The 288358-nt window shown below is 39.6% G+C and overlaps 6 protein-coding genes and 1 long non-coding RNA gene across 16 annotated transcripts; 4 read left to right on the forward strand and 3 right to left on the reverse strand.

Moving 5' to 3' along the window:
• Nucleotides 1-315: 315 nt before the first annotated feature.
• Nucleotides 316-32405, forward strand: LOC124870596 (integrin alpha-6-like). 3 transcript variants are annotated; one of them, XM_047369399.1, is made up of 26 exons: nucleotides 317-589; nucleotides 11841-11968; nucleotides 14152-14231; nucleotides 14355-14616; nucleotides 14862-14993; nucleotides 16518-16731; nucleotides 16818-17011; nucleotides 17114-17211; nucleotides 20594-20721; nucleotides 20808-20897; nucleotides 26282-26343; nucleotides 26498-26667; nucleotides 26750-26893; nucleotides 26994-27109; nucleotides 27265-27421; nucleotides 27510-27593; nucleotides 27684-27763; nucleotides 27884-27961; nucleotides 28042-28144; nucleotides 28270-28437; nucleotides 28973-29074; nucleotides 29156-29266; nucleotides 29789-29887; nucleotides 30827-30952; nucleotides 31102-31173; nucleotides 31710-31847. In XM_047369399.1, the coding sequence occupies exons 1-25, from the start codon at nucleotides 420-422 to the stop codon at nucleotides 31168-31170; spliced, it is 3165 nt and encodes a 1054-aa protein (XP_047225355.1). In that variant the 5' UTR covers nucleotides 317-419; the 3' UTR covers nucleotides 31171-31173; nucleotides 31710-31847. The 3 variants fall into 3 exon arrangements, with proteins under 3 accessions (XP_047225354.1, XP_047225355.1, XP_047225356.1); XM_047369398.1 differs by lacking the exon at nucleotides 31102-31173 and having other exon boundaries at nucleotides 316-589; nucleotides 31710-32405; XM_047369400.1 differs by lacking the exons at nucleotides 317-589; nucleotides 11841-11968; nucleotides 31102-31173 and adding an exon at nucleotides 12499-12625 and having other exon boundaries at nucleotides 31710-32405.
• On the reverse strand, nucleotides 10850-12994 carry LOC124870597. The gene is made up of 3 exons (XR_007038823.1): nucleotides 12834-12994; nucleotides 12499-12744; nucleotides 10850-11131 (listed from the first exon to the last, which is right to left on the reverse strand). It is a non-coding gene; the product is annotated as an uncharacterized LOC124870597 (long non-coding RNA).
• A 7436-nt stretch (nucleotides 32406-39841) lies between the features above and the next one.
• On the forward strand, nucleotides 39842-67168 carry LOC124869391 (integrin alpha-6-like). Its single transcript, XM_047367193.1, is given in 26 exon segments — nucleotides 39842-40063; nucleotides 50057-50184; nucleotides 50313-50392; nucleotides 50502-50760; nucleotides 51137-51310; nucleotides 51313-51583; nucleotides 51678-51871; nucleotides 51969-52066; nucleotides 52465-52592; nucleotides 52679-52768; nucleotides 54270-54331; nucleotides 55547-55716; nucleotides 55806-55949; nucleotides 56036-56151; nucleotides 56291-56447; nucleotides 56527-56610; nucleotides 56699-56778; nucleotides 56865-56942; nucleotides 57019-57121; nucleotides 59978-60148; nucleotides 61487-61576; nucleotides 61677-61787; nucleotides 62150-62248; nucleotides 64847-64972; nucleotides 65135-65203; nucleotides 66125-67168. Coding segments are annotated over 25 exon segments (3255 nt in total). The 5' UTR covers nucleotides 39842-39887; the 3' UTR covers nucleotides 65201-65203; nucleotides 66125-67168.
• Nucleotides 67169-67203: 35 nt separating this feature from the next.
• On the reverse strand, nucleotides 67204-84444 carry LOC124869390 (neurabin-1-like). Of its 5 annotated transcripts, none has more exons than XM_047367188.1 (19): nucleotides 84336-84444; nucleotides 80118-82078; nucleotides 77128-77260; nucleotides 76888-77008; nucleotides 76702-76806; nucleotides 75752-75839; nucleotides 75510-75662; nucleotides 74461-74514; nucleotides 74025-74125; nucleotides 72191-72319; nucleotides 71991-72087; nucleotides 71838-71907; nucleotides 71240-71370; nucleotides 70934-71163; nucleotides 70745-70807; nucleotides 70090-70291; nucleotides 69792-69890; nucleotides 69463-69651; nucleotides 67204-67748 (listed from the first exon to the last, which is right to left on the reverse strand). In XM_047367188.1, exons 2-19 carry the CDS (start codon nucleotides 81870-81872, stop codon nucleotides 67548-67550), a joined length of 3921 nt encoding a protein of 1306 aa, XP_047223144.1. In that variant the 5' UTR covers nucleotides 81873-82078; nucleotides 84336-84444; the 3' UTR covers nucleotides 67204-67547. The 5 variants fall into 5 exon arrangements, with proteins under 5 accessions (XP_047223144.1, XP_047223145.1, XP_047223146.1 ...); XM_047367189.1 differs by lacking the exon at nucleotides 84336-84444 and adding an exon at nucleotides 82389-82409; XM_047367190.1 differs by lacking the exon at nucleotides 84336-84444 and adding an exon at nucleotides 82199-82343 and having other exon boundaries at nucleotides 70934-71160.
• Nucleotides 84394-130132, forward strand: LOC124869392 (rap guanine nucleotide exchange factor 4-like). Of its 4 annotated transcripts, none has more exons than XM_047367194.1 (30): nucleotides 94215-94451; nucleotides 103122-103264; nucleotides 104600-104688; nucleotides 106196-106342; nucleotides 113326-113398; nucleotides 113645-113700; nucleotides 114855-114961; nucleotides 115056-115177; nucleotides 115687-115870; nucleotides 116121-116205; nucleotides 116700-116760; nucleotides 119492-119568; nucleotides 120103-120249; nucleotides 120547-120641; nucleotides 121336-121421; nucleotides 121761-121839; nucleotides 122336-122486; nucleotides 122575-122663; nucleotides 122745-122772; nucleotides 122870-122945; nucleotides 125712-125858; nucleotides 125945-126042; nucleotides 126123-126248; nucleotides 126354-126532; nucleotides 126617-126707; nucleotides 126820-126870; nucleotides 127911-127998; nucleotides 128230-128294; nucleotides 128402-128456; nucleotides 128994-130132. In XM_047367194.1, exons 1-30 carry the CDS (start codon nucleotides 94384-94386, stop codon nucleotides 129119-129121), a joined length of 2991 nt encoding a protein of 996 aa, XP_047223150.1. In that variant the 5' UTR covers nucleotides 94215-94383; the 3' UTR covers nucleotides 129122-130132. The 4 variants fall into 4 exon arrangements, 3 of the variants coding, with proteins under 3 accessions (XP_047223150.1, XP_047223151.1, XP_047223152.1); XM_047367195.1 differs by having other exon boundaries at nucleotides 94216-94451; nucleotides 103122-103268; XM_047367196.1 differs by lacking the exons at nucleotides 94215-94451; nucleotides 103122-103264; nucleotides 104600-104688; nucleotides 106196-106342 and adding an exon at nucleotides 111180-111334.
• Nucleotides 130133-133398: 3266 nt separating this feature from the next.
• LOC124869998 (probable serine/threonine-protein kinase roco7) lies at nucleotides 133399-157659 on the forward strand. The gene is made up of 11 exons (XM_047368339.1): nucleotides 133399-133817; nucleotides 137614-137701; nucleotides 138300-138401; nucleotides 142162-142227; nucleotides 142368-142396; nucleotides 142486-142623; nucleotides 147878-147964; nucleotides 151457-151531; nucleotides 151626-151732; nucleotides 153435-153615; nucleotides 153716-157659. The coding sequence occupies exons 1-11, from the start codon at nucleotides 133659-133661 to the stop codon at nucleotides 154700-154702; spliced, it is 2019 nt and encodes a 672-aa protein (XP_047224295.1). The 5' UTR covers nucleotides 133399-133658; the 3' UTR covers nucleotides 154703-157659.
• A 44-nt stretch (nucleotides 157660-157703) lies between these two features.
• On the reverse strand, nucleotides 157704-204862 carry dnah9l (dynein, axonemal, heavy polypeptide 9 like). The gene is made up of 77 exons (XM_047368338.1): nucleotides 204602-204862; nucleotides 203345-203422; nucleotides 203215-203270; nucleotides 203008-203128; nucleotides 202731-202900; nucleotides 201100-201322; nucleotides 200887-201003; nucleotides 200597-200683; nucleotides 200347-200505; nucleotides 200182-200265; nucleotides 199946-200104; nucleotides 199657-199779; nucleotides 199363-199485; nucleotides 197572-197796; nucleotides 197266-197484; nucleotides 196907-197074; nucleotides 195081-195206; nucleotides 193191-193298; nucleotides 192979-193110; nucleotides 192736-192896; nucleotides 191890-192046; nucleotides 191629-191774; nucleotides 191430-191546; nucleotides 191199-191337; nucleotides 189875-189967; nucleotides 189558-189752; nucleotides 187577-187654; nucleotides 187246-187378; nucleotides 186881-187008; nucleotides 186479-186627; nucleotides 186234-186384; nucleotides 185990-186121; nucleotides 185692-185865; nucleotides 185393-185597; nucleotides 179297-179462; nucleotides 179115-179217; nucleotides 178849-178986; nucleotides 178658-178759; nucleotides 178272-178433; nucleotides 177854-177937; nucleotides 177409-177518; nucleotides 177124-177286; nucleotides 176869-176992; nucleotides 176435-176577; nucleotides 176169-176330; nucleotides 175280-175339; nucleotides 175024-175197; nucleotides 174774-174920; nucleotides 174334-174447; nucleotides 174039-174182; nucleotides 173664-173846; nucleotides 173535-173540; nucleotides 173300-173401; nucleotides 172187-172321; nucleotides 171900-172073; nucleotides 171692-171824; nucleotides 171458-171560; nucleotides 170305-170427; nucleotides 169999-170203; nucleotides 169666-169830; nucleotides 167774-167914; nucleotides 167465-167635; nucleotides 167257-167379; nucleotides 166969-167162; nucleotides 165026-165174; nucleotides 164713-164840; nucleotides 164413-164550; nucleotides 164157-164246; nucleotides 163874-164065; nucleotides 163675-163794; nucleotides 162183-162242; nucleotides 161798-161980; nucleotides 161446-161628; nucleotides 161184-161299; nucleotides 158427-158539; nucleotides 158166-158306; nucleotides 157704-158013 (listed from the first exon to the last, which is right to left on the reverse strand). Exons 1-77 carry the CDS (start codon nucleotides 204860-204862, stop codon nucleotides 157766-157768), a joined length of 10812 nt encoding a protein of 3603 aa, XP_047224294.1. The 3' UTR covers nucleotides 157704-157765.
• Nucleotides 204863-288358: the final 83496 nt, after the last annotated feature.

The raw sequence follows: 288358 nt of genomic DNA on the forward strand, positions 1-288358 counted from the left end.
CTGTTTGTTTATTATTGTTCTCTAACAAACCTCTAAGGCCTTCACGGAACAGCTTTTTTAATTTATAGATTACTTAAGTGGATTGTGCTTGGGTATCTTCTGAAGGCAACTCGTTGTTCTTGATTTTTTTTAGTGGTGTCAGAGTAACAAGGGCTGTATACATATGCTGGACACATTGCTAGGATTTTCATTTGTAAAAAAAAAAAAAAAAAATTACTAAATATCTTTTTGCCAATTATGTATTACTTTATTTTGTTGCGTTGTTTGAGGTGTGGTGGGCTGGTGAGTGTGGCAAACCATAGACCAGTAGGAGGGGCTGCCTGTAGACAACATTCAGCCCTCCAAGTCCATCTCTGTCGCATTCTGCACCTTCTGCATCGAAGTCTCACCTTTCTCCTCTTCGGGGAACTTTCACGCTCATGGAGGCCTACACCACCTATGGACTTTGGCTGTTATTAACATGTGGAGGGCTGCTGTCTGCGTATAACTTGGACACAGAAAACGTCTTGAGGAGAGACGGGGACCCAGGCAGCCTGTTCGGCTTCTCAATCGTCATGCACCGGCAACTTTATCCGGAGGATAAGAGAATGTAAGAAATTAAAGTCTTGACTCTAAGGGAAACATTGCTTGTTGCGTCGTGTGAGTTTAAACTGCGCCTTCTTTTCTTTTTAAATAACTCCAGTATCCATGCAATAAAGGCGCCACTGCAGATTAGACGACAGTATTTTGTTTTAGGTTCTTACAGTGCCTGCAGGGCCAATTAATTCCTTTTAAAAACAGGCCTGTGAACCTTTTAAGTGTCAATAAAGTGCTATAATGTTGTAATGTGACCTCAGGTATGTCGCAGGTTGTTAAAATGAGTTTTTTCTCTTCAGGGTGTCTTTAAACGCACCAAATTCCATCGTTAGTGTAATACCTGCTATACATTGTAGCACCTGTCGCGAGTTTATCGCCAGGTTTGCACTTGTTAATGTTTCCCTCTTGGTTACTCATTATCAGTTTTTATTGGACTTCCTCCAAAAGCTTTCAATACGCGTGCGCAGAGGTTCACTTTTGTCGTTCTTCTGATGTGTTTAGGTGAGACTAGTTAAAAAAAAAAAAACTTAACATCTTATCTGTTTGGAGGAAATTATTTTTGAAGAGTTGTTTATCCAGCATAAATCCCACCTGTTATCAAATAGATACTGCATTTGACCAGAAATCAGAACAGACAGTTTATTCTATCTGGACCAGACTGAACAGCATAGTTTGTTATTACGTATATAATCAGAGAAAAACTGTCAAAACTCTAACTTGACTGTTTGTAAGGTCTGAAAAATACTGTCAAAAGCAAAAGGGTGCCTTTGGAAATATGACTTTTAAATGTCAAATCCTGCACTTTTCTTGACAGTTTTCTCACAGCTGTCATCAAATATAGTTGTTCTGGTTATCCTAAAATAAGGTTTAGCTGATCTAACATGATTTACTGACGCTTGCTCATTTGCATTCTCAAGCTAAAACCACTGTTTAAAGAGAGGTTAGAAAGAATCGATCTCATTGTATGAAAGTATCAGTCAGGATCAGATATTAAAAATATTCTCAAAAATATGGTGCATGCTCTTTGCATTCAGAAGTCAGATTTTCCTAGATCACACCCTTAAATTGGAATTTGGATTATCAGCATCACAATGAGTCTAAGCGTACGTCCAAGTCAACAAAAGATGACTGCAGACGAGATATATCCTCATAATCTGACAGATTTGAAGAGTTTGTGCAAGGTAGAGTGAGCAAATAGTGCCGAGTCAAGATGTGACATGCGCACAGTCTTACCCATGAAGACTGGATAGAGTAATTAGATCAAAAGTTCTTTCAACAAAGTATTTATTTAAGGGTGTGCTCACCTATGCAATCAAGTTGGATGTTTTTTATATTTTCCCACTAAAAGATTTCTTAATTATTCAGTACCATTGTACAGGATCAACGTCAAGCTGAGGGTTTACAAAGTTTTGAAATAAATTTATCATGGTCTAATTTTTTTAGATCACAGAAGTTTGGGGTTTTAACAGCACTGTGTACCCTTTTGAGATCCACTGTGTAAGCTTTTTAGATTTAAAAATAGGGAATAATGATGCAGTGCCAAATCTTTAAAGAACTGTAAAATTGCTCTTAATGGAAGCCCCAAATCTGAAGCTAAAAATCAGATACCAAAATCAGGCAACCACAGTGCGCAGACCTATTTGCTTACAGTGCTTGCACAATCTCAAGGCATGCCACCTTGCTATTGCCATATGGCTCCACTGCCTGATCATCCAGGCAGATATGCTAGCTGAACTGTTACAATTCAGATCTGTCTAAAACTCTCAAATTTAGCATGTTAAATGTATATTATTTGTATCTTCTACTCCAGCTACACACACTGCTTCTTTTATTACTTTTCCAAGCTGTTTAAATGAAAGACACGTGGTCACCAGCACGGGATTAAAGCCAACACAGAGGACCCCCTTTTTCAGGTTGTAAAGTTAAATACTAAACTACTGAGCACAGATGGATCCACAGAGCCAAATCTCAGCTGGTTCACCCATCTCAAATGGGTAGATATGATGGAATAGATTATTGTCTGGGATGAAAATACATTTAGGAGCTTTGTATTGCTGTTACCAAAAAACAAACATTTGTTTTTTATTCTTTTAAAAGGGCAATGCAACAAATAAGTTGTTTACTAAACTGCAATTTAATCTTAGGTCAGATTGCTGCGGGATATTTTGCCATGATGATGCATGGTGTTCATGTTACTGTTATAAAACTGTAATCACTGATGAATGTAGTTTTGTGAATCCTTGTATGCTGCATGTTGATGTGTGTTTGTTTGCCTTATTGCTTGTTAGGCACACCGCAATGGTGACATTGCGTTCTGCAACTTCGAGCACTGAAGTTCTGCCTTGTTGTCCGTCAAATGTAACATCATCACACCCCTCAGTGTGCTGCTTCATGCATCCCAAACCTAAGGCAAACGAAGAGAAGATGAATAGTTAAATTGTGCTTACTGATTAAATCTGAGTGTTCGTGGAGGTCTTTTGCAACATGTATACTTAAGTGTTGGCATTGTTTTACAGCTGGGTGTGCACGGTGAGTCACAGCCCTCTCATTTCCAGTCATTCATGCCAGCTTTTGGTCCCACTTGTATGTTTCAGTCTTTTATTTCCTGAAATGACGAGTTTTATTTGTACCTTCAGGATATAGAGAACATGCATGTGTGTGTCTGTGTGTGTGCTTGATGATTAAAGAAAGGGGATGAGCAAGAAGAGTAAAGGACACAGACATGCTGTTAGAGGGAGGAGAAACAGTCGATTGGGGAGACTAGGAGGTACCGTGTAAGTTTGTGCTTGAGTTAGTGTTGTTTGTGGGAGCATGTGGTTTGTGCATTTGATAAAGAAGAAGCATGAGAGTCCGATTTAGCCCACGCCTTCATCCCCTCCAGTTATTTAAGGTTATCCAACATCAAAAGGGAAGGAGCTGAAGGTAATGGCTTCAGGAATGTTGGAAAGACCATAAATCAATTTTACATCTGAGTACCAAACCCAGCTATTATTCAACCCGTCAGATTCAGCAAGATGGATACAGACAGATGGATAGAGGGAGAAGTTGGATAACTGTTGTCATGGACCTGTGGATCTGTAACCCATTTGGTGGTTGATAGAGAGCCATAAGATGCTGTTAAGCAACACATTCTGGGAAAGAAGGCAGAAAGTCAGCTGTTATACAAGTAGCACACCTCTCTCGTTAGGATGTTTGTAATGATAATATATATATATATATATATATATATATATATATATATATATATAAAAAAATGATGTTCGTAATGATTCAAGCGTTATGTTATGGTGCATTATTATGCTTGATATAGTCATTGGGTACACTGTGGTCATAAAGGGATGGACATGATTGTGCCACAAAAAATAAAAGGTAACAACTATGAAAATTAAAAATGTCAAGTATTATGATAAACAAAATTGAGAAAGCATTTAAAATGGAGTAAAAGTATGTCAGAGAGACATGCTAACAGTTCATAGCCTACACACCATTTTAAACAAATGGGCTTTTAATTTTGACTTAAAAGCATCAACTCAGCATGTCTGTCTAACATCTGGTGGGAAACTGTTCCACAGTGTTGGTGCACAAAATGTAAAACCTATATGTCCTTTTACCAACTCTCAACAGATTATTTTATCCCTTATGTCATTTCACCAGCAGCATGAAAAATTTATACAAGACAGAATCCATGCTTTCATGTTGTTTACACCAAATTCTGATCCTACCATCTGAATTTTGCAACTAAAATCTAGACTCATCTGTAGAGGCAACATTTGTATGAAGTTTGTCTTGTACAAGCAACCATATCATGTTTACAGTTGCTTTAATACCCTTTCTTTCCCATTCTGATGTTTGGTTTGTTTTTTACCAAGTGGTTTTAACCACATCTAGATGTTTAAATGCATTAGGTAGCTGCCATGAGATTGGCTGAATCCATATATGTGCTAACAAGGGTACTTAAAGTGACTGGTCAGTGTTTGTGTGTGTCTGTTAATCAGGCATGACACACTTGAGCCCAAACACACACACACACACACACACACATACACACACACTCTTGTCCTGTGGTCAAAGCCTGCCTCTCAGGGCTTCCTCTGCTGGTGGCAAATGATTAGATAAACAACTGAGCGGCTGTCATTGGAGCAGTGGGTCATGTATCACATCATGTCAGCACTTGTACAGGTCCTTCTCAAAATATTAGCATATTGTGATAAAGTTCATTATTTTCCATAATGTAATGATGAAAATTTAAAATTCATATATTTTAGATTCATTGCACACTAACTGAAATATTTCAGGTCTTTTATTGTCTTAATACGGATGATTTTGGCATACAGCTCATGAAAACCCAAAATTCCTATCTCACAAAATTAGCATATCATTAAAAGGGTCTCTAAATGAGCTATGAACCTAATCATCTGAATCAATGAGTTAACTCTAAACACCTGCAAAAGATTCCTGAGGCCTTTAAAACTCCCAGCCTGGTTCATCACTCAAAACCCCAATCACGGGTAAGACTGCCGACCTGACTGCTGTCCAGAAGGCCACTATTGACACCCTCAAGCAAGAGGGTAAGACACAGAAAGAAATTTCTGAACAAATAGGCTGCTCCCAGAGTGCTGTATCAAGGCACCTCAGTGGGAAGTCTGTGGGAAGGAAAAAGTGTGGCAGAAAACGCTGCACAACGAGAAGAGGTGACCGGACCCTGAGGAAGATTGTGGAGAAGGGCCGATTCCAGACCTTGGGGGACCTGCGGAAGCAGTGGACTGAGTCTGGAGTAGAAACATCCAGAGCCACCGTGCACAGGCGTGTGCAGGAAATGGGCTACAGGTGCCGCATTCCCCAGGTCAAGCCACTTTTGAACCAGAAACAGCGGCAGAAGCGCCTGACCTGGGCTACAGAGAAGCAGCACTGGACTGTTGCTCAGTGGTCCAAAGTACTTTTTTCGGATGAAAGCAAATTCTGCATGTCATTCGGAAATCAAGGTGCCAGAGTCTGGAGGAAGACTGGGGAGAAGGAAATGTCAAAATGCCAGAAGTCCAGTGTCAAGTACCCACAGTCAGTGATGGTCTGGGGTGCCGTGTCAGCTGCTGGTGTTGGTCCACTGTGTTTTATCAAGGGCAGGGTCAATGCAGCTAGCTATCAGGAGATTTTGGAGCACTTCATGCTTCCATCTGCTGAAAAGCTTTATGGAGATGAAGATTTCATTTTTCAGCACGACCTGGCACCTGCTCACAGTGCTAAAACCACTGGTAAATGGTTTACTGACCATGGTATCACTGTGCTCAATTGGCCTGCCAACTCTCCTGACCTGAACCCCATAGAGAATCTGGGATATTGTGAAGAGAACCTTGAGAGACTCAAGACCCAACACTCTGGATGAGCTAAAGGCCGCTATCGAAGCATCCTGGGCCTCCATAAGACCTCAGCAGTGCCACAGGCTGATTGCCTCCATGCCACGCCGCATTGAAGCAGTCATTTCTGCAAAAGGATTCCCGACCAAGTATTGAGTGCATAACTGTACATGATTATTTGAAGGTTGACGTTTTTTGTATTAAAAACACTTTTCTTTTATTGGTCGGATGAAATATGCTAATTTTGTGAGATAGGAATTTTGGGTTTTCATGAGCTGTATGCCAAAATCATCCGTATTAAGACAATAAAAGACCTGAAATATTTCAGTTAGTGTGCAATGAATCTAAAATATATGAATGTTAAATTTTCATCATGATATTATGGAAAATAATGAACTTTATCACAATATGCTAATATTTTGAGAAGGACCTGTATACTGTTAAAGATGCAATGTGTCTTTTGGATCATCTTTCAATTCAATTTTTTATAAGTTATTGTTCTAAATTATACCATGTCAAATAAAATATTTACATGTTTATGAAATAACTGGGGTTGGTTATAATTAACCTAATATTAAAATTGAATGATGGAGAGTTTTAAAATCTGTTTAGCCCTTTTTGACATAGCAAAGACCCCAAACATAATGTCTCAGATTCCTGTATACAAGAATACAATTATGGGAAAAACTAAGTACACTCCATATTTCAATGGCTCGGAGAACCATCTTTAGCAGCAATAATTTGAAGTGCCTGTTTTCTGTATGACTTAATAACTCGCACACATTGCTGTGGTAATTTTGGCCCAGCATTGCTTCAGTTTGTGGTTTATGGGCATTTGTTTTTGTACAGCTCTCTTGAGATCCCGCCACATTGTTTCAATCAGGTTAAAGTCTGGACTTTGACTGAGACATTGCAGCATATTATTTATTTTTTATTTTTGAGGCGTTTTGTTGTTGATTTCCTGCTGTGGTTGGGGTCATGATGTTAATTACCCAGTTTAGGTCTCACATTTGTTATACAAAGGGATTAAAATCTGGCTCAGTGATTGTGAGGATCCTATGTCCTGTGGCTGCTAAAAAAGCCTAAATCGTCAACCCTCTAATACCAAATACCTAAACATAGCGTTGTGCATTATGGCCTACAGTCTCCATTTTGGTCTCATCTCCCTGAAAAACATTGTTCAAGATGTCTTATGATTCATTCACATGCAACTTTGGAAGTCTTAGTTGTGCTGCAATACCTATTATCTAGAAAGAAGAGGCTTTCTATTGCACCCTTTCTAAACAACCAATACCTTTTCCTTATTTCTCCATTGGGCATTGGGGTTACTTTGTTGGGTCATACACTACTGTGAAGATTGGCAACTGTTTTAAATATTTTCCTGCCCTTAATCTTTCTCACTGCGGAAGGATGAATTTCATATACGGTAACTTTGAAATGATCTTATAACCCTTTCCAGATTAATGGGTAACAATTGCTTCTCCAGCATCATTAATGATGTTTTTCCTTCTTAGCAAACTATTCTCCTACATGCTCCAGACCAACAAACTACCAAAACCCCTGTTTTATAGAGATAGTCGCACCTGCTGGTAATTAGTAGATGTAATAGTAGCAATTAGTTGTTACTGACCTTCTTAAACACTATGTAAGGATTAAGAGTGTACTTTGTTTTTTCCCTATGACTGCACTTTATAATTTTCCCATTAATTATTCCCACCTCCTGTGTAAACATGAATTGCCATCTCATATTGCTCTGGCGGATGTTTATTGTTCAGAATAATTTTTATTTGTTTACTCCAGCACGATGAGGTGTGGAATTGTCTCCCGTCTCTCTAATATCAAATTTCAAGTGTGACACAATCCCCTTTAGAATCAAAAAATGTTCGATTGGACACACGATGGGCGGATGAGGACATAAATTATAGTAGTGTGGTTCTGAAACAAGGCCAAACCCACTCAGTGGTGAGGAATGGGATAAACATTGCAGTTTGCAAAATAGGTCCCTTCCTACATGCAGCTGCCTATCTTTTTTGCTGTCTAGTCTTAAAAAAACATGTCCTAAAATATGTATTTAGATGCACAAAAGGATCTATTGTTTTAATAACTCCTCTCATGCCAGCTGAGTATTCAGTATGGTAGCATTAATCATGATTTATACCGTCTCTGAGAGTGAGGTAAATAGTTTCAGATCTTCCCCAAGCAGAATGCATATGTTGCAAACATGCTGCTCACATTAGGTAGGCCTCTGCTCTGCTTTACAGTAAATTCCCTCTATGCATCGGAGGATGCTTTGTTTCCAGCTAAAAATGGTTTCCTTAATTTCATCTGATGATGACAGCACGCTGGATAATACTAAACCCAAAGGTCATTTTAAAGGTGAAGAATGCTGCTATATGTGTTTATAGAACGGAGGGCAGTTTATTAATAGTGTGTGCTGTATTTAGACAATGGGCTGATATGAGATTCATATACCTGAAGTAAAAAACAAAAATTCACATTTATCAAGGAAACTGAGACAAGAATCTATAACATCATCTTAATTGCATTCATTAAAAATATTAGAGTAGCAGTTATTTATACAGCTGTAAAATTATAGGGCTGCATAGTGGCGCATTTGGTAGCACTGTTGCCTTTCAGCAAGAAGGTCCTGGGTTTGACTCCCTGCCGGGGGTCTTTCTGCATGGAGTTTGCATGTTCTCCCTGTGCATGCGTGGGTTCTCAACGGGTACTCCAGCTTCCTCCCACAGTGCAAAAACATGACTGTTAGGTTAATTGGCCTCTAAAAAATTGCCCTTAGGTGTGAATGAGTGTGTGTGCATGGTTGTGTTGCCCTGCAATGTACCCTGCCTCTTGCCCGTAGACTGCTCGAGATAGCCACCAGCCTCCTGTGACACACTATTGAATAAGCGGTATAGAAGGTAAATGAATAATTTGGGATGTGCAGTTATTGCATAGTTGTCCTTGTCAGAAATTGAGCTGATCATTATCATGATTTTTACTTTTGCTGCTTGGACAATTTTCCTCCAGTAATGTTTCCATGAGAGCATCAATTAATATCATTCAAAATAGAATTAAATGCACTTATTGTGTGCTGTTTAGTGGTACAACTGGATTACGCATTGTAATTGGTATACTGAACTACAGGTCCTTCTCAAAATATTAGCATATTGTGATAAAGTTCATTATTTTCCATAATGTCATGATGAAAATTTAACATTCATATATTTTAGATTCATTGCACACTAACTGAAATATTTCAGGTCTTTTATTGTCTTAATACGGATGATTTTGACATACAACTCATGAAAACCCAAAATTCCTATCTCACAAAATTAGCATATTTCATCCGACCAGTAAAAGAAAAGTTTTTTTAATACAAAAAACGTCAACCTTCAAATAATCATGTACAGTTATGCACTCAATACTTGGTCGGGAATCCTTTTGCAGAAATGACTGCTTCAATGTGGCGTGGCATGGAGGCAATCAGCCTGTGGCACTGCTGAGGTCTTATGGAGGCCCAGGATGCTTCGATAGCGGCCTTTAGCTCATCCAGAGTGTTGGGTCTTGAGTCTCTCAACGTTCTCTTCACAATATCCCACAGATTCTCTATGGTTTTCAGGTCTGTAGAGTTGGCAGGCCAATTGAGCACAGTGATACCATGGTCAGTAAACCATTTACCAGTGGTTTTGGCACTGTGAGCAGGTGCCAGGTCGTGCTGAAAAATGAAATCTTCATCTCCATAAAGCTTTTCAGCAGATGGAAGCATGAAGTGCTCCAAAATCTCCTGATAGCTAGCTGCATTGACCCTGCCCTTGATAAAACACAGTGGACCAACACCAGCAGCTGACACGGCACCCCAGACCATCACTGACTGTGGGTACTTGACACTGGACCTCTGGCATTTTGGCATTTCCTTCTCCCCAGACTTCCTCCAGACTCTGGCACCTTGATTTCCGAATGACATGCAGAATTTGCTTTCATCCGAAAAAAGTACTTTGGACCACTGAGCAACAGTCCAGTGCTGCTTCTCTGTAGCCCAGGTCAGCCGCTTCTGCCGCTGTTTCTGGTTCAAAAGTGGCTTGACCTGGGGAATGCGGCACCTGCAGCCCATTTCCTGCACACGCCTGTGCACGGTGGCTCTGGATGCTTCTACTCCAGACTCAGTCCACTGCTTCCGCAGGTCCCCCAAAGTCTGGAATCGGCCCTTCTCCACAATCTTCCTCAGGGTCTGGTCACCTCTTCTCGTTGTGCAGCGTTTTCTGCCACACTTTTTCCTTCCCACAGACTTCCCACTGAGGTGCCTTGATACAGCACTCTGGGAACAGCCTATTCGTTCAGAAATTTCTTTGTGTCTTACCCTCTTGCTTGAGGGTGTCAATAGTGGTCTTCTGGACAGCAGTCAGGTCGGCAGTCTTACCCATAATTGGGGTTTTGAGTGATGAACCAGGCTGGGAGTTTTAAAGGCCTCAGGAATCTTTTGCAGGTGTTTAGAGTTAACTCGTTGATTCAGATGATTAGGTTCATAGCTCGTTTAGAGACCCTTTTAATGATATGCTAATTTTGTGAGATAGGAATTTTGGGTTTTCATGAGCTGTATGCCAAAATCATCCGTATTAAGACAATAAAAGACCTGAAATATTTCAGTTAGTGTGCAATGAATCTAAAATATATGAATGTTAAATTTTCATCATGACATTATGGAAAATAATGAACTTTATCACAATATGCTAATATTTTGAGAAGGACCTGTAGCCTTCAAAATAAGGGTAAATTTTACTTTTCGGGCAGATTTTGTGTTTGAGGAGCTCTGACTATATACAGTCACAGATGTATTATGAGGAATTTTTAACTACTTCTTGCTGTCAGTTTTATTGTTATGGCATGTGAGGGACTGAGTCGGAAAGCAGGAAGAGTCACAGGAATTATTAGAAAAATTGTTTTTTTTATTTTAACCCAAAAAAGTTAAATGCAAAAATGACAACGGAGCTCATAAAAGAGGTTGCTAAATTGAACACTAAAGAAAGAAATGAAAACCACTAAACTTTAAATACAAAGCTTTAGTCAAATACAAGAGAGCTACTTTAACTAAAGAAAATACAAATTCGCCCTCTCCAGCAGGAGTTGGTGGTGCAGTCCGATTTTCCAACATGTATTTAGGTGCTCTGAGCCCTGGCTAAACTCCCAGGGATCATGGAAGGTTAAAACTGGTAAGAGAAACAAGAATTAGCAATAATTACTAATCAAAGAGTTGATAAAAAAAAATACATGTGAACCAAATGTGCATGCTTACAAGTAAAACCCATGCATTTAAACACCTCAATAAAACTTTGTTGCAAACTAAAGTATCATTGTGTTTGGATGAATGAACAATGGGAGTGCATGAGATTTACTCAACGTTACTGGAGTGTGGCCATGGATTTGGCCATCAAATGGCAGTACACATCACAAAATAACACAAAAATGTAAGCTCTTTATCACCCTGATAATATTGTCCATACTGTACATGTAACGTTCATTTTTATAAAAGGGAACACAAACACCTGCTAAATGTAGAATAAGTCTTTATGCAAGTTTCAACTTTCTATTAGCACTAATTAGTTTTTTTTCTGTTCTGGCCTTTATAATGTGACACTGGGAGTTCAACAAGCTGAAGCTAGCCCACTGAGAGAAATGGGTGGCGCTTCCTTTGTTTTAATTTATTTGTCTTTTTTACAAATGTAAACCTGTGTATAATATCTGTTCAAAAGGTATTTCATGTGCTTTTTATAAATGATCTGGGGAACTGGCTGCTCAAAGCATGGGCGGAACTATTTTCCTTAACATTTGTAACATTTGACACATTCTAGAGGGGAATGTAGGATACTTATATGCACAAATATATATTTTGTGTATTCATGTTTGTGTTTATTGCAGACTATTGGCTGGAGCCCCACAAGCCAAAGCATTGCATGGTCAAAAATCTAAGGTGACTGGAGGAATCTACAAATGTGACATGAGCTCCTACTCTGACACATGTACAAGAGTCGTCTTTGATAATAATGGTAAGATACATCCTTAACACGCAAAGGAAGGATAAATATAATTAATAATTAAAGTGATCAAAAATGTTATCGGTCTGTAATATATTCTTTTCAGTTTAAAATCTGTCTGGATTAGTAAATTGTCAGTGAGCCATCTTTTTGCTTATTGATTTGTATGATATACTGTATGTTACCAAACATTGAGGATCACAATATTGACCCTTTGAAAATTTGATTATATTGAATTGAGCTTTTTGTAATCACCTTTATATATTTTATTGATTAATAAAATAAATAAAACAAAAGCTCACCCTTAACTATTTAAGGGGGATTCAGAGTAAACTATCAGCTTGATTAAGATCCAACTTAGAGCTTCTAGCAATGGTTCTCTCTGAAACACAAGCCTAAGGGTTTTTTTTAAACATACTTTGGAGTTCTAAATAGCAGTCTTAAACCTAACAAGAAATTTGAAAGGAAAAAAAAAAAAATTCAAAACAGACAGGTGAATGGACTGGAGACAACAATGTATTAAGTGATACAACTGTCCTTACTGGAGCCGTGGGAGGTCTAGACCATGTAGGAGGCGTATGAAGAGGCCAGCGGAGTCTGTTCGTGAGAGAGGTTGGCGTGCAGATGGTTGATGTCCGTTGGAGAGCAGGCAGGTAGAAACTGGAGCAAGTGAGTGAAGCCTTATGGTTGCTGGTCATGGGAGCAGTGATCCGAGAAGTTATTAAACCAGGGAGCTTAAACAGGGAGTCTTGTTACTTCACGCAGGGGAAGGAATCCAGGAGAGAACTCTAAAGAAGGGAGCAGAGAGCCAGATTAAACCAGAGTTTAGTTAAAAACAGGGAAATACATTTAGCAAAGCACAGAGGGCTATAAATACCACAAACGTTGACACCCAGGCGCCAAATGACACACAGCAAGCTCCTCTTAGGCTCTAGCGCTGAGACTGATGAGAATGAGTGGCTGCAGGTGTGCAGGAACTCTGCAGCTCAGCAAAGCCTTCCGTAATACTCGCAGCAGCCAGGAGAGGGAGGAAGAGAGCACACAGACAAATGACCTCTGGATACCTGACAGAACCTTTTGGTCCCTAAATTTTAAAGATCGACCATCATGATCATAGAACAGAGTAGCTATAGTTCATCAGACTGCTGTTTTCTGTCTTGGAACGAACTCGGGTTTCTGCTCCGGGTTTGATCTCTCTCACTCTCAGGTGGAGGGAATCCAAACATCAGCTCCAACATCTTTTCTGACTTACTGAGGAGGTCACCCCAAGGCTGGAAGATTGTTGGTTCTGTGGTGCGCTTGGATGTTTTGATGGCTCCTCTCTATGAATTTAGAACCAAAATGTAAATGATTAAAAAATCAATCTTGCTGGATAAGCACCAGATCTGTTCTCTACTACAGGTGTGTGAAGGCAACCCAAAGCAAGGCTTGCTGGTGCTTTACAGATTAGACCATGACCAAAAACAAAATGTTATGGTGAATAAAGACAATTACGCAACCAAATTTTAACTAAGTTGCTCAGGCTTCACAAATCTGATTGGTGGGGTTTCTTGGATTCTTAATTCTGTGTTTCTCAGTCAGACTTTGAGTCAGCATAAGCCCCAATGTGATGTCATCAGGCACCCGTCAACTTCGGCAAGAGAATTAAAAGAAAACATCCCACATCGCATCAGATAGACTCTAAAAAATAGATTCTATTGTTTTTTTCAAACCGTGTTGTTTACATTTCAGAGTTAGAGACAGTTACAACATAAAGTTAGACAGATATACTACTAGCTGAAAGTTTAATTCAGAGGAAAGAGCAAATAATCAAAACAGCAGGTGCGCATTCAGTTAAATTGATCATGAATTCATTTTGGGTAATCCCAACAGCATCCTGAGTTCTAAACTAGTAGATAAATCATTCACTTTAAAGATGCTCCTTAATATCTATTCACATGCCTGTAAAATGCAGATTTTAATCATAAACAATGCCTGTTCTGACAGGATCTTAATCTGTGGAAAAAAAAAGATTAACTTAATGCAACAATAAAGGCCTTTTCAGCAGCCTTGGTCAGAAGAGTGAAGGATGTACATATGTGTGCAAGGAAAGCCCGATTTCTCAGGATCCATGTTTCTACACTTGTATTTAATTGAAAGCTTTTTTTTTGGACCTTTTTTTTGTTAAAAAAAGTTATGTCTGTTTCTGTTTATAGAGGACTCAGGACAGGAAAACAAGGAAAATCAGTGGATGGGGGTGACGGTCAGCAGTCAGGGACCAGGAGGCAAAGTTTTAGTAAGAGTTTAATTTCATCATCACATGTAAACTACAAGGTGATTTACAAACCTAACTTCTGCAAACACATTTTTTAAAAACAATCTCTCAGTCATCACCTGTATCAATCCTTTTCTCTGGCAGACCTGTGCCCATCGCTACAAGCGGCAGAAAAACGTCAACTCTTCTCTTGAATCCCGTGACATCATTGGCCGTTGCTATGTGCTGAGTCAGGACCTAACTATAGATCCCACATCGAGTGAAGATGGAGGAAGCTGGCATTTCTGTGACAACCGGAACAGAGGCCATGAGAGGTTTGGTTCCTGCCAGCAGGGCCTCTCTGCTACATTCGATAAGGACTTCCACTACTTCATCTTTGGAGCTCCAGGAGCTTACAACTGGAAAGGTAGTTTAGTTTTAACTTGTATGGGAAATTACATCAGGTATCAATTTAGAGTCACATAAACATGTTTATCCTTTTTATGTAGCTCAGATTTATTGCCAAAATAATTTGCTACTGATTCATATACTCTGCCATATGTTTGACATTATGTTTCATTAAAATAGTTTAGTCATGGAGTTGGCAGACTTTTATTAAACAAATGAAATCATCTTGTCTTTTCTCTCCTCTCCTCTGCTCCCTGCTTTAAGGTGTGGTACGCTTGGAACAAAAGAACGACACCTTTATAGATATGGGTATCTATGATGATGGACCATTCGAGGCAGGAGATGAGACTGACAAGGACCCTGACCAGGTCCCTGCTCCTGCCAACAGCTACATGGGTAAAATATGTACTAACAGTGCCCTGTAAAGATATTTATATCCCCTAAACCTTTACACATTTGCCCTGTTACTGCCACAGACTTGAATGCATTTTGTTAGGATTTTATCGTAGAACAACAAAATTTTGTGGATAATAATGAGGTGAAAGGAAAGTAATCATAAAACAAAATCCAAAAGTTGTGGTGTGCATTTGCATTTAGCCCCTTTGCTTTGATGCTCTTGAATATAAACCAGTGCAACCAACTGCTTTCAGAATCAGCTTATATGTTTAAATAAAGTAAATTTTTATGTAATTTAATTTCAGTATAAATCCAGTTACCACAAACAGCATCAGGGACACCGGAAAACACAGCAGACAGGTATGGGATAGATTTGTAGAAAGGTTTAAAGCAGGGTTAGGTTATAAAACAATATTACCAGCCTTGAAGATCTCATGAAACATTGTTCAATCTATCATCCAAAACTGGGTAGAGTATGGCCAACTGACACGCCAGGCAAGGAGAAGTAGTCTACAGACCAGGGATACCCAGGAAACGTTGCAGAGATCCACAGCTCAGGTTGGAGAATATGTTGATAAGAAAACTATTAGTGGTGAACTTCACAAATCTGGCCTTTAGGAAAGAGTTGTAATAAATATGCCAGAAAGCTACAAGAACTTTCATTCTCAGTTTGCCACAGTACATGTAGAGGACACAGCAGAGAAAGGTGATCCGGTCTGATGAGAAAAACGACACTGCACATCACGCTTAACAAAACCATGATGCTGGTCGGTGCGTCATCATGGTGTGGGGATGCTTTTCCTCAGCACAGACAGGGAAGGTGGTTGAAGTTGATGGATGGAGCTTAATACAGAGCAATTATTGAATGGTTTAGATCAAAGAATATTTATGCGTTAGAATGGCCCAGTCAAAGTTCAAACTTAAATATTATTATTGTCTTTTGACAGACCTTAAAATTAAAGTTCACAGGCATAGTCCTTCCAATTGGGCTGTTTTGCAAATTTCAGTGGGCAAACAGCTTAGATGCAATATTATCTTATAAGTTTCAGGCATTTACATTGCATATCGATGATATATTTGGCCAGTTAGATGAACTCTTAACTGCCCTTAATGCTCATGTCTGATGTTTAAGGTTAGAGGATGAGTTACAAAAGTTGTGTACTGTTAAAGAAAGAAAATTATCAGGAAAGTGTGGGTTAATTGTAATTCATATTGTGATAGTAATTTTATGCAACAGTATGATAATCACATATTTTTCCTGATTTTGTGTAGGTGATCATTTTTACTTGTAAAAACATTTAAGAAGCATGTATCTTGTCTTTGCACTTCACAGGTATCTATTAATTTGTGTTGGTTTATCACATTAATTCCTAATAAAATATGTTGGTTGTGATAAGGCAAAATGTGAAAGTTTTAAGGGCTGCAGTATGAATACTTTTGCAAGCTACTGTAAAAACGCCAAAGATCTTTATTACCAACTTACTTTCCTTTGGTGTAAATTATTTAATGGTCTCTGTGTTTTAGGTTTCTCCCTGGACTCTGGGAAATCTTTGACCAACAAGGGTCAGCTAACAGTAGTGGCAGGAGCTCCCAGAGCTTATTACAGTGGAGCGGTGGTTCTGCTAAAGAAAGGTGGGGAATTCAGCAGGATCCTGCTTGAGGAATACACCCTTAAAGGAGAAGGCCTGGCCTCATCTTTTGGATACGATCTGACTGTGCTGGATCTCAATGGGGATGGGTAAGTCTGCAGACTGATCACTGTTAACTTCTCCTCTCCAAATTGTATTTGCACCCTTTTGAGCTTGTAATTGTCTTGTTTGTTAGCTGGGAGGATATAGTAGTTGGAGCCCCTCAGTACTTTGAGAAGGATTCAGAAATTGGAGGAGCTGTCTACATTTACATCAATAAGGCTGGAAAGTGGAACAAAGTCAAACCAACCAGAATAGATGGAGCTGCTGATTCTATGTTTGGCCTAGCTGTGGAAAGCCTGGGAGATATAAATCAGGATGGTTACCATGGTAAGGAGGCTTTATTAGTGTGTCAAGCACATGTGCTGTTGTTGATAACTCTTAAAACCTTCTAGCTTGAGGAGATATTGAAGCACATTATCCTGGTGTCAGATTTTGCAGTAGGAGCTCCTCATGAAGACAGTGGTGCAGGCAAAGTTCACATTTACCATGGATCAGCCTCAGGACAATTCTCAGAAAAAGCCTCACAGGTATGTAAAATGGTTCAGTAACAAGCTCTCTAATTTCCAACTCAGCATTTTGCTTTGGTATGTTGTGAAGCTAACAGGTTTTTCAAGAGTACCTGATCGCGGTTTAAAGAGGTGAAGCTCAACAGATAGGCAGACACATTCAACTTCATTGTGTTGGTATAGTTAGGGGCTAGGGTGAGTTTAGGAGGAGAAGGGTTTAGGAGTTATGATTAAACTGGAGATGTACTATCTGAATTATTTGGTCAATTTCAGACCACTGGATTTTGTAAAGGTCTAACCTTCTGATTGTGTGGTGTTAAGGGAACTTCTAATAGTTTAAGTCCTAATTAATGAACGAGCTTCTCAGTCCGCAAATAAATATTCTTCAGTAGCAGTAATGGAATTCAATTCAGTTGAAATTTATATATATATATATATATATATATATCGAATCATACTTATTCCCCGTCAAGTACATACATTCCAGTTGATCCTAGTTATCAAACAATGCAGTCAAATTCAGTACCTTTTACTTGTGTGGTTCCTCTACTCTCTCCCACTCTCTCTTACTCTCTTGCTGCCTTGCATGTTTGATATGTTCTCCGATTTCTTTTATGACACATTTTTGATACTGAACATAGCTAGCTTTGAGTGCTTGTCCCTCTGTAACAGCAGAGTGGTATCCATGGGTGGTATTGTCAGCACTACAGTGGTAGCTCTCAACATGGTGTGTTCACTAAGCTGAAATATTTAGAGTTAGAGGTCACTGGTCACATCTAAACATGAGCTTTTTAGTGGCTTTGAATGGACTGTGCTTTAAAGGGATAGGATTAGGGTTAGCCCCATGCAGTAAAAAGCAACATTTCCTAATTCCTATGTAAAGAAATTAAACCCAAATTCAGAGTATTTTTATGCAAGGTTAGGTGAGCTTTTTTTGTTGTCATTGTAAATTGACATGACACAATCAAATAAGTAATGATTATAAAACAAGGCACCATCAACAGCACAGTGAATTTTATTGTGATGTCCGTCTGTGCTGTCTGTTCTTTCGGGCTTAAATCTGTTTGATTTTAATAACTAAACTCTTGATCTTGAACAGTTTATTTGTCAGCATGTCCACATCAGTGTTATTTACAACAAATATTGCACAATTTATAGCCCACTGTAAGGTATAATCTGTTGGCCTAAATTTTACATTTTAAATTATACACTGCTCAAAAAAATAAAGGAAACACTCAAATACCACATCCTAGATCTGAATGAATGAAATATTCTCATTGAATACTTTGTTCTGTACAAAGTTGAATGTGCTGACAACAAAATCGCACAAAAATAATCAATGGAAATGGAGTTTAAACGAAAATTCAACATGGAGGACTCACCACCCCCGCCGCGTCCAATCACTCCTCACTGGCTGCTCCAATCAACGGCAGGTCCGCACTCCTCCTCAGCCAATCATCTCCCAGGGCATCACTTTTAAAGACCCTCTGCATGGCAAACACCGCTCTTCTGCTGTGCTTCGACCCTCCTCCACCCCTTCTCCACCATGGGCTCCCAACTCCTTCCATACCAAGGCCTACGCCACCACCAGGATCGGATCCCGGGGGGGGGGGGGAAGACGTACCTAATAATAATCCTAACATGTTTATTCAAACCTACTTCATCCTCAGCATTTACGTCTCCCTCAGAGGTACAAGCGCCAAAGAAATAATCTTTCATTAATAAATTCTTTAACCGTCTTCTTGTTGTTTCTCCGTTATGTGAGTCTTTCCAGGTTGAAATCAAATGTATTAACCATTGGAGGCCTGGATTTGGAGTCACACACAAAGTTAAAGTGGAAAAACACACTACAGGCTGATCCAACTTTGATGTAATGTCGATTAAAACAAGTCAAAATGAGGCTCATTATTGCGTGTGGCCTCCATGTGCCTGTATGACCTCCCTACAACGCCTGGACATGCTCCTGATAAGACGGCAGATGGTCTCCTGAGGGATCTCCTCCCAGACCTGGACTAAAGCATCTGCCAACTCCTGGACAGTCTGTGGTGCAACGTGACGTGGGTGGATGGAGCGAGACATGATGTCCCAGATGTGCTCAATCGGATTCAGGTCTGGGGAACAGGCGGGCCAGTCCATAGCTTTAATGTCTTCATCTTGCAGGAACTGCTGACACACTCCAGCCACATGAGATCTAGCATTGTCCTGCATTAGGAGGAACCCAGGGCCAACCACACCAGCATATGGTCTTACAAGGGGTCTGAGGATCTCATCTCGGTACCTAATGGCAGTCAGGCTACCTCTGGCGAGCACATGGAGGGCCGTGTGGCCCTCCAAAGAAATGCCACCCCACACCGTTACTGACCCACTGCCAAACCGGTCATGCTGAAGGATGTTGCAGGCAGCAGATCGTTCTCCACGGTGTCTCCAGACTCTGTCACGTCTGTCACATGTGCTCAGTGTGAACCTGCTTTCATCTGTGAAGAGCACAGGGTGCCAGTGGCGAATTTGCCAATCCTGGTGTTCTCTGGCAAATGCCAAGCGTCCTACACGGTGTTGGGCTGTGAGCACAACCCCCATTTGTGGACGTTGGGCCCTCATACCATCTTCATGGAGTTGGTTTCTAACAGTTTGTGCAGACACATGCACATTTGTGGCCTGCTGAAGGTCATTTTGCAGGGCTTTGGCAGGGCTCCTCCTGTTCCTCCTTGCACAAAGGCGGAGGTAGCGGTCCTGCTGCTGGGTTGTTGCCCTCCTACGACCTCCTCCACGTCTCCTGGTGTACTGGCCTGTGTCCTGGTAGCGCCTCCAAGCTCTGGACACTACGGTGACAGACACAACAAACCTTCTTGCCACAGCTTGCATTGATGTGCCATCCTGGATGAGCTGCACTACCTGAGCCACTTGTGTGGGTTGTAGAGTCCGTCTCATGCTACCACGAGTGTGAAAGCACCACCAACATTCAAAAGTGACCAAAACATCAGCCTGAAAGCATCGGTACTGAGAAGTGGTCTGTGGTCCCCACCTGCAGAACCACTCCTTTATTGAGTGTTTCTTGCTAATCACCAAAGATTTCCCCCTGTTGTCTATTCCATTTGTACAACAACATGTGAAATTAATTGTCAATCAGTGTTGCTTCCTAAGTGGACAGTTTGATTTCACAGAAGTTTGATTTACTTGGAGTTATATTGTGTTGTTTAAGTGTTCCCTTTATTTTTTTAACAGTGTATTGTTTTTCCTTAGTTTTAATGCTAAATGAGTGCCTTTGCCATTGCAGCTGTTTTTGTCCTCCATCAAGTCTTTTGTCTTCAAAATGTTGCCGTTAGTATTAGTATATATTTTGTATGATGATTCCTCTGGATCCCAAATATAGGTATCCCACGTCCTAACAAAGCTTGTGTTTTAGGTCTTGTCTAGCAAATCTTCGGGAGTTAGCCTGTTTGGCTACTCTTTGGCAGGCAACATGGACCTGGACAGGAACTCCTATCCAGACATGGCTGTTGGATCCCTCTCAGACTCTGTCTTTGTCTATAGGTGAGAAAGTTAAAGTTGATGCATTACTCTGATCTAGTGCTGCTCATCATAGTTGCAGGAATGCTCACTGAAGTGTTTCTTCACAGAGCCCGACCAGTTGTTAACATCCAGAAGAAAATCACTTTTTCACCAAGTAAAATCGACCTCAGCCAGAAGAACTGTGGCAACACTTTCTGGTACGGCTGTTTCTATTGTCTCTACTTCAGTCTGTGGAAGAACCTTTACTGCAAATGCCATTTCTTAAAAAAATAGTTGCTACTTCAAAGTGAAACAAAAGCTTTATTTCTTTAAAAAAAGAAATTGTTTGAACCTTTATTGACACAAGTACAAAGTAAACTATTTTCCCTGTATTTTTTAACAAGTCCATTGTATTTAGAAAACATAATATAGAATTTGATAGAAGCTGCAGACTCATTAGAGATGGTAGAGACGTATGTTTACAACTAGGTTTTATTGTACTGTCTTTTATGGCAAATGAAAATATCAATAACTAAAGTTTAGCAAGAAAAGTACGTTACCATATTCATGTTCAAATGACTTTAGCTTAACAACAGTCAGTATATACAGTATCTGACCTGAGACATACACTATATTGCAGAAGGTATTTGTCTGTCTACTTTTACAAGTACATGACATTCTATTCTAAATCTATAAGCTCCACTTTGTTGATGGATACACCGTTGCCTGCAATATCAACTTTGACTGTTGTGTAAACATGTTCCACAAGGTTTAGGACTGTGTTCATAGTTAGATGAGAAATGCAGAATTGTAGCATCCTCTCTAATTCATCCCAAAGGTGCGTAAGAAGGTTGAGGACAGGACACCAAACATTCAACACCTGCAGCCATGGAAGTGATGTAACACCAGAATTCATTGATTTGGTGGTGTGACCCAATATGTTTGGCAATATATAGTGTATATAAACTGCAAGCAGGTTAGCCAATGACTCACAGTGTTTTTACTTATTTAATATTTGAGACAAGATGCTGCCTTTTTGGTAACAACAGCGAACCTCTAACAAATGTGTCTTCGTCCACACTGTCTTTGTACATAAGCCAGTCACTCATGCCTTCAGCTCTGATTGATCCCTTTGCCATCCAACAAGGTGTTGTGATCTTAGTTTCAGCTTTTAAAAACCACCTTCTCATTTTCTCCATATCAATCAGGAACATGGCCTCAGTTGAAAACTGAACATGTGTCCACAGTCTTTTTGACCATCTGAGCTGTCCGGAAACATTTTGTTGCTTTTGTGTAGAGTTGTAACATGCTACTACTAAAGAATTTCACCCTACATTTCTGAATGGAGGACTGCACTCTGTCAAGGAACAGTGGCTTTCCAAGGTGTTTTCAAGCCCACAGGGTAGTGCTATTCACAAGTCTAAGAGTTTTTTCATCTGGTGCCAAAGGTAATGTGCTTCCATCAGTAGTTCCAAGGCTACCTAAATCATGCTGATGGGTTGGGGATACATCCATCTCACTAGAGGACAAGATACACAATATGAGGTTCATGAAAATGAGATTAGACATAAATTTAGCAATGTTTTTGGTTAAACAAATATTCCCATTTTTATTTTTGCAAATAAAGTAAATGATTTGCAGATCACAAAAGAGTAGTTTATAGAATCTGTAAACAGTGTGTCATAATCGAGTCTGTTTTTTTTCCAAGAATCTCTGTAAAGTGTATTTGTCATATTATGCTGAGTCTTTGTTGGACCAACGTGCGGAAAACGCTCCCGAGCATCATGGTGAGCTAAGGAGCTTTTCTTTTAATAATAATGATAAACAGGAACAACTTACATGGGTAAGCCGGACAGTAATACAGGCATGGAGCCAAGAAGCAAACAGGGTAGTATACAGGAGGAACCAGCGACAAACAATGAAAACCGTGGACGATAAATATTGAGGGAAGTGGAGAATGGACCAATGAACTGAGGAGGCTAATCAGGGAGATGATTAGTAGCAGCTGGTGGAAGGGAGCCTAAAGAATACTGAGGGTAAGTGACTAATTAACAAAAGTGAGCAGGGAGTGTAGTTAGGTAACAGAAAAACATCTGAATGAACTGAAGCAAATAAACAATGAGACTAACTAAAGAACATAAACAAAGGGGAACCAGATCTATAAGGAAAATAACATTGAAAATAACATTACTTGAAATAACATTACAACCAGATGTTAAAGGTTTAGTTCTGTTTTTAAAACAAAAAATAAAAATTAACAATCAAAAGTCAAGCCCCAGAAGTTCAGAAAACAAATGCAATCACAAACAAAGTTTACTGGGTTTGCAATAGGACTGTAACCCTGACCTCTTAAAACAAAACAGTATTTGAATATCAAACCCTAGCTCATGAAAATACAGTGAACAAAAACTAGACAAGAAGATTAAACGAAAACACAGGTCAAAGCTAAACCATGATCCAATCACTTCTGCTAGAGGCTTCAAATAGTGCCAACCAGGAACAGGAAGGTGCAACTGCACCGTTACCTGCTAAAAAAAAGAAGAAAAAGAAACAGACAAGGCTATCGGCCGTAACACTTCCCCCCCTAAACCCTAACCTCTTGGTTAGGGGACGTAAAAAACATTAGTCCATGTTGAACATAAGCCTAGACAAAGTATCCGCTAAGAACTTGACTGCACCCCGTTTGTGTTTAATATCAAGATGGTAATCCTGTACAATCAAAGCCCAACGCACGAGTCTTTGATTGTGGTTGTACATTCGGGAAAGGATAACAAGTAGGTTGTGGTCAGTGTATATGGTGACTGGCACAGGACTGGATCCCAAGTAAACCTCAAAGTTCTTAAGTGCTAAAAGCAAAGCCAGAGTTTCTTTTTCAATGATGGCGTATTTTAGCTGGCTGTTGTTAAATTTACAGGAAAAGTAACAAATGGGATGATTGGCTCCGTCTTCACCCTCCTGTAATAAAACTGCTCCAGGTCCCACAGCACTAGCATCCACCTCAAGTTTGAATGTTTTAGACATGTCTGGGGAAGAGAGTACAGGTGAATGAGTAAATAGAGATTTCACATTTTCAAAAGCATGCTGACATTCAGGGGTCCACACAAAATCTACATCCTATGGATGAACTACTGTAGAAACGTTTCGACAGAAGTTTCCGTAATAACTAGCCATGCCAAGAAAACGTCAAAGGGCTTTTCTAGTGTCAGGGGCTGGAAACTCAAAGACGTGATATTTTCACTTCAACTGGACATACCTGCCCATGACCAACCTCTCTACCTAGTTAGGTGACAGTTGCTTTTCCAAAGTTACACTCCAGATTCAGAGTAAGAGGCACATCAGCAAGCAGGCGAACACGTGGTTTAATACATTCATGTGTTCAACCCAGGTAAGAAGTACCAATTTGGTAACCTCGACAGAACAGTGGTAACCAAGCGTTGAAAGATGGCTGGTCCATTACACATACCAAAAGCCATCACTGTATATTGCAAGAACAGGTCTGGTGTTACAAATGCAAAAATCTTTGATGCTCGGTCATTTAGTGGCACCTGCCAATATCCTTTTAAGAGGTTCAACTTACTTACACACTGGGCATTGCCAATGGTATCGACACAAACGTTCACATGAGGAAGTGGATAGGAGTCGATGATTGTAACAGAATTAACCTTTCGGAAATCTGTTATAAAACGATGTGAACCATTGGACTTAGTCTCTGAGAGACATGGTGAACTCTAGGGGCTGGTGCTTTGCTTAGCAAATCCTTGTATAGTCTGTCTCACTTTTCATCAAAGCTCTTTTCACTGGATTGATTCTTTAAAGATGCTGCTTTACTGGCTTGGCACCAGCAACATCAATATCATGCTCAAGGACTGAGGTCTGTGTTGGCATTGAACAGTCTTGGAAAATGGTAACTAAGGTGATAATATCATTCCTTTGATCCCCAGTTAGATCTGAAAGCTGGTTAGGTTGTACCTTCAACATCTCAGAGTTTGGCAGCCGTGGACGTTGACAAGAAATGGGACGTAATTTCAAGGCATCTTCTTTAGCTGATTCAGGGTAATCTGTCACAATAAGTGCTGAGAAACTAATGGAGGGTAGAATATACACATTTTGAAGTTTATGGGGGAGCCTGGGTCAAATTTGGCAGAAAGAGCTGAACCAGGAATTGGTAGCAATGCTAGGACCTTGTTGCCAACTACAAAGCAACGTGACATGGCAGAGCAGTCATGATACGGTTTCATGGACTTCTAAGAATCACAGTGTTTTTCTTGCAAATGCACGTGAGTTGTGGGGTTTCTCTCTGAACTTAAAAACGTAGTCTAAAATGTTCTCCTGGGAAGAACCGTTTACCTCTAGGAGTTTCTCTTTGAGGATTTTAATAGGACTACAAAGTGTATAACCAAACACCAACTCAGCCGGAATAATAATCCATAGAGATTCTTGAGTGAATTCTTAGCTGCAAACAAGACTAAAGGTATTCCTTCATCCCAGTCCTTTTTAGCTTCAACACAATATTTACGCAGCATCCACTTATGTGCAGAGATATTGGCTGCCCTTTTCCTGACCCTAGACCTGTACAAGTCCGGGATGAAGGGAAGGTCAGCCCTGATGATCCTCTCTGCAGACCTTGTTGTTAATTGCAGTCTGAACCTGTCCTGTTTTGTGGACAGTAGTAGTTTTCAGACAGCACACAAGACGTAGGTTCCGGACAGATGATGTGTCAAGAACAAGCTGCAAACTCCCAAACCAGGAATGCAATCTGAGTTTTTTAGGTTAACCAGGACTATACGTGGTGTGTTCTGTATATAACAAAAACTAGACCTGTGCTTAGATTTTGGTCACAGAGCAGCCCCATGTCACCAGTTCTGTTTATGGTGTTGAGGACTTCAAGGTATGGTTATAGAGTTGAGAACAGTGTGGTTTTGTTGGCTTTATCAAGACATTACCTCAATGAACACACAATGGAGCAGTTTCTGTCCATGTGTGTAGAAAGCGAGATGAGAGTCAGGTTCCTGAAATCTGGTTTAGCCTTAGGTTCTTGTTTAAAGAAAGAACACTTAGGGTTAGTAGTAGTCTGTCAGTGTGTTGTTCGCAAGTGATGATAAAAAGAAAGAAGGATTGATTAGACTTACTCTATCTGAAATTTTTGAAGTACCAATAATTAAGGTACTGAGTCTTTAAGTGGTATTTTTATTTATGGTTATACGATTATATATTGTTTCAGGCATAAGAACACTTCTGGAATCTCAGGAGGAGATAACTGATGAAAATGTGTCTGAACTTCTCTCATGTACTGCTGCCTAGAGAAAAATAGAGTAAATTATCCATGAATGCTCCTTTCATACCCGATCCTTCTACTGTCACCTTTCAACACCTAATCTGTTGATTGGTAATAATACCTTTAGGTCTGTGTTTGTTAACTAGAGGTTCAAACTGAAAGATGGAAGCTTAAGTGATGTGTAAAAGATTATTATAAATCATGACTATATTATTATTTTGAGCTGTTATGCTTTTTATTTTTGACCATTTCTAAATCTTAAAAAAACAATATACTTGTCAGATGTTTGCTGGTTCTGATTGTGGTTAAACTGCTCTGTGTCCACAGCTTGAAAGTTAAGACGTGTTTCAGCTACACTGCTAACCCAATCAACTATGCTCCAAGACTAAGTAAGCTGAGAAATATTGTTACTTTTAGCAGATTTAAGAAAGATTGTATTATTCTTTTGTGTTCTTTTTTTGTACAAACTCCAAAACCTTTTAACCCAACTTTTATTATTCACCGATTTATCTTACATTGGGTACCCTCTCCTGTCCTATAAAGAGGTGGCCTACTCTCTGGAGGTAGATGCTGACCGCAGGAAAAACAATCTTGTACCGAGGGCAATTTTCACAGAACCTTCAGGCTCTGATAATAACTCTAAATCCAAAGGGACCATTACCATAGACACAAAAGGAAAGGAACAGTGTGTTATACGTCAACTTGCTGTACAGGTAGTGTTTCTTTCAAAATTGATTTGATATTAAAGTAAACCATGGGTTGGAAAACACTTTGTGTAATGTTTCCCTATTACAGGAAAATATTAAAGACAAGCTACGGGCGATCCCTGTTGATGTTTCTGTGAATATTCAAGATGCTAACCGTAAACGTAGACAGGCCCAAACTTCGCAGCTTTCACCTGTCCTCGATCCCAATGATGCAGAGATAACTAGAAAAAAGGTGTGTTTACAGAAACTTGTAAATTAGTTAATAAAAAACCCTCTGTTATTGTAATGTTGCACATGTCGCATTTGACTGTCCTCATGTAACGTGTTTGCAGGTGGACTTTTTTAAAGAGGGATGTGGCAATGATGATGTGTGTCAAAGCAACCTGTTGGTGCAATATCGCTATGGCTACAGAACAACTGATGAAGATACGTTCACTCCTTTGAAGATGTAAGAGGATATTCTCATTCTTGTTTGTTATGTTGCATGACTGCTCTGCCCCATGCTAGAAAGAGAGAATATGTTGCCCTTCGCAGTGAAATAGATGAGACTGTTTACATTGCATCTCATCAGCATATGGACTCATAAATCACTCTGTTTTAAAGAGAGAATGACGTGCCGGTGATCTCACTAAGCAGCCAAAAAGACATTGCCTTGGAGGTGACGGTGACCAATCTAAATGGAGATGACGCATATGAAGCTTCTGTAATTGCTAACTTCCCCAGTTCATTGACCTATTCTGCTTACCGTGTCTCACCAGAGGTGAGTAGCATATTCCCTAACACTTTTTGGGCCATACAACACAAGGTTCACATTTAGGGTTCTGTGTGTGATTTATTATCAACTGCAGGAGCTACAAGTCACCTGCGTAGCAAATCAAAATGGATCTATGGCTGACTGTGAGCTTGGGAACCCATTCAAACACAACTCAGTGGTGAGAAGATGCTTTGTTTAAATATGTTTTAACTTCATTAAAGCATATTGTTAACACATAGAATACTATATTTTATGTATGTGTTTATAGACCGTCTTCTACCTTATTTTGGGTACAGCTGGCATATCTTTCAACACCACTGAACTGGAGGTTGAACTTAAATTACAAACGTAAGTATCTGACTCTGCCTCACCAATTGTTGAACGACTCTGACTCCACTTCCTGATTCAGCAGTTCACCTCCTTTTGCAAATGCCTGATCTTCAGTTGATCAATGTGTGAATTTTACAGGACGAGTAACCAGCAGAATCTTATGCCTGTAAAGGCAAAAGCAAAGGTGGCCATAGTGTTGCAGCTGTCCTTATCTGGGTAAGGATTTTGAACATTTGCAAAAAACACGCACACTTATACTGATTCAGGCAAATGATTGTGCATTGCCATCCTATCAGACAAGTCCAACCGTCTCAGGTTTACTTTTCTGGGGATGTCAAAGGTGAGACAGCCATGAAGACTGAAAGCGACATTGGCAGCGCCATCACCCATCAGTTCAGGGTGAGTACAGGGAAGCTGCTTGTCTGTCCTACACACAATTTGTATTTATTATAACAATAAACTGAACTTAACTAATATTCTTTTTAACCGGTTTGAAAGGTAATGCTTTTATCTACCAATGACAGATAATCAACTTGAGAAAGAGATTGACAGACCTTGGAACTGCCACCCTTCAAATAGAGTGGCCAAAGTTTACAAAGGATGGAAAGTGGCTGCTCTACCTGATGAAGATCAGCTCCACAGGAGTGGAGCAAATAGATTGTACGCCCAACGAAGAGAACCTTCTAAACCTGGTAGGTAAATATGCTTACAGATTTACCATGTCTTGCAAAAGTCTTTGTACACTTAATTTTTACAAGTACGAAACGTTTTGTTTAGATCTTATCTGAGTAGAGCACATTTTTCCTCATATTTCCTGTTCTTCCTTTCCTCTTAGGCCCTTACAGAACAGCTGTATTTACACTGGGATAAATTACATACATTTACTAAGTAATCGCCTTTTGTAGGAAATTGATTGCATCCGTTTCTATTTAGTGGTAATAGAGTAAAAAGCGCTGAATACATATGCACGCCGCACCTAAATTGTATTTACATTTGAAAGTGAGGAAAACATGTATTATTTCTTCTTTACTTTAGAGTTCTGTGCTTCTATCATACAAAAATCCCAATAAAATACACTTATGTTTGTGGATATAATGTAACAAAATGTGAAAAGGTTCAAGTAGTATGAATACTTTTGCAAAGGTATGTTCTATTGACAGGCGCAGATGTTAACATGTGCAACAACTGGTTAAAGTTCTGCTCTGCTCTGCTTTGCTTTGCTTCAAGGATCCAATTAACACCAGAATGAGAAGAGCAGTAGGTAGCACCCAGGGAGGAATTGATTACACTTTTTCACGCCTAGTTGAGAAAAAGGAATTTGAAACTTTGGTAACGCAATACAACAATTTTTTCATCTTTATGTTTTATTTGCAGGCTCCAGCATTGTAACTGTGTTCTGTGTGTTTACAGTCATGTGACAATAAAGCAACATGTGTGACAATAAAGTGCCCCCTGCGCGGCCTGGACAGTAACGCAGTTATCACTCTGTACTCCCGACTGTGGAATAGCACCTTCATAGAGGTAAACGAGATGCACCTTTTTAACTCAACTTCTTTATGTGGGTTTGAGACGGGTTGCAACTCTGATCTGCTTTTTGAGAAAGAAACCATTTTTAAAACATAGTTACATTTAACTTTGTATTATTTAACATGGTTAATTTGTATATTTGTAGTACTGCAAAAGTAAAGAGGGCTAGATTGATATACTGAAGATGCCAAATAAGAATAATGTAATATGACAAAATTTTATCTGAGCTTACTTTTTTTTATTTTTCAAATTTGTAAGTTTTAGCATTCACATAAAACATCATTTTCACTTTAATTAAAATTGTAGCTGCTGTTTGTGAGGGAACCTCATAAGGTTTTGATTGAGTGCGATGGAAGTAACTGAAATAAAGAAACATTTTAGTTTTGTTTTTAACAAAAATTATCTTGGAAATTTGCTGATTAAAGAAACAAAGATGACAGAAGTCAGTGTTTTTTCATAATTTTTATAAACACCTATAACAGCGTTAACCAGTTTTTCACCTTTCCCTATAAACAGGATTACCCCAAGTTACATCATGTGGAGGTGATGGTGAAGGCTTTTCTGCATGTTGATAGTGCCACGATGCACACAGAGTTGAAGAATGCCGAGACTCAGGTAATTGCTGCAATGGTAAAAACATATTTTAAGAACAGTAGATTTTAGGCAAAACAGTTGATTTTCTTCTTTTATTACATTACATACAGTTTTATATAAAAAAAAAAGTCTTAAATCGTGTTGATTCTGTTTCATTTGAATAGCTCTTTAACTAATTTTGACTTTGTACATCAGCAGCAAACATAGAAATATTAAAAGGTTTTTAAATTGTGGTCAGTTGTGAACAGGCATAAGAATTCCTATATAAATGTTTATATTGTGAATGAAGATGCAACAGTCTGCGGTTTTTATGCCCTTTTTAATCAGCGATTTTGTAAAGGTTGGATCTGTTAATACTGGTATTGTCTGATTCCAGCTTCCTTTGAAGAACTTTGAATAACAACGAAATACCTTGTTGTACAAATTCAAATCTTAACTGTCTTATCAATAAAGATTTTACAGTAAAATAACAATATTTTCCTCAGAAATAGGCTAAAATTACAGAGCTGATCCTCTGTCTCAGTGAAAATGTACAAATACAGTCAAGTCCTCCAGGTTATTGGACGGAGGTAACCTCACAAATAAAACCCAACCAAAACTAATTAAAGCACGTCTCCTTTATCAGATGGATTTACGCTGATTGATGGTGATGTCCCTGTGTGTGAAAAAAAGGATGAGTCTATTACACAGCTCTGCAGCTAAACAGGATGTTTCAAAACTAAGAAAACATGATCACAGAGTTCACATTTAGCATCTAAGCAGATTCAAACAATGAGATGTATATAGTGCAAAGAGGCTTTATTTATCCTTTCTTCATTTCACTGAAAATGAGAGAAGTAGAAGAAGATGAGATAGATTGAACAGTGTAATATTTTAGAGAGTATTTGCTGCTTTATTCAAATAACCCATAATTATTAGTAAAACTGATGGTTTTTTTTTATTATTTGTTTTGTTTTTTAGGTCAGACTGACAGTGTTTCCAGAGAGGCGTGCTGCTCAGTATGGAGGAGTGCCTTGGTGGATCATCGTGCTGTCCATCTTGCTCGGCCTGTTGTTGTTGGGGCTGCTGGCTTTTCTTCTTTGGAAGGTAGGGGTGATGGAAAAGAAAGATGCCTCCCTCTGTCCTAATATTTGTGTAATTTTTATTTTGACCACTTCTTGGTCTCTTACCACAATCAGCAGAACAACTGCAGGCACAGTGAACAAACACATTTCTAATGATTTGCCTCTCCTCAGTGTGGAGTCTTTGAGAAAAAGAATAAAGAGGATCCATCAGAAAAAGAGAAGCTGACATCAAATGCATAAAAAGTGAGAGGGTAAAATTACTGGGTCTGTCAGATATTAAACTTTTTCCCTCTTGCTCCATCTTGCTGTAAAAGTGCTGCTTTCTGGTAAAGCAAGCAATGGGCAATTCTTACTCTGTGATAGAAATACTAATATAGGCACTGACTGAAGGCAAATAAGGTTTTCACACATGATAATGTGTGCATCATTTTACTTGCATGGCCAAGGCAATGGCTGATAAGCAATGACTGGGTTACCTGTTGCTTTAAAAAATATCATTGGGGCTGATCTGCACTTACTGATCTTTTCTGTTTTTCTTGTTTTGTTGTTACTGAACATTCAGTCACTTGGTCTGATGGTTTTTACTCTCAATCTTAAATAACAGGGCTATTTCAACAGTTCCTTTCTCCAGAGAGGGTCACAGGTGGTTCATCTAGCCCTCTCAATTGATTTATTTTATTAAAGCACAACAATCAGCATCTGCTTTGCTTTCTCTGGGTTTTAAAAAAACAAAAACATTTTCATAAAGAATTTACTGACTTTGCTATATGTGTCTGCAGTGTGGCTTTTTTAATCGGGCCAAATATGAAGACAAGGTTCCCAGTTACAGTGCTGTTCGGATCAGACGGGAAGAGAGACTGGTTAATTCTACAAAGGCCAATTGGGGCAACCTGGAAAAGAAGCCATGGATGTCAACTTGGCATGACAAGGACCACTATTCTTAACAGCAAAGAAATCTATTGCTTATTGATAGATCATCAGAATCTCAAATTCTGGCTGCCTTGCCTTTGCACATTGAGGACTGATACTATTGAGATACAAACTAAATAAGTCTGAAGGACTAAATACTGGATCAAACACTGTTGTTAAGGGACCGCAATGAGCATTTTGAGCCTATTTGGTACATTCAGTGTTGACTGGAGACTTGGTAGTTAGAAACTGTATCATAATTATTTGTACAATTATTGACTTGAACTGTTTGTATTTATTCTTGCATGGAACATTTTGCTTTTGTTTATCAAGGTGGAAGAGTTTTGCAACTTACACAAAACATAACATAGAAATCCATTTTCCATTCTAAAAAGTCTGTCCTAGCCATTGACCTGTTTCCTCTGTCTCAGATTGTACGTATTCTGTATCTTATGTGCAAACTGAGAACCTTTACCAGGCCACAACAAAAGTCATTGTGCCACACTCAGCTACAAAATAATGTGACGGGGAATAAAATGCTTTCTTAATAAATATTTTTAACCATCCATCTATCCATTTTCTATACCCGCTTCTTCCGTACAGGGTCGTTTGGGAGCTGGTGCCTATTTCCAGCGGTCTACGGGCGAGAGGCGGGGTACACTCTGGACAAGTCACCAGCCCATCGCAGGGCAACAAAGAGACACACAGGACAAACAACCATGCACACACTCATTCACAACTAAGGGCAATGTAGAGAGACCAATTAACCTAACAGTCATGTTTTTGGACTGTGGGAGGAAGCTGGAGTACCTAGAGAACATGCAAACTCCATACAGAAAGACCCCAGTTGGGAGTCAAACCCAGGACTTTCTCGCCACAAGGCAACAGTGCTACCAAATGCGCCACCATGCAGCCCTATTTTTAACTACTTAACAGCTTTTTCTTCACAGTTGTGTTCAAGAGTGTAGTTCACAATAGTAGTATTAATTTCCATCATGGATGTCCGGAAATATATCTTTACGTCAAATGTTAGTCCATAATGGGAAGGTTTGTTCACTAAGTAGAAGAAAGTCAGGAGAAAGTGTGTCTGAAAGCAGTTCATTGGCAACCTAACAAACTGACACCCTACCTAGGTATTTAAAAGTGCACTGTGGTAAGTCTAGTCTTTCTGTAATTTGTCACGTCTAAATGACCACTTGTAAAAAATTGTAATAAACATTTTATTTGGAAGATTTGAGATAAAAATGTGTTGAAAAAGAAAATGTTTGCTGGAGAGCAGAATGTCTTTTAGGATTTTCTTATTCTTGCAAGAGGGAGCGACACCACTAAACTGCACATACAGTGAAACCCTGGGCAGCCCTCTAAATAGCTTTTTTATCTGTATGATTACATGTAGTCACCTCCTATGATGCAAAATCTTCAAGATTCCTACTCTTCATTATTGGCTCCATCCTTACCAAGTCCTTTTCCTCCTGTTACCAGGATGTCTGTTTTTTGCTTTTAAGCCAATAACCTCCTAACATTCCTATATGTGGTAAATTTCAGTTCTTTTCATGAGTTTCTGCTTGTCTTCAACAATATATAACTCGAACCTCTTTCAAATCATTGTTCCAGCATAAGCACCAAACTACACGCCTATTTTGTCATACACAAGAGGATTTGGTAGGAGCACAGGCTGTGTGGGCTTTCAGAGCATTCAGCTGTGAATGGGAAGCAAATGGTTCATGCAAAAGGAGGCCCAAGCAAGTACTAAATGCAAATGGTTTTCAAAAACCCGACATTTCTGTTTAAAGTCCAAAATGTTCTTTGTAATATTCACATTTTCTGAGACTCTTTCATTTCATGTCCAGACCCTTCATTTGATCGGTATTCACAGTTCCACACGATGATCTGAAAGGGGTCTAGAGAAGATAAAGGATCAAGCATGAATTATTACAAATTCCACACAATGTAAATGTTCGCTCTGGGTCAAAAAAACTATGCAAGCAATTGTGCATTGGTTGTGTAAAAACATTAGCAGTGGTGAATGGAAGCAGCTCTTCCACACATAAGTAGGTTTATATTTAACTTGGTATGTACAAAATTATGACAATGCATTCAGTGTCATCTTTGTTGTTTCTTTATGGACCCTTAAGGCAAGTAGGGCTTTTGTACAACTCCAGACTATAGAAATTTGAAATGGTACAGTAGTGTCCACAAGGAACCATTTGGAAAGTAGGAGGAGGTGCCTCCCCTGGACCCATTCACAAACCTCATCTGGTTGAAGACGTTTCCCCTTGGACCCCTTGAAAGACCAGTGCTGAGAACATGATGTCAGAGACATTGGCTGTGGCTATGGTGACAAACTTTATGTAAACAGACAAAGTAAAGTACAGCCGACAAATCCGCATCAATTGTATGATGCTATTATATCAATATGGACCAAAATCTCAGAGTGATGTTTCAGACAAATTGTCGAATCTATGCCATGAAGAATTTGAGGAGGCTCTGAAAACCGAAGGGGCCTAGCAAGGTATACCTAATAAAATGGCCAGGGTGTGTAAATCTGAACTGTTTGCTATTGTCATTTATTCATTAACTGTTTTGCTTGTTTTACTGCACCCACTCTTCACTGCTCCCTTGAGCCCATCCCCTGCTCCTAAATTGACCAAAGGGAGTCTTGTAATAGGTGGACTAGCAAAAGGATATTTGAGATGAGACAACACAACTTTGGGAACCCTGGAAATGTTCAAGGTTGAATGAGGTCAAGGAATGCATGAGCTTGTCAGAGCGCATGGAGATTACTATGAATGTGAGAACATTATGACAGGCAAAAACAGGTCTGAGCATCTGAAAACGTGTTTCATTTGAGAAGCCAAGTCTGGTGCTGTGGAAGCTGCTCAGAAGCTGAAGGGTATAAATCAAAATATGCGGGGCAATTAAAGAGTTCAACAAAGAAAGAGATTCTTGTTACAAAATCCAGCTAATTCCTGCAGCTGGTAGCTTTGCAAGCAGCAGCCTAATAAACGGAGGCTCTGAATTGGAAATACAGGAACATGATGTGAATGCTGCAGAGAAGAACCAGCTTAGTTTGCTGCAGTACGCTGACATTACCTTGATTAAACTGTTGCATTCAGAATGCACACAAATGTATTTAAAAGAAAGGTTTTTCATTCTATTGACTGAAAATTTAAAAGTGACTTTACTTAACGTAAGCAATCATGCTACTCAGTTCTCTGTCTGACTTAGGTGCTTCTTCCATTTCCTCAGGTCTCAGACTTTGTAGAAGATGGTTGTGTATGAGAGTAGGCAGAAAACAATTACAGGAAGTGCCAACATTTCAGTTTGTTGCTGCATCCATGCTATGCAGTCTTAAATGTGTTTAAAGAGAAAGCTTTCTACTTCTGAGCAAAACACATTTTTCAGCTTGTGTCTCGTCTCACTGTGTAGTCCTTATTCCAGATTTATGACAGCAGCACTTATGGGTCATCTGTTCATGGTATTTATGCTTTTCAACTGTTCTTAGCACCAATTCTTCAGAAATTGTATTTGATTCACAAATTGAAATAATTTACCTTTAAATGTACCTAGTACTCAAGAAAAGTTTTAAAAAATAAATTTAGGTAAGGAGTCTATCATCATCCTAAAAGTGATAGAAGCATGTTTTGCCATACACCTCACTGTGTTCCACCCACCTTTTTTGTGCTCCTGTACCTTGAGTAGCAGCTTTAATAACAAAAAAGGGCTGTGGCTCAGGCGAGTCTGGGCGCAGCCTTTTCAACTCCTGAGTGACTCTTCTTCAGCACCTGAGGGTTTTTTTTTTGTTTTTTTTTCAGCTGCAGAACAGGCTGTACACAGAGCAGTACACATGACACAGCTCTTCTGAACTTTTTCACATTTTATTATATGTCATCCAAATACTTCAATGTTTTTTTTGTTTTTTTCTGGGGCCAATACATCTACAGCTCTGTGGTGACGGTGGCTCAGGTGATAGGGGTTCATCCTGTAACCGGTGGGTTGCCGGTTACAGGATAAAGCGTTATACAAGTGCAGGCCATTTACCCTTTAGCATTTACAGCTCAGGTGGGACGATCTGTTGACAGAACAACTACTAGTCAGGCTCCCTACAAATCTGGCTTATTTGTAAGAGTGGCAAGAAAAAAGTAATTGTGAAAAGAATGCCATAAGAAATCCAAGTAAAGATTTGCCACAACAAATCACTGAAATCTGTAACATCCACGTTTCCTGAAATCATGCCATGTGTGATGATAAACTAACACTGCATATCACCCTAAACCTACCATCCTCATGGTGAAACATGGTGGTGGCAACATCATGCTTTGGGGATGCTGTTATTCAGCAGCTACAGTGAAGCTAGTAGGAGCTTAAAGGAAGATGGAGGGAGTTAAATACATTAAAATCCTTTCAGAAAACATGCAGGGGACTTGAGACAGTAGCAAAGGTTTACCTTCCAGCAGGACAACAACACTAAACATACAGCCAGAGCAATATTGCTATATGTCTTATATGTGCAAAACAGGTAGAGACATATATATGTCAAGGGACTTTCTACTGGAATTGCAGTGAAAGGTGGCTCTCCAAAGTGTTATTGCAGGGGGACTGACTGCAAATACGAGCCATACCTCTCCAATTTATATTCTTAAAACATTTGGAGAATCATTTAACAATTACACACTACTTAGTGTTGTTTTATCACACAAAAGTCTCAATGAAATACATATACATGTTTGGTAATGTTTTAAATTGTGGGAACATCTAAGGTATGAATAATGTAACTGTAATTTAATAAACTGGTGTTGCAGGTTCCGAGTTCGTTAGTTAATATTTTTTTATTTTCCTTTACCAGATTTGAACACTTCTCCTTTCCTAAATCACGAGGGAACATCAGTAGATTAATGCCCAGCCTGTAGCTGTGGCTGTTCAGCCGACCTTTGACTTTTAGATAGCAGAGAACAAGATGACACAGCCACGCTGTTTCACTTCTCACTAGAACACATAGACCCCAGGAGACAACAGACGAGAACGGATGAGACTGAAAGGAGAAACAACAGATTGATATAAAAGAGCTGTTACTGGCTTCAGTCGGTTACATAGGGTCCTTCTGTTAATACTGCATCCTACTCATACATTTAATACATAAAGTTTGTTTTGGTCAAGATGAAATGTCTGATACTAAACTGATGTTTTTAATGTCTGCTAAATAAAGAGTTAAACTGTTTTTTTCTCAAGATCTTTCCAATCTCTGCAGTTCCTCTGCCTTTTTCCACAGTTATTTCTGACTTTTACACCTCAGTATGAGTAGATTTTTTTATCCATCTCTCACTTCCTTCTCTTTCACTGCGTGGACAAAGCCAACAACATCTGCTAAAATACTGTCTTACAAGGACAAAATGTGGATCTGACATCTGAAGAAAAATATTTTATTCAGGAGAGTTTATTAATGTCCAGATTTTTTAGCTCTCTTTTGTCTTACATTTACATTTTCTCATTTTGTTACTCATCCTAATCAATCATGAGCGAAAACACAGGAGTTGTGGCGATCCTATGTTATACTATAAATGCCTAAATGATTGGTCACTTCAAATCTATTTTAAACTTTGAATAACTGGCAATATCTGACAATAGTTTCTGAATATTTATAAATATCCTGTTAGTTTGCCAAAATTATAATATATTTTACTCGCTCTCTCCCAATTCCAGATTAGTGCTGCCCAAGTCCTGTCCTCAAGAGCTATTATCTTGCAACTTTTAAATCTTGCAGCTATTATCTCCAACCTACCTGAATCAAATGAATGGCTCATTACCAGGCATCTGGAGAGCTGAATATGTGCTGATGAGGGAATTCTGCCATTTAAATCAGGTGTGTTGGAGCAGGGATGTGTTCAAAAGTTGCAAGATAATAGCTCTCTAGGACTGGACTTAGGCACCACTGCTCTAGATCATTGTTTTAATAATAGACTAATGCACCAACATTTTTAAACCCTCACCGCAAATTAGATTTACTAGAAAATTTTAAAATATTCAAGGTGTTTGGAATGAGAACATTTTACAATAGCAGTTGAAATTTATCTAAATATTATCCAAATTCAACACTACATCCTACTTCCAATGACTGCTGCATTGTCAGTGTTATTATTATTATAACTTTATTTAACCAGGAAATACCTATTAAGTTTTAAAATGTCATTTACAAGGGTGACCTGGTCAAAAACAGCACTAAAAGACATTTCATAAAAGTTCAGAAATTATGAAACACCAGTCATCACCAAGATATCGAAAGGTCCAATAAAATATTCATTAAGTCAAATTATTCATCAATCAAAGCTTTCAGATCATTGTCTATCTAAAATGTTTCGCATTTGTTTAAACTCACTCAGAGAAACAGGTTCCTTTAAATGTAACTCATTCTGGAGCTGATTCCATGCACAAGGGCCAAAGAGTTTGCGAGCCCTTGGTCTCATCAATAGGAACAGATTTTGTGAACAAATGTAGCAAGATCCTACACTTTTCTGGATAGTGTAAGATACAAGGGGAAAAGGCCAAGGTTAGCTTTATAAATGAGGATACACCAATAGTTGAATCTTTGCACTGACAATGCAGATCATCCAACAGTACAGTGTAACATACAATGATGAATCACTATATATAACTCTGTTGTATTCTACATAAAAGCTCACAATTACCAGTCAGGTACACCTGATGCAGCCCATTAAGAGCTTCATTACTTGCATCAGATGTGCTTAAGATAGTAAACCTCAAATCCTGTGACTGTCACTTGTGCTTTATCGTTGCATGTCAGAAATATGGCTCAGCCAAGAGTATTGTCTAATACTTTCATAGGAGAAAATAAAGGAAAATGCTACAAAAGGATAGCAAAGGTGCTGACTGTTCCAAGTGATGAAACATTTAAGGCATTTAAGAGACATTCAGCTGGAAACATAATTCACAAGTTTAAAGTTAAAGGAACAGTGGCTGCGCCACCTGAACGAAGCAGAAATATGAAATTTTCAAAGACTGTCACCTGATCCCAGAGGAGGCAGATGGACAAAAACCCTCAACAGTCTGCAAAACCCCAAAGCATGACTTGTGGCAGCAACCACAGGGGTTTCACTTCTATAATAACGTGCTAAATGCTGAAAGGCTCCATGCCTGAACTCCATGATGTTCAGCACTACTGACACAGTTCAGCTGCAGTTTGTCTACAACTATAATAAATTATCCAAAGAGCTTTTGGGATTCTGTTTTGTAGAGACATGAATCAAACCTGTGGGCTTTTCCTAATCCATGTCTGGAGGAGGGAGAGTGAAGTTTACTCTAAAAAGAACAACCTGCCTACAGTGTAGCATGGTGGTGGGTTAGTGATGCTCTGGGGCAGCTTTGCTTCCTCTAGCATTTGAAACTGGAGCTTTAAGCAGAACATCCCAAGCATAGCTCAGAGTTCACCAAGGTTTGGTTTCAAAATATGTCCTGGAATATACAAGAGTGTCCATCATAGTTGTCTGTCTTGAACTCTGTTGAAAATAGCAGGTGGGATTTAAAAAAGGCAGTTGCAGCACTCAACCCTAGCAATATTATGGAATTTGAGACATTTGCCCATAAGGAATGGGCTAAGATTCATCAAGAACAAGCTTCTGTGTGGTTATGAATCACATTTGCAGGAATTTATAACAGCAAATGGTGCTCTACTAAGTATTAAAGATACTTTTCATGAGGGGGTTACGTAATTTAAAGACTACAGGAGTCTTTGAAAGTGGCATTTCTGAAAGCAACATTTTCTGTTGAATTCAGAGAGACCACTTGTAAAACTAGTTTTGTTGAAAAAAACCACCCAATTTCTTATAGGGGTTAAAAAAATTGAAGGTACAACTGTATGTGAGTTAGGTATGAAGTATTTTAAGGTGTGGTGGGATGTTTGTGTTCCAGGAGAGGCCAGTGGGAGGGGCTGCTTGTGAATAACATTTAACCCTCCTCCAGTCCCTCTTGTATTGCACTCTGCACCTTCTGCACCAAACACTCATTTCTCCTCTTCAGGAAAGTTTTACACTCTCATGGAGGGCTATACCATCAGTGGACTGTGGCTGCTCACCTTGTTACTAGGATGCGGGCAACTCTTGGCATTCAATTTGGACACAGAGAATGTCCTCAGAAGAGATGGAGACCCAGGGAGCCTGTTCGGCTTTTCTCTTGCGATGCACCGGCAGCTTAGTCCAATGGATAAGAGAATGTAAGAACTAGAGTTTGATTTAAATTAAATGTATATGTTACAAATAATTGCTTTCTGCATTGTTCAAGCTTAAGACCTTAAGCTTGAACAGGTTTTTGCACCAATTATATTTTGCTTGGTACGTTTTCCTTCCAGGTTACTCATTTTTGGATTCACTCAGCAGGTTTTTATGCTTATGTGTTGTCGCTCAGTCCTTCTTTCCTTTTACGTTTTATTCAGGTGAGATCAGAAGAAAAATTTTTTGCATGTTGGTGGCTTGCAATCAAACAAACAGTGTGTTTGAATAGCTAAAACACGCAGCAACCCATTAATTCCTGAAGCTGGAGTTAGGACCTACCAGTGGGTTATGAAACACCAAGTGGTGTACCCCCTACAACAAGTAGGGGGTCTCCGAAACCTTAAATAACTTAGAAAAATGGGCTCACAGCAATTATTTGCCTAAATTGAGACAGAAATTGATAATATAATAGTCTGATAGTGATAGTGTGTTTTTATTATGCTTTCAATTATTTGGCTTTTTAGGTACAAAGCTGAAAAGTTTGGGAGCCAAAGCAACATTTTTCCCTGAACAAATTGAAAGCTGATAATGTAAGAAAGTGTTAGTTTTGTGCCTCAGTACTGTCACAATGGGGTTTTGGGGTGGACCGAAGCGCAGACAAGAGCTCGGGCGCAGCATTTCAATCAGTCTTCAGTTTATTAAAAATATCAAAACCGTAACAAAAACACACTGCAGGTACTGACCAGAGTCTGAATCCAAAACAACTTACTGACAGGAACATGGCAAGTACGAGGGTTGCGAGCATGAATGAAAAGGCAGAACAGAGTATGAACAAACAGAGGAACCAACAGGGAACAAAGAGCACAGACCAACTAATATACAGGGAGACCTGAGAGGAGAACAAAGGGCAGATAATTCAATTCAAATCCAAAAATACTTTATTAATCCCAAAGGGAAATTAAATGTTGTTGTAGCTCATTATGAAGGTTTCTTCAAAGAACCATTGTGGATGCTGATGGCTGTGAGCAGGAAGGATCTCCTGTAGCGCTCCGTCTTACAGCAGATCTGAAGAAGCCTCTGACTGAAGACACCGTTGTTGTAGGACAGTCTCATGAAGAGGACGCTCAGGGTTCTCCATAATGTTCTTCATTTTATGAAGAATCCGTCTTTCCACAATGATCTCCAGAGGTTCCAGAGGAGTCCCCAGAACAGAGCTAGCCTTCTTTATCAGCTTGTTGAGCTTTTTTAGGTCCCTGGCTCTGATGCTGCTTCCCCAGCAGATGATGGCAGAAGAGATCACACTTTCCACAACAGACTTATAGAAGATATGCAGCATCTTGCTGCAAACACCAAAGGACCTAAGCTTCCTCAAGAAGTACAGTCTCTGCTCTGTCCCTTCTTGTAGATGGCTTCACAGTTGCATCTCCACTCTAGTCTGTTGTCCAGGTGAACTCCGAGGTATTTATACTCCTCCACCACCTTCACTTCTTCTCCCATGATGGGAATAGTTCTTGACTTATTCCTGTTTCTCTTACAATCTACAAGCATCTCCTTTGTTTTAGTCACATTCAAGATGAGATGATTGTTTCTACAACATGCCACAAAGCGGTCCACCACCTTCCTGTACTCATGTTCTTGTCCATCTCTGATCCACCCCACGACTGCAGAATCATCTCAGTATTTCTGCGATGACAGGAGTCTTTCTTGTACTGGAAGTCTGAGGTGTACATAATGAAAAGGAATGGTGAGAGTACAGTCCCCTGTGGTGCTCCTGTGCTGCTGACTACCTGGTTAGACTCACAACCCTTCAGTCTCACAAACTGTGGTCTGTTTGTCAGGTAGTCTTTGATCCAGGAGATTGTTGAGGCCTCCACCTGAGTCTTCTGGAGTTTCTGACAAAGCAAATCAGGTTGGATTGTATTAAATGCACTGGAGAAATCAAAGAACATGATCGTCACAGTGCTACTGGCTTTGTCCAGATGACAGTGGGTTTGTTGAAGCAGGTGTATGATGGCATCTTTAACTCCAAGTCCACAGTGATAAGCAAACTGAAGGGGGTCCTGATGGTTTACTGTTTGCTTAGTCAGGTGGGCCAACAGGAGTCTCTCTAGGACTTTCCTGATGTGGGATGTCAGGGCAACAGGTCTATAGTCATTGAGGACTGATGGGTGAGTTTTCTTTGGTACCGGATCAAGACAGGAGGTTTTCCACAACACTGGAACCTTCTTCTGGGCCAGGCTAAGGTTGAAGAGGTGCTGCAGAATCCCACAGAGCTGCTCTGCACAGGCCTCCAGGACTCTAGGGCTGACATGATCTGGACCTGCAGCCTTATTCCTATTCAGTCTCTCCAGTTGCATCTTCACTTGACTTCTTGAGACACACAGGTGGAAGGTGGAGGCAAATAGAGCATCAGCATCTTCTGATATGGTTGAAGGCAAACATGTAGAAGCAGAAGGGTCTAGGGCTGAGGTGAAAGATAAAAAATTTGAGGTGTTACTGGACAGCTGTGGGTCCTGTGGGTCAAAGGATGGTGGAATGTCTGTTTGACTGTGAGCAGGAGAGGAGGATGTGAAGCTTGTTTCTGAACAGAACCTATTGAAGAATGTGTTCAGTTCATTGGCTCTGTCCAGACCTCCATCATCCTTCTGCTTGAAGCCTGTGATCTTCTTCATCCCTGTCCACACATCTCTGATATTGTTTTGCTGGAGCTTGTTCTCCAGCTTCTTCTTGTACACCTCCTTGCTGTCTCTTATCTTGACTTTAAGTTGCTTCTGTATAATCCTCAATAATTCTCTGTCTCCCTCTCTGAAGGCTCTTTTTTTCTTGTTAAGCAGGTCCTTCAGGTCACTGGTGATCCAAGGTTTGTTATTGGGGAAGCATCTCACGGTTCTGGTGGGGATGATGTTATCCACACAGAAGTTTATATAGTCGGTTACACACTCAGCCATGGCATTGATGTCCTCTCCATGTGGCTGGCACAGTGCGTCCCAGTCTGTAGCCTCAAAGCAACCTTGCAGGGCTTCTTCAGCTTCCTGTGACCATTTTCTCACAGTCCTCTTTATTACAGGTTGCCTCTGAACAAGGGGCTTATATTTCGAGCAGAGAAAAACAAGATTGCGATCTGATTTGCCTAGAGGAGGTCTTGCTGTAGAGATGTATGAGTCCTTGACATTTGCATAAAACAAATCCAATGTTTGGTTTTCTCTGGTACAGCAGTTGACAAACTGTTGAAATGTTGGAAGTGTAGCAGAGAGTGAAGCATGATTAAAATCACCAGAAATTGCCACAAATGCATTGGGGTTTTGTGTCTGTAGCTTAGCAACAACTGAGCTGATGGCATCACATGCAGTGTTGGCAACAGCGGAAGGTGGAACGTAAACTGTTGCCAAAATAACACTGGTGAACTCTTTGGGTAAATAATATGGACGAAAACTAACTGCCAACTGTTCAATATCTGGACTGCAGAGATGACACTTCACAGTAACATGTCCTGGATTACACCATCTGTTGTTCACAAGTACTGCCAGTCCACCTCCTTTACATTTGCCTCTCCTCTTTAAATCTCTGCCTGCTCATAGGGTCAGAAAGCCTGGCAGAGAGATGCTGGAGTCGGGGATATGATCCTGCAGCCATGTCTCAGTAAAACACATAATACTGCATGCCCGGTACTCTGGCTGGGTTCTTTGTAGGGCTTGGAGTTCATCCAACTTGTTTCCCAATGATCTCACATTGCCCATCATAATCGACGGAAGAGATGGTTTGAACTTCCTCCTTCTCTCTCTTCTCTTAGCTCCTGCTCTGCATCCACAGCGTCTCCTTTTCAACTCATCAGGGATCTGGGGTTGTAGTTGAAGTATTATTTGAGCTTTTGAGATATTAATCAGCTGCTCCCAGTTGTAAGAAACAACCCCGTTGCCATGGTAATGCATCATAACAAATGTCCAAAATTAGAAAGTATTAGGAAAAATCCTCCAAGCTGCACAGCATCTGACACCAGAGAGGACAGTTGTTCAAAAAAAACAAACAAAAAAAAAAAAATCAACTGTATCCACCACAAGATGAATAGTTCCCAAAAAAGAATAAATCAGAATCAAAATTAACAGAGCTACTCCAACCTGCTGCCACCTTGAGCAGCGCAATTCTAGAATAATATCTAGAATAATCAGAGACACAGAATAGGTGTGGCAAGGAGACAGGGAGGCTGAAGGGACAGGTGGAACTGATTAACCAATAAAGAGAAACAAAGACCTAAGCAGAACAATAGACTAAGATAAAATAACCAAAACATAAGAAATCTAGAATAACCAAGAGGTAAATGAATCAGAGGAACTGGAAGGAACAGAAGAATAACAAGAACCTAAGGCCTAAGCAAAAGGAAACCATAAAGAAACCCTGACTACAAGTAAACAAACAAACACAGAAAGAACAAACTGAGAATGAAGCAGAGGACTAGAATAAAAGTAAACAATAACTCAAGCTGACCTAACAGGAAAAAAAACTGGAACACTAGAACCTAAACATAAAGAACTAAGCTAGAAAGAACAGAATAAAAACACAAAGTGAATAACGACGAGGAGGAAAACAACAAAACACCAGGAGGTGGTAGCAAAACAGACTAATAAACATAATAGAAACATCTAGAAAAAATAAACCATCTCAGAAACCATAAGACAAAGCCCAAAATGTCACTCCGTGACAAGTACAGTCAAAGCTATTGCTTGTAATGGGGCTATTAACTGTTATTCTTGAAAAGTATGTGTAAAATACTTCTGTGAGGTTTCACACAGAAAAAGTCAAAAGTGAGTCTTTCATTTCTTTAGTTTTGTCCAAAGATTGTGCCACTGAATGCTACATGCTTATTTCCATTTGATAAAGAAACACCACAACGCTTAAAAGTGTTCTTGGGGTCTTTCAGGGGTAATGACGCAAACGCTGAGGCATTAACTTTTGTCAGTCACATAGTAGAGCATTAGAGCTCAGTGTGCTGCTTGATACACTCTTTAGCTTGAGGCAAAAGAAAAGACAGATAATTAATTCGTCCTCAGTATTCTCAAAGGTATTTTGCACCAACATGTATGCCGAAATATTTGGATGATAAAGCTGGGCGGGACAGTGAGTTATTTTCTAGCTAGTCATGCCAACCTTTACTCAGACTTCTTGTTCCAAAGATTTTATGTCCTGAAGGGTTGAATTTGCTTGTACTGACAGGAGTGGGTGGAGACCTATGTGTCATGGTTCAATTTTACTGGTGGACCAGGGATGCAGGACGAGCGGAGATTGTTGGAGAGAATGTAACTGTTTAATGAAGCGAGCCACCTTACAAATGCCTGTCTGGGTTTCACAGAGATCCAAGGAAACAAAGTTCGCCAATAAACAGTCCTGGTTTCTGAATCGCAGCACAACCCAAAACGTGGCACGACCTGACAGGCTAAAGAAGACTAACGACACAACGTGGAACAAAGGACCAAGACAAACTTAAATACAGACGAAGGTGGACATGAAACAATAGGGCAGGTAATCAGGGAAAACAGGCACAGGTGTGGAACAGGCGTGCAGCAAGACAGAGGGGCAGGTGAACCAGATAGGGATAAACGAGAACATGAGGAGCCTGACGAAACAAACAGTAAACAAACCCAAGGGACCAGAACACAGGGAGAATAACAGATCTGATAATACAATAAAATAACACAGTCAACAGAACAGAACCTAGGAAACAAAACCCAGAAACGAGGACTCAACGACTAACCAAACTAGTAACAGAAAAACACCTGACTAAACGTAAACAATACAGAATCAAAACCACACATGGAGACCACACAATTAACAGAACAGACCCTAGAAAATAAAACACCAGAAATGGGAACTCAAAGACTAATCATACTAGAACAGCAAAACACCTGACTAAACGTAAACAAATACAGAACCAAAAACACACACTGTGACACTATGAACGTGTGCTTGTGTTTTGGCCTTACTCACAATTGTAAAATAAGAATGTCTCCATGATGACATGAAAGAAAAGTGTTACATCAAAAATTGTTCATGGTAAGAAGTTAAGTAAGTTTAAGAGATTTAAAAGGAAAAGTGTGTGAGAATACAAATGAAAGTGCTGGATAATTAAAAGGATAATTAAAAGGACTTTGGAGAAGATGGTTAGATGAGCAACTAAAGTAGAGCACAAAGACAACCAGCAGGTGCAGAAGTGGTTCAATAGATAGTTAGATAGTCAAAGAAAATGGTAGAAACTAACTAGGATAGAAAGAGGGTTAAACACAGTAAAACCAGACAGTGTTCACCAGGTCAGATGTAGAATCCATGAAGAGAGAAAAAAAAAAACCAGAGAACATGAAGTTAATTTCAGCAATAACTCCAGATAATGCTGAGGTGGAGAGTAGTATTAAGAGGCAAAGTTTGAAGCCTAGCCTTAAAAGTAGACAAGGTGTCTGCCTCTTGGACCACATCTGGGAGAATGCTGATAACTCAATGTTTTGCCTCCCGTTCTGCTTTAGAAAGTCTAGGAAACAACAGTGTCATCAGAACTCTTGTTGCCGAATTTGTTTGAATAAATCGAAGGCTTTTAACTGGATTTTTAAGACTTACTGATAACAAAGAATTCTTATAGTCCAGTGTTGAAGTAACAAATTCTAATGTTTTTCGGCATCACTCTGGGACAGGGCATTTGTAATTTTAGTTATTGCGGAGATGGCAACTCTTAGTGAGCTAGTGAGCTTTTGTTGCCTCTCTTGTATAACATACAATGGCATTCTGAGTAACATGCAATTGCACTCTAATTCTAAAAGTGATAGTACTACATTTAGTCTCAATATGCAGTTTTTAAAATCAAGAATAGGAAAGAAAATTACTTTCTTGTTTTTCCAGACACGACCAGTATGGTCATCAGCCTGTCAACGTTCCTATTTGACCCAGAATTATACTTTGGATTAAATTGGAGTCCGGGTTGGATCAGCATTTAAAAAATAGCGATATGTTACCAGTTTCTATTTATTTTTTTAGGAAAACAAGTGGAAAATAAGTTTGGGTCAATAATGCTATTTTGTGAAAAAAGCTGAAAATGCAGATATCCAATGCTTTGTTGTTTACTTTAAGAGAATAATATAAACATAAATGAATATACAGTACTGTGCAAAAGTTTTAGGCAGGTGGGAATAAATGCTGTAAACAAAGAATGCTTTAAGAAATATAAATGATGATTGTTTATTTTTATCAATTTACAAAATGCTAAGTGAGCGAACCCACATATACAGCCAAAGTCATTAAGAACTATCTTCAGTGTAAAGAAGAACAAGAATTACTTGAAGTGATGGTATGGCCCCCATAGAGCCCTGATCTCAGCATCATGGAGTGTGTCTGGGATTACATGAAGAAACAGAAGGATGTGAGAAAGTCTACATCCACAGAAGATCTGTGGTTAGTTCTCCAAGATGTTTGGAACAACCTACCAGCCGAGTTCCTTCAAAAACTCTGCAAGTGTACCTAGAAGAATTGATGCTGTTTTGAAGGCAAACGGTGTTCACACCAAATATTGATTTAATTTAGATTTCTCTTTCGTTGATTAATTTTGTTGATTGATGAAAATAAATGATTAACACTTCCAGTTTTGAAAGCATTCTTTGTGTACAACATCACCTACCTAAAACCTTTGCACAGTACTGTAGAAGCACGGAAGTTACTCGTCTGATGGAAGCATACAAAAGTTAAATGTGTGGTGGCACGATGTTAAAACATTTTTCCCTTTGCTGTGGATAAAGAACATAATTTTGGATTAAGGGACATGTAGGACTAAACACCGCAACGTAGGCTTAATTAGAGAGGACCCATGTTTTTAATGAAAGGAAGTGAGGAAGGACTTCTTAATCCAGGGCGTCCTCACCAACTGAATCACTGCAAATACTGAGCCAAAACCATCAAACACTGCAAGCATCTGCAGAGTGAACAGGACCCCAAAAAGAGCTGTCCAAGTACCACTGTTTTTGCACAATCGCAAAGAGTGGAGTAAAAATATTTTGCTCCGAGTGTATAACGGGAGAGTGAGAGAATGAGTGACACAGGCCTCAGCTACAGCACCCAATTTATCATTCTAAAGGTATATTTCTTTCTGTTATTTTTTAAAATTTGTATCAAGACAATCTGTGATTCCCCTTAAAATTGCAAACAACCTCAACAATGACCTTCACACTACACAGGAGGCAGCATTGTATTTGGGTAACATTGTATTTAACCTTATCCTTTTTTTCCTGAACACAGTTGTTTTTGATACAGCAGCACTGACCAGTAGAGCTGAAGAAATGTGCTACAATTGGAAAATTCAACAGGCAAGCACAAACAGTTGGAACACCGGTTCTGTGACCACCTCATAAAGTGGATCAAAGACATAGCAGGGATGACCCTTCAGTTTTTATGCTTTCTGCTAATACCCAAGTTATCTAAAACAGATGTGAATCATGGATTGACAGTTTGATCTGAAATGTGTTGTTAGTTGGAACCAGATATTTTATACACTGTATAAGAAGGAACAATTTTTTTTTCTCTCACTTTCAAGCAATAAATCATACAAAACATTTCCTTTTTGTTCAGTTAGGATTAATGAAACAATTTTTATTGCTAAATGAGAGAAGATTTTATTCTTGAAGGTCACCAGTTTACATATATTAACATAACTAGGGCTACATGGTGGTTGGGGGGCTGGTTAGTACTATTGCCTTGCAGCAAGAAGATCCTGTGTTCAATCCTGGCTGATGCCTATCTGCATGGAGTTTTCACTTTCTCCCTGTGCATGCATGACTTCTCTCATGTACTTTGGCTTCTGATTATCTCTTTGTAACCTTAATAGAATAATTCACAAGATTTAAGTTAACTGGAGGTACACCTGTGGATGTATTTAAGGCAACACTCCAAACACAGCATTTCCCTGTGTGACACCATGGAAAAAATCAAAAGCTATCAGAAAGATCCTTGTGCACCTTGACATATCTGGTTAATCACAGGTCCAAGTTCCAGATGCGTGAGGCTGCCATGTTCATCTGTTCAAACAATTATATGCAAGTATAAACAGCATGGGGATCTCTAGCTATCATGCTGTTCAGCAAAGAGACAGGTTCTGTGTCCCAGAATGAAACATACTTTTGTACAAAACATGGCTATCAACCCCAGAACAAAAGCAAAAGACCATTTGAACATGCTTGCTGAAATGGGCAAGAAAGTTTCGTTATACACAGGGAAACGACATCAGCTGAAAGGCCAATGTTGGTACACGACAAAGATCTTCATTTTTTGGAGACATGTCCTGTTGTCTGATATATGCTGTCTGAAACTGAAGCATTTGGCCATAATGTCCATTGTTTCATTTGGAGGAAAACAGGGACAAGCGTGCATGCCCGAGACCACTATGACCTTTAACCAGCTAAGCTTAATCAGAACACCAAGGCAATTTTCTAATATCTGAAACAGCCAATTGCTGCTTCTTTCAGCTGCAGTACACAGGGACTTGATGGTTTGCTGGAAAAGGCAACTCTCTCACCTCCATCTTTTTTAGTAGGTAGAGCAAGGGTGTTGCAATGAATCCCCTCCAAAGAATTCCACCTTTAACTTCCACCCAATATTTGTTGCTTGTACTTTTACTCCAGAGTTTTTAGTCTTACCAAATACAAATATTAACCCTAATTCTAAGTGACCTAAAACAGAAAAGATTTAGTCTTGTTTGGTATCAGACATTTGAAAAGTTTGTCTCTTGTACAGTGCATATAAAAATTCTGTTTAAACTGTATATTTCTGGACACAATCCTGGCTGTAGTATGGGTAAATCTGTAGCCTCCTAAACTGATTTGACCTTGTAGCACTGGGAACAGAGAGACCAAGGGATGTCCTAAGAAAACTGCCCTCATTACTTGAAAAGGTTTCTCAAGTGAAAAATATCGTAAACTATTGCTATGCTTACAGAAAATAATTGCCTTGATCTACATGTGTGTCTGTTGCAGACTGCTGGTTGGGGCACCACAAGCCAAAGCCTTAAATAAACAAAAATCTTCAGTAACAGGAGGACTCTACAAGTGTGAAATCAGCTCCAACCCCAGCGCTTGTGAAAGAATTATCTTTGATAATGAAGGTGAAATATATTCTGACTTGCTTTTCTGTTTTTCCAGATTAAAAGTTGTTTGTTTTTAGTATTTAGTTTTTTTTTTACTAAAAACTGAGTTTCATTGTGTTGTTCTACTTTTGTCTGTTCTTTCCCAGAGAATTTGTCAAACGAAAACAAAGAAAATCAGTGGATGGGGGTGACAGTCAGCAGTCAGGGGCCTGGGGGAAAGGTTTTAGTAAGAATGCCATTTTATCAAAATATCATATCTATCCTTTTCACCCAGAGTTCAAGGTATCAGTGAGAATCTAGCAGTCATCAACTGCATCCTTCTCTTTTCATTGCAGACATGTGCACATCGGTACCAGCAACGGCAGAGTGTGAACAAACCTTCTGAATCCCGTAACATCATTGGCCGCTGCTACGTGCTAAGCCAAGACTTAACTATTACATCGGCAAAGGAAGATGGAGGTACCTGGCATTTTTGTAAGGGTCGGAGCCCAGGCCATCAGAGTTTTGGTTCCTGCCAGCAGGGTCTCTCTGCTACATTTGACAAGGACTACCACTATTTCATCTTTGGAGCTCCAGGAGCTCATGACTGGAAAGGTAATGTTGTGTTTCGCTGCATTAATTAGTGCCAGGACAGTGTCATTGGCACAGACTTGGGGCCCTTCAAGCCAATTTAGCATTTTGTCAGTCAGTCAGTCAGTCATTTTCTACCGCTTATTCCATAGTGGGTCGCGGGGAAGCTGGTGCCTATCTCCAGCAGTCTATGGCGAGAGGCGGGGTACACCATGGACAAGCATTTTGTTTTAACTCTAATTTATATTTTTAGTTCATTAAAATGGATTTCCTGCCGATTAATTTTTTCTGTCAGTTGTTTGCCATTACTTTTTAATAGGTAGTCTTGTTAAGAGTTTAGCAGACAATAAAAACTTAATTGATTGTCTCTTCTCTCCTCTGGTCTGCTCTTATCCTTCAGGCTTGGTGCACTTGGAGCAAAGGAACGACTCTTTCTTTGCGATGAATATATTTTTTGACGGGCCATTTGAAACGGGAGGTGAGACTGAAAAAGACCCTAATCTGGTCCCTGCTCCTGACAACAGTTACCTGGGTAAAATACTTATGCTTTATTGTGATGCCAGCAATAAAAATTTTTAGTAGTGGATTTACCTTTTACATGGCAAATTGTACTTATTTTGAACTCTGTTCTAGGTTTCTCCCTGGACTCGGGAAAATCTTTGACCAGCAAGGGTCAGCTGACGGTGGTAGCAGGAGCTCCCAGAGCATATTACAGTGGGGCGGTGGTGCTGCTAAAGAAAGGAACTGAAGATAGCCACATCCTGCTTGAGGAATACACCCTTAAAGGGGAAGGCCTGGCCTCATCTTTTGGATACGATGTGACTGTGCTGGATCTCAATGGGGATGGGTAAGAGTGCACAGTGACCCACACACTGTTAACTTCTGCTGCCGTCTTAATATTGACTGTGCTCTCATGAGTTTATGATTTTCTTGTTTGTTAGCTGGGAAGACATAGTAGTTGGAGCCCCTCAGTACTTTGAGAAGGACTCAGAAATTGGAGGAGCTGTCTACATTTACATCAACAAGGCTGGAAAGTGGGACAAAGTCAAACCAACCAGAATAGATGGAGCTGCAGACTCTATGTTTGGCCTAGTTGTGGAAAACCTGGGAGATATAAACATGGATGGCCACTATGGTAAAGACGCATTATTTGTTTCAGCATGTGAGCTATTGTTGATAACTCTTGGAGCCCTTTATATTTAAGATGTTAAAGCGCTATGTCTTGCTGTCAGATTTTGCAGTAGGAGCTCCTTATGAAGACAGTGGTGCAGGAAAAGTTCACATTTACCATGGATCAGCCACAGGAGAATTCACTAACAAGGCCACACAGGTATTTAATCTAGAATTTTCAACATCTTCTCATTTCTGACACTCCTTCAGCTTTTTGTTTTGGATAATCAGGGAAAGCCAAAAACATGTTTCATAAATGAGAGTATCTAGAGTATTTTTATAGTTTTTTTATAGCGTGATTGTGCACAATTATCAATTAATGTTATATATACCTACACTTTTTTTCTACTTTTCTATACAGATATGTGTCCTCTAGTTGATATAATTCCACAATGCTGTCTTTAGCCACACAAAACATTTTCAAGATGTCTTTGGAAAGATCTTGTTAAATAAAAAAAAAGTTTTTACTCTTATGTGTCTGGAAGGCAGAAGCCTAAGGAAGACCTTACTATGTAGATAACCAATCTCTAAAGCCAGCTCATATTGTTATTGCTTTAGGTCTTATCTGGCAAGCCTTTGGGAGTGAGGCAGTTTGGCTACTCTTTGGCAGGAAACATGGACCTGGATAGGAACTCCTATCCCGACCTGGCTGTTGGATCTCTCTCAGATTCAGTCTTTGCCTTCAAGTAAAGAAGTTAAAGATAAGACGTTAATGTGATCTAGCGCCAATTAACATATTTCCTGAGATGCTTACTGAACTGTTTCTTCACAGAGCCCGACCAGTTGTTAACATTGAAAAGGAAATCACTTTCTCACCAAATAAAATCGACCTCAGCCAGAAGAACTGTGGCAACAATTTCTGGTATGTGTGTCTGTCTTGTCTCATTTAGGCTGTAGAGGAACTTTAACAAAGAAAACTGTAAAATGTGTTTTCTGACATGCCCCAATACGACTAGAAAGCACCTTAAAAGTCGAAGCTAGCAGTGCAAATGATAATAATTTCCACTCAGGAATGTTGTCTAATGTGTCATCAATTTTCGACCTAATTAGACAAAATGTCTTAGAAAGTATTTGGAATTAAGTGATTATGGACAAAAGCTTAACCTTCAAGCAAGATTTAAGGTGCTCAGTTGTTTATGGACTGCTAAATAATTTCAGAGTTTTATTTATTATTTTTTTAAAGTAAAATAATTATGGTAAAAAGTCAATTTTTTTTACACATTTTTTGGGTTAGCTGTTTGCTCATACTGAGTCCCAATCTGACACTACATAACTTTTGCATGTAATTGAAAGCTTTAAAGAGCAGTAAAAATAACAGCTTATAGTGAATTGGTATTACATGACCCACATTAATGTTGTAATTGTTTCCCACACTTTTACAGTGATATTTTGACCTAACCAGAATTTCTGCAGACTAGGTTTAATATGCTGCTTCAATGAAGGGTTAGCTATGTTAGGAAGGCTACTTTGGTGTTCTGACAAAGCATCAACTAAAATGTGGAGAGCATAATTATTTGTTTCAATGTATCTGACTCAACACATGCAGCAAGAATCTTCAGTAAACACCCATTTTGCCACACTGAGGATGATTTAATGTGGAGCAGTTTACTGATGTGCTATCCTAACACTATATTATCTCTCTGTTTTAATATGACTTGTTGATAGTAGTGCAGTTTCAATCAATCACATGTGGACAAAATGTACAGAAAAGGTTCAGCAGTCTAGAAATGTTTTGCTTTTATATATTGTCGTAAAGATGACTAGTGTCGTGCAGCTTTGACTGACAGCTATTTGAGCACAACAGACAGAACACGGGAACTTCAGCAGTCAATATAGTCTTGTTTTCACTGTTAAACTAATTTAAGGGGGGACACATACAATGTGGGAGAATACATGCATTTGTTAGATCAAGAACATTAAATGCAAAACCTGTCAGGGTGTGATTTCAAAAAATTGGCTGCCCAAAACACAGCGTCATGGCTTGCTGACAAACGCTTTGTTTGACATAAAATCGCAGGCTGCACACTACCAACAGATATCAGCAGATGGGTTTAGTCAGGGGGTCAGAAATAATCCATTAAAAATGCCTGGACTGATTTCCAATATCTGATACTTGGGATAAATGTAGGACATCTCTAACAACACAATTCAAATCATTTTAAACACTGTTCATTATCTGTCTTCTGACAAAATTGTGCTTAATAGATGTAGTTTAAAACTGTTAATCTATTTTGTCTAGAGAAAGACTTTACCCAAAATGTATCATGGCATTTTATATTATTATTTTGTGCCACTAAAAATATATATAACTCATTTTTCTATTCTGTATGTCTGATTGTGGTTAAACTGTTCTGTGTCCACAGCTTGGAAGTTAAGACCTGTCTCAGCTATACTGCTAACCCAGAGAGCTATGCTCCTATGCTGAGTAAGCTGAACCTCATTTTGCAAACAGTTATCTTTACTGCATTTTCACATTATACAGAAATCAACAGTACAGTGCCAGTGCAGTGAAAAAGTGTTTGCCTCCTTGCAGATTTCCTCTGTTTTTGTTTTTTAGTACACTTAAATAGTTCAGATCCTTAAAGAAATTAGATGGAAAGCTGAGTCTAATTTTACTAGCCACAACAAGGCCTAATTACTCACTAACTTGTGGCATCAAGAAATCATTTGAATAAAACCCGTCTGACAACATGAAGTACGCTAAGAGCTCTCAAACAGCAACACATCATTCCCCAATCTAAAGGAATTCAAAAATGAATGACAATCAAAGTCATTGGCATATATAGGCATTGAATAAGTTACAATTCTTCAGGCTTTGGGACTTAAGCGAACCACAGTAAAGGCCATTATCCACAAATGGGAAAAAAAAACATGGAACTGTATTGAACCAAGTTGCAGACCCATCAAAACTAATTCTAAATGTGTATCCACAACTCATCCAGGAGGTCACAAAAGAACCATGAACAACAACTCATCTGTTAAGGTCAGTGATTCAACATAAGACGAAGAGTGGCAGCTATCGGGGATTTCCAAGAGTAAAACCGCTCCCAGAGAGAACTGACCAAAAGAACCCAAAGACCATTTTCTAAAAAACATCTTAATGATCCCAAGGAATTTTGTGAAAGTATCTTGTGGGCAGATTAGACAAAAGCACATCTAGTTGAAAGGTGTGCTCTCTGTTACATCAGGTGTAAAATTAACACAGCAATTCAGAATAAACTCATACCCACAGTTAAACATTGTGGTGATAGTGTTATGATTTGAGGCTGCTTTGCTGTTTAAGGACCTGAACAGCTTGCTATAATTGATGGATCCATAAATAATGCTAATTAAAACAATTCTGCTGAGGAGAGTTGACCAAACTTGTTCCACAGCAATGTGAAAGATTCATTGTCAGTTATTACTAGTGCTGTATGACAGTTGTTACCACCAAAACTCATGGACCAGTTATGGGTTTAGAAGGCGAATACTTTTGTCACGCTGAACCAGGTGGGTTTTGATAGTCCCCCCTCCCCCGAACTTAAAACATTTTTAGGTAATCTTTGATATTATGTTTAGTTTGAAAGAAAATTCAAAATGTAATAAATCTGTACCCAAATATCTTTTTCTTATGCCACATCCCCTCTTATGTTGCATTTAGCTGTGATGTACTATCTTGAGGTGGATGCTGACCGCAAGAAGAACAATCTTGAACCCAGGGGGAAATTCACAACAACTTCAGACCCGGAAAATGCACACAAGTCTACTGGGATCATTACCATGGACACAAAAGGAAAGCAAAACTGTGTTAAACGCCAACTTGTCATAATGGTATATATCTGTATATGTCTTTTACAATTTCTTATCTAAGAAAATGCATTGTGGGACATGACAAATATAGATTTTTGTTCTTCTTACAGGAAGACATTAGGGACAAGCTAGCTATGATCCCCATTGATGTTTCTGTGAACATCCAAGATGCTAAACGTAAACGTAGACAGACCCAGACATCTCAACTTGTACCTGTCCTGGATGCCAAAGACATAAAACCAACTCGAACAGAGGTGTGTTTGCAAGCCAATCATTGTATGTATGAAATAACCATACATTGCTTTGATAGTGTTTCTGACGTACTTCAACACGTTTGCAGGTGGAATTTTTGAAAGAGGGATGTGGCAACGATGATGTGTGTCAGAGCAACCTGAAGCTAGAATATCGCTATGGCTACACAGCTGCTAAAGAGGATACATTTACTCCTGTAGAGATGTAAGAGGATTTGCAAATGTAACCAATCCTAAAATTAAGATGGTTGTCTTTTTAAGTGCAGTAGACGAAGCTACAAAACATCACATGCTCGTCAACATATGGGCGAATAATACAGCTTTATAATTGTATTTGTTTGAAGGGAGAATGAAGTGCCTCTGATCTCACTTAGCGACCAAAAACGTGTTGCTCTGGAAGTGACGGTGACCAATCTAAATGGAGATGATGCATACGAAGCTTCTGTAATTGCTAATTTCCCCAAATCTGTGACCTACTCTTCATACCTGGCTCCACGTGATGTGAGTTTATTTTACCTGATAATCTGTCTCCCAAACATATACTTTCTGGTTTTAAATGGTAAGGTATTATTGATTGCAGCAGCCGCAAATCACCTGCAAGGCAAATACAAATGGAACTATGGCTGACTGTGAGGTTGGAAACCCTTTCAAACGTAACTCAAAGGTGAGGAAAAAGGTACTTTTAGTTACTTTTCAGCTCCCCTTACATATATTTGTAATAGTTGTAATACTGTATATGTGTCTGTTTTTAGACAACCTTCTACATTATTTTGGGTACAACTAACATGTCCTTTAACACTACTGAAGTGGATATTGAACTAAAGTTAGAAACGTAAGTATCTGATTTTTGTAGCAGTAAACTTTTTATCAGCTTTGAGTTAACTTCTTTAAGCATATATCTTGTGTACATTTTATAAGGACGAGTAACCAGCAGAATCTGATGCCTGTGAAAGCAAAGGCAAAGGTGGCCATCATGCTGCAGCTGTCCTTATCAGGGTAATGATTTTTCACATGGAGAATACTAACTTATTGAATAATTTAGCCAACTGACAGCATATTGCTGTCTTTTCAGGCAAGTTGAACCATCTCAGGTCTACTTTAATGAAGATGTCAAAGCAATGACGGACATTAAGACTGAAAGCGACATTGGCAGTGCCATTACTCACCGGTTTACTGTAAGTATAAAAAAGCTTTTACCCTGTGTGATGCACAATCATGTACATTTTACTTAAAAAATTTAAGATTTACCGGATCATCTTTTTATTCAAACAGACATCCACACTTCTGTTAATGTTATGTAAAAAGCATTAATATAAATCCAGTTTTCTTTACAGTAGCATAATCTCATCAAGTCTGACTTTACAGAAATGCCCTCTTTGTAGTCTTTCTAAATAGTCCTTTTGTCCTGTGTCCTCTATTATTCTCTTTTCTTTTCAGTTCACCCCACAGGTTTACTGTAGACTTTAGATTTATATGATGGCATCCCATGACTGTTGGAAGTCAAGCAGGCCCACATCATCACGGATCCTCAGTATCACAGATTTAGATGCAGTATTTTGCCAAAAAGCTCAATCTTAATTCAGTTATACCAAAGCAGGTAGCTTACATTAAAGTATCAGTATTGTTTAGGAATCTGTGCACATTTATGTTTTTGGTGGTTAGTAAGAAAATACTTTTTCCTAACATGTTGGTCATATAAACAGTTGATTTGTAGATAACATCTAGTTTATTCCTCCTTTACATGCTGCTCACTGTACATGTTGGCACATTAGCACTGCTGCTTGTCAGGCCTTGTTCATCATAGTTTCAGTTTTTTAAACTCTAGATATTAGAGTGTATGGGTAACTTTAGGTGAAAAGCTGTTTTCTTATACGTACTTCCTGACTTATGACAATCAGCACACATCTGCCTTACTTGAACTGCATGTTGTATTGTCTTTCCCATTTTGAATAGAGCCACTGGATTTTTTTTCAAAGGTATATACTGTATAAAAATCTAACCATCACCAAAAATAATCTTAAATATAAATAACAAAAGTAGTGCCAGTAACAACAATGAGAACAAGTGAAAGATATTTACGTTACTAACAGGTTTATAGACATTATGAAATGTGCAGATCTTTATGTCAGTTGTACACTAATACACTGCATGTACAAAGTGCAGTATTGACCTTCATCATCATCATCATTAAAACAAGAAAACAGACAAGCATGTAAACAACTATCCTTATGCAGACAAAACCATCAAAAACATATAGACACTTGTTTCAGTGTTTATACAAGCTTGATGTATACATTGCCTCAATATATGTCTTATCAGTCAAAACTCTTCCTTTTGATTTTTTTATTCATTGAAATGACACATAAATGCAGACATATAATTATTCAGAAAGCCATGAAACGTTGGAACATTACTTGTGACAAACATTTGATTTGCAGATGTCCATCTTGGAACCATGAGGAAGATTCTAAATGTATCCTGAAAAGTCACCTACATTTTTTTTCATTAAAGCTTTACTGTAATTACACTCCAAGTGAGCTTGCATATACATTTTGCAGCACTGGCGCTTCACATCATCATCACAAATATCACTTTTTAAGATACAACTTACGTTTTTCACTTTGCCTACCACATCCAATACTTGGTCTGCAAAATGTAAAAATGGAAAATTTTGCTTCTGATCCTCCTTAGTTGTCGCAAACACAACAACACTTTTTTGGGGTAAAGCAAACTAGCACTGTAGGAGGACAGAATGACCAACTCATCAGCATACATAAAATGTTTAACCATGCAACCAGTCTACAATCATTTAGCTTGACAAAAAGATTATCAAGATAAAAAAATATATGCCAAATACAGAGAAATGTACTGTTATTCAGTAAAATGATAAATAGCAGGGGCGATTTTCTGAGGCTTTTCTAGTTACAGCAGAGCTAAGTTAGTTTGTCGCAAATAGAGCTCCAATGTAATATCTGTTAGGTCTTATGTATGACTCCACCAGCTTCTTAATAACTGTGTTGAGTGGCAGACCACAGAACACTGTACATAGCATAGATTAGTGTGTGTTATTCACACACACCATTCTCTTTGCTCTTCATTCAGAAAAGCAAGGAGTCTCCTATCCGCTCAGCTAAGGAGAAAAGGTGTCCGCTTTTTCTCTACTATAGTTTAATAAGCAACAGGGTAGGTTGGGGATGTCTATATGATTTCCTCCATGTACATTTTTTGTAAAATGCTTCATGATGTGTATATTTAAATGTACCTCATGGACAAGATAAAAGTACGTTAATGTGTCAACATCCCTAAGGACAAATGACTCTTGTTTTAGTCATGTCAGTGTACATCCAGACTCCTTGTTCTGCATATTGTGTGTGAAATAGGAAAAGAGATAAGAAGCCATGCTGTAATAACAGTCATTAATCTTCACGTTCTAAAAACAATATAACGATGTATGGATCAAGGATCTTTCAAATAAAAAAAGGAAAAATAAAGAAGGATCAACATTAATTTGGAGTCTTCTAGATGTGAATCTACATGATTACAAAAGGCCTTTAAAACGTATGAGATGTTTTATTTGTTTTTTAATATAGAATACTGTAGATATTTCTAAAAGTGTTAAAAGCAGCACAACTCAACTACTACTGGCTGTATGCATGCAGTAAAGTATTTCCTCCAGCTTTCCTCTGGGTTCGCAGATTTTACTTGGGGTAGCCACTGTGTTCTGAAGAACACCAGCAGCTGGTCATGGGTGTACAGTCTATAAACACATACCAATCAGCAGGTTTCATCTGCTCAATGCCCAAAGTAAACAAATATCAGGAGAGCTATAATAAAGAGTAAATGGCAGTTATAATTCTAAACAAAGAACAATAAAAAAGAAAAAAATAAAGGTTAATAACATAAGAAAAATGAAGAGTGAGAAAAAAAGGGAGCTGCTGAAAGAGGCTGCTGCTTTCAAAATCACCATTATAACAATGTTTGGACACACCATAAATATTTTAAGATATGAATTAATGTTCCCATTAAAACAGATATTCAACCGAGGAAAGCGACTAAAAGACGTTGGAACTGCCACCCTTCATATAGAGTGGCCAAAGATGACAGAGGCAAACAATGATCTGCTCTACTTGATGAAAATCAGCTCCACTGAGTTGAAGCAGATTGATTGCTCTCCTACTACGGAGATCAACCGTCTTAACAAGGTATGTGAAAATTCTTCCTTTGTGGGTAGCTGGATTGGCAAAATTAATGGAGACCTTTCTGATCTGAAGCCGATTATGTATTGTGTTTTACAACCTATTGGATTCTCCATAATAAACATCATGTTTGAGCAAAGGTTGTTCTGAAGGTGTACGGTATCAGGGCACCTTAGCCCTAAAGGAAAATGATTGGTTTTGCTATTGTGCCACACCTGGGGTCGTCCATTTTGGGTACTTGGGTGTAGGAAGGGCAGGTGAATCCAGCAGAAGATCACCGGACAGATTAGTTAAACCAAGTTGAGAAATGATTGTGAACCAAGAATCTCGGGGGGATGCCCCTGTGTGTGTGAAGTGTTCAACTCTTCAACACTTTAGTAGTGGTTTTTACAAGCCTATAGGTCTGGTATATATAGAGTCTGACCAGACCATTTCCAAAGTTTCTTTTTGAGATGTAGTTGGATGAGCTGTGGTTAGAAGGTCATTGTGTCCATCAGCAGGGGGAAAGGATGTCAAACAGAGAAAGAAGGCCATTAGGGCTTTGCCTACCAGATGTGTCCTGATGTACCTAAAAGGAGCCAACTTGATGTAGAACTGCTGCTCCTCCACATCAGAAGGTGTCAGTTAAGCGGGTATTGGCATCTAATCAGGAAGGCCCCTGGGTTGGCTCCATCTTAATGTGTTTTGGCCAACTTACTGGGAGGAGTCCCCAGGGGTGACCCAGATTCAACTGGGACCTCCTATCATTGCCATTTGCAGCTCAGATAAGCAAGTGAAAATAGATGATATTCATCCACCTACACGTTTTTAAATGTCAAAAGATTGAAGAATAATTTTGTGTTTTATACATGGATGTTTCTTCCTAAGTGAACATATGTTAAGGTGTTAGGTATTATTTAGTCAACTCAGAGGCAAGAACGATACAGTCAATTTACTTGCAAGGGTAGCTCTGCAGTACAGACTACAAAGTGTTGGCACCCTTCTCTCTTTATTTATACATGCTGGTTCACACACAGTTCAACAAGCATTCAGGGTGTGTGTGTGTGTGTATGTGTGTGTGTGTATGTGTATGTGTGTGTGTGTGTGTGTGTGTGTGTGGGGTCAGAAAGGTTAGGGTTCATGTGTCTTGATTTTAAACAGAGAGAGGGAGTGAGGACTCGGTACCAGTCCCTAGATGTTGCTGATAAAAGCATAACTCATTCCTCTCCCCATCTCCCTTTCTGTGACATGTAAGGAGGGAAAGACACTTAGAGCAGACATGAGTGATAAACAATACAAAAGTTTTCAAACCCTAACATAAGGTAAGAGCAAAGACTGATAAATGATGTTCTTTTCTTCTTTAAGGAACCAGTTAGCAGAAAAAGAAGAGCCACCAAACAAGTTATAGATGGGACAATTTCACGCTTGATTGGAAAAAAGAAATTACTGACTTTGGTATTATGACGCAAGCCTTTTCTTCTCTTCAGAGTTTAAATACTAAACCTAACACGTCCCACCAGTAAGCGTGGTAACACAATGTTCTGTTTGTTTACAGTCGTGTGGCAGTGGAACAAAATGTGTGACAATGAAGTGCCCCTTGGGGGGGTTGGACAATAAGGCAACCATCACTCTAAACTCTCGCCTGTGGAATAACACTTTCGTTAAGGTATCTAAGAGTGATCACTATTTTTGTTCTACTCAATAAGGATTTGAGATGAGTTTCAGCTCCTGTCTGATTTTTAAAAAAATAGCACCTTTTGTTTGGCGTATTTTGTTTACAGTGGTGAGTTCTCATTTTCGAGCCTATGCTAACACAATCTTTACTTGCCAATTCAAATGATTGCACCAGATGTTTTTAGAAAAACAAAAGTTAATTTGAGTTGTTATCAAGTTTACAGGAGCATCCATCTTACATCTGTTCAAGACAAAGAAGCATCTCTGTAGTTGGTTGTAAAGTCCATGTTTATATTTTATATTATTACACTTAGCACAGCCTAAACCCGATTTTCTCCTTTTTTCTCTTAAAAGGAGTATTCCGATTTCCATTATGTGGAGGTGATGGTGAAGGCGTCTCTACATGTTGACAGCACGACAAAGAACACATTAATGCAGGATACTGAGACACAGGTATCTACACATTATTGTAAAACCATTTGTGACACTGCTGGACCCAAAACAGAAACGTGGGTCTGGAGAATGGACATGGATATGTTTTTGTGCAATTCTGACTCTGTGTGACCTTAAAATACCTGAAATGTTAAAATATTTTGGCTCTGTCTTAGTCCCTGTAACACAACTAATTAACATGTTGATAGCTGTTTCTTAAAATATTATCTATAGCTAACTATTTAAAGTCCAGGACTTGGATTATATACAGTGCTTTCCAAAAGTATTCATACCCTTATATGTAGTATACATATGAGGGTATGAATGAAGAGCAACCGTGGCGATGGTGGCAGGGGTTTGTCCTGTAACAGATAGGTTGCCAGTTCAAGCCCCTGCTATGTCTGTCTCAGGTGTTGTGTGCTTGGGCAAGACACTTAACCTGCCTTCCCTACTGATGGTGGTCGGAGGGCTTGGTGCCGTTTACATTATAACCACATACTTAAATGTATTTTATTGCGATTTTAAATAATACATAGTCATGTATAATTGTGAGGTGGAAAGAATAGAATACATGGTTTAAAATTAGTTTTTGACACCTCCCAGTGTTTGCATTGTGCCACAAGGCATATTTGTGGACAAAGCTATAATTTGGAAGACAGTGCTCTGGTCAGATGAGACCACAAACATTTTAGCCAATGTGCAAAACGCTGTGTGTGGCGGAAAACTAATTTTCACGTCATTGTGAACTCACTATCCCCATGTGGAAGCATAGTGGTTATACTTTGGGGATAATCTTTAGCAGGGACAGAGCTCCAATTCAGAGTTGGGGAAAGGGGAGGTATATACAGGTCCTTCTCAAAATATTAGCATATTGTGATAAAGTTCATTATTTTCCATAATGTCATGATGAAAATTTAACATTCATATATTTTAGATTCATTGCACACTAACTGAAATATTTCAGGTCTTTTATTGTCTTAATACGGATGATTTTGGCATACAGCTCATGAAAACCCAAAATTCCTATCTCACAAAATTAGCATATCATTAAAAGGGTCTCTAAACGAGCTATGAACCTAATCATCTGAATCAACGAGTTAACTCTAAACACCTGCAAAAGATTCCTGAGGCCTTTAAAACTCCCAGCCTGGTTCATCACTCAAAACCCCAATCATGGGTAAGACTGCCGACCTGACTGCTGTCCAGAAGGCCACTATTGACACCCTCAAGCAAGAGGGTAAGACACAGAAAGAAATTTCTGAACGAATAGGCTGTTCCCAGAGTGCTGTATCAAGGCACCTCAGTGGGAAGTCTGTGGGAAGGAAAAAGTGTGGCAGAAAACGCTGCACGAGAAGAGGTGACCGGACCCTGAGGAAGATTGTGGCGAAGGGCCGATTCCAGACCTTGGGGGACCTGCGGAAGCAGTGGACTGAGTCTGGAGTAGAAACATCCAGAGCCACCGTGCACAGGCGTGTGCAGGAAATGGGCTACAGGTGCCGCATTCCCCAGACCTGGGCTACAGAGAAGCAGCACTGGACTGTTGCTCAGTGGTCCAAAGTACTTTTTTCGGATGAAAGCAAATTCTGCATGTCATTTGGAAATCAAGGTGCCAGAGTCTGGAGGAAGACTGGGGAGAAGGAAATGCCAAAATGCCAGAAGTCCAGTGTCAAGTACCCACAGTCAGTGATGGTCTGGGGTGCCGTGTCAGCTGCTGGTGTTGGTCCACTGTGTTTTATCAAGGGCAGGGTCAATGCAGCTAGCTATCAGGAGATTTTGGAGCACTTCATGCTTCCATCTGCTGAAAAGCTTTATGGAGATGAAGATTTCATTTTTCAGCACGACCTGGCACCTGCTCACAGTGCCAAAACCACTGGTAAATGGTTTACTGACCATGTTATCACTGTGCTCAATTGGCCTGTCAACTCTCCTGACCTGAACCCCATAGAGAATCTGTGGGATATTGTGAAGAGAACGTTGAGAGACTCAAGACCCAACACTCTGGATGAGCTAAAGGCCGCTATCGAAGCATCCTGGGCCTCCATAAGACCTCAGCAGTGCCACAGGCTGATTGCCTCCATGCCACGCCGCATTGAAGCAGTCATTTCTGCCAAAGGATTCCTGACCAAGTATTGAGTGCATAACTGTACATGATTATTTGAAGGTTGACGTTTTTTGTCTTAAAAACACTTTTCTTTTATTGGTCGGATGAAATATGCTACTTTTGTGAGATAGGAATTTTGGGTTTTCATGAGCTGTATGCCAAAATCATCTGTATTAAGACAATAAAAGACCTGAAATATTTCAGTTAGTGTACAATGAATCTAAAATATATGAATGTTAAATTTTTATCATGACATCATGGAAAATAATGAACTTTATCACAATATGCTAATATTTTGAGAAGGACCTGTACAGAGAAAATCCTGGAACAAAATCTGTCAGAGGCTGCAAAAGACCAAAGCCCAGATGGCTGAGAATTATATATTTTGTTGTGTTGTGTGTGTGTTTGTGTGTAGAATTTAGAGCTGGCACAGAAAAAAAAGCATTTTAATAACTATTTGCCACTTTTATACAACTAAATTCATATTAATGCTTTTGCTTTTTTGTCATGATTTCCAGGTGAGACTGACTGTGTTTTCAGAGAGACGTGCAGTTCGATATGGAGGAGTGGCATGGTGGATCATTTTGATGTCCATCCTGCTCCTCCTGCTGTTACTGGGCCTGCTGGCTTTCCTTCTTTGGAAGGTATGGATAAGCACCCAATATATTTCATTTACATTTAGTAAAAGACACATTGCACATTTGTGATATTTTTATTTTAAACTTACTGGCATTTCACAACCATCAGCAGATTGAAGAATAAAAAAAGCTGTTTGCATACATTTTCTAATGATTTGCCTTTTTCAGAATGGAGTCTTTGAAAAAAATAGGAAGGATCCATCAGATAAAGAGAAGCTAACATCAAATGCATAAAAAGTAAGGGGCATGAATCCCAGGTTTGCCTTACTTTTGTCTTCTTTTTTTGGTATAGTAGTTCTTTCCATTATTATTGAAAGCAATCGGCAATTCTTACCAGGTGATGCATGTGCAACAGCATCTCATATTAGAAATTTACCTTCAGTTATGCAAAAAGTTAAACTGATTCAGAGCACAGTCAAATTTGAAGGTTTTATTTCTGATAATTTTGTACATTTATGGCTGAAAATTGAACATTCAGTTTGTCAGAAAAATAGAAAATTATTACAAAGATGTAATGGTGTCTTATCTGACAAAAGTCCATAGATTCGTTATGGGGTTTAGGTCCAATGGTTTTGCTGGCTAAGCCCAATAACACCATGGTCAAACCTGGAATTGGTGCTTATTAATCTTGGATACAGCACTCTGAACAGCCAGCGTCTTTAGAAATGACCTTTTGTGGCTTAACCTCCTTATGAAGAATGTCAGTGACTGTCTGCTGGACAGCTGCCAAGTTAGCAGTCTTCCCTATTGTGTATGCCATAACATTTCTATCTTAATCCTGTTTTATTGTTCTTGTGCAACATTTTAATTTTCTGACAATTTTGAGTTGAATTTAGGGCTCTTAAATTTACTAAAAATAAGATTTCCTGTGATATTCTTATGTATTAAGATGCATGTGTATTAATGTACAAGCTGAACTAAAATTTCTGCTAAGAAACAATTAAAATAATGTATAATTACATTTCAGTGGCAGCATTACCTTTGTGACTTTTGCTTTACCACGAGAGGTAGAAATTGACTGGTTTACCTATTGCTTTGAATATTATTGCAACTAGTCTTGTCTATTAGTTTGTGCTGTTACAACTGAGCACTGATGTCACTTGGTCTGAAGGTATTTAAGTCATACAACCATAATTAAAATGTTTTCTTTGTCCACAGTGGGTCAAAGATGGGAGTGTGCTTTTTTCCCCCCTCAATGATGCCAAATGGAGGCATGCTTCCACTTGCAACACTGGATCCGACCAAAAGAAAACTTTGGAAAAGAAGATGTGGATAACATCACCAGACAAGAAAGCTACAGAATAGGAAATCTTATTGTACATAAAGTCACTCTTCGCTGGATCACCAGATTAACTGATTTTTGCTGAAAGTCTAGGAATTCAAAATAATTTCAGAAACAAGTCTTAAAGACCAAATATTGTATCTAAACACTGTTCTTGGGCGGCTTAACTGTTAATAGAAATTTAGAGCTATACTCTACCACATGAGGGCGAAGCGCAGTGGGCGCTTATGTGGTTCAGGCAGCACTGATTAGAGAGTTGGCAGCTGGAAACTTGTTTTATATTTTTAAATGAATTTATACTTTCTCTTGCAAAGTGTATTTTTATTTTTTGCTCTACGAAGTCAAACAGGCATTTATACTGGTGCTGGTCATAAAATTAGAATACCACGAAAAAGTTTATTTCAGTAATTCCATTCAAAAAGTGAAGCTTGTATATAATATTCATTCATTACACAGAATGATATATTTCAAATGTTTTTTAATTTTGATTATTATAACTGACAACTAAGGAAAATTCCAAATTCAGTATCTCAGAAAATTAGAATATTACTTAAGACAAATACAAAAAAGTTTTTTAGAAATGTTGGCCAACTGAAAAGTATGAACATGAAAAGTATGAGCACATACAGCACTCAATACTTAGTCATGTGTTAAGAGCCCAGGTTGCTCTGATAGTGGCTTTCAGCTCTTCTGAATTGTTGGGTCTGGTGTGCACAGTTTGCAGTACCAGATCACCCATTTATATTCTGTACCTCATCACAGATCACCTTTTGCCTCATTCTAGTTTTTATTTCTAGGCTGACAACATTGTCAATGTGTTGCCATACAGTAAACATTTGTCTAATACACAGCTGCAAGATATGTCAAGTTTAAGATGACTTTTTATATATTTTAAATAAAATATTTTTTCTTGTGTTCCAGTTAATGTTTTGTTAAATGAGAATTTCAAGCAATGCAAGAGCTTAAAGCATTATTTATTAAAACAAAAACATTTACAGCAAGTTCCTGAGTGCACACATCGGCACAGATTAAAAATCATTTCAAGAATAAATTACAATTGATTAAAAACCATTACTGCAAGACAGGTGATTACACACTTCCCAATTAAATACCTTTAATTTCTGTTTGACTCATGGTGCTGGAATCCACGACTGCTCTGGCAGATTCAATTTTAACCCTAACCATCATGTATCTGGAACCAGATGCGTGAAGCAGATATATCCATGTCTATTAGCACAAACACATTGGTTACATTTTAAAAATGCTGGTGCTGGATATGGTTTAACCTGGTATGCTCCTTTACAACAGGGATTCTGTTCTTACAGTTTTGCCCCACCCTCCATATTCATTTACAGATTTATCACTCGGCATCCTTGCCCTTTCCTTGCCTTCAACCTCCATCAACTTCTTGTCTTCCTTCCTCTGATCCTTCTCTTTTCTCATCTCCTTTAGCTTCTTCTTGAGGAAAGAGCGGTCATTTTGACTTGACACACCAAGAACCTGTCAAGGAAAAATGTAAGAGGATTCAATACTTGGGTTAATAAGCATTAAAAAGGAAATCAGTGGTGAAATATGGGATCATGGATATTCAAATATTGGTTACCCTGGTAAATACTCCAATGTGGGTGCTAGTAATCACTTGAATGACAAACACCAACATATAAGATGGAATAATGGAATAATTTAGATCAAAGCATATTCATTTTGGTCTAATCAAAGTCAAGAACTAAATCCAATGATAAATTGGTGGCAAAAAAAACAAAAACAAAGGATAAGAGAAACCCTCAATCCAGTTTGACAGAGTTTGAGCTATTTAGCAAAGAAGAATGTTTAATAATCAGTCTGTGCAAAACTGGTAGAGACATACAGGGGTTGGACAATGAAACGGAAACACCTGGTTTTAGACCACAATAATTTATTAGTATGGTGTAGGGCCTCCTTTTGCAGCCAATACAGCGTCAATTCATCTTGGGAATGACATATACAAGTCCTGCACAGTGGTCAGAGGGATTTTAAGCCATTCTTCTTGCAGGATAGTGGCCAGGTCACTACGTGATACTGGTGGAGGAAAACGTTTCCTGACTTGCTCCTCCAAAACACCCCAACGTGGCTCAATAATATTTAGATCTGGTGACTGTGCAGGCCATGGGAGATGTTCAACTTCACTTTCATGTTCATCAAACCAATCTTTCACCAGTCTTGCTGTGTGTATTGGTGCATTGTCATCCTGATACACGGCACCGCCTTCAGGATACAATGTTTGAACCATTGGATGCACATGGTCCTCAAGAATGGTTCGGTAGTCCTTGGCAGTGACGCGCCCATCTAGCACAAGTATTGGGCCAAGGGAATGCCATGATATGGCAGCCCAAACCATCACTGATCCACCCCCATGCTTCACTCTGGGCATGCAACAGTCTGGGTGGTACGCTTCTTTGGGGCTTCTCCACACCGTAACTCTCTTGGATGTGAGGAAAACAGTAAAGCCGTGGTTTTATGTTTTTTGGATACAATCCGGGTTAGCACCCGAACATCCCTTTCAGACAGCTTCCTCTTGCGTCCACAGTTAATCCTGTTGGATGTGGTTTGTCCTTCTTGGTGGTATGCTGACATTACCCTGGATACCGTGGCTCTTGATACATCACAAAGACTTGCTGTCTTGGTCACAGATGCGCCAGCAAGACGTGCACCAACAATTTGTCCTCTTTTGAACTCGTATGTCACCCATAATGTTGTGTGCATTTCAATATTTTGAGCAAAACTGTGCTCTTACCCTGCTAATTGAACCTTCACACTCTGCTCTTACTGGTGCGATGTGCAATCAATGAAGACTGACTACCAGGCTGGTCCAATTTAGCCATGAAACCTCCCACACTAAAATGACAGGTGTTTCAGTTTCATTGTCCAACCCCTGTACTTCCGAATTGAAGCAAAAGGTGGTTCTACAAAGTATTTACTTGCAGAGTCTATGCATGCCACATCTTGCAGATTTTTATTGTTTAAAAGCACTGAAAAAGCCACACATTTTACTTCTATGTACTACTTAATCACACAAAATTCAATACATTGACATTTGTGGTTGTAATGTGACGTAAATGTGAAAAAGTTCAGCTGTATGAATGAATTTGTCGACAGAAAATACAATTCCACAGTACAGTCATTTCAAAGAAGTAAATTACAGAAGGTAAAAGTGAGCATTAGTGTTTATCTTCACCTTGAGTTTCTGACCGTCCATATTTAGCAGCTGTGCTCCATCCACTCCTTTGGCAGTGAACTCGGAGGTGTACTGATCCATGTTCATGCTGATTAACCACAGACGCACCTGCTGGTTGTTCCACTCAGAGACGGGCTGGGACTGCCAATGATTATTGTTGTTGTTGGGAATCGGATACTCGTCCAACGTCTGACGGGAGACAGAAGAATTGAGGAAGAAAAAGGAAACTGTAACTAAAGAAGCAGAGAACGTTTGGGAAAACTGTCTAGACTTAGTGCTCCAAAAGGGAGAGAAGAAAGCCAATAGAACAGAAGATAGGACAGTCTTACCTCAGAGGAGGAAAAGGTGCAAGTGTTAGAGTGTCCAGAGAGGGAGTGATCAGAAACATGGCCCACCATGCTGGAGCTGCCCACTGGGGAGCCAATGCTCTAGAACCAGAAGAAAGAGTCCTAGTCTACCTACATACTTAACTGCTACATGCTTATCCATGCATGCTTATTTTAAAGAGGAACGCTATCTCCAACAAGGTATGTAGAAGCACAAAAGGTCGAAAAGCAGAAGAGGAAGCTGGTAGCACTGTCTGCCTAGAATCAGGGAACAAAAAAAAAACAGTCGGAGGGTCCTTACCTGAACTCTTCTGCCTGCGGTAGTGAGATAGGGCAAACTGCTGCTGGACACGGACTTTAACCTTTGCCTGCTTTGTTCCACCTCCTCCTTTTCTTTCCCTCTATCCCCAAACCAGGGAAGGTGCAGGCAAGAGGGCATAGAGGTGACCAAACCAGATGGGGAAACCTCTGTTGGCTCATTGATTAGATCACCGCATGACCCTCTGGAAACAGTAACATTTTTATTACATTGCCTGTTCGGCAAACCTCTGAAGTTACAACAAAACAATGTTTGCCTGGATCAATTTCTTTTGGTATGATTTACCCCAGATAACACATTAACCCTACTATTTGCTGCTGTGACCAAAGTGATATAACATGTGAACTAAAACAAAAGGAATTAAATTGGAGATTATACACCGAATGATTTGAGCTCAATAGTCTAAATATATGCAGGAACATGAGCTACAGCAGCCTTAGATGCATGAAATATTTATTCTCCTTAAAATAGTAAAATGTATACGAAGCCAGACAAGACCCTAAATAAAAGAAATGTAAGTGTTTGTGTGGGAAAATAAAGCTTGGTTCACTCTTCAGAACAGGCCTACCTAATTGCCATTTTTAAATAAACATGTTCTAGAATTCATCATTTTGGGATCTTAATGAAATTTTCACACCTGCTGTTGGTTGACCTGCTGCGTTTTTCACTTCTCTTTCTGCCAAGAGACTTCCGAAGGCCACTAAGGAAAAAAAAAAAAGCAGCAGTCAGGTACAACAAACCACACTAAATCTTAATAGTTCCAAATATAAAGAACATTTACTCGAGAAGAGTTAATAAATATCTTAAATTACAAAACATCTTCTACCTGAAGTCTGGAAATAACCGTTTAGATTTTTTGGATGCTGAGGATTTGGATGGAGAGGGTGTGACAGTGTCTGTGATGTAGATGGAAGGGGTTAAGAAGGAGGTGGTGGTAGGCTGCGGACTAAGCGCTGAGAAAGTGGCGGTACTGGACAGGTCACTTCTGTTGCTTTGGACTGCTGTGGAATTGGGCAAAGACTGGCTCTCCTTTGGCATAAGCAAGACTTCCTCCTGCTGCAACAGAAAACAGGTGGACCACTTGGAATATACAAGTTTAGTTTCAAAGTCACTGTTTTTAATTCTGCCTTACTTGTTTTTTGAAGCTCTCTCTGAGTTTGTCCCGTGACGGTGGGTTGCGTTTTGATTTCTGGGCTAGTTGAGCTCTGGCTATGTGAACGCTGGAGTCAAGACGTCCAGTATTAGGAACTAGAAGATGCCAGTCTGAGAAAGAGATTTCAGAAGACTTGCAGTATTTATATTTAGATGCACCAAATGTTTTTGGGCACAATTTTTGCTTTAATTTTTCTAAAACCTACGACAAGGGAAAAGTGTGCAAGAGATTATCACTATGCGTTCAAACCAAGCATGTACTTTTATAACATTTGTCTGATTTTGATTGATGCTGTTGGTTGATCTTTTTAAAGAAGGAAATATTTTTTTTTAAGTTGTGATGCATTTAATGAATAAGGGCTCAAAAAACAACATTTCAGAATTTTTCCTGCCCATCACCAATCAGATCTGATCAAGGGAAAAATCATCCCATTGAGATCTCTGCCCAATTTAGTGGGGCAGTTATCTTCTTCCAATAGAAAAACAGTTTGCCATTTGATACATTTTTAATAATGTTTTTAATCAATCAGACAGCTACACAGGGGAGGCATCCCGCTGTAACTAACTCAGATGCTTACCTGTGTCTGAAGAGTCCACAGTGTGGTTCCTTTTCTCTGGTTCAGTCTCTTTTCCATCAAGCTGTGCTATCTGATAAACAATGTGGAACAATGAGAAAAGAATCAATCCTAGCAGAAAAAGAATCCACACAGGCTTATGAAATCTCTTGTCACCTGCATTTGTAGCCTTTCTACTGTTTCCCTGTGTTGCTTTTCTTTCTTCTCCATTTCATTCCTCAGATCTGCAAGTCTTTTGTCCATCTCATCCTCTCTGACAGGAGAATTAGGATATTTTTAATGTTACTTTTTTTCTTGCAATATAGAAAGTCATTTGACGTAGTTATTACAGTAAGATTACAGCATTTTCATCATACCTGCTCTGGTAATCTCTGATCAGTCTCTTAGCTTTGCCGTATTTGATCTCCAGGCTTTCTGTCTGGCCCTGGGTATCAGCTAGTCGCTGGCTCACAACTCTACACAACGTTTGGGCCTCTTGCCAGTAGCTGATAATTAGAGAGTCTTATTACAATGTTCGCCTATAATGTTTACAATCATCATTTTTCTGTTGACTACAGCCATAACACTAGATCCATCAAGTGATCATTTTAAACCCCTCTCTGCAAGCCTCAAATTGAACCCAGTGTGTTTCATTTTATGAGTTATCCTAGTTTCTAATTTCTCCTCAGTTATGGGATATTCGTTACAATATACAGGGGTTAGGATCATGTATACCTAGAACCATCAAGGGGATCATTTATAACCCACTGAATATCAATATAAAACACATGCTTAGCAGTCTTGCTGCATCTTGTTTGTTGCTGTGGCAACAGTGTTAGCCAGAAGAACTGGCAAGGATATTGACAATTTTTGTGGATTTTGTCAATTACATGATGAGAAAAAAAAAGAACCCTCAATAAAGATTTGATTGGAACCAGAGGCCCTTTACACAGATTCCTTTCAGAGGGTGAAAACATGGACAAGAGAATAAATGTGAAACATGAGCACACAGGATTTGGAAGATTATGTTGAATATGGAGGGATCTAAACAGAATGAGGTCAGTGATCAATATCAACCTGCCCAAGGATCAAGACAAAATGGCGAGTGCCCTTCTCCCCAGTTCAATAACGTCTGCTACCGTTACTACTAGGGTGACCAGATATCAAAAAACCGAATGCGGGACAACAAGGATACTTATGAAGAACAATGTGGGACACATTACCAACACTATGATGATGTCAGAAATTTTAAATTAACAAAGATCTCACATTACATTCATCAATCTCCGCTTTTCCTGTTAGTGCAATGAAATAGCACAAGTTTAAAAAAACAACTTTACAAGTTATTAAAAGTTTAACTCAGGTAATCTCAGCTGCTGTTACGTTGTCGGTCTGGCAGCCATCTCTGGGTTTAAGCCAAATGAGTCCATCAGCAGGCACCTTTTTCAGCTGTGTATTTCTTGCACGACTCACTTTTACAGTGTCACTTCACATCGTTTGAAATTGAAAAATAACTTTGGCAATCCATCAGAGATCACCTTTCACTGGCCTCATTCACTTGTACACCGTTTCAGCCTTTTTGTGGCTGCATTTTCTTTTACGTGACATACTTTCTATTATATTCTGTATAGCCTACTGGGGTAAGCTATTCAGGAAAATCCTTTTCTTGTTCCGTTTTATTTTACTAGCAGCCACACGCAGGCTGGTCATGACGTGGGACGCTGATGCAGCTCAGTGATACATTTCAGAAAAGCTCCAGTTGAATAGTTTTTTGATCAGAATTTGACGCAGTCAAATACAGAACATTGTTTCCGTTTGAGGGACACCGGGACAGGAATGAAAATTGCAGCACAGTCCGCACAAATCGGGACATCTGGGCACCCCAATTACTACTTAAGTAGTAGCAATAATTATATTTATGATCATTTTTATCTTAGATCACAATATATGTTCATAATTTTACTTCAAAAATTGGCAAATACTTTGTTCTAATACAACATATTCTACAAAACAAAAGTAGTAATTATTTTTGCTCGACCAAATCATAAAATATAAAAAAAAATTAAAAGCAGCCTCTTTAAGGCTTTCATGGACAGGGTCAAAATGAGACCCTCTGGTGGTTCTACAGGAGATTGGCCCTCTCAGGAGTTCCACTGTTATGTTTGAAGTCTAATCTCAGCCAAATACATTTATGACAAGTTATCACCATACTTCTCTAGTTTCTCAGCTTTCTCCTCTCCATCTTGTGCTCTTTGTTCTAACTCAGTTCTCAGGCTCTGCCAACGGGCCTGCTGTTCCTCCCATGCCTTTAACTGGCAGAAAAACAGCAAAATACAAAGACCTTTTAGAAAACAGGTTTATATTACATCAGAGAACATAACTAGATAGATAAAAACAAGATTTATATTTTTTTCATCGAAAGGCATTGTAAACCTAGTTATATCACATCTGTGATTACATCAAGGCACAGGCTGGAAACTGGCACTGACGTGGCGGAGTTGGAACGAGGCCCGTGTCCTAATAACTGGGTATGAGCCATCTCATACCCAGTTAAATGGGTCAGGCTGTTTCCAAATTTGGACACATAGGTAGCGTATTACAATGACTACAGTTATCGGTTTGTGTGTGAGATCCAAATCTCACCTACCTTCTCTCTAGCCCGGTGCAGCTGAGTTGTTCTGCTTCTTAATTTGGACTGAAGCTGTAAAGATGGTTAAGGGAAAGCATGTACATAAATCAGTTTGGACAAAATGATGCAAACTGTTACACTTAATTACAGTTTATTACATTTCAAACTCTGGCACAAGTACCACTACAGGTAGTACCTTTTGCAATGCTTTTAGTGGTACTCAGATGGAATTTTGGTATTAGTTATTTGCAAGGAAAAAATTAACAAACTAAGGAGGAGTGTGCTGGAGAAACTAACAATGAACATGCTCCAATGTTGAATCTGGGAATGATAAACTCAATTGAGCCATGTTCCATCTTCAGGTCTCAAAACCACCCACCATTAGCAATACCAGCCAATAATGCACTTCTTGGCATTTAGCATTTTCAAACACTACAGAAACATGTTCACAGAAGTACATTAATATTCGAGACTTTGGACATAGCTACTCATTCCGTGGTTTGCCTTTTTTATTTCGACCTCTGGGAACTTCTTCAGTACCATTTCAGGTGACTACACCTCAGAAAACTTACTGAGAGAATGCCAAGAGAGTGCAAGAAAGTTTTTGCTTGCTACATGATTCCATATATGTTGCTTCATAGTTTTGATGGGTTTAGTATACATCTACAATGGAAGTAATAAAAATAAAAAAGTAATTGAATGACTTAGCTGTGTCCAGCCTTTTGACTGGTAATGTAGGTTGTAAAGTACAGTCCATGTGGTTTAAAGAGATACTGATATACATTTCTTTTTTCTGCTCCATTACCATGTTTTATAAGCAAGGTGTCCTTTAAGTTTTAAAAGGTCAAATGTGTGAAAAACTACAAACTAAGAAAACTATAGGACACATCCTTAAACAAAATCCTGTAGCCAAACCCTTAAAAACTATAAGAAATTTCTTTCACTAAAGAGGTTCATGGTAGCATTTGATTTGAAGTATTTCATAAGGTGGTACTCTTTCCGACAAGGGTTTGAGAACGACAATAAAAATTACATACAGTAACTCTTCTCCAATTAAGGACTTGTACCTGCTGGTATTTAAGACATAGATGATAGTTTTCCAGACTGGACAAAACAGACACATCCTCTTCATCCTCCACCACCTCTTCCTCTTCAAAGATGGAGTCTCTCTCTGACACACTGTCATCATTGTCCTCATCTCCACTGCTTCTGTCTTCTCCCTTCAAATAAAAAAAAAAAAAAAAACAGTGCGATAAAATCATTCTGTCTTTTAAACTACAAAGAAATTGGTTTCCATCTAAAAACACACCTTTTTTGTTTTGTCCATTTCAAGACTCTCGTTGATTAGCCGCGCAACCTCACTTTCTACCCCCTCCTTCTCTCGACCAATCAAAAACCTGCAACAGGCCAAGCAAATCAGTCACACCTGCAGGCAATCACTTCTTACTCACATACCCCTGTGCACACTGCACCTGGGATTGCCTTCTGCACCTTAAACATGGAGCACAGGTGTTACTAATGACAGTAATAATTGACTATTAAACAATGAGAATGGCCTAGCATATACAACAGACCCCTTTGACTCCAGGTACTTAGACTGTCACAGATAGGAAAGCATGTGTGTTGCAATTAGTTCCTATACGTTAAGCCTTCATTGAAGGGGAAACTAAAGGGTTAGGGTACATTTCCAAGGGTTACTGTCAAAGTATGTGCTGAAAATAAGACATAAAAGCTGTAAGAATAGGATCATCCAACAAACAAGCGACTCTCAGATGAATTTGATCGGACATGCTTTTTTTTTTACTTTTTAGAACTACAGGATCTAATGTGTAAACTCACTGGAGGTATTAGGAATTCTATTTTTACATCATCTGTTCCACTCAGTACATTTCTACATCTCCTAAGGAAAAACAAAACTTCAGGAAAGAAAGGGGGATGGAAAGTTATATTTATCTCACTGCCACCGTTTCATCTAAAAATAATTTCCCTTTATAATAAATCATTAGAAGTCTTAAAAGCCTACTGGGATGAATATTTTAGGCTGTTTTTCTACAGTGGGTCATCAACGGGTCAAATGTTCACTGTGATGACAAGCTTCTAAATATAATGGTAAAGACTGTGTGCAAAGGAATTATTCTATAATAAAAGGTAATCAGCTATGAAGCAGCATAAGGTTACAAAACCTAGCATCTGTTAAACAAGCAAACCTTTGACTGTCTGAAGGAAGTGAAGTTTACTACACCTCGTTAAATAACTTACTTGACCAGGCCAGATGTGTTTTTGAGGACTGTAGCTGCAAAGAGCTGGGAAACTCCAACCAAACTTATCCTGTCCACTTCCACGATCTGGTCGTTCACCTGAATCCTAACGAGCACAAAGAAGAGAAAATAAAGCAGTTTGTTTTTCTTTTTTATAAACTGTCAAATTAATGATGTGCAATTTTACCTTCCATCCGTGTGTGTTGCTCCTCCTTCGGTGATCGTTTTGACAAAGATTCCCAGTTTTTCCAGCCCCTGGTCAGCCCCTACACCCATTCCGATGATACTGATGCCCAGTCCGTCCACTCCTGGAGATGGTGGGAATGAGAACACTTTATGACCAGGTGTTTTAACCTTTTCTGACTTAGACGTTACACCATAGATATCTGGGAAAAAGTAGATAGAATGGGCAGAATTGGACGCAAACCTTTTTCTATTTCAACTGGAAAAACATCCATCCTCTCCACTCTCTTTTCCAGCTCAAACTCAGCCGAAGCGGACACTGGATCAATGTCCTCATTGTGCCTGTCGTACTCTGCATTGGAATATGTGTTGTACACCTGAAAATTACAACAAATATCCAGTTCAAAGACCCTGTAGATGCCTCAGCGGAGATGAACAGATAAAAATAAAAAAATAAAAGAAAGTGCGTGCTGAAATTGCTGTTTTATACACTCATTTATTTAAAGAGCCAACTGTAAAAATAACCATCTGCAGTTATTGACACCACAAGACACTGTTTATGTCTGATAAATCTGTCCATGACAGCGCGAGAGGCGAGAGACTCGGGAAGTGTTACAGACGGCATATGGTCCAGGCAAAATTATTGGATTGCTACGAATCTAAAATGTCCTCGCCCCATACTGGATGCCATTTACTACAGTGTCTGCTGCTACAATAATTTATGATCCAGATTAATGTGATGTATAAAAAGCATTCAAATAAATGCTTTTTTAAAATTGCAGTACCATAATATCACATTGAATTTCTTTGAACAATTCAACCTTCATGTTGACTGAAGTTTCCAGGAACTTTTAATCAGTCATCAATAACTTCGCGTTTCCCTGGGGTAACAAAATTGGACATGACACTGAGGCCCAATTCTATTAAGTACTTAACGCTAGACGACATAAGCATAGATGTTCACCTGTTCACCACACAGGATGGTACATTACATACAGGTCCTTCTCAAAATAGTAGCATATGTGATGATGAAAATTTAACATTCATATATTTTAGATTCATTGCACACTAACTGAAATATTTCAGGTCTTTTATTGTCTTAATACGGATGATTTTGGCATACAGCTCATGAAAACCCAAAATTCATATCTCACAAAATTAGCATATCATTAAAAGGGTCTCTAAACGAGCTATGAACCTAATCATCTGAATCAACGAGTTAACTCTAAACACCTGCAAAAGATTCCTGAGGCCTTTAAAACTCCCAGCTTGGTTCATCACTCAAAACCCCAATCATGGGTAAGACTGCCGACCTGACTGCTGTCCAGAAGGCCACTATTGACACCCTCAAGCAAGAGGGTAAGACACCGAAAGAAATTTCTGAACGAATAGGCTGTTCCCAGAGTGCTGTATCAAGGCACTTCAGTGGGAAGTCTGTGGGAAGGAAAAGGTGTGGCAGAAAACGCTGCACAACAAGAAGAGGTGACCAGACCCTGAGGAAGATTGTGGAGAAGGGCCGATTCCAGACCTTGGGGGACCTGCGGAAGCAGTGGACTGAGTCTGGAGTAGAAACATCCAGAGCCACCGTGCACAGGCGTGTGCAGGAAATGGGCTACAGGTGCCGCATTCCCCAGGTCAAGCCACTTTTGAACCAGAAACAGCGGCAGAAGCACCTGACCTGGGCTACAGAGAAGCAGCACTGGACTGTTGCTCAGTGGTCCAAAGTACTTTTTTCGGATGAAAGCAAATTCTGCATGTCATTCGGAAATCACGGTGCCAGAGTCTGGAGGAAGACTAGGGAGAAGGAAATGCCAAAATGCCAGAAGTCCAGTGTCAAGTACCCACAGTCAGTGATGGTCTGGGGTGCCGTGTCAGCTGCTGGTGTTGGTCCACTGTGTTTTATCAAGGGCAGGGTCAATGCAGCTAGCTATCAGGAGATTTTGGAGCACTTTATGCTTCCATCTGCTGAAAAGCTTTATGGAGATGAAGATTTCATTTTTCAGCACGACCTGGCACCTGCTCACAGTGCCAAAACCACTGGTAAATGGTTTACTGACCATGGTATCACTGTGCTCAATTGGCCTGCCAACTCTCCTGACCTGAACCCCATAGAGAATCTGTGGGATATTGTGAAGAGAACGTTGAGAGACTCAAGACCCAACACTCTGGATGAGCTAAAGGCTGCTATCGAAGCATCCTGGGCCTCCATAAGACCTCAGCAGTGCCACAGGCTGATTGCCTCCATGCCACGCCGCATTGAAGCAGTCATTTCTGCAAAAGGATTCCCGACCAAGTATTGAGTGCATAACTGTACATGATTATTTGAAGGTTGACGTTTTTTGTCTTAAAAACACTTTTCTTTTATTGGTCGGATGAAATATGCTAATTTTGTGAGATAGGAATTTTGGGTTTTCATGAGCTGTATGTCAAAATCATCCGTATTAAGACAATAAAAGACCTGAAATATTTCAGTTAGTGTGCAATGAATCTAAAATATATGAATGTTAAATTTTCATCATGACATTATGGAAAATAATGAACTTTATCACAATATGCTAATATTTTGAGAAGGGCCTGTAATGTGTCTGCGAACCTCCATGAGCTTTAGCATGTCAGCCACAGGAAAAAAAAATAAATACATCTGGTGTTGGTGGGAAGTTAGACTCTATTCAATTTCAAATACAATGTTTGTATCCAAGCAGTCTTTTCTGTTTGGAATATTGCACACAATGATACTGAGATGATGAGTATGGTTTGATATATTGTGCAGCTCTATCTGGAAACATCACAAGCAAGACTGGACAAGGATCCAAATTTACCTTGCCAAAATGTGAAATGAGCAGGAGGGTAGAGGAGAAAAAAAAAAAAGAAATCTCCAAAGCTTACTTTTAGAGACCTGCAGCAAAAAGTGGCATATCGTTGAAACAGTTCTCCATAACAATCATTAGACACTATTGCCATGCTAACCAGCTGCTTAGTTACAGTGCCTTTATGTAAAGGCAGCTCTGAGCATAGTGCTGACAGAATGAGGCATGTGGGCTCCTGCTTGTTCTCCTCTCTTAATAGATTAAAAACATAGCTTTGGGCTAAGACCTGTCCTGAATGAGTTTAACAGCTGCTGGAGCTGAACGTTACAGTAAAATAAAAGATTTTGCACTTTGGATAAAAGACTTCACAAGAGTAAATTAACTTAGATAAGTGAGATGGATGTAATACTTTCCGTGACAGCCCTACCTTAATTGGTGCTGGGGAGAATCTGACCTTCCTCTTTGCAGCCTCTGGTGAATCCTCATCTTGGGAGTCCAGCTCAGGCACACCAGGAATTTCTTCATACTCCACTAAAAGCTGATTTCCTCCCTTCATCAAGCTTTCCTGCTCTTGTTGTAGTGATTCTGAGAGCTCTGGATGGGACTGGGAGTCCTGATCATACCAAAAAGCTTTGTTCTCAATCCCACAGACTCCTACAGCTTCTGTTTGGTCATCTTTGCCTCCTCCTCCTCCTCCTGCATCACCAATACTTCTGCATGTAGCATGCTTAATCTTCTCTGTGACAACATTCTCTTGTAGCTCTGATTTTGTGCCTTCTTTTGTTTCCTTTCTTTGACTGTGTCTAGATTCTTCTCCATCATTCACCTTTCCCTCTCCTTCCTTATCAGAATACATCTCTTGGATTAAAACCTTCTCTAATCCAGCTGCACTTTCTCTAAATTCACCATCAGTGTTTTTCTTCATGTCCTTATCTTCTTCTGTTGGCTGCTTCTTAGGTTGTGTAGTGACGTGTGTGTGCTGCTCCTCCCTTCCACCTTCCCATTGTTTGCTTGCCTGCTGATACTTGTCTCCATTGCTTTCCCCTCCATTCCCAGTTGTTTTCCATTGCGTGTCCTCCGATAACTCTTTGTGGTGTTCTGAAGAAGTGATTGGTTTATTTTTGCATGCTTTGAACATATGAAGACTTCCTGGTGTTTCCACGCTGGCCTCCTCAAAAACATCATCTACCAGGGCTTCCTGATCTTCCTCCGTAGATTTGTTCAAGTGCATTTCAATCTCATCTTTCGGCAAGCTTTTGTCCTCCTGCACTTTTTCTTCATTCTCGTCACTTTCTGAAGAATCATTGTTTACATTGACTAGTTCTGCTCTCAGTGTCTCCTCAGAAGCAAAGCAGTCTCCTTTCTCATCCTTTGATTTTGATGCTGCAGCTTCACCAGGCCAGTTCGGTACTAAAGTTTCAGGAAGTCTCATCAGTGACTCCACTTGAGGGGCCTTCATGTTTATGGTTTGGTTTATGGATTTGTCTTTACCTAACCCACCCTCTTCCATGATTTTCATTTTCCCTCTAGCCTCTTGCACCTTTTCTACTTCTCCTTTCTCATCTGCAGCTCCCTTGCTCCCCCTGACGATGTGAGGTTTTAAAACCTGCCCTCCTCCTCCATCAATCTCCAACATCTTATTTTCAAACAACCTACGGGTCACGGAAAACTTCTGTGCCAGAGCAACTCTATCAATGTCCACTTTTTTCTCTGATCTGGATGGTTTGTCTTGCAGCAATTTTTCTGTGGACGAAATACTCCGACTGCTCAGAAAAGAGGAAGAGGAGCTCATGACTGAATGTGTGGATTCAGAGAAAGGAGAAGCATGGAGTTGGAAGCTGGAATGTGGGGCAGGAAGAAGTGTGGAGCTAGAACCCATGTTTACAGAACCATCTTGTCTTGTCTGCTGGCTGTCCATTTGAAGAAAAATGTTTTCTCTTATCTTGGTCCCCCTGCTGCTTTGGATTCGACCTCGGTTGCCTGTGCTGCTGCTATTGCTGATGTTGGACAGGTTGGAAAGCAGGTTGTTGGAGGGCACTGTAGGACCCTGACTGGCAGCAACTTTGGTCCTTCCTGATAGACTAATCCCAGTGTCAAATGAACATTTGATAGCATGGAAGTCAGATTTATATGTTATTCTGTGAGGGGAGGCACTTCGGCCTCTACTGTCCGTCCGCATCATCAGCAAAATAGTCTCTGTGAGGTTAGAGAAAACTGTAGGAAAGTTTAAAAGGGACAGTTGACTAGAAAGGAGAGCACCTATGCAAGAATTAGTTGGTGCAGTGGAGTGGATGCCAAAAGGCAAAAATGCTTTAGGACAAAACTACTTTAAATTTTCTTTGGCATTTGCCAAGCTCGCTGTTTCTCATATTCACAACATATTTAAACCTGAAAGAGAAAAAGAAAAGGACAATCATTAAGGTACACTGGAAATTTTTCAAAAGATCAATCAAATAAAAGCTTATCATCTTAAATTAGATAATTAATATGTGCAAAAAACGCTCCTACATTTGAAACCCTGCGTCTAAATGCTTATGTCATCGAGGCAGGCAAGGCAAAAATCCACAGTTCTCTTCCAATCAACACAAACTAACGAGCAACTTCATCGCTGCTAAAATTAAACTTTAATGCATTCTGGATTACTCGTAATTAAAGGTAAAAAAAAAAAAAAACCAAACCGTGCCTCGCTGCCGCGCACCGTTTGTTACAGGTATCCACAATTATTCCATTCTGCGTCGCGTTTGGCCAATTGTTACGTACACTCTGTGACAAAAACGGGCATTTAAGGAAGACGACGTGGGCCAAAATCAAGATAAAAAAAAAAAATCTCAAAGCAAACCAAGAATACTTATTTCCAGTGCAACTAGGCTATTTGTGGTCAGTAAAACATGCCATACATTTTTGTTTCATATTTAATTTCTAAATGTTAACAATTACATTCTCTGTCAATATAAAAATAATTGATTAGAGGCAGCTCCAGACAATTTTATAAGGTGACCAATTGGGACCACCAGTAAATTTTGGGAGGAGCCACGATAACCAAAAGCCATACAAGACTGTTTGCTGATTTGTTAGATAGGCTGTTATAATGAAACCTTAAGTTTTATGTCTACTAATAAATGAATAAATAAACAAAAAAAGCTAGGATCCACCAACCAAATACTGCACTAATGTTTTCAAGGAGCTATGAATTGATTTAGTATGTTAGAACATGTGTAGCCATAATTTAAAAAGGTTTATTTTAAACTCTTTCTTACATGGGCAGTAGCCTGGGGCCCCAAGGCATTGGGGAATTGAATGAATGAATGAATGAATGACTGAACAAGAAAAGCACTCAGAGAGCACAGACCTTCGCCAAGGCCACTGCATGTCAACTAGTGAGGAACCATGGGAGCACCGTATTGCGCCATGGTCTGGCATTGATAAAGAATCCTTCCTGGATCCAGATGGTGCTCCCCATCACCACCAAAATCTAATCACCTGTTCCTTGCTCTAATATGCACCTTGTCTGAAAATGTAATCAAAATCATTTTAGACCTTTTGGAGATATTTTGCAAACAGACAGATAAATGCCGACAAAAACATAACCACCTCAGCGGAGTAATGAATGAATGAATGAATAAATAAATTAATTCTTTGCAGTGGCCACATTTTAAAAGTTTTGAAAAAAAATCACACAACACACTCCATTACACAACTATCTGGAAAAGATAATGTTATAAGACAAAACCAAACCTAAATCATAACTACAGCAAGCATTGTATTTTAGTGACTGAGCCACATGGAGCCATACAGGCATAGTTATTTTAACCATTTGGGTCAGTTTGTGTGCCTGAAGCGATTTCCAGCAACAATTCTATATAAACTTACCTTTATAGGAAAGACAAACACAAAGATCATTAAAGCTAACTCATTATCAATCTATTCTAATTTGCATTTAAAATTAAAATAATAATAATAAAACTTGTGTGGGCACTAAAACTAGCTTTGGCCCTGGATCCACACCCAATCTAGTCCTGCCTATGAATAACAAAATAATATATAATAAATCAAAATCATCAGAAATATCATCCATAAATAAATAATTTTAGGAAACTTGATATAGAAAATTATTATAGAAAATACAGAAATGCATAGATGAGTAGAAAATAACAAGTTAACTCAGTTAATAATGTGATTGAAAATACAATGGAAATTTTAATAAACAAGGAAATAAATAGGAAAACATAACATTTTTTTTTAAGTCAGACGCTTCTTATTTTTATTATTTATGTCATATTTTTCAACACTTTAATTATTTAGTTAGGCCTTGCTTTTGTAGTTCTCCTTGTCCTCCGTAAGATGCGAGTTTTAAAATGTTAAAAATGTTAATGTTCTAAATCAAATAAGCACTTCGTTTTGATTTGCTTTTGATTTAAACCCATAACAAATGAAAATATCTGACCTGACCTTTAACCACAAAAATGTATGTCGACGTAATCAAAGTAAAGTGAGTCACAAAACTAAACGGTGAGTGGGCAAATATACGACGTTCTGTAAACGCAGCAAAGCTCTCCCTGGTAACTGAAGTGCGCTCGCAGGTTAAAGGTCGGGTCTCGTGTTAATCAACAAAGTAAAAAGGAAGCAATCTGAGCTAATTTCTTACTTTTCCCCAAACAGTTCCGTCCTATCATTCCGGTCTTGTTTGTTTGCAGTCAGTCGGTGGTGATGGCTTCCTCTCGGGGATAAATACAGACAGATGGCGACTCATGTCTCTAAATGCTGTAAATGGATTATCCCCTGCTAATCCTGTGTAAACTACTCCACTAACTGTGAACCATCAGAGCTGAGTGAGTACCAACACTGAGGCATGTTAGTTATATTTGCACAGCCACTAATAACACTTGCACCCTACAATATATGTGCATCCAGGAAAAGGGTATCGTCATTGTGATAACTGCCATATGTAACATCTTTAATTTTTAAAATAATTTGAATCATCAGCTGTGCTAAATATGCACTGTATATTTAGACAGTCCTAACCCTGTTTTTTGTTTTATGTGCATGCAACATTGCGAATTTGGCAGAATATGCAGAGCATTGTATCCTGAACTTCCACAAAGCATGCAAGTCATTGATAAATCTACTTACCTCTGTAGCTTAATTCCTACAGAGTATTTCCAGGTTTAGAGGCAAGTCTTTTGCAAATATTAACCTGTGTGCATCATGCCTGATTTCCTCACTACCTGTGCGTGAGCAATGATGCAGCATCATCTGACTTGTGTACCTGCCTACCTGTGCCTGTGGATGAGGCGATGAGGCAAAATCTGTCTATGAAGTGAGATTGTGTTTGTAACAGACCCAACTGGACTGGACTCAGCTGGACGGGGTTGATCTATGCAGAGAAAAGAGTGGTTCCGCTGTGACCTGGATCTGACTGAAGACCATTCTCCCATGTGGCATTGGGACCTACTTGTTATAAATACTGGCCAATCACAAAAAGACTTCATCTGAATGAGGCTAACTTCTAGAGAGGAATGGGAGGGGGGATAGTGAATTAAAGCAAAAATGGAAATTGAGGGAATGACGTCAAGGTGAGAGGAAAAGTAAATTTAGAGAGATGAATGCGAGTAAGTGAGGCATGGCCATTGAAAATTAAGACTGAAGGGAGAATGTTGACCTGGAAAATGAAGGTGAGATGTAAACTAAAAGATGGATGGCAAAAAAAGAGTGGAATGTGAGGAATCTTTGCATTAGGTGAGATGGAGTGGCTTGCAAAAGTAAAATAGTAAATAGACTGAATTTATATAGCACTTTACCAGTTATGCCAACCACTTGAAGCCCTTTTCACTGGAACCACAGTCACCCAATCCCACACTGGTACACATATCAGTAGGCAACTTAAGGTTAAGTGCCTTGTATAGTGGAACATCAACATGAGGCAGGAAGAAGTTTGAATTGAACACACAACTTTCAGATTGCAATATGACTTCTCTTCCCACTGAGCCACAGTCGCCTCAGATTCAAAAAGTAATCGTACTGCTTGATTTTTTTCAAATTGTATAACATTGCAACTACTCAACTATTTTGTTGAGATGTTAAAGGGGACACCAGCACAAAGAAACATGTTACAGTGAAGTGAAAGAACAGAATACAAGATATATTTCCAAACCTTTTACAAGTAAACTTCTGAAAAGTGTGTTGTGTATTTGTAGTTATGGCCTCTGACTCAATACCTTGTTACACATTTTGCTCCAATTACAGCTGCAAGTATTCCCACCGCATGATGCTGTCACTACCATATTTCACAGGGGTGAATGGTGTGTTTAGGAAATTGTGTTTTATGTTGCTCAGTTTTGGTCTTATCTGACAATAGCACAGTCTTTCACAAACTGCAGATTGGGCCCCTTCTGGCTTTCTTTAAACAATGACTTTCTTCTCCAACAAGCCTTTAAGACCTTCACAAACCAGCTGTAGTCATACTGAGGTTAAATCACCCTCTGTTTGCTAATTGGGTGACTACCGAACTCAATCTGCATGTACAGATTTGTAATTCACAAACAAGTTTTCCTTTCAGTTCCTGGTGATTATGTTCAAATCTAACTATGATTGGCTGTGAGAAGTAACATTAAGTTATTAATATTGAAATGCTTCACACACTTTTAGTATTGCAAATATGCTGTTAAACCAGCAGGGGGTGCTCTTAACATTACAGTCTATGCAGCACACATCCTGATTTTTTTTAACAGTTGTGGCAAGCCTTGTTGACAGAGTGTTGTTTTTTTTTATATACAATTATTCATACGGTTTGAGTAAATTTGCACTCATACATGTTCCTCCTTTTGATTGTGGTTTAATTACACTGTAATGTTTTTGGCAGAAACTGATGATCAATCATGTTTTCAGCTGATAGATATTTATCTATTAAGAATAAATCACACACATAATCATGTCACGTAAAAATGTTTTTATTCCAGCTTAATGGGAAACACAGTGTTTCCATCTTTCACTTAATTAGAAATGTATAAATCTAATATAAAGAAAAACAAATTCTAAATTTTTTCTAGTAATTTCTATGTATATATTCATTTTTATTTCAGAAAGTAACAGTATACTGTGTATTTATTGAAGTTGTGGTATCTGGTTGTAATGTACGAGAATCTCTGATGTAGATAAAAAAACCAAAAAACAGAATGTGTTTTTACGTTGTATAGTTCATCACTGAGCGGCTGTATTGTGATGTAGGCAGCATTTTATTGTGCCCTGTATGTGAAGCCAACCGTATTTAGTTTCCCGCATTTGCAGGGGGGAATTACGTTGAGTCTCCACATGTTTTCTCTAACTGAGCCTCAGCTGGGTTGAACACACATTCAGTGGCAGTTTTAATGAGCAACACACGATTTTCTGCTTTTCCGCAGTGAGACAGCTTACTGAATATGTCGCGCATTTGTTTAAATTAGGGTTTAAATGGCAGCTGTGTTACTTACAGTGTTGATCCTGACATTAAGTTATTTATGCAATTGTTATGTGACTTCATGTTGAAATCTTTGTGCTGCACATTTATAACAACATATTAGTCCTGTGTAGAATTTTTTTTTTTACTTTCTTCAAAGTCAGAGGTTTACATACACTGAGATTACTATGCCTGTAGAGAAGTTGGTAAAGCACAGATGATGATGTAAACTTCACAGCTTCACAGCTTTTCAGTTAAATGGTAATCTACAGTGCCTTGTGAAAGTACTCGGCCCCCTTGAACTGGTCCACCTCTTGCCACATTTCAGGCTTCAAACATAAAGTTATAAAATTCTAATTTTTTGTGAAGAATCAACAAGTGGGACTCAATCGTGAAGTGGAATGAAATTTATTGGATGTGTCAAACGTTTTTAACAAATAAAAAACTGAAAAGTGGGGCGTGCAATATTATTCAGCCCCCTTGCGTTAATACTTTGTAGCGCCACCCTTCACTGCAATTACAGCTGCAAGTCGCTTGGGGTTTGTCTCTATCAGTTTTGCACATCGAGAGACTGAAATTCTTGCCCATTCTTCCTTGCAAAACAGCTGGAGCTCAGTGAGGTTAGATGGAAAACGTTCGTGAACAGCAGTCTTCAGCTCTTTCCACAGATTCTCGTTTGGATTCATGTCTGGACTTTGACTTGGCCATTCCAACACCTGGATACGTTTATTTGTGAACCATTCCATTGTAGATTTGGCTTTATGTTGTGGATCATTGTCTTGTTGGAAGATAAATCTCCGTCTCAGTCTCAGGTCTCTTGCAGACTCCAACAGGTTTTCTTCCAGAATGGTTCTGTATTTGGCCCCATCCATCTTCCCATCAATTTTGACCATCTTCCCTGTCCCTGCTGACGAAAAGCAGGCCCAAACCATGATACTGCCACCACCATGTTTGACAGTGGGGATGGTGTGTTCAGGGTGATGATCTGTGTTGCTTTTACGCCAAACATATCGTTTTGCATTGTGGCAAAACAGTTTGATTTTGGTTTCATCTGACCAGAGCACCTTCTTCCACATGTTTGGTGTGTCTCCCAGGTGGCTTGTGGCAAACTTTAAACGAGACATTTTATGGATATCTTTGAGAATTGGCTTTCTTCTTGCCACTCTTCCATAAAGACCAGATTTGTGCAGTGTACGACTGATTGTTGTCCTATGGACAGACTCTCCCACCTCGGCTGTAGATCTCTGCAGTTCATCCAGAGTGATCATGGGCCTCTAGGCTGCATCTCTGATCAGTCTTCTCCTTGTTCGAGATGAAAGTTTAGTGGGACAGCCGGGTCTTGGTAGATTTGCAGTGGTCTGATACTCCTTCCATTTCAATATGATTGCTTGCACAGTGCTCCTTGGGATGTTTATAGCTTGGGAAATCTTTTTGTATCCAAATCCAGCTTTAAACTTTTCCACAACAGTATCTCGGACCTGCCTGGTGTGTTCCTTGGTCTTCATGATGCTCCCTGCGCTTTGAACAGAACTCTGAGACTATCACAGAGCAGGTGCATTTATACGGAGACTTGATTACACACAGGTGGATTCTATTTATCATCATCAGTCATTTGGGACAACATTGGATCATTCAGAGATCCTCACTGAACTTCTGGAGTGAGTTTGCTGCACTGAAAGTAAAGGGGCCGAATAATATTCCACGCCCCACTTTTCAGTTTTTTATTTGTTAAAAAAGTTTGACACATCCAATAAATTTCATTCGACTTCACAATTGTGTCCCACTTGTTGTTGATTCTTCACAAAAAATTAGAATTTTATATTTTTATGTTTGAACCCTGAAATGTGACAAGAGGTTGACCAGTTCAAAGGGGCTGAGTACTTTCGCAAGGCACTGTATTTAAAGGCAACACATTAAACACACGACTCCCTTGTGTAACGTCATGGGAAAATCAAAAGGAATCAGCATCAGAAAAATAATTGTGGACCTCCAAAATTCTGGTCAATCAATCATTTGCACAATTTTCAGATGCCTGAGGGTGCCACATCTTTACAAACAATTGCATGCAACTAAAACATAAAACAGCATAGGAATGTCCTACAATCATACTATTCCTGAAGGAAATGGGTTCTGTGTCCAGGAGATATTTTTTTCCTGTAAGAAATGTATGTATCTCCAGAACATAAACAAAAGACCTTGTAAAGATGTTTGCAGAAGCTGGTGAGAGAGCATCTTTATCCACAGTCAAATGAGTTCTGTACCAACAAGGGTTGAAAGGCCACTCAGAGATGAAGAAACCATTACTCCAAAAGAGATTACAGATTGCAAATGCACTCTGGGAACAAGATTTTAGTTTTGGAGACATTTCCTTCCGTCTGATGAAACTATAAACGACATGTTTGCCCGTAATGACCATTGCTACATTAGAAGAAAAAAGGGGGTGCTTGCAAGCTTGAGAACACCATTTCAGCTGTGAAGTATTGAGGCAGCATCATGGTATGGGGTTCTTTTGTATTGCAAAACAGAGAGCATGATAAGAAAAAAATCCTTATGTGGAAATATTAAAGCAGCGTCTCAATATATCAGACAGGAATGGAAGGTTTGGCCCCAAATGTGCCTTCTGGCCCAATACGATTTGACAAATGGGTCAAGGTGGCTTAAGGAGAACAAGGTCAATGTTTTGCAGTGAGCCCTGATCACAGCCCTAGTTTCTTGGGTTTACAACTAAAAAGGTGTTCGTGAGCAAGCCGATATACAAACCTGGCTCAGTTACACCAGTTCTGTCAGGAGGAATCTGACAGAGTTCCATCAAACTATTGTGAGAACGTCATGGAAGGATTCCAAAAAAACATTTTCGCCAAGTACTGCGCTTTTCTTTCTGCTCTCGGTGGAGGAGGATGCTTTTTCTCTGTCTCCCGCACCATCCCTTATCTGCCCTGCTTCAGCTCTGTGTCTAGTCTTTCTTTTTTGGAGCCTTTCTTTGCATATCTTCCAAAATTCTGAGTTATGGATTTGGTCAGCTGGTCCCTCAATGCAATTGATCAAATTTTGTCGACGAGAAGAGAGGGTGAAGGGGAACCGTCTTGTCCAGACGGGACAACATTTTTCTCCGTATACACGATGGACTTCTGGCAGAAGTGGAGGATTGTGTGTTTGTTGATAATCTCAGTTGAGGATGTCAAAGATGTGTACACAATTGGATGTTTGATAACAGGATTTCTGCTTTTTGGAGTCGGCAGTTACCTGGCATATCGAGAAATTCGGAAGCTGTTCTGGCCATTGTAAGGCAGCCTGGCATGTATGATGGGATCTGCAGAGAGATCAACACTCAGACTGAGATGTTATGTGAGCTGAATCGCAGACTGGATGTGATCCTTACAGGATCGCAGGCAGGTTGCGGTTCCTGGAGTCAGGGGTGAAATGGGATAAATCTTGGAGAAAGTTGTTCGCTCGGATCTGGCGGAAAGGACCTGGAATTAGGCTGTTTGGATTCGCCATTGAGAAGCACCAGCGAGACTCTCAAGGCAGACGGAAAACTAAGAGTCTGCCTGACCCAAAACGATAGTTGTTATCTGAATCTGGCTCCCCTGTTTGGCCTTGGATGGCTGGCTATCTTCAACTTCTCCTGGATGTTATGTAAACAAGATGCTCTGCCCCCTCCCTTCCTTGAGGACATCTGTGGACCTACTCAGAACTGTGTGGCTGGTTGATGTACATTCCAACGTACCATCAAGGACAATGGCCTCTGTGACAGTGCTTCATGGACTTACTTGCACACACACACATGCCCAAGATAAACATATGCACCCCCTCACACCGCCTTCACCAGATCCCCTGCATGATGTTGTTTTGTATGTTTTTTGCAATCTTAAACTGTCTGCTGCTAAGGATAAAGTGTGAAATATGATTTTTTTTCCTCTACTTACCTAATGTGGCCTCTTTTCTCATCTAGCAAGGTAGCGCCTGTGAGGAGACCTCGGTGACCCGTCCCCGCTTGTCTTGTGTCATGCTGTGTGGCTGGATTAGTTGTACTGGAATTCTTATTTCCCCTCAGGGATCAATGAAGTATTTTTGAATTGAATTGAATTTATAAGGCAAGTTTAGTGTAATTTAATGTGAAATTGTGAGGAAAAAAAGGTTCCGCATAACTGTATGTACGTATATGTGTGTGTACACACCATTCTATATATTTTTCAACACACAATGCCCATTAGACCTTAGGCGACATTGCTGTTAACATCCCCTTTGTTGTATCAATCTGCTGAATTCTTCCCCACTCAGTGTTTCAGTCATGTGCATTAAAGTGCCTTTTCAAACAAGTACAGTATGGCAGATGTTAACGTACACACAAACACAACTGTAGCAGGTGCACACATTCACACACTGTAATTCATCCCATGTAGAGGAACAAATAAATGTTGTCACCATCCCAGAGAAAGACGGATTGTGGGTTCAAGGAATCTGTGAACCTGTGCAGTCAGTGTCTGCACAGGTTCACAGGTGGGCCTCTTTAAGGCGACTTCCTGTATTTCTGCCACTGCTGGCTCTTATAAGTGGTTTAAATGGAAATTGGTGACACTGCTGCATTTTTGCATGCATTTCAAATGTGGCAGGAGTGGTATCCTGCAGAGATTTCTGCTTAGTGGCATCAGAAAAGAAATGCAAAAGCTGGCCTCTTCATGCAGCGTATTTATTTCACATTGCCTCTCATGCCTGGGTTGATGCTGACCATATTCTGTTTTGGCTCCTCACCTCCTTTCTTATGCACTATATAGATTTTTATACTGTTGCTGACAAAACAGTGAAATGGCATTTGTATTGAAATATATTTCACAAAGTCACGTTCAGTATTATTTTTATATCAATTTTGTGCATCTGTACAGTTCATTGAGGCCACATTTGATTTTGGTTACAACATTTTAATGTAATTTGTGGATGTGTAGACATTTCTTACTATAAAGTATTTGGCTGGCAAACTGTGGGGCTGGAAATTGTTGCATTTTTTAAATGTATGCTTTTGTAAACCTGCTTTTTATTGTAGTTGTTGGTGTTGCATTTGTGCTATCTTCTAAGTATATCAGTGACAGAGTGCTGAATGATGCCCTGGTTTTTGGTTTCCCTTTAATGATGTTGACATCAACCCAATTCTGTCCCGTATCCCTTTTTCCAGGTTTTATCCAACCATGACTGAAGGTGACTTGTCCAAGGCTTTCCTTCACCATAGGCTTTTTTGGTGCCTAAACCTGGATGTATTTATACTACAAGCCTGCAGCACTAAACACATGAAGAACACAAACTCAGTTGTGCAGTCCTGCTTCCTGACCCTATTATAATGTCAGAAAAAATCTGGGTGGTCCAGGTGGACTTTTAAAAAGGAGTCAGAAGGTGCAGTGTGACTTGAGGGAGTTGTGGGAGTTTGGTTGTCCAGTCAATGTGTTTTCTGAATATTATGAAGGCTTATGATCATGCCTCTTGAGGCAATTTGTTGGGGATTCTGCAGGCGTAAAAGTTTCAGAGATGCTCAAAAGTGCGAATTTAGTGTATATTGACATGGTGCACAGGATGATCAGGAATGCTGCTATTGCAAATAAGAAAATCTTAACCCAATTCATCCACCCCCTTTGGAGCATCCAGTCTAGCCAAGAGGAGCTGGGAGTCGGGTGGTCGTGTGTCATGACATTTTGCAGGTTACGCAGGTTATTCAGCGCCCCTGTTATATTTGAGAGCATTTTCAGTATCTTGGTGTCTTGATGGTAGGAAGCAGCTGGAGATGGATTAACGGCTTGGGGCCTTTTTTTGTAGTAATGTCATGAGCAAAAAAACTCAAGGAGCCGACTGGGTGAGGACCTCAGGTATCTCGGGACCACTTAGAGTAGAGCCACTGCTTCTTCACACTGAAAGGAATCAGTTGAGGTAGTTTAAAAAACTGATCAGTAGGCCTTTTGGGTGTCTCCCCTTGGAGTCCTATGTGCTTATATAGAAGGCAACTGGACTTCTCTTGTTTCCTCAAGACATCTAAATTCTCATGGAAAAAGCTTTTTCAGTTCTGATTTCTCAGCAACTGTGTCTCATAACTTCCAAGCAATGATCGGAACTGAAAAAGCATTTTGCATTAGAGCTGACACATCTTCAAGAAACAAGAAAGGAGTCAATTTGTCTTCTATTTAGGCAACTAAAAATCTACAACATCATATTCCTTTTCAAAGATTTTCTGGCACAACCCACTCGGAGAAGACCCTGTTGTAGAGCTACAGACCTAGAACTTGCTGAAGGAACTATATTTCCCTTTTGGCTTGGGAATGCCTCGGTACTGTCCAGAATAAGTTGTAGAGTGTCATTGGGGAAATGGATGTCATGGTTTCCTTTCTGGAGTTCATTACTCCCAGATGAGAAGAAATGGATGGATGGATAAATGGGTATATATAGCACTCTGGGTGGGGCCCTCCTTCTGCCACTTCCCAACACACAAAAATTATATTATGGGGTGCAATAAAATGTAGTGCACTCTGTACATGAGCTGGTCTCTCAGCAACAATCAGTAGACACCTACTCAACAGACATGAACTCTCAATTGACCACACAAGCAAAAGAAAACTTGTTCAGGCCCCAACTGACAGATTGTGTGTCCCTCACCCCTTTCTAATGCTGCCCTGGGCAACTGCCCCTGTCAAGAACTAATAGTTACCTTTTAATTCAGGTTCTAAATTTAACAACTGGACTCTTTACCATTCACTCTGTTTTGTATAATCAGTGAGCTGAATATTCCCTCTGTTGATTATATGTCCTTGGTTAGCTTCCTCACACTCCTGTATGCTCCTTCTGCATTCAACTGGTGCAAATAGTTTTAAACTGGTAGCAGCCTCATGTTTTGAAATATGATTAATAAAAGTCAGTGGGGGTTAAACACTAAATACCAGCTTTAAAAATGAACATGGGTCTATCTTCATGTATTAGAAGGTAACTCATCTCACATATGTATTCTGTTTTTAAAGCATTAAACGTGAATTGTTTCCAATTTTATTACAATATTTCTGTCCTTTCTCTCGTACTGCTTCTGATCATTGGGTTTGGCACGAAAGGCAAACCGATACAAGTGATCTGCACTCCACGATGAAGGCAGCAGCCTGTAGACGTGTGAGGTGGCTCGAAGCAGAGATGCGGGTGTGGGAGGGGAGCGCAGCCGGAGCTCACGTTCATTAACGACCACCAATAACCGGGAAGCCTCCTCCGGCAGCATCACAGCGACAGGCAGCCGGGGAAGATGGTCGCAGTGCAGACGTCCGCGAATTCGTCTCCATCAGCGGAGTGGATCTGTTGTCTGGACAAAAGGTGGGTTAAATAATAATGCGACCCACAACCACGCCGTTTCTCATTTGTTCATTCATCAGCTTCAGCGTGATTATTCGGAACCGGTGATTGTCCGTGTGCAGTGTGACAGCGAAGTAACGATGTGATATACCTCGTTTTCAGCGTTTTATATGTTTTCAGTAGAAGGATAGCCGTGCAGGATGTGGTGTAACAATCCCCAGTGTACCTGAAAGAAAATCCTGCTTTTGTACGTGTTCGGTCAAAAAGGCGTTGCTGGCCTGGAGGTTCAGTGGGGGTATTACTGCACTGTATAAACTGTGACGGACAGGGTTGATGAGCGCCACATGGGTTTCATTTGTCTGCTGAGACAAATAGATTCAAAATAGATCAGTGGACTGTGTAGCGATTGCCTCAGGTTAAATAGAAGAACCACAGCATTTGTATTCAGTTATATTAGGCATTGTCACATTGCTGCATGCAAAGCTGTCTTGTATGGCTGAACAGATTAGCTGATTCACACTGTGACCAACTTCAGATGGGATTAACATTCCAGCAGCTTTAAGGATCCATAAACTACAACCTTAGCGTGAATATCTAAAGGAAATATTATGAAGGAGGAGTTTTCACTAGTTACTGTGTCTGATGGACAAACCCTGATCTATAAGACGTGCACCCCACACCCACGCATATACTGCGCACACCTCCGACACATCATCGCGTTACCATTAGCAACCTGAAGCTACCATCTTGTCCTCTTTTCCACACCTGGAAGAAGACCTGGTGCGTTTTGTGGATTACTTCACAGAGCTACATTTTGTCACATTTAGTTGGAATAAGAACCTGACTTTACTTTCAACATTGATTCATATAAGGATAACTAAAGGGTGTTTAGGTTAGTGGAATAATTTGTCAGCATTAGTGAGAATAAGACCAATTTAACCCATCCCCTCATTTTTACCCTATTTTCCCAAGGGGTAGATTACCCCTGTTGTTTTGGGGGAGTAAAGGGGTGAGGGGGCAGGTATATTAGGAGCATGGTTCATTTACCCCTAAGAGACTGATAATTGTTAACCCAACGAATAAGGCCGTGTTAAGTCATAATTTTACATATTACAACATGAGAACCATTGATGCATCTTCCTTTTGAATGAGTTTCCCATTTCACAGTGGAAACATGTTACCCTAGGAAAAGGGACTCAGCCTTAGTTACTTAGGGACAAAGATGTCATCTCTAAATTTGTCTGTTTTGTTCAGGTGAAATACAAAACCAAACTATTTGCTGTCATAATATATGAGAAATATTCACCGTTGGAACTCTAAATAAATTGCAAAATCTCTTAAATTGTTGCTTTCAAAATCATCTTAGTTTTGTTTTTTAATGTTAGTATGATTAAATTAGTTTGAATCCAGAATAAAACCATGAGCATTGTGTTATTGTGGTCTGATTAAGAGGAGTGTTTAAATGTTGTGGTGCAGTACTGTATACATCATGAGGTAAAAGCAGTGAGTCTGCAGTGGTAGGAGGGACTGGGCCGGACTAATGAATGGATGGACAAGACAGGATCCCAGTGTGAAGCACTTAGCACTTTTCTTCTATTCACCTCTGATTTAATAAATTTCTACCTTCTACCTATGACTGTGTTTGAGAGCTTTGATCTACAGAAACCGTTTGAGGTGGATAAGTGCAGGGATTGGAGGGTGGTGATATAAAGACAGAGACCTAGACATAAACCAGTTTAATGTACTTTTCCAGAGATATTTATTTAGAGGAAAATGTGCTAGATCAAGGGTGTCCAAGTTCAGTCCTTGAGAGCTACTATCCTGCAACTTTTAGATGCATCCCTATCCAACACACCTGAATCAAATGAATGGCTCATTACCAGGCCTCTGCAGAGGTGAATGACAGGCTGATGAGGGCATTCAGCCATTTAATTTAGATGTGTTGTAGAAGTCATGCATCTAAAAGCTGCAGAATGGTAGCTCTTGAAGACTTGACTTGGACACCCCTGTGCTAGATACAATCTGATTTGATTTGTTTGTGGTTGTCCCAGGCAGATTGTATATGGCCCATTTAACACATTAATCCAGATAAAGGATTAGGTAAAATGTCTGGTTGAAACACCACAGATGCAATTATCAGAAAAAAGATGTACTTACAGTACAGACCAAAAGTTTGGACACACCTTCTCATTCAAAGTTTTCTTTATTTTCATGACTATGAATATTGTAGCTTCACACTGAAGGCATCAAAACTATGAATTAACATATGTGGAATTATATACTGAACAAAAAAGTGTGAAACAACTGAAAATATGTCTTATATTCTAAGTTCTTCAAAGTAGCCACCTTTTGCCTTGATTACTGCTACGCACACTCTTGGTATTCTGTTGATGAGCTTCAAGAGGTAGTCACCTGAAATGGTTTTCCAACAGTCTTGAAGGAGTTCCCAGAGATACTTAGCACTTGTTGGCCCTTTTGCCTTCACTCTGCGGTCCAGCTCACCCCAAACCATCTCAATTGGGTTCAGGTCCAGGGACTGTGGAGGCCAGGTCATCTGGCGCAGCACCCCATCACTCTCCTTCGTGGTCAAATAGCCCTTACACAGCCTGGAGGTGTGTTTGGGGTCATTGTCCTGTTGAAAAATAAATGATGGTCCAACTAAATGCAAACCGGATGGAATAGCATGCCGCTGCAAGATGCTGTGGTAGCCATGCTGGTTCAGTATGCCTTCAATTTTGAATAAATCCCCAACAGTGTCACCAGCAAAGCACCCCCACACCATCACACCTCCTCCTCCATGCTTCACGGTGGGAACCAGGCATGTAGAGTCCATCCGTTCACCTCTTCTGCGCCGCACAAAGACACGGTGGTTGGAACCAAACTTGGACTCATCAGACTAAAGCACAGATTTCCACTGGTCTAATGTCCATTCCTTGTGTTCTTTAGCCCAAACAAGTCTCTTCTGCTTGTTGCCTGTCCTCAGCAGTGGTTTCCTAGCAGCTATTTTACCATGAAGGCCTGATTCACACAGTCTCCTCTTAACAGTTGTTCTATAGATGTGTCTGCTGCTAGAACTCTGTGTGGCATTGACCTGTTCTCTAATCTGAGCTGCTGTTAACCTGCGATTTCTGAGGCTGGTGACTCGGATGAACTTATCGTCTGCAGCAGAGGTGACTCTTGGTCTTCCTTTCCTGGGTCGGTCCTCATGTGAGCCAGTTTCTTTGTAGCGCTTGATGGTTTTTGCGACTGCACTTGGGGACACTTTCAAAGTTTGTTCGGACTGACAGACCTTAATTTCTTAAAGTAATGATGGCCACTCGTTTTTCTTTACTTAGCTGCTTTTTTCTTGCCATAATACAAATTCTAACTCTATTCAGTACGACTATCAGCTGTGTACTGTAACCACCTCCTGCACAACACAACTGATGGTCCCAACCCCGTTTATAAGGCTTGAAATCCCACTTATTAAACCTGACAAGGCACACCAGTGAAGTGAAAACCATTTCAGGTGACTACCTCTTGAAGCTCATCAACAAAATGCCAAGAGTGTACGTAGCAGTAATCAAAGCAAAAGGTGACTACTTTGAAGAACCTAGAATATAAGACATATTTTCAGTTGTTTCACACTTTTTTGTTCAGTATATAATTCCACATGTGTTAATTCATAGTTTTGATGCCTTCAGTGTGAAGCTACAATATTCATAGTCATGAAAATAAAGAAAACTCTTTGAATGAGAAGGTGTGTCCAAACTTTTGGTCTGTACTGTATATACTCACAGGCATTGGCCTGTTATTGGTATCAAGGTACAACAAGGTTTTAAAAAGTGAATATCTTCCGTTATACTATTTTGCTGTTCTTTTAATAAGATGCCAGAGAAAGTGCTCAAGTGACCAGAGTTTGTTCTGTGTGTATAAAGCGTGTAGTAACCCCCACCCACACCTGTTGCTGTGCACTGCCAGACAGTTGGCTGAAATTTCCTTCTTGGAGGTTGGAAAGTCTGAGTTCGGGGTACAAATGGAAAGCAATATAATTTAGCTGCTTCATTTGAAAAAAAAAACATGGACAATAGTGGCTGGAAAAATAAAGAAGTGGTATGACCACTGTTGTAGGGGTAAGTTTTAACATCTTGTTCATAAAAATCTTTATCAAATGCACCCAAAAAAATAACTTGTTCATGGAACGTAAAAAAAAATGGAAATAATTTAAGCCTAAATAAAATGCTTTCATTTAGCAAGAAACAATTTTGTTGAGTGACCTAAATGTAATTATGTTTGGCGAAAGTGATGTATATGTGTTACTATTACTTAAATACTTAAGGTTATCAAAATGAGAATTTCATAGTAGCCATTGCCTTGTCTCATACATTTAGAAGCTTCATTCATTACTGTAGTTGAGATGGTTGTAAAGTGCTGGTTAATAGTAGATGTTTTTACAGGATCCCAGGTTGTATATGTAGATGCAGATGAATGTTGAAGTAGCTTCATTAATGCAACTGCAGGAATCTGTGTTACAGTAAAGTAAAATCAGACAGGACCAGAAAGACAATTGTTTAGACCTAACATTGGTCAACCCAAGATTTATTTATCTGGAAACAGAATGTTTTCGCCTAATGCATATGTGTGTGTTTGTGTGTGTGTGCCGCATAATTTGTGGTCGAAAGCTGAGATCTCTGCTGACATTAGCATCAGGGCTAGGAAGGCTGAGAAAAGAGACATCCAAGAGGAGAGAGAAAGGAAAGGTGGAAGGGGGTAGAGTGATGCAAGGTGAACACCTCTCAGGTCACTTTCATGTCAAATGATGAGGTATACAGATTTCCCCTGGCAGGCTGGCAGGCCAGGAAGCTCAGGGAAGATAAAAGGACAAAGAGTGAATGAGGAGTTAAAGGATCGTTATAGACAGAATTAACACTTTTACTGTAGACATGTAGAGCCCCATTGCCTTATAGGGTTAACCTTTTTGTCTCTTTTTGTTGTAATGTGTAGGAGTCCCCCTGTCAAAACCATTAACCCAGACTAGACTGGGCTGTGATGCTCTGTCTGAGCAGTGGGGCCAATATGTAGGCAGGATGTTGATGAGTCAGAGAGTAGAAGCAGAGAGAAAATGGAAGAGATTCATTTGTAAGTAGGCAGAGGCTTTTCTGTCAGATATGGGCAAAATAAATGAGCAGACTTTAGGTATTAGGTAGACCTGTTCTAGTGCTTGTTAACACAAATAGTGAATCTATAGATGGATTCCAACATCCAGGTACTTAGCCATTGCACACTTTTGGAGGAGAGTATGGTCTGTATAGGAGTCAATACAACTTCTGAGGTGTTTGGTGCAATAAAAGCATATAATAAAAAAACAAATGTGTTTTGTGAGTTTAAGGTGCTTTGATGTAATGGCAGACAAGTTAAACAATATGTCATCGCTACTGTGCAGATTTTCAACATCACAAATGATAATGTTAAAGCTCATGAAACTTACAACAGACATTGCTTTCTTATTTTAAACTTTATTGCATAGAACTTTCCAGAAGTTGCTTTGTCTCCATTTCAAACCTCAGCGTTCACCTTCAACAAAGGAGCTGCAGCCATTTGTAGAAGAAACGCATGATGCTGAATACATCTGTGCTAAATGCACAGGCATCTCAAAGTGCTGTAGGTCAAACTGGGCATCAGAATGAGGAGGAAAGTGCATTTAAGTTACTATCAACTTGGCGTGGTTGTTGGTAATAGATGAACTGGTCTGAGTGTTTCTGAAACTTATGATATGCTTTGATTTTTATGAACATTCATCTCTCAGGTGGTTGTTCATTGCCTTGTAGATATCAGATCTTAGAAGAGAATGAGCAGATTGGTGTGAGATGAAAGGAAGGCAACAGTAGCTCAAATAAAACACTTGTTAATACCCAAGTATGAGAAATACCATCTCTAAACATACAACACGTTAATCCTTGAAACAGATTGCCTACAGCACCAGAAGACCACTAGGTGCCATATTTTAAAAATGCTCACTCAAATCGAGTCCTGAGTCGTGATTCCATATTCAAAATGTGGTGTAAGCAAAATAAAAGCATGGGTTCAATCTGCCTTCCATCAATGGTTGAGGCTGGTGGTGGTGGTATATGGCCGTGGAATATATTTTTGTACATATTGGGCCCCTTAGTATCAAAAGAGTATTCTTTAAACACTTTAGCCTACCTGCATATTGTTGCTGATCACGTCCATCCCTTTATGACCACAGTGTCCCCATCCTCTGATGGCTTCTTTACTAATGCATGATGCTATTCTGTCAATATAGACCAAAATCTCAAAGGTTTATAAAACTTTGTTGAATCTGTTCCACAAAGAATTGAAGCAATTCTGTAGACCAATGGGGGTCCAGACCAGTGCTAGTAAGGTGTCCCTAATAAAATGATAGATGAGTGTAAATGCTTGTTACAGAGGAAAGTGAGTTATTGCGCCTTATGAACAACTGAAAGAAGTAATACAGTTATTATGTGAGTGGTGCTGCCTAATAGATACAAAACTTTGTTAGTAATGGCAAGAAGCTATTAATAGAGGCACTCATACTATTTTGTCTTACAAACCATGTTTTGAAGTAGACACACAAGTATAGAAACACAGAAAAAAATAGATGCTGAGTAAAGAAAATTGCATATCAGGAAGACAAAGACGAAAGTGCTGGGGGCGAGAGAAGACGACGGAGCTGAAGATGGGAAAGGCATTCTCTCATCTGTAAAAGAAGGAGCTCTTTTAGTGTATTATCCCTTCTGTATCAGGGATTTACACACACACACACACAAGGATGAGTCACTAGCAAAGAGAAAATAAGTGAATAAGCGCTTTCTAACTGCAGCGTGTTTTCCTGTGAGACGTTTTGGCGCCGTAGTTTTTCTTCAGAACATGACTGAGCAGAAGGTTTTATTCGTCAGATCGTTCTTCTGTGTGTTCGCTGCTCACCCTTGTAGATTTCACACAGCTCAATTGTGGGCGTGCTCGGTGAGATTAGAAGTCTATTAGAAATAGCACCAGAATATCAACACCCAGTGGGGGGGCCTGTGTTGAAAGAAATGGTGCATGCAGCCCTCTTTAGCTAATGCTGAGAGTAGGCAGAACAATGAAGGCAGAAAGCTCAGCTCACACACAAACACACATGCACACGCGCACACACGCACATGGACACGGACACAAAAAGCTAAGACAACATAACAACAAACTGTCTCTTACTTAAAATGTAGTACATTATTTAGGTCAAGACTGCTGATTGCAACTGGTTTTTACTTTAGACTGTGTCTAATCACCAAATGCCACAAGGCTTAGATTGAGTAGCAACATTTAGGAAGTGGTCATGTATGATACAATAACATCACTTTCATATCTTTTGTACCTTGTTACCCTTATACAATATGTAATATTAATATTGGGCTTTTAATGATGTATTTGAACCGTTCTTTTCACAGGGAGAAATTACTGTACATGCAACCACCTTAATTAATTTTAAATACAAGAATTGGGTGCACAAGTTAGAATTTCATCCAGATAGAATGCAGAGTAAAATGTATGCATACAGGTTTAAAGATATACATACACGCCCACTAATATTTGGGTAAATGTCCCGTAGCACGTTGCAGAGAAGCCACACTCTTCGTGTAGTGATCAAAAAGCTACTGGCTTACATCTGGGCTGATAATTGACCACTCTTCTATTCAGCAATGGTCAAGCTCATTTTAAGTGGTCACTTTATTGATACTGAGCAGGCTTTTAAGCACTGTTTATACATTTTCAATAAGATTGAGGTTGGAGCAGTTCTAAAAGTTTATTGTCTCACTGCTTTATCCATTCCATAACCAGTGTTCATGTGTGTTAGGGATCTTTGTGGTGTTAGAAGATTTAAATGTGTCCAAAGTTCAACCATCTGACTCAACCTGTCACCTTCATGTGTAGAAAATTCATTAGGATGTTCAAGAACAACCCAGGACCCATCAGGCTCAAGTCAATCCTAGAATGGGAGATGCTGGAACACCAGTGTTACAGTCCAAAGACAGAAAAGTTCAATATTGTCAAGAACTGAGAGATTTACAATTAACAATTTGACACATTCAAGCATGACTGAACGTTGCAGTTGTCCACATGAGCATATTGCATGCCTTTGGTAGAAAGTGTTTTGGTCAGACATTTAAAAAATCATTACCAACTGACAAGCATGGTGGTGTTGGCGTTATGCTGTGAATTTGTTTCTCTGCCAGTGGTACTGATGCATTGTACAAATTAATGTACAAACTAATTTAAAAGAAATCTTCCATTTCTGTTAAGGGACATAAATCCAAATATTAGTTAATAGGGTGTGTTAGGTACAACATATACTTTTGGCACCAATGTCTTGGTTTTAGAAACCATTTTACACTGTATTTTCTGTCCCACATCAAAAAAAGCAATTCAAATTTATAACTAAAAGCGCAAAATTAAAGTACTGGTAATTTATTTCAGTGATGAGTGTTTGTAAATTTCTGACTGGCCATATAGGTCAGTGACTGCAACTGTTTCATATTAGACGATGGGTAATCACAGCATAAAACAAGGTTTCGACTGACTTTGTATCAGTCAAGAAATGCACTTGCATGATAAGATAATCCACCATATTGAGATCATTGTACCTTTGCACCTTATTCAAGTGGATAGCTTTAAATGTGGATCTTCTTTGTGCAGACCTTCAGAGCGATCAGGGGAGGATGTGGACATTATTCTGACGAGACTGAGAGGGGTCAAAACATTCCAGAGGTTTCCACCTCCACTCCTGCTACAGATCTGTACCTGCGCCTTTTATGAATGCCTGGAGAAAGGCATTACGTGTAGGTACACTAACACCAACAAGCATACACTTCTGTGGGCTCCTAATAGGGTTTTTTTGCACTTATACTGCCAAGTTCAGACTAATAAATCCCAATCCGGCAAATCATTTCCCAGTCCAGCAACTCATTTGTATAGGTTTAAATTTGATGTACTACGTATAATGTAAAATATTATGATTGTTCTTATATACAGATATTCAAAGAAACTGATATCACCACTTTCATTGATTATTATAGACTGACCTTCAAGAGTGACTGTCTGAGTACTAAACCTTGGCAAGTGAAAAACAGTCATTTTATTTCTGTACGATTAGAGATAGACGGGTACAAAAGATAACATCTTTTCAGAAACTTTATGCAGTTTGGATAAAAAGTGAACCCTTTTTTAAAAAATAAATGTATGTCACATCAAAACTTATTATTCTGCAAATCTTTCTGAATTAAACTACTAAATAAAAAAAATGCAAATCCTTTTTTAAGAAGATATTCAAAACATACCTATTTCATAGCAAAAAAAATTACTATCAATATAAATATAATATTAAAAATTCAATTTAAAATCAGTAAAAAGATAATGTTTTAATTAATCAGTTAAAATCAAGTTTCGCTGTTGAACAAATTGGTAGTGTTAAAACAAGCCTGGGAAAACAGAAATGAAAAGGCACGGTTTAAATACCCTTTTAGATGCTTGCTGATGCTGGTGGACTGTTGTTGATCTTGATGAGCGGTAGTCATATGTGTCTGACCTGCCTGGAGGCAATCTGTAATTGTCCCTGATGTGTTGTACCACCACTGCAGATGCACAGTTGTGGAAAGATTGACATTCATTTGCATTGCTGGATATTTTTTCCTGCTTCTGGCTGCTTCAAGCTGATCAGAGGCTCTATTAGCTTTGGAGTCTGGTCAGCTACAAGCAACTATGAGAACAATTTCATTTTCTTTAATGTCTTGTGCGAGGTCTCACTAGGAAGAGACACCTGCTGGTTGGATGGACCACTGCATAAAAGCAAAGCCACAACATTCCAGTTTACTCTGAATAAAGCTGGAAATTGATGTACATCATCATTGTTCAAATGTTAGGTCTATGGATTCAGTCATTAACCAACATTTATTGAATTTAAAATTGTTTATTGCTTGAAATACCCAACTCTCAAAAGTGGTGTTCAACGTATGTCTTTAAAGAATTTTTCTTGTAAACGACAACAATTTGTTCCATACTAAAGGACTGGAAACACATTTTCTTGTAAATGTTTGAATGAAATAGATGAATGAAATAGCACTTTTATTGTTTTATTTTAAAATGATGCCTAATGCCTAATGTATATTACTGTCTAGTATTTCGACAGGGGGACATAGGCACTAGTTGGTATGCTGTCCTGTCTGGCTCCCTGGATGTTAAAGTGTCAGAAACTGCCAATCATCAGGTAAGACTAATTCTATCAAATTTAGACCAGTGTGGAGGAGTTCATATTTTTTGTGTCCATCATTTAAAACCTAGTTTATATTTTTATCATTTAGTGTTGATATTCTCTATTCTCCCCTGGGGTTGTTCTATCATCTTCTCTGTCAGTATCCATTCAGCTGTAAAAGTGTCCCCAGTGTTAGAGAGCCGTTCTTGTATGAGTCCTCAATGCTGACATTGTTCTTGTACGGTACTCTGTCCCATCGTGAATATTCAGGAAGCAAAACCGCCAAAGCACAGAGAGCAAATCCACAGAGAATTGTGCTTTCTGATGGACTGTATATCCTTTTAGCAAAACTGTGGAAATATGGTTATAGTGTATATACAGAGGACAGGAATGACATGTGGGAGGAGAGGGAGAGAGAGGATTTGTTCCAATTGAAAGACAGAGACAAGAAGCTCCTGTGTTGTGAATCTTATTCATACTCAGAGCCCTAAAGTGCCATTGGTGGCCTAGTTTCTGTTGCTATATTTGAAATATCAGTTTGGACAACAGAGATTTATTCAGCTCAATGAAAATTTTGTCTAAATCAATAAAAATATGAATAGATAAGTAAGTACCTTGTTTGTGATATTATAACTGTTTGTATTTTAAATGAATTTCCTAATATACCAATGTAAAGTAGAAAATACTTGAAAGTGGAACAAAAATAAATGTTTTTTTTTTATAATTAAAAAAAAAATAAATCTCTGAAAAGCATTTTTATTTTGCCTGTTTTGAGGAAACACTTTACTGAAGCGCTTTTTGCTGAAATTACAGCTTCAAGTCTAATATGTCTCTACCAGCTTTGCATATCTGGAGACTAAAGTTTTTACCCATTCTTCTATGTAAATTGGCTGAAGCTCAGTCAGATTCAATGGAGAGTGTCTGTGAATAGCTGTTTTTGCCTGTCAACGAATGTTTTCACCTGAGCTATAGATCTGAGCAACTCACTCAGAATCACCATGGACCAGTTGGCTGCTTCTCTGAATAAGGCTCTTTTTGCTCTGCCTGTCAGTTTAGGTAAATAGTCGTGTTTTGGTAGGTTTGGTTTCTAGATAAGTGGGGCTATATTTTTTTACAATTTGGATTGATAGCTTGAACAGCATTCTGTGAGATGTATAAAGCTTGGGAAGTTGTTGGTTATAACCCAAAAACCTCTGAAGACAACTAGTTTCACCAGATTTTATTTAATGGTGGCAGAGAAAAACGAGGAATGGAATCAATATGCCTACTGCATATTTGGTTTTTTATTTGGAAAAAGGTTGAAAACTACTTCTTAATTATGCTACTTTGTGCTGGTGTCACATAAAATCCCAGTAAAAGATACATTCAAGTTTGTGGTTGTAATGAGATAAAATATATATCACCTTTGTTTTGTATTAACTGCTGTATTGTTATGAAGTTTATAAATAACCTAAATTAACCTAACATAAAATTCTTGTTGCGTGTTCTGAATCACAGATTAATCATGTCTGTCTGTGCATAGGATGCAGTCACAATCTGCACCCTGGGGATTGGGACGGCCTTCGGGGAGTCCATCCTGGACAACACGCCTCGCCACGCTACCATTGTCAGCAGAGAGACCAGTGAGCTACTCCGAATCGAACAGAGGGAATTCAAGACCCTCTGGGAGGTGAGATGAAACACTCACTGGATAATAAAATACAACAATCCAGTCTATGAATAAAAATTTAAGCAGCTAAAACAAGATTTGGTGTTATAGATTCTGCACTTTTCCGACAGGCTGCTGTTGCAGTTGCCCTCTTGACCACAAGAGGGCTGTCCACCATTATGGTGTCTGTTGTTGCACCTACTGTAATAGATGAACACCTCAGGCAATACAACAGGTTATTGTAAGAACAGAGAGAGAGAGAAAGGCTTGCATGTACTGCACTTGCCTGTCTTGCTTCTTTATCATAACTGATGTCAGTTTGTTTGTAATCTAACTTTTTTCAATATTTACCACAAAATAACATATAAGTGTTATTGATACCAGATACTTAAATACTCCCCAGCTGCACAGTAAGGACAAACAACAGACTATTGGAGCCTGAAAGGCCTGCTCTATGTTTTGAAGACATTTGGAAGTGGACTGCCTAGTTTCTTTGTGTTAGTTAAAATATGTTAGACAGGTTAGAGAGAAAAAAAAGTTTTCTATTTTTAAGTATGAGTCTTACTCACTTACTGATATACAGGAATGGGAAGCACAGTTAAAGACAGGTCCTTCTCAAAATATTAGCATATTGTGATAAAGTTCATTATTTTCCATAATGTCATGATGAAAATTTAACATTCATATATTTTAGATTCATTGCACACTAACTGAAATATTTCAGGTCTTTTATTGTCTTAATACGGATGATTTTGGCATACAGCTCATGAAAACCCAAAATTCCTATCTCACAAAATTAGCATATTTCATCCGACCAATAAAAGAAAAGTGTTTTTAAGACAAAAAACGTCAACCTTCAAATAATCATGTACAGTTATGCACTCAATACTTGGTCGGGTATTCTTTGGCAGAAATGACTGCTTCAATGCGGCGTGGCATGGAGGCAATCAGCCTGTGGCACTGCTGAGGTCTTATGGAGGCCCAGGATGCTTCGATAGCGGCCTTTAGCTCATCCAGAGTGTTGGGTCTTGAGTCTCTCAACGTTCTCTTCACAATATCCCACAGATTCTCTATGGGGTTCAGGTCAGGAGAGTTGGCAGGCCAATTGAGCACAGTGATACCATGGTCAGTAAACCATTTACCAGTGGTTTTGGCACTGTGAGCAGGTGCCAGGTCGTGCTGAAAAATGAAATCTTCATCTCCATAAAGCTTCTCAGCAGATGGAAGCATGAAGTGCTCCAAAATCTCCTGATAGCTAGCTGCATTGACCCTGCCCTTGATAAAACACAGTGGACCAACACCAGCAGCTGACACGGCACCCCAGACCATCACTGACTGTGGGTACTTGACACTGGATTCTGGCATTTTGGCATTTCCTTCTCCCCAGTCTTCCTCCAGACTCTGGCACCTTGATTTCCGAATGACATGCAGAATTTGCTTTCATCCGAAAAAAGTACTTTGGACCACTGAGCAACAGTCCAGTGCTGCTTCTCTGTAGCCCAGGTCAGGCACTTCTTCCGCTGTTTCTGGTTCAAAAGTGGCTTGACCTGGGGAATGCGGCACCTGTAGCCCATTTCCTGCACACGCCTGTGCACGGTGGCTCTGGATGTTTCTACTCCAGACTCAGTCCACTGCTTCCGCAGGTCCCCCAAGGTCTGGAATCGGCCCTTCTCCACAATCTTCCTCAGGGTCTGGTCACCTCTTCTCGTTGTGCAGCGTTTTCTGCCACACTTTTTCCTTCCCACAGACTTCCCACTGAGGTGCCTTGATACAGCACTCTGGGAACAGCCTATTCGTTCAGAAATTTCTTTCTGTGTCTTACCCTCTTGCTTGAGGGTGTCAATAGTGGCCTTCTGGACAGCAGTCACGTCGGCAGTCTTACCCATGATTGGGGTTTTGAGTGATGAACCAGGCTGGGAGTTTTAAAGGCCTCAGGAATCTTTTGCAGGTGTTTAGAGTTAACTCGTTGATTCAGATGATTAGGTTCATAGCTCGTTTAGAGACCCTTTTAATTATATGCTAATTTTGTGAGATAGGAATTTTGGGTTTTCATGAGCTGTATGCCAAAATCATCCTTATTAAGACAATAAAAGACCTGAAATATTTCAGTTAGTGTGCAATGAATCTAAAATATATGAATGTTAAATTTTCATCATGACATTATGGAAAATAATGAACTTTATCACAATATGCTAATATTTTGAGAAGGACCTGTATAATTTATAATATATATATATATACCTAACGTCATGATGAAAATTTAACATTCATATATTTTAGATTCATTGCACACTAACTGAAATATTTCAGGTCTTTTATTGTCTTAATACGGATGATTTTGGCATACAGCTCATGAAAACCCAAAATTCCTATCTCACAAAATTAGCATATCATTAAAAGGGTCTCTAAACGAGCTATGAACCTAATCATCTGAATCAACGAGTTAACTCTAAACACCTGCAAAAGATTCCTGAAGCCTTTAAAACTCCCAGCCTGGTTCATCACTCAAAACCCCAATCATGGGTAAGACTGCCGACCTGACTGTTGTCCAGAAGGCCACTATTGACACCCTCAAGCAAGAGGGTAAGACACAGAAAGAAATTTCTGAACGAATAGGCTGTTCCCAGAGTGCTGTATCAAGGCACCTCAGTGGGAAGTCTGTGGGAAGGAAAAAGTGTGGCAGAAAACGCTGCACAACGAGAAGAGGTGACCAGACCCTGAGGAAGATTGTGGAGAAGGGCCGATTCCAGACCTTGGGGGACCTGCGGAAGCAGTGGACTGAGTCTGGAGTAGAAACATCCAGAGCCACCGTGCACAGGCGTGTGCAGGAAATGGGCTACAGGTGCCGCATTCCCCAGGTCAAGCCACTTTTGAACCAGAAACAGCGGAAGAAGTGCCTGACCTGGGCTACAGAGAAGCAGCACTGGACTGTTGCTCAGTGGTCCAAAGTACTTTTTTCGGATGAAAGCAAATTCTGCATGTCATTCGGAAATCAAGGTGCCAGAGTCTGGAGGAAGTCTGGGGAGAAGGAAATGCCAAAATGCCAGAATCCAGTGTCAAGTACCCACAGTCAGTGATGGTCTGGGGTGCCGTGTCAGCTGCTGGTGTTGGTCCACTGTGTTTTATCAAGGGCAGGGTCAATGCAGCTAGCTATCAGGAGATTTTGGAGCACTTCATGCTTCCATCTGCTGAGAAGCTTTATGGAGATGAAGATTTCATTTTTCAGCACGACCTGGCACCTGCTCACAGTGCCAAAACCACTGGTAAATGGTTTACTGACCATGGTATCACTGTGCTCAATTGGCCTGCCAACTCTCCTGACCTGAACCCCATAGAGAATCTGTGGGATATTGTGAAGAGAACGTTGAGAGACTCAAGACCCAACACTCTGGATGAGCTAAAGGCCGCTATCGAAGCATCCTGGGCCTCCATAAGACCTCAGCAGTGCCACAGGCTGATTGCCTCCATGCCACGCTGCATTGAAGCAGTCATTTCTGCAAAAGGATTCCCGACCAAGTATTGAGTGCATAACTGTACATGATTATTTGAAGGTTGACGTTTTTTGTCTTAAAAACACTTTTCTTTTATTGGTCGGATGAAATATGCTAATTTTGTGAGATAGGAATTTTGGGTTTTCATGAGCTGTATGCCAAAATCATCCATATTAAGACAATAAAAGACCTGAAATATTTCAGTTAGTGTGCAATGAATCTAAAATATATGAATGTTAAATTTTCATCATTACATTATAGAAAATAATGAACTTTATCACAATATGCTAATTTCTTGAGAAGGACCTGTATTATATATAATTTTATATATAATTTTTTTTTTTTTTCTGTCAAAGCCAAGAGAGCCACAAAAAGGAGACTGAAGGGCCGACTACTGGTCAACAGTGATGTTTGAGTAGACAATGCATAGAAATGATCTTTTTATTGATTTTGATATTGCATCTGAAATGTCTTGTTATTTGTGATGCTACTGTTTTCCCACAATAAAGATTTTGGGTTACACAAGTATACAATAATAGAAACATTACCTCCCCAGTTGTGTAACAGCATGAATAAAAATGAGATTTGCTGAAATGTGCCATCTCCATTAATGCTGAAGGGACCCGTTAAAGCGAGATAAGACAATAATTGGTAATTAAAGCGCGTGTGGTGTCTTATTGGGCTTGTATTGTGTTTGCTTTTCTACTAAATGCACTCTGGCTCCATATCAGCTGTCTATTTTAGTACAGTGGGCACAAAGCAGAACACATAGCCTAAGGTTGCTCTCTTTCCAGTCTTATCCAGCTCATACTAAGAGGAGCTTTGAGTATAATTTGTGTGCCAGTGCATGTGGGCTAATTTGTGTGCACGTGCATGTGCGTCTCAACTGAAAAGGTACAAGATGAATGCAGCCCTGTGTTTGATGGGCGGATGAAAGAAAAGGAAGCACTGCTTCATAATTCTTGCAGCAAGTGAAATTGGGATAAACAGCTCTCTCCTTTTATGTAAAGACACATCTTTCAATTGCTACTGATGGTTGCCTGGCCCTTTCCCCCTGCTTTTCTTTCTGCTTAAGTCTCTTTTTACTCCAATGCCCACTTCCCTTCGCCTCCATTGAACTATTTTACAAGACTTGTTCTGGTCCTCCTGCCCTCCTGCTCCAGCCTCACCCTTTACAACTCCTGTCTCTGCTCAGCTGCTTCTCACAACCTACTCCTCCACTGGAGTAGCTCTGTAATTCAGAGACTCAGATCACCCTGGTAACCTGCAAGAGAAAGTGCTCTGGCTCTTGGCTTGACTGCACTGAGGGAGGGTGAGCGAGAGACAGAGACAGACACTGGGGCAACTGTGTGTGAGGGGAAGAGAGGAAGAGGGAAGCAGAAAGAAAGGACGACAGCAGCTTGTTTTGGGCAGGATGCTATCCGGTAGTGTGTGTGTGGGTGTGTGTGAATTGTAAAGGAGCAGAGAGCAGCTTGCCGGGGTTTCCGTCCCTTCAGCTTTAGTCTGCTGAGAGTTACCTCAGGTGAGTCTGACTCTTTGGCTTAACAGTTTTGGGCAAGCTTGTGTTTTTACTGGTTGCTTATATTTCATTTTCAAAAAACTGAACCTGATGCGATCTCAATATTTATGCTGTTCATCAGTGGGATGTAGGTTATTGTTCTTTGCTTTTCTGTGATAGATCTGCATGTATTAAAAAAATGTGTGGACAGGGTAGGGACTGTGTCCTTAGGTCAAACAGATGCTCTCTGTTTCCGTATCTGTCATTATGTGTGTTTGTGGCCATCCTCACAAAGCATGGGTTGCCAGATAACTATCTCCCAGGGAAGCACTCATACATTTTAGGTTTCTGTTAGAAAACATTTTTAAAAATCAATCGTAATTTAATGTTAACAGCTGTAAGAACAGCATCTGTGCTCGCTTAGTAGCTCAACTCTGCTTTATGCAGCTGCTTTGTGTGGTGTGTGTGTGTGTATTATATAATGTTAGATGTTCTGCATATAAATGATCTTGGGTGTACAAAAGGCTTTGTTTTGAATGGCTCTTGAGGTTCTGTGTTCAAGTAACATCGTAGGCCTTCGAGAGAGACGGGGCATTAATGGGATTTGATTTTTTTATGGATCCTATAATACTCTAAGTCACAAGCCCCAATTTTGTTTAACTAGACTACCAAAAGATCTAGATGTCTTTTTTAAATAAATAAAAAAAACACACACACACTTTCCTATGGCCAATAGTTTTTCTGCTTTCTGCTTTGCTAATTTTTGGAGATGTGCAGATAAATCATCTGGAGTCGGCCAATTTTCCCTTAAACGGTTCTGAACCACAGTCGGCAGGTCAATTACTGAAAACTCCCAGATTCATTAAATGCAACAAAGCTAAGACCTGCCACTATTTCTGTCCTGCAAACAAATATGTAATTCGTCACATTTTTTGGTGTTTAATAAAAATCAGAAAAAGGTTGGGGACACTTTGATGCATAAATGAGGCTAATCTTTCCTTTACTATCTGTTGGATATAACAAAGTACTTTATGCGCTGTAGGAACCATAAAACCAGAAAGATAACTTAACCCTTGTAAGTTTTCATCATTGTAAAGATCATTTATTTTGATTGTAGGGACTTGATTGTTCTGGTCACAGGTTTACATAAACACATTGTAGTGATACATTTTTTTTTAAATTCTAGACTTGTAATGATGATGCATTTTTTAATGTGTCATGATTATAAAAATAACAACTTCAATGGTTTGTAAAAAAGAGCAGTATGAGTTTATTGTAGATTGTCTCTAATCCACACAAGGACAAAATGTATGCTAACAGGCTTAATCACACAGTTTGTAGCTACACAGCTTCAGGTCATTTAAGTTTTTGTTTTTGTTTCCTGGCACAGACATGGCTTTTAAGCACATTCCATACATTTTCAACAGAATTGATGTCAGGACATTTCCAGAAGCTAAATATTATCCTGGTTTGTCCATTTCAAAAGCAGTTCTGATTTGCATTTGGGATCATAGTCTAGTACGAACATTCAACTGTATCAGCGTCTTCCTCTTCTGATCCGAACTGTTATCTCTAATTAAATAAAATTGGTTATTATTTCTCAATCATAACCAGAAAGTGCCACGTTTTGGGCACAATGGCAATAAGTATGTTTGGAGAAATCAATGTTTCAAACCGGTATCAACTGTTAAGCATGATGGTGGGAGCATCATGCTGAGGATCTCATTATTTGCCAGTGGAACATTGCGTTGCATTGCACAAAGTGGATAGAATAATGAAGAAGCAAAAAAAAAAAATCTTAAACTTCACTTCTATGGTTTAATGGTACAAACTTAGACACTGTTGGGTGTTCAAACAGTACAATAACCCAAAAAACACATCAAAACTACAAAAATAATGATTCAAATGCATAATTGAAAGCCCCAAATTAGCACTACATTCATGCTGATGAGCGTATGTAAACCTCTGACCATCATTTTAAATGGTATGTTGGTCTGATGTGTGTTTCCCTGCAGAAGTACCGTCAGAGCCTGGCTGGACTGCTGGCCCCACCTTATGGAGCCATGGAGAGTGGCTCAAACAACGACAGTAAGCAGATGCAAAAATGCACAGAAAAAATAACATATGTGAGGTCAAAGAGTGCTCCTTTTGGTTTCCATGAACATGGTGAAAGATACCCCAGTTATGCTTTACATTTGAGAGTTTGAAAGACTTCTGAAATCTGTTGTGTAAAGCAGTTGAAACAGATTAGTTGCACATAAACTACATAGGATTGATGTTGCTCTTATAGGCTTTTCTTAAATCAACCACTCTGATGACAGTTTTTCTGCTCAGGACTGACAGACAAAGACAACATGAACTCAGACTCTGGAAACAAGGCTCATAACAAGGTAAATAATTCTAATTCAGAGATCTCAGTTTGAACCCAAAGCTTTATCTTGGATTTGTTTATTAACTGAAAAACAAAGAAAACTAAACTCTTGTTTTGCTTTGAATTCTTGTTTGCCTCAGAATTTGTAAGACAGAAAACTGATGTAACTTTTAAATCTTTACCTGTTGTTATGTAGATCATTATGTTGGATGTTTTTAGTAAGGCTCCTTTTCACATTTGAGTTAATAGGTTCTACATACATCTGAGTAAACTTCCTACAGTCCACCTGTTTTTTTCTTTTTTTATGTGTCGTTGAATGAACCAATTCAATTCAGTTTTATTTATATAGCGCCAATTCACAACACATGTTGTCTCAAGGCATTTTACAAAGGCAATTCAGTTGAATCATACAGATTTCAAGTCAGCTACATATATTCCAATTAATCCTAACTATCAAACAGTGCAGTCGGAGATTCAGTTTATTATTCAAATTGGTTAAAAGGTTTTCTATCTGAAACCCGGCAGATTGCATTGAGTCGGTGACTTGCAGCATTCACTCCTCCTGGATGAACATTTAGCAACAGTGAGCAGTCGCTTGCATTGACTTCGTAGCAATCCCTCATACTGTGCATGCATGTAGCGACAGTGGAGAGGAAAAACTCCCTTTTATTAGGAAGAAACCTCCAGCAGAACCAGACTGAGTGTGAGCGGCCATCTGCCACGACTGACTGGGGGTTTGAGAGAACACATACAGAATGCTAAAATAGATTTTCCTCACTGATGACTCATAGTTTTGATGTTCTGTAGATATGCTAATGCTAGTTAATGCATGCGTGTCGAAGAAAGATCCCATCTGTCCTATTAATATGCTTTCTTTTGTTGTTTTCAGCAGTAACTCTTTGTGTAGGTGTTTGTGTGTGTGTGTGTGTGTGTACAGCGCTCTTATTTTTCTCTGTTAAAGACAGGTTTGGTATGTTAAAAGATGTCTCTGATTCTATGATTACAATATATTGTGCAAACACTCAATGCCAAGCTTCAAACTCACCAAATAGTTTTAAGCAATCTGCTTAACTGCACTTTTACCCGTCTGGTTTATAGTAAAACTGGAAACGTAGGCTAGGCTTCTGTGATTACCGCAACAACATTTCCAGAGTTCTTTTGTGGATGCTGCAGGTTCCCTCAGAGAAGTTGCAGAGAGCAGGAAAGGTTCTCCGTAATGCCATCCTGTCCAGAGCGCCGCATATGATCCGTGACAGGAAATATCACCTCAAAACATACAGGTGTGTGCGCGCGTCTGCATGCAGTTTCACTTGTTTGATTCTAAATGCTTTAATCTTAATTGTCTATATTCAATGATTGAACCATGTGTTGCAGACAATGCTGTGTAGGGACAGAGCTGGTGGACTGGTTGGTGATGCAGAGTGCCTGTGTGCTCACACGGTCCCATGCAGTCGGGATGTGGCAGGCACTGCTAGAAGAAGGAGTGCTTAACCATGGTAACTTTGAATCCCTTAATCATGTTCAAATATACTGCTCAGATAAGCTAAGAATGTGATAAAGCTTGGAAAATATATAGAAAAACCCCGTAATTAACATCTTTACAAGAAAAAAAGGTATTTATAATTTTCTCCAAAACCTACTAAAATATGAGTACAACTGCGAGTATGGATCTATATATCAGTGAAATCCGATTGTTTGGGGCGCGTAGAGAAGCTGCAGTATGTAATGGCTGCTGTTTTTAGGCTCAACCCCTGGCTCAGGTCATTTGTTGCACATCTTTACCCTTCTGTCTCTAAAGTGATTATGTGTATTCAATTAGCCTAAAAAAATGTAATTACCTCTAGCGCCACACAATCTTAAAAAAAAGTTTTTGAGCTCCATTGTGGGATTTGATTTTAGGTTTTAAAGTTTGAAGAGTAAATGTTTCTCCTGAAGGTCTCTTTAAAATGAAACTATAAGGCCCATGCGGTGTGTATTGAACTGTGCACATGTGTGTTCTCCTCAGTCGACCAGGAGCTTGGCTTCCACGACAAATACCTGTTCTATCGGTTCCTCGATGATGATGAGGAGGACACACCGTTACCTAGTGAGGAAGAGAAAAGAGAGAGTGAGGAAGAACTGCCAGAAACCATCCTGTTTCTCGCTCAGATTGGCCCGGATGCACTGCTGCGCATGATCTTAAGGAAACCGTAAGAAACCTTTCGCATTACTTACTACACTGTTAATGCACTCAGGAGAGCTGGTAAAATATAAGCTGTTAGGAATTTCTAAATGTTGAAAAGGTTGTAAAGATCATCACCAAACGTTCACTGGCTGCCCTTGTTTAATATTGTCAAATATATAATAAAGTGTGGCATTAATTGTACAGCTGGGAAGCAGAGTGTATGCAGAAAATCTTTCTAGTGAGTTTTATTCTGACTAACCTCTGTGTGTCTGTAGGCCAGGGCAGAGGACAGCAGATGACCTAGAGATCATCTATGATGAGCTGCTTCATATCAAGGCCTTATCTCACCTCTCCAACACTGTGAGTCAGTTGTTTATTTCTCTTCTAATTTTTCTGAATAGACTAGAACATGGCATCGAAGATGGGTGCTCATCAGAAAAGCTTATCACAGTTTTCTTGACTCTTCTCATCCATGTTAGAAAGTCTTGACTTCTATGTTAGTTCAAGTAGTTTTTGTTTTGTTTTTTAGTGTTTTGATGCGTAAAACAGAGAATTTTAGTCTAATCAAAACAAAATGTTTTTAGGATTGATGTTAATATCACTGTGTTCCCAATTAACAAACCCCACCAAAAAGTAAATAAAGTCCTACAACGTAATCTTTTTTAATCAATTTGACCTCCATAGACATTCTCATTGCTACATTTACAAATATAGATTAATTGAGATTGAAGGTCTCCATGTGCTGCCATTGAAATGGAAACATAGTCAAAGACAGAAAATGTTCAGCACAGATGGTGTTGAGCTGAATCCAAGATTAACAGTTTTTGTTTTGCTTGTGTATTTTCCGTTTGCAGGTGAAGAGGGAACTGGCAAGTGTTGTGATTTTTGAATCACATGCAAAAGCTGGAACAGTGTGTAAGTTTCATATTACTAACGTGGACTGTAAATGTGTCACACAAAGGTTGTATTAGAATATATTACCTTTTCTTCTTTAGCTTCAGTGATTATTCACTGTAGATAGATCTACTGTAGCAATAATTAATGGATATGCAGGTTAGAAAAGTAGTGACAGTATATTTCCACTCATGGAATAGATAGATATTGGCTGGTCACTTAAAGGCTGCAGAAACGTTAAAGCAAGGATTCTACGATTAGCTGTGGAGTTAAAAATTAACATGTTTTAACTTAAATTCACATTTATTTTAGTTTTTATGAATGTTAATGTGTTCTTTACAATGGATAAAACCATTTTCTGAAAGGCTAAAAAGCACTAATTTGGACTATTAGTTCTGTTAGTGGTAGAAATTGACAGCTAGAAGGTGACAGCTCACAGATTGAAAACCTTTGGTCAGGATGTACAATGCCTTGCAAAAGTATGTGGTGATTATCAATATATTATTTAATATTTAATATTAATATTTTAATATTTTATCAAATAATATTTTGGTCTGTTAAGGGTTGTCCTGTGAATATCAGCCCAATAAGGCCATGGTTTTAGGACAAAATTGAAAGGGATGAGCCTGGCATTATTGAGCAGCAAAACTCTGCACACACACACAATGAATTCACACAATTTCTTACTAAACTACTAAACTACCAAGCAAAATTAAAGAATAGGGAAGACTAAGGGACTATGTACAATATAAACAAGTTGATTAAAGATGATTGAAAATCATGACCAAAAAGAGTGATGCAACATTACCATGCAATGTTTATGTTTGAGAACCAAGGATTATCTTGAAGAATCTGGAAATGAAGTTAAGTTAGTCTCGGAACCAACTTAGGCAATAATCAGCAAACCTTTAGACAACCATTCACAATGCAAGATCAGATAAAATATTATTTTAATAAAATAACATTTTAAAGAATGATTTGCTGAATAAAACCAACCTGATGACTAATTTTCAACGGTGTTTAATTAGCTACCTTTATTTATTAAAATATTTAAAGAAGGAAATATTAAAATAATATTTAAGGATATATTATTTTGATAAGAACCAAACCTTTTGGATAAATGGGTCTTAATGGTGTTTAATTAGTTATCACGTTTAGTAAAATCATATTTAGGGAAATTTTATTTCCTATATTGGAAGCTAACAACCTTTCTGGGTAAATGATCTTCAGCTGACTCATAAAGTGGGCGAGCAATTGAGCTACAAAAGAAGCTTATAGTTGTTACCAGAATCAAACACATACCTTTAAAATACCACTAATATGGCGCGTTATGGCCGATCTGTGTTTAAATAAAGTTTGTCTTAACTTTAAAAACAACACAACACATCCTTAGCTGAGTGCTAGTCTGCTAGCACTTACCGTAGCTGAGGTTTTTCAACACAAACAAAAACGAGCGTCATTAAACGAACATTATTTAGATTATTTACCTCTAAACTAATCTTCTCTGCCCAAACATCACCTTTTACGTGAACCGTGCTGAGGAGAAGTTGTCCTGGCATTGAGGAAAAACATCCAGATGTGGGTAAACAAAAGGTTAACTGGCAGCTAACCTCCATAGCTGTGGAGAAGGGCTTTTAGCTGGCCTGGCCAAACCGTACGACAAAGGCACGTTCGGCTTCTTGAGTGGCCGCGATGCGGTGGGATTCTCTCTACCTGGACGTGCACGCAGGAAGGCGTGTGATGCGGTCCCAGCCTTCTTTTTTGCACGCCGTGGGAAAAATCTGCTTCGATTAGGGCTGCTTCTGGAGGCCTCAGATGAAAAGCCAAGTCAAGCTTGTCTTATTTACAACATTTGTATAAAAGAATGCTGGATACTCGAATAGCAAATCATTACTAAACTTTGTTGCATGTGATCATAGTCACTCTCGATCCAAGCTGAAGAGTTATGTCTGCTTGCCAGCAAGAGACATTCACGCTGTTTCTCCTTCCAGCTCCGCTGGGGACCTGTGTGAAAGAGGTCTGTTTGGAACGTGGGGTTTTTATTCAAACAGTGACGTCACAGAAAGTCAGATGTTACATGAAAGATCAAACTGGCCTTTAAATGTTGTAGTCCGTGGCTGGACCCAACAAGTATTTCCTTTTCACATAAACCACAAACTTTATACTTTATGTACAGTATATGTAAGGATTTATGTAACAGATCATCACAAAATTGTGCATACTTGTAAACTTGAATTTAAAGGACACATGACATTTTACAGATAAAAAGCTGAAAAGTGTGGTTTACATTTGTGTTCAGCCCATTTAACCCTGACGTCACTGAATAAAATCCTGGGCAACCAATTGCCTTAAAAAATTGCCTTATTTGGCTACCTGTGTGTCATTTAATCTCATCATAATTGCAGCTTTTTGAAGTGAAGTCCTCAGAATTTTGTTTGTCAACATCGGTGAACAAACAGCATCATGAAGAACAAGGAACACAGCAAACAGTTCAGGAAGAAAGTTGTGAAGAAGTTTAAAGCAGGGGTAGCTTAGCTTGGGACACAGCAGACATGTGGAAGAAGGTGGTCAGGTCAGATGACGCTAGAAATGTACTTTTTTTTGTGTGTAATTGCAGTAAGAGGTGGTTCTAAGAAGTATTGTCTCAGGATAGCTGAATAAAAACGATTTAAGAGTGCGAGTACTTTTGTATGACTTAGTAAAGTAGATTATATGTGGATGATATGCATGTGTGTTTGTCTTTATTTTCCAGTGTTCAATCAAGGAGAGGAGGGCACATCCTGGTACATCATCCAGAAGGGCTCTGTCAACGTGGTTATCTATGGCAAGGTGTGTGTAGCTGTGTCTGGATGCATTCATCCGCTAACTGGGCATCAGCTGGTGTGTTTTCATCGTTTGGTTATGACACATGAGCCTTTTTATGGTTTTCCACTTCATTTGAAAGCATTTCATGTGTATGTAATGGATGAGATGGTAGAAGTCATCATGTCTGAATTCAGCACACTAACACTTGTGCCCTGTGGGGACGGGAAACACCAGCAATGGAGTTTGGCAAAGTCTTCACAACTCAGCTTGACTCATCACAATGACTAACTGGCTTGATGGATTGCATGCATAGACAAAAATCCCACCACACAAATGCGTGTGCAAACAAATGCTTTACACACAAGTTGTGATCATGCATTTGCATTCACAAATGCTCTTTGCAGATGAACAGGCAGACTGATGATTCATCCTTGCTCTGTTTGTGCTCCTGTCTGGTGCTTCTTCTGGGGTCGGATGACTTTCAAGCTCTCTTCGTGTCGGAGCTAATTTGTATCTGACTGTGAGCTTCTCTGCATGTTCATTTTATGTATGTTTTAGGGAGTGGTGTGTACGCTTCATGAGGGGGATGACTTTGGCAAGCTAGCCCTAGTTACAGATTCACCTCGTGCTGCCTCCATCGTCCTGAGAGAGGACAACTGCCACTTCCTCCGTGTGGATAAAGAGGACTTCAACAGGATACTCAGGGTTGGACTTTTTTACAGACACACCCCAAAAGCCATTCAGTTCCCTGTTTCAAAGTATCATTAGGAGCTTTTTGATTAGTTATAATTGACACCTTTACTTTGAATTTGTCTCCCCCCTGTGGCGAACCTGTATATGGGTTGTGTCTCTGCTTAGTGTCTCTTGAGACACTGTCACCAGCCTCACTTTTTTGAATGAATGTTTATTGAATATGTAATAACTTATAAACACCAGTGCAGTTATTTTATACATATATACAGGCACACACACAAACTGAAATTGTTCTGCATATATTTTTAGGATGTGGAAGCCAACACAGTGCGGTTGAAAGAGCATGAACGAGCTGTGCTCATTTTAGAAAAAAGTCCCAGGGCATCCACTTTGGGAAGCATCAAGTAAGTGATATGTTTGGTGGTGTAGATCCAAATATTAGACCCACGATAGTCTTAATTATTTTTATAGGATGACATCAGATCAAACCAATCCTGGCTTCTCCTCAATGGATCATAGTGTTTAAAAATTATTTTCAGCATTGAGTAAATGTTTACTTAGCAGATAAATCAGTTTGAGCCATAAATGCACTGTATGACCCCTGTGGCAGTTCCATAGGGAAGAATTTAAGGCAAACTTTCCGAATTGAGCAGACTCACAAAATGAGTGATTTATAACTTGTAAATCACCTTTAGAAATACATTTTCTAAACTTGACTAAAAAGTGATGTCTGCTGTGAGGTATTATTTTTTAATTGTCTTGAATCTCTTATCCTCTTGTTTTAACTATTGGTTTATTTTTTTACATATTTGGGGGTTCTGTTTCATTAATTTCTGGTAACCTTTATTCATCTGTCTGTCAGAGCACGCTATGGGCTTTCTCCTTAAAGATTCTGACAGTCAAAAAAATCTCAAAGCAATTATTGTGGTTTTTAAAAATATATATCTGTTTTTATTTCCATTATAAATATTTATTATCTTGGGACTGATTATTAAAACAACATACTTGTTGGTTTAAGTTTCTAAAAATACACATGAAAGGGACAAAATGATTTTAAAATTAAGTTTCAGTGCCTTTTAAATTTCTCATTTCTTGTAGATACACTGTGATATCAGGAACGCCAGAGAAGATTCTTGAACACTTCCTGGAAACTATGAGACTGGATATTTATCACAACGAACCAGGTAAGTGTAGATAAATGCCAATTACAGGGTTGTTTGCAACTTTTTATCAATTGAAAAGATACTGTTATGCTGTTTTTGTATATAAAACAAAAATTAAACAGATGACAAAGCAAAAATAGACAACAAAAATACTGTAAATAGAAAGCTGGTTACACAGCTGCAGTGTCTCTCAGTGCATACTGAAGAGTCTACCGTTTGTATTTTTCACAATATAATACTACTTTGAAGATGATTGGTCTAAACTGGACTTGCTGTGGAGATTTACCAATTAGTTCATCACAGTGACAGATTCTTTAAGCACCTCACTTTCTGCTGTCTGTTGTTTTTCTTACCTGTTAGACCCAGCAGTGGATGATTTTGTTCTCATGCACCTTGTCTTCATGCCAAACAGCCAGCTTTGCCCTTTACTAATGGCACAATATCCTTTTTGCCTTTCTCACCTTACTTTTAACGTGTTACCTGCGTATTTTATCTGTGTTCTATAAATTTAACGCATGCAAAGCAGTTTGTATTGTACTGAGGTTGTGAGACTTACCCTTGTGTGCTTTTGCTTTTATTGCTGTAGTAACCAGTTGATCTGTTTTTTCTGAATTGTATGAAACCCCTGTATTTTATCTTAATCAAATCTAATTTATTCACATAAAAAAATCCAGGTCTTTTGTATAGAATACAAATAATGCATATTCTCTTGACATTGCTTTAATTAATGCATGTAATATCTGATAAATGCAGGAGTTGAGGTTAAGAACACATTATCTGCAAAAGAAATATCTTCATTTTAGAATGATGCTGTATTATTTCACCTTAGAAAATTGATGGAATTGACATCTTAGACAGATTCATCTCTTCAAGTTCTTACGGCATCAGACATGTATACCTGCTAACTTGTTGTTCACCTTTAACCCTGCGTGCACCTACCATATGGCCTCTCCGCCGGGCTCTGAACAAGAGAGGCTGGAGTACATGCTCAACAGTAAAAGGAGGGCCCTCATTCTGTCCCTGCGCTGGGCAAACACACACACCTACCTGCTGCAGGAGGAACCTGCTGCAATCTCTTTCCTGGAGGTTAATATGCGCAGGATTTTTCTCCAGGTACTTGCCTTCCTGATGATCTCTGCGTGGTCTGACATGTTCTTCCTGTTTGTCTCTGAAGGAGCTGTACGGAAGTGTGTCCAATGATTCTCGGACACTGAGAGGTCTCAAAGACTTGGTGCCTGACCTTGAGAAAGTTGTGAAGTTACAGTATGTATCAGCTCCTTTGTTTAAAGCTTTAGGTGTAATTTCTTTAAACTCAAAGTTATTTGTATTTATTTTTCTGTGTAGTTCAGAAGAGGTCAAATCAACAAAAAAGGTTTGTATTAAGCAGCAGTTTCTATTACTATTCAGTTTGTGCTATGCATATGCCAGCTGCCTCACAGTGATCTGGATACTGTCATATAATTCAACAGAAGACCCTGATTCGACAGTTCAGCAACGGGGAGGAAAGGCTGCAAAAGAAACAGCCCATTAGGAATCAAGATGACAGTAAGTTACCCTGAGGAATGGGATCATTTGACACTGCTTAGTGGATCCCTATGAGATTCCTTGGGTAAAAAATGTGTCAATATTAAAATTCAATAAATATTTTGTGATAACATATCCAAATGTGACACAGTCAGAGAAGGACATTATAAAATAAGACCTGGACAAAGACAGTCAAGCAGAACTTCCTTTTTGTTCTTGCTATGGAACATTTTTTTTTTTTTTCACTTTAATTTTTTATTCTCATTTTCTGTGGACATATACATATAGATCAAACATTTTCCAGAATATTAAAGCCTACTAAAGGTCCCTCACGTTATCCATGGAAATAACATAAAGGTGAATATATATTGAACATAAGAACAGTAATACAAAGAGAACTTGAGAAAAAAACAACAACTCGGTTGCAGGTGTCTAGGATCTATAAGAGTCTTAAAAAAATAATATTGAAGGTCCTTAAATCTCTTCTTGGGTGTCATATCGTGTCCATTTTTCCCATTTATCTATACAAATGTCTTCTTGTAATCTGAGAATTAAGGTTATTTGCTCCATCACATAAATTTCACTAACAACATTCAGCCACTGTTTTAGCGATGGAGCTGATATCTGACACCAATTCCTTGTTATGGCTTTTTTTGCAAACAATTAACCGAATCTTAACCAAATACACATCTTCTCTCGCAACACATTTTTCCAGGTTTCCAAGATACATTGTCTTAAAATCCTTTGGTATTGAGTACCCACATAATCTTTCAACTATAACATTCAAATTTCTCCAAAACATGGTTAATTTTGGACACGCCCAGAATATATGCTGTATGATTTGCTTCTATATTTCCACACATTCTCCAGCATGGAAGGTGAGACCTGGTTTGCTTACTCTTTATCTTTGGTGTAATAAATAATCTAGTGAGATTTTTCCATCCAAACTCTCTCCAGAGTGTGGAGTTTGTTGTGCCTTGATTTATACACATATCTCGCCATTCTTCAAATGATATTTCCATTTTTATTTCTTTTTCCCAGTTATTTTTCATATATATGGTAGATGCTGGTGTATTTTCTCTTAAGGTTTTATATAATGTCATTTCCTTAAAATTGATTCCTTTATAGGTTTTAATCACAGAGCTAACTAAACCATCTAATGTCTGAAAGTTTTGTATTTCTCTAAGGTAATAATCTCGGAGCTGCAAGTATCGAAATAAGTCAGTGTTCTCCAGTTGATATTTATCTTTTAATTCTTCAAAACTCCTAATTTTACCATCTTTAATTATAGTACAAATAGCAGTTATTCCTCTGTTTTCCCAGATCCTAATGCTATGGAACATTTAAATACAGTGCAGACGACATTTATTTAGATAAAGATGAATAAAAAGCCTTTAAATACAGTCATTTTATTGCAGTACCATAACTTCACATGAAAAAATCGTATAAATCCAACCTTTACTTTGAGTATTTTTCCAGTGAGAAGAAATAACACTGACCACCCTTTTCTTGACCGGAAAAGGGTGGCTTGTCCTCTTCAGGTTGGAGGGGAGTTCCTGCCTCAAATGGAGGAGTTCAAGTATCTCGGGGTCTTGTTCACGAGTGAGGGAAGAATGGAGCGGGAGATCGACAGACGGATCGGTGCGGCTGCCGCAGTAATGAGGGCGCTGTGCCGGTCCATTGTGGTGAAGAGAGAGCTGAGCCGAAAATCGAAGCTCTCAATTTACTGGTCGGTCTATATTCCTACCCTCACCTATGGCCATGAACTTTGGGTCATGACTGAAAGAACGAGATCCCGGATACAAGCGGCTGAAATGAGCTTCCTCCGTAGGGTGGCCGGGCACTCCCTTAGAGATAGGGTGAGGAGCTCGGCCATCCAGGAGGGGCTCGGAGTAGAGCTGCTGCTCCTCCACATCGAGAGGAGCCAGTTGAGGTGGCTCGGGCATCTATACCGGATGCCTCCAGGACGCCTTCCTCGGGAGGTGTTCCAGGCACGTCCCACCGAGAGGAGGCCCAGGGGATGACCCAGGTCACGCTGGAGGGACTATGTCTCTCGGCTGGCCTGGGAACACCTTGGGCTTCCCCTGGAGGAGCTGGAGGAGGTGTCTGGGGAGAGGGACGTCTGGGCGTCTCTGCTGAGTCTGCTGCCCCCGCGACCCGGTCCCAGATAAAGTGGAAGATAAGTATGAAAAGAAATAACAGTTTTTGCCAACATCACTAATGGCATTATTCGTTTGGATAGCTTTGTAAAGGCCCGTTTTGCCAATAGGAGAACACAGTGGGTATGCAGAGGTTTTCCAAATATTCGTCCTATTTTCATACCAAATCGGTTTCAACCTTAGTTTCATCTAACCAAAGCACATTATACCAGTGAAACTCTGTAGCGTTTAACAAACCCAACATGTTAACGTTGTGATTGTAAGACAACACTGTGTAATGGTTGTTCTTGTCTTGTTGACCCTAAAATGCCATTCTTTGCTGCAGTTATCCCAACAGCTATGTCATCAGTGACTTTGTTATAAGTAATTATTTCTTATATTATCATTTATATTATTTCACTGCTGAATAAATGCACTCAAATTAAAAGTTGGACTTCTCTTAATTTTCCAATTCGAGATTGTGCTTTGAGATTATGGACATCTTTACGATGGATTTATACTTAAGTTTTAAAAGCAATATCTACATTAAGATTACTTTCAAACGTATTGTAACATATATGACATTGCAGTTTAAAAGTTAACTCTTACCATGTCTTTGCATTTCAATGATCTTTTTACCTTTGTTCAGTTCTTTTGAAGGTCTACTGCAGTGACCACACCTACACTACAATCAGGATCGCAGTGGCAGCAACTGGGAGGGAGGTGATCAGCGCTGTATCAGACAAACTTGGAACCACTGAGGAGCTCCTGCTGGTCCACCTCAGCTCTGCTGGTGGTAATAAAACCGAACACAGAGGATCCAAAATAGTTTTTATTATACCGATCCTTTGAACATACGGTGTTGATACATGTCTGTTACAGAAAAGCAGATCTTAAAGCCTAATGATATGTCGGTGTTTTCTACGTTGAGCATAAACGGTCATTTATTTGCCTGTCCTCGAGAACAGCTCAACAATCTGGTAAGTGAAAAATGTGGCTGCTGTTCTCTTGCCTCAGCTGTGCCCGAGATGTTATGTAAATGTGTTCTTATTTGTATCAGGCTCCTCTTCCAGACCAGGAAGGTCCCTCTGCAGGCTCCATGTCAACCTTTGAGCTGATGAGCTCCAAGGACTTGGCTTATCAAATGACAATGTTCGACTGGGAGCTCTTCAGCTGTGTACATGAGGTACTTTGTGATGAAAAGCTTATTTTTCTCTGTGAAATAAAGTGGACAGACAACAGGTTCTATCATTGTAACGTATGTCCATGTGTGTCTTCTGTTTTCCCTCAGCATGAGCTGCTCTACCACACGTTTGGACGCCATAGCTTTAGAAGAACCACGGCTAATCTGGATTTGTTCCTGAGGAGATTTAACCAGGTTCAGCTGTGGGTGGTCACTGAAGTCTGCCTCTGCACTCAGCTCAGCAAGAGAGTGCAACTCCTCAAGAAATTCATTAAGATAGCTGCACAGTTAGTAAAATTAGTACATGTAAAAAAACAGAGTACAAAAAGTTTTTTTTTTTTTTTACGTGGATTCCTTTTTTTTGTCTGTAGCTGTCGAGAATTTAAGAACCTCAATTCGTTCTTTGCCATCATTATGGGGATGAGCAACCCTGCTGTCAGCAGGCTGAGCCAGACATGGGAGGTAAAGCTTTTAGCAAAACCTACTAATTCACGAGTTAATCTACAGTAAACCCAATTCTACACAAGATCTGCAGAAAAATCTTTTGTCACCTGTTGTGTTTTTTTATTGGCAGAAACTCCCAACCAAGTTTAAGAAGTTTTATGCCGAGTTTGAGAGCATGATGGTGAGATTTGCTTTGACTTCTATCAAAATTCATTGTTAACAGCTTTTTACTGCAGCTTTAATAGTAACTTTATGTGTATTTAGCAGTATTGAATGATATATTCTAATTCGACCCAGTATTTAAGAGTTTTTCTGTAAGATCAAAGTAAGAAAGATAACCTTTATTTTAAGTTTCTATTTAATCAGTCTACAGTTCTTCAATAGCAAAAAAAAAGAAAGAAAGTGTAGCCAGTGTTGCACTGAAAGATACAGTGATGACAACAGTTAGTGACACCCTGGAAAGATGTGTAAATAGTTTGTATCAGAGCTGAGAAGCTCTGGAGCAAACTCTCTTAAAACATGATATGTGCAGAAATGGTTCCTTTCAGTCAGGACTGAAAAAACTATTGTTTACTACAGGTGTTGATTTGTCTGATTACGGATGAGCGTATAAGGTATAAGAAATTTGCATTTTAATGTTTGTTTCTTCTTCTAAAGCTTGAAGATTTTTGTTTTTCAAATGATTTTTCTTTGATTTTGGGTAAAGCACTTTCGATTGCCTTCTGGTTGAGACGAAAGCATAAGAGATGACCAAGGGCTCTGGCTGATTTACAGAGATTGTACAAAGAGGAATGGTTAAAGATCCCTATCTTTTTATGCTTTAGTATTGTAATAAATCAAAGAAGAAGACTAAGTGCTGTCCTATTGGTTAAAGAGAATTATAAAAAGTATTAACATCAGGGTACCTGTAACTGCACCACTGATGATTTTGTTAAAAACAATTATTCCTTAAATAATGTTCTCAGATGGGATTTCTTTTCATTCTTTTAAGTTTAAGAGAGTATACTATTACATAAAATAAAAAAAATTAGTTATAAGGCATTTTACACATCTTTACCAGGGGTGCTGATAAATGAGGCTGATACTGTAGATGCCTAAAAACTAAGGAATAAAATGACATTGTCTGTATTTTTCCAAGTTGTAAAATGTTTTTCCTTTTATTTGTAGAATTGACATCTAAATCTGTTGGAAATGTACTTTTACTACCATGTTTTACAACAGGACCCATCAAGAAACCACAGATCTTACCGGCTTACTGTTACCAAGCTGGAACCGCCAATCATTCCCTTCATGCCGCTGCTTCTCAAAGGTGTGATTCAGAGTCGTCTAAAGATGGAGTGTATCAGCCACTGTGTCGTCTTAGATATAATTATTCATACGTACACAGATGCAGCGAATATTCTAAACAAGAAAAACATACAGAAACAAACAGACTTCAAAGAGCTCCAGTCTGCCCCTCATTTGCTCCAAACATGCTTCATATTGTTGTCTGAACTGATCATCTGCACTGCAGCTAATAGATGGTCTCTGTTTTCTACAGATATGACATTTACACATGAGGGCAACAAGACATTTGTTGACAACATGGTCAATTTTGAGAAAATGGTGAGTTTCTTTGTCATCTTAAAGATCAAATTAATGTTTTTTCTGGCTTAATCACAGTTCCCTCCTTTCTGACATAATCTAAGACAATGGTAATCTTGTTTCATCAGCGTATTATAGCAAACACAATTCGACAAGTGAGGCACTGTCGAAACCAACCCTTCAGTAAGTCTGTACATTATTCAACAACACTGTTATTTATTTTTCTTTCCTTTTTACATTTTGTCACGTTAGAACAACAAAATTCTAGGTATTTTTTTGGGTGGTGTAAACATACAGCCTAACAAAACTAACATACATAACATGTCAATAAGGTCACTTCTAAAGGCAATTAGTTGCACTGGATTTTTCTTGGGGATGTATCAGAGTAGGGACGCACGGTGGCACAGTTGCCTTGCAGCTCGGTTGAACTCCCGGCTGGGGGTCTTTCTGCATGGGCTTTGCATGTTCTCTCACATACTCCGGCACCAGCTTCACCGTGACCCTATTCAGAATAAGGGGGTATAGAAAATGGATGGATGGTATCAGATAAAGGGGACTGCATGCAAATGCATGCTGCACACACTCTTAGTTGGTCAATCACATAAAAATCCTATAAAATACACAAAGGTTTGTGGTTGTAACGTGACTAAATCTGAGGTGCGAGATGTATGAATACTTTTGCAAGGCTGTTGTACCAAATGTTTCTCTGTGCTTCATTAGATCCTGACATTTGCCAGCCAAATAAGAATCAGGCGGAGGTACGGGGCTACGTTAGGAAACTCTGTGTGATCGACAACCAGAGGGCTTTAACGCAGCTCTCCTACAGGCTGGAGCCTCGGCGGACATGAGCCCCAAACCTTCTACCACCATCGCCTTCTCTGTGACGTTAGCATAAAATAAAAACCTCACACAGAAACACATCCCCTGTCTGACACGACTGAACAAGTGGACTTCTAGTAGCAAATCACAGCAGTGATTTTTACAACTATTACGGACATCATGGATCAAGGACTTCTAGTGTGCCGTAAAACGCCTCTTCCTCTTGGACTGAAGGAAACAGTTTCAGCTGCTTTCTTGTGGCTCTGTCTTAAATCCTTGACCGAGTGTTTATATCGTACCAGTTATTACTGTTTGCGGACCTGCTAGATAGAACTAAAGTGTATAGAACATGAATCAAATATCCTGCATGACTGAACTTTATAGGCTTGTGTTCTATACAGTGGATTTCTATCAGAGTGTCCTGTACTGTTGCGTTATCCCAGAGAAAGCTGAGTTTACAATGAAAGACTGTACCGGCCTGTTGGAAAAAACTTCCCTCCACAGATGTTAGTGTTTTAGACTCATTTATTTTTTAATCTATTATACAGAAATCTGAGAGTACATATTTGCTTAATAATCTAAATTATTCAAATCAACATATTTAAAATCTGTGAGATATGATGTGGGAAAATCACTCCCCTAAATGTTACATTTAAAAATACTTAATAGAGTATAGGTTTGATCAGAGCTCTATAGGCATTACAAAGTGTTTAAAAGGAAAACAAAAGTATTACCTTTTCTGTCAAAGAGATAAATAATATCTCTGGATGATTCAGTTACCTGATTGGATCTATAGTTCTATAGATCTGTAGTGGATGGATTTTTAGTTGACCCCTGTCGTATCTACCAGTTGTGTTCAGTCTGATGGTTTTATTTTTTGTAAGTGTACATGTAGAGTGTGTGTCATTCAATTTTCCTTTGATCTCAGGATCTTTTGCTGTGATGATGTGTTGAGAACTACAGTAGCTTTCCCAAAAAGATGCCTGGAAACTGTATCGTATGTGTAGTCTGCCTTGTAAATAAAAAAAATAGCTAATTTACAAGTTTTATCGCCTTGATACTTTTCAGAGTATTTTTCTCCTGTAATTGGTGTAACAGAGTTTTGTAGCTGGTTGGTTTGTAGATGTAGGCCCATCTTGTTTGAAAAACCATGGTTCTTTGACACACCACTTTCTAGATGACATGCTATCCAGTGGCTTATTTTTTTCACCAACAAATATACACTGACAACATAAACGCAGCAGGGCAACGTAATATTGATTTCCACCGCACGATTTCACAAAATTTCAAAATCTCCTTATTCTGCTTCATGTGTATTCGGGTTGATGACATCACTAAAGGCACAACAGTTAATATGATCAGCTGGCATTAATAGCATTTGAGATACAGATGCACCAATCAGTCAGCAAGAGATCAGAATTAATTTTTCTGTTGATTGGTGATGGGATGATTAATTATTAAAAAGACAATATGTTCCCCTTATTTTTTTAAATGCTTCAAATGTAGGAACTCCAGCAATTTTAGTCTATATATGCATCAACCAACAGCATATTTTTTGATGCAAAGTTCTATTGAGTTTGATGAAAACCAGCTGTAAGTTGTAGGTGTTCTGATACATGAAAAAGAATAATCTTAAAATTGTCGTTTTTCTGTTGCGCTCAAAACTACTACCCTAATCACAACAGCTACTGCTGTTTTTTTTTATTTTTTAGCTATTATGGAACAGATTGCATAGGAAAAAAAAGCGGAAACAATAGATCAGACCTCAGTGAAAACCAAACATTGGTATTGACCAGGAAAAGCGTGATCAGTACCTATCCAGTTATGGCAGAAGAACATTTCTTTGTGGATTGTAGTGAGATGCATGAGCAATTTTTGTTGAGGAGGGATCTTAAAGAAATCATGACTTAATAATGACCCCCAAAAAATTTAAAAGTGATGAGGACCTGTTGTTGTATAGGTGACAAACTATATCTAAAGTGAGTTTGATAAATTTTACAGTAAGGTCTGGCTTTCAAAATTGGATGCCACTATTGTGCAAATTTATTGTCTTTGTCCTCAAAACCTTAGTTGACAAACAGGAAGAAAACTGCCATTAAAATTACAAATCCAGACTTTTTTAGAAGCCATTGAGAGTTAAAGCATGGGGAGATGTACTCATCATTCAATGCTGGTGCTTATCAGGATGAGATGGTTTAAAACTGCTTAATGAGGGATTGTCCACAGTTAGGGATACACCCTCTAAGGATTTTAGAAATTGTTTTAACATGTTTGCCGAACTATGACAATGGGAGGCAAAAATACATCCCTACAAACTGTTCTGATAAAAATTCAAATCTCTTGAAGTAGTAGCTCTCTTAAAGATAAATTAAGAGACATTTTAATCTGTTTTACTTTCAATTTCTCATGACCTAATAATAAAATTACTTTTATTTGAAGCAGTTTTTGACAACTGCAACATCTTAAACAGAATATTTATTAACTGAAAGAAATAAACTAAGAAAATACAGTTTACCAACTTTTATACAATGATAACTTCTAATTCTAGACAATGTCTACCACAATTTATAAGCAAAATTGCAGAAAATTAAGATGGGCATCGTTTTTGACAGAGTTAAAATAGAATAAGAGCCCTTTTCAATGAGAATTACACAAGGACATTAAAGCTGATCAATTGTCTGTTTAAGTCTCTGATGCCAAAAGAAGGATTCCTCTGAGGGTCTAGTTAAGAGTTTAATGATCTAACAGCAGTTTGGACAAAAAGTGGGAAAGTTGCATCTGGGTCCATCTTCTGTTCTTTAGTATTAGTAGCTCATGGGATCAGCAGTACCTTCACAGAAATTAAGCTTTCTTCACAACCATCGATTTGGGTTAAAGACACATCAGGTCAGCACTGTTTTGGTCGACCAGTGGCGATGACCTTTATCCAGGACGGATGTCTGAATGTAATTTGCTTTAGATTCAGAACTGGCTTATTAGTGCACTCTCAGAAAGAACTTTCTGGAGGCTTAAACACACATCTGAGGTGACAGGAAACACACAAAACGGTGTAAGAGCTTTACTTGAAGCTATGTACTTATTGAAGTGAATGATGGTAAGCAGATGTCACCGCCGTAGTCCACAGTGTGATGAGTCCTGACTGGCTTGGCTGGGTCTGGTTTCTCTATGATCCAAAAAGAGTTTTTGGTTTTAAGGTAGCACAAGAAAGTCTGAAGTCCAATCAGCAAGAGTTCTTCCTTTGCGATATCAGAGACATCGCAGATATTGGATTTTATCCAAAATATTTTTCTCTTTTACTGTCTGCTAACATTTGCTTTGCACGTTAAAGAAGTTTAAAAAAACTGATAATTATTGGACCGGATAAATGTCATGCATACCTTGCAATGACTTATTATGGGTTATTTTAAATAAAAAGAAGTACAGCTAAAGTTAACATTCACATTTTGTTGTTTAGTCTTATAAAACAGTCCAATCCAGCTCGAGGTGGCTTCATATAAATAAAACAGCCCAGCAACTGCTTGGAATATAAGAAATATTTCACTATTATGAGAAATTAACCTAAGGTTTTGCAAATATGCTTTGTTGTTGTGCTTTGCTGACATAAGCATACATTTATACAAAATAATAAAATATAGCCTTTGAGGATAAAAGGTTAAAGTACAGTTGGTTCATGAAATGGCACACATGCTTCTTCTGCAGCTTCTAGAAGCTGCCACCTGACCTTATGTTTTATATTTTTCTGTGAAGGGCTGTAAAGTATTTCATGACTATTGGATGCTGAGAGGTGTTGTAACTTCCCATAGCTGATACCACCTGTCTCTTAACAGTGATGTCAGCATGGCTTCCCTGCTGATGGTGTCACTGGCTCCCTTTTGTCTGGGTGAGTAACACCCTGTACGGGTCTGGCTTCTATGCACTGAGTGCATTTTTAGCTGCAGAGCGAGCTATAAGGGTTAGACTGAGGTATCTGTGGCAGTCAGTGTAGTTACTAATTGATCTAGAGCGCCAGACATGCTATAGGTTGGAGCTCTGTGTCTGTTTGGAGTGTATGAAGAGCTTTATATAGCCAGTTATCCAGGAAGACGGAATGCCCTGGATGCCAGTGACCATATTTGAACAGCGTCTGTTCCAGACACACTGCACACACCGCCTAATGTTCTTACACAAACCTGCTCATCTATCTCCTCTCTAAGCTTGTGTGTGAGTCCACACACTCAGTGCTGTAGTTACACTGAATCGCCACTATCAGGCAATGCAACTCCTCATCTGGCTGTGACAGTGGACTTGCTCTGACTCACATAGAGAAAACTTCTCCCTTTCTTCCAGCACTTTCTGACTCAGTCTTCTTGACACACTGGTTCACTTAGCTAACTGACAAACATCGTATTCCAAACCTGCAGAGGAATCTTCTGTGCTTCACTTTACCTTTTTCTGATCTCGTCCTGATCTGTGACAGGTCTGCAGTTGTAGACAGAGGTTGGACTTAAGTGCTTTTCACTTTTCCTTTTGTTCCCCAGTGTTATGCGTGTCCATGAAAGTGTTTGAGTGTCCGTGAGTCAGTATGCCATGTCGTCCCCTGGCTCGTCGTTTGTACAGATAAAGCATGAGGATTTGCTTTTCTATGAGAACTGTGGAGGAGGCAGCTTTGGGAGTGTTTACAGGGCCCTCTGGATATCGCAAGACAAGGAAGTTGCTGTGAAGAAGCTTCTCAAGATCGACAAAGAGGTAAAGAAGAGAGACATAAAGTGGTAATTCTTTTCCCAGGTGGAAGTGCATAAATGAGTGCTTTACATCCACAGTATTATCTAGTTTAGGCCTTATAAATTCAACAACTATCCATTTCCACTTAATTTCCCAGACTCTTCCTCTGCCTTCCTCCTCTCTCCCTGCCTAGTATCTAACATGTTTATCTTGCACATACTTCCTCTGTGCACCTTTTCCTCTCAGTGTAGTTTTCTGTATGCTTTACCTTTTCTATCCTTGTGCTATATGATTTGAGGCTTACTTCACTGCAGTTCAGCAGATTTCCATCAATTAAACCCAGAAGCTGACTTAAACATGATTTCCTGTTAATAGCACAGAGCTGGTAGTAAAAAGTAGAGTAGTGGCTTTTAAACATATTTTTTGGAAAGTCTTAATCACATCTGGACATAAAAACACAGTTTATGCATTTTATAGTAGTTGAGGTGAACAATTCCACTAAAGACCAATAAATGGTTCTTTCATGAACATTAGGTAAAACGCAAACCAATTATTTTGTGAATTGAGTGTTTTTTTTTTCAGTCCCGTGTTCTCACAGTCACAGACCAATATGGTATACTCAGGGAGGGAAGATGTGTGTATAAAGTTCATGAGCAAATGCTGGGAAAGGATTTATGAACTAGAGCTTAGTGATGGCACATTTTAATAGGTATCTTTAAAAACATGCAAAATGATGTTTTTCAATATTTCTTCCAGATGTTTTCATGTCTCAATTCAAACGTTTTAAAAGGTATTTCATTGAAACCAACATAAGGTAGTGTATAATAAAGAAGTGGAAAATATTTTGTAAAACTAAAAGTCTGAAAAGTGTCACATGCATTTGTTTTCAAACTATTTTTAATGTGATAACCCCCTAAGTAAAATAGAGTGCAAAATGCTAAATCAAGGAAGAGAATATACCTCTGTTTAATTTAATCTAAGTTTAAATCCTGGTGTTCTGTGAAGGCCTCAGAGGTTTGTTAGAGAGCATCAGTAAACAAACAACATCAAGGATCTCAGCAGACATGTCAGGGATGAAGTTGTGGAGAAGTATAAAACAGGATTAGGCTATGAAACAATATCCCATGCTTTGAACATCTCACAGAATACTGGTTCATCCATCATATGAAAATAAGGGCAAAAATAAAAACAATTAACGCAGCAAGCAGCCTTGAAGGCCCTCGCACCTCAGCGCAACTCGGCCTGTGCAGCGACCCTGGCATCGCCGGCTGCACACAACCAACGAGGCTGCCGTTCAATTCCAAATGTCGCCTCAAGGTGGCGCTGTGAGCGTCATGTCATGATCTTCACTAATGCAGAATTCTGGTCTGGCGAGAAGTATTCAAAATTTGGAGGAAATCCGACCTTCCAGATGGAAGCTGCATTCACTTGTTTATTAGTGGGTGGGGCTGAAATTATGTCATAAACTGACTGGCAACATGTTCAGCATTGATCCCTGATGTATACTACATTTGAAGTGGATCCGATGATGTATGAGGGAGATGGAGCCCTTGAAATGTCCTAGGGGGCGCTGTTGATCCAAATTCCAATGTAATCCAATAGAGCTGTTTGGGGGCTGATAAAGATCAACCATGATCAGTTTAGTGTAAATCGGACATTCCTAATGCAAGCTGCACTCGTTTGTTTGTGGGCGGGGCTAAAATGATGTCATCAGTTCACCTTGTCAACATTTCCATCATTAACGCATGATTATCTATACTACATTTCAAGTGGATCTGAGGATGTATGAGGGAGATATAGCCCTTGAAGTGTCCTAGGGGGCGCTGTTGATCCAAATTCCAATGTAATCCAATAGAGCTGTTTGGGGGCTGACAAAGACCAGCCATATTCAGTTTGGAGTGAATCGGACCATGCATGTGTAATTTAGAGCCAAACGTATGGCCGTGGCGTGACATCAGAATTTGCCATGCCATCATATGGCTCTCCAGCTAAAGTGGTCAGTATTGGCGACTGTCTATGCCATCATGTTATCTGTTACTTGGGACAGTTTCACATTGATTAGGTGAAGAACATCAAAAATTGACTCTCTAAAGGAAAACATGACACTTCCTGTTCTCAGGGGGCGGGGCTTTGATGATGTATGCATCTGATCAGTGAATATTGTTCAGGGCCAGACGCAGATCAATCTCAGTAGGATTCAGGTCTCTGTGATTTTCCTTGTAGGAGCTAAATCAATTTCGTCTTTCATGGCGAGACGTCATATTTTGAGGCGTGGCCACGCCCACATGCTTTCATGTATCAAAAAGCTTTTGATTACTTTTGATCCCCAGTGCCTTAAGAGTATATTAGCTAAAATTTTATTTCACTGATTTCTTATAGTTTTTATTATTTTTATGTTCTTTTTTTTGTAAAGCACTTTGTGACTTCCCATGTCTGTGAAAGGTGCTATATAAATAAAGTTTACTTACTTATATAAATACAGTTTAGTATACTGAGTGATTTTCAAGTCTCTAAGTCAAAAGCTGTAGGAGGAGTACACTCAGATATGTGGGCTAGAAAGGGCAAAACCAGGGTCAAAATGGCAGCTTCAATCCAAGATGGCTGACTTTCTGTTGGGTTTGGATCAACGCTCCAAGAGACGTTTTTTCTTGGTTTGAGGAGCTCTACCTGTGTGCCAAATTTCAGATCTCTACGACTTACGGTTCAGCCTATCTCACGTTTGGGGGCATGGCATTAAGGAACAAAATTTTCATCGGGGTACAACTTTGTAAAATCGTGTGCATCTAGGGGCTTGGCAAAGTCCCCAAATTGCCCCGCAAAGACGCAACGGAAAAAAGAAAGAAAGAAAGTCCTACGATTACAATAGGCCCTTTGCAGCCTTCCTGCTTGGGCCTAATAAAAGCTCAGCTAAACCTACTGGATGGATATGCAGAGCTTTTTATCAGAGAAGCAGCAGAAAGGTCCATGAACTCTAGGGAAGTTCAGGTAGAACAGTCTGTCAGATGCTGCAGAAGACTTGAGAATGGGTGAAGGTTTACTGTCAAGACGGACTGCAATCCTGAACATACAACCAGAGTAAGAGTGGAAGGACTTAGATCAATGCATATTAGAATGGCCTAGTCAAAGTCCAAGCCTAAATCCAGTTGATTCCAAGGTCGGAGTGAGGTTGAGCTATTTTGTAAGGAAGAATTGGCAGAAATTCCAGTCTCTATGTGCAAAGGAGGGAGGGATATACCACAAAATACTTACAGCTTTAACTATAGTAAACTGTTGTTGAGCGAGGACTGAGGACAAATGTATGCCAAACCTTTAAAATGTTATTTTCTAAAAATGTTAAAAACCTTGCATTCTTATCCTTCCACTTCACAATAATGCACTACTTTGTTTTGAACCAATCACCTAAAACCCACAATTCTATTCAATGACATTTGAGGTTGTGATGTGCATATATAAACTTTAAGGGGCATGAATACATTTGCAAGGTATGTATATATATATTTTTTTTGTAACGCTGTTTAACTGATTGGTAGTTATTTTATAGTTTGGTAGATATTATGATCTGGAGCATACGTCCACTCTGATGAATGGCATGTTTGTCACTGTGGTGTAGAAGCTCTTTGGAGACTCAGAATGAAAAATATTTAGCCCTCAGCTCAGTCCTCCTGCAGACACTGTTACAAATGACTAACATTTAGGACATTTAGTTTTTTTCACTTAAAGGTTGTTTTTATGTCAGTGCCAGATACTGGAAAACTTAGGGAGTTTCCCAAAGAAAGTGTTTATATTTCTCAGTCTGTCTTTGCCTTGTCTCCTCATCCAGGCTGAGATTCTCAGTGTACTGAGTCATAAGAACATCATTCAGTTTTATGGAGCCGTGCTGGAACCTCCCAACTATGGCATTGTCACAGGTCAGACCCCACATTGTGTGTCTTTGTGAGACTTATGCGGCCATTTGGATGACACGCATCAACTTAAAGCTCAATAGATTGATGCAAATGTAGAATAATCAATTGAGATGCAGTAACACACCTTTATAAAAAGTAACAGGTTATTTGAGAGGGGAAGGGACACATTGTCCTGTTAACAAATGTACAAGCTGGTGCTTGGGGTTATTAATTTTCTGCATGCGTATTTGAGATGGGCAAGTTACACACACCTTAACACATGCTCTGATAGCTGAGCAGTATTTATAAATCTGCTTAAAAAGATCATAGCATTCTGAACACTCAGTCTTCCTCCACTTTCCTGGCACAAAGTTTGCTGCTGAGTCCAGAATGCTTGGATGTGCCTGTAATCCTGGACCTGGCCGTACAGTTAAGATAAAATTTAAACCCAAACCTACAGCTGTGTCCAGCAATAATACTCGCTGGTACACTTAGAAAAGTACAGCTGCAGATATCACTTAGGAGATGCGTCTGTTCTCACTTATATACAGGCATTAATGTACATTTGTTTTGAATTTTTTACTTACTGCTTCTCAGTGCTTGTGTGTGTATTGCTTTACAGAATACGCGAGCGGAGGGTCTCTGTATGAGTACATTTCCAGTGAGCAGAGTGAAGAAATGGACATGGAGCAAATCATGACATGGGCCATACAGATGGCCAAAGGTACACTTTAAACACTATTTTAATTATGAAGAGATGCACAGTAAAATCCTGTTGTTTATAATTATGTTTATTTATTTAATAGGGACAAATATACATTTAACGTCATAAACTATAGCATTTGTAGCCATAGCTAATTTGCAAAGCTCGTCCCCAGAAGGGCCTTCACAACAAAAAAACAATTAAACACAGAGTTAAAACATTCAATAAAAAGTGTAAAACATTACACAATGAGTTAATGGTGATCACATGACTGACCTTGTTTAAGATCATACCTAGATGTCCCCACTGTGAATTCAATTTGAGTTCAGGGCTCAAAAAGTTCTATAGTTTGGAGCCTTGGATGGAGAATGCTGATTGTCCAAAAGATGTTTTTCTCCGTAGCAGTTTAACGTTTCCACTAGAGGCTCCTCGTGTTATGGAGCCCCATGCTCTGCGTTGAACTATGAGCTCACTGAGAAAAGAAGGGGCTTGTTTGTACAGACATATTTACATAAATTTTAAATTACAGAACTTTATAAAATTTTCTAAACTTACTACATTTAATTTCTGCAGAACCAAACAGTGGTGTATTTGAATCGGTTTTCTATCCATCATCTTTAAGGCTCTGTTGTAGATCATTCTCAGTGGTTAAATTGTTGTGGCTGATGCCTGTGAGCAGGAGGTTAGACAGTACCCTAACTGAGAGAAAATCATAGCGTGCATAAAAACATTAGCAGCAGAAATTGGCAAGCAATCTCTAATGAAACTATATAGATTTACTTTTGTAAATCTTTTACAATGTTTTTGATATAACTCTCAAATGTTAAATGCTTATCTAGAATGAGACCAAGGTATTTCACCTCCTCAACCTGCATGATATCTTGACCATTGAATTTTAAGTGCAGCTCCTCCATAGGATGTGGCCCAGAAGAGAAGCAAACCAACACTGTTTTACTAACATCAATAGTGAGACCTGATGTTTTAAAGGTCACCGGTTCTAAATGTTGTAGTTACGGAGTAATGAGCTGAATATTTTTTCCACTCACATATACCACTGTATCATCTGCGTACCTTTGAAGTCCTGCACCTGGACAGATTTTAGGTAGGTCATTTATATATAACAAAAAAAGTGGAGCAAGTATTGGTCCCTGTGGGACACCTGTTGTTAATGTTTTAATGTTGTTAAAAGGAATTGTCCAGTTTATAGGTTGATCAGGCCTCACCAGTGACCAGTCGGTTTGAAACTCAATCATCAGATCTTTGTAACCAGTATGTAAACCCACCATACCTAGGCGTTGCCAAATTATAATAACAAAACTTTTCAGTGTGGATAATTTTATTAGGGAAATGAGACTAAGAGTTAGCTATTTTCTGTATCAGTTAACCTTTTTTAAATTAAATTCAGGGATGTAAGAAGGAGTTTGAAAAAGAACTGTATTCTCTATGTGTTGAGACATTTCTGCAGCACCTTGTGGCTGCAAGAGAGACCATCAGCAGATAACAAGAAGGTTGAATGGAGCAAAGTTCCTCTGCTTTATCCTTTTGAGATTTCAACCCGTCTGTTAGGGAACATAATGGAGTCTGAAATGTTGGCAACCTTTTAGAAATCTAGGGTCTACATTCTCTAGGGGAAACACATGAACTGTCTTAGTAATGCTAACTAATCGCTATTGTGATATACGAATATATATCTTTTTTAATGAAAGTCTGAAAATGTGGTGTACATTTGTACTCAGCCCCCACCTCTGTAAAGTTGCTGACCCTACTCACTTTTTAGTGAATTTAGGAGACTAGAAGACCAGTTTCAATGAATCAGCATATTTATTTATTTTTTATGTCTGTTTTCTGTTTTTCTCTTTATAATACACCACCTTTGAATGCCCATCTCTATACAATTATGTAATAAAAAAAACTTTTCATTGGCCCCAATTTGGCTACAACTTTGAAAATTTTACAGAGAAACCTCTCATGAAGACCAAAGAGCACAGCAGAAACATCATGGATAAAATCTTAATAAAATCCACTGAAGGTTGAGGTTATTACATGGCAAAATGTGGAAAAACTGAAGGGGTATAAAACCTTTTGCAAGGTACTTTGCAAATTTTCCAAAAATTAGTAAGTATGTAAAAATATGGAGATTGCTAAAAAAAGAAAAATCAGTTTCAAACATAATATGTACATAAGTAATTGAAGCACCGTTGTCAGCCATTACAGCTTCAGGTCTTCTTTGTTGTGTCTTTACAAGCTTAGCACACTTTGGTTGGTATTTTCTGCAAATGTTCTTTGCAGATCCTATAATCCTCACTCTGCTTGGATGGGGAGTATTGCTAGATAACTTTAGCTGTTTCCAGTGATGTAGAGATAAAGTAGAGACAAATCAAGGCTCTGGCTGGCCTAACTACATATATTACCAGATTCACTGTACCCATTCTTTTGCTATTTTAACTTTGTGTTTTGTTGTTGAGCTGGAAGATAGAGTGTCACTCTAGTCTGAGTTTAGAGCACTCTGGAGCAGGTTATCTTTTTGGCTGGTGTCACCCTACCCTTTAAACAGAATAGTCATCCAGATCCAACAATATAAATACATCCCTGCAGCATGATGCCGCCACCACTATGCTTCACAGAAGGAATGAAGTTAACCAGGTGATGCGCAGTGACTGTTGCTTGAAGTTAAGGTCAAAATGTTTTATTTTGGTTTTATCACATAAGAACATTTTGTTTCTTCTGGTCTGAAAATCTCTAAGGTATTAGGAAAATTCAAGATAGCTGCCATGTCCATTTAGCCACTCTACAATAAAGGCCTGATTGGTGGAGCGTGTATGACTGACCTTCTGGATGGTTCTACTACCTCTACAAGGGAGCACTTGAACTCTGCCTTATTGATCACTGGGTTCTTGGTCACCTCTCCAATCAAGGTTCTTCTTCCATGATTACTCAGTTTGGTCAAGTGGCTAAATCTAGGGAGGGTCGTGGTGGGTCCAAACTTTCTTCTTTTCCAAATAATGGAGACAACAGAGGTTTTCGGGACGTTTGGTGATTCCAAAATGTTTTTGGATCCTTTTTATATTTAGGCTTTTACATGATCCAGACTGTGAAGTCCACAGGTAATTTCCATCATTGCTTAGTTTCTATTATGATATGCACTGTCAACTGTGAGACTGTACAGCATATAGACACATGTCTTCCATTTCAAATCATGTTCCATGAGCTATTCACAACAGATGGAATCTGAATCTGAATCTGAAGGATGAGCAGAGGAAATCAAGTTCACCCAAGCTCTGTTTTCACTGTCATGGTATAATGCTTGTTATGAACCAATTATTTTTCGATGTTTAGATGTGTTATGAAGTTAAAAATATATCTGGAAACACGTTTTCTTTTTTGGACTGTTTTGAGTGAAAAATTGAAAGGGTGCAAATACTTTCTGGTGGCGCAGTATCTGAGTGTGAAAATGTGGATCCTATACCTAAACAAAATTTATGTGCTCAGTGTTTATTAACTCAAATACAAATGGATTCCAGTTTGCAGTTCGGCTGCATAAGTTGCAAAATTATACAGAATATTACTGCCAAGTCTACTTTGCTTTGAGTTATTTTGAGCTATTTGCAAATCATTTTTTCTGCTTTAGTCATCTTTAAAATCAAAAGCTTTCTTATGTAGTTTATAGATAAGATCAAGGTTAATTTGAAGAGGCTGGTGTACTGCCACGTCATTTCATTTAAACCATTTAGAAAGTCTAAAACATTTTTTTCTTCACGGGAGTTAATTCATTTCCTTTCAGGAATGCATTACCTCCATGCAGAAGCTCCAGTCAAAGTGATACACAGAGATCTCAAGTCACGAAATGGTAACATGATTCTTTATTCAGATTTATTAAAATATGTTTTGTTTATATTTAAGTGTTGAGTTGTGCATCACATTTGCTTTTGAGCAACAGCAGCAAACTACATGTTGTTAAGCTCTGACTGGTTTCTGGTCTGTTTACAGTGGTAATGACTGCAGATAAAGTACTAAAGGTATGCAACAATGGTCTCATAATTTATTTAAAAACATCTACTACAATTTTGTAATAGGATATTTCAATCTTCTCATGTTGGTGTTTCAGATATGTGACTTTGGAGCATCTAAGTTTCTGTCTCACACAACCCATATGACTGTGGTGGGGACTTTTCCCTGGATGGCTCCAGAAGTTATTCAGAGTCTTCCTGTCTCTGAGACCTGTGACGCCTACTCATATGGTGTGGTAAGTTGGTTAAATATGCAATCAAACAGTCATAATCTATGGATTATAAAGTTCTTCATTAAATGCGTACATATTTAGCCATAAAAAATAATCTTTATTTCAGCAATTTATTTCAAAAAGTATAACTTTTACATTGTTTTGTTACATAGTGATTTATAGTTCAAGTATTTGTGTTTATTTTAAAATGTTTGCTTACTGAAAATGTCATCTATGCACTGTACAGTACAGTCATATTTAATAAATTACAATATTGAAAAGTTCATTTTATTAAAAGGTTCATTTATTTCAGTAACTCAATTCAAGTAAAACACATTATATAGAATAATTACACAGAGGCCGATGTTTTCAAGCCTTTCTTTCTGTAAATATATGATTTTCTACATGCAGCTAATAAAAATACAACATTTAAGCTTAGAATATTACATCAGACCAATAAAAACATTTTAAATACAGAAATGTGGCCTTAATGAAAAGTATTTTTAATACCTGTTTAAAGGTTATTTTCAAAAAGGACTTTTAATCTGACAAACGAGCCTCATTGGAACAAATTTTCCAATTTATGAAATCTGACTGCCTTTGCACCTTTATGCAACACTCCTTTTGCATGAATTACTGAATCAATGCAGAGTGGCTTGCAGGCCATCAGTCTGTGGCACTGCTGAGGTGTTAAGGAAGCCCAGTTTGCTTTGATGATGGCCTTCAACTCATTTGTATTGTTCAGTCTTATGTCTGAACTTTCTTTGACAATACTCCACAGATTCTCTGTGGGGTTTAGGTTAGGACAATTTGCTGTTCAGTCAAGCACAGTAATACCATGGTATATAAACAGGGTATTAATATTTTTGCCAATAGGGGCAGGTGAAAGGGCCTGCTTCAAAATGAAGTTAGCATCTCCATAAAACTTGCCAGCAGAAGGAAGCATGAACTGCTCTTCTTGTTAGACGGCTGCTGTGACTATGGACCTAATAAGACACAGTGAACTGACACCAGCAGATAACATGGCTACCCCAATCCCCAGACACAACATTTACTTTAAACGGAAAAGAGAGCACTGAACAACAGTCCAGTCAATCTTCTCCTTAGCCACTTCTAACATTAACTCTTGTTGAGAAGTGGTTTAACAAAATTAATGCAACAGTTGTAGCCCCTGTCTGGGTTACGTCTCTGCTTAGTGGCTCTTGAGACACTGTCACCAGCCCCACTTTTTTGAATTAAGGTTTATTGAATATGTAATAACTGAATGAAAAAATTATTATTTTTGTGTCTTGCATACCTCAGTATGCCCAGCCCTCAAGGGCTGTGGAAAACAGGCCTGCCATCTCTTCCAGGCTTTACAAACAAAGGTAGCCAGTTTAAATACATTGAAATTAAACAACACATCATCTTATTGTCATCACTGAACCAGAACATTTCAGGCTTTTTAACAAATAATCCATCAAACAACACACAACTCTCAAATCATTGTGCACACACACACACACATAAATATATATATATATATATATATATATATATATATATATATATATACATACATACAGTGCAGACCAAATGTTTGGACACACCTTCTCATTCAAAGAGTTGTCTTTATTTTCATGACATCAAAACTATGAATTAACACATGTGGAATTATATGCTGAACACAAAAGTGTGAAACAACTGAAAATATGTCTTATATTCTAGGTTCTTCAAAGTAGCCACTTTGTGCTTTGATTACTGCTCTGCACACTCTTGGCATTCTGTTGATGAGCTTCAAGAGGTAGTCACTTCACAGGTGTGCCCTGTCAGGTTTAATAAGTGGGATTTCAAGCCTTATAAATGGGGTTGGGACCATCAGTTGTGTTGTGCATGAGGTGGATACAGTACACAGCTGATAGTCCTACTGAATAAACTGTTAGAATTTGTATTATGGCAAGAAAAAAGCAGCTAAGTAAAGAAAAACGAGTGGCCATCATTACTTTAAGAAATTAAGGTCAGTCAGTCCGAACAAACTTTGGAAGTGTCCCCAAGTGCAGTCGCAAAAACCATCAAGCACTACAAAGAAACTGGCTCACATGAGGACCGCCCCAGGAAAGGAAGACCAAGAGTCACCTCCGCTGCGGACGATAAGTTCATCCGAGTCACCAGCCTCAGAAATCACAGGTTAACAGCAGCTCAGATTAGAGAACAGGTCAATGCCACACAGAGTTCTAGCAGCAGACACATCTCTAGAACAACTGTTAAGAGGAGACTGTGTGAATCAGGCCTTCATGGTAAAATAGCTGCTAGGAAACCACTGCTGAGGACAGGCAACAAGCAGAAGAGACTTGTTTGGGCTAAAGAACACAAGGAATGGACATTAGACCAGTGGAAATCTGTGCTTTGGTCTGATGAGTCCAAGTATGAGATCTTTGGTTCCAACCACCGTGTCTTTGTGCGGCGCAGAAGAGGTGAACGGATGGACTCTACATGCCTGGTTCCTACCGTGAAGCATGGAGGAGGAGGTGTGATGGTGTGGGGGTGCTTTGCTGGTGACACTGTTGGGGATTTATTCAAAATTGAAGGCATACTGAACCAGCATGGCTACCACAGCATCTTGCAGCGGCATGCTATTCCATCCGGTTTGCGTTTAGTTGGACCATCATTTATTTTTCAACAGGAGAATGACCCCAAACACACCTCCAGGCTGTGTAAGGGCTATTTGACCAAGAAGGAGAGTGATGGGGTGCTGCGCCAGATGACCTGGCTTCCACAGTCACCGGACCTGAACCTAATTGAGATGGTTTGGGGTGAGCTGGAACCCAGAGCGAAGGCAAAAGGGCCAACAAGTGCTAAGTATCTCTGGGAACTCCTTCGAGACTGTTGGAAAATCATCACCTCTTGAAGCTCATCAACAGAATGCCAAGAGTGTGCGTAGCAGTGATCACAGCAAAAGGTGGCTACTTTGAAGAACCTAGAATATAAGACATATTTTCAGTTGTTTCACACTTTTTTGTTCAGTATATAATTCCACATGTGTTAATTCATAGTTTTGATGCCTTCAGTGTGAAGCTACAATATTCATAGTCATGAAAATAAAGAAAACTCTTTGAATGAGAAGGAGTGTCCAAACCTTTGGTCTGTACTGTATATATATATATATCTATATATACACTGCTCAAAAAATAAAGGGAACACTCAAATAACACATCCTAGATCTGAATGAATGAAATATTCTCATTAAATACTTTGTTCTGTACAAAGTTGAATGTGCTGACAACAAAATCACACAAAAATCATCAATGGAAATCAAATTTATTAACCAATGGAGGCCTGAATTTGGAGTCACACACAAAATTAAAGTGGAAAAACACACTACAGGCTGATCCAACTTTGATGTAATGTCCTCCAAGTCAAAATGAGGCTCAGTATTGCGTGTGGCCTCCATGTGCCTGTATGACCTCCCTACAACGCCTGGGCATGCTCCTGATGAGACGGCAGATGGTCTCCTGAGGGATCTCCTCCCAGACCTGGACTAAAGTGTCTGCCAACTCCTGGACAGTCTGTGGTGCAACGTGACGTTGGTGAATGGAGCGAGACATGATGTCCCAGATGTGCTCAATCGGATTCATGTCTGGGGAACGGGCGGGCCGGTCCATAGCTTCAATGTCTTCATCTTGCAGGAACTGCTGACACACTCCAGCCACATGAGGTCTAGCATTGTCCTGCATTAGGAGGAACCCAGGGCCAACCGCACCAGTATATGGTCTCACAAGGGGTCTGAGGATCTCATCTCGGTACCTAATGGCAGTCAGGCTACCTCTGGCGAGCACATGGAGGGCCGTGCAGCCGTCCAAAGAAATGGCACCCCGCACCATTACTGACCCACTGCCAAACCGGTCATGCTGAAGGATGTTGCAGGCAGCAGATCACTCTCCACGGTGTCTCCACACTCTGTCACGTCTGTCACATGTGCTCAGTATGAACCTGCTTTCATCTGTGAAGAGCACAGGGTGCCAGTGGCGAATTTGCCAATCCTGGTGTTCTCTGGCAAATGCCAAGCATCCTGCACGGTGCTGGGCTGTGAGCACAACCCCCATTTGTGGACATTGGGCCCTCATACCATCTTCATTGAGTCGGTTTCTAACCGTCTGTGCAGACACATGTACATTTGTGGCCTGCTGGAGGTCATTTTGCAGGGCTCTGGCAGCGCTCCTCCTGTTCCTCCTTGCACAAAGTCGGAAGTAGCGGTCCTGCTGCTGGGTTGTTGCCCTCCTACGGCCTCCTCCACGTCTCCTGGTGTACTGGCCTGTCTCCTGGTAGCGCCTCCAGGCTCTGGACACTACGCTGACAGACACAGAAAACCTTCTTGCCACAGCTCACATTGATGTGCCTTCCTGGATGACCTGCATTACCTGAGCCACTTGTGTGGGTCGTAGAGTCCGTCTCATGCTACTACGAGTGTGAAAGCACCACCAACATTCAAAAGTGACCAAAACACCAGCCAGAAAGCATAGGTACTGAGAAGTGGTCTGTGGTCCCCACCTGCAGAACCACTCCTTTATTGAGTGTCTTGCTAACTGCCAAAGATTTCCCCCTGTTGTCTATTCCATTTGCATAACATCATGTTAAATTGATTGTCAATCAGTGCTGCTTCCTAAGTGGAGAGTTTGATTTCACAGAAGTTTGATTTTTACTTAGAGTTATATTGTGTTGTTTAAGTTTTCCCTTTATTTGTTTGAGCAGTATATATAAATCCAAGTATATAGTGTTGGTCATATTTACAATATGTGATGGAATACTAGTATTAGTAGTAATATTAATAAGAATTTACATTGCATATTATTCTTCTATAACCTTTCCCTTGTGGACTCTTAAATGAGCCTTGCTTCACAGTCCTCTTTAGAGAGTGGTTATTCCAGTTGCTTGTGTGTCTTTTTCTACCACATTTTTCCTTCAACTCAACTTTCCTTCAACGTAAACTCTGTGAACAGCCAGCTTCTTTAGCAATGACCTTATGTGGCTTACCCTCCCTGTAGAAGGTGTCGCTGATTGACTGCTGCACAACTGTCAAGTCAGCAGTCTTCCCCAGGTCATAACATGATGTTTTCATATTTAAACCTATTTTTATTGTTTTTATGTAATATTCCTATTGTCTGAGAAATTCGGTTTTGGGTTTTCATAAGCTGTAAATAAAGTGCATCAATTCTTCCCTAACATATTCATGTTAATACCTATCTGGATTTACAGAAGACTTTGCTTTGTCTCTGTAATAATTCTAATGCTTTGTGGTCAGGTGCTGTGGGAGATGCTGACTCGGGAGGTTCCTTTCAAAGGTTTTGAGGGGCTGCAGGTTGCGTGGCTGGTGGTGGAAAAGCAAGAGGTATTGTACACATGCTCAAAAACCTTCATTAACCCGCTGCTAGCATGCTGACCCAACAGAGTTCAAGACAGTTGAAGGCACAATGCAATGCTCTCCAGGTTTCCACTGCAAGCTCGTTCAGCCAAGTATTTTTAGGCGTGATGTCAGTTCTGTGTTCATGTAAGGCCTGGATACACAGCAGTGGAGCTTGGCCAGGCTCTCTCCAGGCTAAAGCCTTTACAAGCAAGAGAGAGAGGGAAAAAATTCAGTGATGGGAGGGTTGATTTTAGAGGTTTACAAGTGGTAGGGGATGGTGGTTACACGAGGTCTGTGTTTCAGTTGATGACCTCAGCAGCCACACATTTACACACACATGGACACAAGTGGTCAACAAACAACCAGGAGAACATGATTCCGGCATAGCTACTGGCTAATCTCCAAATACTCTCCCTAAATAACTCAGGCTGTCTCTCTCTTCCTCTTTCCCAGTCTGCCTGATTTCTCTCTACATAGCTACTTGTGTCTTCCTGACCCTTCAACTCGCCCTCTCTCCACTCAGAGTTGCAGATATTTTAAGATTAATCCCCAATGAAAAAAAAAGTTTCCATTTACTGCGTTGGGTTTACTGTCTTGGCTCATTGGGACCTCTGATTATGCCAATGGGTTTTTAAATGGGGAAGAGTTAGATAAGTTGCGTTTCTGCTGCTGGTTGCTGATTAGAAAGTACAGGGGTTGGACAATGAAACTGAAACACCTGTCATTTTAGTGTGGGAGGTTTCATGGCTAAATTGGACCAGCCTGGTAGCCAGTCTTCATTGATTGCACATTGCACCAGTAAGAGCAGAGTGTGAAGGTTCAATTAGCAGGGTAAGAGCACAGTTTTGCTCAAAATATTGAAATGCACACAACATTATGGGTGACATACCAGAGTTCAAAAGAGGACAAATTGTTGGTGCACGTCTTGCTGGCGCATCTGTGACCAAGACAGCAAGTCTTTGTGATGTATCAAGAGCCACGGTATCCAGGGTAATGTCAGCATACCACCAAGAAGGACGAACCACATCCAACAGGATTAACTGTGGACGCAAGAGGAAGATGTCTGAAAGGGATGTTTGGGTGCTAACCCGGATTATATCCAAAAAACATAAAACCACGGCTGCCCAAATCATGGCAGAATTAAATGTGCACCTCAACTCTCCTGTTTCCACCAGAACTGTCCGTCGGGAGCTCCACAGGGTCAATATACACGGCCGGGCTGCTATAGCCAAACCTTTGGTCACTCATGCCAATGCCAAACGTCGGTTTCAATGGTGCAAGGAGCGCAAATCTTGGGCTGTGGACAATGTGAAACATGTATTGTTCTCTGATGAGCCCACCTTTACTGTTTTCCCCACATCCGGGAGAGTTACGGTGTGGAGAAGCCCCAAAGAAGCGTACCACCCAGACTGTTGCATGCCCAGAGTGAAGCATTGGGGTGGATCAGTGATGGTTTGGGCTGCCATATCATGACATTCCCTTGGCCCAATACTTGTGCTAGATGGGTGCGTCACTGCCAAGGACTACCGAACCATTCTTGAGGACCATGTGCATCCACTGGTTCAAACATTGTATCCTGAAGGCGGTGCCGTGTATCTGGATGACAATGCACCAATGACACACAGCAAGACTGGTGAAAGATTGGTTAGATGAACATGAAAGTGAAGTTGAACATTTCCCATGGCCTGCACAGTCACCAGATCTAAATATTATTGAGCCACTTTGGGGTGTTTTGGAGGAGCGAGTCAGGAAACGTTTTCCTCCACCAGTATCACGTAGTGACCTGGCCACTATCCTGCAAGACGAATGGCTTAAAATCCCTCTGACCACTGTGCAGGACTTGTATATGTCATTCCCAAGATGAATTGATGCTGTATTGGCCGCAAAAGGAGGCCCTACACCATACTAATAAATTATTGTGGTCTAAAACCAGGTGTTTCAGTTTCATTGTCCAACCCCTGTAGTTCAGTGATGCATAGATAGTGTAAGTACATTTTCTGCAAATGTTTAAAGGGCTGACATTTTGTTCATTTCAAATCAATTGAGCTCAACTGCACAGTCAGTTAAAAACTAATAAAGTAGAAAGGTTTTAAAGTACTGTACTTAATTGGTCGGATACAAAGAAGCAGCCACTGTAGTTCTTGTCTTGAGTCATTCTATTGTCTTTAATATCAAGTCTCTCAGTATGAGATACAAATTGTTCTGTCATGTAAGAGTAAGTAAAACATTTTTAGATAAAAAACAATGCAGTGTTGTATTGAGTTCTTAAGCAAACAGTGTCACGAGCAAGAGTTTGCCTTGAACAAGTATTAATATCCCCATTACCTTTTCATGTTACAACCACAAAAATGTCTTTTAGGTGGAAGGCTTTAAATGTTTTTCCACGGAAAAATCTGAAAAGTGCATTTGTTTTTATACCCATTTATTCTTATACCTCTAAAAAATTCCAGTGCAACCGATTGCCTTCAGAAGTCTCCTAAATGGAAAACAAACTCAATTGTGTGTAAATGCCAAAGGAGAGCAATAAACCAAAAAGCTGCAAATTCACCCATGGTAACTCTGGAGGAGCTGCAGAGATTCAGAGTTCAGGTGGGAGAATTTTTTGGCAAGGCAATTTGTAGTCTAACACTACATGAATTTTGCTTTTGTGTAAGAGTGGAAAAAACAAAGTCAAAACAAAACCATAAAAGTCCAATTTGACACAAGCCATGTAAGGGACACAGCAAAAGTGGATCTACAAACAATTAACTCATATACACATTTACATAAACAGATGTGTGCCACACTTGTCACATTTTTATTTGTTTAAAAGTGTAAAAGCATATTCTTTCCATTTCACAATTACACACTAATTTGCCTTGGTCTATCACAAAAACAAAAATATTAGTTTGTGGCCGTAATTTGACAAAATGTGATAGGGTGTACTTTTACAAGGCACAAAAAGGCTGCAATGTCTCATTTTTAAGGAATTTAGCTGGAAATATATTATTAGGGTGCTTCGAGGAGGTTCACAAACTGTTTACAGATGAAAAGCAGTGAATCTAAAATACTTCACTTAAAATGCAAGGACAATTCTTGTAAGAAATCATGAATGATGCCCTACCTTTCCACATTCTTCTGATTTAGCTGAGATTTTGATTGGATTACAACACAAGGCCAGCTGTTACATTGTTCACTGTAACTCAAATCTTATTAACTGATCCTAGCGATGCAGTTTAAAATCCATCTTGTCATTTAGTTGTAATTGCGGGTGCTGACAAATGACAGCAAGCTAATGTGCTAAGCTAAGATGGCAGGTCTGGCAAACCTACCTGCTGCACATTAGCGTGCCTGGATTGTCACAACGATGTTATCCGCAAAAACAGGAGGAAGTGCTGCCTCACAGGACCATTTACTCCTCTGCTCATTTTGACTGCCACTGTTGCTTAATTTGGTAACAGATATTTCCTTTGTGTGTGCACATGTTTGAACATCTAGAGGTTAACCATCCCAACCAGCTGCCCTGCAAGTTTTGCAGAGTTGATGCGGAAATGTTGGCAAGCAGATCCAAAGGTAAAACAAACCGACTGTGGATAAAAGTGTAAAGTATGTTTTCCTCAGTGGAAACTTATGTTTTCATATTCTATGTTCATTTCATCATCTGCAGGAGCGACCGCAATTCAAGCAAGTGCTGCTAACCTTGGAGACCATGGCAAACGACAGCAGGCTGCCAGACCAGTGCAACTCTTTCCTACATAACAAGGACCAGTGGAGGTACACATACATAAACACACACACACAGTGACCAATGCAAAATAAAATATGTAGCATAAAACATCTGGTGAATCATCCGAAGCTCTCAATGATTTACTGTATATGCACACATAACATTGCTCACATGTGCTTATGGACAAATGCAAAACTCTGTGGGAATCTGAAACTCAGGAGAAGCGCTGCATGTGTGACCCTGCACTGGGCTTCAGTCTATATTAAGCTCTCTGGATAGTGTCCCTGGAAGAGATTCTTCTACTCCTCCACAGGGTCAGGGGGGATACAGAGAAGTTGGAGTGGAAAAGGAGGGTGCATGTGGGACATGGAGAAAAAAATCAAATGTGAGTTGAAGAGGAGAGGGTCAGGGAGGAACAGAAATGTAATGTGTGAGTGTGAATTCTGAAACGCAGAGCAAGGGAGAAACATTGAGGAAAAAAGAGAAACAATGGTGGACTGACTAAGGGAAGGAGGGAGGGAGATGTGGGCAATTGACCAGAGGAGCAATGGTGTGAGATTCTGTGCATATTTAACATGAGCACAGCGAAGGCAATCAATTCTGAGTGAATGCTTGGGTATAGGTGGAAAAAGTTAGACACAGAGGGGGGAGGCAAAGCGTAGGAGGTAAAGGGGCGGGATGAATGATTGGGGAAGTGCCGTGCTGAAAGAACACAGGAGATATGGCTGTGCATCCAGACTCAGTCTATATTTAGCTGCTGTGAGAGGTGTTTGTGAGTACATGTCGAAAGAGGACAGTCAGGCACAAGCTCCCACAGTGACCTTTTGTGGAAGCAGACAGTACTGCAGCAAAAATATATTATAGTGATGAAATCAATATGATCTGTTTTCTCTCTTTCTCTTTTAGTATCTTTGAAGGTTTTTACATGATCTTCTGTTGGTTGGCTTTTTCCCCTTAATAAATGAAATCATGATTTGAAAATAGCATTTTATATTTACTCAGATTATCTTTGTCTGATGTTTGCTTGGTGATGTTGATTCTATCACCGGCAGTAATCAGGCCTGGGTCTGACGGTTGAAACTTGACTGAAAACATAACAAGATAGGTCCAGATTGGGTTAGATAGTTTTTTTCTCTTAATAAACGAGACCCTCATTTGAAAACTGCTTTTTTATGTACTGAGGTTATCTTTGTTTCATACAACCAACATTTGGTCATAACTTTTTAAAAGGTGTCAAATAAAGTGAAAACCGAAGTAATCTGTGAGGGCTAAATACTTTTTCACAGCACAGTGATTATTAGTGATACCAAGAGTTGCAAGTTGCAGATTTGTAAATAAGTACATTTTGGTTTAAAGTAAAAAAGTAAAACATTGGTTGGGATGCTGTGTAAAATTCAAATATAAATACTTTTTAAATCAAATACTTAAATAAATCTGCTAAAAATACACATTAGATTCTGAAATGCAAACATTTGCTACTTAAGCAAATCTCACATACTGCTTGCCTTTCCAAAGTCATAAAGGCTAAATGTGTCTTTACTTAACATGCGGGAGGACAAGAAGTTTTTTTTAATAAAATAAACACTGTTCCCCTACTTATTTGATAAGAGCAGCGCAGCAGATTAAAATTGCAGCCTTGCCATTTAATATGGTTCTCTTCATTCTGAGAGGCTTTTGGTCTGCAAGAGGTGCATCTGGTTAGTCATAACTGATTGTTTATCTGTATGCATCATATGCACACTTCGGCAGATGTGAAATTGAATCAACCCTTGAGCGCCTTCGGAAGCTGGAGAGGGAGCTTTACTCCAAAGAGAAAGAGTTGGAGGAAAGGGAGAGGCGGCTCAGACTGTGGGAGGAGAGGCTGATGGAGAGGTCAAACAGGACTCCCAGTCCAACCTCTCTACTCATGGACCGCTCAAACATTTCACCAGTAAGTAGAAGCCATATTACCCAGATCTCATTCTGTTAAAACTATATTTGTTGAAGAGCTTTTTCATCACAGTAACCTTTGCCTTTTCTCTTTTGATCAGTTCTTCACACCTTTGTCCATTGGTTCCTCTGGCTCCTTCTTCCGCTCACACTCCCAGGACTCCAACAGCACCAACCTCAGCAGTGCAGGGGTCAGTAGTGCTGGTGTCAGCTGTCTCCTCCGCACACTCAGCAATGGAGACACAGAGCGAGGGAGCAGTGCTGCGCTGGAGAGGGGGGTGGGTTCACTTGACGGTAGCAGGCTGCATGTCATGCTTCGAGGGTTACAGGGAAGGTTTGAAGAGGACAGGGAAGATGAAGGAACTATTGAGGAGAAAGACTGGGGGCAAAAGGAACAAAATGATAGTGGGTGTCTGGAGGGAGGAAGGGTGCAGGTAACACTCAGGAGCTTCCCAGGAGGCGTCGTGGAAAGGGAGGAGAGGACCTGGGAGGAGGGCGACAGAGAGCGAGGAGGCATGCAAAGAAGCCGAGTCACCACCATAGTCCGAGGGTATTCAGGAGGATTTGGGGAGGCAGAGGGGGAGAGTGAGAAGGAGGGAGGGTGGGATATTGAAAAATTAGGGGACAAGTTAGAGGAGAAAGGGATAGATGGAGGGGTTGAGGGAAGCAGGCTGCCATCCATGTTTAAGGGTCTCCGAGGAAGTTTTGGAAGCCTAGGTGACATGCTGTCCTTAGATATGGATGAGATGGGGGAGATGGACAGACTTGGTGACATGGACATGAATATGAGTGACCTGGGAATGATAAAGGTGATGGGTCAGGGTGTCAGGAGTGAAGTGGGCATCAGGGGTCGCAGAAGTGACGTAGGGGTTGCAGTCCAGGGAGTCAGGGGCGACCTCAGTGAAGCCATCAGCCAGAAGATAAGAGGTGAAGTGGGCGTTGTCGGCCACTCTGGGATGCAGGTGAGCATGCGAGCATCTTCCAATCAGAACTCTGTGAAGAGCTGCAGCGTGCGTCATGGAACAAAGATCAACATGGCGACAGCCGCCATGGACATGATGGAGCTCGATTGGTCCGACAGTGACTAGGAAACACATGGGTAGATGTATTGTAGCAAGCAGAAATTGAAAAATGATTTAACTTGTTCAAACAGACAGCATTTGAGCAACAAATTGTGCCATAGTCTTCAGATTAGGCAGACACATAATTTTAATTAAGTTTAATAACACACCCATGTGTTTCAAGAGATAGCAAAGTAATCCAAAGCCCTTTCAGACATAGGCTTTTTATGATTAACCGCTGTAACAACAATGGCGGTCAGTTATTTAAACAAAGGTCACTTTTACATCCACCGTATTTCCATATCCATAATTATACAGATGGAATCAACGGCTGACAAGATTTCTATGATGTTCAGCTTGATTTGCCCTGACCAGTCAGTCAGACTGGTGATAAGCTGGTTGCAAACTCAAAAATCAGATCTTTTTTTAAATCAGGGAATGCACCATACATAACTCCTGGTTTATACCCACCGTTTCTGTCCTCACGAATGGTGTTTCATGATGGAAGCAACGCACGATCTGTAGGGGACGAGATCTGTCTTCCTTAGCTGATTATGAATCCCAGATTTTGTAACAGTTCCTGTACGGTTTATGAATGACTAAATCTTACATTAATAATTGAAAATTGCAAAAATCATTCATAGAAAGATTACTACTGTTGATGCAAGTAGCAGCCATCTTGAAAGCGGAAATCGGATATGGTCATGTTTCCCCCTACTTTTTGACTTGTAATTCCAACTTACAGGGGCGTTACAGTTGGAGTTTCCTATTTGAGGGTCAGAAATTCCAATTTCCAGGTACAAATGGAACGCACTATTCCTCCATAGATTCTTCTTCTGCAACCAGTTGCTGAATACAGGCAGATTTGATCTGCAGTGACATCCGTCTTTTAAAATGGGGACTGTAGTGAACACCTGTACAAGGTCGCACTGACAACAACATTCTTCACGTTCTGTGAACGCTGTTTCTGAAGAAGGAAGACTTAAAAGTTATTTTCAGTGTCTTTCAACTTGAAGTCAGAAGAAGAACTAAAGATGGATGAAAGTTTCTAGAAAGGAAACTGTATTTTCAAAGAGATCTTGAGAAATCCTATCACAATGCAAGAGAGTGAAAGAGAGCAAGCCTTGTGCCAATTAAAAGGAAGGCTGAATGTACAGGATTTTTGCAAAGTTTCTTAGTTTTTTCTTTTTAAATGTCACACGCTGTCATGAAACATGCTGAATTAGGAAATATTAACATCCTTCTGGACACATAAAAATTAATGTAACAATCTAAATTCCCTGAAATATACACACTGGAGTGCTTTTTTACTGATGGTGCGTTCACACCGAACACGGATTCTGTGGTAGGAGCGGCCGATTTACATGTTATCCCTATGTAGAGGCGCGTTCGGGAGTGGAGCGGCGTGAGGCGTTGCAAAGGAGACGAAGGACGTGGTGCGAAAGGCGCGCCGAGCTAAGCGAGAGCGGTGGACGAGTTGAAAAATCGGAACTTTTTTCTAAATTCGCGTCGCGTCAACCAATCAGGGACTGGATGTGGCTGTGACGTAGGGTGAAGGACCGCAGCGGAGAAGAAGCGGTTGTCAGTGATGATGGAGGACCAAATTATAGTGGCGCTGTGCGGCAAGCCAGATTTGTATGACTCAAGTAATTATTTTTACCGAGACAAGTACAGAAAGGACCTGGGCTGGAGAAGAGTCAGTGAGGAGACTGGAGTAGCCGGTAAAACTTTAAAATAGTGCCATTGTACTACTGTCTTTTGGCCAATTTATATCAGCACGTCACTTGCTATATATATCTTATATTTAGGAGATGTGGACATTAAAAATCAGAAGTTTTTTTATTGAGCTGAGATTTATTTACTCACCGAAGAAAGATGGACAGGCGTTCAGCAGAGGGGATACAGCGCCGGTAGTTGGTGTCCCGGAGGCTGATTCGTCTCCCAACGCAGGACAGCAGATCTTCGAACTGGGTCCTGGACAGATGGAAGTACTACTGAAATAGACCATCATCCAGACGCAGCTCCTGAAGTAAGTGGTGGTACTCTCCGAACAGTTCTTATCCCTGAAGAATCTCGTGAACCCAGGGACGTCGACGGTGTTTTTCGGCTCTCCACAGGTAAAACACCGTAATTAGGTCCGTGAAATCCATGTCCGCCATGTTCAGTTGAAACCAGCAAGCAGCAGATGGAAGCTCCTCCTATTTGATGATGCGGCGAAGCGTTGCTGCTTGTTGCCACTTGGCAATGCAGAGTTCATGCGTAATGTCAAGCGAGCAAAAGCACACAAATGACGTGAAATATTCGCAGAATCCGCGTTCGGTGGGATTGCACCATTATGCTTGCCACGCTAACCATGCTAATCACTAAAGAAGATGCTAAAGACAGTTTTAAGTATCCACTTTGTTTTACACTCATATCTCTCACACATACAGTGGATCATGACCACTGCTTCTAATATAATTAAATATTCACCACTTATGGCTGGAAGGTTTAGCCACATCAATCAGCCACAAAACTCTGATTGGCGCATCTCTAATTCTATAGGACAGCATGTTGTTCACACTTGTGCCTTTGTTGGAAAGATATGTTTCAAGGTGCGTAAAAGTGACCTGTGTGTTTCTTCTGACATGAATCTGACACGTTCAGTTAGCATTGGATTAGTGTGTCTGAAAGGGACTGAGTATGTTCTCCTGGCAATTTCTCAGATTGACTTCACCTGTGTAATTTAAACTACTTCTAAACTGCTGCATAACATACTGTAAGCGGTACAAGTGTAACCAAATGATGCACTTGAATGCCACATTAATGAGGCGGCACTGTTGTTTTTTTCCCCTCCTGCTTATAAGGTATTTTGTAGTTTGTGGATTTGATTTGTTAAACATGCTTAGACTTTGTCAGTTCTAACTGTGATCTAGTGTGAGACTTTTTGGCATTTTTTTCTCTGTATATTGTATCATTTTTCAATAAAAAGAAAATATGTTTGATTCCATTGCAGTAAGGTTGCTTTTAGTAAATGAATATACTTCCTACAGAAAGGTAATTTCTGTTAAACATACAAATGATTGAAAAGTCAAAAAAACAAAAAACTATTCAAACACTGAGCAACAGGGCCACTCCAGCTAGCACCCACTTGGCTGGGCGCTCCCTAGTTTTCAGACTAAAAGTCCACACATATGTGGGTCCTCTGATCTTCGTCTTGTAGAGCGGACATTCATAGATGTTCCTGGTCTCCTGACGGTCGTTGGGCACTGCTCGGACTGAGATCACAGGCATGGCTGGGGTCAGCTCTTTCAGACGAGCTTCAGTGATCACCCCAGTCTGAGTATCCCACCTGGCACCTGGCACCAATACAGTCAGAAAATGGAGGGATGATACAGTATTTTCACGCTGGACACATCCTACAGGTGGTATCAAAGTTGCCCACAAAATGTGTAATATTATTTTGTTCTGCCCAAGCTGACAGTTTGGAAATATAAAACACAACATCTACCTTCCATATATAATCCATACACATATGCCCCCTCTCTGGCAGGTTGGTTGAATTCTTCCTTATATTTCTTTGTTACATCTACTGTAAGGTTCACTTTATCCAGAGGCCATTCATTTTTACGTGCCAGAGACTGCATCACAGCTAAAAGATGGGAACAAGATGAAAACAGTTGCTTGTAATGATGAGCACCCAGAAGATACAGTAATGTAGAAATCAAGGGGAGACATGTATATGTTTTGGTAAAGTTCTTGTCTGTGTTACCAGTTAGGAAGGACTGTGGGTTGAACAGTCCAGACAGCCAGACAACACTGGGCAGAGACAGGTCCTGGGTCCAGCTGTCCAGCTCTTTACAACGCTGCATCACATCATTGTACCTGATGAAAATGCATGTAGCACTTCTTAAAAATAAACTAGATTCATATTTTATTATTTGTATTTAAGGTTTTAATAGGTGCATTATTTTCTAAGTCAACTTTTAATTTAAAATTATTATTACATTATTTAAAATTTCAAATAATGTTTTTTTCAACGCAACCTTCTTACTATATGCTATTTTACTATTTTATAGTACCATACTTTTACCCTTTTTTATGTACATAGTGTTTTTCATCCTTTTTTATTTTTGTTTGTTAAATTATTATTTTTATTCTTTACTGATTTTAGTTGTTTTTTTATACACATTTTTACTTTTGATCCTTCAATGTTTTTTTTGTAGACAGGGTATGGAAAATGGATACTGCTCATGTCAGCATTACAACTGACATTTTGAAATGTCTACTGGTAATCTCTTGGCTCCATGTGTTTGCAAGGGTTTGGGTGGGGTAATGTTTTACTCTCATGAAGCCTTTTCTTTACATAACATTTGATGAAAGATGTTATACATACAAAAACTGATTGCTTGAGTGATTGGAAATTGTGTGGGATACACAGACATAGTAGTCTGAGTAGCATCACACACAAAACTAGACTATTCATGATACATATAATGCAGTTAGAAAGCCAGTATGCAAACTACTTTATATTGCTTGGCTATTTTCCATATAATCATAAGCCACTTTTAGATACAGCTAAATAGCTTCAGGGTTGGACCTCCCTTTTGCCTTCAGAACTGCTGTAACTCTTCTGACATGAGGCAGGATGGCTCTATGTTGTTGTTGCAAAATTCTGACCCTACCATCTGAATGCTGCTGTTGAAGCTGAGCCTCATCAGACCAGGTAATGTTTCTTTGGTCATTTGCTGCTTTAGCCCATCTGCTTAAGGTTTGATGTGTAAAATTATAATCAGCAAACTTTAGTTGTGACAAGTGTTTCTTTAAGCTACTGTTGATTTATATCATCACAAACCAGTCTGTCTATTCTACTCTAACCACTGACTTCAACAAGGCATTTTCATTCAACCAGCAGCTGCTTACTGGATATTTTCTCTTTATCAGACCATTCACTGTAATCCCAAGAGATGGTTGCTCATGAATTCCCTGTAGATCCATAGTTTTCTGAAATATTGTGACACCAACAACAATGCCACAATTCCCTTTCTTCCCAATTCTGATGCTTGGTTTCAATTTAAGAAAATTATCTTGCATGTTTATATGCCTAAAGCTCATTCAGTCAATGCCATTTAGTTGGCTGATTCCCTATTTAGTAGCAATGGAATAGCGGTACCAAATAAAGTAGCTGGTGAGTGTCACAGTGTAATGCATAGGAGGTCACTGGCTTTACATAACAGTAAATTTAACTACTCGTACTCGTTCTTGTCGTCTTCCGCTTCATCCGTGACTGGGTTGCGGAGGCAGTAGAGCCAGAAGAGACACCCAGACGTCCCTCTCCTCAGACACCTCCTCCAGTCCCTCCGGGGGGAGCCCAAGGCGTTCCCAGACCAGCGGAGAGACATAGTCCCTCCAGCGTGTCCTGGGCCGTGTCCTGGGCCTCCTCCCGTTGGGACGTGCCTGGAACACCTCCCAAGGGAGGCGTCCAGGAGGTATCCGGTATAGATGCCCGAGCCACCTCAACTGGCTCCTCTTGATGTGGAAAAGCAGCGGCTCTACTCCAAGCTCCTCCCAGATGGCCGAGCTCCTCACCCTATCTCTAAGGGAATGCCCGGCCACCCTACGGAGGAAGCTAATGTACATTCCAACGAACCATCAAGGACAATGGCCTCTGTGACAGTGCTTCATGGACTTACTTGCACACACTCACTTGCACACACACACATGCTCAAGATAAACATATGGACCCCTCACACCACCTTCACCGTTCCCGGCATGATGTTGTTTTGTCAACTTGTTGCTGTGCTGAGGTTTTTTTGCAATCTCAAACTGTATCATGGCCATAGGTGAGGGTAGGAACGTAGCCTGACCGGTAAATCGAGAGCTTCGCTTTTTGGCTCAGCTCTCTCTTCACCCCAACGGACCGGCACAGCGCCCCCATTACTGCTGTCCGTCTGTCGATCTTCCGCTCCATTCTCCCCTCCCTCGTGAACGGCCGGGACGAAAACCACACTGCTCCTCTTGAAGCCGAGGTTTGACTATCAGCCGGACTCACCTGTCCAATACCGTGGCATAGGCCTTTCCAGGGAGGCTGAGGAGTGTGATTCCCCTATAGTTGGAACACACCCTCCGGTCACCCTTCTTATGAAGGGGGACCACCGCCCCAGTCTGCTAGTCCAGTCTGCCAGTTCACTGTCCCCGACCGCCACGCAATGTTGAAGAAGGAAGGTGACTTCAGCCTGGGTGATGAAAGAATCCAACCCCTAGTCCCCAGCCTCTGCTTCCACCAGGGAATGCGTGACAGCAGGATTGAGGAGATCCTTGAAGTACTCCTTCCACCGCCCGATAACGTCCCCAGTCGAGGTCAGCAGCTCCCCAGCCCCACTGTAAACAGTGTTGGCGAAGCACTGCTTCCCCCTCCTGAGGCACCAAATTATGAGCCAATTATGAGCCAAGTAAATTTAATTATTGTGACTAAAACTACCTTCTAAAGAAGCAAGTAGAGGTGCTCCAACATAATTGCAACACATACCATATAGCCAAGCTGTAGGTTGAAGGGTAGGCCAGTTTGGTCCAAGTATCAGGGACATTGTCGAAGAACAAGGCTGTCTGCAGCTTCTCCATCTCAGAGGACATGGCCAGTTCACCCTTTAGAGAGACAACTTTCTATTATGTCACTAAGAACATCCACGTAGGAAAATCTATGTAGCATCAAACATACATTCGGACATATATACATACATTCAGAGGTCAAACAACAGAAGTGCTGTCTGTTAATCTATTTTTAAACATACTTTCAGTCCTAGGTCAAGCTCCTTTAGTGAGCGGCGAATCTCAAAAATAAGCATGTTCATGCGTTCACATTCCTGGAAGCAGACTAGGATGTACGGTGACCGCTCAGCTGTTTTGGATGTTATGTCTGACATATTGTATTCCTCTGGTAGCTTTTCCAGAATTTCATCTAAAATAGTTTTCACCTGGAATTCATGAATATATAAGAATAACATGTTAATTAACATTAGGTATACTGATGCATTTCTTATTAATGTGTCTACAGATGTACTGGTTTAATAACTGGCTGAATTATGAGGATCATTTCAATGTTTTTGTAGGATGTGGCTTTTGCTTAGGAAAGCTAATGTCCACCTTTTCCTCCAGGGTCTGTGAAGCTCCCTCTCCCATCACAGCATCAGGAGACTGCAGCTCCAGCAGAGTGTGAAAAAGATTATCCGACGTCACGGTGAGAAACTCAATTTCTGCATTTGGGTGCAATCCGTAATGAACTGGACTTTCGTGGGGCAGCATCTCATCTATGAAGTCATGGTAGCCCTAAGATGAATGATATGCAATTAATGGGCAAATGTATCTGACGCACTTTCGGAGACATGCATATAAAATGTAAAAATATGTGAGCTCCTCAGGGTTAGCCATCATTTTTTCAGCTTTCTTTATGATGCATTTTTAAGAAATAAAACACCACAGCGGAGATTAGCGAGATTAAACTGCTTCAAGAATATTTTCTTTATCTTACCTGATAATCCAGATTGGAGGGTACAACAAACCCTGGGGCCAATGAAAGTTTCCGGTCAAACTAAAAAGAAAAACAATTGCACTATTTAGATTAAAGTCCCGGACAAAATATTTAATATTTCCCTCACAGTGGCCGAATGGCTCTTGATTAACACACAAACAACCATACACACACTCATTCATAAACCTAAGGGCAATTTAGAGTGACCAATTAACCTAACAGACATGTCTTTGGACTGTGGGAGGAAGCTGGAGTACCCAGTGAGAACCTATGCATGCACAGGAAGAACATGCAAACTCCATGCAGAAAGACCCCCGGCTGGGAATCGAACCCAGGACCTTCTTGCTGCAAGGCAACAGTGCTACCAACTGCGCAACCGTGCAGCCACAGAACAAAATACAATAACTTGGCTTTATGTGAAAAAGTAATTTTGCCCTAAACCAAATAGAGTAACTGATTGCAGAACTTTCTTCTTACGGATTTTCTGGTAAAAATAAAAAAATCATGGTTCCATGTTGTCTGGACCCTGAAGAGGCAAATGGGCCCACACTCTCTCACAAACTTGCTTGTTTCAGGAAAGAACATCATACTGACAGTCAGTGTTAGTTTTACGCCAAATTAACGAGACATAAAAGATCAATTAAAATGAAATGAAGTCTCCTAAAACTACCACAAATACTTTGAAAAATTAACAAAATTCCTATAAATGACACAATTTACTGGGTTGCCCAGGTGGTCATCTCCTGAATCAGTTGTTTTCCTGTTGTTGTGGCTTATACACCCTCTCATGTTTTAAGACAAAAGTATAAATGTTCTCCTAAACACTAGCGATCTGCCTCTAAAAACAATCCTAAAGATACTGTGGTTGTAATTCTCCTCCTGCTACACTGAACTCCTCCCTGGTCACAGAGCTCACGCGAGTGTTCGGTTTTTTTCATAACCATGTCATGTTTGTTCATTTTTTTCAGAGCCACTAAACTAACTGTTTAATTAGTTTTAAAATCTTATTCTTAGGTCAAAAATGCAAAAATGTTGAAAGAGGTGCATAGTGATAAAATAGTGCATTTTAACTGAGGCCAGTGAGGCCTGAGGTGCTTTAGATATTGTTCTGGGTTCTTTTGTGACCTCCTGTGTGAATCGTCAGTTTGCTCTTGATTTCCTGATTCAACAAATCTAGCAGTAATCAGGCCTGGGGATGACTACAGAAATTAAACCAAATAAATTTGGTCAATCATTGTTACTTCATGAAGGAGGGCTATTACATTCATAGTATGGGCCAGGGTGGCTGGAATAGCTTTAATCCCGTTATAAATGAAATCATCATTTGAAAAGTTGGTATTTATATTTCGTTGATGATCTAGGTAACAAAAAACCAATAACAAAAAAACTCTGTAAGGGGGGCAAATACTAAGCGCATATTAAGTCTGTGCTTACTCCATTTCTTCATCAGCAGAACACACCCAGATGTGCTCACCTGTTTTTTAGAACAAACCTGGTTGGGCTCCATATATTCTTCCAGGTATGTCCTACAGAGCCGCCTGTCCCAGTCATCAGTGATGTGACCTCCATACATGATCTCTCCAAACAGATACCTCAGATCCTCCCATGGAACCTTTGTCAATAAAATTTCAATAAAATAACTGCTAATGTAAGTACCACTGCATACAACCATAATAGAAAATGTACTGCACCTGTGCATTAGCCTCCAGGTAGTTGTAGAGGACATTGACTGATATAGTAAGGTCTCCAGTGTTGAATGGATATTTTCTGTTCCAACCCTGTGGCCCAAACTTTCTTCTCTCTGCCACGCAGGCATGAAAGTAGCACAAAGAGAAAAGGATGGTCTTAAACTCCTGCTCACGGCTGCACTGGTCCAGAATGTCCTGTAGAGAAGCCAGATTATAAGCAATGAAATGTTCAACAAGAGGCAAAAATATATAGCGTGATTTGTGAAAAGCAGGAAGAAAAGCTCACCTGGTCAAAGTTGTCCAGGGCTGCATGCAAATTGGCATGCATGCCTGTAGGAGGTTCATTGGTGATCTTAATAGCATTTTCCAGAATGCCCTAAACAACACATGCAAGAAAAAAGTACTTATATTGGCATTTAGCGTTTTAGGCATATTACTCAGGTAATCAGTGGTTCAGAGACACAGTGCCTGTAGAAAAAAGAGACACCTGAGAGGAAATGTTAATTGCCTGTAACCTTATTGCTTATAAAAATCATCTCCACCTGTGGTATAATGTGTTCCTGGGGAGTAGATGTTGGTTCAGCACTCATAAACACTCTATAGTCTGCATGGCTGTGCTCACAGCAGCGCTCCAGCAGCTTCTCAAGTGCACCCAGCCAGCGAGCAACCAGGTGGATATTCTGCAAGTAAACAGCATTTATAACAAAGTCAAAACACAGTTTAGTGCAGACACCAAAGTGGTAATGCAACAGCAAAATACTGAACTTTATTGACCATAAATATGCATAAAATCAGTTAAATTAAAATGATAGATAAATCTATTTTTTTTCTTGCAAGCAGACCTGTAATATGACCCAATGACCCTCCTTGGCAGCCTTTTCCATAGCTATCTCAGCCACACTTTCCTGTCCTTGACCCAAGGAGACATTGTGAAGCTTTCCAAGGTCTATAGTGAAACCCAGCTTTCTACCTGGGAACACATAGGGATGCTTTTTTAATGCGTGCTTCTCTCTTCTGTTAAACACCCCGCAATCCTGTGCCACATCACCCTCCATTTACATGGCCAAACAAATATCACATGGCTAACTCCCTAACCCCCCCCCCCCACACAAAGGCAAAAGAACGGAAATATACATTGGTTATTCATATCGATACCTAGTGATTCCACGTCTTTCAGCGGATCCACTCCCGGCGAGAGAATGAAAAACATGGGAAAAGCAGGACCACTTTCTTTGAAGGATTTAGCAAATTCAGACTTTCGACCCTCTGTGTACTTAACTCCCAGCTTCTCCTCCACAAAGTTCCTATAATTTTCAACAAGAGATGTACAAAAGGATATTGTTTGAAAACAGATTAATCAAATTAAAAAGGTTAAGATCATTATAAAAAATAGGTTGATTTCATACAGGTCCTTCTCAAAATATTAGCATATTGTGATAAAGTTCATTATTTTCCATAATGTCATGATGAAAATTTAACATTCATATATTTTAGATTCATTGCACACTAACTGAAATATTTCAGGTCTTTTATTGTCTTAATACAGATGATTTTGGCATACAGCTCATGAAAACCCAAAATTCCTATCTCACAAAATTAGCATATCATTAAAAGGGTCTCTAAACGAGCTATGAACCTAATCATCTGAATCAACGAGTTAACTCTAAACACCTGCAAAAGATTCCTGAGGCCTTTAAAACTCCCAGCCTGGATCATCACTCAAAACCCCAATCATGGGTAAGACTGCCGACCTGACTGCTGTCCAGAAGGCCACTATTGACACCCTCAAGCAAGAGGGTAAGACACAGAAAGAAATTTCTGAACGAATAGGCTGTTCCCAGAGTGCTGTATCAAGGCACCTCAGTGGGAAGTCTGTGGGAAGGAAAAAGTGTGGCAGAAAACGCTGCACAACGAGAAGAGGTGACCGGACCCTGAGGAAGATTGTGGAGAAGGGCCAATTCCAGACCTTGGGGGACCTGCGGATGCAGTGGACTGAGTCTGGAGTAGAAACATCCAGAGCCACCATGCACAGGCGTGTGCAGGAAATGGGCTACAGGTGCCGCATTCCCCAGGTCAAGCCACGTTTGAACCAGAAACAGTGGCAGAAGTGCCTGACCTGGGCTACAGAGAAGCAGCACTGGACTGTTGCTCAGTGGTCCAAAGTACTTTTTTCAGATTAAAGCAAATTCTGCATGTCATTCGGAAATCAAGGTGCCAGAGTCTGGAGGAAGACTGGGGAGAAGGAAATGCCAAAATGCCAGAAGTCCAGTGTCAAGTACCCACAGTCAGTGAGGGTCTGGGGTGCCGTGTCAGCTGCTGGTGTTGGTCCACTGTGTTTTATCAAGGGCAGGGTCAATGCAGCTAGCTATCAGGAGATTTTGGAGCACTTCATGCTTCCATCTGCTGAAAAGCTTTATGGAGATGAAGATTTCATTTTTCAGCACGACCTGGCACCTGCTCACAGTGCCAAAACCACTGGTAAATGGTTTACTGACCATGGTATCACTGTGCTCAATTGGCCTGCCAACTCTCCTGACCTGAACCCCATAGAGAATCTGTGGGATATTGTGAAGAGAACATTGAGAGACTCAAGACCCAACACTCTGGATGAGCTAAAGGCCGCTATCGAAGCATCCTGGGCCTCCATAAGACCTCAGCAGTGCCACAGGCTGATTGCCTCCATGCCACGCCGCATTGAAGCAGTCATTTCTGCAAAAGGATTCCCGACCAAGTATTGAGTGCATAACTGTACATGATTATTTGAAGGTTGATGTTTTTTTTTATTAAAAATACTTTTCTTTTATTGGTCAGATGAAATATGCTAATTTTGTGAGATAGGAATTTTGGGTTTTCATGAGCTGTATGCCAAAATCATCCGTATTAAGACAATAAAAGACCTGAAATATTTCAGTTAGTGTGCAATGAATCTAAAATATATGAATGTTAAATTTTCATCATGACATTATGGAAAATAATGAACTTCATCACAATATGCTAATATTTTGAGAAGGACCTGTATTTATTAAGTCATTATCATGCATTATCTAAAAAGAATCACGTGCAAACACTGTAAGAAGATAAAGACAAACCCTCTTTACCTTAGAGCATAGGTCATCCGGTCTGGTCTCAGGGCTCTCATCATGATCAGTTTCTGAAGGGAACTTTTCCCCTTCCACTCCTGTGGAAAATTTTCCTTCTCTGGACACTCTGACTCAACTAGTTTCTTCCAGCGTTTAGGTGAGCCTTCAATGTCCCGATCCAAACCCCGAAACTCATCAGTAAAGCTCATCACCTGGACACAAACAAGCAACAGCAAATGCAGCTATTTAAACTTACATTTATTCACAGTCAGCAAAAACAAGCCAAGTGAATCTTCTCATGTGAACCTTGATAGCGCTCCATGCTGAGTTGGAGAGAAAGTCAAGCGGACTGACATAATTGTGGTCAATGTTGAAGCGAAGCAGGAAGTCTAGTTCTCGCACATCTATCTCTTTGCTCATCAGGAGCAGCTGGAAAAACAGAAAACACAGGTAGAGAGATGAAAAAAATAGATATTTTTCCCCAATATTGACTGAATCACCCACATGGACACACCTGGAAGGTTAGCTGTGCTGTAAACGTGAGCTTGTCTCTCTCAAACAGGCCCCTGCTGATATAGTTGAAGGTGGAGTATGTAACGCAGTCAATGAGCGTGTTCACTCTGCTCTTTACATCCTCGAAGGCCTCTGCTGTCTCCACTGCCTTGTGGAAAACAATGTTGAAAGCCTGAAAACAAAACACATTTGTGAAAGCGGTTGTTTTTGTGGTTCATTCATCAGATCGCAGTAATCTGTTTCCCATGCATCTAATCAAACGTATTAGATTATAAATGTGAGTCAGATCTCATCTTTGCCATCTGGTTACCTTAAGGCTGAACTGGTACATGGGATTGATCTTGTTGAGATCATTCATGATGAAGTAGAGCAGAGAGGCTCTGACTGCAACAGGACGATAGTGCTCTCTAGCTTCATTTATTTTTACTTCGTTAACTTTAGTTTCCAGCACCTGAAAATGAGGGATACCAAAAAGTATATAGAAAGACAAGACAATCATACATAATAACCTGAATTAAACAAAAGTAAAAATTAAGAAGACATACAGCTGGGAAATTTACATAAATGTATAGGCATCAATATCATAAATGTTGGCCTTTCAATGATGCATTTGAACCATTTTTTTCAGGGTTGAATGATATTTACCTAGCTCCGCTGATTTAAAAAAAAGAACAGATACTGGGTCCCCAAATTTGAATTCACTGGATTTTATCTAATCCACACAGGGCAGGGTACAAGTTTTATACATAAAGGCTCAAATATACCAACACATCAGTAATATCTGGATAATGTTCTCCAATTTGCAGAAAAAAACTCCAGTTGAGCACAATTCTTGCAAAATAATTGACCAATCTTCTGATCAAAGATGATAACTTCGGAGATTTCCATGGGAGGACCTGATGTATCTGTTTGGGGAGATTATGCATGAAGTTCACATCACTGATGATCGGGACAGGTGGCTCTACAGGGCAAATGGTAATTTTCGTGCCATAGACTGGACTTCAAACCATTTTCTCCAAATTTCAACAGAATTGATATTGTGGTTAGCCTATTTTATTTATTTCAAAACCAGTTTTGATGTGCGTTTGGATCTTTGTCCAGTTGCAACAATGAATTGTGTCCTGAGTTCCAACCATTTGCTCCAACCGTCACCCTCAGATGAAGAAAATGAGTGATGATGTTCAGGAACAAGCAAGGAACCATCCAGGCTCAAACCTAAGCCAAACACCTTCCGGGGAAATCATACAAGAAGTCATACATGACAAACCTTTAGTTATCTGGCCAGAAGGCCAAACATATTGCTTAAAGGAGTAAATACTTCCACAGAGTCATGCGTACTGTGTGTATTGTGACAAGCACGGACTCCGCTGTCCGCACTGTCTGCAGACGATTGAGATTTCATATTCAAGCGTAACAATTTCCTAATTTTCTCGTAAATATTCCTACATTTCAAACACTTTCTACCATGGTGTCGATGACACCATAGAAGAAGGTGTATAAGGTGGAAGAGCTAATTTGTCCTGTTGCGTTGGAAAAAACATAAGGAACGAACATTATATATAAGGCCATTAAACCAGACTAGGACTGAAGAAGGGGAATACACCTGTCAGTGCGGCGCAGAGAGTGGCAGTTACACTGTGTGTCACATATAAAACAGTTCGATGTCAAGACTTTTTCCCGGTGAGCAGTTTATCGTGTAGCACCGAGTATCCTCAAAACCTTTTAAGCTTGGTTGCTGAAACTTGGACAACTTGGACGACTTCAAGCTGTTCAGAACGCAGCAGCCAGACTTCTTACGCCACCAAGTAAATTCTCTCATAGCAACCCAGTCACATACTCCTTACACTGTCTACCGTTTATAAAAAGAAGAGTAGTTAAGTATTGACAAAATGTGTGGCTTCTATGGAGCTAGCTAAGGGCCATTTAACCAATAATACTGGGGTGTTTGAACCTGTATGTACAGTTTATACCCTGTGCTGATTACATTGAATCCACAATAAAATTAATACTTCATTCTTTAAAGTCACTAAAGTTGTTTGTAGCATTATCATTGCACCCCTAAGAAAAGAACAGATCAAATATAACATTATAAGCCCCAAATTAATGACATTAATGCTGATGAGTGAATGTAAACTTCTGACTGAACCTGCATCAAAAGGCTATGTTAATTTCATTATGACAACTCAATATGTATTCATTTACTTTCATTTCAATCTCAGCAGCAGTGTGCTTTGTTGTCTCGAGTTTCTCCACCAGCACGTTGTCACCAAGGAAGTTACTCTCTGCTGCAGACAGTCTGGTCAGCAGCTCGTCCTCCAGAAGCTTTAGCTCTATCTTAAACATGTTCTGCTGTTTTGTCAGTTCACTCTGTAGATATATAAAAAATCAAGAACATTAAAAAGGAGCCTTAACTATACTGAATGTAAATCAACATAAGTATAAATGTTGCGCTGGAGGAACTATACAATAGGTAAACCCAAATGTAACTGGCCAATGGCAAAGCAAAATAGCAACATGACTTCTGTTCTAACCCACCTTTAGTTGCTCGAGGTCTGGCCTCTCCTGGTTCACCACCTGAGCCAGGAGCTGGTCTTCAAGCCCGTCACGGGTCACTGTAAAGTTAATGAGGGTGGTCTGGGCTTGGATCTCTGGTTTGTAGTGAGGATTGGCCAATTTAGTGTGAAGAATCAGTCTGAACCTTGGGTGGAAGAAGCACTCTTTGTCCCCCACCTTTATACAGCTGCAGCAGGGCAGTGAGAAAATGAGGGAAGAATTTAATCAAATGAACCAAATTAACTGATGTTATTTTTGCATATGCTCATGTTGGTATGAGCCTGTTACCTGCCCTTCTTTATTGTGTGTCGCCCCAACAGAGGGTCAATGACTGGGTCAATAGTCTCTTCCAGGTTTTCAATGAGTACAGTGTCGCCTGCAACTACAGCCTGCTCAATAACGTCTACGTACCTGGAGAATAACTGGACATCATTAGCTAATAATGCTAAAGGGAACAACAGCACTTTTGAAGAGAGTGTTGTATGTTGCTGTGCAGAGCAACAACAAGACTTACTGCCCTTCCTTTAAAAGTGTATTTCAAAAGGGTTAATCTTTTTCAGATTTTGCTACATTACAGTCCCAAACATCAATGTATTTCATTGTGATTTTATGTGATAGAGCAACACAAAGCAGTGCATTATTGTGAAGTAAAATGAAAGTTATATGAAAATGAACAGGATTTAAAGAAAAATCAAAAATAATAATGTGAACCATGTGTATTCTGCCTCCTTTACTCTGGTACCCTTAAGAAAATCCAGTGCTGCCATATTAGTAATTAGAATCCATCTATGTGTGAAATTAATCTCAGTATAGATAATCTGTCATTTGAAAATAGAGTATGGCACAACGCTAAGCCTACAAAGCCATAGCAATGCACCCTAAATGACAAACAAATGATAAAGACAGTTAATTGGAGAAGCAACCAAGAGGGTCATGGTAACTCTGGAGGAGCTGTAGAGAGCAACAGCTCATGCGAGAGAATCTCTCAACAGGCACTCCACAAATCTGCCTTTCATGGAAGAGTGGGAAGAAGAAAGCCATTGTTAAAGCCACCTAGAGGAAACAACAAACATATAAAAGGTGCTCTGCCCAAATGAGTCTAAACTTAAACCTTTTGACCTGCATGCAAAACACACTACTTGCGGAAGTAAACTGACACTGCACACCACCCTGAAAACACCATCAACATGGTGAAACGGGGTGGTGGCAGCAGCATGCTGTGGGGATGCTTTTGTACTGCAGGAAAAGTGCAGTTGTATGAATACTTTTACAAGGTGCTGCACACAGATACTTAATTTTAAAATGAGATAAATAAAATAAATTTAAATATTTTATTTTATTCAGAATATTGTTGTTATAGCACATGACCAAATTCTTATTACTGCAGAGGTCAACAATGAAATACCTGCATAAAAAGCCTAGAAAAAATGAAAACACTCACCCTCTCTGCCCTAGACTGACAACCTTCAGAGTGTTACCATAGCGACTCTTGATCCACTTGATGCCCTGCAGCTGAGGGTCAATAAGAAGAGGCCAGCGTTCGCCTGCAACAAAGCACATGTTAACTCCAGTTGTCCCAGCACCAGTAAGCCAAACTTTATCTGCACTATTTGTGCTGAAAGAGATAGTCATCAGCATGATTAGATGATGGAGAACATCTCAAACCTCTGCTCACAGTTAATGAGAATGGTAGCATTCTGAGTGGACATTTTGTCTCCTGGTAAGCCTTCATTGTTCCACTGGGCCACTGTTGCATCATCAGTCAACATTGACACTGGATCTAAGCCACCTGCCATTGGGATGGGTACCTGATGGAAGTTTAGATAACAACCTAGACCTAACTTTCTGTGATAGTATAACACTTGCAATAGAACATTTTTAACCTTCTGACTGCGCAAGAATGGCATCCAGAGGTTGTCCAGCAGTTCCCTCCTGTACTTCTTAGAGAAAGAGCCAGCATAAGAGATGAAAGCTGCAGTTAGCAGGACATCTCCACAGAGAGTTTCCTCCTGTTCATGATACTGTGCTACTGAGTGGGCCCAGCGCACATTCTCACTCTGAAACACACAGAAAAACACTTGCACATAAATTTCATTAACGCTAACACTCGCTTTAGCTTTATAATGACATGGCATATTCAGGATAAACATTATCCGACAATGCATCCGACCTCCAATCCCTTGACGAGCCGATTTGCCAATTCTATGGTCTTGTTGGTACGGTTCACCTCTTCCTGAAAACGTAATTTCTCTGCCGTGGCTTTCTCAAAAGCTGTTGTCAGTGTTTCTAGATTACCATCCAGCTCCTGAAGTCAGAAACAGATTTATTTAAAAGATTTTAACCCAAAATAGCAATATACAGTTTCTTGCAAAAGTGCTCACAAGCCTTAAACTTTTAAAAACATTTGGCAACCTACAGCCACTGACATCAATGTATTTTAAAGGGATTTTAGATAGACCAACATAAAGTGGAGCACAACTGTGAAGCAAAAGGAAAATGATTTTATGGTTTTCATAGTTTTTTACAAATCAAAGTCAGTAAACTACTATACTTAATATAGTACTTACTATACTTACTATATACTATATAGTATATATATATGTATATAAATATATATATATATATATATATACTGTACTATATTTACTATACTGTCTAAATAAAATCTAGTGTAAACAACTGCCTTCAGAAGCCACATACTTAGTAAATAGTGTCCTCCTGTGTAATATAATCTTAGTATAAATACAGCTGTCCTGTAGAAGTCTTTGTTAAAAGAGCGTCAGAAGAAGTCCCAAAGCAGTTTACCACAAGCCATGTAGGGGCACAGTAAAGGTGCTCTGGTCAGATGAGACCGGGATTAAACTTTTTTGCCTACATGTGTACCATTATGTCTGGTGAAAATCTACCACGGTGAAAATGGCAGTGACAGAAACATCCTGTGGGGATTCTTTTCTTCAGCAGAGACAGGGAAGATTGTTAGAGTTGATGGTAAGGCGAATGGAATTAAATGCAAGATCCATCATTGCTTATAAGCTTTGCTGTAGTTCTTACTTCACTGACACTTGTATGAGCAATGGAGATGACGCTACCTTTTTAAGGCATTGTATTGGTTTAAAATAACCATAAGTAAAAGTATGCACTTCTTTTATAAAAAGGGGTAAAGACAGTTCTTGCAGATAAAACCAACTCATAATTACTACACTCTAATCCCTTCATCTGCGGTTTAGCTAGTTTAACATTTAAACATGGGACAAAAATACAAGAAAAAAAGAAACAGACTCACTGAAAGTTTTTTCCTAATGACCTCTAATTTCTCAGCAGCCTCTACTAAATCGGCATTAGCTTGAGAAAGACACATCCTCTTCATCTCCACCTCGCAGGATACCTGGACAAACACACTTAGTTCTGAGGGATATTTCTACAATAAATTTATGAGAACACAGATTAAAACAAATCTCAAAAACAGTTATCTTTACCATAAACAAAATATTATAAAATGGAGAAAATATTGTACTTACAAAAATCTATCCAAGGCAGCACAAAAGATGGGGAGAAGCACATCTGTCAAAAACAACTAATAACCATCGACCGCACGCTTAGCGTGGGTGAAGTGAAACATTTGTTACAAATGAAGTTTCTGTGTGCACCTCATGGAAGCGTATGATGTTGATCACCCAGGCACAGAGGCCAGCAGCGGCTGAGGACTTTTGTCGCACAAACTCTGGGTTAAACTCTGGGTCTTTGAGGTAGTCGTCTCTCACGCACCTCACGGTGGCCTCAGATATGTGCTCTTTATCAAAGTTCACCAATGTCTGCAGGAATTCATCCACCTGGACAGCACAGGTTTTTGCAGATTAGGAAGCTAAGAGCTATAACATTGGTTATTTTCTTATTTATGCATGTACCATGTATCAACACAATTTAATGAGGCTTATGAGTAATTGACAACATATGAAGGAGGCAAAGCTTCAAATGTTGTAACCAATACTTGATGCAGTACAAACATCATTGTAATGTATCACCTTGCTCATAACCATCTTGGAGGCCTTCCAGCTTCGATCTTTGGGGATTCGGCCTTGAGTGGACAGCAGCACCAGAACAGCTGCTGAGACATTGGTGACAATAGCTGGAGGATTGGGAAACGTCCTCAGCTCTGTCAGATTCAACTAGATCACACAGATACAAAAGTAAACATACGCTTATGACTTTATCTACTTCATTTTTTTGTAACAGACGTATTATAAATAAAATGAAATTTGATAAATATAACAATTGCAGAATAAGGTGAGCTCAGTTTTGTTTACACTTATTTATTACCCTATTTAGTGTGTTAAGGGCTGTGTTGGCTGCTTGTAGAGCAGGTTCAGCTTTGGCCAAGTCGTCCTCTGTCTCCTGTTGCTGCTTTGTCACACTAGCTTGAATTGCTTCTACCTGAACAATTGTGAAAAATGATGCATTATATACATAGTGTCACTCCTACTCCCTTTAACTATTTCCCTTTAACTTCAAGAGACTGCAGATGAAGAAGGTAAAAGCTCTATTTTGGTATAACACAGCAAATGATGACATCAATGCTTGAGATGAACATTGTCCCTTTTTTACTTAAAGTCAATGTTTTGAAACTCTTAGTAAAAAAATTCTATTAAATAAACTTTTAATTATATTTAATATCAACAGGTGGCATCAGAGTATCAACTGCCTTTAAGAAGCATGGATACGAATGACAATAACAGACACAATAAAGCCATTATATTTACCTTTTGCTCCTCAGCGTCGGCCACAGCCCTCTCTTGGTTAAGCTTGTCGGTCTGTTGTCCTATCTTGGCAATAAGAGCTTCAATATCCGAGTTCCTCTGCCACAGCTCCACTTCCTGCAATGCTAACCTGGCCTTGAGATCCTCCACCTAACAAATACAAACAATATAAATAATTCAAAAGGTTTAAATAGGAGCAGATAGAAAACACTTTTCAGTATCATTTGTCTCAGTATCGTGCACATTTTTTGACCTGTGATGCTGTATTCTTGAGTTTCTGTAGTCCATTCTCCAATCTGTCCACTTTCTGGGCCAGCTCATTGCGTTTTTTCCCCAACAGGTTGTCATACAGCTTCATGAACTCGAGGAAACTCTTTGGAGTGGTGTAGTTGAAGTGCTTCTCATTCTGCTGGTACTTAACACTCACCTTTAACAAACCAACCAGTAAATCACGCTCAGAGAAGATATGACGATCAAACATCACTGATAAGCTTTGCTGTAGTTCTCACCTCATTGACACTTGTATGAGCGTAGGAGATGAAGTCACAAATTGAGACCCTTACTTTAGGCTGTGCAACAAGAACACAGGAATAGACAGAGGAAATGGTTACAAATAATATAAGACTTAAATATGATTTGGTTTTGTAAAAACTAGGAAAAATACAACCATACAGTTCTTCCACTATTTTGTTTGTTTGAATATAGATTGTTAGAATAACGGCTACAGTGTTTTGCAAAGATATTTATACTCCTTGAAACTTTCTCATATTTCACAACCAAAAATACTGACCTACTTTGTTGTAATTTGGAGGTTATAAAGCACAACTGTGAAAATGAAACTCAATTATTAATAGTTTTTACAACTAGACAAAAAAACCTAAAAGGTGTGTTGTGTGTTTGCATTGTATCCCCCCCCCCCCAATTGTAATACCCTTAATTAACAACAGAGCAACCTGTGCAGCAGTAGTAGTAGTCAACTTGTTAGGAAATAATTGTGTTAAATAAAGCAGACACAGACTGGGTAAGGAGAGCATTAATCAGAGAAGCAGACAGGGGGGTCATGCTAACTCTGGAGGAGCTGCAGAAATCCACTGCTCAGTTAGGGTATTAGGTTATTTGGGTCCTCTAAAAATCTGTCCTGAAAGTTGAATGAAAATTATAATAGGTCACATATGCAGTTTTGCTACAAGCCATGTAGGGGACACAGCAACATGTAGAACTTTTTAGATATTTGTATCCTTTTCTTCCTCTTTAGAGGTCTGCACATCTTTGTGTTGGTGAGTCACATAAAATCCTAATAAATAACATTGATTTTTGTCATTGTAATATACCAAAATGTGAAAAGCGTCAATTGGTATGAAACCTTTTCCAAGGTACTATATTTAAATATGTTCTCACCTCGAGTCCTGGTATCTTCTCTATGAATGTAGAGCTGACAGACTGCAGAGCAAGCTGAGGCCACGGGTGAAACCAGTCTATAGCAGTGCAGTTGACCAGAGCTGGGAACTTCCGTGCACGTGTACGCAACGTGAATCCGACTGGTGAAAAACATAAGACCACCTGAGGGAAAAACAATTTTTAAAAAGGACTTAAATAAGAGTAAACAAAGACTTCCCCAACTGTGTGAAATTATGTGGTTAAATTTAATAGATAACATTTTAGACCTTAAGCTGTCTTTTTATTCGTTCAATAAAGAAGTTCCAGCAGTTGTCTCTGCTGTCTATGAGTCCTAATCCCCTCAGCTCCAAACGGATTGATGATACAATCATATCCACTTCTTCATCGTTAAACAAGTCGGGAATGTCCCCTAAAAACACACATATATGCAAAGAATCAATTTTATCGTGCTAAAGCCACAAACATGAAATCAATAACCTGCTGGGATCGATGAAGTTGATTGAATTAAAAATCTAAATTTACAATTATGAAAAAATGGTCAAGTTCTCCTTTAAATCAACTTCTTCTTTTTTACCTTCTAGTCTTAATTAAAGGAGCTTGGTCTGCTGTACATATATGAAAAATAAACACTAGCCTAAAAACTCAAATATGGCTGATCACATTTGACAATGTAGGTGCCCTAAAAGAACAACAAACCAACCTGAGGCCAGCATATCATTGATGAGCACCAGGAAGCGTTCATCTGGAATCTGCGCATCTGTATGTAGGAATACTGTTCCAATGTTTTTCACTCCCACTTTTATATACAGTGCAGCTATATCGCTCTACAGATGATTTAGACATGAATATTTTAAATAAAAGTAAGAAAGATGGTGAAAATATTGCTTTCTGAAATATGAGTTAAAGAACAATGATGTGTTCTGTATTTATTGCAGATTTGCAAAAGCGTGCTTACTTTTATGTCATTGATGCTGTATCCTTTACGCAGTGTGATCTGGAAGACCTCCAGCGAACTGAGAAAAGCAGCCAGTCGACACAGACTCTGCTTCCCACTGCCCCCTACCCCCACCAGAAGGGCGTTACCATAGGGGGCCTCCAGAATGCGACTGATCCGACAACTGAACCCAAACAGAAGAATGCATGTTGTTTACATTAGAGGTCATACCTTTTACTTTATGCAGGCTAGTAGGAGTAGAATCTGACTGTAGTTGACAAACAGGAGTTTGAATGTGTTTCGCACATATGCTGGATGGCTTCTTCAAATAGTACTAGGTCCATGACAGCATGAAGCTCGTTATAGTGCTCCAGAGCATCAGCCAGTGTCTTCTGAAGTTTTTCCCAGTCTGAAGCCTGACATCAAGATCCAGTCAAGAAAACAAGGTTAATTTAAAGATCAACTGTGTTTATGTCTCATCTATCACATGTGCTACATACCACTGTAGTGACATCCAGAAAAACAATAAAATCTAGTTACCCTTCCACAAGAAAAAAATATTCAATTTGCAAATTACTGTGCAATCATCACTGGACCAGACATGACAGCGTAATTCTAACACAAAGATATCAGAATGTTTGAGAAGCAGAACATCTTGGCAATAAATTAATTTAAGTGATAAAAAACTGTTCTTAAAAAACTGCTAATAAAGAAGCTATGACTTTTATGATGTACATGTGTCATGTCAAACCTGGTGGTAGCGTGGCTCTCCTACTCCCTGGGAAAAGTGAGAGTACACCAAAGGCTGATGGATAAACATGGAGTCGTCTATGCCCTGAGAAGGAAAAAGCAGAGCAAAAAAGAATAACCACATTAGTTTGTCAATCAGACTGAGATTACTGGAATTGCAGAACTGTGGTAAATACATAAAACATTTAACAAGATTACCAAATCTTATAAAAAGGTTTATGGATGGATGAACAGATGGATGGATGAAGGAATACAACATTTTTATGTGCATATTTTATGGAAAACCCGTCAGAAAAAGAACGCAGACTGGCAAAACTTATTTCTAAAAGATCATTTATTGAGTTGTTGACAATGGAAGTAGGAGTAAAGAATACAAATGTAGGAACCTTGTCATAAAGATAAATGTAGTTTGCCCCGACCTCAAAGTATCTTTTCCCAGTGTCCAGCAGGATTTTATTAAAGAGTTCAACATCCTTCTCCTCCATCAGCTTGTCAGAGTAGACTCTGGAGCTCTCATGGAGCCACAGATGGACAAGGTCCATGGGATAACGGATACTTTCTGGCACGGCAAACAGGATGCCCTGTGCACCAAGAAATCATGAACAAAACATTACATCAGATTAAATTGAATAAAAGTAGTCATTTGGCTGCATGAATATATGAAGAAAATAAATCGCCTAGAATTCTTTTTTCTTTTCTAAACTCTTAATAATTTAAAACTCACTCTGAATAAACACCACATTTATTTCATTTAAGAGTAGTTTTCCATTCAGTTTGTAAATTAGATGACAGTGCACATTTATACCTGGAATATGTTGGAGAGGTCTCGCAGGTTAAAGATGTAATGGAAGCGTATGGCTGTTGGAAGGAAGTTCTGGCTAATCTTTTGATGTAGACAGATAGCTGCCTATATCCAGAAAAAAACCCCAAAAGATTTTGACAGAACATGTTGGCATGCATAAGTAGACAAAAGTTGCTCTGAAGCTGAAGGTGAACCTGTATGAGAGTTCCAACTGAGCGAGAGACTCCATAGCTGAATCCTCCTTGAAGGAAGTGAGCTGATAGGATGCTGGAGAAGATGGTAGCCAATGCATCAGCACCAGGGAAATGTACTGCAAACACTGCAAAATGTCTCTGGAAAATAATAAAATATTTTTTATTAAGGTACTGTGGCTCCCTTAATTTATTAAACTAAAATCTTTTAAATAGCCAATATAATGTAGCATGTAAATCAGAATAAAGTAAAAAGCAACCGACTGTACCTGCAATCTGGGGTTGATAGAGAAGCTTCCAGCTGTAGGGTTCATACAGGTGATGTACTGGCAGTTGTGTATTTCCTTCAAGACCAACCTTTGTCTGTCATACCTAAGATGTTTAGTAATTCTAGATTTAGATAAACCATCGCATCCCAGGTAAGATGCTGGACTTGTCTTGTAATACGTACCAGTGGCTATAGTCAAGATGCTGCCGAATGAGAGTGTGTGGCTGGACAGTTCCATAAATATCCACCTCAGGCATGTTGAGGTCATCTATGAAGTAGATGAGCCTCTTAGCGGTAGGAGGAGCAAATTTCCGACCAGCTTTTTTCTCCAAAGGTTTCTCCAGAACACCTGAAGTTCAAGCAATGCATATAACAATTTCAACATGTTAAACTGTGGAGACTTTTCAATGAGAGTATTGACAAATAAGATGTGGAGTGCTTCTCATAACAAAAATAAATAAACAGTTTTTTTTTTCAACAGCAATATGTTTACAAGGAGATGGAGAGACCTCATTTGAATTAAAAAAGAAGCCAAGGTGTATCACACTCTGAAAGGATGCAGTCCCTTGCAAAAAGCATTATACCCCTTGACCTTGCAATGTATTTTCCTGGGATTTTCTGTGATTGACCAACACAAAACAGCTGATAATTGTGAATTGGATGTAAAATTATGCCTTTCAAAATTTTTTTACACATAAACATCTAAAAGAGTGGCCTGCAATGTTTATAAAATCTATTCACTCTGCCTCTCAATAAATCCTGTGCAACCAACTGGTTAAACAAAAATGCAGCTAAGAGGCCCTACTGGAGAAATGTCAGAGATCCACAATTTAGGTTGGAGACTCTGTTAACAGTTAACTACTGGTTGTGCACCCTACAAATGTGACCTTTATGGAAGACTAGCTGGAAAAAAGTAGTTTCATACAGAGTTTGCAACAAGCCATGTAGGGGACAAAGCAAGCATTTAGAAAAAGGTGCTCTGGTCACATGAGACCACAACTGCACATACCTGGGTATTCACAAAATCCTAACACTGCACACCACCCTGGGGATGGTGACAGGGGACAGAGAGGTTGGTTAAACATGATAAGAAGATGGAAAGAGCTACATATAGACCAGTCCTGGAAGAAAACCTGATAGAGGCTAAAAGACATAAGATGGAGGCAAAGGTTTACCTTCCAGTAGGACAAAAAGACTAAACATGCAACCAGAGTTACAATGTAATGCTAGGCTGGATAAATCTTATTTGTCTGACAGATTCCAGTTTGTTCATGTAAATGATAAATCATCTTTAAACTACAGGGTTAATTGTGGAGTACCACAGGGTTCAGTACTTGGGCCAATTCTCTTTACTATATATATGCTTCCTATAGGTCAAATTGACAGCATAGAATACATTTTCACTGTTACGCTGATGATACTCAGCTTTATTTATCCATGAATCCTGATGAGCCCAACCAGTTAGATAGACTACAAGCATGTCTTGAAGACATAAAAACTTGGATTACTTTAAATTTTTTGCTTCTAAATTCAGACAAGACAGAAGTTGTCTTTGGACCGGAGTCTTTCAAAAAGAAACTGCTTAGTCAATCCCTTAACCTGGAAGGCATTAAATTGACCTCCATTAATAAAGTAAAAAACCTTAGTGTTATTTTTGACCAGGACATGTCATTTAAATCCCATATTAAACAGGTTTCTAGGATTTCCTTCTTTCACCTCTGGAACATTGCCAAAATTAGAAATATCCTGTCCAGGAGTGACGCTGAAAAACTAGTCCATGCATTTGTTACTTCAAGGCTGGACTATTGTAATTCTTTACTATCAGGATGTCCACAAAATGCAGTTAAAAGCCTTCAGCTGATTCAAAATGCTGCAGCAACAGTTCTGATGAAAATTAAAAAGATAGATCATATTTCTCCGATTTTAGCTTCCTTTCATTGGCTCCATGTTAAATCCAGAATATAATTTAAAATTCTCCTCCTCACATATAAAGCCCTTAATTATTTAGCTCCATCATACATCAGATATCTGATTGTTCCATATGTTCCTAAAAGAGCACTTCGTTCTCAGACTGCAGGTTTACTGGTGCTTCCTAGAGTCTCTAGAAGAAGAATGGGAGGCAGATCCATTAGTTATCAGGCTCCTATCCTGTGGAACCAGCTCCCAATTTTAGTCTGTGAGGCAGACACCCTGTCTACTTTTAAGGCTAGGCTTAAAACTTTCCTTTTTGATAAAGCTTATAGTTAGAGTGGCTTAGGTTATCCTGAGCTATCTTCCTTATTTTTACCTCCGTCTTCCTCCCTCCCTGTTGGATGGAGTAAGGGGGAGTCAGATTTAGCCTAAACCGGCTCAATTATGGTTGAGGTCCAAACACACCCTCCATTTCTGCTACCTGTATGACCCCTTCTCTTTTCCAATGGTTATAATCAGTCTGACAGAGAGAGATATCCCGATCCTTGTGGTTTTTAGTATAACAATGGCCATCAGTGGGCTCTAGATGAACAAACTTTATCAGTTTATTATTTCACTTAGTGCCCCTACACGTGGCCCGTTCTGGGATGGCCGGGCTCTGGCACTCGGTAATTTGGTCTGGCCTCCCCAGCCCCCGCGCCGTTCCGGACCCCTTGTAGGGTGCCTTGAGACGACATTGTTGTAAATAAGCGCTATATAAATAAATAAACTGAAACTATCTCTGTAGTTATGCTTCTATAGGTTTAGGCAGCTGGAGGACATAATGACCACTTTCACCCTCTTCGCTACATTCTCACACTACTCTCCAATTTTTCATTATTTGCTGTTATTTCAGTTTTTAACTTTATGTTCTCTTTCTTTTCTCTTCCTAGAAGCTACACCTGGCCTGACTCTGTGTCTACCTGTGACACCTTTCTGGAGAGGGGCATCGTCCAAGCTTTTCCTGGCAACAACTTAATGCTCACCCTCTACCGATGATGCACTTAGCCTTGTCTTTTAATGTTTAACCCTTTCTCTCTCCTAGACATGGCGATTGACTGAGCTTTTACTGTAACTAATTTTATGTGCTCTCTTTCAGACTCTATCCTTGAAAACTGGCTCAAAGTTTATCTATTCTTTCTTTCTAGGTGAAACAACTAAAGGAGCTAGTCCACTAGCATTTACTTTTCCTTCCCATAGAAAGTAATCCTTGATCAGTGCTTCTTTGTTCTCTTTGTGTCTCTGCTCTGTTCTCTCAAATCCCCAGTCGGTCGTGGCAGATGGCTGAGCCTGGTTCTGCTGGAGGTTTCTTCCTGTTAAAAGGGAGTTTTTCCTCTCCACTGTCGCTACATGCATGCTCAGTATGAGGGATTGCTGCAAAGTCAACGCCAGTGACGATCCACTGTATCTACATGGTGGGAATGCTGCAAATCTCTGACTCGATGCAATCTACTGGGTTTCTTTAGAAAACGTTTTTATCCAATTTGAATAAATAACTGAATCTAACTGCACTGTTCAATGGTTAGGATTAATTGGAATGTATGTACCTGACTGTTGTGAAGTGCCTTGAGAATTGGTGCTATATAAATAAACTGAATCCACAGATCCATCCTCTGATTGACCTTGAACAATTTTTCAAATAAGAATGAGTAAAACCTTCAGTTATTAGATGTGCAAAGGTAGAAGAGGCATACCATTGAAGACTTGCATTGTTCTACAATGTGCATGTATGAAAAATATGTATATTTTTTCCTTCCACTTCACAATTATGCACTACTTTCTGATGGTTGTGTCGTGTCGTCGTCTTCCGCTTATCCGGGACCGGGTCGCGGGGACAGCAGACTCAGCAGAGACGCCCAGACGTCCCTCTCTCCAGACACCTCCTCCAGCTCTTCCAGGGGGAGCCCAAGGCGTTCCCAGGCCAGCCGAGAGACATAGTCCCTCCAGCGTGTCCTGTGCCGTCCCCTGGGCCTCCTCCCGGTGGACGTGCCTGGAACACCTCCCGAGGAAGGCGTCCAGGAGGCATCCGGTATAGATGCCCGAGCCACCTCAACTGGCTCCTCTCAATGTGGAGGAGCAGCGGCTCTACTCCGAGCCCCTCCCGGATGGCCGAGCTCCTCACCCTATCTCTAAGGGAGTGCCCGGCCACCCTACGGAGGAAGCTCATTTTAGCCGCTTGTATCCGAGTTCTCGTTCTTTCGGTCATGACCCGAAGTTCATGGCCATAGGTGAGGGTAGGAACGCAGACCGACCGGCAAATTGAGAGCTTTGCTTTTCGGCTCAGCTCTCTCTTCACCACAACGGACCGGCACAGTGCCCCCATTACTGTGGCAGCCGCACCGATCCGTCTGTCGATCTCCCGCTCCATTCTTCCCTCACTCGTGAACAAGACCCCGAGATACTTAAACTCCTCCACTTGAGGCAGGAACTCCCCTCTGCGTACCTGAAGAGGACAAGCCACCCTTTTCCGGTCGAGTACCATGGCCTCGGACTTGGAGGAGCTGATCCTCATCCCAGCCGCTTCACACTCGGCTGCGAACCGCCACAGCGCATGCTGTAGGTCTTGGCTAGAGGGGGCCAGCAGGACCACGTCATCCACAAAAAGAAGAGACGAAATCCACTGGTCCCCAAACCAGACCCCCTCCGGCGCTTGGCTGCGTCTAGAAATCCTGTCCATAAAAGTTATGATCAGGACCGGTGACAAAGGGCAGCCCTGTCGGAGTCCAACATGCACCGGGAACAGGTCCGACTTAGTGCCGGCAATGCGGACCAAACTCCTGCTCCGCTCGTACAGGGACCGGATGGCCCCTAATAAAGGGCCCCCGATTCCATACTCCTGGAGCACCCCCCACAGGGCATCACGAGGGACACAGTCGAATGCCTTCTCCAGGTCCACAAAACACATGTGAACCGGTTGGGCAAACTCCCATGAACCCTCGAGCACTCTGTAGAGGGTATAGAGCTGGTCCAGTGTTCCACGGCCGGGACGAAAACCACACTGCTCCTCCTGAAGCCGAGGTTCGACTATTGGTCGGACTCTCCTCTCCAGTACCCTGGCGTAGGCCTTACCAGGGAGGCTGAGGAGTGTGATCCCCCTGTAGTTGGAACACATCTTCCGGTCCCCCAGTCTGCCAGTCCAGAGGCACTGTCCCTGACCGCCACGCAATGTTGAAGAGGTGTGTCAACCATGACAGCCCTACAACATCCAGAGACTTGAGGTACTCAGGGCGGATCTCATACACCCCCGAAGCCTTGCCACCGCGGAGCTTTTTAACCACCTCGGTGAAGTCCCCCAGCAGAATAATGGAGTCCACGGGAGGGGCACTATCCAGCACCCCTGACAGGGACGCCAAGAAGGCCGGGTACTCTGCACTACCACTCGGCCCATAGGCTGAAATGATAGTCAGAGACTTCTCCCCAACCCAAAGGCACAGGAATACGACCCTCTCATCCACTGGGGTGAAACCCCAACACGAGACGGCTGAGCTGGGGGGCAACAAGCAACCCCACACCAGCCCGTCGCCTCTCCCCGTGGGCCACTCCAGAGTAGAAGAGAGTCCAACCCCTCTCAAGGAGATGGGTTCCAGAGCCCACGCTGTGCGTGGAGGCGAGCCCGACTATTCCTAGTCGATATCTCTCGACCTCCCGCACAAGCTCAGGCTCCTTTCCCCCCAGCGAGGTGACATTCCACGTCTCTAGAGCCAGCCTAAGCATCCGGGGATCGGGCCGCTGAGGTCTCCACCTTCGTCCGCCACCCAATCCTCTTTGCACCGGTCCCTCACGGTTCCCCCTGCAGGTGGTGGGCCCACTGGGGGATGGCCTCGCGTCTCTCGTTTGGGCTTGGCCCGGCCAGGTTCTGCGAGGAGCAACCCGGCCACCAGGCGTTCTCCGACGAGTCCCGACCCCAGGCCTGGCTCCAGGGTGGGACCCCGGCTCCGCCGTACCGGGCGACATCACGTGCCTCGATATTTTGGTCCTCATGAGGGATTCTTGAACCACTCTTTGTCTGACCCATCACCTAGAGCCTGTTTGCCATGGGAGACCCTACCAGGGGCATTTAGGCCCCAGACAACATAGCCTCTAGGATCATTTGAGCACTCAAACCCCTCCACCACGTTAAGGTGGCGGTTCAAGAAGGTGGTTTATTAAAAAAATTAAATATGCGAAGTCTCTGGTTGTAACATGATAAAATATGTAAATGTTTAGGGTGAATAAATACTTTTGCAAGGCACTACAATTCTCCTAAGTTTGTTTTACTCCCACTCTTGGTTTTCTTCTAATGATCCAATGTCATCTCGCAAACATTTACAGTTTTGTAGCAGTTCTTACGCTGCAGCATGGCTGATGTGGTGTAATAATTAAAGGGCACTTTTGCCACCATGTAGTCCTCCTTCAGCTTGGTGACTTTATCAGACACCAGAATGGTCTTGCCCACACCCGCGTTGCCCACCAACATGACAGGTTTTCCTCTCTGCAGCAGCAAGTCCATGAAGTACGTAAGACAGATGGTGTCTGGGGTGTGAACCAGCACTGTCTGAAAACAGAGCTTACCTGTTACCCAGAATCAGTGAGAGTGGTAATTTCCTTTTATAGTAACATATAGTACGTTTGTAAATACAATAACAAACCTGCAATGGGACATCAGGCTCCAGCTCAAACGGCAGCATTTTCTCACTCCAGGGTGTAAACTTTTTAGTCTCAGAGTCAATGTAATAGTCAAACACTGAGCCTTGAGAAGGAAACTTTACAGCTCTCATCTCTTTGGACCACCAGCGGCTGAACTCAGCACGGTAATCATTCAGCTGAAATGGACATATAATAAACACAGTTGTATTAAGTGGTTTAATTATGTATATTAATGTTAGTTTTAAGGTCATGTAATCAAAAGGCTTTGCTGCCTCATACTGATATTTAGTCACCACACACATGATCCTGAAAGAGAGCTCCTCCAAAAGCCCAGACACAGGCGAATACAAAGTAGATCTCATAAAGTTCCCGGGGGGAGTCTGGTGGAGTGTTATCCTCTGTCAACAGGCACTCCAGTAGGGAGCAAAGAGTCTGATTGAGCAAAATATAGAGATGCAACAGTATACTTTAATGAACAATAGATAATATCCAGTCAGGCAACAAAAAAGAGCTCTGTTTGGGGAAAACTAGCAGAAGAACACACCTGCACCATGCTGTTTTCTGGAATGGGAGTGATGGTTTTCAGATTGCAGCGGACTTGCTCCAAGCAGTAGGGCACATACTTATCAAACAAAATAGTGAGGTTGGCCCGCTCTGATTGGGCCTGTCGGGTCTCTATCCAACTTGCCACATAACTGTGAAAGGCATTGTTTAAAATCAATTACCAAACAATTATATAACATACTTTACAATGAGAGTTTAGGGCTATCTTTTGTTTGTGAGTCTTACGAGCTCCAAACAAGGTCCTGTGGGTTGACGTAGAGGATTCCTGCCCTGGATACTGTGGCTGGAGTAGCTGCCCTCAGATGGGAGATCTCAAACAGCAGACGCATGGAGGAGGACAAACTGATCCGTTCATTACTGGCAAGAGTCAGAACCTGAGGAGTAAGAGGATTGGAAGGCTAGGTGTTCTGTAGCTCAGGTAATAGTAGTGAAATGTACAGTGAAAGCACAACTACCCAATTCAGTAACTTGGAAATAAATACAAGTAGAAACATGGAAAACCATATGTAAGAGGCTTTCTCTTATTAATGTAAAGATATTATATAGTCAAAGTCATAAAAACATAAAAACATAAAAAACATAAAATTAGATTAACAGAATTGGAGAATTGGACACCTGCTGTCTCACCTTATTGTCATCCATAACAGTGTTAAGTGACTCAATCCACATTGGGTCAATATCTCCATCTAAAACAATCCATTTCGGTCCGTCATGGTTCACTGAGGTCAGCTCTCTCATGGTGGAGGAGAAAAGACCTAATAAAAGAAAAAACGAGCTGAATCTGTTAAACATCAATAAGAAAAAAAAAATCATTTTAATCCACAAAATGCTATGGGAAAGTCATGTTTTTGTAATTTTTAAGTACTTTTTAAACTAAAGGTTTAGGAATGAACTGTGCAAGAAGATGCAATAAAAAATACAACATGATCCCTGGTTACCCTTAACTTTTATTTTTGTTAATACTTTTTTTGTATAGTGTTTAAACACCTCACCATCTTTCCACTCTCTGGTAGCAGGATGCAGATATCCAAACAACTCATCTGTGGTAACAGCTTTAGGGTTAATATCAGTCCATACTGGCTTCTTCTTCATGTTAGAATAGGTCCTGTGGAGGGTCTTCAAGATCTGCAAAATAAATACCAAAATAGACAAAACACATATGAAAACAACTCTTTAAAATAAATCTCCTTCACTCACAGTTAATCTAATAAAAATAATATAGGTCAACAGATATGTTGATTAGGTAGAAGATAGGTGTTAAAATACTTTAACAGTCTTTAAAGATAAAATTTTATATTTAGTGCCATTCATGTAGTAGTTTACCTGACTTTTTCCAGTGCCTGGCCCACCTACAACAAACACAGAATGTCTGACAGCCAGTAGCTCCTCCAGCTGACTCACCTGAACACACACAGATATGCAAATGTTTATTGCAGCATTTTATACAGTTTAACACAGTTTTATGTCATTTCAATGTAGCAGCATAAATTCAGCTATTTATTTCCCATCCTTTCATGTTTAACTTGTCCCGAGGTCAGGAATACAATACTTTGCAGCTGGAGGTATAAGTTGTAAGATTGCATATTATATCCACTGGGATGCAATGCCTTGTAAGTATATCCATGCCCTTTGTGCTTTTTCAAGTTTTATAAGACAGACCAAAACAAATTAGTGTAAATTATGAAGCAGAGATAAAACACGAGTTTTAGGTCAAAGTGAACGTTGTAAAGAAATTTAAAGTACAGTTTTGTCTTAAAATACTATCCAATGCTTTAAAGGCAGAACACTGTTCAGTTGATCATTCAAAAGTGGAGAAGTGGTACAATTGCAAACCTACTAAGAGATGGTCGTCCACCTTAAGTGACATGCCTGCTAAGGAGAGCATTGTTCAGAGAAGTAGCCAATCAATAACTCTGAGGGAAGTGTGAAGTTTCATAGTTCTGGTGGGAAAATCTAGTGACAGGCTAACCATTAGTCATCAACTCTCACCTCTCCCCTTTGTAGAAGGGTGCGATGAAGAAAACCCTAATTGAAAGAAAGCAATAAGACATTCCGTATGCAGGTTTATGGGAAAGTTGCCACAAACCATTTATGGAATACACCAAAAAAGTGGAAAAGGGTTATCTAGTCAGATAAGATAAAAATTTAAAAATATTGGCCTAATGTAAAATGATATGTACTGGATATCATCCTGAACAATATCCCCATGGTGAAACATGGTGGTAGCAGCATTATGTTATGGGGATGCTTTTGTTAAAGAGGGTAAAAGAAGCCATTCAGAGTTAATGGGAAGAAGGAAAGAGCTAAATACAGGACAATCCTGGACAAAAACCTGCTAACCAGACGGGGATGGAGATTCATCTTCTAGCAGAACAAAGACCGTAAACAGAGCTATAGCAGAATACTTTAGATCCATGTTTTAGAATGGTCCCGTCAAACACAGACCTGAATACAACTAAAAATTTGTGGCAAGACTAGGAAACTGCAATTCACAGATGCAACCCATAGCACCTGACCAGTGGCTGGTCTTTCAAGGAGGGGAAGCTCAAGTTCAAGATCGCTGATTCGCTAATTTCCCTGTCAATCAAAAAGGGATTCAGCCTCAGACAGATCATCCAATCATCATGCAGAAGCTGAGCGTCCGGGCCACCAGAGGCCAGCCCACTGCCCCATAGACCCCCAGAGACGCTGAGCGTCCGATGGGCGGGACAAAGCCCAGCATTTTTGCTTCGCTATTGAACTCACTGTTTAAAGCACTGTGAAGCTGTGGGAATGAGTGAGGAAAGCAGCGTTGTTACCAGTGATAAGAAGCTGATTCTGAACAAAGGTTGAGCACGTTGTAGCGCATATTTAGTAAATGACATGTACACACAACTTATTTTTTGACATTTTAGGGGAAGCTGAGCTTCCCTTGCAGTCTTAGAGCAATCGCCACTGCACCTGACTGTTCACGAGATATTTTCCAAGGAATGAGTAAATATCTCCAGAGTTGAAATGTACAAAGCTAGTAGAGCCATTTCCCAAAACGCAACAAAAATTGCATTTACAAAGTAATGACTCATGGGGAATGAATACAAATGCATGTCACACTGTTTTTAATATTAAAAGCCATATTTCATTTTTCTTTCCACTTCACAATTATGCACTACTTTTGCTGGTCAGTCACATGAAATCCCACTCAAATACATTAAGGTTTGGGGTTGTAATGTGACAAAATGCAAAAACAAAAGTTCAAGGGATAAGTCAGCCTTTGCCAGGCACTGTACCACTGCAAACGAAACATATTTAATACAGAGTGAGACACCTTAAGTATGAAATTTTCTTCAGCTTGGAGACCCAGCTCACTGACTGACTGGCGAACAGCAATTTCTAGTGCAGGATCTCTCTTCCTGGGCACATCCAGCTGAGGAAACAAGTCACTGATCAGTCCAAGGAATATGGGCACATCACTGGTCACTATCTTTGGCAGGTTGAAGTCCCTCAGAGCTCGCATTAGTACCTGAAGAAAAAGTATTTAAGATTCATTTTGTAGAAAGAACAACAGGTAAAAATTGAACAAATTATTTTATTTCTGTGTGAATGGTAGTAGATGTTTAAGTGAGAAACAGAAATGATGCTTACCTGTTCTTCAGGTCTGCTGCGCTCCTCCCGCTTCAGGGATCCAGCTACAACTAGGACTGATTTTATAGCCCTTAAACCCCAATCATAATGATCCTAACAGAAATAAGGAAATAGGTCATGTGAGCCAAAAACAATGAACTATTGCACTTTTAATAAGTGTGTTCTGTTATGTCAGTCTGATAAGTCTTTTTTTTTATGTGTGGTCACAAAAGATCAGTAAGACTCCCACCCTGAATGGATAACAATGATAACAGTGTATTCAAAAACACCTGCTATTTCTTTACTTGAGTTTATCAAAAAGAAAACATAAAGTGTCAGCCTGTATATCCTGTTTAAAAAGCTGATATCTAATAAATGTGATGATTGAAAAAATAAAATCTTAAATCGTGATTATTAATCATAACAAGACTCTTAAAACTATTTCAGGAAAAGGGAAAGTATTGTAGCACATATTCAGTCAGTTTGACATCTGCAGATGTTGTGCACTATGTAGGATTTCCACTACCACTATCTTCACCCATTAACCATGGCCCTCTAAAGTATACAACCTTATAAGACCATGACCAAAACATTTTGATATGCATTCTGTGTCATGAAATTTGACATATTTTTTATGTGTGCACAGTGAACCCTTGCTATATCGCGGTTCACCTTTCACGGTCTCGCTGCTTCACGGATTTGCATCGTGCATTGTGTTCTGCATTCTGATTGGCTAAACAGTCTCTCCGCTTCTTCTCTACCTGTGTGCCAATAACGTAGCGGTTTAACATGTACACGTACGTAAAACAACTACCGACAACAACTACCGATAACTTTGTCTTCTCTCAAAAAATCACACCTGCACTTTAGCCACACACCTGGCTTTAGAAGAAAAAAACGCTACTGAGCGGAGTCAGGATGCAGCAGCTCACTCAGAAGAGCAGTGAAATACACACGAGTCACTATTTGTCCTACTGTGCCTTGTATTTTTTTTTCATAATCATTTTTCTTTTTCTCCCGTTATAATCGAATGACTCGGGTCGCGGTGGGGCAGTGCTGATCTCCGCAATTTGAAGCCTTCAGTCCGTATTGATGATTAAAATTATTATTTTACAGTACAGTAGTTATTTGTAAAAAAAAAACAAAAAAACGTTTATACAGTACTTTTATCTATTAAACAAATGCTTGGGCCTGTAAAAAGGTTTTGTTATTTGGTTTCAATGTATTATGGAGTATTTCATTGTATAATAATTGTAATAAAATAAAGGTTACTACTTCACGGATTTCGCCTATCACGGGTGCTTTTTGGAACGTAACCCCCGCGAAAAACTAGGGTTCACTGTACCTGCTTTGACAACAGCTCCTTGCACAGAGTGTAGAGACTGATGAACTTGCGTGCCAGAAGACGTGCATCAATGAACCCTTCAGCCACCAGCATGATCTCACAGATCAGTTCAAAGTCTGGGATCACCATTGCACAGGGCCTACATTTTAGGCAAATAGGGTATAGATAAGAAATCATTCATACATTTGAATCTTTGCACTGAAAGCCTCCATATTTATCTTGATATCAGACCTGAACAGTGCCTTGAGGTTCTCTGGGAGCTCTGCCCTTCCAGCATAGCCTGGGTTCAAAGTGATAAAGATCCCCACTGTTGGTTTCAGCTCAATTTCTTCTCCCAGAAAATGAAACCTGCATGCGTAAACTATTTAACTGGGGCAGAGAAAACCTAAGCCAAAAAAGGACAACACATCCATGATAGATGCATGCATACCTCTGTTTTTTGTTGCGTACAGCATCTTGTATAGTCTTGACCTGCACAGCTACCACAGACAGGACATCCACTGAAATCCTGTTGAATTCATCAAAGCAGCCCCACACTCCTGTTTGAGCCAGACCCTTATAAATATTACCTATGGACTGAAGACACAGTAGGGAGATGGATGCAGAAGCAAAGTCGAAAACTAGAATCAGTTATTTTAGATATAACTAAAGTAAAAAAAAATGGGAAAAACAGCCTTACAGTCTATGATACCTTGTAGTCCATTTGTTCTGAGCAGTTGAACACATATACCATGATACCAAGGGAGCGTCCCAGGTCTTTAGTTGTCTCTGTTTTACCAGTCCCAGCTGGGCCTGATGGAGCGCCACTCATAGTCAGATGGAGGGACTGGGTCAGGGTTATGTAACACCTGATTGGGTTTGGGTTTAAAATTGATACAGAAACCAAAGTCAGAAACCAGGGACAATGTGGATTTTAAACACTAGGGCATTATAGTAAAAGCACATTTTTAGCAAACTGGTGTTCACTGATGCTTTCTATCCAACGTGACTGAGTTTGAGCTGTTTTTTAAAGAAGAATGGGTAAAGATTTTAATCTTTGGATGTGCAAATGAGTTAGAGACATACCCCCTAAAAGCTTCTAGTTCTACATTGTGGTTCAACAAAGTATTAGCTAAGGGAGGAGAATACAAATATATGTCATTTTTCAAATTAAAAAAAATAAATTTAACATTTCCATTGAAAAAGATGTTAGGAACTGATACATGTTTTTCTTCCGAGTTTCCATTGCTCTGCGTTTTGTTGACCTATTCCACAAAATCCCAATAAAAAACACATAAAGGTTTGCAGATATATCATCAGAAAATGTGAAAACGTTCAAGAGATATGACTACTTTTGCAATGCACTGTATGCAGAAGGGAGAAAAAAAGGCCCACTTTTATTTCAAGACACAATATACATTTAACATGGGGACTTTCTACTTTAAGGAATATACAGTGGGAAGTACATTATTAATGCCTCTTTAAAGTTAAAATTTAGCTCTCAATAAGAACCAACATTTGTTATGAGAATGTCGTAAATGTAGCAGAGGTTTACTACCTATCAGTAAGTGGGGTGATAACCAGTCTGTTTGTGTTTCCCAAATATTCATAGCTGAACTGGAACTGAGCATCACAGATGTTGACACAACAGTGTGCTGTATCTTCATCCCAGCGGTGACGTAGGTGAGACAGCCATGCGAATGCCTGACCATTTGTCACCTAACAGGCAAACACAATAACACCAATAGTAGAGTCCAATGACTTGTATGACTGTCATTCAAATAAGCTCTCTGTCAAGTACCTTTTGAGTGATGAGACTCCCAACCACATCTCGAGCATGGACATCAATGGTGCAGATAGTCATTATTTTCTGTCTGTCCCCAGGACTTAAATCCCCAAGCAACATGTGGATCAGCGAGTTCAGCTGTGTGATCTTAAAAATTACAAAATCACTGAATAAAAGTGTCTCTTTGTTTAACCAACAGTATAAAAAACCTGACTTTATGACCCTACCTGTTTTCTGTTGTAGTCTTTGAGAGCCGTCTCAAATCCTTCCTCCACCCTGTCAAAGGCAATACCCACATCTGTGGCCCACCACACCTGACTACCAGTTAAGGATACCTATTTATGAAAAAAATAATTTGCCAAATGTCCATAAAGCAGAAAAACGGGGGTAGGCAAATTTATTTAATTGGGACGTGGAAACATAAAACCCACAACAGGTCTCAGATTGTGCCCAAAAGTTTATATCAGCTTGGATTTGTGGTGCAACAGAAAAAACCAAGCTGTGTCTGAGAATTATTCTCTATTCTTGTGCAAAACTATATTTGTGTAAAATTTCCTGTTTGCTGAACAGACTGTGCACAATTTTATCATTGCAGTCAGCAGAATTTGAATGGGAAAATTTAGCATAACATACTACAATTGTAGGCTTGCTTACTGATTTGACACATCACAGGATAATAGAAAAAAGTGGGCTTCTGAAATAGGACATACTTGTAGACAGCTTCGACTAAGTTTAGGTTTTCTAAGATGGATGTTCTGAACTTGAAACAAGATTACTGCATGAATCTGGACCGTGTTTCTTTTTTAAACACTCTTTGAGAAGGATAAAGAGGAGCAAAGGTTTTCTGGATTTTTTTATGTTGTGTGATCAATGGCTATTAAATTGATTTCATCTTCAAATTATGCCTAATTCAAGAACATTTAAAGACCATTTTAATTTTAATTTAAGTCTGACATGAATTATTATTACTTAATTAACTTGCATTAGACTTACCTGATAAGTTAAGCTAGGTAAATACAACTTTGTTAGCTTAAATTGTTGTTTCTTGACTTCCAATATCAGGAAAATTTCATAATGGTTACATGTTTAGTCAACTATTAAACTCTTAGTTTTCAAGCCATATTTATACTTCCCATGGAGAAGGAGGTGGTGGTGAAAAATGTAATAAGACTGTTTTGATTTCAACTGACAGAAAAGTCGGTTTTTGGAGCAGATTTCTTTGCAGTTTGTGTCGAAAGTGGAATATCTTGTGACAAATTTCTTTCATTAGGGCTTAATGCTCTACTGGATCATTGAGATCATAGCTTCATCCCAACCTAATAACTGAAGTCGTGAGCTAAGTTGGAACTACAAATCTTAAGAAAACAAATGCCTCCATCATATTTCTAAAAATACAACCTTAAAAAACATAAAACTCTGGGCATATTTAGGGATTTATAAGGCATTAAATTAAAATGATTAAATTTAAGACTTTGTATTATTTATTTAGGATAGGAAGCCATCACACTGCACGTCCTCTCCACACACTTATTCAGACATGGGCCACTGTGGAGTACAGCATCGGGTTACTAAAGGCGGTTATGAGTCTGCCGTGGACCAGCGTGAGTAACACTGCTCTACATGCCAGAGCCAGTGTGTCATCTTATCCAGGACTTTTAATATGCAACTGTAACACACTTATCTTAGGAAATTATGATGTTAAAACATTAAGATAGTACACATCATTTGTAAGGACTTTATTCATATCTATTGGTGAGTGATTAAATTTGTGTTTTCAACTTAAAGTTTAAATGAAACTTTATATTGTCTTTCATTCATCAATGCTGCAATTCCTGTTGGAGTGGCCACTCAAATTATGAATGAAAAAGGGCGTGGAGTATAAATCAAGACTGCGTCAAGTTGCTGCTTTTATCAGGCACCTAACATTCATACGCTGGGATTGGTTTAGTTTAGGTATGGTTTCATAAGTCAGACCTGGAACATCCAACTATCACTTCTTCGCTCAAATTCAAAATGATTTTTGATGAATGAGACCTCATGTGTGTTTTATAATCTACAACATAATTTTTTTTTTTTTTTTCCACAACGTAAATCTAATAAAAATAAAAAAAACAGACCTGTGCAGGATAATCAAAAAGCCACTGATCTCGTGGTTTATCCTCATAGGCAGCCACGGCTTCCTGTATCTCTTTCCTCACTGTACAGCGCATACTGCTCTCCAGAGCGTTTAACCAACACTCTGCCTGGAGGACAAAAAGTTTTATGCATATTTTAAGTGTTTTTATATATATACAGTACAGACCAAAGGTTTGGACACACCTTCTCATTCAAAGAGTTGTCTTTATTTTCATGACTATGAATATTGTAGCTTCACACCGAAGGCATCAAAACTATGAATTAACACATGTGGAATTATATACTGAACAAAAAAGTGTGAAACAACTGAAAATATGTCTTATATTCTAGGTTCTTCAAAGTAGCCACCTTTTGCTTTGATTACTGCTCCGCACACTCTTGGCATTCTGTTGATGAGCTTCAAGAGGTAGTCACCTGAAATGGTTTTCACTTCACAGGTGTGCCCTGTCAGGTTTAATAAGTGGGATTTCAAGCCTTATAAATGGGGTTGGGACCATCAGTTGTGTTGTGGAGGAGGTGGCTACAGTACACAGCTGATAGTCCTACTGAATAGACTGTTAGAATTTGTATTTGGTAAGTAAAAAGCACCTAAGTAAAGAAAAACGAGTGGCCATCATTACTTTAAGAAATGAAGGTCAGTCAGTCCGAACAATTGGGAAAACTTTGAAAGTGTCCCCAAGTGCAGTCACAAAAACCATCAAGCGCTACAAAGAAACTGGCTCACATGAGGACCGACCCAGGAAAGGAAGACCAAGAGTCACCTCTGCTGCGGACGATAAGTTCATCCGAGTCACCAGCCTCAAAAATTGCAGGTTAACAGCAGCTCAGATTAGAGAACAGGTCAATGCCACACAGAGTTCTAGCAGCAGACACATCTCTAGAACAACTGTTAAGAGGAGACTGTGTGAATCAGGCCTTCATGGTAAAATAGCTGCTAGGAAACCCCTGCTGAGGATAGGCAACAAGCAGAAGAGACTTGTTTGGGTTAAAGAACACAAGGAATGGACATTAGACCAGTGGAAATATTTGCTTTGGTCTGATGAGTCCAAGTTTGAGATCTTTGGTTCCAACCACCGTGTCTTTTTGCGGCGCAGAAGAGGTGAACGGATGGAGTCTACATGCCTGGTTCCCACCGTGAAGCATGGAGGAGGAGGTGTGATGGTGTGGGGGTGCTTTGCTGGTGATACTGTTGGGGATTTATTCAAAATTGAAGGCATACTGAACCAGCATGGCTACCACAGCATCTTGCAGCATCATGCTATTCCATCCGGTTTGCGTTTAGTTGGACCATCATTTATTTTTCAACAGGACAATGACCCCAAACACACCTCCAGGCTGTGTAAGGGCTATTTGACCAAGAAGGAGAGTGATGGGGGGCTGCGCCAGATGACCTGGCCTCTACAGTCACCGGACCTGAACCCAATTGAGATGGTTTGGGGTGAGCTGGACCGTAGAGTGAAGGCAAAAGGGCCAACAAGTGCTAAGCATCTCTGGGAACTCCTTCAAGACTGTTGGAAAACCATTTCAGGTGACTACCTCTTGAAGCTCATCAACAGAATGCCAAGAGTGTGCGGAGCAGTAATCAAAGCAAAAGGTGGCTACTTTGAAGAACCTAGAATATAAGACATATTTTCAGTTGTTTCACACTTTTTTGTTCAGTATATAATTCCACATGTGTTAATTCATAGTTTTGATGCCTTCAGTGTGAAGCTACAATATTCATAGTCATGAAAATAAAGAAAACTCTTTGAATGAGAAGGTGTGTCCAAACGTTTGGTCTGTACTGTATATATATATGTAGTTTTACCTGTCCTTCACAGATACATTTTTCCGAGAAGGGAACATATTCTCTCTCCCGGCTATACATCCCAACAGCAACTGCCACTCCATCTTCCTCCTCTCCTCCGGGCTCTACGGAGTCCTTGAAGCGAAGGTCTGCTATGTTGTCAAACAACTTCAATAAATGCCGGGTCACCTGAAAATTACAAACATACTGTACATAAAAAACTGGTCACTTTTATCCATTCAAATCCAGATGAAGTGTACTCCATCCTACGCAGAATAATTCTGAGTCAAGATTTGATTGCAACATATTACTGATAACTGCACTGTGGTAACATTTTTTGAATGAGTTCTTTTTAAGACATTGCCAATAAAAGGAAATACCTGTTTGGGCTGTGTTCCCTTGGACACAATCTCCAACAAATCAGAAGCTGAGACAAAATAAAATCTGGGGAATGTGAGCCTTTTTGTCTCCAGATACTCAGCTAGGGCCTTCTCACACACCGACAATCTCTGCTGTAAAATTTCCAAGTTCTCCAGGAAGCCAGGTTTGTTAGTTACATCCACCACATTACTGTTCTGCACCACTTCAATCATCAAGCTCTAAACGAGAAGCCAAAAAAATATATATAAATATGAAGGAATTTCGTAAAGAGAAAAGTATGGAAGTGTGTTGGGCTGGGTATTTACCTGAAAGTCAGTGTGTATTCCCTGAAATCTCTCTGCATCGTTGGCCAGCTGGCAGCGAATGTCATCGCTGTTCGTGAAGATGCTGTTTAGGTGGGCCCAAGTTCTCTGCACAGACATCCAGGATGAGATGACAAGGTCAGCCACCATCAGCTTCCTCTGCCATCCACTCACTTCTGCCTGGAAATACTCCACATACTTGCTCATCAGGATGTTCTGCAGTTGCACCTGAAGGTAAGGGGATTTGGGCAGTTTCATATACCTTGTAGAAGGCCGCTCTGAAGTATAGTCACACAAATCTGCATATTTTGTTTTGTTTATCAGTTCACTCTTTGATTGCAAAGAGTGATCCTAATATGCTCAGTCTTAAATGTTTGCTTTGGGTGTAGTGTGTTTATTTAACAGAAAATACAAAGGCAATGTCATGTATTGCTTTGCGAAAGTATTCATAACTCTTGAACATTTTCAAACTTTGTCACATTACAACCACAAATTTAATTTCAATGTAAAACCTCTACTTACTGCTGAAAAATCTTTTGAGGTATCAGATTTACACATGCAGGGTCTGTAATTTTTGCCAATAACTCTTCGAGCTGTTCAAGCTCTGTCTGAGATGATGGAGAACATCTGTGAGCCTTGCCCCAGAATGCTCCATGTGATTTAGGTCTGGACTTTGACTGGGTCATTCTAAGACATGAATATCCTTGTTATATAAACTACTCATTAGACATCTTGAATGTATGTCTTGGGTTGTTGTCCTTTCAGGGCTGTTGCCATTTATAACAGGGTTTCTTTCAAGAATTCTTTGTATTTAGCCCATCAACCTTAACTGTGCTGTTCCTCTCAGTTGAAGAAAAGCATTTCCACAGCATGATGCAACTACCACCAGATTTTATTGGGGGATGATGTGTTCAGGTAATGTGCAGTGCTAGATTTCTGCAATTTGTGGGCATAATTAATAGCTGCCGAGTTAACAGATCTGAACACCTCGGCTGTGGGCCTCTGTGGTTCTTCTAGAGTTACCAGGGGAATCTTGGCTAATTCTTTACTTTATTTTCTCCTTGGCAAACCTATCAGTTAAAGTGGACGCCCAGGTCTTGGTTGGTTTGCAGGTGTACCATACTATTGCCATTTCCAGATGAAGGATTGAACAGTACTTTGTGGAATGCTTAAATCTTAAGATGTTGTTTTAGAGCCTAACTGTCCTTTAGAATGCTCCTCAACATTGTCCCGGGTCTTCCTTGTATGTTTCTTGGTCTTTATAATGTTCATTGTTCACTAATGTGATGAGAAGAAACTTCTACAGCCAACACAGACAAGCTGTTTTTCTACTGAGATAAAATTGCAAACAGGTTTCAAGAGGTCTGAATACTTTCCTAAAGAAGATTCACTGTTATCCTAAATGCTGAGGTAGAAGGCAACAGGACATCTCTTTTTTTCAGAATCTCACTTCAAAACGTTTCGCTTCTCAACCTAAAGGCTTCTTCAGTTCTGAACATAGTTGAAAGTACAAGCTCATAAGTTGTTTTCAGAATAATAACACTATTTAACACCACGAATGAAAAAACTAGGGGAAATTAGGACATGTGAGCCATACCTGCCCTCTACTTAGCTCAGTGTTTTGGTCATTTTTGTTTTACTGATTAACTAAAGAAGCCTTTTGGATATGAGGTGAAACGTCTTCAAGAACAAGGTGGAGTCCAATTGTTTTCTACTGAAGCACTTAGGATTGTCTTGTATGAGGGAAAATCTCCATCAGCACTATGGTTCAATAAATCAGTTTAATGGGGTAACCTGATTGTCCTCCAAAGTTTCGATTAAATTCTCATCAGCTTTGAGCAAAGGTGTTTCTGTGCTGTTGTGAGTCTCATATGACAGAGACATAACACTCCAGGTCTGTGTTATTTCTGCCAGAACCTATGTTCAAAATGGACACAGATAAGAGGATTAAAACAGGACATTTTACATTTTCATATTGACATCCACATATTTTTTTTCAAGCAACTTAGACTCAACGCTGAAAATGTTCTTTAAAATTATATTCAGCATATTTTTATTTATACAAAAAGCAAATTCTCTGGGTCCTACCTTCTCAATACCCATTTCTTTCACAGCTTTGTCCACTATGTTTTTAACTTCGTCCTCCACATGATGTAGTTGTAATTCCAACAAGTCCCCCAAGGTGGTGCTCTCTCCCATCACAAATCGCACCTGTTCATAGGTACATTAATATCGTATAATAAACGATACATGTTCTGCTGTGATCAGATTCTTTATATCAGATTTTATGAATCTAGGGAGAAGTCTGCAGAATAGCTGCACACATAGGCAGAGATAGAAAGCTTTGAAACAAAGCACAGCATATGAATTCTCATACTCTTGTAGTGTTCATAAGCTGTTGCCAGTGTCTCTCTCTGATGGCAGAGTTCTGCAGCTCATTGACAGCTCTCAGGGAGGTCAGAAGATTTTTCACAACTGATTCTAGGCCCAGATAAACATCCCAAGCTCGCACTTCCTTATCTAGCATCTTCATCTCCTGCAACACAAAGAAGATTGTTATGAAAATGCACCTTTTTCTACCTTCAAAAGTCAAGAAAAATATGCATCACATACTTTAGCAAAACGCCGGAGCTCCATGTCCATCTGCTCAACATTGATCTCTTTCCATGGAGTCTTGGTCCACTCTTCTATACTTGTCTGCATTGAGATTTTTTTGTCAAATTTTTTAAGATAACAAACAAATTGAAAGAAGTATGTTTTAGGTCAAATAATTTGTACCTTTATAAAAATAATCATGTCCCAGACTGCCTTGACTAGTATGATGTCGGAGCGACACTGGCGTAGCTGTTTGTACTCTGGAAAGCTGACCTCAAACATATAAGCAGTGTCCTGCAGGTTCTTCATTTCCATCTCAATCCCCGCTACTGATCGATGACACTAGAGAGACGATTGATCAGTTGCTACAATTGTGCTATGTTTTAGATTTTCTTTAATTACTTTCACTGTTATTACAGTTTTCCAGATTCACCTTATCGATCAGTTTATATGGCTCCTCCACATTGATCTTAAAGACTGACTCAGTACGAAATCGCTCTCTGAACTCATGCTGCTTCACCTAAAATGTGAAAATTTGGAAAACCTATGATGCATGTATATCTGCTTCCAGTTTCAAGTCTATATATGTACAGACCCCAGTGGTTAGGACATATAAATAATGCAGGAAAGGAAGGACAAAAGTTCATATAGGTATATCAGATGTCAAGCTCTTTGTGGGGAGTTGCCAGACCAACATCCTACCTTGCTCACACCAACCCTCACCTCAAACCGGACGCATTTTCTGCGTATCACTGAAACTTCATTTGATTGCAGTGGTGCCACTTCATGTTTGACTGTGAAGGCAATTTTTTTTAGACTTTTCCACTTCTCAGGCAGCTCCTATATTTTGGAACACAGAAGGAAAGAATCTCATGCACTGATACCCATACAAAGCCGCTAATGTAAACAGGTAAATGTCTTTGCAATGATACATACTTCTAGCTGCGTGTAGACAATCTCTGGAAGTTGTTGTCCATAGGACTTGAGGAGCTCTGCAGTTGACTTAAGTGGTTTGAAGTTCTGTTCATTACTGATCTGTCTATCTCGGATTGCCATGAGGTGTCCCATTATGTTCACCAGCCCTGCATAATCCCCATCTGACACCTTTGTGGTGAGACCTCCAGCTGTGTCTTCCAGAAAATGGGACAGCTCCTTCACACTGTGAAATAATGAAGATCAAGGAGTATTTCATGAGTTAACATATAGAATGAAACAATGCTGGTAGCAAGGATGTCCCAGTCCAATCCCAGGTACTGGTTTGGTGTCTTGATCACTGCATTTTTAAATGACTGACTGACCTTATATTCTGTGTGTTTTTCCACCATGTTTGGACAGAGAATGTGCTCTTTTATTTTTGCTGTAAGGTTATGTAAATGGTCACTGTCATGCGTCCATTCTCTGAGTCAGGAATCCCTGACAAAGTTCAACTCTAGATACCTGTTGTTGGTGTACATTCTAGTGGAATACCTTGTTGAGTTCCACAAGATCATTTCTTAGCTATCACTTTGTGGTGAAACAGTGAAGAGCAGGATCCAGATGCAGGAGGCTGAACATTTTAAAACTTACAAAAACAAATGTCCAGGAGAAACCCAAAATAATAAATTATAAGATGACCACAAGGACATAGGATGGTGGCAATAACAGGATTATCTGACACTGAGTGTGAAAGTCATGTAGTATTTCTACTGAGCAGCTGGATTACTGGAATGTTAAAAAGGTTAGTTAGGGAGACAGCTGGGGAGTGCAGGGATAAAGGAAGGTACTTGGAACATCAGGGAACACAGACCATCTCTAAGAAAAGTAAACACTAGCAGAAAGGCAAACCTAGGAATACACAAAAAATCAAATACTACAGATTGTTAACCAAGAGGTGACACAGAAACAGGCAATCTCTAAGATTTATAGACAACAAACATACTGTAACTAAAGACTGCATCTTAGAGCAAAATATAAATACATAAGAAATATGAAGTAAAGAACAAAAGTACAAGGAATGTTAAAACTAAGGAATAATGTGAATATGGAAAGCGTAGAAAAATCCTAAAATAAGGCAAAACACAAAACCCATTGTGTTTTGCCTTTGCCTTGATCTGTGGTAGCTTTCTAAACTGGGTAAAAACCTATGCTAGAACAACATATCGATGCTGACCTGCCAAAACTGCAGTTGGGCCAAAATATATGTCACTATGAAAAGGAAGATCAGGAATAATAGGAGAGACTGCAGTATCTGAAACCTCTTTGATTAGTGAGCTGTAATTGCTATGAGATGTAGCCTGTTACCTTACTTCAATTTAAAGCTATTATGTTTTAGAGCATTAAAAGAAGACTCATTTTATCAACTTTACTGGACTGGGACAGGGTATCAGGTGACGCCTATTATTCGATGACTTATTGGTATTGGAACAAAATTATCCGGATTGTGATACCTATAGTTAATTAACTTTTTGGCAAAGGTGAAAAATTAAGACAAGTACATTAAATATTTAACATATATTTCCCTAACTATTTTATGTTTCTGCAAATAATTTCCATAGTGGATAAGAAGCCCCTGTTTATGTGTGTCTCACCTCTGATTTACATGGTTCAGAAGGTGCTCTTTGAACATCCAGCTCCACCTTTTGATGACATTCAGGAGTGTGTGCTTGAAGGGACGAATGTCCAGCTGCAGCCAGCCACAAAACACCATCCTGTCCTCCATTTTGCTCACCCGAACATACAGAGACTCAAAAAGATTAATCTAGAGGAGGAAAGGATCTGGTTACTCTGATTGCACTAACCAGCTCTCTCAATGCTAAATAAACATTAATATTTTAACAACAATTAAGTTATAAAAGTGGAACACACTTGATCTTTAAAGTTTTCTAAGGTGGGCGGGTTCTTTTTCAGTTCATAGTCAGCATACAGCTCGGCTTCCTCTGTGCTTAAAACGTGGCCATAAAGCAAAAACTGCCTCATAAATTCAGACCTGAAAAAGGTAGATAGAAAAGGAGGATCAAATAAATAAATATAGACCCCTGCAAGGAGGAAATTAAATGAAACAAATCATCTGACCTATCATCAGTCCAAAGGTAGTGGTAGCTAGAAAATGAAGCCTGATACTCCCAGACCTGAAAATCAACACAGTGTTTATAGTTATGAACCTAGATAAATAAGACTCTATGAGTAAGGGAAAAAAAATTACCTTGGCGACTGCTCCTCGTGCCCGTGAACGGATAATATGACACATTTCTGACAAGTCCTCCATTTCATCTATGTCAAACTACACGGTGAGAAATCAATATATGTGACAAAAGTCTGTGTATTTGCAAATATAATTATCTATTTGTGTATGTACAGTATACATACCTAGTAACGTTTTCAAATTTTTTACTTTACAACCACAAACATGCATTTTGTTGCCAATTTATGTGACTCATTAACACAAAGTGCTGCACTATTTTGAGGTGGAAGGAAATGCATAGTTCAAAATGGTGTGATAGACTGACATTTCTCACTATTTGTCTTAATAAAAAAGCTGTCCGATTAGATAGAAAGTGTCTTTAAACATGGAATTTTCAAGTTTACAAAAGATTCTTTGATAGATTAGAATCTGAACTTTGACTTGGCCATTCTAGTGCATGAATGTGCTTTGATCTAAACCATTTTGTTTTAGCTGCGGCTGTATGTTTAGGGTTATTTTCCTACTGGAACATGAAATTGTGACCCAGTCTCAAGTCATGTGCAGCCTCTAAAAGGATTGGTCTGTGGAGAGCTCCAGCTTGCTATCAACAGAGTTAACTTTCCTGTCTATATTGAAGTCAACCATCCTCACGGGATGATGCTGCCACCACTCTATTCATTATCAGATGATAGATGGAACAGTGGGCTACATGGCTGGGGTTGCAAGTTCTCCTCCATATGGATCAGTTCTCTTCCCAACACAGTCCAAAATACTGTATGTGCGTTAGGGTAATTAGTTACCCTGAATTGCCCATAGGTGTTACTGTGTGTGAATGGCTGTCTGTCTTGTGTGTCTTTGTTGCCCTGTGACTGACAACATGTCCAGGGAGTAAACCTAGAGCTCATTGACAGCTGGACACAATCATCAGTTCCCTGCAGGACAGGGCAAGGATTAAGCATGTATACAAATGGATGGCCTAAACAGTCCTCTGGCAGATGTCTAAAGCTTGGAATATTGTTTTATAACCTAACAGTGCTTTGGCTTTCTATCTCCCTGACCTCTCTGGTGTATTTCTTGGTCTTGAGAATGCCCTTCGTTCTCTAATGTTCTCCAACAAACCTCCAGCTGGATTTGATTTGGAGGTGTCAATGTAAATACGGAGAACTCTCACAGATACACACCACACTATTCAGATTTTTTTTAAATTTGAAAACCTGATGCATAATTTGTATAGCACTGGATGTTCAGAGTGGACATAGAATCTAATATGTACTATACCTGATAGTTATCCAGCTGCTTGTGTCTTGCCACTCTGGGAATGAAGGATGCCACGCCTGCAATGTTGGTCACTATTTTGTCCATAATATTGTAGAGGTTTCCGCTGACGCTCAGGTTCAGTGAAGGGTCAAAGGTCATTTCATTACCATTGAGTATGAGTTTTATTTCAAAGAGAGGTGTGATGCTCTGAGTTGCATCTGTATTGTCCATGAAGTACTGCAGGGAACAACGTACTGCATTGACAAAGCCTGTCACAATCATCCGGTCCACATACTCTGTGTACGCACTCCATTCACCGCTGATTTGATCTGACACATCTAGCAGAGATTGGTTCTCCTGGATCACAGTGAAAGAAAAGTTCTAAAATAAATTAAATACAATGCTTAGCAAAAGTGTTTATAATCTTTTTAACAGTTTTATATATTGTCACTTGACAACCACAATCTTCAATATATTTATTGGTATTTTATATGACAGACCAGCAAAACATAGTACATAAATACAAATTGGAATTGGTTTTCAAATCTTTTCAGAAAGATAAATCTAAATGTGTACGGTGCATATATATTCAGTCCCCTTAACTCAGATCCTCTTTTGAAAAATCCAGTGGTTCCCCACTGTGAAACACGATCCAAGCAGCATCGTGCTATGGGAATGCATTTCTTCAGATAGGGAAAGTGCTCAGAGTTGATGTGATGATGGACTGAACATTTTGTGATGTGATTTTGTGCTCAAGATTAAAATGCGAGCATACCTGCAGTAGTTTATGTATCTGCTCCCCTGTACTGCTGATGAGAGCCTGTTGTTTGGAAACACTGTCTTCAATGTCGGAGAAGTTGAGGAGAGTAGAATCACAACTCTTTCTAGTGATGAAAGCTCGGTTGCTGAGTTTAACCATGAGGGCCTGAATTGCTTCAACATTAGCTTTGCTGTTCTGGACTCGACTAGAAATGCTCTAACACAGAAAAAGAGACAAACAAATGTACATATGATCCATAAAACCAGTTTTGAAGTTGCTCCTAAAGAATGAATGTGCTCAAAATGGGTTATTGTCTGTGATATTTGATTGAGTTTGGTTGATATCTATTTCATTTCTTTTTTTCTAAGGGGCTAAAATTCTTGTTTTCTGATTTAGTTTGGACTCTTCTTAAGGGCGTTTCTATATAGTCTGCTACTCTGAGGCTATACCTTTTAGTATTCTGCTTTTAGGTCCTCCTCTGACTATTTATCACAGCATCAGGATTTGTAAAGAAAAGCTGCCTCATTACTTTTGTGCTAAGCTGATACAGAGAGCCAGGCAGATATTTCAGTGTCTCTTTAAAATCTGTTACTACAACTCAGCACCTTGACCAGTTGTTGTGTACTCTGAATGTAGTCCCAAAGGTCATTCTGGTCCCAAGTCAACTCCTTCAGTGCAGGTTCCAGCTGTTGTCGCACCCTGTCCATCTCATCTTTCACCAACCCTAACTCCACAGCCAAAATGGTGATTTTTAGCTTGTTGTATGATTGGGTCACTAAGGTCAGCGTCTGTGTGTACTACATGACAGAAAGCAGCACCAACATTATTAATTACAACATATTTTACATGTAGACAAATATGTCATAATATCCATTGTGCCACCTTGAGGCTGTTGACCCACCAGGTATAATCTCTCCTGTTTAGAATAGAGATGAAGAGCAGTTTTGGGGATGTTTTGGATCTTCAGGATGCTCAGATATTTCACCTCTTTCAGCACAGATGTCAGCTAGGGAAACCAGTTTTAAAAAGACTTTAATCATTAAAGCATGAACTTGTATAAAGCAATTTTTTAGGATGCATTGAACTATGGATATAAGTGAGCCAAAAAGCTGTGCAAAGGCAGCAGATAAAAAAATCCAAGCGAACCATGTGTTCTTTGATTTGCTTACTTACTACTGAAATTTATTTTTTTTGCAAACTCTTTATACAGTACATATATCAACACAATGTTTGACACAATTGTGAAATTAAGTGAGATAATAGCTGTTTTTTGCAATGCCAACTAACATGAAAGTCAGCTCTTTGCAAAAAACTAACATAAAAGAACTCAAAGCACAACTATACACTACTGTATCGTTCTAAAAAGGTATGAGTGTGGTATTAACAAAGTATGACAACCTTGAGTAATAATGTCCCAGTTTCATGGTATGACATGATCAAATAGATTTTATTTAAAACAGAGCCACAATCATTCCTACAAGTGGAAAAATAGATTAACAAAATTAATAGACCTGTTCTAATAATCAAAAAACATTATAATATTGTTATGTTAATAGAAAGACTTCAATGTTTACTAAAATGTAGCAGAGGTTTTCAAGTGGTTACAGAAAATTATACCTCATAGTTTCTTTGTGCACAATAAAAGTATAACAAACTTGCATTTGCTTGTAAATTAGTCAGACTATCTGCGTGGGTAGCTAGCCTGCAGTCAGATGCTTAACAGACATACTGCTCATAACTTGTCACCTGTAGTTTTAAAAACGCTTCACCTCATTGGCCTGATCTTATTCCTATGCAGACCTTTTTCAATAAAGTGTAAAGTTTTAACTGTGGAATATTCTTGTGAGCTAATGAACAGTTATTGCAATAGTTTTTTTTAAAAAGAACAAAAATATAAAAAGGGTATGGATATAGTCAGACACTCCCCTAAGGCTTCCTAGGAAGAATTGCATAGGGAAGTGAATGCAGGCCCAGAGGTAAACACTATGGTATAATGGTATAAGTTGGGTAAAAAAAACTTGTATGGTGATTTGACAGGTGTTGAAGAGAGCGCTAGTACTGTTGTCAGGACACGTGGGGAAAAAAACTAACCAGCAAACAAAAAACAAAAAAGATTTTGGAAGACGCCAATGGAAAAGATTCATAAGAGGTGACTGTGGCTCAGTGAGAAGAGTAGTTGTCTTGTAATCTGAAAGTTGTGGGTTTGATTCCTGCTTCCACATGTTGACGTGCTTCTGGGAAAGACACTTAATCTCAAATTGCCTAACGACCTGTGTATCGGTGTATGAATGTGTGTGTTAGTGAGTGTGTCTGGGTGAATGTGGCTCTGGTGTAAAGCACTTTGAGTGGTCGGTATGACTGGGAAGGCGCTATAAGTTCATTCCATTTACCATTACCATTCGTAAACCCTCCACATATCACCTCGGTCTAACAAATAGCAATTGTTCACTTCATAATGTCATCCATACTGTATATGGTTGGGATATTCCTTTTTAATATTCGACTCAAAATGCAATGAACACATGTTAGAAAAATATATCTTCATCTAAACCTATCAAGATTTTAGATATATCTTCACTCTATTTGCTCTTGTTCATTTAAATTTGTGTTGTTGTGAAAAAGTAGGGAGGGGAACACCCATGTTTTGGCTTGCGCTCCTAGTTTTGAAACTGGAAATATTTCCAAACTGTCTAATTTTTCATTTTTTCAAGCAGGGGAACAATGTAGCAAAGTTCAACCAGCTGAACTGCAGTGCTCAGCAACCAATGGGTGGGGAGCACCTTCAAAAAGCCGGGGAAAACTCAGATCACTCTAGTACTTTCTCTGACATCTCTAAAAGGACTTTAAATGGTATGAACAATACAGCAATAAAGTGTTTTTTAAACCTTGTTATACCTTCATACTGGTAACTGGCCTTTGACAAGTGGCTCAGTTCAAATTAACATTTAAAAAGGGTAACCAATCACTAGACCTCATAGTTATAGTTTAATACATTTGATGATCCTAACTTTATTCTTCTCTGAATTCATAAAGTCAAAGTGCTTATGTTTGGCAGGTTTTTTAGTGGACAGTGAAATTTAAAACAGCATGCTATTACTTACTAATACTTTTAACAGGCAGATATATTGTTATTTGTGCTTACAGCAAGACTGAAGTTGACCTGGAAAAGGCCGGTATCAGTGTCCAGTGTTACTAGTGGTTCTTTGAGGTGCATTTGGCAGACATCCTCCAGCCCCTCAGTCCACTCTGTCAACAGCTCCTCGTCCTGCTTTTCTAACATCTCAAGAACATGTTCACACTTTCTGAGCACCTCGTCGGCCTCAGCACACCCGAGAGGCCTGGGAAATAGAAAAGGACCAACACTGTGTTATCCACATAGTTTTAAAACCCAATCACAAAACTCAGATTGAGTTCTCAGAGAAGCCCTCTAATGTTTTAAACATTCTTTGTAATAGTGTATGGACATGAATAGAAATACGATTGCAGTATAAGAAACCTATAATCAGATCTGCCAAATGCTGTTATGTCTAAGCCTGGCAGTTAGAGAGTTGGTTCATACATGTGAGGCAGCTGGCAGAAGTTGCTTCTGTTCGTGAGGATGCGGCTCCGTAGTTCTTGGGACCATTTGAGGTTCCCAGCCACAGACGGCATGTTTTTTCCCAGAACTGCACAGCCAGACTGCCGCTGAAATAAAATTTAACATTATTAATTTGGTCAATTAATTTGTTTTTACACAGGACTAATGTTTTTTTTTTGCATGATTGTAGAGCGGATATGTAAATGTGAATCAGACTAAATTTTTCATGTTGTAGGTTAGTCAGGTTTACAAACATTTTCCTTTTTCTATTTTCTAAATATCAGAATAATAAGAGAACAATTTGTAAGAGTCCAAAAAATGATCATGTTATGGCTTTGCGAGCTTCGAATAACATCTGAGTTAAATGGAGACTCACTAAGGCTCAAACACATTGTTTTCTTGTGTGGCATAAAGGGAAAGTCTAAGCCTATGTTAATACATCAAGTCTTAATGCTCAATTAAAATTTTTTGCTAAATTACGATTTCTTTCACGTGGTCGTTCATACTGCTACTTAAATGTGACCACCATCTGTCTTACGTCTGAATGATTTAGACCTTAAAGCGACTCACATGTGCAGAAGGAGAATGTTGACATCACACAGCAACACATAATTTACGGAAATAATAAAGGATGTCATCGTCTCTGTGTTATTCTGAAATCACTGAGTAATGGGAGACGACAATATTATAACCACATCATTACAAGACAAAGATAGGTTAGAAAAATGGGAGCTCGACTATTAACAATGGCCTTTTGTGGAGTAGTGACTGCTACTTCTGTAAAGAAGTCTGTGCGGATGTGTAGTCGGAGCCAGGACAAAAAGGTTAAAGTCGGATGAAATGCGACCATTGGATAAGTGTCTGTGTTGGATGGGTGCAAAAACTTGTTATCACTCATGTAAAAACCTTGGGTTGGAAGGCACCTGCACTATGCCTTCCTCCCTGTGTGTGTGAGATCATTGTTATCTCTGTGTGAACCAGCCTCCTTTCCGTCTCACACACACACACCCTGTCTGAACTGTCTGTTGAACTGTGTATATAAATAAAGAGATAGGGTGTCAAAACTTTGTAGTTTCACTGCAAAGTGGGCTACCCTTGTCACAAGTAACTCTGACTGTATCGTTCTTACCTCTGAGTTGACTAAATAATACCTAAAATTTATTGGTCCTTCGAAGCCGGATTAATTCAATAACCTTATTTCTCTTTGCTTTAACAGTGACTCTGGGATCCGTGGGGGAAGCCTGACGTCGAGCGAAGCACCGCTGCACAGCCTCCTTTAGCCGGAGTGGCTGAAAGTCCCGGTGTGTGTGAATTCACACCTGGCCAGTGGGTTATTGCCTTCCTCTGCGCGGGGTGACTCTCACAGGGTCCAAAGAGTCACCAAGAAGTCAACTCCGAGGTGAGACAGTTTTAAAATACAGTTCATAGGAAAAGTACTTAACAGTCGTTGGTAGTGCGTCGCCGGTAAGGACGCTGCATTAGGATGGTTTTATTCCACCGTGAAAGGAATAGTGACAAATTTGGTACAATTCCGCCGTGAAGGGGATTAAAGAAAACGACTGAGGATTATTCACCTGCGAGGGAATAGAGTAAAGCGCTATATAAATAAAAGAAGAAAAGTACTTAAAAGTCGTTGGTAGTGCGTCGCCGGTAAGGACGCTGCATTGGGATGGTTTTATTCCACCGTGAAAGGAATAGTGACAAATTAAGGTAGGGCCCCGCCAAGAAGGGGGCCAAATAAAACGACTAAGGGTTATTCCCCTGCGAGGGAATAGAATAAGCGCTATAAAAGTAAAAAAAACGGAGTAAATTGAGCTCATAAAATAACACCAAGTTAACTTAGAAAAATTACAAGGTACCTGAAACTAACTGTGTGACTGTGTTGTGTGTGTTTGGAGGACTAAGCATTTTAATAGAATCATAGCAGGATTCTGCTAGTCCTGTGTTTTCTTTTGCCCAGATTAAAACTACGTACTGGTGACTTTGGAGATTCAGGTCGGATTTCATTCCAGAAAATTAACACCGCTGCGAATTAGTCGCAGTAGAAGGCCGTGTTAATGTCCTCTCCTTAAAGTCTCATGCCAGTGACCTTTTATCTGGGACATTTATACTATAATTAAACTAACATAAAACATAATGGGGAAGAAACAAAGTAAACTAATTGACTTAGAAGGGGATGTAAAGTTTATGGAGAACTATGTAAAAGGAGCAGGTATGATCTGTCATAGATGGAATAAAAAATAAAAAACATGGGTTTTTGGGCAAATTAGATACAAAGGATGTCTTAAAATTACAAGGGGATCTAAAATTAGCAATAATGAAAACTAAAAAGAGAAAAATAACAAAGAACAATGGGGGAAGAACAGAGAAAAAGCTCTGATTTAACAGAAATATGTGCACGATGGCATAAAAATACGGATTTTCAGGTAACTTAATTATCACTGAAATCCTAAAACTACACGGGGATCTTAAACTGGAGATTATGCATTCAAAAGATTCAAGAGACAATAAAAAACCTTGCCAGGTTATAATTTCAAAGGGGACTTTTCAGTCCCTGAGTGCACACAGTTGATAAACAGATTAAAACAAAAAGATGAATTAAAAAAAACAACAATAAGAGCAGCTTTTAACTGACATAGCCATAATACTGAGGCCTTAAGAAAAAAAGAAAAAAAAACTTTCAGCTTAACTGAAAACAAATAAAGGGGAGGGCGGACTGCCACCCATCCCAGCTTAGAATACCAAGGTAGCCCCAAATTATAAAGACTAAGAGATGGTTTTAGAGGACGTGGTAAAAGAAGTTAAAAGAGGAGGTGACAATGTGGACAACATGGAAACTGTCCAACTGGACAACCCAGTGAACAATGACTAGAGAAGAGAGAACAGAATGTTGTTAAAGAAGTAATCTGAGAGTAAAAGATTTTGTAGGCAAGCATTAGTGAGAAACAGGTGCTTTAAAAATAATTCTATGGTGTTATACTACCAACAATATCATGATAAAATGCAAAAGATTCATTTTACAGGGAAATAATTCCATATTTGGCTCAGATTGTGTGCATTCTTGATTTTTCCTCTTTGAGAGAAGTTAAATTTCAGCTCTGTGAAACGACCTTGACAAAGAGATGCAGCTGCCTGAAAACAAAGATAAAACTAAGCCTGTCTCTGCTGAAAGGTCTGAAAAAAAAAAAAATTGTAACTCTACCCTGCATGTGTCAAACTCAAGGTCCGCGGGCCAAAACCGGACCTCAGAAGTTTAGTGATTCTCTAGAAGTAGAGCCTTTTAATATGGTGATTGTGTGCTTGAATGTTATTTTGTCAATCAATAAGCAGTTTTGTCTACATTCTGCCACAATCTGCCTTTTGAAAATGTTTTGAATCTTGCTCTTTATGTATAAAAAAAAAAAAGAAAGAAAAGAAAAATTGGCTAAAGTCTGCAGACACAAAATGAACTTGGATTGAAGCTCTAACTATGTTTATTTAATCTGAGATCCTCTCCAAATGCAACAGTATATGTCAGTCTACATGAGATACTAACAACTTCACCTACTGGTATAATATAAAGATCTGAGTGAATATGTGAAACAAACAATGATGAAAGTTTTTCAACAGGTGATGCTCATCCAGGAGGAAGACAGTGTTCCTAGGAAATGCAGCTCATTCATTAACAATCATTTTTTCTCCTATAGGTGGAAGTTTTGCTGACTAATCATAGGCTGGATCTATGAAACATTATGTGCACAGACCAAATGACCAAGGTTCTGACTGACTTATGAACCTCACTGACCTGACAATGATAACATGACACCCAACAGATAACACCTTTAAGGTGGACCCACTAAGACCACCTTATTGATTCTTGGTGAATAAAAAAAAAAAAAGAATTGAAGCGTTCAAAACAGACCTAGTGGAAACAAAAGGGGTTATGAGGAAACAATGTGCATTTTAAGAATAATAGAAGTCAAATTATGTTCAAATTTTTGCAAATAAAAATTACTCTGACAGAAAAATAAGTAAGTAGTGTGTGAATGTGTGTGAATGGGAATGACTGATTTCATTGTAATGCATCTTTGAGGGACCTTAAAAGCGCTAATAAAGGTCTGATGTTCTGATTATCTTTGCCAAACTTATATCTTAATAAGGTTTCCAGAATCTTTTTCGAAAAATCATATAAAGATGGCAAAGGTTCTACCTCTACTGAAAATACTGATAACCATAAGAAAGTTCATAGACCCGTCTTGAATTTTTCCTAATTCTTTTACAAACAGGTTATTTAAACTTTCATGTGGCCAAATGTCTGTGTTTGACTTTCTGTTTTTGTGAAATAAATGTCTGTTTCATGTTATGTAAAAATTAGAGTCCTCAACATTACCATAATAATATTAGGTCAGTTCTCTATGGTAAAACAAAAAGATTTTAACAGATGTTTAGACTTTTTCCAGTCAGGTTCAAAATGATTGAATTAGACTCAAACTTAACATAAGATTAAATTAACCTTAACAGAATTACTGAACTGGACTGAAATAGAGAAAACTTGAGTTAATTGAAACAAACTTTAGTTACTTGAACTAAATACAAAGCTGACTGAAACTGTATGTTGTATCTATAAAACAGGGTAAAACAAACTAAGATTATAAGATATAATATGCCCTTCATTTTTTGTGTTCATCAGTGAGTGAGTTTTTATTTTTATTTTTAATAAGAACTAAACCAAGCATTATTTATAATAATAGCAATTACCAAAAATAGTGATCTCATTTTTAAATGTAATAAGGACTTACTTTATAATATATGATAAAAAAGAATAATAAGAATTTGGAAAAACAGAGGCTTTAAACCTCTGCAGGAACAGCACTGACACTGTCAAAGGTAGATCCTAATACAGGAATCTGGAAGCTCACTCTAGGGTGGACAGTCAAAGTCCATCCAAGGGTACATTTAGATGAGGCAGAGGGACAAATACAGGGCTTAGCTGAGAGCAAAGAGAGCAACATGCATCCTGCCCTATCTGCTGTCCCACCTGAACTGTGGTCCCAATCATCAACTGATGTAGGGCTTATAAAGGGGTTCCCACCATACAAGGTTAAACTAATATCTGAAAAAAGGCCATTAGTCCGTCAATACCCCTTAAAGCCAGAAGCTGAAGAAGGTACTAAGCCAGTAATACAAGATATGTTGAAGTCAGGAATATTAAGAGAAGCACCTGACGCTACATGCAAGGCATATCACACTGACATCGCTATTATTATCACAGCCAAACATAACTCTAAAAAGATGTGCTCTTTAAATCCAAGTACTCTAATACCTACTGCAGAAGATGGAAAACCACATTCTTATAAAGCAAAAGTTGAAGAAGACACCAAACCCAGACAAGACATTTCTCAAACCCTTATACTAGATTCATGTGTTGTGTTTGTAGATGGCTCAGCATCTAAAGATGAATATGGAAAGAATAGAGTTGGTTATGCAGTAACAACCATCGATAGGATAATAGAAGCTAAATCTCTACCCAATACATGCTCAGCCCAAACAGCAGAATTATATGCTGTAGTAAGAGCATGTGAATTACATGAGGGACAAATACTTACTATATACACAGACAGCCAATATGTTTTCGGATCAGTACATCACCATGCTAAGATTTGGCAAAATAGAGGTTTTAAAACATCATCAGGGACAGAACTAACTCATTTCAACCTATTAAAGAGAAAATGTCAGATCTGCTATTTATAGACACAGACGTGCTGAAAGACGCCCAACAGTCAGCAACCAAGACAGAAATAAAGGCTTGGCTAAAGAGAGGAGCACAGAGAAAAGATGACATCAATCAGATAGAAGATAAACCAATCCTCCCAAAATATTTATACAACACAGCGGCTACAGTGACACATTGGGAAGACCCACGTGTCAAGGGGGGAATATGTCACATCTGGTAAAGCATTAATGCTACACTATAAATATTTCTGACTATGCAAATCATTTTTGCAGATCATGCATAATTTGTTGCAAACACGGGGGAAGAAATATTGCCTAGTTGTAATAGATGAACCTAGTGACACATTTCTTCCCCACATATGGTATCCCACAGATTATAAGGTCAGATAATGGAACTCATTTTGTAAATAAATTAATAGAACTAAGTTCTAATGCATTAGGGTTTCAGTTAAAGATTAAGGAAAACAATGGAAGAAACAGGGAGGCCATGGCCCGAATGCCTAACCCTGGTTAAATTATGGATGAGAATAACTCCAAATCAAACTGGTCTTACTCCATTTGCCACCTACTGTACATCATTGTATGGCTCCACCCACTATATTCTGAGTCTGAGATCACATGACACCAAGTTGCTGATGTGAATTTGTATTCTCAAAGAAATGGTACATGGCAGACCGTTTTCTCTGCCCTCTGACATGAATGAAATAGAGAAAGCACAACAGGAAACTTCATTAGCTGAGTGGATGAATAAAATGTTGCAGACAAAAGAAGAACAAATGTCCAGTGGTCTGCCGATAATCTCTGCTCCTATCCCACAGAATGAGGCCTGGAGACCTGGTCCTGATTAAGACACTCCACCGGAAGGATTGGAGCACTCCTTGGTGGAAAGGGCCGTTTCAAATACTCCTAACAACGCCCACAGCTCTGAAAATAGCAGAGAGGCCTTCCTGGATCCATAAAAGCCACTGTAAGCCAGTTTTGCCGTTACAGGAGCCAGATCAACCGACGGGGTAGCAGAGGAAGTCCGGGTTCAAAGATGGCCCAGCGTCTCAAACCGGTGAAGAAAACAGCTGATCTGCGCCCAATTATAAAATGGCTCTCTGTAACATGTGGACAGGACTGATAAGCCTGAGTTTAATTCTGGTAGCAGGACTCTTTCTCTATCTAAAGCAGGATCCACAGGAGGTGATACCGAACCAGAAGAGATGGACATCAGACGGGACCCATCTCAGAACACTGACGGAAGAACATGACGCACATCCATTCCTACAGAATTTCTGGTATCGTTCATGGTGGCATATGCAACACTGAACTAGGTAGAAATACACAAAAATGAAGGGGACGATTATGATGACATGTTGTAAATAAATCACATCAAAAGCCTGAGTGTACTCATACATTGTATTTCATAAAATGACCTTACAGCAGAAAATCGAAAGAAGTTGTTGCTTAAGTGAAATGAGAAAAAGTACAATGATGACATAAACAGGGCAGATTTTTAAATTCCTTTATTATGTTTCACTGTTTTCATTAAGTATTATTCTTTTATTTTTATGATTTCAAGTATTATTCTTTTATTTTTATGATTTAAAGTATTATTATTTTATTTTTATGATTTCAAGTATTATTCTTTTATTTTTATGATTTCAAGTATTATTCTTTTATTTTTATGATTTCAAGTATCATTCTTTTATTTTTATGATTTCAAGTATCATTATTTTATTTTTATGATTTCAAGTATCATTATTTTATTTTTATGATTTCAAGTATTAATCAACATTTAACTTTTAATGGTTGCCGAGGGCGGCGGGGCCGTATGAGTATTTCCCACAAAATATAATCTGTTTACCGTCCGTGGGTTTTCGCTCATACAAAGTATTTTTCTTACTCGTTTTTATATTAAATGTTTTTACTTGTGATAAAAGGAGGGACTGTTGGATGGGTGCAAAAACTTGTTATCACTCATGTAAAAACCTTGGGTTGGAAGGCACCTGCACTATGCCTTCCTCCCTGTGTGTGTGAGATCATTGTTATCTCTGTGTGAACCAGCCTCCTTTCCGTCTCACACACACACACCCTGTCTGAACTGTCTGTTGAACTGTGTATATAAATAAAGAGATAGGGTGTCAAAACTTTGTAGTTTCACTGCAAAGTGGGCTACCCTTGTCACAAGTAACTCTGACTGTATCGTTCTTACCTCTGAGTTGACTAAATAATACCTAACAGTCTGATTTAGTGCCACATATGGAAATTGCACAAAGGGGATATTTTTTTGTCGGTGAAAAATTTTATTTGGGCCATTCAGACGGCCATGAAAAAGATGGATATCAGTTACATAAGGGCAAAAAAAAATAAATTTGAATATAGGCAGTATTTGCCTGCTGTGTAAACATAACCTAATATCAGGAAGAGAATGGTGGATATACATAAGGTTGGTTCATCCTTGAAAAAGATTTCAGATGGAAGGAGGAACCATCCTCACTGCAAAACATAGGGGTGGCAGCATCATAATATGGAGTTGTTTTGTTGTTGGAGGGACTGGTGCATGTCACAAAATTAATGGAATTATGAGGAATGAACATTATGTCGAAATACTAAAGCAATACCTCAAGACATCAGCCAGGAATTTAAATCTTGGGCACAAATAACCTTTCCAAAATGGCAATGACCCTAATATACTGCCAACTTAAGCACAAATTGGCTTTAGGACAACACAGTCAATGTTTTGGAGCAGCCAACACAGCCCTGATCTCAATCCAAGCTGTGCTGAACCAGGGTGACATCTAAAACATGCAGGGCAATGAGGACTGACTTTGGACACCACTGCTTCGGAGACTTCAGTGTTAAATAAAAGGTCAGTCAGTCATTTTCTACCGCTTATTCCATAGTGGGTCATGGTGCCTATCTCCAGCAGTCTATGAGCGAAAGGCGGGGTTCACCCTGGACAGGTCACCAGTCCATCGCAGGGCAACACACATACAACCATACACACATTCATACACCTAAGGGCAATTTAGAGTTACCAATTAACCTAACAGGCATGTTTTTGGACTGTGGGAGGAAGCCAGAGTACCCGGTGAGAACCCACGCATGCACAGGGAGAACATGCAAACTCCATGCAGAAAGACCCCAGGCTGAGAATTGAACCCAGGACCTTCTTGCTGTAAGGCAACAGTGCTACCAACTGCACCACCATGCATATATAAAAGCATATAGTGTTTGATCAAACTAGACACATATTAAACCACAAAAGGTAATGAATAAGAAAGGGAATATATGAAAATCATTTAGCAGTAGGTTTTCCTTCAGCCTCTCACCATTTCTCTGTGTTGATCCAGTATAACCTGACAGTGGTCCATTTCCTGGTTGAACATAGCCAGCAACACATTGTAATTAGGAGAGAACATCTCTTGGATCCTGGGTCTTTCCAGAAGGCTGCCAAAAATCTTTAACAGCTGGATGAGAAACAACACACAAGAAATATAAAAATGACACACTAATAGGAAAACTTCAAATTTTGAGAAATGATTCCAAAATGTCTGCAAACATCTTGGATGTTGTCTGTTTGCGTTCTTTATTTATTGTAAAGTCCAGAAAATGCAGTACTGTGTGCTATACCTGGATTTTTCTAAATGTTAATGAAGAATATCTTTACCTTAAAGGCCGTATTCAGGTTTTTGGAGTGGTGAAAGGCCAAATTGAGAACAGTCCCCAGCCTCTGGTCAAAATCTTTGTTCTGCTCCACAAAACGCCAGTGGTGACGTACAAACTCCTGGGAACAAAAGGGCAATGGAAAAGAACTGGTGGGTATTTCTACCACCTGATGTAAGGGTTCAGTTTTAACCTCAATTTTTGTGCAATTTACATTCCATTACAATTTAAGTGCAGCCTTTCAAGCTCTCCTTAGCTCAGCTAATCAGTTTTGGTGGCAGTAGGTTGTACTTGAGAAAAATTTATTGTGACACAAATCAATTTTAGATTGAGTTTCTGTTCTGAGTCACACTGGAAGCTGTTGTGAAATAATATTTACATGTAGTAAATTAAATATTGATGTCCTGATTAATAATGACTCCACTCACTGGTTCTTGTGCGTTGCTTAGCAACTACTTTGCCTTACTACCTTTCAATTACTGCACTGCTGGACAGAAAAAATAACATGTAATTGTCATTTTTCATTATTTTACAGGGGCTGTCAATGCCACATATAAATGACTAAATAACAACCCTTTGAAGCATAATGAACAAATAGCAGTGTGACATCAAGCACAACAGCAACAGCCTCACAGCGTCTCACATCATTAGTGTAGTCAAAGGGGTCATATTTGCTCTCTCTCAGGGTGCGCCAGTGGTCATGAAACTCTTCGCTCATGCTGAACACCATCTCACTTAAGATTTTTCCTCGTGATCCACCAAGTTCAACTTTTTCCAACTTCAGAAAGTCCAGGGCTGTTGCAAAAATGTCCTATTTAGGAGATGGGAAATGTAGCTGTTGAAGAACACTCACAAGACAATGAAATGAAATTAAATATAAAATGGTTTACTTTATGAAAGCAAAAAAAGAAACAAAACTAAATGAAATAATTCACAAATTGAAAATTTTACAAAAAACAAATAATTCAGAAAAAATGGATTATACTTGTCCTCTACAGGCAGAGTGTTTTCACTTATCTCAGAGTTAATTTTGCAAAAACTAAAATCTCTGCTGTTTTAGGACAATGACATAAAAATGTAAAGACAAATTGTACATTAATGGACTTACAGACAAAATGAAATTGAAAAGCTTTCATAGTTAAGTGTTTGAGAACAGAGATTGGACCTAAAATTTGTTGCATAGTTTTTAAAATGGCCAAGCTTTTTTTTAAAGGGAGTAGTAAAAGGCCATTGAGAGAGCCATGGGTAATTGTGTGAAAGCTTTCTTGCTTTCAAGAAACTCCTCAAAAACGTCTAAGCCCTCTATGACAAACCTATGTTTTTCAGTCCTTTTTCTTTGTAAAAGGGAGGATGGTGGAAGCAGAAAATCTAGAATAATGATAATAGACACTTGTATCTAATTTGCCCTTCACAACTAAAAATACAGCTCTTCTGCTTTTCTGTCTTTGTTGGGACTGAAACCCACACTCTTGCTTTCCTGCATCAAGTGCAAAACAGAGCTGCGCTGGTGAACCCACACACCTCAATCATGAGAAGTCTTTCCATTATGCAGTCTGAACGCTTGAAGACAAGTGTTGCAGGAAAGTCCCACAACTTGATGTTCTTCTCATGTCTGTAATAAGTAGGTATCTGCTGATGGTAAGTGTGAAACAGTCCCTTGAAGGAACGCAGAACTGAAATGCTTATTTGTACTCTCTCCATTCCCTCCTCAAGTTCCATCTTGAACAGTTCTTCAGGAATAAGGTACGCAAAGGCCTGTGTGCAGACACATATAGTTTGGTTTAATTTCTTACCTTTTCTTCTCCTTTCTTATGTACATATACAGTAAATATTAGTGTACCTTTTCTATTATCAGATTACAAAACTCTTGCAAGAGGACCACCATACGCCGTGGAGTGGAGTAGTAGTGGGAATGACTCCAGATGAGACAAAAAGTGTGGAAAAGAGGAGGCAGAAGAGGTTCTAACTGTGGAAAACTCCTCTCTTCTATGTTGCTGATCTGTCTCCTCAGAGGACGTAGGTACAGATCTATGTCTTCTGCTTCAAGCACAGCTGTGGTAGTGTGCATAGATTACACAAACATAATGTGTTAAAATTGTCCCAACATATCATGAAGTTACCGTGACTGATAAATAAACGTGGACATACACAACAGATACTGAGAAAACTTGCTTGTTTGGGGAAATGTTGATACTTATTAAGACAATAAATGCTTTTATTGGTGTTACTCTTAGAATCACAGTACCTTCTGCAAAAGTAATTAACCCTCATAAACTTTCCCACATAGACCTACACAAAGTAGCACATAATTCTGAAGTGAAAGCAGAAGTGTTGCAATATGACAAAATAAATGTTTTAAGTGTTATGATTCTGGCACATCTGCTCTACCCTGTCTCCCTGGCTGCAATCAGCAGATTAGATGCACCTGGTGGCTGCTGCAGTGTAGTGCAATCTGTGGCATGCCAAGCACCTGTGTCTTCCCTGATATATATACTGACTCTGACAAGCAGACGGTACCAGATTTTTGAAAGCCAATGTGTGAGTAGATATCCAGCATTCCTTCCTGTCTAATCATTGTTCTTGACCTTGCCATGCCTTTTGGATTTATGCCTCTGCCTGCTCCCTGTCGGACTGTTTGGATTCTGGTTGTCGACCTTGTTTCCTGCATCTGGTTTATGCCTCTGCTTGCCCCTTGCCTGACGCCTCTTGTTCCGATCGTTGACCCTGTTTCTGTCCTTGGATTATTGAGCCAGCCTAGCCCTCGGATTATTCAGCCTGGAGTCACTTCTTACTTGTGCTGTGGAGATCACCGCCTGCCGCCCACTGAGGTTTTCCCTCTGGGTTTCAAGTTCCACGCAAGACAAAAAGCAGATTAGTGGCTTTTCTGATTCCTGCAAAATCTGGAGAGACTACAAGTCACTAATCCCTCTTTCTGCCTCAGTGATTCCTGGAAGCTGTGAGGAGTGTTAACTGTGACGTTTTCCTGTGGCTGAATAAACCTTTTAAACTTTCAGTAGTGTATCTGGCTGAATCTTGGGTCCGCCTTTTTCTGATTCGTAATATTAAGTGTATAAATACTTTTGCAAGGCACTAATAACTTACAATGTTAGAGCTTTGTGAGGCTAGAAAACAGAGCAATGTTATGTACCCTCATTGACTTTGACACAGATGTCTTCAAAGGCAGAGTAATAACTGCTCTTCACTCTTTGCAGGATATCCTTGATTTTCTCCACTTTGGAGCTCTGCATCTAAAAACAAGACAATATAAAAACATGATTTCTATGCTTTGACTGTCCCTACTCACATGCAGAAAGGCTAATATTAGAAAAGTCTGAGCCAATACTGACACTGACAATTAAACAAATGCTTTCCAGGCAGTTTTAATTTAAACAGATTTTGACTATTTATACTACCTTTTTCTAATCACGTTGTATCTTTTAAACATGTGGAAATAAATCTTATGGTTATGAGTGAAAAATCAAAAGAAACCTCCATCCAGAAAACTTCTTATTGTGACTCTAAACTTGTGGAAAAGCTATTATTTTATTACATGGGCCAAGGATTTTTCCAATAAAAAAGCAGCTTATTAAATAAGTACCAGGAAAAATATGCCCTGGTAATGCAATTTTATTGATATTCAGGAATTTGTAGGTGGTGGTGTCTAAACCCTTTATGACATATTTCAGTCACCCAGCCAGTTTTTGACTTTTTATTTTGCTGCCAAGCACTTTGACGAAGATAATATATATTTTTTATATTGATTTTACAGTAATATTCAATAAATTAGAATAATTATAAGAATTTGCCCGATTGAAATGATATCTTTACTTTAAATTACAACTTCAGAGTTAAAGTTCACTTTACATTTTGAGGTGAAAGTACCTTATCGACTTCTACAGAGTTAGTGTCATACTTGCGACTGGATGCCTAATAGGTTTTCCCTCTGGGTTGCCCAAAACCTGAGCTCCACGTTTGGGCCAGGGTGGTCTCCCTGAAGCAGAAGCATGCCCGAGTCTTTCTTAAGCACATTCCAGATCTGTCCAGACCACTGAACTATCAAAGTTTCAATAGAGTATAACATGCCATGGTCCAGTGGCCATCCAGCTGGGCTGCAGGGGACAGACATCAAAGCAGTCAGTGAGGATAAAAATATAAATTTAAGCTATGGAACATGAAAACACCTTTGGCAGACCTCAAACAGGTTTCATTTTTGGACTGATTTCCTTTTATTATATTTGCAACATCACAAGCTAATGTTGTGCATTACCTCTGCTTATGAAATGAATAAAGAATTAAACACACTTGAAAATTAGGTGAGTGATGTTACACAGCATGTAGGCTTCGCATTTAATGACTTAAATTAGAACCATGACCTTTATTTAATTTTTTTGAATGACTTCTATATTCTAACTATGACTTTTAAAATCAGAAAGGCACGACATACACATTTAACGAAGCTGTTGGGTTTTCAGAGTAAATCCCCCCTGAATTCAATCAAACTTAAAATTACTTTGTTGCCTGGGGAGTAAAGTGGAATTGGAGTTGTTAAAATCTTTCTAGTCACTGGTATTCTGCAATACACTGTATCATTAGATCATTATTGCTCTTGCATTACTGCTACAGCAGGATTTCTAACATGTGGCTCAAGAACCATAGTCTATGAAAAGGGATCTAACTCAGAAATATTTTGTGAAATTATTCAATTTTACTCTTTTAATTACTTCCAACAAACCAATTATTTTAAAAGTTGCTACATTGGCAGTACAATGACTGAAAGAAAGGGGTGTAAAAATTGAAAGCAAAAAATATCTGTATTTGGTGGTAGATGTAACTTAGTAGGACATTCTAACCTAAAACCAATATCTTGGGTTTGCGCTCTCTCCAAACACAGTGGGAGAGGCAGCAGTGTTCTTCCCTCTGCGTGGCCTCGCAGAGTCACCACGTTGTTCCTGAGCCTCTCCAAGTGGCAATGGATGTCATCAGAAACCACCCGCGGCCAGTCCTCATGATTAAGCCCGTTGGACAGCACACACACCAGCACCTTTATCGGCACATGGATTGCTTTTTAGGGTCATTTAGGACAGATTTATACCATTAAACAAACACACATACACCATATATTCTTGTTGTGGTTTTACAAGTATACAATGGACATATGGAAAACATACTGTGCAAAAGTATTCATTATCCCTTGAATTTGTTTACATTTTGTTATGTTATAACCGTAAACTTAAATGTATTTGATTGGGATTTTATGTTATAGGTCAACACAAAGTTGTGTGTAATTATGAATTAGATGGAAAGGCATACATGGTTTACAAAATGTTTGCAAGTAAAAATCTGGAAAGTGTGAAGTGCATTTGTATTCTAAGTCACCACATTGTAGAAGCACTTTTTGCTGCAATTAAAGCTGCAAGTCTCTTGCTATATGTCTCTACCAACTTTACACATCTGGAAGTTTTGAACATTGTATTTTTTTAAAATCTCAAGCTCAGTCTATTTCATGGATACATCCATAAAGGCCAATTTTCAAGTCTTCTTTCAGATTCTCAGTTTAATTAAGCCTGGACTCTAATTGGGCCATTCTAACACATGCATATTGTTTGTTCTAAGCCATTAGTTTATAGCAATAAAAATGTGTTTATGGTTGTTTTCCTGCTGGAAGGTGAATCTCTGCCCCAGTCTCAAGTCTTTAGCAGCTTCAACAGGTCCTCTTTCATGATTTCCTTGTTTTTAGCTCCTTTCATCTTCTTATTAGCTACTTCCCTGTCTCTTCTGAAGAAAATGAGTGAAAGTGGCAGAACATAAATGATCTCTACACATTTCAGTATTTTATGTATATAAATGTAAGTTTCATGTGTAAAATAGTTGAGTTAAGAAAATTCAAACAGTTTAGCTTGATATTGTAAATTGACAAAATGTGAAAAAGTTCGAGGGGTATGAGTTGTTTCACAAGACAGTGTAAGTAGAATGCATTATTGCTCAGTTCCATAAGGTGTCTTTGTATAGCCTTAGATTGAATCACATTGTATAAAAGCAGGACCTCCTCAAAGTCAAGGGAAACTGCAATCGTCATGTATTCCATTGGAGTCAAGTTCTCAAAAACTGTCCAACCTCAGAAATTACTACAGGTAGGTGCTCCATTGGGCATCCAGGTACTTCTCCCAGTCTGAACTGGTGCCTGAAGTCTTGGCGGGCGATTCTCTTTACACCTTTCTTTAGCACACACAGCAGCTTGGTCTTCCATGGTGGAGACATCTTCACAGGGGAAAAGACAGTAGGAATGCTTTCAACAGCATTGAAAGCACCAGAAATAAGTAGTGACTTATTTCAAAAAATGCAGGCGTTAGATAGAACATAGACATGAATGTTTAGGAACGTTTCTGCATCCTTTAGTTACGTGTGGTTGTATGCATACAGGTCCTTCTCAAAAAATGAGCATATTGTGATAAAGTTCATTATTTTCCATAATGTCATTATGAAAATTTAACATTCATATATTTTAGATTCATTGCACATTAACTGAAATATTTCAGGTCTTTTATTGTCTTAATACATGCATACAGCTCATGAAAACCCAAAATTCCTATCTCACAAAATTAGCATATCATTAAAAGGGTCTCTAAACGAGCTATGAACCTAATCATCTGAATCAACGAGTTAACTCTAAACACCTGCAAAAGATTCCTGAGGCCTTTAAAACTCCCAGCCTGGTTCATCACTCAAACCCCAATCATGGGTAAGACTGCCGACCTGACTGCTGTCCAGAAGGCCACTATTGACACCCTCAAGCAAGAGGGTAAGACACAGAAAGAAATTTCTGAACGAATAGGCTGTTCCCAGAGTGCTGTATCAAGGCACCTCAGTGGGAAGTCTGTGGGAAGGAAAAAGTGTGGCAGAAAACGCTGCACAACGAGAAGAGGTGACCGGACCCTGAGGAAGATTGTGGAGAAGGGCCGATTCCAGACCTTGGTGGACCTGCGGAAGCAGTGGACTGAGTCTGGAGCAGAAACATCCAGAGCCACCGTGCACAGGCGTGTGCAGGAAATGGGCTACAGGGGCCGCATTCCCCAGACCTGGGCTACAGAGAAGCAGCACTGGACTGTTGCTCAGTCGTCCAAGGCACTTTTTTCGGATGAAAGCAAATTCTGCATGTCATTCGGAAATCAAGGTGCCAGAGTCTGGAGGAAAACTGGGGAGAAGGAAATGCCAAAATGCCAGAAGTCCAGTGTCAAGTACCCACAGTCAGTGATGGTCTGGGGTGCCGTGTCAGCTGCTGGTGTTGGTCCACTGTGTTTTATCAAGGGCAGGGTCAATGCAGCTAGCTATCAGGAGATTTTGGACCACTTCATGCTTCCATCTTCTGAAAAGCTTTATGGAGATGAAGATTTCGTTTTTCAGCACGACCTGGCACCGGCCCACAGTGCCAAAACCACTGGTAAATGGTTTACTGACCATGGTATCACTGTGCTCAATTGGCCTGCCAACTCTCCTGACCTGAACCCCATAGAGAATCTGTGGGATATTGTGAAGAGAACGTTGAGAGACTCAAGACCCAACACTCTGGATGAGCTAAAGGCCGCTATCGAAGCATCCTGGGCCTCCATAAGACCTCAGCAGTGCCACAAGCTGATTGCCTCCATGCCACGCCGCATTGAAGCAGTCATTTCTGCAAAAGTATTCCCGACCAAGTATTGAGTGCATAACTGTACATGATTATTTGAAGGTTGACGTTTTTTGTATTAAAAACACTTTTCTTTTATTGGTCGGATGAAATATGCTAATTTTGTGAGATAGGAATTTTGGGTTTTCATGAGCTGTATGCCAAAATCATCCGTATTAAGACAATAAAGGACCTGAAATATTTCAGTTAATGTGCAATGAATCTAAAATATATGAATATTAAATTTTCATCATTACATTATAGAAAATAATGAACCTTATCACAATATGCTAATTTTTTGAGAAGGACCTGTATACAATTTTTTCTATTGCTACTTATGTGAAAAGGAATCTAAATGAAATTTCTAAACCCATGCATTTAACCTTTTCTGCACATTTCTTATGTAAGACTGTTTTATCTGTTGCATGTGTGCATTTCTTACTTGCGCATCTCCTGCATGCAGCGTCCCACCAGGTCCAGTGAAAAGTAACAGTCTGTTCATCCATATGTGGTCCAGAAAATCCAGTATAATCTTTTGATTCTCCTCTGCAGCAATAAAGCGGTTCCACTTATCCGTCTTCACGCGTAGCACACAGAAGGCCTGCTCTCGGAGAAAGTCAACTCTTTCATCTGACAGCACCACCCCAGCCATTAGAGAGGATTCCTGAGGGACACGCACTCCTCCTGCACCCCCGGTGGTCATACCTCCACTGTTACTTGTGCCGCCAGCCTCAGCCATGAAGACTCAGCTGGTGGAAAGGAGAGGTGGATAAAAGCATCTTGATTCTTTGTGCAAGGGAATGTGAAACCTGAGAAGAGGTTCAAGAAGAGCAAGATAACAGGCACTAACTTACTTCAGTCCTGCTTGACAAGACAGATGGATCTCTCTGTAAACTTAACAAAAACGTCCACCTTCTTCTGCCCAAACTTGGTTTCCTTTCTTTTCTTTATTCACCTGGAAAAGCTATCCACAACTTGATAGACAGTTGCCCTTGTCACCATGACAATGTGTGTGAGATGGCTTCATTACACTAAATGGCAGTGTCTGTTTGTGAGGCGTATATAGCTTGTAACCCTATCCAGGTAACCTGAACTTTCAGAGGAGACTGACAGAGAGCCCACAAGACATGCAAAAAATATACCAACTGAAATGTGCTACTAGAGCGCTTGGCAGAAGATTTATTACACCTTGCATTTTTTATATTTTTTGTTCCATTACAACCATGGTCACCTAATGGGTAAATATGGTCCACCTAAAAGTAACTTAATCTAAGTAGAAATTCAGCTTATATATGAAGGCCTCATAAGTTTGTTTGAGACAATTTGTGACTAAATACCATCACGAAGACCAGTAAACTGGGTCTGGAAGTCTTGGTTACCATTAACCATGGTGGGGAAACAGCAAACATATGGAAGAAGGTACCCTGGTAACACCATACCATAACTCTATGGCCTACAATAAACCTGTACATCTAGTGAAAAACCAATACTGCACATCACCCATAGCAACATCCTTACCATGAAGAATGGCAGTGACAGCATCATGCTGTGGGGGTGATTTCTTTCAGCAAGAACAGGCAAACTGTCCAGAGTTGGTAGGAAGATGGATGAAGGTAAATACAGGACAATATTGTAAATTGTTAAATATTGTATTGTTAGAGGCTGTACAAGCAATGAGATTGGTGTGGAGGTTTACCTTCCAGCAGGACAAAAACCCTAAACAGCCAGAGCTACAATGGAAGATTAGATTAGATTAAAGCACATTCATGTGTTAGAGGGATCCAACTTTAAACTTCCTGTTTACAGATGCTCTCCATCAAATCTGACTGAGCTTGAGGTCTTTTATGAAGAAAACTAGATCTGTAATTAAAGTAGAGACATACCCTGAAAGAATTGCAGCTGTTACTGCCGTGAAAGGCGATTCTACAACATATTTACTCAGACGAACTGAATAAAAATGCATGCCTCACTTTATAAATCTTTGTCTGCAAAAAAATTAAAACCTTTGTATCATTTTCTTTCCACTTCACCATTACGCACTGCTTCGTGTTGGTCTATTGTATAATGTCTAAACTCAATGCACTAAAGTTTGTGGTTGTAGCGTAAAAACAATTTAAATTCGAGAGGTGTGAATACTAAAGTAATACTATACTAATAAGGCATAGTATGTGATAAACAGAGTATTGCTTAGAATACTGTATGAACATTAATGCTTTAATTATCTATGGCCATATGACAATAATTCAAAGAAACATGACCATCTGAGAGATGCTGAATGACATTTGGTAGGTTAATCCATTGGTCTTTTTCTTCTCTCGGGCCCATTGCCCTCCTCCTTGGAGGGACCTGCTGCTATAGGGGAGTGTGGCTGGTGTTTAGAATGTGTGAGTGATCTGCAAAAGGTTTTAAATGGTTGGCAAATGACAAAGTAACATCCTTGTAAATTCCTGAATACATGTTTTATCAGCAGATTATTGCAGTATAACAAAGTAGCACACCAGGGGTCAAAATGGTTGGGTTGTCTGTATTTCATTTCATTTTATAGCTACATCATTTTATATTTGAAAAGGATTTTCCCCAGAACAGTTGCTAATTCATGTATCCCTAATTAGTGCAATGTGCATCATCGCCACATGAGGGCAGTTGGGTACAATACTCCTGCCTGAATCCTTCAGATGTAATCCAAAGTGACCCTACCCATGAAATCCTATTACAAATGTTATGCCATTTATGTAAAAATGTAGAAAAATGGGAAATTTCTCTAACTCTGTTACTTGAAATACCACAACAATGATTACCCTTATAAAGATCCTCTAGTCTGTGAGTTTAACATCAGGACGTAGACATAATCCTTTCCAAATTTTAAAATAGAGGAGCTAGAGAAGTCAAAGCCTCTCAGAGATGCCTGGCATTTAAGTGCATTGCTAACCTTATAGTCATACATTTAATCCATATTTGTGACAAATGAATAAAACAGTGCACAATAATAGCTACAAATGGATTACATAAGCATTCCTACAATAGGATCTTTAAAAGCTAAATGTTTATTGGTGGAGAAATATTGTGTATTCCTTCACAGAGTAAAAATCAAGTTTAATCATTCTCCATTATATCACAAAGGATTTATGTCCTTATTCATCTAGTGTCTTTTCAGTGATCACATCCCCTTTGTTCACTTGATAAATAAAATGTAATCATTGGTATTATTTTTTTTAAAATAATTATTATTTCTATTTTTCTAAAATAATGAGGGACATTTTGTATTACTTTCCTCAAAGTCAGAAGTTCTTAACATCTATTTAACATTTGGTACGTATACCTTGGTTCAAATGGTTTGGGTACCCTTCCACAGGTTTATCACAATAATTTGCTGGAATTGTGGCCCATTCCTCCAGACAGAACTGGTGTAAAAGAGTCAAGTTTACTGACTCATTGCTCACACACATCTTTTCAGCTCTGTCCACAAATTATCTGTTGGGTTAGGGACTTGGTGATGGTCAGTCAGAAACATTGGCTTTTTTGTCGTTAAGCAGCTCTGTAACTAATTTGGCATTACCCTTAGGGTCATTGTCTGTTTTAAAGTGCTGAATGCACCCAAGCTTTGACATCCCAGCTAATATCTTGAGTTGTGGCTTTGATATTTCCATTTCTACAGGATGTGGGACCTTTAGGCCTCTTGATATTGTACCTACGGATGTACCACACTTATGGAGGTCCACTATTCGCCTCCTAAAATCTTGCGTGATTTATTTCAGTCTTACCACGGAGTCACAAAAGGAAGCTGAAAAAGCTAACATCATCATTTAGACACCGTCGGCTTGAATAAAGACATAGTGATGTTAGTATTTGTAAACTTCTAAATTTAAATGAAAGCTTAAAAAAATCTCTTTCTCGTCATTGTGGCATTCAACAAATAGAAATAATTTAGATAATCCTAACTGTCCTAAACCAGGAAAAGTCTAGTCTGCTTTAATGTCAGACAATAAGGAAAAAAGGTAATGTGTCTTTTATAGTTTATAAATATATGCTTTAAACGCTATATGCATAATATGTTTTAACTATTTTTTGTTATTTATCCGTAATACTGAGAACTTGAAAAGGGTTCATTTTTTAAACAATGGAAAAATCTGAATATTTTACCATTACCAAAAAAATTGTTTTAATGGGAGTTGACATTGGGAGTTGATTACTCGCACTGCCATACTTGCACACTGATCACCTGCACTGTTGTACCGCTCTCGCATCCTATACTGCTCTACATTTACTCTCACTCACTTAAAACTGTGCACATATATTTACATTATATTGTAGATATGTTTATACTGTTTAATTTGTACTGTATTGCACCGACTACGCCAAAACAAATTCCTTGTATGTCCAAAAATGTACTTGGCAATAAAGCTTTTCTGATTCTGATGTGTATGTATGATATTATATCCCTCCAAAAGTGTGTGACTGAATGTGTAGGACTTTGTATGCCCATCCAGAACCCAAGACTAGTGTGGGTGTCCCCTGGGTTTCTCCTCATTTTGTATCTAAGCCCATTGGAGCTGGCAGACAGAAGGAGCATGACTGCCCATCTCTCTGACCTCATGCCCAATGTCAGCTCTTTTCTGCAGGGATGGAGGGATTCTGGTTGTACGAAGAGGCCCTAGGACAAGTAGGGAAGGCAGACAGAGCAGGAAGGGCCAATGGGGAGACAAAGAGGAAAAAAATGAGAGTGTGTGCTGGCATGGAGAATGAGAAAAGCGGGTAAGCTCACTGAATACAAATGAAAGAGAAAAAGGAATGGTGAGGGGAACAGCAACAGTGAAATAGAGATCTGAACTTGGTGATAAATATTTTAGTGTGTTATTGAACATTGCTGAATAATCCACACAGGATAAGTCAGGACATGTAGAAAAATGTATCCTGAGACACATTTTCATCTCCCAGCTCTTGTCTAAAACTGCAATATTACCAGGATGTGGACATAACATTTTTCTCCAATGTGGTACAGCAAAACACTTACAAAGATGTTTTTAACCTGTCAGAAATATTGTTTAAACCCAAAACATCTCCCTCAATGTATTCTTTCCTCGCTATTTCTATACTTCTTTCTCTCCCTCTCTCTATTTGTTGTTGCTATGACTACGTATTGCTTGACAATCAAGCTGCTCTTCTTGAGTTCTGAGCTTCTGACTGGCATGCTTTCCAACTCACTCCTCAACCGCTCCGTTTCTTCTGTCTTCATCAGCCTTTTCCTGTCCATTGGAAAGCTGGAAATTACATGTAAATGAGCTTGAGGTCTGCTCATCTTTCACACACACATAAATACACACACCAGTAGTGTCTTGCTATTCCTACAGGGACAATTGCTATAGCCTAATCCTCACCCTTACTCTAAACCTAACCTAAACTCAATTTATACCTTGTCCAAAACCTAACCATTAACCCACATAACCCATTTCACCTTGTGTGGATCAAGCAAAATGTCCATACAGTGGTGGTGTCCTGTAGGTGATATATCCACAATTTCATATGCACACACACACACACACACACACACACACACACACACACACAAACATCAGTGTTTTAGTATGTTTATGAGGACTTTTCGGTTACTTCCATTGACTTCCATTCATTTTCCTTGATTTTTAGTGCCTAACCCTGACCCTAACACTAACCCTAACCCTGACCAGTTAATACCTAACCCTAACAATAACTCAATTCATACCCTAGTCCTAAACCTAACCCCTTTCCCAAGAACGGAATTGGAAAAAGTGAGGACCAGGAAAATGTCCTCACTTTGTCAAAATGTCCTCACTTTGCGATAAAAATACCAAAAATGGTTCTCACTCAGCAACAAGTACAAGAACACACACACACACACTCTCTCTCTCTCTCTCTCTCTCTCTTGTTTTGCTATATGTAGTGAGGACCTTGTGTTGACTCCCATTGACTCCCATTGATTTTCAGTCATTTTCAACCCTTTGTATGCCCTAACCCTGACAATAACCCTAAACCTAATCATTACCAGTGCATGTTTAACCCTAACCCTAACCTAAAGTCAATTCACACCTTAGTCCTAAACCTAACCGTTAGCAAAATAGGTCGTGAGGACCAACAAAATGTCCTCACTTTGGTACAAATGGTCCTCAATTTAATGGTGAAATTGGGAAAATGGTTCTCACTGTGATGCCAAGACAGGAACACACACACACACACACAGTACTTATCATAAGTATTCATACTTGTCAAGGTTGTTCAAATTGTTTATTGTTACAAAAACAACCATCAATGTATTTTGTTAATATTTTATGCAATAGACCAACATAAAGCAGTGCTTTTATTCTTGGTATAAATACAGTTGCTCTGTAAAGACATCAGGGGTTTCTTTAGAGAACATAAGTGAAGAAACAGCAACAAGAAGAATGAGGAGTACAGCAGATACAGGTCAGGGATAATGCTATAGAAGGTTTATTTTATAAAACATCACCCCAAGCTTTGAACATATTAAGGAGCAATCCATCATCTAAAAATGTAAAGAATATAGCACAACTGCAAGCCTACCAAGACATAGACACCCACCTATGTTAAAAGGCTGGGCAAGGAAAGCAATACTCAAAGAAGCAGCCAAAAAGCCCAATGGTAACACTGGAGGAGTTGTGGAAACAAGAGCTCAGGTTGTAATGTCTGTTGACCTGACAATTATTATCAATAAATCTGGGGTTTATAAAAGGATTACAAAAATAAATCAATTATTGAAAGAAAACCAAACAACCTGATTGCAGATTGCAACAAGCCAAGTAGGGACCTCAGCAAACATGTGTAAAAAGCTGCTCCGATCAGATGAGATCGAAACAGAACTTTTTAGCCTATGTACAAAATCTAATGCTCACACTTTTAACAAACCATCTCCGCTGGGAAACACAGTGGTGGCAGCATCATGCAGTTGGGATGTTTTTGTACAGCAGGGAGTGGGAACATGTTCAGAGTTGATGGAAAGAAGGATGAAACATGGCAATCCTGGAAGAAAACATATTACAGGCTGGAAAAAAAACATGAGACTGGGGCAGAGGTTTACATAAAAGTTATCTTGTTACAGATTCTTACAGGCACTCTAGATCTAATCTAAATGAGCTTTAGTAATTTTGCAGGGCACAAATGTTGTCCTCAGATGTGCAAAGTTAGTAAAAACCCTACAACAATTACAATATATCATAAAAACTATGCAAAAAAACTGTCTGAAGACTTTTGCATGTCTACTGGACTTGGAGACATCATTTAGAAAAGTCAGATAATGAGAGGAAAGACAGAATTGGACACGGTGGCAAAGATGTGTATGCACACACAAGCCCGACTGCCTCTTCTCACTGGCAGACTACCCATAAAACCCCTCCAAGTCAGGTGGCTGCATGTGTCTGTCTGTGTCCAGATGGTGCTGACCAACCGTTACCCCAGGGTAGGGGAAGTAAATGGAGCGATTACAGTAATGACCGACATGCACATCTGTCCCCTACCTCTGCACTGCTGCCAATAACTTTGGATTCATAGCCTCAAAAGACACCGCTGAGATCTGTGGAGTTGGCCAGAGCAAGCAAACCACATAATTATGAGCCTTTTCTCTGATCAAATGGTGATGTCCAGTTTTGCAGCTTCATTAATAAAACTACAAGCTGCCTGTTGATGTGTCATGAACCTTTAAAAGAGGGTCACTCTGGAGTAAACGTGATCTGTTAGGATTGCTTTGCTTTATCCCTCTGAGCTCCTCAAACTAACTGTCTGTTACTATCCTTGTCCCCCTTCAACTCTGCATCTTTTAATCTCTCCAATATAGACCACTTCAAACAGCAGCCAACTCCTTTGTCATCCTATTTTTCTGTTTTGGTGTCTTTGATGTGTTTTTTGCCTCAAACCTTAAAATGAATCAGGAGAGGGAGACAATTTGAACCAACTGGCAAAGGCAGGTGGTCTCTTTGTAGCTGGAAGAAAAAGCAGAGTGTCACCTGCAGGCTCTTCCTTATCATCCTTTTGCTTTGTTCTGCAAAGGTCTTCCTTCCAGTCTGAACTCAGTGATATTTGAGAGGAAAGTCCAAGCACAGAGGAAGGGGTGCGTACTCAATGTGTGCGTACATATATTTAAGTCCTTAGCTTAGCTGGTTAAGGAGAATCCGGCACACTGTACTCAGAAATGCTGATTTCATGCTGACCACTTCCAAAATAATGTTCACCGAGCCAGTTCTGTGAAAGAGAACACCCTTATTTCTCTGGCAAAGTATCCTGCAGTGTTCCCAACAAAATTTGCAGATACAGTGTTTTTGTAGGTAAAAAAATAACATGCAGCATTGTTCTCTGCTGTGGCAGACACAGGTAGTTTCCTCTTACAGCAAGTTCACCTGGGCGTGCTCTCAGGAGACTCATTAGGGTTTGCTGAGTCAAAGAGATGCAGTGCAGTTTAGTGGGTAGCCTCACAGAAAGAGGAGGTTTTGTCCTATTTCAGTAATGCTTATGTCCTGCAGATGGGGATGTTTCTCTACCTGGCTCCACAAGCGTCTCTTCTCTCTTGTTGCCACTAAAAAGGTGAATCATGTGTGCTTCTTGTCAATAACTAAATTGGATATTGCATAAATCCCCTCCAGGTATAAAGTAAACATGAAACTGTGGATTTTTTTATTAATAGTACAGTAAAACTGTGTTTGAACACAGTTGCACTTAGTATTTTTGTATTGATTTAGCCTCACCTGCTTTACCTTAGAAATATTGAGCCTGCAACTAAAAACGAAGAGATGGATCCACTTGGGAAAACCCCTCAACTGGCACAGACCTGTTTCAATTGCTGCCAGCTTTGGTTGTGGTTGGGCCTTTAAGATCAAGGAAGCTGGGGTAAAGGAGAGAGAAAATGTCCACTTCTTTACACTGCTTTGAAAAAGTATATAGTGCCAATTCCCAGTTAATGTTGTTTCAAGGCACATTAGAAGACAAACAGATCCAATTTATGTACAAAAATATCCAGTCAATCCAGCATATAGACAGACTTAAAGTCAGTTACATACTTTTCAACTCAGTCATAGCTATAAAACAATGCAGTCAATTATTAAGCCAAGTGGTAAAACGTTTTCTGTCTAAGGAAACCCAAATGATTGCATCAAATGACCTTTGCAGCAATCCTTCCTCCCGAACAAACATATTACAGCAGTGGACAGCTAATTGCATTTGGATGTTAACTTTGCAGCAATCCCTCATACTGAGCATGGATGTGGTGACAGTGGAAAGGAAAGACTAAACACAGTTTTACTGTGAAGTCCTAAAAAGTTTTGTTAGAATAAATTAGTGAACAAACAGCATTATGAAGACCAAGAAACACAACCGGCAGGTGAAGAAAAAAGTTGTAGAGAAATTAAAAGTAGAACTAGGTTGTAAATCTCAAGCTTTAAACACCTCATGGAAAACAGTTAACTCTCTTGTCTGAAAATTTTAAAGAGGATGGGACAACTGAAAACAACTGACAGGCTGGGCAAAGAGCATTAAACTAAGAATCAGCCAAAAGCTATATGGTAACTCTGGAGGACCTGCAATCTTCTATCAGGACTCCAAGCACAAAATCATGCTTTTCATTCTATTGCTTGTCTATTGAAATCCCCAAAAAAACAGAAACTGTGAAAATTTTTGTTTTCTCAATGTTATTACTTTAGCAAGACACTGTATTTAACTTACCAAATTTCCACAGTGCGACTTTGGAGTACAGTCTTTAGGCTTTATAGACTCTTTTGTAGAGGCTCCCTGTCACGGAGTGACATTTTGGACTTTGTTTTATGGTTTCTAGTGATTTATTTTGTTTAGATGTTTCTATTTTGGTTTTTTTATTATGTTTTTCTTTTCTCCCTCTTCTGCCTCCTAGTGTTTACTTCTTAAGTTATTTTATGGTTGTTTTCTTATTACTTTGTATGGTTTATTATTATTATTATTATTGTAATTATTATGGTTCTTGGTCTTCCCTGGATTCTCTAGTTTTATTTCTCTTTAGTATCTTTGCATTTAATTGTGTTTTATTATTTGTTCCTTTGCACTCTTCTTGTTTACTAGTTTATTTTCTGTTTCCTTTCCAGTTAATTCATTCAGTGTGGTTAGGTTTGTTTACTTCTGTATTCAGGTTTTCCTTATGGGTTCTTTGTTTGTTCTTAGGTTGTTATTGTTGTTCCTATGTTCCCTCCAGTTTCTGTTTACTTTAGTCATGATTATTCTAGTTTTCTTATTCCCCATTTGATTATTTATCTTTGTCTATAGGTTTGCTTGGTCTGTGTTTCTGTTTATTGTTTATTAGTTACTTTGCCCATCCTCAGTCTTTGTATTTGTTTCACCTGTTCCTTCTACCTCCTTGTCACACCTGTTCCCTGTTTTCTCTGATTACCTGCCCTTTGTTATCCCTCAGTATATTAGTTGGTTTAGTGTCATTGTTTGTTGCTGGTTCCTTGTGTTTGTCATACCCTGTTCTCAACCCACGTATTCGTGCTGAGTTTTTTCCATGTGCCTGCAGAACCTCTTGTAAGTTTTTGGATCAGGACTTTGTTTGTATCTGCAGTGCCTTGTTTGGTTTCTTTTGAAAACCTCTGTAAATAAAGCTAAAACCTTTTACAACATGCTGCTGCCCAGCTCTTGTCTGCACTTTGGTCCACCCTCAAACCACACTGACACTCCCCCATCATGTTATTTTTTAAAGAGGACCATGCTGTACTCTGTATCATTTTAACAGGCAGCAGTTTAGCCAAATGAGATGAAAAAGGGCTTCTGTGTGGTTCCATGAAAACACATCTGAAGAAAATTAGCTACACTTAAACACTGGTTGTACCACCATCTGACTTTTAAATGATGGTACTGCGTTCACTGATTGGCTGCCATGGTGCTCTGCTATTACATGCGTAGATTTATTAATGAATGTAGACAGCGGAGACACAACAGACTGAGATTTCATTATTTTGTATGTAATTGTTGAGCACAAAATCTGATTATCTGTTACTTGGTGACTTATTATAGTCACAATTGCTACAGTGACCAACGTTGCGATGCAGCGTGCAGGTTAAATACAGCCCTGCTCCTATTAAGCACAAACACACTTCTTTGTTTACTATTGTGCTGGAAGTATGCAGTGTTTTATCATAATGCTTGGGGGATACATTTAGTTATTAGCTGAGTTCATGCCATAGGCTTGTTTGGCTAGTTCAGAGGAGCAGGTTTTAGCAGTAATTATGTGGTATTTGTGGTCTAGAACAGACACAACTTGGATATTCTTAGATTTTTATTTGTATTTAGTGATGAATTATACCCAAATGAGGAGTTTTTACCAAAACAAAACTAAAAGTGCACAGTGACACAACTGGATGGATGTTCAGGCAAAAATACCTTTAGTATAAAACATGCTCTTTTCCTCACTTGTGTTGCCTACTTATAACGACAAGTGATGGATAATTAACTAGCTGGTTTTGCAAGTTTGATGCTTAGTCCATGGACTAAAATGTGAAAGTTCTGATGTAACTAAAAATGCGGTCTTCATTTGCAAAAAATATCATGTTTGCATAATTATGAGCTATAAAAACTTTGACAATGTCTCTACTGTCACCAGTATAGAAAAATTTAAACTGACATAAGGCTTAAAATCACACGCGGTCACACAACAAACAAACAAACAAACAAACAAACAAACAAACAAATAAACAAATAAACAGTCATTGATCAGGGTTAAGTGTTGATCTCTGTGTGACAGCATACCCCAGCCAATCGATAACTTTAATTCAACCTCAAGTGTGTGTTTGCACGATTCAGCCGGCCAAATTTCTCCAGCCAGGGAGTTTGCAAACCATACCCATAAACGCTTACACAAAGTCATATTGTCAGTTTTTTTTGGTTTTTCCCCAGCCCTCAAAAAATTAAACGCACAAACACAACACCCTGATTAGGTGAGCCACAGGGGTTAGGCCTAATGACAAACAAACTCAGCATGTGCACAAACATTTCAGCTCCACAGATGAAATATAGATTTTACCCCTGTCTCAAAAGCTGATGGGGATTAGGTGAGGGCATATTTGTGTGTATTTGAGTGTGAGTGATCTTGTTTTTGTTGATTGTGTTATATAGCTAGAAAAGCTGCGGGTAAAAAGCATGTAAGTGATTGGAAACTACTTTGTTCTTGTTAAAGACCCTCTCTCCAGGAAAAAAGGGGGTTAAACTGCAATGTGTTTTGTATGCTTTAATATCGGTTTGAGGTAAGGACTGTTAGTTGGATGGATCATAACGTCACCTTTTCCCGTGGGAAATATCCTGCTTTTTTATACTTATAGCATCTTATTTAACATAATTCTGAATGTGCCTATTAAGTGTGTCTCTATATGAATGCAGCCATTTGAAAGTGTGCTTAATAACTTGTTTTTAATGAATAAAAATCTTTATCCCCTCTTTAAATTTAGACTAGTAAAACTGCAAAACATTATTTATATTATGCATCATTTATAAGAGTAAAAAGTCAGCTGTAGCATGTTTACTGTTTATAGAAATGATATACTGTACATAATGCCCACTTCACAAGACTGTCCCAGCGTCATCAAGATCTCCACAACTGTTTCAACACAACTGCAGTTTTGGAAAACTTCATTTCAGTATGAAGGCAAGAATGACCATATTATTCTCCTAGCATTTGCCAAATGATTTCTTAGCCATCCTACCACAATGTTACTACCAAAGGTATCACATCTGCACTAGAATGTTTCCCAGCAGTCTGCAAGATTTTCATATATATATACACATACATATATATATGTATATATATATAAACCGTCATATATTAGAACACGCATTCCAATGAAGTTCGTGTGTCAGATTAAAAATACCTTTTGGAAATAACAACCTTTAAGCAGGTGTTAAACATTTTTTTCATATTTTTGTATTTAAAATGTTTTCAAGTGGTGTGATTTATTATTCTAATCTCAAATGTTGTGTTTTCATTAGCTGTAAAGGGAACATCATTGTAATTAACAAATAGTTTTGAAAACATCAGTCTGTGTGGAATTCATTATATAATGTGTTTCATTTTGTGAACTGAATTACTGTAACAAATGAATTTTTCAATAATATTCTAATTGACTGAATGGGTCTCTCTCTCTCTCTCTCTCTCTCTCTATTAATTTCATTGTTTTTCTTTTGTTTGTTGCTGTGGGGAGTGTGGAAGGTTTGTTTCATCTTCATGGTGAAACAACCAATGACAGTTTTACTATTCATGGTTACAGAAACATTTCAAACAAAATTGCTCAAGATTATTTATTTGCTTCGCTTAAAACAGAAAGGCAACAATTAGTCATAATGTTGCTAAAAGAATTCAAGATATTAATTATTGTCGTCTGAATAATGTCATTTAAAACATTTATTGGACTAAAATATTTCCAAACCACTGTACATTTATCAAATTCTTAGACCATGATGACAAGATCACATTCAGAAACTGGTAGCTGCACTGACTGGACTTCAAAAAGTCTTGTAATTTATGTTATCCAAATTCTATGCTCAGATAAAGCTCATCAGATAACTTTTCAATTTGCTAAATGATTGCATCATCAAAACAATAGCCGTTTTGCAAAGAAAGAGAATACAGTACTTCAGAACCCTAATTACAATACATAATAAGCTTTACTTTCATGCCATCATGAGTATGTATTAAGTCTCAGGTTGGAAATCCACATTGTTCATTTCCTTTCCGTGTTAGTGATGTGTAGTGTCCCTTTAGCCATGTGTATAATTATAAGCTTGTGTTTACAAATGTTCAGTTTGCTGTGGTTTAAACTTAGTGAGCATCCTTTGATTATCTTAATTTCTTCTCTAACTGACTGTTTATAAGTCTTCTTTCTTAAAACACACACTCCTGCAGCTCCTGCTAAAAAGCTAATCTTTTTGTGCTGATGAAGGTTATTGGGTTTCCTAACAGGCTTTTAAAAGAAGTTGATGGATAGAGAGATAGCTGGATAAATGGATGGAGGGAGGAGGGAATGTATATGTGACAATAAGTGGTAGAGGAGGTAGTGTCAATAAGCACATCAACCTGATCCCTTACAGACTGCAAGGTAGGTACGTGCAGCCAGCATTTGCATTCATACTCATACACTCACTCACATCTGTAGCTGCTCATAAATCTCAGAGAAAAGCATAAAAGGCAGTCTTTTGGTGCCAATAAGCTGTGAGATGGATTGCAGGAGATGTCTCCACCTTGACCAGCGCTGTGACAAATGCCTTGAGGTGCAAATGTTTACACTCCCATGTATTACATCAGCTGGGAGCTTTGGGTCTGGTCAGAATGCTGAAATACAGATTGTGTTGCAGAGAAGAATACATTATGCGATTTTGGCCATTTTCAGGAGAAAGGGAAAAATATATATCTGCATTAAAACAAACCAGACCTGCATAATGAGCTTATGTTAACTAATACAGAGTTGTGTATTTTCACATTTTCAGATGAGTGACATGTGAGAATAAAATTGAAAATACAAATAATATATATATTTTTTACTTTTATTTTTCTCTTTACTTCACCTCATCACATTATTTCTGTAAAATAGTCATGGAGTGTCATGAGGGGTCCTGAGTTTTTACTCACCCACTCATTCCACCTTTCTACTAAAACTGGTAATAATTTGTTTCCCAATCACATTAGCATGCCTGTAATAAGAGGGGTAAGTCAACCATTAGAATATGATCCATAATTCATTGTTGACTCCCGTTCATTACCCCAAACTCCTTTCGATGAATATTTAATAAGTGTGTGTGTGTGTATGTGTGTGTGTGTGTGCACTTTGTGTAACTTTATATCTGTGTTTGTCATCTGGGTGCAGACCAGTGTCAGCCTCTGCACTGATAGAAATTTACATGATGGACTCAGTAATCTAGCTGCTTCCATATGCACTACGTAATGTAGGAATGACGTAAGCAAAAAGTTTAATTGGAAACGGTTGTAGAAGGGTGCATTGCTGTGCATCTCCTTGGTTGTGTAAATGTCTCTGTTTTCCCCTTTCTGTCTCTGTCTCTCTTGTGAGTGGAGCTGACAGCTGTTATCAGTCGCTGACAGAATCCTCCCATCAACCCCCTCCTTCTGCTGTCAATCACATGACTTTGTCATCAAGTCTTTATTTTAATAGCCATTCTCATCTATTTGGCAAAGAGACGTGTGAGGTGCGACGTAGGCAAATTTGTTGGCTCCTCGGATAAAGATTTGTAAGAACTCTTAAAATAAATTCTTTTTTTGCAGTAGCATAATCTCACACTAAGAAATTAGTATATTAGTAAAAATCTAACCTTTAATTTGAAATATTTATTCAGTGAGGGAGAATTATTCAGTGTTAAGACTTAATTATTTCTAACAAATTTACCATTGGAATAATCATTGGAACCCCTAATGATTACGTGTTTTCATATATACAATGAGAGGTCAAAAAATTTGAATGTTGAGAAAAATTCACTGATTTCAGAAAGTGAAACTCATTTTAAATAGGTTCATTACATGTACGGTACATTGAAATATTACAAGCCTTTTTGTTGATGGCTTACAAATAATGAAAGACCAGAATTCAGTGTCTGGGTTTGCATGAATCATTGCATCAACGTGGTGTGGCATGGAAGTGATCAGCCTGTGGTTCTGCTGAGGTGTAATGGAAGCCACAATTGCTTTGATAGCAGCCTGTATTTGATCTGCATCGTTGGTGTGTCTCTCATCTGCCTCTCGACAATATCCATAGATTCTTTATGGGTCTAAGCTCAGGCGAGTTTGCTGCCCAAAATGTCCTCATAGATGGCTGCATTAAAAACTCTGGGAACTTGATGTCCAAATGAAATACAAACTTTAATTTCATCTGAAAAGAGGACTTTGGGCCACTGAGCTACGGTCCAGTTCTTTTTCTCCTTAACACAGGTAAGTTACTTCAGTAACGTCTCTGGTTCAGGAATGGCTTGGCATGAAGAATGCAACATGTGTAGGCCATGTGAAGGTTTACTGTGTGTAGTGGTTTTAGATGTACTGACTCCAGCCTCAGTCCACTCCTTGTAAAACTCCCCTAAATTCTTGAAAGGATTTTGCTTGACAATCCTCTGAAGACTGCAGTTATCCCTGTTGCAGGTGTACCTTTCCCTACCACATTTTTTCCTTTCACTTAACTTTCTATGCATATGCTTCAATACAGCACTCTGTGAACCACCAGCTTCTTTAGTAATGACCTTTTGAGGTTTACCCTCCTTGTGGAGGGTGTCATAGACTGTCTTATGGTCATCTGTCCAGTCAGCAGTCTTCCCCATGATTGTGTAGCCTAATGACCCGGATTGGCACTTTTAGAGGTTTTGGAAACCATTGCAGGTGTTATGAGTTGATAAGCTGATTAGGGTGTGACACCATAATTTCCAATATTTAAGTTTTTCCACAATTTTTCTTTTTCTGAGACACTGAATTTTATGTCTGTAAACCATAATCATGAAAATCACAAGAAAATGGAAGCTTAAAATATTTCACTCTATTTGTAATGGATCTGTATAATTCATGATTTTCAATTTCTACAATTCGGTGGAAAAAAATATTGAAGTCTTTCATTATATTCAAATTTTTGAGGTGAAATTGTATAATATTTTAAGCTGACAAGGTTGTTGGAACATTTTTCAGCTGTACCTGTATGCTCCAGTCCTGAGATGACGAAGTGCTGTTATGTTAACAAAAGAGGATTGTACATACAAAGTATTAATAGCAGGCATACCATCAGTTGTGGCACCAGCGATATTGTTACAATAATTTTTTTAATATTGGATTTTTTACCCACTAAACAAATGTAATCAAAATTGAAGTTAGATTTCTCTAGATATTTTAGGGATTATTCAACTGCAATAAAATATGAATTTCTACTGCAGTAAAATATTAATGTACTTTAAGGCTTTCTACACACCTGTGCCAGGAGAGGCAAATATTTGCCTGCCTGTGTATGGTGTGCTTGAGTTGCTTTTCCTCCTATCCTCTCCTTTATCCTGTCCTTCTCTTCTCAACTTATGCATGAGAATTCCCCAAACACCTTCATTAGGTTCCCTACACGGCAGAATTACTCCCTTAATAAATAAATGATATTTAAAACCAGCTGGAACATCATTAATGTCCGGCTTATAGCCAGAGTCAGGGTCTGGGGCGTGTGTGTCCTTTGGCAGCTGTCTAATGAGATGCCTATGTTTACCACCTTTACTACTTTTTTCAGAAAGCATATAGGTCGCTGAGGTTTGGAGAGTACAGTAAGCTTAATTTAGTATGTTTGACACTGCAGGGGCATAGGGAGCTTCAGGGAAGCATCAGGATTAAGAGAGTCTTAGAGCTCCAGATGTAAATTAGCTGACCACTGTCATCAAAGCCTTCAGCAAAGCATTTTCTCATCAGGCTGTCTTGTAGATGCTGATGACTGTGATTGAATTACCTGTAAAATTCAACAGTTTATTTTGCTGTTGCTTACTAAATAAAACTATTTACCATTTTTTCTTCTAGACATAGCTATCATTATTGTGGATGCCAGAGATAATCAAGCAAACAATGAGGGCAACCAACAAAGATAATTCATCAACACCTTGAACTTTTATTTAAAAAATTCTCACATTCAAACCACAAACTTTAATGTATTCTTAGAGATATAAGTTTTGGGTGCATTTGTATCCAAACCCCAAGAGTAAATATTTGAAATGAAAATACCCTATGTTACCATCACAAAGTCTTTTTGGCATATGTGTGTACCAGCTTTGCACATCTAGACAGTGATATTTTTGCCCTTTTTTCTTTGCAAAATAGTTTAAACTCAGTCAGACTGGATAGGAGCGCCCTTGAACTACAATTTGCATTTTTCAAAGTATGAACTTTAACTGGGTGTCACGGAGTGACATTTTTGGACTCTGTTTGTGGCTTTGTGTTTGTTTACCTTTTGGTTAGATTTTTCTATTTTGGTTTTTGTATCATGTTTTTCTTTTCTCCCTCTTCCGCCTCCTAGTGTTTACTTCTTAAGTTCTTTTATGGTTGTTTTCTTATTATTTTGTATGGTTTTTTATTATTATTATTATTGTAATTATTATAGTTCTTGGTCTCCCCTGGATTCTCTAATTTTATTTCTCTTTAGTATCTTTGCGTTTAATTGTATTTTATTATTTGTTCCTTTGCACTCTTCTTGTTTACTAGTTTATTTTCCGTTTCCTTTCCAGTTAATTCAGTCAGTGTGGTTAGGTTTGTTTACTTCTGTATTCAGGTTTTCTTTATGGGTTCTTTGTTTGTTCTTAGGTTGTTATTGTTGTTCCTATGTTCTCTCTAGTTTCTCTGTTTACTTTAGTCATGATTATTCTAGTTTTCTTATTCCCCATTTGATTATTTATCTTTGTCTATAGGTTTGCTTGGTCTGTGTTTCTGTTTATTAGTTACTTTGCCCATGCTCAGCCTTTGTATTTGTTTCACCTGTTCCTTCTGCTTCCCTGCCTCCTTGTCACACCTGTTCCCTGTTTTCTCTGATTACCTGCCCTTTGTTATCCCTCAGTATATTAATTGGTTTTGTGTCATTGTTTGTTGCTGGTTCCTTGTGTTCGTCACACCTTGTTCTTGTCCATGATTATGCTTTGTTTTTTTTGCCATGCCTTGCCTTGGGAAACCTGCAGTGATTTTGCTACGTTTTTTGACCTTGTAAATAAATCTTTGAATTTCAAAAATGATCCTGCCGAGTTCTTCTCTGCACTTTGGTCCGACCCAAAACCACATCGTGACACTGGGCCGTTCTAATATATGAAAATGGTTTGATCTAAACCATTGTATTGTAACTGTAGCTATATGTTTAGAGTTGATGTCCTGGTGGAAGGTGAACCTTTTCACCTAGCCTTATTTCTTTTGCCTAAGACTGGATTTTCTTCCAATAGTCACCCACATTTTATGGTAATGGTTTGAGCAGTGCTCACTGAGATGTTCAAAGCCTAGCCTATTGGTCTATAACTTAACCGTGCTTTAAGTTTTACCACAATTTTATCCTTGCTTAACCTGGTGTTTTCCTCTGTTCCCTAACAAACCTTTAAGGCCCTCACTGAACCCTGTGTATATACTGAGATTAAAACACACACAGAGGACTCTATATAAACAATTAGGTGACCTCTGAGGACAATACAATTTTATGTGTAGGTATACAAGTAAATAGGGCTAAATAGAAATACACACAAGACGTTCCAGAATGTTTGTTAAAAAATTGATCCTTTTCTTTCCACTCTATAATTATACACTATATTTTGTTGGTCTATCACATAAAATCCCCTTGAAATATATTGAAATTTTTGACTGTAACATGGTCATATGTGAAGTTTAAGGGGTATTATTACTTTTTGCAAGGCACTTTACTCTTGCTGCAGGTTGTTAATTGAGGGAACAGCAGAAGTGCTTTTTAAAAAATTGAAATATGACTATGGTAATAATCTAGCACTATGTATTTACTGACCCCCAAAAAATGTCAAAGTTATTTCAGTTGCAATACTCCCATGGCAATAGAGCTAATATATTACTTTAACACCCTATAGAAGAATGAAAAATACTGTTATTTTCTTGTTAGACCTCCCCCATCTGCACGCTCTCAAACACACACACATATAAATGCAGCATCATTTATAGCTAGTTGGTAAATGACAGAAAGGGTCATTTTCCTTCCCATTCATGCAGCCTTTTCTGTCTGGGGGTATCAAAGGTCACTCAGTCAGACCTGATTTACTGTATCATCATGGTGCTTTGCTCCTCTCTGTTACTACCCATTTTCCTGTCTATTAAGGCTTTCTGTATTGTATATTAATCCTCTTTTAAGCATGCATGAATAAGGAAAGTTAAAATGCAGTATAGAATGGGGTGGGGGGTGGGAGGTTGTTGGAGGTGATGATGATGGAGGAAGTCTGGTGAATGAATTGTTGGTCTGTTTTGCCAGTAGTGGAGGTGGAATTCAGAGGAAGTTTCAGAACTGCAGTGGTACTGGGCGATAGTGCAGCAGGGTGAAAGCCAGTCATGGGAATGTAATCCAAAGGCCGGAGGTGATGGAGGTAGGTCCACAGGTGAGCATGAATGTCCGGGCTGGGACGAGGTAAACCTTTGGAGGAATAACACTGGAATAATTGTTGGTGGAAGAAGGAACTCAGAAAAACTCAGGTAAGTTGCTCAGACTTGGTTCAAGGTATTCAAAATTGCTCAGAAGAATGCTCAGAAAAAGGCACAGAGATGGCTTGACGGAGCTTCCAGCTCCTTGTATGCTGCCAGGAGAGTGAGCTTTATTGCTTCAGATGAGCTGCACCTGTGAGAAGGTGCTTGCCAAACAAGCAAACTGAGGGGTAAAGTAAAATATTACATCTCAGACACTTTGAAAAGTCTTCACATATCCAGCACCAGAACCTCTGGACAGGTGCACATAACCATAGTGCGTGGATGTAATTGTCAAGTATGTTGCCCCTGTGCACTATAAGCAAGTACGATACAAAACCCATCCTGAACATCCGTTGACCTGTATAGCGTACTATGTGAAGGATTTTATATTGTATTATTTGTAAACTGGGGTTACTTGACATTTTAAAAGTTCTTAAACATATCTGAGACCAGAATGTTTGGTCAAAGTTGAGTAAAAAATCCACCTCCCATTTTGTAATAGGAAGGAAGATTAATTAATCTATTTTAGACATTGTCCTGTATATTTTAGACAGTAATTATAAACTTATTAAACTTGTCGTCATTTGTGACAACGTTATTGAGCCTAAATTAACTTTTTATTATACATTTAATTTGTTAATATTCTGAAAATGTCCATTCCACATTGTATAATTAATCTGTTAAAGGGGATGAACGAAATTCTTCCAACAATTTGTCCCAGGTATTCAATTCCTTTAAAGTTTATCATATTATTTTTTTGTAAGATTTCAGGGTTGTTCCACATGGGTGTACACCTGCATGGGATTAGTAAAGACCCTCTTATTTTAGATACTCCCACCATGCTGACAGAGAGGAGCTGATATTGAGGTTTTTAAAGCATTCATGTCGTTTTATATTTGAGCTAATAAATGGTAAGTCTGAAATCTTAATATTATTGCACAATGTCTGTTCTACGTCTAGCCAGGGTTCATCTAGAGGACTGTGTTTAAAACATTTAGAGATGTATTGTAGCCTGTTGGCTAAAACGTAATGGTGAATGTTAGGCAGATCTAGTCCTCCTATATCTTTGGTCCTCTGTAGAGTTTCTAATCTAATACACAGGGGTTTATCTATCCAAAGAAATTTAGTGATGGAGGTGTCAAGAGATCTTAACCAGTCAGATGACGGTTTATTTGGGATCATTGAGAATAAGTAATAAAAGTTTGGGCAAGACCATCATTTTATTTGAAGCAATTCTGCCCATGAGTAACATGGGTAGAGAATGCCATCTAGCGAGATCATCTTATACTGCCAATCTGCCAATCTAGGAGAAACATTAATACCCAAATATGTAATATTCCCCGACTGTAGTTGTGTATTAAGGGAATTGTGCAAAGACCAATTAATTGGAAAAACCCCTTATTCCATTGTGGGTCACAGGGGAGCTGGTGCCTAGCAGTCTACGGGCGAGAGGCAGGGTACACCCTGGACAGGTCGCCAATCCATCGCAGACTGTAGCTTTGTATAAAGGGAATTGTGCAAAGAACAATTAATTGGAAGAACTGTAGATTTTAACCAATTTTTAGAATAATCTGAAACTCTTGAGAAATAATTTATCAATCTAATTACCTGAGAAAGAGAGAGGTGTGTGAGTGCTGGAGAAAAAAGTAATACATCATCCGCATAAAGACTTTTTTGATTGATTATATGTTCAATAATTATGCAATTATGCCTTTAATATCTTTGGTTTGCCTGCTTGCTGCTGCTAGTGGTTCCATAAAAATAGGAAATAATGAGGAAGAATGTGTGCATCCCTGCCTGGTGCCTCTCTGAAGGCAGAAGCTGGAAAATGTTTGGTTATTGGTCCTGATACGTGCCGCTGGGGGAATGTATAATATTTTTAACCAGTTCATGAAAGTTTCCAAAACCAAATTTACTCAAGGTAGCAAACAAGAATTTCCAGTTAACTCTATCAAATGCTTTTTCTTCATCTAGAGATAATATGTTAGTCTCAATATTTTTACCATAGGAATAATCTATAAAATTCATAAATCTGCCTAAATTTGTGGATGAATGCCTCCCTTTTAGAAAATCAGTTTGGTCAGGATGTACTATGATAGGAGTTACCTTTTCTAGTCTTTTTGCGAGGGCTAACCTTGAAGAATGTGTAAACAACAATTTGGCTTTACTTTTTTTTTTTACACACGAACCACTAACAGCTTTAATCAAAAGAGGAACATTACAGATTTGGTTAGAAAATTACCCTAATTTTAGGCAATGTAAACAAAGAGCCTGCTACATTGGCTTGCCTGAAGTCCAGATTAAGTATTTTGAATGACTGAGGCCATTAAAAGTATTTGGCAACAAATGAAGTCATTCATTCAAATGAAATATAGATCAGTTTTTAAAACATCAATTTGCATGGTCAATGCCTAAAAACTAACAAGTCTAAGTCTGGTTTTAAGGAGAGATTCTGCCACACAGTGTTCGACATGGCAGCTGGAATAAAAACACTTTAGTAGCGTAAAACTATTGGCAAAAACTGAAACTATGATCTTTGAATACATTTAGCTTCTTAAACGTTTGCCAACATGTTTTAAAACATGTGTCTAAATATTCATTCCAAATTAGAATAGCTAAAATCCAACCTCAAAGCATAATATCTCATGTTTTGTTTTTTCTTGAACTTCAATCAGTGCTATTTTTTTCTTTTCCATAATCTGAACATTTTTGTGATTCTCACCTATATTACATTTTCTTACAATGTGCATATTTTAGTAATGCATCTCGATATTTTTACATTAATGTGACACTGAAATCAATTCAAGAAGAAAGATAGAGATGATGCTGTGTGGAGATTAAATAACAAATGCCGTCAGAGTAATGGTTGTATTTGTGAAATGTGAGCTGGTTTGACACTTCACTGTGTTGCTAATGGAAAGTGGAAAGCTCATTTGTGGTCAGTGATTTCTGCCACACAGGCTGTCAGGATATGAAAAGAATAAGGTGTGCACCTGGTTTACCATATGCTGAAGAAAGAAAGAGATAATTTATGACTCACCAAAGCTGCACAACAGAATGGATGTATCCTTAGATGCCATTGGACAGGCTGGACAATGGATATCTTTATCACTGTTGTTCTGATTAAACTGAATGGAAGGCTTTAGCTTCTGCAAAAAACAAACAATTCATATCAATGTCAGGCTGCCCAAAAATAAATTCAACTGTAGTGACAACATAAAGGAGGAATGTCTGACATAACATATGAAACATGTGAGAAAGACAAGGGAGAGTCATGCTTTTGTTTACCATTGACTAAGCTATAACAGTATATCTGTTTTAGGTGACTAGGGAAAAGTGCTAAAATCTCATCTCATGTTGATGGAGTGCTGTTTGCACTCAGAGAATGGAAGGAAGTTAGCTGGTAGATGGAGGATAGGAATAAATTCAGCATTATTCATCCTTTCGAGCCTTTTGTCTCTCCATTGCATTGCCTTCTCTGAAGTTATGCATCTTTGCATCTCATCTCCATCCACTCATGTGCTATTTGGTTCATTTGACTCCTCTCAGGTTTGCTGGCATCATGCATCCTGCATTTTTGTCTTTATTATCCTCTTTCATCAGATTTTACTCTTCACCGGCCTTATTTTGTATTTCCCTTCCATTCCTGACCTGAAACCCATGACCTGCTGAATATATATTGTTCCCAAAAGTGAAAACTACATTTTCCTAGCTTTTTTGTACCCAAAATATTGCAAGCAACTCTTCACTTCACTTAAGTAATTTTCCACAGACAGTGATAAAATCTCATTTAAAACTATGATACCTAAATACAGATAACTGAAAAGGCAGTTTATCAACTAATTCACATTTTTATTTAAAAAAATATATATTCAGTGCTCTCCAATCAGGTATAACTACACCATAACACTGAGACTCCATTGGTAAAACTTTAAAATTATATCCTTGCAAACTTCGTTCAGATGTCACATGGCATACCTGGACTACTTTGTGTCACTTAGGGACTATAATTTCTGAGTGAACAAAAATCACATGTGGAGTTCCTCAAGGCTCCCTTCTTAGGCCAATTGTGTTCAGTAAATGATAATTTGAGTAAATGATTATTGAATACCACAACACCTCTTACTATCCATATGCTGATGATACATGACTTAGAACATGACCACAGTCCCTAAAAGTCACTGTGTCAATGTGTCCATAATATAAATAAGTAAATCAGTCAGAACCTCTCCAACGTAATGCGGAAAAGAAAGAAGTCCTTTCTTTTTTGCTCTCAGGAGTTCAAGGATAGAGATGATCAGTCAGTTAGAACTTATAAGGCTGAAGGCCACAGAATATACAATATCAATTTGGTGTAATAATGAACTACATCCCAATGTCCACATAAAGTCTAATTTTATTTAAGCCTGCAACCATCTTATAAATATTGCCAACCCAAAGAGTTCCTTGCCTTGTAAATTAGACTTAGATTATTGTAATGGTGTATTTACCTGTGCATTTACCTGTCTCGGTTATGTAGTGGCAGCCCTTCCAAACTGCTTCTGCCAGTAAAATGTATCAGTTCACAGTCTTTAATTTGCATTTATTTGTGTAGAACTCAGGCATGGAACAAATCCCCTCAAAACTATGGTGTGCAGAAACTGTTGTCTTCTTCAAATTAGGACTGAAAACATACAACTTTCCCATAAATGTGTATGCAATTAATGCATTCCTTGTCTTTGATTCAATGTACTTTACTTCTTATTTTTTTTCCATCTCATTTGACATAATTTACATATGTGTCAACAGTGTCACATTAAAACACTTTATGTATGGGCTTTATTGATAAACCAGTCTTCACTTAGCATATTGATTCATCACTCAGATCCTTTCACACCAAGTCTGCCATTTTGTTTATAGAATATTTTAACATTTACTGAAGGCAGTTTCCTTGTGATTGTATTAGGTGTGCATGCTGTAGTGTGACTGCGTGCATTACTATAAGAAGCCAAGTGCTTTGAAGTTCATCATGCTGTGTGGCGTTTCAAGAGAACAGTAGCAGGCATTAGACTCTGTTGTTATTGCTTACTGAGAGCAAACATGTTGAACAATAGAGTGCTTGTTGTGTCTTTTGCACAGTCAAAGGTCCAATATATAAAATCACTAAGTGCTCTTTTCATTTTTTCTGCTGCTTCTCTTGTTGTGTTGTCTTGGGATATGGTTGGAATGTGGCACATCTGTCTAATATGAAAGCACCCTTTTTTAAATTTTGTGTGCATATACAGGTGCTCTGAATTTAACCTCTGTTGTTCATTAAAAGAGCATGTGTGTGACATTTATAAAGAGCTCAACTACTTAGCAAGCAGCCGTACTTACAAGCCCTCCCTGCCGGTGAGTTATTATCCCCCGTGGGTTGAAGTAAGTATGTGAAGAGGCGATATAGCAGAAACGCTGTATTACACCATTTAGGCGTGATACATTTACGCCTAATCTATGAGACGGTTTAATGTGGGACACGTCCCATAAATAACTATCAATACTTCTGTTAATTAAAATTATTATTACTGCAAGCATTTCTTGGCAGGAGGGTGCCTTTGCTGAAGCAATGCCACAAGCCAGCGAAGGACAATCAGTCTCTCTACACATTGGTCTCCTGGGTTACTGCAAAAACAGCGCAATTTAGTAAAATGCAAATACTGTATGCATTTCAGGGTGAAGAAAATGTTGGAAACACCTTTTTTAGAGGTATTAAATGAAAAATGTGATACTATAAATCAGGCGAAGTGTCACATTGAACTATTGCTGCGCCTCTGTGTCCTCTGGAAATTACACGTCAGCACAACTAAATTGTTTTCCTAATTACCTACAAGGTAATACCTGACTAGGTTACTTTCAAAGGCATTTGGATTTTTTCTGATCAAAGGAAGCATAATATTCCTGAACTACATTGGAATTAACAGGCGGTCGATGAGCTGGATGACATTGTGGAGACACAGGCCTTTTTGTGCGATTTATTTTAGACAAAAAATAACTTTGACAAAAATGATGGAATATACATGTAAATAAAGGGCTGCACGGTGGTGCAATTGGTAGCACTGTTGCCTCACAGCAAGAAGGTCCAGGGTTCGACTCCCGGCCGGGCATCTTTCTGCATGGAGTTTGCATGTTCTCCCCATGCATACCTGGGCTCTCTTTGGGGACTCTGGCTTCCTCCCACAGTCCAAAGACATGCCTGTTAGGTTAATTGGTCTCTCTAAATTGCCCTTGGGTGTGTGAATGAGTGTGTGCATGGTTGTTTGTGTGTTGCCCTGTGATAGATTGGCGATCAGTCCAGGGTGTAAAAGATCAACTACTGTGTTTATAAAACTATGTAGACTTTGATTACCAGATGATATAAAGGAGATGGAAGTTTCATGTTTGAGTGTTTTTTGAACATTTGCTTTCTATTTGTTTCAGCTTTATGTTCTCTGCCTTTGTTTTAACAAGCTTGTCCTTAATGCATTTCTTGAAGTCTGGTTTCCTGTATATATTAGTGATGTGTTGGTAGGAGATCCACATGGTGTTATGAACTTACATTTTACATGCTAATGTAATGTATATGTAATATACATTTTACATGCTAATGTAAGATTTGCTGTTCAGCAAAGGCTCACACTGTACACAAATGAAATTGCCTAAAATGCTAGGTTACAAGTGATGGAAGCACAGATGAGAAAGAGAGGAAAAAGGAAAATGCAAGATTTTCTAATATCGTGCAGCCCTAGTATTAACATAAAATTTTAAAACAAATATGTACTATGTATAATTTATTCAAAAGATAATTGAATTAAACAACATAAAAATGAAGATAAACTAGGCTCAATCAATATAATTTCTTTTACTGGTACTGTGCTAAATTGGTTCAGATCTTTCTTGTCAGACCTGGACTACTTGTCTCGTTTTGAAATTATAAATCTGAGAAAAGAAGGATTACATGTGAAGTATCTCAAGGTTACGATCTTTGCCCACCTTTTTTCATCATCTTAATATTCCCCTTATTTAAGATTATGTAGTACCATAATATATCTTACAATATACAGGGGTTGGACAATGAAACTGAAACATCTGGTTTTAGACCACAATAATTTATTAGTATGGTGTAGGGCCTCCTTTTGCGGCCAATACAGCGTCAATTCGTCTTGGGAATGACATATACAAGTCCTGCACAGTGGTCAGAGGGATTTTAAGCCATTCTTCTTGCAGGATAGTGGCCAGGTCACTACGTGATACTGGTGGAGGAAAACGTTTCCTGACTCGCTCCTCCAAAACACCCCAAAGTGGCTCAATAATATTTAGATCTGGTGACTGTGCAGGCCATGGGAGATGTTCAACTTCACTTTCATGTTCATCAAACCAATTTTTCACCAGTCGTGCTGTGTGTATTGGTGCATTGTCATCCTGATACACGACACCACCTTCAGGATACAATGTTTGAACCATTGGATGCACATGGTCCTCAAGAATGGTTCGGTAGTCCTTGGCAGTGACGCGCCCATCTAGCACAAGTATTGGGCCAAGGGAATGCCATGATATGGCAGCCCAAACCATGACTGATCCACCCCCATGCTTCACTCTGGGCATGCAACAGTCTGGGTGGTACTCTTCTTTGGGGTTTCTCCACACGTAACTCTCCCGGATGTGGGGAAAACAGTAAAGGTGGACTCATCAGAGAACAATACATGTTTCACATTGTCCACAGCCCAAGATTTGCGCTCCTTGCACCATTGAAACCGACGTTTGGCATTGGCATGAGTGACCAAACGTTTGGCTATAGCAGCCCGGCCATGTATATTGACCCTGTGGAGCTCCTGACGGACAGTTCTGGTGGAAACAGGAGAGTTGAGGTGCACATTTAATTCTGCCGTAATTTTTTGGTTTGATATTTTTTTGATAAATCCGGGTTAGCACCCAAACATCCCTTTCAGACAGCTTCCTCTTGCGTCCACAGTTAAACCTGTTGGATGTGGTTCGTCCTTCTTGGTGGTATGCTGACATTACCCTGGATACCGTGGCTCTTGATACATCACAAAGACTTGCTGTCTTGGTCACAGATGCGCCAGCAAGACGTGCACCAACAATTTGTCCTCTTTTGAACTCTGGTATGTCACCCATAATGTTGTGTGCATTTCAATATTTTGAGCAAAACTGTGCTCTTACCCTGCTAATTGAACCTTCACACTCTGCTCTTACTGGTGCAATGTACAATCAATGAAGACTGGCTACCAGGCTGGTCCAATTTAGCCATGAAACCTCCCACACTAACATGACAGGTGTTTCAGTTTCATTGTCCAACCCCTGTATATGCTAATGAAATACAACTTTATATTTCTGTTTAACCACTGGACAATAGTCCATTACTGTCACTGAGTCAGTGTGTCCAAAATATCCATAGGTTAGTCGTGGACTTGTGGACACAGACTTCAATTTTAGTTACAACATAAAGTCTCTCACTAAATCAGCAATCTACCACTTTTAAAACATTGCCAGAATAAAAGGTTGCATATCTAAACAGGGTACAGAGAAAGTCGTGCACACTTTTGGTTTGATATTGTAATGTCTATAGAGGTCTTTGTAAAATAAATCAATCAGGCAGCTGCAGCTAATCCAAAATGCTGCTGCTGTAGTTCTGACCTACAACAGGAAAGCAGATCATATTACACCAGTCCTTTCACTGCACACACTGCCTGTGACACTGAAAATAGTTTTCAAATTTGTTGATGGTGTATGCAGCGCTGAATAGTCTTATGCCTAAATGCATTTCATAAATGCTTATCAACCATGAACCATCTAGACCCATGAGGTCATCAGATACCAGCTCAGTCAGCTCAAACAGTGTTACCAGGACAATAACTAAACAAGGTGAAACATCTTTTAGGTGTTTTGCTCAGCTCTGGAACAAATTTCCTAAAAACATTGACCAAAGTGCAGAGAAAGATGCTAGGAGCCAGCGGAATGAAAATAAGTTTTATTCCTTCACTCACAGAGTCAGGGCAGACAGATCAGGGGATTAACATACCCGACCAGAACTCAGAGAACCGGGGGAACCAATGAACGGTAAGACCAGGTAATCAGGGAAAACACAGGTGTAGTGACACTACTGGGGGACAGAGTGAGTGAAACCAATTACCAAGACAAGACACAGACCTAAGGGTAAACAGAGAACCAGACCAGGTATAATAAACAAAAACACAAACACTCAATCACTTTAAGACACTCTTAAATTGTAGAGATTCATTATACAAAATATTTAAAGCCTCCATTTCTTGTAATTTTACTGATCATTTACAGATGATGAAAACCCAAAATTAATTGTCTTAAATAATTAGAATATTGTTAAAGAGTTAAATATTGGAAACACCTGCAAATGTTTCCTGAATCTCTAAATGGTCTCAGTCTTGGTCAGTTGTCTACACAATCATGGGGGAACCTGCTGACTGGACAGATGTTTAGAAGACAGTCACTTACACCCTCCACGAGGAGGGTAAGCCACAAAAGGTCATTACTAAAGACGCCAGTAGTTCACAAAGTGCTGTATTCAAGCATATTCATAGAACATTGATTGGAAGGAGAACATGTGGTACGAAAAGGTGCACCAGCAACAGGGATAACTGCAGGCTTGAAAGGACCGTCCAGCAAAATTGATTCAAGAATTTAGGGGAGCTTCAGAAGGAGTTGCCTGAGGCTGGAGTCATCAAATGCCACTACACACAGACTAATCCTACACATGGGTTACAAATGTAACATTCTTTGTGTCAAGCCACTCCTGAATCTGATACAACCTCAGAAGAGTCTTACCTGGAGTGGGAGAACTGGACTGTTGCTCAGTGGTCCAAAGTTCTCTTTCAGATGAAAGTAAAGTTTGCATTTCACTTGATAATCAAGGTCCCAGAGTCCCAGGAGGAAGAGTGGAGAGGCACAGAATCCATTTAATTTGAAATACACTGCGAGGTTTCTACAGTCAATGATAATTTGGGGTGCCATGTAATCTGCTTGTGTTCATGTTTTATGACGTCCACAGTCAACACAGCCATCTACCCAGACATTTTGGAGCACTTCATGCTTCCTTCTGCTGGCAAGCATTATGGAGATGCTGAATTCATTTTCCAGCAGGACTTGGAACCTGCCCACACTGCCAAAAGTATCAACAGCTTGATCAATGACCATGGTGTTACTGAGCTTGATTGGCCCACAACCTGGCCTGACCTGAACCCCACGGAGAAGACATGGAGGGCCAAGAGAAAGATGAGAGACACCAGACCCAATAATGCACATGATTTAAAGGCAGTTATCAAAGCAACTTGGGCTTCCATTATACCTCTGCAGGCCCGAAGTAGTGAGTGCATAGATATCAACGTATTTTTTCAGAAATTTGACATTTCTGTTTAAGATATCCTTTTTTTATTGATCTTTTGTAATATGCTAATATTCACAGACACTGAATTTTGGGTTTTCACTATCTTTATGCAAAACCATCAAAATTACGAAATTAAGGCTTGAAATAGTTCAGTCTGAGTATTGAATCTATATTATATATAACTTTCACTTCCTGTAATTGACAAAAAATATTAAAGTTTTTAATTATATTCTTTTTTTTTTTTAGATGTACATGTAGAAGATCTACAGGATGTTGCAACAAACATAAACCTCCTCAAGATTACAGCCTGCTCTGCACTTTATTGTATACGGCTTTACTGTTACGTCTCCAGTCTAGTCCGTTGTCTAGCTGAAGATCTACAGGTCCTTCTCAAAAAATTAGCATATTGTGATAAAGTTCATTATTTTCCATAATGTCATAATGAAAATTTAACATTCATATATTTTAGATTCATTGCACACTAACTGAAATATTTCAGGTCTTTTATTGTCTTAATACGGATGATTTTGGCATACAGCTCATGAAAACCCAAAATTCCTATCTCACAAAATTAGCATATTATTAAAAGGGTCTCTAATCGAGCTATGAACCTAATCATCTGAATCAACGAGTTAACTCTAAACACCTGCAAAAGATTCCTGAGGCCTTTAAAACTCCCAGCCTGGTTCATCACTCAAAACCACAATCATGGGTAAGACTGCCGACCTGACTGCTGTCCAGAAGGCCACTATTGACACCCTCAAGCAAGAGGGTAAGACACAGAAAGAAATTTCTGAATGAATAGGCTGTTCCCAGAGTGTTGTATCAAGGCACCTCAGTGGGAAGTCTGTGGGAAGGAAAAAGTGTGGCAGAAAACGCTGCACAACGAGAAGAGGTGACCGGACCCTGAGGAAGATTGTGGAGAAGAGCCAATTCCAGACCTTGGGGGATCTGCGGAAGCAGTGGACTGAGTCTGGAGTAGAAATATCCAGAGCCACTGTGCACAGGCGTGTGCAGGAAATGGGCTACAGGTGCCGCATTCCCCAGGTCAAGCCACTTTTGAACCAGAAACAGCGGCAGAAGCGCCTGACCTGGGCTACAGAGAAGCAGCACTGGACTGTTGCTCAGTGGTCCAAAGTACTTTTTTCGGATGAAAGCAAATTCTGCATGTCATTCGGAAATCAAGGTGCCAGAGTCTGGAGGAAGACTGGGGAGAAGGAAATGCCAAAATGCCAGAAGTCCAGTGTCAAGTACCCACAGTCAGTGATGGTCTGGGGTGCCGTGTCAGCTGCTAGTGTGGGTCCACTGTGTTTTATCAAGGGCAGGGTCAATGCAGCTAGCTATCAGGAGATTTTGGAGCACTTCATGCTTCCATCTACTGAAAAGCTTTATGGAGATGAAGATTTCGTTTTTCAGCACGACCTGGCACCTGCTCACAGTGCCAAAACCACTGGTAAATGGTTTACTGACCATGGTATCACTGTGCTCAATTGGCCTGCCAACTCTCCTGACCTGAACCCCATAGAGAATCTGTGGGATATTGTGAAGAGAACGTTGAGAGACTCAAGACCCAACACTCTGGATGAGCTAAAGGCCGCTATCGAAGCATCCTGGGCCTCCATAAGACCTCAGCAGTGCCACAGGCTGATTGCCTCAATGCCACGCCGCATTGAAGCAGTCATTTCTGCAAAAGGATTCCCGACCAAGTATTGAGTGTATAAATGTACATGATTATTTGAAGGTTGACGTTTTTTGTATTAAAAACACTTTTCTTTTATTGGTCAGATGAAATATGCTAATTTTGTGAGATAGGAATTTTGGGTTTTCATGAGCTGTATGCCAAAATCATCCGTATTAAGACAATAAAAGACCTGAAATATTTCAGTTAGTGTGCAATGAATCTAAAATATATTAATGTTAAATTTTCATCATTACATTATAGAAAATAATGAACTTTATCACAATATGCTAATTTTTTGAGAAGGACCTGTATATACTCCTATACCACCTCCACTTGTTCCCCTATGATGGTAATGGTGTTCGAAATATTTTTTTTCTCCTGAAATCTACAATCTTCTCCTTTGTTTTGTTCACGTACAAGATAAAATGAGTCTTTCCACATCATGCCACAAAGTGGTCCTTAGCTGACTGTACTTAGGTTCTTGTCTATCTCCTACACACCCAGCAACTGCAGAGTCATCTGGGTTTTTCTGCCAATGACAGGATTTGTACTGGAAGTCTGAGATGTACAGAGTGAAATTTCTCCTTCTCTCTGTAGTAGCTCACCTTCTCAAGTGATGTCACTTTAATCATCTCCTTTTCAAACAGCTTCCCAATCCACATGCCAAACACTAAATAATTGGTCTCCAATTCGAAAATCTGTAAAAAGTTATTACTTAACTTAAGGCAAATTCATTCCCAAACAGTCCTCCCTCCTGTCCATGATATAAATGATATAATTCGTTATGCCACACTGTTCTTAATTCTGTGGTACCAGTTAAAACAAGGCAATCGAAGCCCAGATCGGATCCTTGGTTAAGTGACCATACCTGTGCTATCAGACGGGAGTGCAGGAGAAATTAACCAAAGAGCGAAAAGTAACAAATTGCAAGTCTGTTTTGACTGTTACTGAGAGAGAACTGGAGTCGTTATCAGAGAACTGTGATAACTGCTAGAGAGAAAGAGTTTGCAGACAGCATTGCTGCTAACTCTCATAATCAATGTGTTCTATATGATACAATTAACAATGCTCTAAATGCTCTAAATGCTCATGAACCTGTCCCTCTGGAAGCTTCCAGAAAAACTGAAAACTTCAGTTCTTTTTGGACAAGGTTTCTAATAGGGCCTGCATTTTTCCTCCCTTCCATGACCTATCCATCTTGGTCCCCTGCCCTGCGGTCCTTGATCATTTGGAGCCTATTTCCCTTTCCTATCTTGAGATACTGGTTACTAGTATGAAACCATGTCGGTCCCCTTGTGATGTTGTTCCACAACTTCTTTTTAAGGAGATATTTCCTACCATTGCCCACCTTATCCTTAATGTTATTAACAGTAGTCTAATTTTCAGCATGGTGCCAAGAAATTGTAAACATGCTGTGGTGCAACCCTTGTTGAAAAAACCTGGCCTTGATACTACAGGAGTTTTAAGCCAAGTGGTCCTAGCTGTATCCCTTCTTTTGATTTTTACTCTTTGGCCCTCAATGAAAAATCCAGCATCAATAATTTAGGTGTAAAAATGGACCCCAGCCTGAAACTTGACTCACATGTTAATGCTGTGGTTAAGTCCTCATTCTTCAGCTGAGGCGGCTGTTAAGAATAAAGCCCCTCCTGTCTAGACGTCACCTAGAGACAGTGATTCATGCCTTAATCACCTCGCACCTTGATTATTGAACTCTATTTTGATTGGAGTTAGCCAGGCTTCCCTATCATGTTTACAGCTGGTCTAAAATGCTGCAGCGCAATTTTTAACTGGTACAAGAAAACGAGAGCACATTATTCCGGTTTTAGCGTCTCTTTATTGGCTTCCTGTTTAGTTTCAAATCCATTTTAAAATTATTTGATTTGATTATCTTTGAAGTCTCTTAATGGTCTTGCTCCCTCTTATTTGTACGTGCTCCTACACCCTTATGTGCCAACTTGTGCTCTAAGATCAGCTAATCAGATGCTTCTGACTAAGATCTTATTCAAACCCAGAGGAGACAGAGCTGTTGTAGTTTTTGCTCCAAAAAGATGGAATGAGCTGCCGTTGGAGGTCATGCAGGCTCCATCTCTTGCTATTTTTAAAAACATACTTTTTCTCCCTGGCTTTTAACCCAGAATGAGCTAGCATCTGTGTCTTAACCTTTTTAATCTTTTCTATGTTCCTGTACTATTTTATATTTTCTATATATCTCATGTATTTTATTTTTCTTTCATCCTTGTTTTTATTTTTCTTTGTTATTTTTTATACAGCACTTTGCTCAGCTGTAATGTTTAATGTTTTTAAAGGGCTCTATAAATAAAGTGGTATGGTATGGTAAATGTTATCTGCTGTGCAGCTGAATGCAACAGGATAGCTCAGTGTCTGCTGACAGGCCAAGAATTATGCATCTGTTGAATATTCATAAACTATTAAAAAAGATATGTTTTAAGGCTAAACGCGTTTTTTGTAAGAAAATAACTTTAATCTATATTTTTTGGGAATAGAATAAGTGCTGTAATGGGTATAAAATATTGCATTAGTGATTAGTGCATTACTGATAAGGAGATACAGAAATATCCAGAGGTGACATCATCCTCGCTGTCTCACATTTACACTGTTGTTTTGAGGTTACATCTTAACAATTTTTTTTGTCTGTCTTTCTATTGTCCTCTCAGGTTGTCTTTCTCCTCTACCTTCACCTCTGTTCTGTCTCAGATCAATGGACAGGGTGACTGGACTGGAGTAAATCTTAATGGTCAGAGTGTACGTGACAAAGTTTAGATGTGTGTGTGCATGGAGTGCTGCTGAAATATTGCTCACTCAGCGCTGCCCCGCCCCCTTGGGTACCACCACATGCCTGCCTGCCTGCCTCCTGTCCAGCCACAATCAATTTTACTGTCCCAAACACACACACACACACACACACACACACACACACACACACACACACACACACACACACACACACACACACACACACACACACACACACACTACTTTTGATATGGACGCACATACACACAGATGTATACAGGTGGATTGTACAAGACAAATATACTGAACCTTAGGTTTTAAATTACACATGATGACTGAAATAAAACCAGAATGTGTTCTGGAAAATAAGGGATTTAATCAAATTTTAAACTGTAAATAATATTACAACACATAACAAACTCTAGATTGATTTTTTTGTTCTTTACAAGTTCTCTCTATTGATTAACTCCAGTTTTGCTTTTCTAGTTTCTTATGCCATGTGCATTTACACACAGGGATAATAAAGATTGTTTCTTTTACACGATTTCTGTTATGATTCTGGCCCATCTGCCTGCTCTGCTCTGCTCTGCTCACTTGCATGCAATCAATTCATCTGCTTCACCTGTCTGCACAATCACTGTCATGCCACACACCTGTTTCACTGCAGTCATATACAGCCCTCTGACAGGCAGACGGTGCCAGATTTTCGAAAGCATTTTGTTAGTAGTTATCCAGCATTCCTTCCTGCCTGATCTCGTTCCATGACCTTGCCTTGCCTCATGGATTTTGCCCTCTTGCCTGCCCCTTGTTGGACTGTTTGGATCTTGGATAACGACTCTGTTTTCTGCATCTGGTTTATGCCTCAGCCTGCCCCTTGTCTGACGTCTCTAGCCCTGGAACCCGACCCTGTTTCTGTCCACGGATTTACGCCCCAGCCAAGCCACTGGTTTATTCAGCCTGAGCCTACCTGGCTCTCAAAGGAATAATTGTCAAAAGGACAATCATAGCTCTCTGTGTTCCTGCCACAGCTTCAGCTGATTCCCCTGAGGATCTGGATCACATCCTCTTCTGGGTTCCGCACCTCTTTCCCAGACTGAGAAGGTTAGTGGCTTTTCTTAACTCTGTTCAAGTCCTGAGTTTTATTCAGCCACTAACTCGCCTCTCTGTCCTCAGTGATTCGTGGAAGCTGACTGCTGGGCTCCTCTCCTCTGTTCCTGTTTTTCCAAATAAACCTTTTAACTTTTAACTTTGTGTTTGGCTGAATTTGGGTCCTCTGTCTCTGGTCGTAATAGTAAAATCTGACCAAAAGATGGACACATCGCCAGCACAACAGTGGCGCGCTAGTGTAGATCACTCTATTGCCCGTCTAGATTCCGGCATGGGGGAAAATATTTATATGCTGTGCTCCATGACTCCTGCCTCCACGCCTGCGTCCTCACAGCCTGTCTCCTCCAGAGTTCCTGATCTACCCGCTGTGATAAGAGAACCAAGACTCACACCTCCTGAGTTGTTTAAGGGATATCCTGACCAGTGCCGTAGTTTTCTTACTCACTGTGAGATTCATTTTGAACTTCAACCTTCTTTGTTCCCTTTTGAGCGCTATAAGGTGGCGTTTTTTATTTCCCTGCTCTCTGGAAAGGCTAAGCAATGGGGCACTGCTGAGTGGCAAAATGGTTCTGTCACGTGTGTTTCTTATGCTGCATTCTCCAAGGAGCTCATCAGGGTTTTTGACCCAGTTCTTCCTAGTCAGGAGGCTGCTAGAGGTTTACTCTCCATAAAACAGGGAGAGAGAAGCGTCACATCATATATTATTGACTTTCATTTGCTGGCAGCTGACAGTTTTTGGAATGAACATGCTCAAATGGATGCTTTCATGCAAGGTCTCAATGGAGAAAGGAGGAGGGAGAGACGTCATAAGGAGGTAAAATCCTCCTCAGTTCACGGTCCTGTTCCCCACCTAGACCCCAAGGGTCTTCCACCCCTTTCTGAACACAGTTATGACCATGAGCTTATGCAGTTAGGTCAATGTAAGATTTCTGTGGGGGAGCGTGATCAACGAAGGAGAAACAACTTGTGTTTTTATTGTGGGGGACAGGGTCATGTTGCCTTAAAATGTCCGTTAAAAGCCCAGGCTCAGTAGAGGTGAGGAGAACACTACTGAGCCGTAGCCAACTGTCTGTCTCCCCATGCTCATTTCCTGCAACCATTCAAGTGTCTTCTACTTCTCATCAGGCCATTGAGCTCCTACCAGGCACATCTCCCCCTAGGGGTCGATTAATATCCATTGTCTGGACCAGAGAACCAAGCCAGGAGAAAGTATGTCGAAGAATCTCTATAGGCTGGAATAATCCGACCTTCTTCTTCTCCAGAAGGGGCAGGCTTCTTCTTTGTGGGTAAGAAGGATGGGTCCCTGAGACCATGCATTGACTACAGGGGTTTAAACGACATTACCATCAAGAACTGTTACCCTCTACCTCTCATGAACACTGCCTTTGATCAAATTTAAGGAGCCAAGATTTTTACCAAGCTAGATCTGAGAAACGCTTACCGTCTGGTCTGCATCAAGGAAGGTGACGAATGGAAGACGGCTTTCAACACCCCCACTGGTCACTATGAGTATCGGGTGATGCCTTTTGGGTTAACCAATGCTCCTGCAGTGTTTCAAACACTATTTAATGATGTCCTGAGGGACATACAGTTTGTTTTTGTCTACCTTGATGACATTGTGATTTATTCTCAGGATCTGGAGACTCACAGAAATCATGTTCGGGCCGTTCTCCTCCAGAATTATTTGTTTGTCAAAGCTGAAAAATGTGAGTTTCACACCACCACCACTTCTTTCCTAGGATTCATCATCTCTCCAGACCTTGTCATTGTGGATCCCTCCAAAGTCAAGGCGGTCTTGGAATGGCCTTATCCTACCGATCGCAAACAGCTTCAAAGGTTTCTGGGGCTTGCTAACTTTTACAGACATTTCTTCAGAAATTATAGTCTCGTAGCAGCCCCTCTCAATCCTCTCACATCGTCAAAGATCACGTTTGTATGGAACAAGATGGTAGAAAGAGCTTTTGTCAAGCTCAAAGGTTTATTTACTTCTGCTCCTGTTCTACGGTCCCCTAACCCCGAGAAACAGTTCATAGTGGAGGTTGACGCCACTAACACTGGCGTTGGAGCAGTCCTAAGCCAAAGAAATTCAGATGATTGTATTCACCCTTGTGCCTTCTTTTCTAGGATTTTGTGCCAAGCCGAGCACAATTATGATGTGGGGGACCGAGAACTGCTGGCTGTCAAGTTGGCTCTCGAGGAGTGGAGGCATTGGCTAGAGGGGGCTAAAGAACCGTTTCTTGTTTGGACAGATCATAAGAACCTTAAGTACCTGAGATCAGCGAAGTGCCTTAATCCCAGGCAGGTAAGGTGGGCTTTATTTTTTTGGAAGATTCAACTTCACTCTGTCTTTCAGACCTGGAGTCAAGAATGGCAAACTGGATGCCCTGTCCAGAATTCAGGAACCCACTGAATCACAGGCCACCAGGGAGAATGAGTTCATTCTCCCGGAATAGGTGAGATCCGAGATGCCACCAAAGACCTCCCTGTTCCAGCTTCATGTCCGCCTGACAGGTGTTTTGTCCCGGAGTGCCTCGTACCTAAGGTACTTAAATTATTAAGAGTAAGATGGCGGCACGCATGGACGCAGCGGCTCGTAGCTCTCGTGCAAAACAGTGCTTTTTAGTGTTTTTACTAGTTCTTTCATTTCTTCTCCGCTCAACCTGCCGTGCGCTGACCACCTACAGCCAACAGGATCTTTTCCATATCGGATTACGGTGCGAACAGCCCGCATCTGAAGACTTTACAGACACACGCAACATACCACCAGAGTTAGCCCAGACACCGGGCTCCCCATGGGCACTCATCCCTGCAGGCAGGAGGAGGAGGCGGCTTAGGGAGAGGAAGCAAAAGCGTGGATGCCGGGCTGGGGTCCTCGTCCAACTGCAGAAGCGACCACACCGATCGTTGCTGCCCAGCATTTTCCTCTCCAACGCCAGATCCCTAACTAACAAGATGGACGAGATGAAACTCCAGCTGGAAGCAAATAGGCTCGTTCGGGACTGTTGCATCCTGCTGATCACGGAGACCTGGCTTCATTCATTCATTCCAGACATGGCTATCTAGCTAGCAGGCCACACAGCACACCGGCACGACAGGAGCCGCGACTCCGGTAAGACCAGGGGAGGAGGACTGTGTATTTACGTGAACAACAGCTGGTGCACAAACACGTCCACCATCGATAGGCACTGCACCTCTGACCTGGAATTCATCACGGTCAGATGCAGGCCTGTTTACACTCCCCGTAAGTTTACCGTTATCTTGGTAACTGCTGTGTACATACCACCGGATGCTAACGCTAGCTCGGCCCTTAGCTACCTCCACAACGCGCTCAGTCGGCAACAGAATAAACACCCGGAAGCAGTGGTCACAGGGGATTTTAACCATGCTGAACTGAAGGTAGTGCTCCCGAAATTCCACCAGCACATTAAATCTGCCACCAGGGGAACCAGGACTCTGGACAAGGCCTGCATGAACATTAAACATGGTTACAGGGCCACCCAGCTGCACCACCTGGGAGCCTCTGACCACATGTCCCTGCTCCTGATTCCGGCCTACACACTGCTGAGGAAGCGTTCACTCCCAACAACCCGGACTGTGACCACTTGGCCTGACAGTGCCTCCCTGCAGCTGCAGGACTGCTTTGAAAGCACGGACTGGGACGTTTTCAGCCACCAGGACCTGGAGGTGTTTACCTCGGCGGTGCTTGGCTACATCCATCACTGTGCCAACACTGTCACAGTGGAGAAGTGCATCCGGGTGTTTCCTAACCAGAAACCTTGGATGAACAAGGATGCCAAGGCACTGCTGAGGGACAGAAACAGCGCCTTCAGGTCTGGAGACGGGGAGCGTTACAGTTGTACTCGTGCTGCGCTGAGGAGAGGCATCAGAAAGGCCAAGGTCAACTACAGGCAGAGGATCGAGGCCGACTTCAGCAGCAATAACAGCAGACAGGTGTGGCAGGGACTCCAGCACCTGACCAACTACAGATCCAGCAACACCACCGTGATCTCTGGGGATGCTTCACCGGCGGAGGAGTTTAACCACTTCTTCGCCCGCTTCGAGGTTGAACCACCAGCGGGGTCCACACTGCAGTCTACACCCCTCGACGACCAGACCTTCACTGTGGAGACACAGGAGGTGAGGAGAGTCTTGAGAGCAGTGAACCCCGCAAAGTTACTGGACCTGATGGGGTGACTGGGAGTGTGTTGAGGGACTGTGCAGACCAGCTGGTGGGGATCTTCACCACCATCTTTAACCAGTCCCTCTCCCAGTGCTCCATCCCACCTTGCCTGAGGTCCTCCACCATCATCCCTCTGCTTAAACAGATCACCAGCCTGAATGACTACCGGCCAGTAGCACTCACGCCCATCGTCATGAAGTGCTTCGAGAAACTGGTATGGGGCCATATCACTTCACACCTAACCCCACACTCGACCCGCACCAGTTTGCCTACAGGGCCAACCGGTCCATGGAGGATGCCATCGCCACTGCTCTGCACACCACGCTGACCTACGTGGAGCAGCGAGGGAGCTACGCGAGGCTGCCCTTCCTGGACTTCAGCTCGGCATTCAACACCATCATCCTGAGCCGGCTGGTGAGCAAACTGGGACACCTGGCTCTCCCCAACAGCACCTGTAGTTGGATTATGGACTTTTTGGCAGACCGCTCCCAGAGGGTGAGAGTAGGACACCAGCTGTCCTCTCCATTGAGGACCAGCACTGGCTTTCCACAGGGCTGTGTGCTGAGCCCCCTGCTCTACACCCTCTACACCCACGACTGCACCCCCACCCACCCGAGCAACACCATCATCAAGTTCGCGGATGACACCACGGTGGTGGGGCTCATCTCAGGAGGGGCTTACAGGGCAGAGGTGGAGCATCTGTCAGCATGGTGCGTGGTCAATAACCTGACTTTGAACACCTCCAAGTGAAAGTAACTCATTGTTGACTTTCGGAGGTGTAAACAGGACACACAGCCCATCACCATCAATGGAAACAGGGTGGAGATGGTGCCGGACTTCAGGTTCCTGGTCACCCACATCAGCGAGGATCTGACGTGGACTACCAACTCTACGGCGATCCTGAAGAAGGCGCAGCAGAGACTGTACTTCCTGAGGACTCTCAGGAAGAACAATCTCCGACCAGAGCTGCTGCTGTCCTTCTACCGCTGCTCCGTGGAGTCGGTGCTGAGCTGCGGTATCTTGCTGTGGTTCTCCAGCTGCACTGCAGCAGAGAGGAAGCAGCTCCAATGGGTCATCAACACCGCCCAAAGACAAATGGCTCAAAAGTTGCCAACACTAGCCCTGCCCATCAACAGGCTCCTCCAGCCTGCTGCCCCAAGGCCCTTTGTCAAACCAATTCCAGACTGCCAGACACTCACATCCAGAGTTATGAGCAAAAGTCCAAGCCCAAATGAATGCAGGCCTCAGGCATCTACCAGAAGGGCTGGCCAAACTCACGGGGCATGCCAATATGTACGTGATCCGTGCTCATCTGCGCTAGCCAAATATATATACTTTATAGCTGTAGCACCTACTCCTGCCAAATCAAAAATTAAAAGAAACTCAAAGTCACAAGATTTTGAGGCCTTCTAGCCCAAAGCGTGACTATTTATCTGAAGTTTTGTTGATATTACATACTGTAGATAATGATCAACTGTTGACTTTTTTGGTTGTTTTCCAGAGTTTACTTCTAAAGATTTCAACTTCTTGATCCTACTCTTTACACAGCCTCTGCACAGTCGGCTTTTTTGGAAAATGCTATGATATCTAAAAAAGTTTAATAGGGTTAAATAAACAGTTGATCTAGCACATGCTGATATAACTTTTGAGTTTAATGTTTCTTTAAGTATGGGAGTTTATGGCAAAGCAGCTGCAGCATCGTGCCTGTGATTTTCTGATTACCACATTTCATGTTTCCTGCCCATAATTGCAGACGATGTCTTTGCATATCCATATTGGCCTGCAAGTGTACTCGGCATGGGTCCTCGCTCCAATCAGCGAATGATTTCAGTGTAGACAGATCTTTAATGCTTGTTCGAGGGGGAAAAAAAAGCCCGATGAAGGGTAAATGCTCTTCATCTTCGGAACGAGAGAAGTTGAGTGGGAGAAACCCCGCTGTGTTTGGATTGCATGGGCCAGATGGTGTAGGATGAGTCAAACGAGAGTGTCTCTGCATGAGTGTGAGGTGGGGTTGGGGGTGGCATTCAGCAAGCACCTGGTGCTGACAGGCTCTCATTTAAACTTTAAGATCCAATTCAGATTCAGCACTTATATTCCCTCCCCATGTGCAGCTCTGAAGAGCCTTGTGTCAGCTCCTCTCCTCCACCCTCTCTGCTCTTCTTTCCTGTTTTGGGGTTCCCATTATTACCTGATGATTACAGACCTGTCACCTCTGACAAGGCTGCTGATTGGAATGAGTATGGGTGTGTGTGCTCATTTAGTTTGCTCATGCCCATGTAAAATGTCCATTTTGAGCACGTGTGCTTACCCATCTGTGAGGGCACCTCTGTGGATTCCTGCACCTATCCCATACTCTGATCATGTTAGCAACAAGAATGCCAGCTGGTCTTCTGCAAGCTGAAACTGAACTGAAGTTGTTGTTTTTTTTGAGATCATCATTGAGAAATAATATTACACCTGAGCACTTGCACTCTGTTGTCTAGTTTGTCTATTTATACAAGACTTTCACATCAGTATTATAGCTCAGTTACTATACACTTGATTGGTCTGCATGATATGTGTTGATTATGGAAAATGACAGATTAAAGCTTTTGTTTTATTGTACATTTTGCACCTGACAACAAATATGATAAAGTTACCTTTAGAACACATTTATAAACATATTATTAATGCTTAAGTAACATGCCCTTGCAGTGTTTACAGGTGCATCTCACTAAATTAGAATATTTTATAAAAGTTAATCTATTTCAGTAATTAATTTAAAAAAGTTAACCTCATATTTTATATAGCGTCATTAAAGACAGAGTGATATATGTCAAGGGTTTATGTTAATTTTATTGAGTGGACATTCTTTACAAAACCATCATATTACTGATAACCACGATAAACGTAAACACAATCATAATCCATTTTCAAGCTGTCACACTCCTACACAATCCCTTACAAGGGCAAACGTTGAAGCTCAATGTAAATGCAACATCGCGTATCTCTCACAAAGAATCATCATGCACTCATGTCATCAGTGTGTGCCAAAGCAAGGTCATTAAAACGCATCAGTGTGGGGGAAGTGGCCTGATTGCCTGCTTGACCTTTAAAGGGTAATTGCCACTTTCAAGAAACTAATAAAGACTCTGAGTGACTTAAATGAAGCCAAACCAGTTTTACTGGAAACAATAACCCCAAACAATAAAGTTATGTTTCTCAATAAAAAGATTGGGTGACCCTTTGGAAAATGGCTTTCAAAAGCACATTCTGCAGTGTTTCCATGTACTCCTGGCATAGTTGCGGTTTGTGTGGTGGACCTAAAGGCAGACAAGCATGGAGAAAACAGAATGGGATCGAATCTCCTTCTTTTAATTCTCAGAGTTAACTTACAGATAGTCGAGGTGCAGAGGTACAAGATTATCCAGACTACTGGGCATTTTCTACAGAACCTTAACATGATCCAAGACACGGGAGAATCTAAAGAGTCATAAAAGAAAACATCGCAGAACTATCTCGACATGAAGACATATGACGACACCACATGAAACAAAGGACAAAGACGAGCTTAAATACAGACAAAGGTGGATATGAAACAATAGGTAATCAGGGAAAGCAGACACAGGTGAGACATGGAAGCAGGGAGGCAGAGGGAGCAGGTGAATCTAATAAAACTAAAGCATGAGGAAAGGGACTAAATAACAAGACAGTGAGCAGACCAAAATGAAACTATAGACCAAGATAAACATAGCATAATAATCAAGAATAAACATAAACTGAGAAACTGGAGGGAACACAACAACCTAAGAACTTAGAAAAGTAGAAACCATAAGGAAACCCTGACTACAAAAGTAAACAAACCTAAACCAACACTGATAGAAAAAACAGAGAATGAAGCAGAAGAAACGAGGACTAAAATAAAAGTAAACAATAACTAAAGCTAACCTTTAGAAGGAGGGACTGGAGAATAAAGACGACTGAGAAGAACAAAGCTAAGAGGAACTGGAGAATACTAATGACGAGAGGAGTAACAGAAAAGAAACTAATAAATAAGAGAGTGCAAGGGAACCAGAGAACTATAATAATAATAATACTAATAATAATAAGGAAACCATTCTAAATAAAATAAACAGGAAAGCAACGCCAAGGGAACTAGGAGCGAGAGGAGAACACACTGGGAGCAGAAGAAAACCAAGACTGTCAGAAAACAGAAAACCACAAACAACATGAATACAAAACACAAACAAGAAACATCTAGCTAAAAGTAAACAAAACACAAAACCACAATGTCCAAAATGTCCACACCCTGACAACTCCTACCTTAAGCTCTTAAAGATTTCAATCATATTAAGTCAACCATCCACGTGGTGTATTATGTACTGTTCTTATTAACAACATAAATTGGTTAACATTTTGTTGAAGCTACCTTTTGAAAGGCTCTCTTGTGTTAAAAGGTTCTGTCTTTAAGGCTTAAAATCAAGTCATGCTGTGTGATCAAAAAGGACTGGATGTTTCACATAAAAAAAGGTTCACAACAAGTTATCTGAATAAGGTGCCCTCTCTTTAGCTTGTATAAAAGCTCATGTGTGAACAGAGACATTTCAGCACCTAAACCACTGTTGCTTCAAAGCCAAACAAGTTTATCTAGGGCTTGCAAGCTTTATAAATGTCTGTTTAAAATAAAAAAGGAAAGACCTAAGACCGAAACCAGTAAGTTTAGTTGCATGAAAACAAAATATGTATTTGTCAATGCATTCATACCCCTTGCACATTTTCACATATCAATCTGATATATTAAAACATAGATTAATGCAAAGTTATGCATAATTGTGAAGAGACAATGATAAACTTACAAATAAAAGTCTGAAAATTCCTGCTCAGTTAAAACGGTGTAGAACCAGGTTTTGGTACAGTTACACCAGTTTAAGACTGAATATTTGCTAATTCTTTGCCACAGAGCTTGACATCAGTAAAACTGGAGTGCTGTAACCATGTTATGTTGTGGTTAGTGAAATATCCATATGCAGAGACTGACTATGGTAAAACAGAGTTCTTTAATAAATAAATTAGGAGAACCTACAGGGGAAATAGCACACGCAATGTAACACACAAATCAAGCAAGGAACAATGAAGAACCTGGATCCTAAATACTGAGGGGTTCAAAATGACAAAGTAACCAGATGAGCTGCTCAGAGTAGATCTGAAGCAGCGGTGGCAGAAGGAAAGCAGGGAAACTGAGGGAATGAGACTAATTAACGCAGAGGGAACTAAATTAGACAAAAAGGAAAATACAAATCAAAGGGAAAAAGAATAATACTGACCTAAGAGAATAAACTAGACTGCACGGAGGAAAGAACACAAGAAACAAGTAAGAAGCTAAAGTCAAAGGACTGACATGCATGTTCTTAAACTTTTGGCTTCCATGTGACTTCATGCTAGTCTCTAATTGGTTACCTAAAGAATCTCCTCTGGGCACAGCTCTCTACTTCTGTGGCAAATTAACGCTTTTTGATTCACTTTTCGTCTAATCTGATTAATTCATGATACCTGTCAATCAGAGTCACTCACACACACCCCTGGCAGCTTTGAGAAGCGGGTGTGAATGTCAGTCAAACATACGGACGCCATTTCGCCATTGTCATGCATTTGGCTTAATCTATCTTACACATAACGTCTGACCAGCTCCCCCGTAGCATGATGCTGCCATCACCATGTTTCACAGTGGGGATATTGTGTTCAGAATTATGGCAGTGTTAGGTTTCCTTCTATAAAATGCTGATGAATGCTCTCCTTGTCAGTTTAGTTGGATGGCCTTGTCTTAGCAGGTTTGTTGTTTTGTCATACGCTTTCCATTTTCAGATGATGGATTTCATAATGATTTATTTGGCGATGTCAGATTAAAGGAGGCTGAATACAAATACTGTCTTCTTCTTGTTTCCTTCTACTTTACAATTCTGCGCTAATTAAATCCTGATAATATATACTGAACTGTGTGATTGTAACATCAAAAATGTGAAAAGGTTCAAGGGCTATTAATATTTTTGCAAGGTACTTTGGGTGGAGGTATGAAGAAAGTGGACCTGGAAAAACAATTGTTACATAAACAAAAAAAGTTAAAAATTTGGAGGTACTGAAATTTTCTGGGTTTAATCGCCTTGTTTTTCCTTTACTTTCCTTTTTGTTGTCCTGTGGTCCACTGGCAACCTGACCACGGTATTCCCCTCGCTTTTTGCTGGGTCTAATAAAGTTGAACAGAATAATATGGATTTGAAAAAAATGAATGAATGAGATTTGGGGGCATCTGATCTGTTGAAAAACATTGAGTCCTTCAGGAAGTAGGCAAATCAGCAAATTTCAAAATATACAGAAGCAAAGAAGCCAAGGAAATGTCAAATGATACACTGAGAGGATCTGACAAGATAATAGCCCTCTTGTCAAGCCTCAGTGAACAAGGACAGATAAGGACAAGATAAAACGGGAGGGTTAAATGCTGACAACAAAGTCTCTACACCTGGAAAACAAAAGTGTATACTAAACAGATTAATATGAGAAAAAAACTGGCATTTTCTGAGTGCTGGGTGAGTTGCCCAGATTGAAACCAGTAAAGCACCTCAACAGTGTCACTGTGCTGCTGCAGTGATTACAGTCTCCTTAAGTGCGTCCATGACAAACAACAAGACCATCCACCGATACCGCCATCACCAGAGGGCCCAGCAAGCCCCCTGCGGTGGTGATTCAACATCATTTGTGAAGATGACTGGCTGCGGGCATTAGAGACGCAACATTACATCACACCATGCCTATTACTAATGATGTGGAAAACTAGATACCATCTCTTCTGCTGCCATCCTTCACTCAACGAATCCTGTGGAGGGAAAAAAATGTATAACCAAAGCAAGAAAAGTGACAAACAGTGGCTTCCAGAAACGGTATGTTGTATTTGTCTTGACTTGTGAGGGAAAAACAAAAAAGAATATAATAGAGAACAAGTAAACAACATATGCCTTGTCGTAAAGGTATGCTAAAAACATTTAGTCGTCAGATTATTTTTCCTGCAATGTCTCCCTTAAGCCCTTACTTTGTGATGTTCTTCTCCATCCTCCTCAGTCATGATGCATCGCTGCGAGGTATAGCCTCCCATAGTGGGGCTTTGTGAGCTCAACAGCAATAGAAAAGCTGGTGTACTATCTGCTGGATCTTTCTTTTAATGTGACTTCTCTCTGCCACTAGATGTAACAACTGTCAAATAGGGAAATAACGGAAAACAATTTTTCAAAAAGACACTGGAGCTATGCTCACTTATTTGTGAGGATGCTGTAACTGCATTAAACAGTGTCTTTTTTCTTTTTATGTGCACACATGAGGCCGTCTGGAGGATTTTGTTAGCTCCTTTGTAAGATCTCAGCCTAAAGACACCTCGTGTACTTTTGGATGTGTGTGTGTGTGCAGTAGCGAGCCTTGGCAGCCCTGAGTAAGCCCTCCCACATAAAGCTATCATCATCTCACCTCTTGCTATTATCAGCGTTTCTGACAGCCCACTCCTGACTAAATTAATTTCCCCCTTGTCTCGGGTGCTCTGCCTCACCTGCTCAAATGTCTTCCGCTTGCCATCACAACCCTGACCAACGCATTTCTCTTGCATTTGTCCTTGTCTTCTTTACATTTCTTATTGCTTTTACCCATCTCGTCTGTGTCTAACAGTGCAAGGAAAGGTTAGTTTTCCACACCTTTTTATTTTTTTTATTTACACCTTCTAAGAGGGTTGCAATGCCTGACAGAGATGCATCTGTAGTTTGTAATATGACACACGGTGGACATACTAATCATCAAGAGCCGTGAACACCGGGAAAAAATTAGACAGATAAAAAAAGAAAATTGGAAGGGAGAGTGTGGTTGTTTGGAAACCAATAGGTTGTCTTGGCTTTGCAGAAATCCATTTGCACATGATTTCCATCATAAAAACCACACAAAGATTTACATGGTGGCAACACAGTGGTTGAGGCTTCTGTAATTTACATGTGTTCAAAAACTCTCTGGAATAGTGTTTCATTTCTGTCACAACCATATTTGACTGGAAAACCCACTTAAGGCAGACACACATGCATTTCTTAAATAAAATTAAGAAATAGAATCCAGTTCTGACAATTGGATGCACCATCTGGCTCGCCATCCAACATTCCCCCCATGTGACAGTAAAATGCCAGCTGAGCGTTTTAAGTAAATGTCACCACTTGCTGGTGTATTTTTGCAGTAATCTGATAGTTATTAAATAAGTTGTATTCACTAATATGTTTATGTAAAATAAATAGTCCATTTGGTGAAGCTTAACGAAAAGGGCAGCAACATCTGTTATTTGACTAAGTTGGGCCATATTCTCCAGTCACAGTAGAAAGCACAGTAAAGTACACAAAACAACAGCCCTGAATCGCAATGAGGGTGCACTCGTTTTCATTCTGCTCACAATGGATGCTCTGGGCAATGCAAGTTATGTTTCCTTCTGTCTCTGTTTTTGTTTTCAGGCATTTCTTGTTTTGAGGTGCAATTCAATGTGTGGTTTCATGCTAGCAAAGTAACATTAACTTAAGGCAAGGCATGGCTTGTTTTTCTTTGATCTTTCTTTATTTCTCGGAATCAAGTGTTTGTGCAGAAAACTGTCTGTGGAATTTAAGATACTACTCTTTACCAATACTGTCTTTACCAATGTGAATTACCATCTCTTGCTGCAGCTTCATGCTTGCTTGATGCTGTGGCCAACATAGCAAAGCACAAAATGCAATTGTGGTGAACTGCAGGCAGAACAATAAAGCAAATTATAACAGTTTTTAGAAACATTCACAACAGAACAGAAATGGTGACTTGATTTTCATACTTTGACTTATGTTTTACACAGGATGTAACAGCAAAGACTCACAACTTGACTTAGACTCGTAGTCTGGGGCTAGAGTTTTATAAACAATCCTTATGTCATGTAATCCAAAGGGAAAAGTATCCAGTACATAAACTGGAGACCACAGCTCTGACATGTGATAGGCTGTGTGGGCATATTTTTCTTGCAAAGGTTGTGCTTGATTTATTAGCCAGCAATGTTAGCAGAGTGTGGGCTATTAATAGTTTACAACAGTCTGTTCATGTTAGCTGTGGCCTTATAATATTGACCATTCAGATGTGTTACCAACTGAATTATATTTAGCTAGCTGTGCCACTACAAAAAACACTTCCCACTTACCAATATAAAAGCACCTCAGTTCTGTTCATTTACAAATTTAACATTCATGCACTTGCTGCACTCTGCCTCAGTCATTAGATGATGTTTATCTTAGCCTTTACAAGAAATATTTTAAAATTAATTCAAAAGACAGTTTTTTAACATCAGAAATTCCAAACAGATGTTAATATATTATATTATATATTATATATACTTATATTTTTTCTTTGGGCATAAATGCATATTTAGATTTCTTATGAGGTCAAATGCGTGCTTTATCAATAAAAGAAATTAAGCAGCTCATAACATTTTCTTGAATGGTAAATAAAACATTAAAAGATTAAACAATAATTGGTAAATGTTAATGTGCTGAATTAAGGCACACAGCAAAGAATCTGAATTTCTGTCAGAAGAGATGCATTGATGAGAAAATGTTGATTCCAAAGATTAGAGGCATGACATGAACCTGGGAAAAATTACTTGTGCTCTGCTACAAAGGCTACTCTGTTTTAGACAAATGGCCACAGTATCTATTTAACAAATGGAAAAAGAAGCCCAACAGCTGCAAATCTGATTAGCTTTAATGAGTTAACACCTAACGGATCCAGACTGAAAATAAACGTTGCTACAATATAAAACTGACATATTCCAAAATTGAAAGGAGAAAACAAACAAAAAGGAGAAATATTAGTAAAACATTCCATTTTTCTGCGTAATGCTGCCTCTGCATGCCTCCCTCTTCTAATTTTCTGTAGTGAATTAATACAACACTATATATCCTAAATTATTTCACTTTTACACTCACTGGCCACTTTACTAAGTACACCTTGCTAGTACCGGGTTGGACCCCGTTTTGCCTTCAGAACTGCCTTAATCCTTCGTGGCATAGATTCAACAAGGTACTGGAAACATTCCTCAGAGAGTTTGGTCCATATTCACATGTTAGCATCACACAGATGCTGCAGATTTGTCGGCTGCGAATCTCCCATTCCACCAAATCCCAAAGGTGCTCTATTGGATTGAGATCTGGTGACTGTGGAGGCCATTTGAGTACAGTGAACTCATTGTCATGTTCAAGAAACCACTCTGAGATGATTCGTGCTTTATGACATCCTGCTGGAAGTAACCATCAGAAGATGGGTACACTGTGGTCATAAAGGGATGGACATGGTCAACAACAATACTCAGGCGTCAACAACAATACGCTGAGGCGTTGACACAATGCTCAGTTGGTACTGATGGGCCCAAAGTGTGCCAAGAAAATATCCCCCACACCATCAGTCTGAAATGTTGGTACAAGGCAGGATGGATCCATGCTTTCATGTTGTTGACACCAAATTCTGACCCTACCATCTGAAAGTTGCAGCAGAAATCGAGACTCATCAGACCAGGCAACATTTTTCCAATCTTCTATTGACCAATTTGTGGGCCCTGTGTGAATTGTAGCCTCAGTTTCCTGTTCTTAGCTGATAGGAGTGGCCTCAAGGTTCAATGTGTTCAGAGATGCTCTTTTGCATGCCTTGGTTGTAATGAGTGGTTATTTAAGTTACTGTTGCCTTTCTATCAGCTTGAACCAGTTTGGCCATTCTCCTCTGACCTCAAAGTGCTTTACACCTCACTAGAGCCACATTCACCCAATCACAGATACACAGATCGGCAGGCAACTTGAGGTTAAGTGCCTTGCCTAGGGGCACATTGACATATGGCAGGAGGAAGGAAGAAGCTGGAATTGAACCCACAACCTTCTGATTGCAAGACGACTACTCTTCCTACTGAGCCACAGTCGCCTAATCATTGGCTGATTAGAAATTTGTGTCAACTAGCAGTTGGACAGGTGTACCTAATAAAGTGGCTGGTGAGTGTAGGTATCCAGTAGATAAATGTAAAAACAAAGAATTTTGCTGTAAACAATGTGACATAGTGTCAGATTTAGTGTTGAAACTGGACAGATTCTTCAAACTTGGATGAGGTCATCTTTGCGCTCTTTGGACCTCCCATTCACGTTCTTCAGAATGGTCGATGTACAGTAAGAAGTGTTATTGAAGGAAAGATAATTAGTTTTGAATGAAATAATATAAATATCGTTCATTTCATGATGTTTTCCTTTGTGTGTAGTTCTAAAAGCTAAACTATTTGAGTACTAACAGGCCACAGAGCCTAAGGTTAGAAGCTACAGGGGTTGGACAATGAAACTGAAACACCTGTCATTTTAGTGTGGGAGGTTTCATGGCTAAATTGGACCAGCCTGGTAGCCAGTCTTCATTGATTGCACATTGCACCAGTAAGAGCAGAGTGTGAAGGTTCAATTAGCAGGGTAAGAGCACAGTTTTGCTCAAAATATTGAAATGCACACAACATTATGGGTGACATACCAGAGTTCAAAAGAGGACAAATTGTTGGTGCACGTCTTGCTGGCGCATCTGTGACCAAGACAGCAAGACTTTGTGATGTGTCAAGAGCCACGGTATCCAGGGTAATGGATACCACCAAGAAGGACGAACCACATCCAAAAGGATTAAATGTGGACGCAAGAGGAAGCTGTCTGAAAGGGATGTTTGGGTGCTAACCCGGATTTATCAAAAAAATATAAAACCAAAAAATTACGGCAGAATTAAATGTGCACCTCAACTCTCCTGTTTCCACCAGAACTGTCCGTCAGGAGCTCCACAGGGTCAATATACACGGCCGGGCTGCTATAGCCAAACGTTTGGTCACTCATGCCAATGCCAAACGTCGGTTTCAATGGTGCAAGGAGCGCAAATCTTGGGCTGTGGACAATGTAAAACACGTATTGTTCTCTGATGAACCTTTACTGTTTTCCCCACATCCGTGAGAGTTACGGTGTGGAGAAGCCCCAAAGAAGCGTACCACCCAGACTGTTGCATGCCCAGAGTGAAGCATGGGGATGGATCAGTGATGGTTTGGGCTGCCATATCATGGCATTCCCTTGGCCCAATACTTGTGCTAGATGGGCGCGTCACTGCCAAGGACAACAGAGCCATTCTTGAGGACCATGTGCATCCAATGGTTCAAACATTGTATCCTGAAGGCGGTGCCGTGTATCAGGATGACAATGCACCAATACACACAGCAAGACTGGTGAAAGATTGGTTTGATGAACATGAAAGTGAAGTTGAACATCTCCCATGGCCTGCACAGTCACCAGATCTAAATATTATTGAGCCACTTTGGGGTGTTTTGGAGGAGCGAGTCAGGAAACGTTTTTCTCCACCAGTATCACATAGTGATCTGGCCACTATCCTGCAAGAAGAATGGCTTAAAAGCCCTCTGACCACTGTACAGGACTTGTATATGTCATTCCCAAGACGAATTGACGCTGCATTGGTGGCAAAAGGAGGCCCTACACTATACTAATAAATTATTGTGGTCTAAAACCAGGTGTTTCAGTTTCATTGTCCAACCCCTGTAGATCGGCTTAGTTATGAAGTTCATACAAACTTTATTTGATGGGTGGTTTTAAACACAAAACGGTGGCCAGCGCTTATGCGCACATAAATGTGTATATTAAATGGTTAATTGTACATGTTTGAGAAGTAGTGAATGAGCTACAAGATTTCCTTTGTTAGCTAAAACAGCCAATGGCTAATGCTTGTGCCAGGCAGGTCATATATTTAGATCCAATTCATCGCCATAAACGCTTTCCTCTGCCATTTTAGTAGTCCATTGACTCCATGTGTTGGCTAGTTAAAACAACATTAAGATAAATTGTCCAAAAGATTATTGATTAATATTTTGGCAAATAATATTTCCTAAAATTTTATCTTTAACAATAATAATGATGGCTGACTAAAACCAAAAAATAAATTATCCAAAAAGATTATTGTCTTCTAATTTGGCAAATCATTCTTTGAACTATTTTTCTATTTAAATAATTAACTTCTGATTTTGCATTGTGACTGGATGTTTGAAGACATACCAATTGCTGTCCTTAGTTTTATCAACTAATTTGAACTTATTTCCAAATTCCTCAAGACAAACCTAGATTCTTAAGCATAAATATCCACATTACAATGTTCCTTTACTTGTACATAGTTCATTAGTCTTCTTAATTCCTTCATTTAGCTTGGTAGTTTTAGTTGAATTATTCTAGCCTAGTAAAAGGTTTGTTGAAATATGTTTAACTTTTCATTAATTAATTCATGCATTCGTCTTCTATACCGCTTAATCCATGGTGGGTCACGGGGAAGCTGGTGCCTATCTCCAGCAGTCTATGGGCGAGAATATGTTTAACTTGTTTTTGTTAATAAATGGTTATATTGTGGAGAATGTTGTGAATTCATTCCATATGTGTGCAGTTTGCTGTTCAGTAATGGCAATGCTCAAATCACCCTTTCATCTATTGTCCTAATACCAGTGATTGGAATACTGACGTTAAAATTAACGGCGTTACTTTTTTCGGTAACGAGTAATCAAGCAAATAATTTTTTCCATCGTTACAACGCCGTTAACGTTAATGACAATTAAATGGGGCACATTATAAGCTAAAACTACTCAATAAAGTTCTTGTCATCTGTCGTGTCTCACAACTAAAGGAGCTAAGCTTTTTTGCTTTGGTGAATGGAGGAGCGAGAGGCGTGACAATCGCATAAGTGATGATGATTGGCAGGCAGAGTAAGCTTTCATAGTAAGCCAATCAGAGGCAGTGCGCAGTTTACACACAAACGCACACAGCAGCCCTGCTCAGGCAAACTAGCAGATGTAAGCTGCAAATTGGTGGGTCTAGAGGGAAAGATTGCATTTTCAAAATGTAAGCACAGGCACTATTTTATTTTCCTTGAGGTGAAAGGCAAGAACGTACATGTTAAGTAAATATTAAAAGTTCTGTGTAAGTACTTGTCTATGTAATTCCACTTTATGCGACTAGCTTTTGAAACCTTGTAACTCAGTTTTGGGAAAAGTAACTAGTAACTGATTACTTATATAAATTAACATGCCCAACACTGCCTAATACAACTGTCTAATTGATCTGGTATCCCCAGGGGAATACTTGACGGACCGAATGGTTAATTTATTAAATATTAAATAATATAAGTATCCTGATTGAGCAACAGTGAACTGTTATGTGGGTTTAATTGATTGTCAATCTGTGCCTTGCCAAATGCTTGTTAAAGCCATCTTTTTATACATTCTCAGATACATTTTTACTGTTGTTTTAACCATGGTAATATTTTTTCTCTTCGGGTCAGTTCAAACATAATATCTGGTCAAAACAAAACCCCACACAATTACTGAAAATACAGTAAATAGAAAACTAAAAGGATGAATGTGCTTCTGTTGTCTGTGATCAACAGCAAATGATACGGTGTGTACTTCTTTCCCATCCTGTGAATTCTTTTGATTCCTTCAGGCATTTTTTTGTTTCTTTCTCTCTTTCCCTCCTAATGTACCTTTCACTTTTTTCCTCCCGGCTTCCATCACAGCATGCTCAACTGGGATGAATTAACCTTTTAGAGGAACAAAGCCATTACAAGCATGGATGCATCCTACCATACAAGCAAGTATGTTCGTGTTAGTTAGTCTGTCCGCATGTGTGTTTTCTTACTAATAGCAATTGTAAGCACACTGCTTTCCTCTGGGAAAACATGGGATACAGGCTTTTGTTTTTGTTTTTGCTTCAGATTACAGTTTGTTTTATTAATGCTATGGTAATCTGTTTTTCCCTCCTCCTTTGGACGCTGTGCTTCCCGAAATGAAGGTAAGCTCAAGGGAGACCCATTGATCTAAGCGGCTCAAGAGACCCCATGCCTCTCAGCCAGTTTCTTCTGTGTCTGTCTTTTATAAATGCTGGTGGAGGAAGGTGGCCACTGGGGAGCTGCCACAGACACTATTCTTAAAACAAAGGGCTGGAAACATGCCAGAGCCACCAGTGGAACTGCCCAACCCTTGTGTGGCTGCATGACCAACTTGTTTTTCATTATGCTTGTATTTATGCTGCTGTTATCATGTTTTACGTGAGTCACTGATTCACACAAAACGCTTGCGGCTAATGTTGCTGAATTAGGTAGGTAAAACAAATTAGTGTAGCTGTTTTCATCACGAGTTGATCTGCAGCCTATGTACATTTTTGTAACCCCTGAACAGAGAGAAATGCTTGTCACTTGACTAAAGTTCATTTTATTTATTGACAAATAAATAAAAAAATCTGTGCTTTTCTCTTTCTCTCAGTTTTTGTCTTTACAATGGTGTAGTGTCTGTCATTTGTTTTCACCTGCAGCAGGCAGCCTATGAATTATTAAATACAATGTGCTATCAAGAGTATGTGCCCAGCCTACTGAGGAGCCCCTATATGTGTGACCATATGTGCCCATCTTGAGACTTGTGCTCTGCCTTCTAATGGCCCCTGTTTTCGAGACCTCTGGCCTTCCTGCTCTTGTTTGTCTCCTTTTTCTGCTCGTCCCACCCCTGATCCTGATTCTCATTCTCCTTTGTTTACTAACACACCCTTTCTCTGCCTTCCTAACCTACTGTATTTATCAGCTTCATCACCAACCTTGAGAGCCTCTGATAAGTTGATGCTTCGCCTTTGTTTCTTGGTCATCTCTTTGTTTTTACTTTGGTTTAAAGATCATTATGAAGGTTTTATGCTAGGTCAATACGACCTTCCTAATAGCACTCCTCTTCTGTTAACGCAAATTTCTAATTAGCCAATCACATGGAAGCAGCTCAATGCATTTAGGCAGGTAGACATGGTCAAGACGATCTGCAGCATCTGTGTGATGCTACCATGTCAATATGGACCAAACTCTCTGAGGAATGTTTCCAGTACCTTGTTGAATCTATGCTACGAAGGATTAAGGCAGTTCTGAAGGCAAAGGGGGTCCAACCCGGTACTAGCAAGGTGTACCTAATAAAGTGGCCGGTGAGTGTATGTATGTATGTGTGTATATATATATACACACATACATACATATATATATATAATTCTCTGATTTCTAATTTTGTCACCATCTCATGCATACCATGCTATCGCTCTTCCTCCTGTTTCAAGCATTTGTGCTTGTCTGTGTGGGCTAAATTGACCTGTGTGTTAATGTGATAGGCCGTGATACCTGCATTCTTCAACTGGTGTGTGCTCTGGCTGGTCAAGTGCCATCTTCATAAGCTGCTAGGAAACCACTGCTGAGGACAGGCAACAAGCAGAAGAGACTTGTTTGGGATAAAGAACACAAGGAATGGACATTAGACCAGTGGAAATCTGTGCTTTGGTCTGATGAGTCCAAGTTTGAGATCTTTGGTTCCAACCACCGTGTCTTTGTGCGGCGCAGAAGAGGTGAACGGATGGACTCTACATGCCTGGTTCCCACCGTAAGCATGGAGGGGGAGGTGTGATGGTGTGGGGGTGCTTTGCTGGTGACACTGTTGGGGATTTATTCAAAATTGAAGGCATACTGAACCAGCATGGTTACCACAGCATCTTGCAGCGGCATGCTATTCCATCCGGTTTGCGTTTAGTTGGACCATCATTTATTTTTCAACGGGACAATAACCCCAAACACACCTCCAGGCTGTGTAAGGGCTATTTCACCAAGAAGGAGAGTGATGGGGTGCTGGGCCAGATGACCTGGCCTCCACAGTCACCGGACCGGAACCCAATCGAGATGGTTTGGGGTGAGTTGGACCGCAGAGTGAAGGCAAAAGGGCCAACAAGTGCTAAGCATCTCTGGGAACTCCTTCAAGACTGTTGGAAAACCATTTCAGGTGACTACCTCTTGAAGTTCATCAACAGAATGCCAAGAGTGTGCGGAGCAATAATCAAAGCAAAAAGTGGCTACTTTGAAGAACCTAGAATATAAGACATATTTTCTATTGTTTCACACTTTTTTGTTCAGTATATAATTCCACATGTGTTAATTCATAGTTTTGATGCCTTCTGTGTGAAGCTACAATATTCATAGTCATGAAAATAAAGGCTGAGTCAGACGTGTAGAGGATCCTCGGAGCAGGCGGCCTGAAGGACGGACATGGAGCATAGAGGACCCTCAGAGGCACCGATCAGGAGGTCGGCCACGAGGAAGCCGGCAGTGGAGCTCGGGATAGCGGTGCAGAAATTGCTGGAATCCTCGCCGAGGCCATGGAGATCTGCGGGTGAGCCCTGCAGATCTTCAGCAGAGTCACTGAGGCTCAGCAGATTGGGGAAGAGCGTCCCCGCAGCCCTCACGGACTGGAACAGAGAGTGGAGCTCAATCTCGAGCTCCTCTGGAGCAGCAACAGGAACTGGGAATGGAGGCAGCTCGACCTTGAGCTCCTGTGGAGCAGGAACAGGAACCAGGAGTGGCGACTTGACCTCGAGCTCCTCCATGACAGGATCAGGGAAGAGCTCGAAGAGCACACCCCAAAAAAACCCCAGAAGATGTGTAGGGAGAAGAGGCCTATCAGGAACAGGATCAGGCAGTGGCTCGTCCTCGAACCGCTCAGGAACTGGATCAGGTCGAGGAGGATTTGATTTCAGAAAAAAGATTAAAACTATAACTGAAGCTAATAAAAACTAAACTGAAACTAAGCATTTTCAAAAAATAAAAACTAAACTAAACTAGCAAACAAATGCTAAAAATGAATTAAAACTAAAATAGAATTGAAAATGTGAAGTCAAAACTAAATAAAAATAAAAACTAATGAAAATTGCAAAACTATTAAAACCTTGGAGATGACACCGTGTCCTTTATTTTATCTACTTAGCGCTTGATGAGTCAAGTGGCATAAAATGACACACCAAAATCTTAAAATGTTTGTGAACTCAATTAAATCTAACATTTCGTTTCATCACTGCCCAGTGTTGTTTTAAATGTAAATGTGCATATAAATCTATCAGAACTCTAAAAGTTGGATACATGTATGTTTTGAGCACAAACAAGAAAAACTCTTAAAAATCTCTCTTAAGCGAGCCTCTACGTGAAGAAGGCTCCTTCTGTGTTACATAAAATTTCACCTGGAGCATCATTTGATCATTAAACACTTTTGAGAGAATTATAGTGGAACTGCAAAAAACTACTTATGCATGGTAAAGGTTTTCAAATATGTTTTTTTTTTGGACACCATATTTTCATCTGTGCTTTTGGTTTGACATGTTTAAATGATTTGATCTGCAAACAATACTCAGAAGATACATTGTGTATTATGTAGCATTTGCTTTACAAACAAATATGTGTTGCCCTTTAAGCCAGTGGTGCCAAAAATTCCCATGAGCTCATGTTAAACTGAATTGTGGTGACAAATAACTGTTGTGTGTTTGTGTATGTGTGTGTTCTAGCATTTGATACAGTGTAAGGCTCATTTTTCCAACATATACTACATTGTGAGGACCCACTGCTCCTCATGGGGTCAAAAGCCTGGGCAACCACGAGAAAAAGTGTTGTGTTTAGTTTAGGGTTCAGGTTCAGGACTAAGATGTAAAAAATGGAAAATGAATGGAAGTCGGTTATAGAGAGAAGATAATAATTTAAGATAATAATTTAAAGATAATAATTTAAGATAATAAGATAATAAGATAATTTTGCACTTCCAACAGACCTACCCAGATATAGTATAACATTATACTGATCTGTACGATATTGAAAATGTAATTTTTCCACTCAAAACAGCTATGCACAGTCACAGCACTGACAAAACATTTAAAGATTCCTGGGTCGCCTCATACTCAGATTTAAGCAACCAATTTGGTTCTGTTGATTTCCAAATGGGATGTTTTTGTTTGAATGGCTTCTGATGACTCCCATTGGATTTTGCAGGGGGAAGTTTGGAGAAGAGGTAAACGCCATTTGAATTTTAAGACTGCAGTTTTTGAAGGTTTCTTACTCTAAGACTTTACAAATGCAATTGTGCTGTAGCAAAGTATTGTTACCACATACGAGATGTGATTTCTTGGCAAAGAAAATTTTAATCAATTAGGGTTGCACCGTTATGCAACTACCAACAGCCTGAACTATTGATAAAAACAGGATGGATCAATGTTTTTAGGTTGTTTTGGCTGAAATTCTGACCCTACCATTGGAATTTTACAACTGAAATGTAGTCTCATTGGAGCAGGTCGTGATTTTCCATGTATAATTGTCCCGTTTTTGTGAGACTGTGCAAATGTTAGCACCAGTTATCTGTTCTTATCTGACAGAACTGAGTAGCACACAGTGTGCTGCTTTAGCCCATCTGGTTTAAGGTTCAACATGCTGTGCATTACGAGATGGTATTCTGCAAGTCTTAGTTGTAATTAGCGGTTATTTGACCTACAATTGCCTCTATATATATATCTCCTGAGACCCAGCAATTCATTTTTGTACACTGTAGTACACATTAGTTTTTTCTTAATTCCTCATATGCTTTACATGTGACTCTGTTGAGTCCTGATAGCTTTCCAATGCTTTCTATAACCATAGCTTTCCAATGATATATCATGTGTGGGTGTGGCCATGCCAAGTAGACTTTTTCTGTCTTCTGAAAATGGCTGCCATCTTGATGAGCACATTTTATGGAACAAGGAAAGGTGAGGATGATTTTCATATCTAAAATGTTTTTCAGTGTTATATTTTGATTGTTTTTAGTGAGTAAACATCTAAGGAACATTTTGAGTGAGTTTCCAGGGCTCAACTTATTTATTTCCATGGGCAAAATGGCCAATTTATTCATGTTCACTGTAGTGCAGATCAGGACTTACTTCATGTTTGTTTCCTATTAATTTAGTAGATAGCTCTATGACAGAATGAGAGGATTCTCAATAGAATATTTGATGAAGACTCAGACATAGACCCAGCAGAAGAATCAGAATCAGCTTTATGCCAAGTTTGTGCACACAGCAAACAAGGAATTTGACTTCAGTACACTTTGCTCTCAGTGAAGATTTATTTTTTTTAAGATAAGACATACTATGAAATCAGTCCAAGTATGCATGGTGTTGATTCTGGGAATATGACAATCAAGTGTTCCTCAGAGCAACAGCTTGGGGAAAGAAACTCTCTCCGTGGCAGCTGGTTTGTGCAGACAGTGCTCAGTACCCCAGACTTTATGGTAAAAGTTTGTTTGCAGGGTGTCTTGAGTCTGCAGAGATTTTGGCAGCTTTTTCCTTGATGCTAGACCTGTATAAGTCCTGGACGGTAGGAAGGTCAGCCCTGATGATCCTCTCTGTTTTGTTGATGAGCCAAATCACACTGAGATGGTGGAAGACAGGACAGACTGAATTATGGTAGTGTATAAGATGACTAGCAGCTCCTGGGGAAGGTTGTACTTCCAGAGTTGTCTCAGAAACTCATAAACAGTGGTGTGGTCAGAACAGTGGTTCTGACCACACCAGTGTACCAGCCAATTTACCTCCTGTCTGTATGCAGAGTCATCGATGTTCTGGATCAGTCCAATAACAATGGTGCGTGAAGTGCCAAATGTTAATTTGTATCACGAAGAAATCACAGTGCTTTATCCAAAACCATCTGTGAGGAAACACCCAATATGGCATCATCATTTTGGACTGTTCAATGAAGCTGTTGGAGCTGTTAGATGCCGTTTTGTGCAACTTGTCAACACATTTTTTAAGATTTCAGTGGAGCTTTCCATAGCTGGCTTTATTTGTTTAATGTACAATGCTCAACATCAATGGAGTCCTGTTGTGCCCCACAGTGCACATGTTGTAAAATGTTATTAATATATATATATATCTTTGCAATGTGTCTTTACCATGCCAACACTTAGTTCATATAAGAAAAATACAAACCTTTCTTTTTTCCCTGGGTCTCAGGAGTATAATGATGAACTAATCTGCCCGTTCTTCTCTAAAATCCACAAGAAAGTGCCACGCGACTGTCTCTGCCTAGACCAGGGGTCATCAACCTTTTCAACCCTAAGAGCCATGTTTGCCTTTGGTCCAGCTAAACAAAATTTGTTTAGAGCCACAAAAGCAACATCACTCTTGGAAACAAAATTGATGATTTATTTTATACCTACTACAGCAAATGTTAAAGAACTTCAATTGTATTGCTGTTTTTTAGATTTAATACATTTTCTTCAAAGAAAATAACATTTCTTACACTATTACTATCTTTCTTGGTGGAAATGTTATGCATATTTTGCATGAAAATGACTAGAAAAAAAACTACTAAAGCTAGCATTTTTAGAGTAATTGCCTATTCACTTGCTAAATGTTTTAGCATTTTTGGTCAAAAGTCATTAAGAGCCACAGTGGAGGGGCTAAAGAGCAACATGCAGCTCTGGAGCCGCAGGTTGCAAATGCCTGCACTATACACATTCAGACCATTTTTTGTAAACATACGAGAAGTACATCAAACTCCCAGCAGGTCAGAGGATTTTGCAGTACTGTGCTGAGTTGCTGCTGTATGATTGACAGATTGTCTAGTAGGTAACAAGCAATAAAGGTACACAGCGTTGTGAAAAAGTACTAGACTCCTTCCATATGTGTTCTGTTTGCTGTTTTTGTCACCCTTACATGTTTTATATTATGAAACAAACTGTGATTTTAAAGATGACTAATGTAAATATGCAAATATCAGTTTGCAGATGATTCAATTTATAAAGAGATAAAGCTACCAAAACCAACCTAGTCCTTTGTTTAGAAAGTAAATGCCACCTAAACTTTATAACTGCTTGTGCCACCCTTGGTGACTTCCGTCAGGAGTTTGCGATAACTGACAATTAGTCTTTTACATTAGTGTACATTAATGTGATTCATTGTTCTTTGTAGAATTGTTTTAATTCAGCCACGCTTTAGTTTCCAAGCATTAACGACTGGTTTAGGGTCATGTCACAGCTTCTTAAACATATTTAAATCTGGACATTGACTCTGTCACAGGCTGACTTGTGAGTGTATTTTGGATCTTTGTCCTGCTGCTTGACCCAAATATGCTCAAGCATCAGATCTTGAACTGATGGCCAGACATTCTTCTTTAGGATTTTCTAGCGGAGAGCAGATTTCCTGGTTCCATCCGTTACAAGTCATCCAGCGCCTGAA

This window comes from Girardinichthys multiradiatus, chromosome 6, assembly GCF_021462225.1.
Source record: "Girardinichthys multiradiatus isolate DD_20200921_A chromosome 6, DD_fGirMul_XY1, whole genome shotgun sequence".
NCBI classification, from domain to species: Eukaryota; Metazoa; Chordata; class Actinopteri; order Cyprinodontiformes; family Goodeidae; genus Girardinichthys; species Girardinichthys multiradiatus.

Coding starts and splice junctions, on each gene's coding strand:
- LOC124870596 (XM_047369398.1), top strand. CDS start 420: ATGGAGGCCTACACCACCTATGGACTTTGGCTGTTATTAACATGTGGA. Junction 20,722..20,807: donor GACTCTGTCTTTGTCTATAG/GTGAGAAAGTTA, acceptor GTTTCTTCACAG/AGCCCGACCAGTTGTTAACA. Junction 26,894..26,993: donor CAGAGATAACTAGAAAAAAG/GTGTGTTTACAG, acceptor ACGTGTTTGCAG/GTGGACTTTTTTAAAGAGGG.
- LOC124869390 (XM_047367188.1), bottom strand. CDS start 81,872: ATGATGCGGACGGACAGTAGAGGCCGAAGTGCCTCCCCTCACAGAATA. Junction 76,807..76,887: donor GCAACACACACGGATGGAAG/GTAAAATTGCAC, acceptor TGTGCTCGTTAG/GATTCAGGTGAACGACCAGA. Junction 72,320..74,024: donor AAAGCTGAGAAACTAGAGAA/GTATGGTGATAA, acceptor TCTAATTATCAG/CTACTGGCAAGAGGCCCAAA.
- LOC124869392 (XM_047367194.1), top strand. CDS start 94,384: ATGGTCGCAGTGCAGACGTCCGCGAATTCGTCTCCATCAGCGGAGTGG. Junction 122,773..122,869: donor AGGTCAAATCAACAAAAAAG/GTTTGTATTAAG, acceptor ATAATTCAACAG/AAGACCCTGATTCGACAGTT. Junction 126,871..127,910: donor CCGAGTTTGAGAGCATGATG/GTGAGATTTGCT, acceptor GTTTTACAACAG/GACCCATCAAGAAACCACAG.
- LOC124869998 (XM_047368339.1), top strand. CDS start 133,659: ATGTCGTCCCCTGGCTCGTCGTTTGTACAGATAAAGCATGAGGATTTG. Junction 137,702..138,299: donor CAACTATGGCATTGTCACAG/GTCAGACCCCAC, acceptor ATTGCTTTACAG/AATACGCGAGCGGAGGGTCT. Junction 142,624..147,877: donor ACGCCTACTCATATGGTGTG/GTAAGTTGGTTA, acceptor CTTTGTGGTCAG/GTGCTGTGGGAGATGCTGAC.
- dnah9l (XM_047368338.1), bottom strand. CDS start 204,862: ATGATTGTGACAGGCTTTGTCAATGCAGTACGTTGTTCCCTGCAGTAC. Junction 170,428..171,457: donor GTCAGTCTAGGGCAGAGAGG/GTGAGTGTTTTC, acceptor GTTATTCTCCAG/GTACGTAGACGTTATTGAGC. Junction 170,204..170,304: donor CACACAATAAAGAAGGGCAG/GTAACAGGCTCA, acceptor GCCCTGCTGCAG/CTGTATAAAGGTGGGGGACA.